Source organism: Pseudonaja textilis, chromosome Z (assembly GCF_049901715.1).
Source record: "Pseudonaja textilis isolate UNSWEBS1 chromosome Z, rPseTex1.2, whole genome shotgun sequence".
Taxonomy (NCBI): Eukaryota; Metazoa; Chordata; class Lepidosauria; order Squamata; family Elapidae; genus Pseudonaja; species Pseudonaja textilis.
Window position 1 is genome coordinate 85281992 of NC_142008.1, and position 210000 is coordinate 85491991.

Consider the following 210000-nt stretch of genomic DNA (forward strand, 5'->3'; position numbering starts at 1 on the left):
ACAGATCAGTACTTGTTCCCTATTAAATGACAGTGCAGGACATATAATAATTGATTTAAATTATAAGAAAAATGATTCCAAATGAATGTTAGAACAAGTTTTTAACAATAAAAGCAATTTGACATTGCAACCAAATGTCCAGAGAGATTTGAGTTCCTCTTCATGACTGTATTCATCTGGGGCATAGGCAATAATTTGATGAAGATATTTTAAGAGGGTTCCTTTGCTGAACTGAAAGTTATTCAATAATCTAAAAAGTCTTTTCCTATTCTATGATTCTAAGCCAACTATACAGGCAACAGAGTACAAGGAACCCAATTTTCAATAAGAGTGTTGTGTTAATAATCCTTCTATTGGCACTATCTTCCCCATCATAATTGGGTCACATACTACAGAGCCAAATAGTTTAGCCAGAGGTTTCCTGCGGTTAGCAAGCTCTGGGTTGGCCACACTTACCCTTCATGGTTTGAGATTAGGATATCAGATATCTTTGCAATATATTATCATTCCATTGCCATAATGCCAACACTATCCTTGTATCTTTTTGAGGGGTAAACAACTGATATTATTTGGAACATGCCAACACCGCTTATATTTAGGTGCTCACAATACGTACTTTATAACAACTTCACTAGCATCTATTTTGGATGAAACAGAAAAGTGACTTATTTCTATAAATTTCATTGAGGGTTTTTTTCTTAGTTTAGTACTGACTAGGTATGACTCTTCAAAAGTTTTGGTGCAAGTTTTTCAGAACCTACCTGGAGATAATCTGAAGAAGACCCTGGAATCTTCTGGATGTAAAATAGAAAGGCTGGTTAAATTTAAATCTTCTAAAAACCTGGGCTCAGAAAATGTGGGGGGATGTTAGAGAAATGACCTTATAAGTAACTATTTTTACAGGTAGGTTTTCTTCATATCTTGATGACTGAAATGCAGCTGATTGAGATAACAGTAAAGGGAATCTTCTGTGGCTACAACAAAAACTATAAAAATTTTGCCCTGGAAAAAATATTTTCCTTCACTGCTGAATGAAAATGTTTTTATTACTACAGCAACTTGCTACATTGTATTAGTTTGAGTTTCACTTACATAATCATTACAAATATTTCATTTTCTGAAATAGCATGCAACATTCAGGTTGAATATAACCATACTTTCTTATAGGTAACACCATTGTGCGACTTACTGTCAATGCCTAAGTATTCCCATTGTGCTATATGCTAGATGTTGCCTAATTAGCTACAGTTGTTAATCAATCTATCTATTTATCTTTATAAAACTTTTAGTGCTCTCAGGTTGTTTCAGTGGGAAAAATCTACAATACTGGAGGGCATTTGATATTTACAGATGACATTTTTATTTAGAAAGGTACTAAATATCTCCAACTGTAATTGGTAATGGTAATATTATCAACTGTCAATTGGTAACTATAAATAGAAAGAATATACAAAATTATTCAATGGCCAATGTTGAGTCAATATCTTCATGAAGGTTGTAACTGATTCTAATATCTAACTAAAATTTATAAATCACATTTTGTACAAGTTGAATTTGCAAAATACTTCAATAGTAGATCCACATAATATACCATGTTTCCCTGAAAATAAGACCTGGTCTTAAATTTTTGGTTGCCAAAATAAGCACCAGGGTTTATTTTTGGAGTAGGTCTTATTTTTTTGTGGCCACAACAGAGCAGGAGATGAGGCGGGGTGGTGGAGGACAAGCAATGCTCCAGTGCTGCAGCCACTAAGCGAGGCATTGGGGGAGTGGAGGACGAAAAGAGGCAGGGATGCGAAGTGGCCACATGCGTGATAAGCTGCACTGGCTTATCAGAGAGCCCCGCAGGCAGGACATCAGCATGCTGACAACTGCCTAGCCTTGCGGTGGCAGCTCCAGCAGCCCTATGCGTGATCGCCAGCTCGTTTCTTCTTCCTCACTGCCATAACGAAAGAGGAGACTGAATGATGCATCAGTGCCATGGCCACTAAGCAAGGCTGGGGGTTGGTAGCGGCCAGACCATCAATGCCGCAAACAACTGAAAGTGTGGCTTTGAAGTTTTGACTGCAGGGCGGGACCTCTCCCAACAGAAACTTCTTTCCCGCTTCCCTTCCAAGGCATATTGCCTTCGTGGAGCACAGAGAAGAAGGAGGGAAAGCAGCTGAATGAGAAGTGGGGCCATCCCAGCTGGCCAGGCACTGAAGGGCCACCACCACAAGGAATGAGTGTGTGTGTGTGTGTGTGTGTGTGTGTGTGTGTGTGTGTGAGAGAGAGAGAGAGAGAGAGAGAGAGAGAGAGAGAGAGAGAGAGAGAGAGAGAGATCTGATCCAACCTTGGAGAGTTATACCAGGGTTTCAGGGGTGCATTCTTTTTCTCTCTCCCCATCTCTTCCTTCCTTCCTTCCTTCCTTCCTTCCTTCCTTCCTTCCTTCCTTCCTTCCTTCCTTCCTTCCTTGCTTCCTTCCTTCCTTCCTTGCACAGCACGGCGATTGACTGTCCTCCCTTTTTTCACTGGCCTGCATTGCCCAATGTCTTCCTTTTCCATTCTGGAAATGGCAGCCCTATTTTCTGCTGCTTTTCCTCACAGCATTGTGTTCCTCCTTCGAAGGTAGAAGGGAGATGCAGAGCGATGCAAGCCAGTAAAACGGGGCTGCCATTCCCACCTCATGCAGGGCAACAAAAGAAGTTTGTGGGACTAAAAAAAAAAAGTTCAATCAGACAGAAGCTAAGACTTATTTTTGGAGTAGGTTATATTTTTGAGGAAACACAGTAGTAACCTAGATGTAATACATCTATACATGGTAATATATACAGAGAAATATTTATTCATTTATTTAAATGTAGATTTAAAGAAAGCATATGATGAAGACAATAGGATTGAATTATAGAATCAGCGATGTGAAGTTGATTGCTGAAGAGAATTATAGTGGCATATGATTGAAATAAAACATGAGAGAACCGTGCTTAGAAAACTGTTCAACCCTAAGAAGGAAGTAACACAAAAATATATGATGTCCCCTTAATAATAAGTTTGTGGACAAAATGTATGCGCTACTGTGATGACAATGGAAATATACTGTTTGAGAACAAAAATGTATGCATACTTTTCTATGAAGTTGGCGCTGTATAGCAGATAACTGAATAGTTTGCAGTGAATCTCAAGACAGATTACATGCAACAAAAATGTTGTAACAAAAATAATGCATCTGAGAAATACTATATGAAACAACATGTAGTTGTTTTCAGGTAAAATGGATTAAACAAATTCAAGCTGTATGCAGATGGCAAAAAGCTAGAACAGACAGATAAATTAATAGAGACTTATGGAACATTCTCCCCTCTCAAGAAGTCAATTCCATCCCTCCTTATTTTCCAGATATCCCTCATGAGAGGGATAGTTTTGTTATTAGGTCTGGAGTCTCAGGGGACTGGAAGTTAGCATAAACTAGTTTTAGCTATGTTTCCTTATCTGAAGCTTTTAATTTGTTTGGTCTACTATTATTATTATTTTTGCATTCTGCATAATGTCCAAAATGGAATAGCATGATAGATATGATTTATAGATATTTATGGAAGAAGTCTGGCTGGTCCATGATGAATGCATCTTTCAGACCATGGCTATCAGTGGAACATTCAGAGTCGAAGCAAAGTCTTGATTTCTGTTATTGTACATTGTGATCCCGAGAGATCACAGACTTCACCAAGAGCCAATGAATAGATTTAGATGTAAATTGAAATAATATTATTGTTTTGTATTTCCACTTCCTTTGAGGGCTAAGATAGCAATGACTAAATGCTAATTTCATTTTCTTCTTTTATATACATATATATTTAGTACTCAGACACTATAAAGTTCTGAATCCTAAATATGAATAATCACACAATGATTAATTAGTTGAGGCTATTATTATATAGGAAGCTACCCAGAGTCATTTTCTATGAGATGGGCAGCAATAAATAATAATAATAAATAATTCATAATTAATATAAATAAATAAATTTCTTTTTACAAGAAAGAAACTGAGGATATCTACCATTTGTGACTCAAGGACAATTTGATCAGGGTGTGGGGTAGGGGAATGCATTATCATTATGCAATATCCAAAAATACTTAACAAACCACAATCATGCTCTGAGATCACCAGCAGTTTTTTCTCCAATGCTGCCTTCATCTCTCCCTCTTTGCCTGTGAGTGAAACTTAAGTTATTGTTCATTGTACTGATATATAAAAAAAGTCTTGTCTTCATTATAGTTTCTACCTGCATAAATTGTGTAATGCTTCACCATAAATTACTTGGGTGGCAAAGGCAGATAACCATTAACAAATGTTATCAGAGGTATGTTTGAGAAGCACTGGGAGATATATGCATATATCCTCCTCTCTGGTCACTAGCCAACCTCCACTTCAGCCATTCTCTCCCAGCATTTTGTTTTTTTGAGTTCCAATGATATCTGTCACTTCCTCTGTCCTTTCTATTTTGACTTTCTTCAGTGTCCTCATCAGTAGATATTTTTTTCACTGAGTAGTGATGTGCTGAAAAGAAAAGCAACTAAGCCAGATAAGAAGGCCAACCATCACTTTGCCTATAACATGTGGCACTTTCTGAAACAGGACAGGAACATTTAAAAGAAACAGGATAGGGATTGACAATTGGAACAACAACGGGAAAAAAATGCTACTCAAAGAAGAGAGGAAAGTAGGGAGAAAAGAATATAACTATTGATTCTCTGAAGAAATTTCAGTTTAGCCAGCATGATCAATGACCAGAGGTGCTAGACCAGGGGTGTTAAACTCAAGGCCCGTGGGCTAGATCCAGCCTGCAGGGTGCTTAGGTCTGGACCACCAAGCCACTCTGGAAACAGCACAGGACTGGCCTGTGGTACCTCTGTCAGCGAAAACAGAGCTTGGGAGAGCAATGCGAACACACACCCCCGGGTTACATTGTCCCTGGCAGAGGGCTAGCAAAACAAATTAAAAACAAAACAAAAGGAGAAATGTTTCCCCTTTTGCATTTGAGCATGCAAGAAGGGACAGGAAAGAAGAAAGGGAAAGAGGAAAGAGAAAGAAAAAGGAAAGGTGGGAAGAGAGCAAGGAAGGAAAAATAAGGAAAGGGGGAGGAAGAATAAAGGAGAATGAAAAAGAAGAGAAGGGAGGGAGGGAGGAAGATAAAGTGACGGTGAAGGAGGGTCTGAGGGAAGTCCTGCCCTAGCATTTGGCCACAGGTGTCAAGCTGGCCACACCCAGACTGGCCATGCCCACCGAGATGAAACACAATCCCGACTGTGTTCAATGAAATAGATACCCCTTTGCTAGACGATAGAAGTTCAGCAACATCTGAAGGCCCCAGTTTGCTCACTCTTGTTTTGTGCTGTAGTGTAATGAAACCCGAATATTATTTTAATTGCTAGGAAAGATGGAGGTCTTTGTTCCCATTCATCCCAAAGAAAAATGAAAGTAATTTCTAGGGATGAATGGAATCTTGAAAACTCACAGGAAAATGGGATAAGGAAAAACCTGTGATAATACAAGTAGTCTTCATTCCTTGAAACTTAGCATGGTCCTGAGCGAGTGGTACTTACAATCGGTTCTTGAAGTTCCAGCCATTACAATACTGCTAAAGGCACATGTTTAAATAGATATGGCAAATGGAATCTCTTCCTTTGAATTGTAATATATTTTAGGTTTATTATTATTTCAAGTCTTTGCAACAAACAAGATCATGGGTAATTTTAGATATGCATCACACTGCAATGATATTACTTTCATTAAAACAGACATTGATAATTTATTACAAATCTTGGAATCCATGCCTCTCATCTACCTTCCTCTCTAGCAGAAATGTGGAACATTTTGTGTGTGTTTGGATAACACTTTTGTTTTGGGGGGAAGCTAGTTTGGTGTAGTGATTAAGGTGCTGGTCTAAAAACCAGAGACTGTGAGTTCTAGCTCCCCCTCAGGCATGAAAGCTGGCTAGTCATATTCTCTTGACCCAACCTTCCCCGCAAGATGTTGATGTGGGGAAAATAGGATGAGGAAGTAATATGTTTATTTTGGTCACCACATCATAAAAAAGATGTTGAGACTCGATACAGAGAAGAGCAACCAGGATGATTAGGGGACTGGAGACTAAAACATATGAAGAATGGTTACAAGAACTGGGCATAGCTAGTCTAGTGAAGAGAAGGACCAGGGGAGACATGGAAGCAGTCTTCCAATATCTGAGGGGCTGCCACAGAGAGGAGGGGGTCAAGCTATTTTCTAAAGCACCCGAAGGTCAGACAAAGAATAATGGATGGAACAAGGAGAAATTTAACCTGGAAAGAAGAAGAAACTTTTTGACAGTGAGAACAATCAACCCATGGAACAGCTTTCCCTCAGAAGTTGTGGGAGCGCTATCACTTGAGACTTTCAAGAAGAGATTGGACTCCCATGGTGTAGGGCAGGGGTGTCCAACCTTGGCAACTTTAAGCCTGGAGGACTTCAACTCCCAGAATTCCCCAGCCAGGAGTTGAAATCCTCCAGGCTTAAAGTTGCCAAGGTTGGACACCCCTGGTGTAGGGTCTCCTGCTTGGGCAGGGGGTTGGACTAGATGACCTACAAGTCCCTCTCAACTCTGATTATCTGTTATCTGTTATGTTTCCTGCCTTGAGTTACATATAAAGTAATTAAAGTAAAGTAAAAATCTAATAAAATAAACTCTTGCATTCTCTACAAAGGTTGACTGGCACGAAATGGTGTACTGTATGTGGCTTTTGTTATGTCTGGACACGTCGAGATCAGCAGAACTGAACTGCAGTTGTCATACTTATTGAAATCCCCAAATCTAACTCTGAGTATTGGGATTGCATTTTTATGTGCCAATTTCCCTTCCAAGAGAATTCGTTCAAATGTCACTGGGACATTCTGGAAAGCAACTCTTCCAACTATAGATGGTTTTTGTTGCTGGTGTTGTTGTTGGAGGGGGGGCAAGAGAAGCAAGTTTAAAAAAACAGGCTGTCGTTCACGCCAACCAGCCCCCTCCCTTTGCCATTCCAAGACACATCTGGTTTCATTCAGGTCTCTCCTTCCTTTACCACTCGCAGGCACACACCCCCAAGGGCCCTACAACTGTCCAACGAAAAAGGGAGAAGGAATGGTGGGGAAATGTTCTAAATTAGTGAGGATTCCGGATCCTACTCCTTTTAAAAAAGAAAAAGAAAAAAGAAATGCAGGATGTGCTACAATCACCTTCTCCCCAACCCGCTCCCATCTCAAAACACCGCAAGTTTAGAAGGGTGGGGAAGAGGAAGCTTACCTGAAGGAAAAGCATAGAGTCCGATCTCAAGGATGAAGAGGATGCCCAGGGTATAACTTAGCAGGCGAGGCCGCATTGAAAAGAGGGGTCTGGGAAGCCTCATCTCGGACGAGGTGAGGGGAAGACAACTCGATGGGGCGCGGTGGATCTTCTTTCTCCTCTGGCTCCCTGTCGCCGCGCTGTCTCGATGCAGTAGCTTTCCACCTCCAAACGCTCCTCCCGTTAGGAAAGTGATGGGAGAGAAAGACGGGGCGATGGGAGAAAAAAGAGAGGGCCCCCCCCCGAAGCCCCTCCCTGCCCTCTAAGAATTCAGACGCTGCGTCACGAACCCCACTGGCTGCCCAGCCAGTTGTGGGCGGAAGGGAAAGAGGCGAGGAGGGGGGAGTGAGGGAGGAAAGCTTTCTTTAAGATTTCCAAAGTGGAGGCAAACTTTCAGCGGTTTGGCAACCGGGACGATACTAAGCGGAATTGCAACACGTTGCAAACGGGGTGGGGAAGGCGAGAGAGGGAGAAAGGCTCGGTCCTTTTGGAAACTTTCTTGAGAAAAAAGAGCCGTATCTCCTCCTCCCTCCTTTCAAAGGGGCGACCACTTCCACGTTAATTTTTGCTCCTGCGTGTATTCGAGCATTGTGCGTAATGCAACGTATAAGCGTACATGTCATGTCTTGTTACCTAGTCTTTTAAAGAAAATGTAAACAAAATCTGCTACAGCAGAGAGAATGTATAGAATGTGGAAGATTCTGGCTTTACCTTCACTACCACAAAAAAGTGTGCTGCTTCCATTCAAGAACTCCATCGTTACTGTATAATGCATACATTTCACCTTAAAATGTTATACTATCTAATTTTGAAGTAATGAAACTATCAGAATTACTATCAGTTCCTCATTTTTAACATAAAGCATGTAGTCTTTATCACAATATTCTGTAAGTGGTGATTATTTCTCACAGGAATGAATAGGAATAAGATAGGCAAGACTTTCCGATAATGAATTGAACTAAAAACCTCAAGCCTCAGCAAACATGGCTGTCTTTTGGGTTGAAATGACATTGAAAAATCTTGGAAGACACCAGGTTTATACACCCTGTTCCAGACTAGGCCTATCTATAAAGCCACAGCCCTTCCTCAAAGCCACATGCAATCAGGTCAACCAAAAATTTAACCCACAAAGTACATTTCTTGATGTTAGTCAACTGAAGAAGTGGACTTAAGACTGCAAGCTTATGATATCAAAGGCATGTCCATATAGTTTTGGTATCAACAGGAAAGTGATTTGTAGTTGGGGGTGGTGGGAGGAAGATTTTTTTTCAACTTCTCAGCTTAAGGTATAGATCCCCTGGTACACTGGATAACAAATATTTTGCTCCCTGAGCACTTATGGGTATTTCTTATAAATGTTTGGTTGCTAATCACAAAAATAACCTGTAATTTAACCCAGTGGTCGCCTATCAGTGGTTTGGGGACCACTGGTGGTCCATGAGAAAATTTTGGTGGTCCGCAGAGAAATATCACCCCAAAGCCCCCCAAGTAATTAATCCAGGCTGCGCGGGAACACAAGCCTGCGCCGCCCACATGGCCCACGGGAACACAAGGCTTGTGTCGCTTGCATTGCAAACAACATGAAGTAGTGAGGGGAGGGGGGAAGGACAGAGGAGGGAACTTGTCCCACTCACCTCACACACCTGCCCTGGCCACCTGGCTGCTTCTTTCCCCTTCTCCTTTTGGCTGCATGCAAGGAAAGCAGCAAAAATCTTTCTTTCTCTCCCCCAAACTCCGAAGACTCAGAAATGAGTCTTTGGGACCCTGCAAGGCACCCTGCTCCAAGAGGCTGCGCTGATGCAATAAGTCTCAAGAAGACTAATTACTGGCAGAGTTTGGGGGAGAAAAAGAAAGACTTCTGCTGCTTTGCTTGCATGAAGCCAAAAGTCTCTCACTCTTTCTCTCTCTCTCTCCCCCTGAGAACGGAGCTGGAGCTGGTATCCTGTGATCCCAAATAAAGAATGATTGATCAGTAGGAAACCGGATTGGGGAATTTTCCTGCAGACTTTTTGGGGGATTTTCCCAGGGTCCACAGGATTTAAAATTATGAGTTTGGTGGTCCCTGAGGTCCAAAAAGTTGGTGACCCCTAATTTAACCTACATTCAGTTTTATATAAATTTTCTGTTTTTTCAATGTACACTCTTCACTACCTGTTGGATATCTGCACACATGAAAGAAACATACGAAAACATGGAACTGTTGTTGTCCAGTCCACCAAATACAACTGGGATATCTGTAGAGATCTAAAAGTAGTAATTGTGTTGCTTGGAATGCAGCTCAGATATATACTGTTGTTACATGTGTGAATAGGATGTTATATGTTGAAAGAGACAGCCATGTAAGAGATTCACATTACATTAAAAAAATTGCCATGCTGAAAGCTGAAAGAGGACAGAAAAACATGGCACATAAACCACTTATTGAGCCAACAAAAATATTTGCCTCTGTTTCACATAAAACTTGGATTGATGAAAAAAATTGTGAAAGTGATGAACAAGGAAGGTTGAAAGTTTTCATTGTTTGAGGCAGCTGTTCCCAAGAATAATTGATATCAGATTAAAGAAGGCATTTTTATGTATCCACATATCAAATATGTCATCAATGATAAGCAGTTCAAAGGTCTGTGAATGGGGCCAGAGAATATTGTCTGGAAAGCATTCAAGGATGTCGTTGAGAATTATCTTGGCAACTACAGGACATCAGACTACACTCAGTAGTGACAAACGTCTTACAGCATACAAAATTAGGAAGCACAACATTGTCACTGAAGATTTGTTTTCTTCATTCATATTTGGCTTCTTCCCCCCAAATCTAGATTCAATCAGTGATGAACATGGTGAAAAGTTTCACCATGGCATTGTCACAATGGAAAAAAACAGTATCAGGGAACCTGGAATCCATCAATGCTGGCTGACTATTGTTGGACAGTGCAGCGAGATGCATCAGACCTTTGAGTACCAGTGAAAATCAGCAGCAGAACACTTTTGGTCCTGTTGCTCTCATGCTGCATGTTATATAAGCACATTTAACTAACACATTTGAAATATTATAATTCAGAAAAACAAGTCAGATCCATCAATATACCCAAGAATAATTCTCATTTATGCAATAAAAGAACTTTTAGCAAAGAATAGAAAATGCCCCCCCATCCAAACTCCCCCCACTGTATTTCTCTTTGCAGATTGGAGATACTGCACCTGGAGGTCTGCTATTTTTCTGCAGTGAAGATCATGGAGGAAAAAATAAACAAAGTGATAAGGATGGTGGGAAAGAGAAAGTTTCGACTACGGGAAGAAGATAAATGTGGATTTTGACTTCCTTTCTTTACAAACCCAAACAACAGCTGTGCCCACCACAGAGAAGCTGCAAAACTTGCACAGAAGGCAGCAATAACTACCAAAATATCCTGCTATGGTCAACTTCCCTTTGTCTTCTAGCAGAGATGGGAAACTCACATGCAAAATGCTATATATCCAATTGATCTGTCCAGTTAATAATGCTTTGTTTCATTTCCTTTTTTATAGATTTATTTCGGATTCATTCTTTTTATCATTACCTGTAGCTACCTGGAAATACATGGTTTATTAGATCTCTTGATGTATTTAAACTGCCAGAAGCAAAAAGAGTGAATTTTATGTCCAGCTGGGTGTTGCCTCCAAGAAGGGACAACAGTTTGTTTCTTGGCTGCATCAAATCTTAGAGAAATGCCTGTGATATTAGTAATACTTTGTGTCAGAAAAATCAGAAACCTGCATAACAGCCTCAGATTTGCTGATCCACAAGAAAGTGAAGTATTCAAAATCCTGAGAGATTCAGCAAATATTTTAAAAAGCGTAGCAGCAGCAAATCTAATAGATAAAGAAAGGAAGGGAATTGCCCTATAAAAGGACTTATACTATGATGACAGACATCAGCAAGCCCAATTCCATCTCATAACACATCCTTGCATCAACAACATTCAAGAGCACCAACAGAAGAGCTTAATTTCCAGTCCCCTAGAATGCAGTTTAATGGTTTAAGTGCTTGAGCTGATTCCGAGAACTCTCCAGTCTACATATCCAATCCGAAGCTTACCAAATGAGTCATTCTATGGGAGATTAAGGAATTGAAATCCTGTTATCATTTCCTGTTTCCAAAGAACATGCATTTAGTAAGAGTAGATGACAGAAGGCCTTCATATAATGGGGAATAAAATTTTCTTTTATGATTCAAGCTGTCTCTGAAACAAATGCAATGTGGTTTGCAGCAAAATGTTGCAGTATTATAAGAACAGAGAAAAAGTCCTTCTGGATTTGCTCAGTTTCTCACACAGGGCAGTCAGATGCATCTTGAAAGCTCACATGTGAAGACTGAATGGCTTCTCCATTGTCTTTCCCTGGCTGCTGGTAGATAAAATACACTGAAAGGATTCCAGGGAGATTAAATATGGAATGCTGGCTTTTAATTCCCTAAATTCAGTACCTTTTTAAAACTGTGTATTATGATGCCCATCAGTATTTCTGATGGCAGAAAATTCCTCTGTTTAAGTCTGCGATATGTACTGTTTCTTATTCCAGAAACTCCTTAAAGTTTGTTTCAGTTGATGGCTTTCAAATTCTACTTTGAGTGAGGAAAAAACCTGTTTTCCCCATATCATGCATGATTTTAGACATGGTTTTGTTTATTGGGAGTCATTGCGGCAGAGGGCTTGATATAGTGATCCAAACTGGGAAGATCAAGTTTGAAACCATCATGTGAGCTAGCTGATTTTGAACCAGTTGTCTCTTAGCCCAATACACCATGCAAGGAGGGAAAGGGGGAGATATTTGTGTATATTGCCTTGAATTTCCAAGAGTAAAAGAAGAATACAACTGCAACAGTCAATAACACTTCTACTTTTATCTGTCTTTACTCCAAATTAAAAAACCCAGTTGCCTTTAAATAGTCTCATTCAGGTTTCTGTCATTTTCATTTGCTCATTGTTCAGTTGTCTGTTTCTTTCTCCTAACAATCAACATTTCTTGGCTACTGATTATTTTCATGATCATTATTTTGAAGTCCTTAAATTAATTTTGTTCTTAATCTTTGTTTCCAATGAATCTAGTATATCTCTTCCTGTATGCATTATAGATACCATTTTGAATTCAGAAGGACCAACTCTTGCAAAACTGAATAATTTATTAATAAATATTGTTTGATCTTGTTGTACAGTTCTTGGGAAAATACTGGCCAAATATTTAACACTTTAAATATGTTTCTATACTTTTATCACTACTGGACACAGTAAAACAAGAATTAAAAGACCAATTGGGGATATTCATTTTTGACCTTGGAATAGGGCAGCACTTTCCTACTTAAGATTGATTCACAATCCAGAGTATTCCTGGATTCATAGTTCTTGCTTAAAGAGCTGGTGTCATCTGTGACTAGGAAGGATTTTGAATAACTGCTATGTCACTTCACTGGTTCCCACATAGGGAACACTTAGGGAACAGGAGCTGAGGAGCATTCTGAGGGCTGTGGACCCTAGAAAGGCTGCCGGTCCTGATGGTATCTCTGGCTGAGTGCTTAAAGACTGCGCTGATCAGTTGGCTGGAGTCTTTACCAGGATCTTCAATCGGTCTTTATCCCAGTCCACTATTCCATCTTGTTTGAAAGCTTCCATCGTTGTTCTGCTGCCAAAGAAGTTCCCTATCAATAACCTCAAAGATTACAGTGGCACTCACTCCTATCATCATGAAGTGCTTTGAGAAATTGGTCTGCCAGCATATCATTTCTGGTCTTTTGCACACATTGAATAAACATCAGTTTTCATACAGAAAAAATAGATCTACAGAGGACGCTATAGCCACCACTCTGCACACTGCTCTGACTCATCTAGAACAGCGGGAGGGCTATGTGAGGATGCTTTTTGTGGATTTTAGTTCTGCGTTTAACACAATTCTTCCACATAGACTAGTGTCTAAACTTCTGGACCTTGGGCTTTCTATGGATTATGGATTTCCTGTCTATCTGCTCAAAGAGGGTCAGATTAGGTAATCATACCTCTTCAGCCCTTATTCTTAACACTGGTACACCACAGGGTTGTGTGTTGAGTCCCTTACTCTATACTCTTCATGTGCATGACTGCATTCCCACTCATGCTAGTAATACTATTGCTAAATTTACAGATGATACTACAGTGATAGGACTTCTCTCCGGGGGGGATGAGTCTGCCTACCTAGATGAGGTGGACCAGTTGCTTTCATGGTGTGGAGACAACAACTTGGTCCTTAACACCAGTAAGACTAAGGAGCTTATAGTGGATTATAGAAGGAACAGGTCAGACATCCAGCCCTTGCTTATCAATGGAGACCAAGTGGAGAAAGCGGCCAGTTTTAAGTTTCTGGGTGTTACCCTAAAAGAGGACCTGACCTGGGGTTCCCACATTGCAGGCTTGGTCAAAAGGGCCCAGCAAAAATTATACTACCTGAGACTTCTCAGAAAACAACAACTGAATGAAAAACTGCTGGTGACCTTCTACTGCTGCACCATGGAGAACATTTTAACATACTGCACCTCTGTATGGTTTGCCAATTGCATGGTGGCAGATAGGAAAGCACTCCAGAGGGTTAATGTCATTGCCCAGAAGATCATTGGTTGCCCTCTCCCCTCTTTGGAAGAGTTTTATAGCTCCCGCTGCCTTAAGGAAGTTCAAAACATTCTCAAAGATCCATCTCATTCTGGGAACCCGTTTTTTGAACTATTACCATCTGGCAGACGGTGCAGAGTAATAAAAACAAGGACAAATAGGCTGAAAAACAGCTTCTATCCCAGGGCAGTAGCCCTTTTGAATTCTGCTGTATAGTGCAGTGTTGGTGTGGTGTCAGGGGTTTTTGGTTCAGTGTGTGGAGGGTGGAGGGTGTATGTTTGTGTTTATTTTCATGGTCATGGTCATGATGTGCACTGAAGATGGTGTTTGATTTCGTTGTATGAGGTGCAATGACAATAAAGTAAACTAACTAACGTCAACCACTTAAGTCAATTATACTCTAATCATCTTGTGACTTGACTACTACAATGCTCTCTACATGGGGCTATTCTTGAAAAACACCCCAAAACTTCAACTGGTTCAGAATTGTACTTATATATAAATAGCTGCCTTGGAAGACAGGGGAAGAGCCACAACAAGAGGCCTTGCAAGATCGTGTTAATATGATATTACAATAAACTTGAATTAGTTCATCTGGGCATACTTCTTCTCTGGACTATCTTTCAAGGCTGACATCAGTCTTCAAGTGTAAAAGTACATCCTCCCACACCGTCACCTTTATAGCCCAAGAAAGTAGACAGGGTCCCTTCTGAGATTTTTTTTTTTTGCGCCCATAATCATTTTGTGAGCTAAACTACCTATTATCCCATTATTCCCCTAGCATGGCTCCTCTCCCCCTGCCGCCCAATCTCCCAAGATTATTCCCACATATCATTAGAAGAATGCAGCAGTTATGGAAAGGTCTCATTATGTCCATGTAAGTTCTCTGCTTTATGATCCATATAGGTTTCTAGTTTATGTCTGGGTATGATATGAGGTGCTACTTGTTATCCATATACAGCCCTGCATTTGATAGGACCTGCATATTTGAGGGAATATACATCTTCCATCGCACACGTCCAGACAATTGAATCCTTTAGGGTTGGAATGCTCTATGTTCCTTGGATCAGAGTTCCCCAACCTTTCCATGTTGGTGCCCTGGAGGGGAAGGGAGGGAAGAAAGAGAGAAGGGTTTTGTGAGAAGAGTAGGCAAGCAACCGTTACTCGCATGAGTAAGGTTGCTGTGACACTCCCGTGAGTGGGGCCTGGTTACATTATGAAAATAGGAAAAGACTCTATAAATTCTTCATTATTACCCAATATGCATATGAAACAGATAAAATGATCCTGATTGTAGCTTGGGATCAAAAATTGCAAGGGGTAGGACCATCAAGATTTTATCCTGCACTATCTAGCTTTAAGGAAGAATTCCAATCCTCTGATAAAATTAGATTATTTATAGATACATACAGTGTTTTAATCATAGAATTGAGAATTATGAAACAGCTATAGAAGTTTCACTGGATAAAAAAAAACCTTTGATGTGATTAAAATTAAATGGTTTGAAGAACTATAAGCATTAACATGCATTTCCATTTTCTACTACTTCTTTGATTAAAATGCATTATTCTAGTCTTAATGAATTATACTAAGACTCAGTTTAAGTTGCATTATGATACTCTCAAACATGCTCCTTATTTTCTCTCATATTTAATTTGATAATGGAACTCTTGTCTTGTCTTAAAGAATTCCATGAAAAGTGGCCATAACATCACAGATTATTTGCAAAAATATTCTGGGCCTTCTTAAGAGCTCTCTATGTAGCTTTGTGAAAAATTTATAGAAATATGTCTAATGTTTTGAGAGATATAATAAATTGGAATAAATTTTAATATTTTTCAATAGATAGATTTCTATGGAAATACATAATTGGAATTTTATATTATTCCAATTCTATTACAATATGGGGATAGTTATCCATAGAAAAATATTCTTGTAGATAAATTTGTGTATTTCAAATTGTTAACAAAAATTAATGGAAAATATTTAAATGAATTTTTAACCTTCTATTAATGAATCTAGGAAAGAGTAGATATGAAAATGAACATTACATCAAGAGTGCTAAATACTATAAATGGGATATCTACTTACAGTATTTAGTATAGTATACATTAAGATATTTTAAACTATTTAAAAGTTAAATTATGATACAAACTCCACAATTCTCATTTTCACAATTATAATTTTCTAATTAAATGGAAAAGAGGAGAATAATTTTTCAATTTTTAATTACATCCCTGGAGATATTTACTACATTTTTATTGTATCAGTACAAAACCAATGCAGATTTTGTATTGTTAGGGATCATTTGTAAAGCTATTTTTTGGCGCTTTCAAAATCTTGGCAACTTGTTTATTCTACATATAATAGAAACTCTATTATCTTTCTAGTGTTTTTAATGCTGAAGATGGTCTAACATATCTGGAAAATAAATTGATCCTTGTTCCCTTGGGAAACAAGTGTTTTGAAATAATTGCTTTTAAATGGTGGTTATTATTTTTTTAAAATTATGGGCTTAAAATGGGACAGTTAGCCTTAATCAGTTAGTTATTAACAATTCTTTTCAATGTTTGAAAGATTACAAAAACATTATACTTATCCTCAAATAGCTGAATAGCAATGCATTATATTATATGCTCTTTATTTAGACCAAATGCATTGGCTTCCCCAAAAGCCCCACGGGTTTTAAATGTATTAGAGATATTTCTTTAGAAGCTGAAGCAACAATTTAGATTTACTAATAACTTAGCAACTTTATTATAACTCAGAGAGGTTTCCTTTTTAAGAAATGTTAAATAAATTCCTTATGATCTTTAAAAAAAGATTCATTCATCAAAATTATTTTGGATTTATCAGTAGCTGTCAAAAAGTGTTGGTTGTCAAATTTCTTATGTTGGAGCCCTTATACATTTAATTTAACTGAATCCCTTGATTACCTATATGAGGTATAGTAAGCAAGCCAAGTGTTTTTGGAAGGACACTAGGCTTTAAAAATATCAATATATTGATAAATGGCATTCTGAACATTTGAAATTTGCTTATTTGTGAAGAACTTTTATTTACTTGTATGTTACCCCCAAATCTGGGTGACTTTGGGTTAGGCATTCTCTCTGCCCTACGAAGGAAGCAAATAACTTCTGAAATCTTGCCCCCAAAATTGCAGGGACTTACCTAAGCTGTTGCCAGAAGTCAAAATTCTCTCAGACCCACATCAAAATCATAATAATTGTATAAAATGATGACCAGTGACAATAATAATAGAGATTAAACTTAAAAATTCTTAAATACACATAATTAATGTTGCATTTATATTATGTTTGATTTAACTTTTTTCTATTGTTTCTTTTTCTTTTCTTGTTTTGTTTCATTTTCTTTTGTTTTCTGTTTTTATAGTTTTATTCAAGCAGTGAAAAACTGTGGAAAAGATTGACTTGATATGCAAGTGTTGCCTCCTCACTAATTTCAAAAATACAGTTTATGTTAAATTAGATATTGTTGAACAAACATGTTTGTCAAAATGATATATTCTTTGTTCAGAGGGTTTAGAGCAGGGTGGACAATTAATTTTCCCTAGGGGCATATGCGAAACTGATACTGTTGTGGAGACCAAACCAATAGGGCCACCACTATGGTAGCCGCATTGCTGCTGCCATGGTCCCCTTCAGTGTCCCATTACCACCCTTGTTGCCATCACCATGGGCTGGATCAGCCAAAGAGTCAGATGTGGCCCACAGGCTATAGAAAGCCCAGGTCTGGTTTAGAGGAACAATTAACTGGCCCAATAGCTTTCACAAAATTTGAGCTTAGGCTGGTGTCTGTGTTTGAGCGAGACTGTATTTTTTTTACTTACAATGTAAAAAAAAAAAAAAAGCAAACTGTAACCAGAAAGGAAGAGACTTCCAATCTTCTGAACAGGTACAAACTTAGTAATTCTATTATTTCTGCCTTCAACAATTTTTTTTTCAGTATTTCAATATTTCTTGATATTCTAATACTTCTAAATAACCTAAGGTTTGGTTCAGCTCTTTATCCTGTAGATCTTTAAAATCTGTCATTTCTTCTTTAACAACTTTTGGTCATAATCTATCCATAGGAGCAGATGCCATTGCTGACACAAGTTTCTGTCCCCATTCTTCAAATATTTCTTAAATATCTCAAATATCATACTCCTTTCTCTCATTTTGTCTCAAAGCTAATCAAAGATAAACAGCAAGATACTTTTTTTCTTTTTCCTTATACCTGGAAATCTCCCCTCTCTCCATGTGCAATTTCTAAAATCATAAATTCTCAAAATTAATATTAAATTAGCTTAAACAACAATTCCAATAGAGATGCTGTTTATTATAATTATTTCCAAAAATTATAACAAAAATCTTAATATTCAAAATTAATTTGGTCCCAAAGTCATTTATGAATTTTAGATTAATGTCTAATTTAGCTTTTTGGCATTTATTTCACATTCTTAAAGAATGAGGTAATTTAAAGAACGTTAGGTATTTTCTCTTTTCTTCTGCAAAGAAGGTAAACTCAGACCTTTACAGATTTGTTGCTTTGAAGATCGCTAATATCCTTAAAAAATAGGTAATTTTTGAAAAGCTGTGGTTGAATGAATGATTGCCTCCCTTCATCCCCTCAAATCTGCAGGGAGCACCTAGTAGTGGTTTTCTTGTGAGGAGAAGCTAACAAGAGCATAAATAAATGGCCTCCTTTCCTTTCCTTATCCCCTGGTCTACCTGCTGGTGCTTTAGCTGTGGCCATAACATCTTCTCTGCTTGTTTGATGACCTGCTAGCTCAACATTCCTTATCCAGAAGTCCTAAGACAGTGTTTATTATCCTCAGTGACTTTAAAATATGTGGACTTAATGGCTGGGAATTCCAGTCATCTCAAAGTTGCTGAAGCTGAGAAACATTTTCCAACATCTTAGGAGATATTTGAACCATTTGTCTTGAATTGATGATTAGGGATATAATATTACAGCTTTAATGGACTTTAATTTCCATCAGCTATTCTAAAATTGATGTAAAATATATCTGGAAAGCCAGGTATATTTCGTCACAGTTGAGAAAAGCTTAACTACTGAATTTCCCTAAACAGAGAGTTATAATAAATAGCATTACTATTGCATCAATACATATATTGCAAAAAAAAAAAAAGTAGCTGATGGAACTTGTGAGCCTGACAAAGTTGAAAGTAACTGCAACTTTTATAATTTCATTCTGAAAAATATAATCCAAGAGATACTTTAGAACAGTGTTTCTCAAACTTGACAATTTTAATATATGTGAACTTCATGCTGGTTTGTAAATTGGAGATTTGAAACCACACATCTTAAAATTACCAAGTTGGGAAATATTACTTTAAATTCTCCCTTGCCTAGAAATATTCTAACTTAGATTTATAGAAAAAAGCTGTTTATCATGTTGATGACATTCTAATATTCAAAACCACGATGACACATTGGTGAAAAACTGAGCAACATATTGCAGAAATTCCAGGAATTGTACATTTGCTAAAATATCAGCTTATGCAGATTTAGATATTATATCATATTACAAGATATACAGCCAATCTTCTAAGGGCTGCTGCATCCAAAGGATTACTAAGGCAATGGAAGTCTTACAATTGTGCAATTTTGTAACTAATCTAAGCCATATCTGATTCTACTTTAACTACACTTGTTAAATGAGGTATTCTTGTGCTCAAAGGTATCGTTCAATCTACCTTTAAGAAAGAAGATATAAATTTCATATTTAATATTAATCCACTAGCACCCTATTGATATTTCTTTCAATACAAACAATTATGTATTACAGAAATGCTGAAAAACAGAACTTCTTTAATTTAAGGACTTCCATATGATACAGAAACAGATATTAATAAGTAAAATTAGTCTCAGTACAGATATGAATTTGATTTATCATTTCTCTGCAAACAGACCATAAATCTTTTTTCTTTCTTTCTTTCTAGGGGAGAAATATTGTATGAATTTTCCCTTTGGGTCCGAATATTTCATCAGCAGTAGTTACTAGAAGATAGTATATATTCCTGTGAAACTATGAATGAGAGCTTTTAATTTTTCATGTGATATTCATTATTCATATTACTGAAGGGTTACTCAAGGCAATGGGTAAATTTCCAAATAGAAATAGTTATTCCATCAAATAAAATTCCAGAAAACCTGAACTCATTGTCATTTGAATATCTGTCTAGAATTGGTGATTAGACCTGAATAATTCTGCTAATGTGATATTTTACAATGATAAATCCTAGTACAACTTTAAAAATTCAAATAATCCAAGGCAGATGTTGGCAGATGATTTATTTCTCTAGAAATACCTTATTTATTTTGCTACTATTATCTTTGATGCTTGGAAATTGTGAAACTAGAGAACTCAACTATAAATGTTAATGTGCATGTCTTCTCTCTAAACAGTTATATGTGTCAGCTTTGGAAGCCATATTTTACTGACAGTAGAAGCTTCCACGTTGCCACATCTTAGTGCCTGGGAATTTGGGAGGGGTGATTTCATAGAGAGGTAGAAGTTTAGACATAACAACATTCTTCTCTTAAAATCAAGGGCAAGTTAACCCTGCATCTGGAAAGAAGTGTTTGGAGGAATGTGTCCGGTTACGACGATGGGTGATTGGACCATGTGATGGACTGGTGGGTGCAGGGGGATGGGTTTTGATTTTCAATTACAAAGGGAAAACCCGGAACTCTCAGATTCGGGTTTTCCCAGATGTGCCAGTATGACTTCTCTAATAAATTCTTACTTGGATGAACTTTGTTTCTGAGGGCTGAATGAAATGGGGAGTTTCATTGGAATGCTGACAATATGTATATAATATTTTGAAAACATGCATTTGTTTAGTTTTGAGAATAATTGATCTTATCATTTCTGGTTTAGCAATCAGACTTACCACAGTGGCATATTTTCTCCCCACCGTGGAATAATATTAGGATCAGCAAAAATAAGAAGTCTCCAGTGACTGTACAGATTACTTGGTGCAAGACAAAATTGTGAAGCAACCATGCTTCTGTAATAACACTTAACTGCTTGAAAAAAGGAGTTCTTTATCTGCCCCCCAAAATAATAATAATAATAATAAGGCTGCAGCAAAAGAAAGAAGTAGTCTTTGCTTAGTGACCACAATTGGGACCAGCAACTCTGTCATTAAACCCATGATCATTAACCTGAAAATTATGTGACAATGAGTTTATACTGGCTGGTCAATCATTCAGCGAGAGACATTGTGTGACTTGTGAATTTACTTCTGGGTTTTCCATTAACTCTCTTTTTAGAGGCTGGTTGTGAAGCACAAGAATGCTGATCATGTGAGCATGGTACTAATATATATTTACCATCTGTCACATCAAACCCTTTAAAAAAAAGTTTGTGTTATTTTTGACTCCTGATGACTGCCTGGACAAGTCCCTGTAGTTTCGTTGGCAAGTTTTCTGGAAGTAGTTTGCCATTGCCTGCCTCCTGGAGAGTGATTGACTTATGGTCAACCAGCTGGCTTTGGGTCTAAGGTGGGAGGACACCTCATGGTCTCCCAGTTTCTAACCTGATGCCTTAACCACTATACCAAACTAGTTGCCCATGACCTTCCACTAGAAAATAAAAAGACACATTCAAAATTAAAATAGCAAGTTAAATGTGTTATTGTATTTCAAAAAAGTCCTACTTGAGATCCTTCAGACATAGACTATCCTCCCTTGTTCAGTCTTCTCTTTGCAAACAAAATCTCCTTAGTTCCTTTAAAGTTAATAATCCAGACCCCTTATGCAGGGGTGGGATTCAACCGATGTTATTACCGGTTTAATACTTATGTTTTGCGCTAGTATGCACACTCCATGCATGTAATACAACGAAAGCTGTGCCTCCCGGACAGCTGATAAGCAATGCGCAGAGGTGTGCAGTGTTTGAAAAATGCCTTTTTTTACTGCTTTTTCAACCTCAGCTGTGCCACGCAAAGCAGCTGATATTGAAAAAACAGGAAATAAAGGTCAGGTAAGAGCCCGGGTGGGCAGGTGGGTGGGCCAAACAGCAGCAAACACAGAACAGGTTCTGTGTCTGCTGCTCTTCAGAGCTACCGGTTCTACAGAGCTGGGCAGAATCGGTAGCATCCCACCCCTGCCCTTATGGTAACTTTGAAATCACTCCAGATTCTCCATTTTATCTCATGTGATGTCAGAATTCCAAGTATGGTCTTGCATACCTCTATAACAATGGAGCTACATGTAGTGAGTTTAAGGCATTTTACTAATGAAGTCCAAGATTGTGCAAGCTGTTTTAGCTATTTCATCATACAGTTTGCTGATGTTCAGCAGATGTTTTATTAGAAGTCCTAGATTTCCATCCAGTTCTATACCTATATGTTCCTTTTTTATTATGTCATGTCATTGTTGAATTTAGTCCAATGTTCCAGCCTGTCAAGGAGTCATTTTGAATCAAGATGTTGTTCACTTAAAAGTATATTATCATCTGCAAATTTAAAAGCATTATTTTTATTATATTAGAGCTGACATTTTAAAAAGGCAGCTGCTGTTGCAACACTATTTTCATCAATGCCCTTTCTTCTTTTCTGAGTGCTACTTCAAGAATACTTGGATTCTTACAACACATTATTTGAAACCAGAGACACTATTATGCCTTACTGCAGGAGTGTCAAACTCACATCGTCATGGGAGCATCAAATATCCCCCCCCCTTCACTAAACTGGGCGTGGACGTGGCCAGTATGTGATGCATCTGGCCCGCAAGCTGGGAGTTTGACAGCCCTGCCCTACTGTATGATGTAAATCCACCTGCATAATCTTATGCTAAGCAGTTGGTTCAAAGATATATGTAGTTTATTGTTATTCTCTACTGCTCCAAATTAGCAGCACAATTTTAACTATTTATTATTCCTGATTTTTTTTGACATTCTCAATTATTTCTTTTTCATTCTCTTTCACTGCAGAACAGCAGCATAAAAACAATTAACCCAACTAGAAGGAGAAATCAATGTGGCTTCTGAGACTATGCTGTAAATCCGAGGTGTCAAACTTGCAGCCCACAAGCCAGATGCATCATGTGCTGGCCCCACCCTCACCCAGTTTAGCAAAGGGGGGAAAAAAAAGTCTTGACACATCATGTGACATGGCTATGATGACGCGAGTTTGATACTCACTATAAAAAGATCCTGCTGAATAGTGTTATTATCCCAAGAATAGTTTATGGTTGTGCTGGTAAATACATTTTAATGGAAATGTGCATTTTATATAATTCACCTGCAGCATATTTGTTTTGAAGCAATTATTTTTGGAAAATAATTTTATAGCATTCTATCCAATTAATCACAGGGCCTACAAAGCTATGGAAAAATTTAATCCAAGAACAATCTAAGATGACCCAAAACTGAGAACCAAAAACATAATGTATGATACATCATGAAGGTAGAGTGTCTTTAGAATCTGCATTTATGATATTGACCAAAGCCTGCAAAGATGGACCAGCTGAACCTGAACTGAATACAATCCTGAAATTAACTGCTGTTGCTGCTGCTTCTGTAGCTTGTTTCTACAACATGTATTTTAAGGAAACAAAAGGAATGCAATGTCCCAGTTGTAAGATAAATTTAATATTTAAATTTAAAGATAAAACACTTTAGAAGAGGTAGTTGCTAACAATTAATTAACAATTCACCACCACATGGCAGCATCTGTTTCACAACTGGGGAAGTGTCAAGGATATCAGCTAAGATCTCTTTTAACCAAGTCTGAGGAAGAATACTTGAATTCTCTGCTGTCTTGACCTTAGCTATTACTAGCTTAAAAAGCCTTCTGATCAGTAATTTAAATGCTAAGTATTTGAGGCAAAACATTGACTTAGAGCACTCGGAGAGCTGAACGAAATACTTGTCTGCATCTCCTTAAAGTGGTTGTATTTGGCTTGAGAAGTTAAGAGAGGTGCTGTTCATTCCCCAAGCGTTTTTTTTTTTTTTTTTTGCCCATGAATCTCAGGTGCTTAGAATCCTAGTAAATGTCCTGTAATGGCAGGTATTAGTGGCTATCACCTTGAAAAAAGTAGTAGTAAGAATGTAAGAGCATAAGATGAAGAACCGTAAGTAGATTTTCCTTTGAACTGTTAACAAGTACAGCATTTAACTACTGTATCAAGATAATTTGCTTATCTCAAAATGCCATGTGAAATGGTCAAAGCAAGTCTCCAAAGATTACCAAAGTATATTGACTTAAGATAACAGCAACATTATACTTTTCTTAAACTAATTCCTTTAACTGAATCCCTTTAAAGGCTCCACTATAGTAGATGTCCACTGCATTTTCCCTGCAGCATATTTTTGTTGCTGTTGTTGAGTTCAGTAGGTTCAATTCATTGATCTTCTCTAAGTCTTATGATTCTTAAGGCAACAGATTATGAACTAGGAGATCATGAATTCTTCTCCCACTTTGAGCATGAAGCAAATTGGGTAATGTTGAGCCCATCATTTTCTCTCAGTCCTAGGAAGAAGGCAATGGCAAAAGCTACTTCTGAAAAACACTTTCCAAGAAAACTGCATTGATTTGTCAATGCAATCTCTGAAAATCAGATATGATTGAATGGAAGAAAAAGGATGCCAAATTTACAAGCTAGCTAGGCAAATGCTAGAATGACATATATTGTGTCAATTATTATTTAGTAGATGGTTATTTTTTTAATTTTTTCTATGTGCATACTTTAAAATTTTTTAAATTAAATAGCAACAGAGAACATTAGGGAAACAAACATAAAATAAATCATTGGCATTGGGAGGAATTAACAGTACTAGCTCTCCCTTTTTAATTAACATAATTGAAATGCATAATTACAAGTACAAAATCAAGTTAGTTAGCAGAGTAGGGAAAGTTCAAATAAAATTTACAGATCATATTGCATTTGCTGAATTATCATTTTGGGCAACATAGCATGTACCAAAGTCTTTGTAATCTGAGACCTGTCCTAACCCAGCTTCTGTCCTTTCCCACTGCAATCCCGAAATTACTTTGTGATATGTCAGTTTATTTAAGAGAATAGAACCGGAAGCGTCCTTGGAGATCTTCTAGTCCAAACAAGAGACCTTATACCATTTCAGACAAATAGCTGTCCAATATCTTGTTAAATATTCCAGTTATAAAGTATTCACAGCTTCTGAAGGCAAGCCATTCCACTGGTTAATTGTTCTCACTGTCATGATTTTTTGCCTTACTTTCAGGTTGGTTCTCATTAGTTCCCATCCATTGTTTTTTGTCCTTTAGAAAATAGATTGAACACCCCGTTCTTTGTGGCAGCCCTACAAATATTGTAACTTTGCTATCATATCACCCCTACACATATCTTACACCAGACATACCCAATTCCTGCAACCATTCTTCATATGCTTTAGCCTCCAGACCACCCATCATCTTTGTTGCTCTTCTCTGCACTCTTTCCAGAGTTTTATTCTTCCCTCCCCACAGGTTCCAAGGCCATCTCTCTCTCTCTCCGTTCTTCTAAACATTTTGAATATTTCTAAATCTTCTGTAAGCAGAAGATTATTTCTCCTCCAACTTTCCAACTCATACCAATGTATTCTTATAAATTAATTTAAACCAGATGTTTTCACTGTTTGGCACTATAGCGAGGAATTTCAAGCTGCCTCTAACTTAACATATGCTAGCTCCTTAGAGTGATAGACAAATTGAGCCAAATAAAACAATTGGATATCACTTTCTCTTTTCTTTTCCTCAAGACCTCAGAAAAATACATGTCTTTTGAAGATACTGTAAAAAGAGAATGTATTTTTGGCAGTTTCTCACTGTATAAAATTTAAGTTAATAATTAAAGCTCTTCATATAGAGCTCTAGGATAGAAGGAGACAAGTTGCTTACTTCAAGCACATAAGGTCCTGCTTGATACTTTTTGTGGTTCTACAATCCCAAAGATCAGAAACCGCAGAACAATAGTAGAATTTCCTGGCACTTTTTGCCAGGAAGTAAAATAACCAAGAATACAAAATCTTCAATAAGCAAAATGCCATTACATATATTTAAAAAAAAAATAAAGTTTAAAAAGCAGGACAGGGAACATTCATCTTCTCATAGTCCCAGATGTAGAAAAAAAATCCCTCCCACAGCTATCATTTTAACTCTATTTTTTATTTTTTACTGTAAATAGATTGTAAAACTATAATGTAAATGGAATCAAAGCAGCTGTACAATTCATGGTTGCATGAACCATCACTTCCTCGTGGACGTATGGATGAAGCTAATCGTTTCTTAATGTACATTTAACATCTTTACGCTCAGGAAATGGGCAACAGAAAAGTCCTGCAAATTTGGGCTCTCCCTTACATCATGAAAACAAAAAGTATCATTAAATAATTGCAGAAAAGAAAGAAGGGTAGCCAAGCACTATTGTTTTTTATCTAAAATTAGCCAAAAAAAATACTACTTGGAGAAATAATTGATAAAATACAGGAACATTGCTTTAATGCAATAATAATGCCAATTAACATTGTTAGGTTAGTGTATATTACACCAACAATCCTCCACCCCCTAAATGGCCTAAAGGTAGTCAGCATTATCACCTCTGAAAAATGGCTTCTTTATATGTAAAAATTGGCATTTTTCTCATTTTCTACTGTAATCAGCGCCAACGATAACCAGCTTCCAATATGAGAAGTCCACAAATTAACACTGAAATATTAATTTATTAACCAAGATGTTTGGTAACTTTTGATCCATGGACAACATGGAAACAGAAGGAAAAAGTCTGTCTAACAGTAAGTGACATGTCTGAAATTGACAATGATAGATAGTGCCTTTCAAGTGCCACATTTCTCTGGTTCATCTCTTGTTTTGAGACTTAAGAAAAATGACAATACATGGCCAAATATGCCTTAAAACAGTGTGTGTGTTTTACAGCTATCAAACAGTTTGTGCCATACAAGGATGGGGTTCATCGACGCCTGAATGCCCGTGATATCCTCCAGGCATTGGGCTCTTCATAGCGATTGTAAAGTGGCTCCAGGCGCTGCTGCTTCTTTTGCTTGCTTAGCTTTGTGGGATCAGAAACCTTGAAAAAGGCCGGGGCAAACTCCACAAGCCAGCGGGGATCTATGGTGGTAACCTCTCTCATATACTCCTTGGTTGTGAGCACAAGCTCGTGGTACACCACCCTAATAGAAAAACAAAAAGATCAGAATTTCATTTTCTTTTCAAACAGACCTCTTTTGCTTTTCATATATATTATATATAGGCGGACTGCCCTTCTTAAAGGGCACACCTAAAACACTCAGGCTCAATTACTTTAAAAAGCAGTGTAAATGCTTTATATTTCAAACTATATAAAATCAACCTAGTGGACCAAGGATGAATAAAGAACCATTCTGAAGTGGCAGAAGTTGTTTTTTAAAGAAAAGAGGAAGATCAATCATTCCTGTTTCAAGTCTCAAATAACGTAAATAGACATCCACAAAATAGACTGTTTTTTTTAACACAAACATTTTTGCAGCAACAATCCCAAATAGGATCCTTGACTCATAAACAAGCAATTACAAATTGCTTCATTGCCACCCCCACCCCCAAAATATAATAAAATTATCTTACTGGGAATAATTACTCCCAATTTAAGAACTGCAGATCTAGACTTTTAAATAATTTTTAATTTTTTAGATAAAATTTCTACAAAAAATGCCTTAAAATATATAAAGGCAATCTTCATGAGCAGAACATTTTAAAGAAATGTTCAATTTACAAACAGTCCTTTAAGTGACTATTTGAAGTTATGATGGACTTCCTGGAGCTACCAACAATTTTGTTTCAAAGATCGTGCAAGCTAGTTCACCTCCCATGGTGCACCATGGATAAGTATGCAGGTGCTAACTGAATGAACCAGCAATTAAGCTGTCAAAACTATTCTGTAAAATTGTAGATCTTCCTGACAAAGGTATACTATACAAAAAAAAAAACAGTGTAATTTCTGTTTACCTACTTAAAGGAAATTCAGCAGATATTCAAACAGACATAATTCTGATTTCAATCCATGCCCTTACCATTCAGGCTGGCGATTGAAGAGGGCACTTGAGGGATGGATATAGACCACTTGCTGATCAATCAAGGTCCGATAGCCCTCCTGGGGGTCCTTTTTGGCTGCATTCCGAAAGAAACCACTGCAAATGGCTTTCTGGACTCGTACTGTTGCTTTTCCACAAGATACCACATCTAACTTGTGCCTGTTAAAGTCAAAGGGTGATAAAAGGCTTTAGGATCAATGTATTCAATAGTGAGATTGTCTGGCACATTTTGTTTTAATTTTCTAATTAAAATAGACTTTTCCCAAAAGAAAAACTGTTTTAGATCTCCATACCGAAATATCAGCATTACTCAATTTCTAAATATTATTTTGAAGAATGAATTATCTTGGCTTTATTATTTTTATAATTGTAATATTTTACAGGAAATGACTATTAAATATTCCTCCTATCGTGAGCACATCTCTAACCAATTACAATTCAAGACATGTGATATACCACTACTTCTTTTACTGCTGCTAATCAATCTCAAAAGTCTGAAACCATCCATCATTTCAGTGACTTTGCTATATACACTGATAAAAGGAATATTAATTTTAAAAAAGAGGTTAATTTACCCCATGATACCATGATGTATCTATGCTTAGAAAGGTTAGAATTGTGCAGGCAATGATTTTTTTCCAATACATTGGTCTTTGAGGATGCTTTTGTATTTGTGTATTGGGGAAGATTTTTAAGACTATCATCAATCAAACAAAAATGACCAGCTTAAGCTGTTATATTTTGGACACTATATGAAGCTACTTTGAAAAAGTGGAAATAAAGACAGAGGATGACCAGCAGCAAGGTAGATTAACTCAATTACAACAGCAATGAATTTACTTTTGTGAGACATTAAAGGCTAGATCAGAAGAGGACATTCCAGAGAAAGTTTACATGGTCAGTAAAAGTCAACAACAATTTAATAGCAGTTAATCAAACAACAGGTATAATATGACCAAATTCTGGGAGTTTGCATTTTTTGTTATGGAGAAAGTCAACATTATTCCAGACAAATTTGGTCTGTAACTGGTTATTACTCCAGGCACTGAGTTGGGAGATTTGGATCTTCTTGGTGTTTTTCAATTGGATGAATTTGTCTCTAGTAAAGTATGTTAATAGTTCTGGATATTAGGTGTGATTTTACTTGTCTATGCTGTTCTACATCATATATTAGTGATTATGCAAACTGTTTAAATAAATTTCTGTCAATTTCTTGTTATATTCCACATCTAGTTGTTATTTTTTTCAAAATCTTTTCAGATAAGATAACTTTGTCATTTATTTTTTTACTCTGAGCACACGAGCCCACATTAAAAATGTAATTCTGTTGTCTGCTCTCAAGAGAAAGTATATATCTACCCAAACGTAACACACATGCTATATGCATACATAAATATACCTGCAGCCCCCCCCTCCTGTTCATTTTGAATACATAGTGGAAAGAGGAAACTTGAAAGTTCACAAGGTTGATGCTAAATGGAACAAAACTGTGACTGAATCTAGATATTCTGCTTGGGATACCACGAAGCCTCCCCTCAGAAGGTAATCTTCAACTTCACTACTAATTATATTCAAGCCCAGATACAGTTTCCCATAGCCTGATTTTTGGTGTGTGTGTGCGCGTGAAAAACAATCCCTCCCCATTTCATTAACTCACCTATCCATTATTCCCAGCATCTGCTTACGAATATCCTGGGCACGACGTAGTGAACGGGCTTGGATAAAATTTTCATAGCACCAGGGATTGGAGAACTTATTGTTCTTCCAGGAGTTGTAAACAGCCAAAAGTGTGAGGTGATCTCCTTCAGTTTGATGGAATTTAGCTTTTTTCTGGTCAGCAAGAGCTTGCTTGTCCTACATATATGAAACAAAATTAGCCTTATATTACTTTCAGTATAAAAAAATGCATTTTTCTAGAGTGGAAAAAATATTTTGTGATGCAATGTTAGTAAGTATATTTAAACCAATCAAGTGCAAAAAAGGGATAAAACAGAATTTTAAAATAATTTTAACTTTCAAGCAAATTATTGAAATATACATTATCATTTACATTAATTACAAATATTAAATTATTGGCAATACCAAAGGACTTTTGCAAGCAGATGTGCAAAGAAAAGGGGAAGTTACATTTTTTATTAATAATCTCATTCTGCAGAACATGCAAACTTTTATACCAACATGTCACTCATCTTTTTACATTACTTTATTTGACTTAGGAAACTAAATGCTTAAAACTAAAATTGAACAAGTTGCACGTTTCAGAAATACACTACTCTGTGCTATTGGAAGATGTGTAACTGGAATTCGTGCTCTTCCCTCATCTGCATTATAGTAGATTTTACAAACCAAACAGAACTGACATATAACTTATTAATGTTTATTAACTTATTAATGTTTATTAATAAGTGAGAAGGATAATCAAATAATGCTGGAAAATTTAAAGACCAATTTAAATAACATCTTCTAAAATCAAGAAGCTATTGCGTGATAAGGATAAATCAACTTTCCCATTCCCACATCAAATCTGCAATTTGTCAGATCAGCCATTCTTTCTCATACCCTAGTTGAGGCCAGAGCTGGACTGCTCTATAAAATGCAATCTTTTTCATTCCAATGCTCCCCAATTTACCTTTGGTCGATAGAAAACATTTTGCACAGACAGCATTGAGACAATGGTGAGCATTTCCTCACTGCAACCTAGGTGCACTGACATAATGAGCATCTTGCAAAGCATAGGCTCCAGTGGGAACTCTGCCATCTGCCAGGAAGGAGAAAAACATAATGTGGTTGAAATATCCCAGAGTAAGGTTTAACTTGCAGCTGCATTGAAAAATACACATACACCAATAGCTCCGTAAGGAAAAACACCAGCCCAGAATAAGGTACTATCATTGTCTGCTGCTAATAAAGAATTCTTCCAATCCCTGCATCCAGCCACTGTGTAAGAATCAACAATAGATCCACCTGCTTAGGGTTATGGCAAAAAATGTTTTAACTGTTCCCATCTATAAATGTTCCAATAGGTTTTCATCTAAAACTACTGATGGACTTCACAAATAGCTAAAACCAGTGCAGTGCAGAGACAGGCTGTGTTATCTTGAATATTACTTTCTTTTGCTCAGCCACATATTAAAAGAGAATCTGAACAATGCTGATCCTACCCTGCGCCCCAGTCGAGTGAGCAGCCCTTCATCATCCAAAGCTCCCAGAGTATACAGTTGTTCCATTGCAGTGATCAGAGTCTCCATTGGAGGGGCATCCATAAAATCGAAAGATAGCAAATCATTGATACCCATAGCCTTGAGGGGAAGAAAAAATAATAAGCATTGTGCACACATCTGGCAAGTGACAAAATATATTTTCTCCAACTTCCTTCTTTATAAAGACACCTTTTTTGGTGTGAAGATGCTGAACAAAAGCCCGAAAGTCATTTAGATGCAAATGCTCACCTTGAGAGATAATACAGTGCTGGCCAGATTAGTTCTCTGAATCTCAGGTACATTGGTGGTCAGCATTTCATCACGGTAGGCCCTCTCTGTGTAGAGTCGGTAGCACTTGCCAGGGCCTGTTCTTCCAGCTCTTCCAGCTCTTTGCTTAGCTTGGGCCTATAGGAATCACAAATTAAAAGATATATAGAAGATTTTATTCCTTCTACTTACCCACCACGTATTTTAATTTGCATTAAAATTGGATACAGGATGGTTGCAATTCAAGACAGAAGAAAAAGTGAAAGGTGGAAGGAATGCAGCAGATATCACGTATAGCAGAATATGACATAGAAGCAAAAAGTTATAAAAACAGTTCAAGAAGTGCTCTCTGAAACTCAGGAAAAGATTTTTATATATTCCATGTAATATGGACATATATTTAGCATTCAAAGAAGGTCAAGATTCATTAAAAAAAATCCTCTAGCCTTTAAAATAGAACTGAATGGTAGAGGCACCACTGTGTGAATCCTGAAGTGATTAGTCTTGTATAGTGTCAATATGGTGCTGAAGTGAAATAATAAACAAAGACTCAGTGCCGTAATAGGCCATTTCATGGCAAAAGCTTTGTACATAGAATAAGGTTAATGACACATTTTTAGAATTTATGTACAGGTAGTTCTTGCTTATAACCACTTGTTCAGCAACCGTTCGAAGTTATCACAGCACTGAACAAGAGATACTTATAAAGTTCCAGCATCCCCTAACATGATTGCAATTTGGGTGTTTGCCAATCGGCTCACTTTGGTTGCAGAATCAAAGACACATATGATCACCACTTGTGACCTTCCATGCCGGCTTCCCACAAGTAAAGTATATGGAGAAACCAACAAGGAAAATCATAAGTCGCTCTGGTAAGTCCCTCTACGCATTGCTGCACCTATACCCTGCTACACCCTCCTCTGGGCCTTCCTGCGCACATGCGATGTGGCATATGGGAATGACCCTGGGATATGGAGGAGAGATGCTGTTTATGGAATGATCACGTTGAGGAGGGTGAAGCCTGCCAGTGCATAACAGGCAGAGAAAGAAACCCAGAAAGGAGTTCCTAATTTATCAGGCTTTAAAATGAGATAGTGAGACTAGTACTTTCAGACTTGCAAGATTCTGTTAATGTAGTTATAATAAAGTACAATTAACTTACCCAGTCATGTCTCCTGTCTACTCTGTCTAATAATACATGCTCTGCTATCCATTTACCCACCTGATTCTCTTGAAGCACCTCAGTCTAACTTGTAAGCAACCTGTACCGATCCTTCCCCACTCCTTACTTGGAACTCCCATGATTTCCTGTTTAACTTATGTGTCTTATGGTTACGAGAGCAATCAAGATTGCAGGAATCGTCATTGCTAAATGATGTGGCCACGTGGCATCACATCACATCACATCATATAGTAACAGCAATTTCAGTGCCAACTGCTATCCTAGCCTGAGAACTATCTCTGTTGCTCTTCAAAGATTGGAGTAAGATAAAGACATTCCAATTCACTGCAGAAATTGTGCTGTGTGCACACTACCCTTAGTAAAAGCATCAAGTAACACAGTACCCAACAAACATAGGATACCTGAGAAATTGGTGTCACAACCAATTGGTCAATCCCTGTCTTGGAGTTGTACACTTTCTGTTTTACAAAACCGGGATCAACTACATAGTAGATACCATCAATTGTAAGTGAAGTTTCAGCAATATTGGTGGCGATGACCACCTGTAGGGGGACAAAAAGGATTGGCAAACAGTTGAATATAGCAAGAAAAAAGTAAGAGTGAAAATAGGACTACTATTAAGCTACTTTTATGACATGCTATTCATTCAATGGTCAAAACTTTCACTTATTATATACAAAAAATGCAGAAATATTATCCCTTAAAATAATTATTTTAAATCGGACGGAGGGATGGAAAACTAAGCCAAAGATTACATAACAGATGTTATTCTTAAAAACTGAATAACAAGGTCAGGAAAGCACACATAAAAATTTATGGAAAACTTAAATGTTGCATTGCACAAAAATATGCAATTTATAACTAATTTTCCCTCTTTACAAATTGAGTAAGGACTTTATTTACTTGGGAAATCTATATGGCCACACAATTCACATAAATATAACTGAGCAGTGTATATGAATGAAAATAAAAATAGCAATAATTTTAAAAATCCAAATTTAGTTACAATTCTACATACATTTAGTATAAATTTAAAAAAATCATTTTATTATTAAACCTACAACAGCAATTTATAAAATGACAGCCAGAACCCTCAAAGTGCGCTACTACTCAAGGTGGCAGAGCACCAATGTAGCTCCTAATTCTAAAAGGTTAAATCCAGGAATGAGCCTTTTAAATAATTCAATATATCACCATGAATATGAATGAAGAAAAATCTGCCTCTCCCTTTAGAATTCTTAAAAATTCAAACATGTAGGAAGTGTGTGCAAGCATTCAGGTAGATCTTATGAGACTCAACTCATAAGTTGCATGTCATGAAAGTTAATATGACAAAAAAGATAAATGATAAAGAATTGTGGGGTATGGATATTACATTCCAATGAATAATTTTATCAACAATGTAAAAAAGCGGCTTGTGAACTTGTCTGACATAGTTCTTAAATATTATGTGACTAGACCCCAAAATTTAGTATCAGACCCACATTTTCAATCTTCTACAGAAAGAAAAGGGAGTTTGAACAATAAGCTATTGTACTTTAAAAATCCTAAAATTGTATGGAAAATATTCTCAACTGATCAAGAAGTATTTCTAGATGCTATAAAAATATGTTCATTATGGCAGATAATAGTATCATTGTACTTCAGTTTCTCCCGGCTGTACTGTCAAAAGCTCTTGATTTCTTATAAGGTCCCGTTTGTGTAATCGGTGACAGTATCTAGCCAGATGTTCTGCTATCTTTTTAAATTGCCTTCAATTTTCCAAGCATCAGGCTTTTCTCAATGACCCTTTAATGTGCTCAAGTATTTAAGCTTTAGGCTCATTCTTTTACTTCATTTAGAAGAGTTGTTGCTTTTCCATTCAACATTTTCTTAATTATCATACCCAGTGTTATAATTTAAAGGCACTTTTTTGTCATTTAGCCTAACAATCTAGGTTTTATAGCCATTTATTACCACTAAGAGGAAAACCATAGCTTTCACAATGTGAAAATCTGTCATTACTTTAATACTTATTCTAGACTTATTGTAGTCTTTCCTCTAAGTAGCAGACACTCTATTTCATGGCTAGAGTCATCTGAATGTTTATGTTTAGTTACTATGACTAAAACTGTTTAAAGGAAGCTATGAACAGATGACCTCCAGGTCACTGGCACCATTTACAAGCAAAAGTTACACACTGTTGAAGCCAACTGGATAGCATACATTGCAATCAAGTTTATTTGTGATTTTACCCATTTGTTGTGCGGTACCCAGTTGCCTTTGACAAGATAGGTGATAAATTTGGCTAATACATACATGTATTATACTGCCCAGAACTGCCATATCTGATTTCAAGACAAACATTTTCCAAGTATTAGATAAATTAAAATAAAATTGTATGAAGCAGCTCAAAAAGTGAAAGTCTCCTTTGTGATTTTTTTTTAAATTAATGTACTCGATTAGGGAAAATATCATGTCCAACATGAATAGGATTAATGAACAAAATAAAGGAAGAAAATAAGATCATTTTAAGAAACAGCGGTATGTAAAATATTCTGAGCTCAGCATGGTTATCCTGTTTTCTAAACTTTTTCTGAACTTGCAAAAGAACAGGCCAAGAGGTCTTGTTATATAAGTAGATTTTAAAATCATGTTTCAAGACTTGAAGAATATACTAGCCATTAAAACTGGCAATACAATTTCCATTCCTGTTTAAGCAATGGAGAAAAGGAAAGACCATCTAGCAAAAAACAAACAAACACACAAGTGGGAATAGATACCTTTCGACTTCCCGGTGGAGCTGGATCAAAGATTCGGGTCTGCATCTCACTAGGCAGTGCTGAATAAACAGGCAAGATTATCAGCTCAGGAACATCTGGGCCGAGGGACTTCATTCGCTCATAGAGAATTTCACAAGCTGTATCAATCTCTTCCTGGCCAGTCAAGAACACCAAGATGTCTCCTGCATGAAAGAAAACCAAATCATATAGTCAGGGCAATATAAAAACAACCCTTACAATTAAAAAAACAGACAATAGTGTGAAATTTCAAATTTCTCTTGTGATTTTTTTTCCAGTATGATTTCATAAAAAAAAAAAAACAAGTTTGTGGCTTTTACAGCTGTGAGACTACACTAAAAAGCAGACAATTGGAGTAAAATTTGCTGATTTTAATTATTTGTTGTGAATTAAGGAACTGTAAATCATCCAGAAGAAAAATAAATACAATGACAGATACTTCTTTGCTGAATATGAAAAATTAGATGAAGCTGATATGTTAAACCAAGCATTCTACCTGTTCTCCTGCTTACTAATCAATAATCAATAAATCAGACAGAAATTAATTTAAGATTAGGAGTGATATACTGTAACTATGGATGGGGAAAATATACTGGTAAGACTAGGCTATGGCAAGACCGGTAATAAATACATTTAATAAATAACATTTTATATAATATGATTTTCCCTGAAATTTCCATATTTCCCCTTAAAAACCTATGTAAAATTTTGCTTCTTCATCCAATAGTTTTATACAGAAATTCTGCCTTTGTTCTTTGGTAACATATTGAATATTTCTCCTTTTAATATACAGTATAAACTGGTTTAGATATATGTTTGTATTTAAGAAATGTTCTCATTTAACAATATCAGAATTGTGTGGTATCTAGGTTCGTGATTGCTAAAGAAATCAAATGACAGCAAAAGGAATCTTAAATTAATAGCAGATTCAGATTAACAGAGTTGGAAGAGATCTTGTAGGTCATCTAATCCAACCTCCTGCCCAAGCAGGAGACCTTACATCATTTCTGACAAATGGCTAACCAGTCACATATCTCCTCAGGAATTCCTTTGTCCATAAAAACTAAAACTCTTTATACTAGAAATCGCAAATTAGGCTCCCAAGAGCAAGAAAGCTGTCATATCAGGGTTATTTACATCAAATATTTTTATTCTATCTCAAGGAACACTATAAAAATTCTATAGCTTCCACTGGAGGCCAAACCTAAATTATAAATCTTGTGCATTTAATATTAAAAAAGAAAATCCCATTCTGACTTAACTAGTATAAAAAGAAAAAGAGATTGCAAGCTAAAAGAGTTTAGACAATAAAAGAGGCTTTACAGAAGCACACATGCAACCTTTTCAGTCTCAGGCCCGTATTAAACTTTGGAGTGCTCACTTGGGCATTTGAGAAGGAGAATAAAGAACGATTGTAAAACTATTCTGGACCAGCTCAAATCTTAATTAAATTGAAATTCAATGTAGCAAATATGGCTAATATCATTACACTGAATATACTGAATATTTCCAGTTTGAAAGCTGGGGAAAGAGAGTCTCAACATCGTTCTCATGCTATGGCTCACCTGGAGGTTCTGTCAAGTGGATCTGCATGACTGTTATCAGGCTGGCATCTAAGTAATCCGTCTCAGGTTCCTTGGTGTAGAGAATCTCGACTGGGTATGTCCTACCAGGAATGGTAAAGATAGGAGCCTCATAGAAATACTGAGAGAATTTAACTGCATCCAGTGTAGCTGAGGTCACTATTAATTTCATGTCTTGTCTCTTCTGAACTGTCTGCAGAGAAAAAGTGGGGTACATTAAAAAAAGAAAAAGAAGGCAGAATATTAACAGAAGGATCAATATGTGGTTGAATCACAGGACAAACTTGCCTGCTTTACTTTCTTTGAGCAATTTTCTGCTTCATCATTTTAGCATTGTGGGTGATTTTGAAAGAGTTCATACCTTTTTCAAGAGACCAAAGAGTACATCAGTATGTATAGTGCGTTCATGGGCTTCATCCAACATTATGATTGCATACTGTGTCAGATCCGGATCAATGAGGCATTCGCGAAGCAGCATTCCATCTGTCATGTATTTGATCACAGTCTCAGGACTAGTGCAATCCTCAAATCGGATAGTATAACCAACCTTCAAAAAATACAGCAAATGAGTATCAGTGATGAACGCCTTCACTCTTAGAGAGTGTTACTAAGGTCAATTTGTTTGGAGGCAGGAGTTACAAACAGAACAAGGACAGTACCTCTAGAATTTGAGATTTTGTTATGGGCAAGACTTGGTTATGGACCCACTTATTAAAATCACTACATGGTTGAAGTTGCCTATTACAACTTGGCTGCTCTAATGAGCATGGCCAATTATTATAACACTCACTATAAAGCAACCTACACCTCTAACCCCACAGGATAGCAGCCCTTTTCTGGCAAGGCAGAAAGATCAAGATTAGAATTCCAAGAACATAAAAAAATTCAGTAGTTTTATTGTGAAAAAACTAAAAAGCCATTTTGGAAGAATTCCAGCAACTGCTATGTATCATATGCCAGCCTATTTCTTTCAGGATTCTTTCTATCTGTTTTTTATTTGGAAATGGATACAGACCTACTTCTGATCATGAGAATGAGTTCTCACATGGAATACTCTTTGCTACTCAAGTTTATTTATTTTTTCCTGAATCGGTGGGATTACTCTATATTTTCCGATTAGAGCCATATCTTATTTTCTAACAACATGCTTTATCAATTTATGTAAATTTCACAATTTAAAAGCCATATCACATAACTTCAGAAAGTTTTGAAACAATATTGAAATATTGAAACAAATAAGGTTCACAATCTTTAAATTTTGGGAAATGTCAGATGGTAATTTTCACAAAATAAGACATTCATGTTTTGCGTACCTAATTGAAATAAATTATGTAAACTAACATATTCAAAATAAGCAAGTTGTAGAAAACAAAACATACATTTCCTTGAAATTAACCAACTGAAGATTTCTTTATTCTGCATGATTCTCAAAACAACAGGTACTAACAAATGGAGAAGAAATCTCTGAGAAAGAAAAATGATTACTGTGTACAAGACCAGATCTAAATTTTAAGGAGTAAACTCCTATGTGTAAAGTTCAAGGGGAAGGCTTTGTCATTGCTTAGAGTGAGTGATATAGTTTCTATAAATTTGTTGAAAACAGTTAAATACAGCTGCTGCTTTAAAGTCTTGTCATAGTCCTTCTTTTTTCAATACATTGCAGAATTCACAAAACAGCGGAATACATCTTACCTCTTGTCCTAGACAACAACCAAATTCCTCTGAAACCCTCTTAGCAACAGACATGGCAGCTACTCGACGAGGCTGAGTGCAACCAATCTTCCCACGGGTGGTGTAGCCAGCTTCAGCAAGGTACTGTGTGATCTGTGTAGTTTTCCCAGAGCCAGTCTCACCAATGACGATCAGAATCTGGTTATCATGGACTGCCTGAAAAAGGTAGGGGGAAGCATTGAAATAGTCTCATTTAAAAGAGAACGGGTGTTCAGAAAGAATTTTAAAACCAAATCAACAGTCACCACAATGCAGAAAATGAACAAGAAGAAGTGTGAGTGTGTCAGATTAAAACAAGGAATTTGTTTATTAATCTTGCAGATTCAAATTCTTGTTTCAAATCTTGGATCTAACTATTAGAGAGAAGAGGGGAGGAGAAATATATTAACAACACTGAAAAATACAACACTTTTAAGCAAATCTGGGTAGAATTTTCAGTGATCAAGTCCCCTGTACAATAGTTAGAAGTTTTAAATTACCTTAACCACAGGATAAGAAACCCTGAAGGTTTTCAACTGTGAATGAAATACAACTTCCATCATTTCTACACCATTAAAAATGCTGATTACAGCACCTGGGAATTATCTGTGTATGTGTGTGTGTGTGTGTGTGTGTGCCTTTTGTGAAATACTTTTCATTACTTTCTTACTGAGAGCTATTTAGTCTTCAGATGTCACCTTGGATATCTGATAAAAAGCAGAAAAAATATTTAACAGATAAAAAGTCAAGTTTCCTTTGAGTGAAGGTACATTCTGGTGATATCATGGATACATCAGTGCAATTGTCCTGAAAACAATACATAGCTTTTTTTTTACTTCCCTTCTGTTTATTTCTAAAATAAAATTCCCTAGTGTATAGCCCTGTTTCTCTGTAATGATTTTCCATTCATGTAATAGTGAGGCATGACCCTGCTAGCTTCTCAATCCAAATGTCAGCCAGGTGTTACCATATGCTAAGTGCATTTTGGTTAAATGAAAACCATGTATTAAATAATTACATCAAAAACGCCTATTTCAGGACATCTTAATTCAAAGAATAAGTAAAATTCAATGTATGTCCAGATTAAACAACTAAGCAAGAGATTGGATTTAATGATCCTTATTATGATTCAAGTCAACTGCTTTTCTTAAAGGTTTACTTGGATGAGTTGATCTTTCAGACGAAAAATTGGGAGACTTTCTCGCTGTTCAATTATTGACAGTTGCGTCTTTTTGCCATAAGAAGCCTTGTTGCCTCCAAAAGCATGCTTCTTCCATTCAGGTATGTCATTGGGCATCATGCCAATACCTCGCATGTTGGCTGCAATTTGTCTTCCATCCACTGGGAAGGAAGGAAGAAAAATGATGAATCCGAGATAAATTCATATTACAACATAAAACTGACAGGATGAACTAGAAAAGGATAATCACTGAAGGAAGGGACAAGAGTCATCATATCAAGAACAAACAGAACTATACTAAGAAGATTTCTATTATATGTTGGTTTGCTTCGTTTGCTCTGTTCTGAATATCCATTGCTCAGATGGAATTCTAAATGGTCTATGAACAACAACAGAATGAGAGACAATCCTGAATTTAAGATAATCTCTAAAGTACCAAAAGATCACAATAAAAAATCCATGCAATACCCAGTCTTACAAATGAACCTCTGTTGAAGCAAATACTGAGATTCCTTTCTACTCAATATATGTGATTGATATATATATATATTTGTTTTCTTAAGTTTTCACAGATATTTATATGTATGGTATTCAGCTTTGTTCGGGTATTTTCCCACGTCATTATAGTTGTGCTTTAAAGGTGTAGCAACATTTTGGCAGAATCTCATCTGCCATCATCAGGCTTTTGAAGCCTGATAATGGCAGATGAGATTCTGCCGAAACGTTGCTAAACTTTAAAAGCACAACTATAATGACGTGGGAAAATACCTGAACAAAGCTGAATACCATACATACATACATGTGTATGTATGCATTACATATATATATCAATGTATGCACATACATTTGCCAGAAGCAAAATAATTTCAAAAAGGGAAGTACTGGAAAAGAAATTGTATTAACTTATTAACACCAATTAAAATAATTAATTGGTAGTTATTTATTCCGGTAAAATAATAAAGCATTTAGAGTCTGACTCTGATCTTGAATCTGATGATATTGCTCCAGCTGAGCCTATGCTTCAGAACTGTCAGCCTCAGGAATCACTAAATCAGAATTCAATTGAAGCTGGTAAGTCACCGGCATTTCCTGTTCAGCTACAGCAATCAGATGCTGAGGTACAATCTCCCAGGTTTAGAGTATACAGAGGACAAAAGAACAATGTTTCTCAATGAAACTTCTTGCAAAATGAAAGGCAAGGCATGTGTGATTGCAGCTAGCTGGCTGCAGACAGATTTAAGTTATGTGCTTGCAGTCCTTGTTGGAGATAACCATTTGGCTGGTTCAGCTCCTGAATTGCATTCCTGCTTCTTGTTTGTGATGCTTGATCTTTGGATTAACTGACAACCTGACTTGGCATCCTGGGACTCTTGTTTAGGACTACAGGTAGTATTCAACTTATGACTGTAATCAGTGGTGGGATTCAATTTTTTTTACTACCGGTTCTGTGGGTGTGGCTTGGTGGGTGTGGCAGGGGAAGGATAGTGTAAAATCTCCAGTCAGAGGAGGTATTTGCAGGTTCTTCGAACTGCTCAAAATTTCCATTACTGGTTCTCCAGTACTGGTCAGAACCAGCTGAACACTACCTCAGACTGTAATGGCATTTCTGTCATGAATCATGACATTTTTAAATTAAGGCCCCCATATGACTGACCTAATTTTACAACTTTTTTTGCAGTGGTTGTTAAGTAAATGCTACAGTCATTAAATGAGTCTATGTATTCCCGAGGGCACTTTTTTTTAAACTGGGAACAGAAGGCCAGTTTCCAGTAAAAAGTATTCTACATTGTATCACATCCCTGCAGAATACTGCAGTTAATTATAAAGGTGAGCTCGTTGCTAAGCACCTGGAATACAGTCATGTGGGGAGGAGCAGCTATTGGAATGTCAGAACTAGGTTATAAGTACCGTTGGGGGAATTGTAAAAACTTTGAACAGGTGCTAAACAACTGGTTATTAAGCTAGAACTACCTCTATATTATTGCTTCTTGGACTGCCTTAGACTTATCTTCTGACAAGCATTCTTTACTAGGCATTTGAATTACATGTCTGCCGTTATCTGACTAAACTGCAAACTTCCTGCTTTCAAAATATTGTTTCTGTGTGTGTTTGTCAGAAATCTTGAAACAGAGTATCCATTAAAAGTAACTGACTCTCCATGTGCCCATTATTAACCAGTGGTTAAAATGCAGAAATATAATGTATTTCTTCCTACCCCTCCATCATATCTGTCCATCAGAAAAGAGGAAGAAAGTATGATGCAAATGGAATAATTTGAAGGAATAGCTGCACTAGAAAGATAAAAGAAAGCAGTGCTGACAAAACTGGATACTGATACTACAAGGGAAGCTGAAGAGGAAAGGGAAGTGTGTAAAGAAAGGTTTATGTATTACAAAAAGGTTGTCTTCGCTGGCTGAGCACCGTTCCCAACTATGTCTCTTCAATGGCAGCTAAGCTTGCCGTTTACATCTCCATTCATTCCCATAGCCATGCTGTATTTTTTTCAGCAAATATAAGAGCCTCTCCTCTCCTTGCTCAAAAATAATTATGGGAGGGGGGGGACACTATGTTCTTCTCATTTCGTTAATATTTGAATGGAATGGTAGAGGATGATGAATGAGCTATACTATTCTATTTTACCTTCCAAGGTCGGTAAAAGAGTACCCAGATTGTTGGGGACAATATGCTGACTCTGTAAACTTCTTAGAAAGTGCTGTTAAGCACTATGAAGCGATATATACATCTAAGTACTATTGCTATACGCATAAGGAGAGACTTCCCTGAACAATAGTTAGGACAGAGAGAAGGCATACCCAAACCTAACACTTTTGTTTCCTAGAGTGGCCAAACCCAGCCTGTAAGATACTCTGTATTTTGATAGATATCATATTAAGAAAAGTAGTGAATAAAGATGCTATTTCGGTTCAATTTATAAGCATCTCCATTCCAAGAGTTCAACATTACAACCAGTTAACAAGTGTTTGTGGCTCTTGGATATGTTCAATCAGGTGCTAGAAAAACATCTGCAGGAATGTTATAATTTACATTTCTGAACTGAGCATGGAGCCAGACATGAAAATCTAAATGATTCTTTCTATTTATATGATACTAGGAATCTAATAGAGAAAATAGGAAAAACAATCTTTAATAATAAGGAATAAGAAACTAGTCATGACCCACCCACATACTAATTATAAACAACCACACAAGCTTAATTCAATCTAACAAAATTGATATAACTTTTAAACTTCTTTATATTGCTGTATTCTGAGGTTCTATTTCATAGTTGCTGTATTCTGAGGTTCTATTTCATAGTAGACTAATAGAGGGGAAAATACTGGGCAATTTTCCAAACTAGAAACAACTTTTTTGTCAAGTAGATTTTCTACATTTTGTGTGTATTTTGATTTGAAACAAATATGAGTGTTAGATCGTTTCAAATAAATTGCTTGTAGAAGACAAATAATATAAAAAAAAAAAGGTTTGCAATTACCATCTGGAAGGGGATCCACCCAGTGTTTGTTGAGCCCCATGGGAATAGAATCCATTTCTGCTTCCCGCTGGGCTTGCTTCAGTTCCCGCCTCTCTTTAGCAAGTGCACTTTGCATCATGGCTGCTTGAGACAGGGAGCCATCAGGATTCTGGAATCAACACGAAAATGCTGTCTTATTTCTTGCTTCAGATTTACTGAATCTGATCCTGACTGATTCTCAACCATCATACACAATTTTAACAGTAAGGAAAACAAAGCTTGAATACGGAGTCAGAAAACATAATTAATGTTAATTTGTTTTTAATTTGTTTAATTAATGTTAATTACTGTTTTGTTATAATGTAATGTTGTTATTAACACAAATAATAAAAAGAGATGAACTGCTGAGATTCCTGGTAGATAAGGGAAAGATGATACTTGCTTTGCACATGTATATGGAAGAATATGATGGGAAAGAGGGTTAATTTGCTTTCAGTGCCCTTTATTGTTCTACTGCACTTTGGATACCAAAAGCATTTTAACTTTTCACAAATCCCTCTGAATCCAGTATTCAAACATACTTCTTCATTTCTATGGGAGAGACCCAAGAACAGTATTTTTTTTTACCTTCACAATTTTAATGGGGCTCATGTCCATGCTCTGCTTTGTATGACCTCGCAGAAATGGTGGTTCCTCTTCTACCAATTCAATTTCCAAATCCTCATCTAGAATAACAAATTAAATTCAGCTCCAATTTTAATTTAAAGCTTCTTAATTATGAAAACCAATTCCTCCACTCTTTCTTTACCAAACATACAAAGCTAACTATGAAACATTTGTGATACAACATTATTTTCTATTGCTGAACAGCCCCTCCATAACTTTATTTCAATACAAACTGCAGTTCTGGACTCTGAATTGCTGGAGATACAAAGATTGTGAAAGAAACGATTTCTCTTCCTTAATGCGAAAGTATCTTAGGCAATTATCGGACCTGACAGCAATTTGCTGAAAGGAATCCGAATTAGCATTCCGACATTCAACACAAATGAGGAGCAAAAAAAGATAACTACTGTGTGAAATACACAGATGCATCATATCTAGACCATGACTAGATCTATCATAGTTTTACCTTCCTCATCATCAACCTTTGGCAAGATTCCAGTTTCTTCATCAAAGTCAGGAAACTCCTCCTTGGAAAGCACGTTAGCAGCAATCATCTGGGAGTGAGGCAAATGGTTATATGTATCCTCAAAGACACAATGAAGAGGTACAACTTTTTCTAAACACAGCTTTTGTGAAAAAGCTAACCTGTTTTTCCTTTTGACACAGAATCTCTTGTAGAACTGCTAAGAAGCATATAATCATAATGAGGTTAACATGTTCAGAGCAAGGCATCCCCCCTTTGCCAATTTGAGAAGGGGTCAATTTGGGATTGTTCTGTGTTATTGGCTTCAATGAGTATTTGAAAAATGCAATAAATTATCTTAATGCTGTATAGTAGCAACATAAATCCCAGATTCATGTAGGAAGGACTTTTAATATGAAAAATATCATAGCTGAGGAAGCTACCCAGATTTTGTGATCATCTGTTTAATTTCATTCCAAAGGACTGTGTGGCCTTAAGCAAGAGAAAGATTAATTTACATAATAGTAAGGACTTCATCCACTATCCAACTCCCATATTATATAGAGCTTTAAAAATTAAAACCAAAATACTGAATTGTATATCAAAGTGTAAAGTATGAAAAATAGAGCTTCAAATGACAAAACTAGCATTTTCACTAATGAGATGTATTCTCTAGGCAGTCTCAAACATAATCTAGTTATCACATTATTTACCAGTCATGGTTTCCGAATAGCTTCCAATTATCATTTTTATCACATACAGCAATAAACTAGATGGCTTTATTAGAAGATGGAAAACAATGGCAAAGCTTAATGATCAGCTGACAGTCTAGAGAAGAATCGCAGGATACTAAGTTGGCCATTGGTTCATATTGGAATAGCTAATATCCAATTTGCTGAGAAAATGACTGAAAAGCCTGCTTTGGTATCAACAGAAGGAAATACAAATGGGTATTTAAAAGAAACTGAACTGTAGAATAACATCAAAGCATATTTCATAATGAAAATTATTACCTGCTTAATTTCCCATTTTTCTGGATCTGAAATACGAGTGAGACGTTTTCGTTCTAATGTGTCATCTTCTACTTCAGGAGCACTGACTAAAGATAAGTGAGTGGGCCTGTCTGGATTTCTCATGGCTGTCTCTTCAGACTCTCCAATGAGGTTGCGACGTCTATTTGGGTTCAAATCTTCTCCTGTCTCTTGATCTACATCCTAATATAGACATGGGAGACAGTTCCATAGTATAACAAGAATTTACTTTTGTATAAGGACAGCGAGAGTTCAGTTTTCTAATTAATCTGCAACAAGGCATATTCCCAGATGACCAATTTACAACATGTCCAGTAGTGACCCCAACAGCATCACATAACAGAAAGTAGCAGGAGCTTCTTTGTTTGTAGCTATATAATTGTTGATAATCTTAGGCCTGTTAACTTGCATAGTGCTTCGGAATAGCCTCGGTACTCTTTTTTCATTTTTTCTTTCAAATATTCAAGAAAAGTTATTAATAAAATAGAATTAATAATATAGCAAGAGAGGGAGATAAAGAGCATGACAAACAGTCTTTTTAAAATAATATCTGGGATAACTGATGAATATGAGGGTTTTTTTCTGAATCTTAAAATCCTAAGAAATATACTTAAAATTTTTTAAACAACTCACTTGTTAACAGGAAATAGTCCAACTTTTTGCATCAAAATTCCTAATATCTACCTTAGTGATATTGTTTTTTAAAAACTCAAGATTCAAAGCCATCCACAACACATTCTGAAACTAACAGTACTTCAAGAGTTTTTGAAATTACTTATGCATCCTGACCAACTGGTGAAATAAAGAACATGTTAAATAAATATACTGCCATTAGCAATTTTAAACAATTCAAATTCCTTTTACAATAACTCAGATGTTTTTTTAAATAGCTTGATAAATAAGCTGAACTAAAGTATTAATGCCACTACTCAGCCATTATTTTCAAAAAGGATCAGAAAGCTACACTTTCATTTTTCAAGCTGTGATTAATGCAGCACCTAAATCTGTCATAAATAGCAAGAAATACAAAAGAGCTCTGGCTAAAAATCAAGTTAAGTTTCTGATGTCAAAATGTCATAGCAGTCATACAATATTTTCTAATTGTACTCATGGTAGTTTGTATTTTACTCGATCGTTTACATTCCACTGAGAAATGGAAATCAAAATAATAGATCTTAAAGACAGCAGAATAAAAGTCAAATTATCTAATAGACAATAGAGAGGTCTGACTTACTTTCATGCTAAGGCTAGTTTTTGAGCCAGTGAAGGAGAGCACTTTGACTTTGACCCGTTGGCCCTTGCTCACTACATCAGCTACATTAGCAACTCTTCCTTCCCTACGTAATTCTGAGATGTGGACCAATCCTTCCCAGCGTTTCCTAAAGGAAATAAGATACAGGAAGAGGAGCAAGAATAACTCAGTGCTATCTTCTAATACCAAAAAACACAAAATATTTTAGAAACATTAGTTCTTCCTGCACAAAATTCATAAAGTTTGTTATAGAAATATTATTGGCTGAAACATTTGATTTATATTCTTAATCTTAAAAAAGCTTGCTTAAAAATTAATCCTTACCATTTACAACAAACAACTCACTCCTACATAACTTTCCTGACTACTGGCTAATAATTTCAGTTAAAATGTAAGGCAATTTTATAAAAACTGGCAAGCAAGCCTTAAAAATAACATAAAATCTTTCTTCATGAATTAATATATACAATATAAATGAAATCATAAAAATTCAAATAGTTTGTAGCAATGGCCACACCACACTAAATACACTAAAAGGGCATTGCCCAACTTATAATACTTTTTTAGTTGTATCAACTCTCAGGATAGAGATAGCAGGATAGGAAAACGATGACATCATATACCTGAGTCCTTCAAGCTGAACAAAACACCCAAACTGCATGATGCTGGTAACTTTGCCATTGTAGATGTCACCAATGGAAGGCTCTTCAGGTGGAGGGCGATCCACATGCTTATCCCTCCATCTTTCACTGCTTTTCTCTCCAGCTCTCTCTCTTTCTTTGTGGTCCCAGCTAGGACTTCTGCTTCTGGAGCGGTATCTGGATTTACCCTTATGTCGTTCCCGTGTCCGGGAGCGAGAGGATGATTTTCGTTTCCGCTTTCGATCTCTACTACGACTGCGACTCCTATGCTTTTTCTTGGCTCTGTCAACAAAATATATTGAAATTATGTTCATTTCTATTTAGATGCCAGTCACTACAGTACAACTTAAAGATGTTTGTATGGACCCAATACTGTTTAGATGATTATTTGTAATGCACAATGGAGACTTTTTTTAATTCTTCTACAGTATTATTTGCTCTTACGTTTTTTGTTGTTTTTCAGATATATTTATAACAGCTGCAACTTTATAATACTTTGAATAGAGAGAGAAAGCAAGCAAAAACAGCTTCTTCTTTCAGATATTAGACATTAGTGAACAAGAGATCAGGTACGATTTGATTCTATTGCAATAGAAAGTGTGTGTGTGTTTTTTCAACTCAATTCTTAATGGCTACTGACTGGAAAAATCCCTGTGGTTTTCCTGGCAAGATTTTAGAAGTGATTTGCCACTGCTTCCTTTTTAGAAAGGAAAGAATGACTGGCACAAGATTACTCTGTTGGTTTTGTACTTAACATGGGACTAGAAGTCAGTCTCCTGGTTTCCAGCCTCTTAACTACCACACCAAACTGGCTCTTGATGTAAAGTTACTAAGAGAATACCGAGAGCTGTTTAAGAACACAGAAATAAAATCCAAATATTGCATTACATCTTTACAACAGACCACATCTTATTTTGCCTAATCTATTTGCAATTCTTTGCAAAGATGCTTCATCTAACAAAAAATATTAAACTAGATAATCTATAATTTTTAAGGTGAAAAAAATTTTTCTCAGAGAAATAAGACAAAAGGAACTTACTGATCCTCATTATTCCGGTGTTTTTCCTGCCTACCCGCAGATGGCATTAAAGCTTCTAGCTCTTGTAGAGCATCAGCAGCCACTTTTACATCATCTTCATCCAGCATTGTCTATTCAAGAAGAAGAAAAAGTCCTTAGAGCAGTAAGATATTCCCTCAGCAATTCAAACCTATGTGATGGCAGTTGCCATGTGGTCTTGGGAAACAAATATTTGAAATTTTTGTTTTAGGGCACAGCTATGTGACAAAATGTAATTTTCAGAAATGCAACGAGTCCCCAATTAAGTAATTTCAGTGTGAATAAACACAATCTGGTACAAACAATACTGAGAAAATGGAGTAGATAGTAGTCAAATCAAGTTGCAATTTACTGTTCTAAATCAACAACGTGATAAATCTGCCTACAACCTTCAATTATCTTTTTATTTTTTTCTTAAATATGTTATGTATACTATTTAGTTGTTATATCTTGAAATTCTCCCAAGCATTCTGGTAAAGGGCTAGATAATCACCTGTATCTGATTGTTTCACAGGATCCAACAGGATGAGCAGGCTTTGGGTCTCTTCTATGAAACAATACCATCAAGCAGGACCCAGAAAGTGTAGTTTAACTGTCATAATATCTGACCTCTAGAAAATCAAATCATCCAAGATTTAGATAGCCCCAACCCTGCTGGCTTTTGTAAAGCTTTGAAAACCATGCAGATGATTAAAAAATACCCAATGTTACTGGGAGTCAGGCAGCATATAAATAGATTATTAATAAAAAATGTTTTCAGCTACGTTTTAGCCTCAGTGGCTGCAGGGATTGCAGGGGTTTTGTGCTTTATATATTTATTATTTTGTTTTGTGTTTTTAATCCTGTGTCAAGCAGTACAGAATCAAATGTGCAAGTTGGACAACCATATAACTATATAAGGATAACTATATATTCCAATAGTAACTAAGTAAGTAAGTAAACAAACAAACTAAATTTCCAAGTAAGTCTTTGAATAGACATTAGAAATTAGCAAGACATATATTCAAACCAAACCATCACCACCCCAAAGAGAGAAAGTGATTATATAGCAGATCTCCATCAATTTAGGACAGCAGACATTTTTCTATTGCTTTAGGGGAGTGCATTTTTATTCATCATGAAAATGATGGACTGCTGTAACTGCCACTGCTAAGTGGCTCAGTTATGTGATTTTCCAACTTATGACATGTCACTTAACAACAGAATTCCTGGTCTCAATTACTATCAGTAAGTAAATATTCCCAATTTCTTTTATCCTCAATGTATTTGTCAGCAAAGAAGGAAACTTGCACACCTACCCTCACCATGGGATTATCTGGCCGACACAAGGCTGGAAACAAGTCCTTCAGCTTATCTTTTTCTGTTTTTGGTTTAATAATATCTAATATGATAGCAAAACAACAACAAACCAATATGTAAATTTAAACATATTTTTCTTACGTCACAACAAACATTTCTACTTTTTAAAACTCTTTGAAAAATATGAAAAATGATATTTATGAGATAAAGTGTATACCCAACTATTCATATAATTTGAAACAGTCTCCAGGGAGACTTGTAATCTAGTCACTCTCTATTAAGAATAAGCAACTCAAAAACACCCACTTTCCTACTAAAATGTGGTGATATTTTTTGGGTCAAGTTCACAAAGAGGAAAATTGTATTTCCATGTATATATCTTGGATATGTTGGACCATAACCTCTGGAAAGGCAAGCGCTTAATTTTTGAAGGCATCTTTCACTTGAAGAGGCTACCTTCATTTTTAACAAGAACAAATGCTTGAGATATCAAGGAACCATTCATTGAAAGACTGCAAGTAATGGAAGTAATCCAGGGTCTTTTGCAAGACTAAGTAATATGAGAACAACAATCTTAGAAAAATTGATGAAACTACTCTATAATCTGTTTTGGCCTCTAAACATACAGGACAGGTTTGTCTGCCCCAAAATTTTAATGACTTAAAACCAATTTTTAATTTTTATTGCAACTTTCTTTTCTCAGGTAAACCATGTTTGTAAGAATCCATATTTCTTACAATTGATGAATGGCAAAAAATATTAACCTTTGCTAGTGGAAGCTTTTGCAGGAGGCCGCATTGTCTGTATAAGACGGAGCAGATTGCTGACGAGGGAGTCCTAAAATGGTAAATAACGAAAAAGAAAACAAAATTTCTAGAAGCTGCAAAACATTATAGTAAAAGTTAATAGTAACAAAGCCAACATCCCTCCCAACAGCAGTACTGTACTGTATTTTTCTGGGTTGATGACACTTTGACTTTTGAATGGCTTAATACAGACCCACTTAAGAAAGTTAGTTTACACAAAATGTTTACTTTGAATACTGTTAATATGAATATTTTTATTATATATTTAATTATTTTCTTTTCATGGAATATTAGAGGTTACAATTTGATAATATGTCTGGATCTTGTATTCAAGTATTTGGGAGAGTCAGGTGTGTACCTGGAGCCTCAGATTATATATTTCTGATATACCACATGATATCTTCAAAAGATTTTAACAATTCCTTACTGTGAACTCAGCACCATTCTTCACCAGAGCTGTTTTGAAAGTATCAAAATTTGTATTTCTCTCTGCAAGATTGATCACAAATTCGGCTGTGAACAGAAAAATTAAGATTAAAAATTAAATTCTTATGCTGAAATTATTTAGATATTCAATTCTACTTTATTCATTTAATTTTATGGCTGCCCACTGTGACCAATAATCAATTGAAAACAACAAGGAAATAATTTAAAAACCACTTAAACATAATCTTTAGCATGATTCCTAATCCACACGAGTATTTCCGTTAAAATAAACCCACCAGTATCTTAGCCCAGGTCTTCAATGTCTTAGAAAAGGCTGGCAAGATTGGGAGCATGCTGTTCTATAGAATGTGCACCATTATAGAGAAGGCACACTTTCTGAGTACCATTACATGATGCTGTTTGGTAGAAGGGACTTTTAGGGGGGATAGGAAGAAATAACTAGAGACAGTGGCACAAATAACCTGGTTCTGTGCTATGAGTAGCTTAATAAATGATAACCAGAATCTTGAATAGCATAGCATGATCAACAATACTGCAAGCTACCAAGAGAACAAGGAGGACCAGAATGCATTTATCACCACATTAAGTGAAACCTGGCTCAATAGCAGTAACCTTGAGGGGGATTTTGGAGTCCTAGTACAATCAAAATATGAGCTATAAGTGTGCAGCAACAGCCAAAAAAGCCAATGCAATTCTAGGTTGTATTAACAGGGGCATTGAATCAAGATCACGTAAAGTATTTGTATGGCTTTATAAAGTCTTAGTAAGACCAAACTTAGAATACTGCATCTAGTTTTTGTCACCGTATTATAAAAAAGGTGTTGAGATTCTGGAAAGAGTGCAGAAAAGAGTAACAGAGATGATTAGGAACTGGAGGCTAAAAAATTAAGAACATTGCAGTAATTGGGTATGTCTAGTTTAGTGATAATAAAGACAAGCAGTGACATGATAGCAGAATTCCAATATTTTAGGGACTTGCCACAAAGAAGAGGGGATCAACCTACTTTCCCATGTACCTGAAGGCAGGACAAGAAGCAATGGATGGAAACTAATCAAGGAGAGTTCCAACCTACAACTAAGGAGAAATTTCCTAACAGTAGAACAACCAACCAGTGGAATGCCTTCAGAATTTGTGCGTGCTCCATTCTCTGGATGCTTTTAAGGAGACTGGCAGCCATTTTCCTAAAATGGTATACATCTCCTGCTTGAGCAGGGGATTAGACCAAGGTCTCTTCGATATTCTTATTTTTCTCTCCAGAGATGTTCAAGTGCAATTAATATCTCACTATGCCCAGGTCCTGAACCCCAATGAAAGGGGATTAGATAATCAGCTTCTTCCAGAGTTATTTGAAGCCCCAGCCTGACCACTTTTTCTACAACCTTTACCAAGAATGGAAGGGCAAGAATTCTCCAATAGCACTTGATCCAGTTACAGTTTCCTGAGGCCAGGATGAACTATCTCCTTAACTGTTGGTGGCACGAACAACTCATTCAAGAATGAAATCACCAATACATGGATATAACTATATGTTTCATGGGAGGCCTTACCATTCAGGAAGGACATGGATGTAAAATGTTGGTGGCCACCCTCACAGATTTGTGCGTGTTATTCACTTCTTTGCAACTAAAAACTTAATAGAATAAAATAATTCCCCCACAAGGAATTTGTCTCTGGTGTATGAGCTCTCAGAATACATACAAACAACAAAGTGACAAATCATAAAATAAAACAATAGTGATAAGACACTAGAGATCAATAGGAGATGTTAATAGGAAAGATGACAATGATAATAACAATATAGTCCTATTAGAGTAAATATCCTTAAGGTATAAGACAGGGAATTAGGTGTTTAGCAGAGAGATGGCATGAGGGAAAAGCTGTCTTTGAGTCTAGTTTTGGCATGTAATGCCTTACATCTTGACTGGAGGAGTTGAAACAGTTTATGTCCAAGGATGTGAAGGTCTGTTGATATTTTCTCTGCCCTTTCTGGCTTGTGCTGTATATAGGTCCTCAATGGAAATCAGGCTAGTTGTAATTGGTTTTTCTACAGTCCTAATAATCCATCGAAGTTTGTACCTGTACTGTTTGATTGTTGTGCCAATTATAATAGTACAAATGACAGAGTCAATAATTCCTCTGTAGAACTGTATCAGGAGCTCCTTAGGCCGCCTAAGCTTTCTGAGTTGACGCAGGAAGAACATTCTTCGTTGTGCCTTTTTAATAATTCTAGTGTAAGGTGTCCATCTCAAATCCTTATTATAGAACCCAGATTATAGAACCCAATATAAAATCACTTCTGGTGATTATAGAGAATGAGGTGCAAGGTCTATTTCACAGACAAAAGCCAGAAAAAGCACCAGACAAGATAACTCCTTCTTGCTTAAAAGCTTGTGCTGACCAACTGGCCCCCATCTTCTCCCACATCTTTAATACCTAGAGATGTGCTATGTTCCTTCTTGCTTCAAATGCTCTACTATCATACCAGTGCCGAAGAAACCTAATCATCAAGGAACTGAATGATTTCAGACCAGTTGCTCTAACATCTGTAGTTATGAAGACCTGTGAAAGGCTAGTGCTGGCCCACCTGAAAATCATCAAAGATCCGCTGTTAATACAGCTTGTAATTTGCCTACTGAGCAAATAGATGTTAATATAACTCTGCACTATATCTTACAACATCTTGAATCTCCAAAAGACCTATGAAAGGGTCCTCTTTGTAGACTTCAGCTCAGCGTTCAATAGCATCATTACAGATATTCTTCTAACTAAACCAAACCAGTTAGCGTTACCCTGAACACACTTGTAAATGGATCATAAGCTTCCTAACAGGTGAAGCTAGGCAAAACCACATCAGATACCTGTACAATTAGCACAGGAGCCTCCCAGGGCTGTATGCTCTCTCCACTTCTCTCTCTATACCAATGACTGCATCTCAAAAGATCCCTCTGTTAAAGCACTGAAGTTTGCAGATGGTACAACAGTGATTGGTCTCATTCGAGACAACAATGAATCTGCATACAGACAGGAGGTTGTGGTGCAACCAGAACAATCTTGAACTAAATACACTTAAACCTTAGAAATGGTGGTAAATTTTAGGAGAAACCTTCCTATACTACCACCTCTTACAATACTAGACAACACAGTATCAACAGTAGAGACTTTCAAGTTTCTAGGTTGTATCATATCTCAAGACCTAAAATAGACACCTAACATAAAAACATCATTAAAAAAGCACAACAAAGAATGTTCTTTCTGCGCCAACTGAGAAAGCTCAAACTGCCCAAAGAGCTACTGATTCAGTTCTACAGAGAATTATTGAGCTTGTCATCTGCACCTCTATAACTGTCTGGTTTGGCTTTGCAACCAAACAAGGCAGACACAGACTTCAATGGATAATTAGAACTGCAGAAAAAACCATTGCTACCAACCACTGAGGACCTGTATACTCATGAGTCAAAAAGAGGGCTCACATCCTGGACATAAATTGTTTCAACTTCTACCCTCAAAACGACGCTATAGAGCACTGCACACCAGAACAACTAGACACAAGGACAGTTTTTTTTCCCCAAATACCATCACTCTGCTAAACAACTAATTCCCACAACACTGTCAAAGTATTTACTAAGACTATTACTAGTATTCTTCTCATCCTTCCTAGTACCTACCTCTTCTCACTTATGGCTATAACAGTGTTGGTTGTATCTTTACGATTTGTACTGTTTAGTTTCCTAGTATGATTTGATTGCTTATTAATAACCTATGACTATCACTGAGTGTTGCATGTTATGATTTTTGATGAATGTATTTTATTTTTTCTTTATGTACACTGAGAGCATATGCACCAAAGACAAATTCCTTGTGTGTCCAATCACACTTGGCCAATAAAGAATTCTACTCTATTCTATTCAATAACTTGAAGATCTCAACTGTTGATACTGTGTTGTCTAATATTGTAAGAGATTATAAAATACGAGGACTCCTCCTAAAATCTACTATCATCTCTGCAGTTTTATGTGTGTTCAGCTCCAGATTATTCCACTGGATCAAAGGGGCAGTTATTCAGCCTCCTGTCTGTATGCAGATTCATCACTAACTCGAATAAGACCAATGACTGTTGTATCATCTGCAAACTTCAGTATTTTAACAGTACTCTTAGAAACTTAAAATTGGGATAGCTTGAATACTTGAGATAGCTAACAACTGCTTCTACCTCTGCCATTGTTAACAGAACCAGAGCATCACAATTAATTTCTGTAAGCCAGAACATATAAATAGGGCGTACATACTACTGATACAAAATAACTCAAGATAACAAACAAACAATACCTCATGAAAAAGAGAAAATGTTCAGCATAATTAATGAAGTTGACATACAGAAAGATGCAGGGCCTGGGATTTATGTACTAGGCATCTTGGAACAGTCACAATTACTGGCATATTTTCTACATACACTGCTATTCTATTCTATTTGCCATAAATATATATAAAATAAAAACAAACATCAAAAACCCAGAATGTCCTATTGCTTTAGGGGCAACATACAAATCTGTCTGTCCTAGCAAAACCGTTAACAGATGCTCAAAATGCAGTTGTAATTGGACGCTGGGTCAGACTGTTTTACAGGGTCTCCTTCAGAACCCACTGGAAGCAAAACAACCCTCATTTTTGCGATTGAGTTTTCCACGCACAGCTACCTGTAGTCAAAGAAACAAGCTCCGTTGGAGTCCCTAAGCAGCTTTGCCACAAGAATTCACTACACGAAGTAGCAGAAGGCCGGGGAAGAAACAAGGAAGTGAAGAAAGACTAAGGAGAGCGTCCATCAGACGCTTCACAGAACCCACCAGCCACGGTGCCTCACTACCTTGCCTTCCTTCCATCCCTCTCCAGTCCAAGAGACCCACCTAGATCCTTGTCGTTGATACCCAGGTGGTTGTCGAGCTCAGTGCAAACTTTGGAAACGAGCGACAGATACTCGAGCGTTGCGAGCTCCTCCGTAGGATCCGCCATGGCGCCCCTCAATATCCACCCCGTCCGGCCGATCCCCAGCAACAAAACACTTCCGGGTTCCTTTCCTTACACGCGCTCCATCGAGAAGGCTTAGAAAGGAAGGCGAGTTTTATTTCTACGGCGTCCCCCGAAGATCATTTGGAAGAAACCTTTGAGGAGGCTTTCCAGTTATCTCCGCCAAGATGAAGTTATGGCGAAATCCCGAGTTTAAATGGAGACACAAACCCGCAGTCATTAGCATATGGACAAAAGGCAGATGCAGGAGACCATAGAGAGAGTTAATTAGAGACCAACGAAACTACTTCTCCCAGAATCCCTTCCGGTCCAAGCTCCTTCTTCCCGGAAGTTGCTCACTGAACTTGATTGGCCGCTCTGGAGATGATCCGTGGGCATGTGCCAAAGGTAGGGGAAAAGATGGCGGAGCCGTCGGGTGTCTCTTCGGAAGCTCCTTGGGGAGGAAAAGTGAGCGATGCGAGTAGAAAAAGCGATGGACAGAATCAGCTGTCAGAGTAGACAGTCCTTTTTAGGAGAGGTTTTAGTTGTTTGTTGGGATCCAGTATGACAAAGTAATAGTCTAGTAAATCTCTCTGAACGTAGGAAGATTGCTTTTTCTTACCGTATTGACTTAACCGTAGAAAGTTGTCTGTGTTGAGGACCTTTTCGTTGCTTCTAACAGGGATGGTAGAGATGTTTAGGTTGGGTTCCTGCAATATGCTAGGCTGAAGGTAGCCGATAGTTTAGTTCAGTGAGCAAATGTAGCTGGTGTGATTGCGCGCTGATTTGCAAACTCTCAAATGGATTAATTGGGTACACGGTGGTTTAATAAGCCATGGAGTAATAAGTTGTGTAAACATAGCTGCTGACTTCTCAGGAATATTTCACGCCGAGATTAGTTGAATTCGGTTTGTTGCATATATAGCATAATAAAATGGACACTTTAAGATTCTAAAGAGATTCCTCCTGGAATTAGTAAGACTGTTGCTCCTTTGATAGCAGTTGTTTTATTCTATTATGATAATTAGGGGGCTATTTTTGGTGAGTTAGTAAATTTGCTGCTGCTTATCTCATTGCAAATTATCCTACAAAAAAACAAATGAAGAGAGACAACATTAAGTTTCCACCTTAAAATTATAGGTAGCAAATATAGCATGATTGGCATGCTCAAAACTATCTTTATTGAAAAATAACTTTTTCTGAGACTTTGCACTTTATTAAGCATTATTGTCACTATCCTGCTCAATAGAACGGAAGAGTGACCAACTTTCTAATTTATATTACTATATTTTCTTTGAGGCAAAGTATTGTTTCCCTCATATGCAGAGTTTGAACTTTATAACTTTTAATGTTGCAACATGTCATTGCTTCCTGTCTTGTTTCTCGATTGCAACAAATTGTGCAAGGGTAAGACTGAAGCATGGGTTATATATCCTTGCAAGTGGTTCAACTCTTGCTCAGAAAGAGGCCAAAAACTGAGGATACAAATTGGACTGTTTCTATATGTGTTTATAGGCAGCACTTACTTATTTTACATATTTTATGTGAGTTAACAAATCCATTGAAGATACCTCTTCATAACCTTTAAGAGATAAAGCTATAGACCTTTAAGAGATGCTTAGGGAAATGTATTTAATACAACTCACAATCTGAGTAATCAAAGTTGAACATGTTAAAATGATCTCTTATATTTTCTCTTTGTGACATAATTCAACAGGTTGATATTTCTTATGACAATGGGTTGGATTCTGGTAAGTTTTAATCCCTTTATCATTCTCTTTCCCTGGTGCAATTCTTCTATGAAGAATTCATATTAGGCAGTTCATAAATTTTAGTTTAGTAGTTAGGCATTATTTATAAGTTAAATAGTTGCACATACGTGCTAGTTGTTTCTGGCTCTAGGGGGTGGTGCTCATCTCCATTACAAAGCTGAAGAGCCAGTGCTGTCCAAAGACATCTCAGTGGTCATGTGGCCGTCATGACTAAATGCTGAAGGCAAATGGAATGCTGTTACCTTCCCACCAAAGTGGTCCCTATTTTTGTACTTGCATTTTTACATGTTTTCGAACTGCTAGGCTGGCAGAAGCTGAGACAAGTAACGGGAACTCACTGTTACGCGGTGCTAGAGATTCGAAATGCTGACCTTTCTGATCAACAAGCTCAGCATCTTAGCCACTGAGCCATCGTATCCCTTAGGCATTATTTATAGTTGCTGCCATTTCTTATTTTCACAAAGTTTGTTCATATGAGCAGAATTCAAGAAGCATATAGTCTTTGCTTCATATTGTGCTTTGATTGAATTCCTAATAAAATAGTGAGTGAATAGGAGGGGAAAGTGTTCTTGCCTTGATGAGAACCAATTGCAGTAGGGGGAAAGGAAGAAAGGAGAGATAAACTAATTTTGCAATGATAATGCCTTTTACTGCAGTGCATAGAGTACTTGCTAACTAAAGTACTTGCTGACTTGTATTGCATAATTGCAATCAATTAGAATTTTGGCTTAAAATAGAAGGATTATCAATATTTTAAAAATATAATTTATTGAACAGCAAATGGTATCTAAAGTATTATAAATTAGTTTGAGTATGAATGCTTTTGTGTTTCTCTTCTAGCACTCTTTGTGGAAAACAGAAAAAAAGTGATGATTGTATCAAGAGCTAATAGTATTGGTTCTACCAGTGCCTCTTCAGTACCAAATACAGGTATGAATTGCTTCCTTTCCTCTCAGTAAAACTCATTTTCTACTCTTAAGTACATAGTGAAATGTACCTTTGTCTTATATTCTTGATTAAATGGGTGTAAATAGATGATCCAAAATGATAAAAGCTACCCACTACTTCAATACCTTCATTATTAGTTCTTGGTCTTATTGTTGTATTGCTCTTAGTCTGGTCCTTATATTTAATCTTAGTCCTATTTTTCACTATGCTCCTTGACTTTCATTGCTAGAGTTTGCATATTATTTTACTTTCAGCTGTCAGAGTACAGTCATCAGCATAGTGTAAGTTATTGATGTGTCTTCCTCCAGTTTTAAAACCATGCTCTTCCTCTTCCATCCAGTTTCCTTCAAAATATATTTCACAGGTAGGTGGAATAAATAAGCAGAGAGTATACAACCCTGCCTCACTTCTTTGCCACCTTATAGCCAGTATGTTTTGCCATGTTCTGTCTGAAAATTGATTTCCTGACTTGTGTATAGGTTCCACATAAAATAGTGAGATGGTTTTGGATTTTTTTTTTCTAAGCACATTTTGTAGCTTGAAATGATCAAATAATCAACTATAACCAGTGAAGCACATGCAGACTCTTATTAGTTATTCTTTGGCTTTCTATTATTTCGTGTACACCAACGATGTTTTTCTTTCTCCGCCTTTTCTGAAGTGACCTTGAACATCTAGCATCTCCCTTCCATGCTGTAATCTGCATTGGATGATTCTAAATATTATTTTACTACCATGCAAAATTGAGGATAATAAAATGATTTGCATATTCTATTAAGTAACCTTTCTTTGGTATTAGCATTTAGGTAGATTTCTTCCAATCTACGCACTGATCTCTGGATTTACTAATTAAACTTGGTTAGAACCTTGATCTTCTTCTATTGCTTGCCATATTTCTTGAGATATCCCATCAATTCCTATAGCCTTCTGACTTGGTAATGATAGAGTGTTGATCTAATTTCCTCTTCTATTACTAAAGGTTCTTGTAAGCAGGAAATATATTCTAATCAGGTGACAATACCAAATCTAATTTTTATTTGGGCAACACAAACCCAAAATATTGGAAATTAACGTAAGCCAATGTAACCTTGCTTTGTGAAAATTGCTAACTGTAGATTTAGAAAACACAGTTCTTAATTATTATACTAACACTAATTCTAAATAGTTCCTGCCACTATAAAGTCTGTGTAGGAGAAAACTAAGCCTATTTCATCTACAATTACTTTCAACAGATGTATCTCGTGAATTTCTAACTGATATTAACCTAATTTATAGCTATGGTAATAATTGTGCAGACAGGATACTGAATAATTGAGCAATTCATCCACAATCGCATAACCCTCTGATTGATTTCTTTCTATTGCTTCTTGAATTATAGAATACTTTTGTCTACCCAGTGTATTCTTTTATTTTTAAACATATTCATATTTATTGTTCCCCATCACCTTTGTCACAGCTTAATTTTTTTAAAGACAGAATGGGGTCAAAAAAACAAGCTTATTTTCAAATAATCTATTGAGTACCCCCATCCTGGCATCATAAAAGAAAATTGGGGACAAGTGGAGAATGGAATAGCTCTTCCAACTGTATTAATCATTGAAAGAGGGTCTAGGGCAGACATGCCAAATTCAGGGTCTGCGGGCCAGATCTGGCCCACGATGTGGTTAGATGTAGCCTGCCTGCCTGCCCTGGAGATGGTGAAGGGTTGGGCCCTACAACTTTGGCCCCAGCCCGGCCGGGCATTTCCCCTGGGCACGCGCACAGCAGGCAGCAAGCATGCAGGGGCTGGTGTCCCAGGTGAAAGGGAAGTGCTTGGGGGCTGCAGGGCCAATGGAGATACCAGGCCAACGAGCAGGCCATGGAGGGGCAGAGGCACTGGTGGCAGGTGCAGTGCTGCTGCTGAAGCTCTACTATGCATTGATCAACAACTTCATGGTGGCCACCTGGTGCTGGTACACACATAGTAAAGTTCCAACAGCAGTGCTGCCAAAGTCCTATAATTTAGAATGTATTGTGTGTGTGCGCGCATGCATGAACTTGGCTGCCAAAAATTTGGGGAGGCGAGCATGTAGGGCATTGAATTGTCTCCAGATCGAGTGAGTTGGTACAACTTGTTCCGTTCTGAGCCAGTTGTGCCCAGTGAGTGGCATCGAGCCATCCATGTCCACCTAGTCACGGCAACCCGGCTGTGACCACCTAGCCACACCTGGTTGCTGTGAGTCATCATAGTCTTACATGCAACTGTCCCTTTAAGAGCCACCATAATGCTGATGTGGCCCTCAATGAAATTGAGTTTGACACTCCTGGTCTAGGGGATCTTTCCTGTTTTCCACTTTTGTTACTTTTGAAGGATTATTTAATATATTTAATATCTGAAAATGACAGATACATTTTATTATGTTTCAATGTCTTTTTCTGTTTTAGATAGGTTGCATACCACTTTATTCATTAGTTCAGGTACACATTATCTTCTCTGATTTTTCACGTGCTTCTCCAAAAATCTTAGTCATTTTGAATTGTTTCTTTTATATTAACTGCAATTGATTTATGGGCTCCTTTCAGGATTCCAATGGACATAACATTGCTGATTCCTGCCTTATTTAGCTTCAGTTACATAGAATTCTTTATTAATCTGTTTGAGTCTTCGTTAAGTATCCCAAAAGTTTATTATCTTTATTACATTTCACTTAAACGTATTGCAATAAGGGAAGTAAGCAAATTTTCAAACTGAAACTGAAGGAATTATTTTCTTAAGGATCTATGCTGAAATGGAAGTGCCTTTTAGGGACTATTTTCTTAAGCTATAAAACTAAGGTCAAATTACTCCTTTTTCCATTTGGAAAATAAATCTGAGGCTAAGCAATGCTGTTAATGGTTCTTAAGCAGTCTGATCTTCTTTCAGTAAATTGAAACGTTGTGATTAGGAAATTATTGGTAGCATTCACAATGACTTCCCTTCCTTGCTTTGCCAACAAAGACTGTTTTCATGCCACAGATGATGAAGACTCTGATTACCAACAAGATACCTACAAAGAATCATACAAGGATCGCCGTCGCCGTGCTCATACACAAGCTGAGCAAAAGCGGAGGGATGCTATCAAGGTGAGAACATGACAAACCATATATGTATGCTTGCTATTTGTAGCATCTCAAATTCCTTACAAGTTTACAAAGCTTCCAATTTGGGAGAAAGGAATAGATTTACTGACCAAATTCTACTTTTGTATTCAATTTTCTTGTCATGTGTGGCAGATTTGATATGTGAGTTGTAATGCTTTTCTGTTTTTCTAACAGAAAGGTTATGATGATTTGCAAGCAATTGTACCCACATGCCAGCAGCAAGATTTCTCAATAGGCTCCCAGAAGCTAAGCAAGGCGATTGTACTCCAGAAGAGTGAGTAGGGCTCCCAAGATTATCTGTCTTCCTTGGCCCATCTCCAAGACCCATTATAAGATTCCCAGAAATTTGTACAAATTTCAGAGTATGCTTTATATAACTCTTATTAAATTCTGTAAATAGATTAATTGTACTACTGTATTTTAACAAACAGAACAAAATAGAATAATCACTTTTCTGATTAACATGTTTATTAAAAGGTGTACATTTTCATGAGCTCTGTTAGCCCACTTTGTGGGAGATATACATAGTGGCTAGATTGTTGCAGATATAGGGCAGGGGGAGGCTATGCAGATTATGAGAGAGCTTTGGAAATGTGTCCAGTTTTCACACTATTCTACTATTAAGCTAGCTGCTGCTTAATTCCAGTTTTTGTCAGTTTAGCCACTCGGCATTTGCTAGTGACCTGCAACTGATGAAGGCTTATGCCTTTTAACTAAAATTTACATTTTTTTAAAAAAAAGCCCTTAGTTATAAAAAGTATAACTATTCACTTAGTTTTTTGCCATCATACACTAACATGGTTCTCCTACAACTTGTTAGTATTTGTGAATCTATTTAACTCTGTCTTCATTCTTGGGAATGGAATGACAACTTTAATGTAACTGAGCTTAGAAATATCTGAACAACTAGATATTGTCTGCTAGACTTTGAAAAGATTTAAATGGCTCCTTTCTAAATTGTTGCTTTCTCTGTTACCCAGCCATTGATTATATTCAATTCTTGCATAAAGAAAAAAAGAAGCAAGAGGAAGAGGTCTCCACTCTCCGAAAAGATGTGCTGGCCTTGAAAATCATGAAAGTGTAAGACTTGTGCATTTGTAAATTCATGTTTCACTAGTTGACCTCCCCAAAATAAAGTGTGGTATTAGACTAAGAGCAGGGAGACCTATGATTTAAACTATGTTCAGTCATGGAAGGTCACAGGCTGGCTTTCTTAGTTCAATCAGGGCTGTGATTTTCAGGAAAAAATAGTAAATGTTACATATGTTTCCTTGAATATTTATTCCTACAGGGAAGAGACATATACTTTTAGTTCAATAGTAAATTCTATTTTGTCTGAGAAACATTTACTCTGTAACATGATTATCATTTATTGTTACAACTCTTCCATCCTGTCCTTAAGAAATGTTTATTCTGCAAAATGATTATTATTCCAGATCTGATTATTCCACATGTTTTCTGCTAACTAACTACATATATGCATTTCAGAAACTATGAAGAGATTGTTAAAGCTCACCAGGACAATCCCAGTGAAGGAAAGAATCAGATCTCTGACCAAGTGAAGTTCAATGTTTTCCAGGGTATCATGGACTCCTTGTTCCAGTCCTTTAATGCCTCCATCTCTGTAACAAGCTTTCAGGAGCTCTCAGCTTGTGTTTTCAGCTGGATAGAAGAGCATTGTAAGCCACAGGTAATTCCGGAACATAAGAACATATGGCCCATATCACATATAGGAAAAATATACTTGATTTACTTGTGGAAGATTTCCTGGATTTAGAGGTAATTATATAAAAAAATCATAAGGTGGATATCCATTGCTGTCTTTAAATAACATTAATCAGCTTCTCTGGCTGGCTCTTGTGCTGAATAAATAGCCTAACAGTGGCAGAGATGGTCATGTCTTTCACACAAAAGTACTCTTGGCATTGCTTAGGAAGAGGAAAATAAAGCACTTGAATGGAAGCTTTTTTTTCCCCCATGATCTTGCTGCAATGCAGGGGATAAAAAGTTTTATTCCAGTGCTAAAAGGTTGAGAAACTGCCATAGTCAGACTTCAAAACTAGAACTTATAGTGGACTATAGAAGGAACAGATCAGACATCCAGCCCTTGCTTACCAATGGAGACCAAGTGGAGCAAGTGGCCACTTTTAAGTTTCTGAGTGTCACCATAAAAGAAGACCTGACCTGGGGTGTTCTGGTCAAAAGGGCCCAGCAGAGATTATACTACCCGAGACTTCTCAGAAAACAACAACTGAATGAAAAACTGCTGGTGACTTCCTACTGCTGCACCATAGAGAGCATTTTAACTTACTGTACCTCTGTATGGTTTGCCAATTTGCACAGTGGCAGATAGGAAAGCACTCCAGAGGGTTAATGTCATTGCCCAGAAGATCATTGGTTGCCCTCTCCCCTCTCTGGAAGAACTTTATAGCTCCCACTGCCTTAGGAAAGTTCAAAACATTCTCAAAGATCCATCTCATCCTGGGCATCCTTTTTTTGAACTATTACCATCTGGCAGACAGTACAGGATAATATAAACAAGGACAAATAGGTTGAAAAGCAATTTCTAGGCTAGGGCAGTAACTCTTTTGAATTCTACTGTATAGTGCAGTTAGGGGTTTTCAGTTCAATGTGTGGAGTGTGAAGGATGTGTGTGTTTATTTTCATGGTCATGATGTGCACTGAAGATGGTGTTTGATTTCATTGTACGAGACGCAATGAAGTAAACTAAAGAACAGCAATTGTTGGCAATTTAATTCAGGCAGAATTCTATACCTACCATGTCTTCCAAAGGATAGATTATAACAGAAATAGTGTGCTATCAATTTACGTAGTCCTTTTTTCCACAGACCCTGCGAGACATTGTCATTGGTGTACTGCAACAACTGAAGAGCCAACTCTACTAATCAAAGAGAAAGCTTTGAAGGGCCTAATTTGCAGATATATGGCCAAGAAGCGTTATTCCTTCCAGTAATTCCATTTCAAGCTTTTTTTTTTAGGGCTACAGATTGATTTTACCTCTGGAATCCCCTCAGTTTACACAGCAAGCTCTTCAGATGAGGAGAAAAATAATCAGCTCTCAATTCATGTGGATTGCTTGCTGCCATCTCTTTGAAGCCTTGGCTCTACTGTTCCTATGCATTAATGTAGCTGATTTAATAGAAATGTATTTACAATATATCAGGATTTCGCAGTGAGCCAAATTCTTTTCTTAAATGTGCAGAAACACCGGAATGTCTCTTCGCCTCGGTTTGGTAAATACTTTTTCTAAATGCCTAGTTGTTATATCTAAGGTTTGGTTCAAGGAGCAGTAGCTAGTGTAATGATTATAAAAACAAAGCTATGTAGCATTTACCTTGGGTTAAGGGCAGAGAACTAGGGAAATTAAGCAATAAACTGCCTTCCTTTGTATAATACATTCTGATAGCCTTGTAGAGAGCTAGTAAGTTTCTTGTAACAACCTTCAGTTGTGTAGCCAACCTCCAGCTTTTGAAAATTAACCTATATGCAATCATCATTTGCCTTCCCTTCAATTCTATGGATTAAAAGTCTGAATAGGCTTATCAATTATGTTGTATTAGCAATAAAAGGGAAAATATCTTTTACTCTCTTGCAGCCTTGGTTTCTAATAATGCAATGAAGTGAATTAAGCCAACTCCCTTCTGCAGCTGCTTTTTTTGTTTATTTTATTTCTTTTGCTGCAAAAGTGGATCTGCTGCCTTTTACAGACACCACTTTCTGGATCTACTGCTGGCTGGTGGAGAAGGATATTAACTCAGACAAGACTTTGCTATTTTTTTATGATGACATGCAGTTCTAATAAATTTGCTATGTGGTTGAATGACTTTGTCAGTTTTGCCTGATTTTATCTGAAATAATATTTTAGAAGACTTTGAACCTAGGTATTTCGGTTGAAATTATTCTAGTTATTTCATGGTAATTATATAAAATGCTAATTTCCAAATTGGGGGCTATCCTATTGTTTTGGACTCTGAATCATATATAATGTTCCACTGACATCAGACATTTCCACAATATTGGCCTTTATTTGATGAAGGATCAGCAACTTGAAATTAAGCCAACTCCTTTCTGCAGGAGTTATCAAAATGAATGTATTATACATCTGGCTTTTTTTGTGCTATTGCAATTCTTTTGCTACTGAAAATTTGTATTTTACTCACAAACTTTGGTAATATGATCTTGTAATGCAATTGCCAGTCACATGCAACCATACAGAAGTAAGCCGATATTTGATCTAATCTAATAGGTTAAAGATCAAATAAATGCAACATCAGGTTTTCAATTCAATTGTATAGAATGTGAAGGATATGTGTTTGTGTTTTATTTTTATAGTTATAATGTACACTGAAGATGGCATTTAATTTCATTTACGAGGCGCAATGACAATAGAGTAAACTAAATAACTAAATAGCCACTTGTCCAAGTCAGGAAATTAATCTTTTAATATTGATTTTCCAAGGTACATTGTTTTTCTTCCATGTAACAAAGAAGTAGTAAACCCAGTTGTTCTACCCTCTCACAGTTGCCCAATTAGCTTGGAGAAAATGTATTAAATTTGTTTGCATCTCACAAGGTGACTCTCAGCATAAAGCAAAGCATGATGGCTAAATAACAATTGACATTAAACTTTCCCCAATTCTTGAATAATTAGCGGAATAATTAGCTCACTCTAAATAGTAGTTAATGGCATAATATGCTGTTAATACAACATGCAGGGCCAATTACAGAAAAAACAATACTATCAGAATTCAAGTATTTTGAGCCCCCTCTCTCATATTCTCAAATGCATATTAATTTTTTGTTCAAACTACTTTAAGAACAAAACAATCAGACAGATTAGGAAGTCCTATGGTGAATACTAGGAAAAACTAAACAGTGTAAAATGGGAGGTGTGCTTTTACCCAATGAATGCAAATATTTTTAAATTCTGAAAATCGGAGTAACAGAATATGAGAAACTGAAACTTGAATGCTTAGATTTCAATTACACAGATAAGATATTGGTTCACACAGAGGGTACTGTAACATTGAAATCTTCATCTGTCTCAATGCCAACTTCCTCCTGAATAAGAAACAACACATATTCTTTTAAGGTGTAATAAATGAAAAGAGCATTCTGCAGAGTATAACTAGCCCGATAATTGAACGATCTACAGTTGGAACTGACCACTGGCCTGCTTATATCCCTGTGGCTCTTAATATTAGTTTATATGTAATACTCACAAAGAACTGTTTCTTGCTTTTTGGGTAGCCTTCAAGGATTGCATCAAGTAATTCTGTTGCCTGTTGAGAAGGTTATGTCATACATTTAGTTGCTATCATTTCTACAAAGATTGGCAGATAGAAATAACCGGTTTGGTAATTATAGGAGAAAATATATGAATTTGTCTATAGCTAGTTGAAAACACAGCTGGTAAGCAATTGGAAAGTTATTCCATAAATCTTGAAAACAACATTTCTCAAAATAACATAGACAATAATGATAAAAATAAAATCCACTTTTCAAGATCTAAGTCATAACACTTTCTATCATTTTACTTAAATATGATTAAAACAGTAAATTAAGAAAAAAGACAGCAGGAATGTTCCTCTTAAGGAGATACAAAACTTCGTATTGAATTCTTGTTAAAAAGAAAAATGAAATATTTTGTTAAAAAACATACTGATTTACGAAAAATGAAGTATTTTTCACAATTATTTGTTATGCTACCTTTTCAATAATCCATTTCCCATATTTTTATTATAATTGATTCAAAAGATCAAGTGTTGGGTTTCCAAGAATCTAGTGGTCTAACAATTACATGATGAAAATGAAGGTGAAGTTTTTAGAGCACATAACTTTCCATATTGCTACGTTTTTCAACAGCTGAAGCTTCTACTTTTGAAGGGTAGCCCATGTAGAATGTATTACAGTAATCCATTTAGGAGAGCATGAGTGATTAAGATTATATCAGTTATTCTTTCTATTATCAAGAAATAGACCATGTCTCACAAAACATCCATGCCAAAAAAAACCCTAATTTACAATTAACTTGTACATATTTTAATCTTGTATTTTATGTTTTAAATTTTAAGCCATGTTTTATTTTAATTTTGATGCTTCTGACATGAATAAGCAAATTATTTTCAACACAAAAAGAGGAAGAATGCTCCATTAGTTTAACAGATAATAGGAATCCCTTCGTTCAATAACCAGATTAAATTATGCATGCAATTGAGTCTGCAGCTGTATATTGTAAGCCATCACTTGAATCTTTTACACTTGAAAAATAGTATATTTAGAATGTATTCTGTTGATTTCCTAGATACATACTCAATACAATTATATCATTTTTAAACTGTAAATAATTGTGTCTTACCATTCTCTTGCGACGACGCCATTCTCTGCAGTACAGTTTTTTCTCATTGTATACCTACAGTCAACAAAACCCAAACAATTATGTTTTCAGGTCCTATGAAACAGCTCAGACTGCAACCAGCTTTGATGTAGGAATGGAAGCTACACATCCAAAACTGAGTTGACAAACTACCTGCAAGAAAAGGGCCTTAAGAGTGTTCACGTTTATCCCCATTTCATGCCAATTAGAATTAGATTTTAATTAGACAATTAGATTTTCAATGATCTTGAGGTTGTGCAAACTCTCCAGATCCCATGAAGAATTGTTAGCAAAGATTTACAATGTTGCAAGTTTCTGTACAAGTCATTGGCTAATGACATGTGCCATAAACGAAACATGAGCATATAGAGTATGTAATTTTGTATTAGAGTACTATGTAATTTGATATAATCTTCCACATATTAAGCTTTATGTTACCCTATACTTAATATTTCTACTCTTCCCTTTAGATTTTTATATATACTTTCTATTTTATACCTTTTAGGTTTTCTTGTGTTTTAATCTGTTTTTACCTGACTGCATCTTAACCTTCTATATGCTGGTCTATGGCCATAATAAAGGTTTTATTATTAGCAAAGAATGATGTGTTTTGAAGTCCTGGGTCTCTTCTCTCTCTGATGCTTGACATAATTTCGGAATATTTGGCAATTCCACTGCCCTTATATATGGTTAGTATAGGATAGCAGGGCAACCAGAATGGGCAGTCTGAACCACCCCTTTCTCTGTCACTGGACCTTCCCTTTGTTACCTTTTCTTTCTCCTCAGGGGACACAGGATTGGCAGCAGATTTGATCCGTTCCAGTTTCTCTGTATAATTGGCACAATCTTTTTTTAAGTCTTCAATTTCTTTAACCATCTCTGGGGTTGTCATAGAGCCCTTCAGTTCTTTCAGCTCTGGAATGGAATTACTAGTTACAATAGCTGAAATGGCACTGATCAATGGGAAGCTTCCAGGCATTTAAGCTGCAGCTCGGATACAAACAGTTCCCAAAGGCTCCATGCCATTCAAGCACTCAATTGCACAAGTATTCACAGTCAACAAACTGATTTAACTTTCCTGAACAAACCTGATTCCATGTGACGACAGTTCTGTTGGAGTGTCTGAACTTTGCAAGATAGTTCTGAAATCTCATTGTCCAAGCCCTTCAGTTCTGATTCACTTGTATTACCAAAACGATTCTGGAAAAACATGTATAGGACAGAGCATTCATCTAAGATGACTAGCAGAAGTTTTATGTATATATTTTATGTATACTATAATGGAATAAACCACATTCCAAGCAATCAGGTTTTTGTGAAAACCAAGCCATCATATGTACTTGTACTATCCTTATAATATTTTCAGCCAATGCGCTTCTCTTCCAAAACAATCATTATAAATTTACAAAGAAATAATTTTCAGCTGAGAAACTATTTGCTTATTTAATAAAACTAAAGCAGCATCTCCATCAAGCTTGTATCTCTGGTGCTTAAAAATTTCAGGCAACTATAAAACTTCTGTCTTGTAATATTAAGTTTCAACTTAATTTATATAAGAAAATTTCACCATCTGCTCATCTAGTTCAGTATTTGTCAACTGCTGGTTAAATGGATTCATATGGGAAGCTCACATGCCTCTACTACAGAGTAATAACTTTCAATTTTAGTTTCCTGGTAACTAATATTTTTATTTATGCAATTGTTCTTTTGTTAGATTTCTATCCCATCTTCCCTCAGAAACTCAGAATGCATGAAAAATTATGGCACACCCTCTCTCGGTTCACCCCTGCAAAGAACAGCTCCATGAAATTGGTTGGCAGAGACAGTAACTGGCCCAAAGTCACTTGGAGAATAAGAAGAGATGTGAATGTGGGTTTCCTATGTCCCAGGCCAATACCTTCATGGCATGCATTCGGTCGTGCTTCAAAAGCTGTATAGATTAGGGGTCCCCAAACCACAGGCTATGGCCCACTACCAGGCTGTGGCCTATTTGCAACCTTGCCACAGGCTGGCAACATGTACACGCATGTGCAGCTTGACTCACGCAAGTGGTGGGCCAGTGCACACACACGTGCATATAACTCGTGTGTATGGCAGGCCAGCATGCAGGCATGTGCGTGCACAGCTCGACTTACAATCCAGCTACATACGCATATGTGCTCGTGCAGCCCAGTTCCCCTCCCCTTCCCCAGCCAAGTCACAAAAGTTGGTGACCTAGATCCATCTTATGTACCAGCTATTACACATCTTCCTGCTGGCTGTTCCTGCTGGTAATTCACATATCTAGCCAGAAGCCCAAACAAATATTTAATGTAGCTAGCCAATAAGACAAACTGAGATCAGAAGTTAATTCTAACTTGTAGAAGTTTTTAAGTTACTAAAAGACTCTGGGAAAGAGAAGTTGAAGATGTGTAACAGTTGGTATATAAGGTGGATCTAGATCTGATTGTCGTTATTGGTTTTAGAAAAGCCCATGGATGTTCGGCAGTCCTGAAACAGACTGAGTTAGGTTTCTTGCTGAGGCTTTATTTTTTGTTTCCCTCCCCTGAGCTGGTAGAAGTTAAATTTAAGTTTCACAGAATGGCATTTCACCTGATCTGGAAAATAAATCTTCTGCTTCCCATAAATCTTTTCATTGATCTTCCCTTGCTGAGCCAACTGCTCCAGTGCCTTCACTACAGCCTAAATCAAACAGAAAACAAGAAGATGCAGAATGAGAAAAATTCACAACAAAGTGGAGGACTGAAATGAAAACTGCAAATTGTTTGAACATTAAAGGAAGATGAAAATTTGACAGAAAATTCTTTGCTATGGGAGAACTGAGCACAATTGTTAAAAATGCACATTGGATTTCAATATTGAATGAAAAGGATGAACTTAAATCTATGCAAGCGTTGGAAGAACAAGGTGTAAAAATGAACTGGTTTTCATATTTGCAAATACAATCTAGATTTGACAAAGATTTTAAAGCAGAAGGTATTTATCATAAGTTGACTGATTTAGACAAAATTTTGATGGGTACTGATGAAAACATAATTAAAAAACGTTATGGACATTTATTAGAATTTAATTTGGAGGAGTAACAAGTTAAACAATGATTGCTTGGGGGGGGAATTTTGGATATGGGATTGATTTAAAAAAATGGCAAAAATTGTGTTCTCAAAATTATAAAATGACAATGTCAACTGCATATAAAGAAAATCCGTAAAAGATGTTTTACAGGTGGCATCTACCCCGACAAGACTTACGAAAATGTTTAAGAATAAATCGGATAAATGTTGGAAATGTCATCAGATACCTGATTCATATTACCATATGTGGTGGACATGCTCGGATGCAAAAAAATATTGGACTAAAATCCACACATGGTTGGAAAAAATGATAAAACAACATATAGACATTAAACTAGATATCTTTTTATTGGGAATTATACTGGAAATATACAACAAAGAGCTGAAATATTTGATTGTAAATGTTTAACAGCGGCTAGAATTGTATTTGCTAAGAATTGGAAAAATGATAAAATACCTATGCAGGAGGAAGTTATTAAGAAAATTATGGACTGTGCAGAAATGAGTAAATTGACATTTGAAATTAGAGAACAAGAAGACAAACAATTTTATATGATATGGGATTTGTTTTATCAATGGTTGGACAAAAAGACATGGTAATTAATAGATTAGATAATTTTGTAATAGAAGTTTAATAGATTAATATAAAATATAATATAGACATATTGGATGAAAGTATTGGATGAAAGTATAATATAAATTTTAAAACAAAATTTGGAATATCTCGTATAAAATGATGGAATAAATAGTTTAGTCGTGGATGATTAATAACTGATAAATATATAGGTATATGTTAGTTTGACAATGTGAAAATTGATATAAACCGTGAGTAATGACTACAAAAGGATAGCACAAAATATTTGTAACCAACTGACACACTGAATGTATATAAAATGGAAGATGGTTTTGTTTTTATGTTTTGTTTGTATACGTTTGTCTTAAAAATTAAAACTTTTTAAAAATGCACATTGGATTTCAGAAGAAATCTGCCAACTCAGGTAGTGGGGAGTTAGTGCCAATATGTGAATGTGTTTGCTTGAAGTGTAATATGCTGCATAACACAGTACAAATAAAAATGATCCCATAAGCAGAGAAACAGTAATGGTATTTCTTAGCCAATCAAGTTTCTTCAGGCATGGTTCATATCATGAAAATTATGAACATACATTATTCTTCTATATTAGGATTATGTTAAGTTAAAATACCCAATCTGAAGAATTTAGCATACAAAAAAAAGTGAGCTTCAATATTATTTTGATCACTGGAGCTAACACAATTCCCACAGTGCACCTCTTGACACCTTGTCTTACCGTCTTGCCCAATCCATGTTGTTTCTGTAAGTTGCTAAAGACATCCTGAGCACTGTGAGGCCGGTTCTGCTCCTGAAGATAACGTAACAGGATGGCAGCACATTCTCCAAATCAAAAAGAAAAAAATAAAATTATGACAACAGACTAACATATGTGGAAATCACATAAAAACAGGATGAAATAGAGTCTTTTCTTATAGATAGTTTAACATCTAGAGCAAGGGTCTTCAAACTTGGCAAGTTTAAGACTTGTGGACTTCAACTCCCAGAATTCCTGAGCTAACATAACTGGAGGAGGAATTCTGGGAGTTGAAGTCCACAAGTCTTAAAGCTGTCAAATTTGAAAACCCCTGATATAGAGGATGAATAATTTTCTCCATCTATTAAAAAAATTGCTAGGCCACAAGGCCATAAGCAGGAAAGCTTACTGCAAAGCTACTAAACACTGTGCAGCTTTGTCAATATTCCAGCAATATGTCTTATTACGGTGGAGATTCTGTGATATCGTACAATATTAATATATTGTATTATATAATAGCTTACAATATAGCATTTTGTATTATTTATAATAGTGAATTCATTTGTAGAACAGTGACCATTGATATGTATAAAAAATATTTTTTCCTTTTTCTTCTTAGTTTGCATTTTTAGCTGGTATTTTTTTTTAATTCCATTTTTTAAGAGTAAACATTGTTACAAAATAAGTAGGTATCAGACAAAGAGGGGAAAATCACGTTCCACTGTAGCCTTTCCAAAGCGGCAGCACTACTTTTCCTGACGATGGTGGGAAGTGTAAAATACTATATTTGGAAGATGTCCGATTGGGGCATTGTGAAAATAAAAGGGAGAAAGGGAATGTGAAGATCCTAACTCTACACTCTATAGTTGAGTTTGTCGTGAAGGAGATATATATATATCAGCTTTGTTCGGGTATTTTCCCACGTCATTATAGTTGTGCTTTTAAAGCTGTAGCAACGTTTCAGCAGAATCTCATCTGCCATCATCAGGCTTCAGAAGCCTGATGAAGCCTGATGATGGCAGATGAGATTCTGCTGAAACGTTGCTACAACTTTAAAAGCACAACTATAATGACGTGGGAAAATACCCCAACAAAGCTGAATACCATACATACATACATACATACATACATACATACATACATATAAAATAAAGGTGATTTTACGATAAGCGCACCCTGCTGTATAAGAAAAGCGGAAGAGGATTACGGATCCGCGCAACACCCTAGACCACTTTCCTCTTTGAATTTCTAGTTGCGTTACCATCAGATGCGTCGCGCTTCTTCCCTGCTCCGCTCATCCTGATCAGGGCGGGACTCCTATCGGAAGCGGAAGTTACTGCCTGAAACAGAGATTCCAAAAATAGACATACGGTGGTTTTTTTTTAAAAAAAAAAACGACTTCCGGGTTGAATTTCAACGTCATTTGAGATGCGGTTGTGGATCCAAAGCTGTCTTTTGCCATTTAAAATGTAACACTGCCGAAAAGTAGTGACTAGTTCATCTAAGTCTATCGGCTGGCGGGGTTGAACTCTGCCTTTGAACTCATAGGGAGCGTGAGCGGGGAAAAAGACCCAAGAACAGTAGATTTCCCTCTGCTGTTTTCTGAGAGATAGTTACGATGGATGTTACCTCTTTTTTTGTTAGAAACCAGTGACAGAAATGGCTGGGGGTATTTATATTTATATTATTATATTTATATTATTTATAAATATATATTTATGTTTATATTATTTATAAATATTATATTTATATTATTATATTATTTTTTTATAAACAACTCTTATGGGGGTGAAAATGCCTAATATTCCTTCCTTCTATTTTCCCCACAACAACCTTGTAAGGTGGGTTGGGCTGAGAGACAGTGACTGGCCCAAAGTCATCCAGCTGGCTTTCCTGCTTAAGGCGGAATTAGAACTCAGGGTCTCCTGCTTTCTAGCCTGGTGCTTTAACCACTAGACCAAACTTCACATTCCTTCCACATTTCCCTACGTGACATTTCTCAATGTGACTGGGTTTTCTCATGTATAAAGAATATTATAGCATGAGGCAGATACTTGCCTCATGTGCCTTGAATGACAGTCCTGATTTGTTTTGTTTTATGACCTATTTGCTTGTTTTCATAGCTATCATGAGTCTTTTCCAATAGTAAACTTTTTCTATCCTTCTTCAAAGTTTACATCCATGGAACATTGTTTTCATCTTCAAGTGTATGGATTTAAACTCTCAGTTCTACAGACAACAGTCTGTCTACTCTAGAGCATTCTGAAATTTGAAGTCTATCATCTTAAAAGTTCCTAAGGTTGAAAAACACCCATATACTATTACAGAGTAAAATGAACAAAATGGTGATATCTATACATTTATTCAATATATTAGTAGCTTTAAGAATTCATTAACATAGATGAAATCATTCTATTTCAGAAACTGGTAAGTTATACAGCAGTTTTAATATCATAGGTTGCAAAGTAAAACTACATTTTCCTTTGTACCACAGGTAGTCCTTGATTTACAACAATTTGTTTAGTAACTGTTTAGTTATGGCACTGAAAAAAGTGATTTATGACCATTTTTCATATTTTTAGTCATAGCATCCCATGGTCATGTGATCAAAATCCAGACACCTGGTAACCCACTCATAGTTATGACAGCTGCAGTGTGCCCATCACCTTTTGCAAACTTCTGACAAGCAAATTCAATAGGGAAGCCAGATTCACTTAACAATCATGTTACTAACTTAATAATTTTAGTGATTCGTTTAACAACTGTGGCAAGAAAAATGGAGCATAAAATGGAGCAAAGCTCACTTTACTGTTTTAGTTAGCAATTTGGGCTCAATTATCATAAGATGGGAACCAGCTGCATTTCCAATTTTCCAGTCTCATTCCAGTCTCCAACCACAAGCAGCACATCTTATTTGTACATTTTGTCTATTTCAGATTAAACCTGATTATCAATTCACACACTCTCTCTCTCTCTCACTCTCTCTCTCTCCTTCTCTCCCTTCCTCTCTCTCTCTCCATCAGTGATTGGGACATACAATTGAATAACCATCATACAAAAAGGTTGACTGTGAAATCTAAGTGGTATTAGTCAGTGACAGCTTTTTACTTAAATGCTTAAATGCTTTACTATATCATTCTGAAGGAACAATAACATTCCTTCTTTGTTTTTCATATTCTGACTATAAAGAATATGATTTTGGGATTGAAAATAACAATTTCCAGTTTAACTTCAATTTGCTGATGCATCAGAAGCCAATGTATAGACAAGTCATTTAATTCTTCACTGTGTTGAATCTTCCCATGTTTGTATTTCTTATGCTCTATGTTCTCAGTATAATGCTATCTTTCAGCTTCAGCAATCACTGAAGGCTTTAACCTAAACAGTATCATCAGTATCTCACAACATCTAAGCTCTTCTTCAGTAGCATGTTGATAGTGTCATCTATCCAATGGGGTCCATCATCTGCCTCAATATTGATAACCATTTTACCTTGTCAGTCATGATTTATTTTGGCAAATGCACAGTAGATAAATACAGGATTATTTGAGAGGACTACATTTTCTGTGGTTAGATAAATTCTCACTATATTGGAAAGTGAGAATGTATTTACTTCTGCCTTGCAAGAATTTAGCCATCTGAACTGTGAATCTATTATGTGTTTTATTAGGAAGGAATTGAGTCATAGATATTTTAAAATATCTCTGTGGGTTTACTATAAGCAGTAGGGTGGCCATCCCAGAAAAATCTTTGTCTCTACAGATGTTCACATTCCACTATCTTAAAAATGGGGCTCTTGATTACCTAGGTTGTTTTTATAGATAAAACCTGTATGTATTTTAATTACTTATTTAATTAAAATTAATAAACTCCTCTCCTCCAAACTTAGCATAAAGGTTGATGAAAGATATAAAACCTAGGAGGGTAGTATCTGACATACATCATCATTCTTACCTCACAAGTTTTGCAATATAGATCACATTTTGCAATCATGGACAAATAGAACCTTATTATAAAGAAACCAAGCATTTACTCTTCAGAGCTTGAGACTTCTAGGATTCAAGATAGGGGTCATTGGAATGGATTAAGTACACTGCTCAAAAAAATTAAGGGAACACAAAAATAAGACATCCTAGATCTGAATGAATGAAATATTCTTATTAAATACTTTGTTCATTACACAGTTGAATGTGCTGACAAAAAAATCACACAAAAATTATCAATGGAAATCAAATTTAGCAACCCATGGAGATCTGGATTTGGAGTTACACTCAAAATTAAAGTGGAAAAAAACACTACAGGCTGATCCAACTTTCATGTAATGTCCTTAAAACAAGTCAAAATGAGGCTCAGGAGTGTGTGTGGCCTCCACATGCCTGTATGACCTCTCTACAATGCCTGGGCATGCTCCCGATGAGGTGGCGGATGGTCTCCTGAGGGATCTCCTCCCATACCTGGACTAAAGCATCCCCCAACTCCTGGACAGTCTGTGGTGCAACATGGCGTTGATGGATGGAGCAAGACATGATGTCCCAGATGTGCTCAATTGGATTCAAGTATGGGGAACGGGCGGGCCAGTCCATAGCATCAATGCGTTTGTCTTGCAGGAACTGCTGACACACTCCAGCCACATGAGGTCTAGCATTGTCTTGCATTAGGAGGAACCCAGGCCCAAGCATATGGTCTCACAAGGGGTCTGAGGATCTCATCTCAGTACCTAATGGCAGTCAGGCTACCTCTGGAGAGCACATGGAGGGCTGTGTGGCCCCCTAAAGAAATGCCCGCCCACACCATTACTGATCCTGACAAACCAGTCATGCTGGAGGATGTTGCAGGCAGCAGAACATTCTCCAGTGTCTCCAGACCCTGTCACGTCTGTCACATGTGCTCAGTGTGAACCTGCTTTCATCTGTGAAGAGCACAGGGCACCAGTGGCGAATTTGCCAATCTTGGTGTTCTCTGGCAAATGCCAAATGTCCTGCATGGTGTTGGGCTGTAAGCACAACCACCACCTGTGGACATCGGGCCTTCATACCACCCTCATGGAGTCTGTTTCTGACCATTTGAGCAGCCACATGCACATTTGTGGCCCACTGGAGGTCATTTTACAGGGCTCTGGCAGTGCTCCTCCTGTCCTTCCTTGCACAAAGGCGGAAGTAGCGGTCCTGATGCTGGGTTGCTGCCCTCCTAGTGTCCTCCACGTCTCCTGATGTACTGGCCTGTTTTCTGGTAGCGCCTCCATGCTCTGGACACTATGCTGACAGACACAGCAAACCTTCTTGCCACAGCTCCCATTGATGTGCTATCCTGGATGAGCTGCACTACCTGAGCCACTTGTGTGGGTTGTAGACTCCGTCTCATGCTACCACTAGTGAAAGCACCGCCAGCATTCAGAAGTGACCAAACCATCAGCCAGAAAGCATAGGAACTGAGAAGTGGTCTGTAATCACCACCTGCGGAACCACTCATTTATTGGGGATGTCTTGCTACCTGCCTATGCTTTCCACCTATTGTCTATTCCATTTGCACAACAGCATGTGAAATTGATTGTCAGTGTTGCTACCTAAGTGGACAGTTTGATTTGAGCAGTGTATATGTGGTTGATTCTGTTTTCCCTCTTTGGGTATATCTTAGGATACTCATGAGATTGCAACTTTCAAGTTAACTCTGGAAAGCCTGTCCTGCTCAAAATGTGATGCTCAATTCAGAGGTTGAAAAGAGCAGGAACTCAAAAGTAATGGTTCTTTGTTGGTGCTCCAATCCTGTATGAGCTCACCAGATCCTCAATGATGACAGTAGCTGAATAGAAATTGGAGCACTTTTGCTGGAAGGCAAAGATAACTGAACTTAAGTCCTCTTGGGCTTCCATACTTTTGAGAGATAATGGATAGTAAAACAATGGGAGAATATACATTTTAAAAAACCTTTCAAAAAACAAATTTCTCAAAAAAGGGACATATATAAGTAGCCAGTGTAATGTTCAGTTCAAATTTACCTTCAGTCACTCTCATTAAGTGACTTAGGTAAATCACTTTTTCTCATCTCAAGCGAACATAAGGTTAACAGGGATAAAATGAAAGATCCCTGTACAACACGTCCTGCACTCTTAGAGGAAAGGTAGGACATAAATCTTATTTGTACATAAATACATCATATTCCAATAACTAGTATTTAAATGGCCTAGTATAATATGTGAGTATAACTATCAGATTAAATTGTTAACATATGTTTTGTTTATATGAGAAACAGTGAAAGAATAGCAGGTGAGCTAGGTTAACAATGGTATGACACTGTAGAAAAGTATTCAAATAAATTTCTTACTGTTGGAGCTAGAGAAATGAAACAAACAAGGTTTTTTTTGACAAATACTTTATTTTGCAGCAGATACACAGATAGAAACACTCAACAAAATGTTTAAAATATTTTTAACTATTAATACAATGGAGAAGTGTTTGATAGTCTTATTGCACTAAACTTTTTCCTATTCTACATCACATAAAATCTAATAAAGTAGTCAGTTTTCCATTTCCATTTTGTTTCATTGTTTGTTTTACTGTTTTGTATTTTGTTTTCTACGATAAATAATAAATTTTAAATCAAAAATTTATTTACTTTAAAAAAAAATTCAGAGACCATTTACTATAAATATTTTACAATATTGGCTGATTTAAAAACACTCAAAAAGTCAATTAAATACTGTGATATTGCCACACAAATGCTACCCAAACCAAGCTGTTTTAAATTTACAATGTATTATCTTTTCAAATATTCTCTGCAAGAATGTGCTATTAGTCATATAGCATTAACATCACAGTACTACTGGCCAATAAAACAATAGGCAGTATTTTACGAAAGTCTTTTAATGCTGTATGTTGGGAAAAACTACTGAGCCTGCAAAAATGATACAGATTGAATAGCTACTATAGAAATATGGAGCAAGACCTTCTAACTGGATATGCAAATGCACAAGTTGTAGTAAGTTCAAATAAACTAAATAATCCCTTAAAATATAAAAGCACAGCACTTATTCAAGTCTCTTTTGTTCAGAGAATCACCAGGATGGCTTTGCATCAAGGATAATTGCTTCTAAGGTACAATATTCCAATTGTTTAGTATAGAAATAGTTTGTATATGGAATTCTGAATAGGAAATTACAAAACACCAGAATAATTAACTCATAAGATCCTCACAGTATGAACTATTTAAAGAAAGCTTGTTTTTTGTAAGGTCCGCAAAGCTATTTTAAGATGAATGCAGCAAAAAAATCCTTTGCTGGTCTTACTCAAAACAGAAAGAGGTAAGCAGTATTCTGAACAGACCTGGTACCATAGCATTTATAACATTGATATATTAGCAGATGTTTTACTAGATGGAATGTACCTTCACAGTAAAGCAAAAAGTACAACCAAGTATACCAACTATTCTATTATTAAGCCTGATGAAATTGGTCTTTAAATAGAGCATTCCTGCTATCTCAGAATTACATGTCTCTTTTCCCCTTGATGTAATTTTGTTCCCATTTTGTATTCCTAAGGAATTTTCCTAAAAGAATTATCATGAGACAGTGTAGCCCACTTTTATATTTTGAAAACTGCATTCAAAATTTGGAGCAGTTGTTCTTAGGATTCTGATCTTTATCATTTTTCAGTGAAATCAATTAGCTTCCTTAATATATTTTTCTTTAAAAAGTAGGAATCCATCTGAGAGCTACAGACAACATGAAATAATGGCATGTCAACAATAGTGGGATAGATCAGAATGATAGATTGCTTGCTGGGTATCTTAAGTAATTTATCTATAATATTCCAATTTTAAACCAATATAATTAGAAAGACTTGATGACTTCTTTGTGGAGAGAAGGTAAGAGATTTTCATTCAAAAGTTTATAGATATCTCTTTGTGTGTATTATTACTATTATTTTGTGTGAGAATACTTTATTTAGGATTTAAATAAATTATGTATTTGGAATCATTACATGCAAATATTTGCTAGAAGTAGGAATAATTTCTAATACCTCTAAGGTCTTGGGAGCTTTATGTATATATAGATGCAAACACATATACAGTGTCTCTGTGTATATATATTTCTACCAGTAGTAGTACTGAAAATTTAAATCTTAAATCAGAAACTGGGAAAAATACTCACCTGAATTGCTCAAGAACTTAAATTTGTTAAATACAAGACAATTTCTGACTTGTTTCTCAAGATCTGAAGCCTAATACTGGGGTGATTTAATAAATCAGGCAGCAGGATTTTTTTCTTTTCTATTAATTAGGAATGCAACATATGGCAAAGTACAAAGGTATAGGTTACAAGAAATCCAGTAATCAAATTCTTGGGATTCTGTGATAGTAGTCTTTTGTTCTAAAATTTATACAATTTCCCAAATTTGCCAAGCCAGATTAGACACGAAAACTGTATGGTAGCATCTTATTCCTGCACCTGGCTCTTCTAATTCTGGTTCATTAAACAAACGAGCCAGAAAACAAATGCCAGATAATTGTTATTGACCACGGGAATTTGAAGGATCCATCTGATTCAACTCTGATTGATCCAATAGTTCAAAATCATCTCCTTCAGCATCTGTATCCAGCTCTGAGCTGGAGGTCCGAAGGAAAGCCTTGGCACTTCGCTGCTGTCTGTTGCTATGCACAGCAGACTGGGAAGTTCCTGATAAGGCTAGCTGAATCATTCCCCTGGTCACAAAACCAGCTAAGTCATCTGTCAGATTATGCATTAATGGAAGCTCACTCAGGAGGAATTCTGAAGTCACTGCTTCCTGTTTATGAGACTGTTGGTTTTGTTCCTGGGCCTGGTTATGGGGGGCAAGGCTTGGAATGCCAATGCTGGTGTCATCCTCATCATCTATGCCTGTCACCTCAGGGTTGATAGAAGGGAAATCTGGAAGATCTCGAGCAAAAGATTCTTCTGGATCACTGTGGCCATCAAAGTCTAAAGAGAATTTTAATGGATAATTAAATTCATGTCTCTGTATATGTGTGAACAAATTTTCCTGTCATTTAACTGTATTTTTTTTTCAGACAAAATGTCTTTTGGGCTACAAATAAAGATAATAATTTGTGTCTGGAACTTTGTACTTTGATATGACCCAAGGGCTAAACAATAAAGTAAGTGAAAGATGTTATGAAACTGAGTATTTTGAAACCTTACAGTAGAACTGACTTCCATACATGAGGAACATAAAAATCAAACAGACTGAATTACAGCATATAGACAATGTTGGAGGAACCAAATACTCATCTATCTGCTGTCTGCTAACCTTAACTGACAAATGGATTTTAAACTCATTCTGACACAGATACTTTCTTATCCTAGAAAGTTGTGAAACAAGGTTCTTGCTCAATAAAGAAGTCAGTTGATCTTAGTTTTTATCTTCCCATATCAGAGTCACTCCTCAACATCCAATTTAAGTGCAAACATTTTAGAGCAGCTCTATCATGTTTTCATATTGGATAGTAGGTAGCTGTTTGGTTTTTGTTTTGTTTGCCTTTTTATCCGGATGGACCTCCAAAATGATTTAAGTGATATTTAATGTTAAATGCATCTAGTATTTTTTTTGCATTCATCTACTTACCCTCAGAACCTTCTGTCAATGGTGTTTGGCCCCGGGATAAATTGAAGGTCCCATTCTCAGTATAAGACACTTCTGCATCAGAATGCTCAGAGTCAGAGAGAGTCAGCTGCTTGACAACCACAGCATCATCCAACTTGGGGTAGGGGGAAGAAAAAAGTTTGAATACTTTTGACAAAGGCAATTGTACATACATTTAGTTATTCCTGTCATCCTTTTTCTTCTTTTTATTTGTTTTATTGCTTTATTTTGATTGTTGTGAACCAAGAAGTTTTTTGGGGAATTGGGTAGCAAAATAAAAATTATATATACTGTAAGATGCTCCCACTTAACTATGCCAATTTTTACAGAACTATAAATAATTCTATTTCCTTCAATAGTTGACTTGAAGAGTTCAGAGCATCAAAAATAATCATATTTAAAAATCTCCAAAATGAAATTTAAATATTATGTACTAACAATTGATTTATATACGAATAAATAAAAATTTGCTCAAGAAATATTTAAATGCTTTTATTATCTTAAGCTCCTTCATGGATTACTGCCTTGTCGTGGTGAAGGGGCTTGTGTAGCTCAGTGAAGCTATGAGCTATGCCGTGCAAGGCTGCCCAAAATGGACAGATCATAGCAGAGAGCTCTGACAAAACATGATCCACTGGAGAAGGAAATGGCAACCCACTCCAGTAATTTTCACATGAAAACCCCATGGACAGTACCAAAAGGAAAAAAGGTATGATGCTAGAAGATGAGCTCCTCGGGTCGGAAAGTGTTCAATATGCTACTGGGGAAGAGCAGAAGGCTAGTATTACTAGCACCAGAAAGAAGGGAGCAACTGAGCCAAAGCTGAAAGGACGCTCAGCTGTGGATGTATCTTGTGGTGAAAGGAAAGTCCCATGCTGTAAAGATCTATACTTCATAGGAACCTTTGATGTAAGATCCATGAATCAAGGCAAGCTAGATGTGATCAAACAAGAGATGACAAGACTGAACATTGACATCTTAGGAATCAGCAAACTAAATGGACAGGAATGAGTGAATTTAATTCAGATGACTATCAGGTATACTATTGTGGGCAAGAATTCCTCAGAAAAAATGGAGTAGCCTTCATAGTCAATAAAAAAGTAGGAAAAGCAAAACTGGGATACAATCCCCAAAACGATAGAATGATCTCAGTTCAAATCCAAGGCAAACCATTCAACACCACAGTAGTCCAAGTCCCAACCTCAACCACTGGTGCTGAAGAGGATGAAACTGACCAGTTCTATGAAGCCCTACAGTACCTTATAGAATTAACACCAAAAAATGATGTCCTTATCATTATGGGGGATTGGAAAACTAAAGCAGGAAGCTAAAAGATAACTGGAGTAACAGGCAAGTTTGGCCTTGGAGTACAAAATGAAGCAGGGCACAGGCTGATAGAATTGTGTCAAGAGATGGTCATAGCAAACACTCTTTTCCAATAACAAGAGATGACTCTACACATAGACATCACCAGACGGTCAACACAGAATTCAGTTTGACTATGTGCTCTACAACTTAAGAGGGAGAAGCGCCATACAGCCAGTAAAAAATAAGACCAGGAACTGATTGTGGCTCAGATATGAGCTTCTTGTTGCAAAATTTAGGCTTAATTTGAAGAAAGTAGGGAAAAGCACTAGGCCACTCAGGTATGAACTAAATCGTATCCCTGATGAATATACAGTAGAGGTGACAAATAGATTTAAGGAATTAGATCTGATAGACAGAATGCTTGAAAAACTATGGAAGAGGTTCTCAACATTGTACAAGAGGTAACAACTAAAATAATCCCACAAAAAAAAAAAAAGAAATGCAAGAAAGCAAAATGGCTGTGTGAGGAAGCTTTGCAAATAGCCGAGGAAAGAAGGGAAGTGAAAGTCAAGGGTGAAAGAGAAAGACACACCCAACTGAATGCAGAATTCCAGAAAATAGCTAAAAGAGATAAGAATGCCTTCTTAAATGAACAGTGCAAAGAAATAGAGGAAAACAATAGAATAGGAAGGACTGAGATTAAGAAGAGGTGGCAAAATTACATAGAAGAACTATACAAGAATGAGCTTAACTCCCTGATAACCATGATGTGGTCACTGACCTCAAGCCAGGCATCCTAAAATCTGAAGTCAAATGGGCCTTAGGAAATCTACAAACAACAAAGCTAGTATAAGTGACAGTATTCCAGCTGAGCTATTCAAAATGTTAAAGTTATGCTCAAAATCCTAAAGTTAGGCTCCAACAGTATGTGGATCAAGAACTAGCAGAAGTACAGGCATGATTTCGAAGAGGCAGAGGAACTAGAGATCAAATTGCCAACATACGCTGGACCATGAATAAAACTAGGGAGTTCCAGAAAAATATCTACTTCTTCTTCATTGACTATACTAAAGTCTTTGATTGAGTGGATCACAACAAGTTGTGGCAAGTTCTTAAAGAGATGAGCGTACTAGACCATCTTATTTTTCTCTTGAAAAACCTGTATGTGGGTCAAGAAGCAACTGTGAGAACTGGACACAGAACCACTGATTGGTTCAAAATTGGGAAAGGAGTCTGGCAAGGCTGTATAATGTTGCTCTGCCTATTTAACTGATATGCAGAGCAAATCATGAGAAAGGCGGAGCTAGATGAATCAAAAGCTGGAATTAAGATTGCCGGGAGAAATATCAAAACCTCAGATACCACCCTAATGGCAGAAAGTGAAGAGGAACTAAAGAGCCTCTTGATACGGGTGAAGAAGGAGGGTGCAAAAGTTGGCTTGAAACTCAACATTAAGAAAACTAAGAATCATTGTGTATTCCACTGTTAGAAGTTATGAATGAAGTTATGTTAAAAAAGATAATACCTAAAACATGGTCAGAGGCTTATATTACACTTATTCCAAAAGAGGAGGCGGACCTACTTCAAATCAAGAATTATAGACCGATTTCCTTATTAAATGCAGATTATAAAATTTTTGCTTCAATATTAGCAGAAAGACTTAAAAAGTATCTGAATAACTTTATCCACCCAGATCAAAATGGGTTTCTGCCAAAGCGACAAATTAGAGACAATATGAGAGTAATTCTGGATACCTTGGAATATTATGAGGCGCATCCTGAAAAGCAAATGGCTTTGATATTTTTAGATGCTCAAAAGGCATTTGATAACGTAAATTGGAGATTTATGTTACTTTTAATGGAACAGATGGGCTTTGCTAGAAGATTTATTCAGGCAATAGAAGCAATTTACAATGAACAAACAGCTAAGGTAATGATGGAGGGAGAATTTACAGATCCTATTAATATAAGAAAAGGCACAAGACAAGGTTGTCCTCTTTCTCCCTTGTTATTTGTATTGACTTTGGAAGTGTTGAATAGAAATATCAGAGAAGATAAAACTATAAAAGGAATGAAAATTAAAAAGGAAGAATTTAAACTACAAGCTTTTGCAGATGACCTAGTTTTATCCTGGAAGACCCTATAGAAACAGCCTTGAAGCTGTTGGAAAAGATAGAGGCATATGGGGAGGTGGCCGGTCTGAAAATAAACAAAGATAAAACAAAGATTTTGTCAAAGAATATGTTGCTGAGACAAAGAGAAGAACTGGCAGAATTGTTAAAAATTCAAGTTACAAATAAGGTTAAGTATTTGGGGATATATTTGACGCCAAGATGTAGTACATTAAAGGAGAACAATTATATTAAACTTAAACAACAGATAGCCCAAGATTTGAAAAAATGGGAAAACCTACAATTGTCATTAATAGGAAGGATTTCAACAATTAAGATGAACATTCTACCCAGAATTTTATTTTTGTTTCAAACAATACCAATTAGGCTTGGAAAAGAATATTTTGAGGATTTAAATAAAATTGTTTTGAAGTATATATGGCAAGGCAAGAAAGCAAGGATAAAGTTAAAGCTTTTACAGGATGCTAGATCTAGAGGAGGGTTTGGCCTGCCTAATTGGGAGTTGTACTACAAGCTACAAATTTGATGTGGGTTAAAGAATGGATAACATTAAGGAAAACTAGATTGTTGACATTAGAAGGTCATGATTTGTTGTTGGGTTGGCATGCTTTTTATGGTATAAGGGAACCAAACCACAGGGTATTTTAGAAGACATTATATACGGGAGTCTCTGTGGTTAAATTGGGAGAAGACAAAAAAACAATGTTATTTGAAAATTCCAGTTTGGTTATCAACGATAGAAGCGTTTTCTTACCCTATAATTTATAAAAAGGAACAAACAGTTAGCTATGGGGAATTACTAGATGAAAAGGGTGAACTTAAATCGATGCAAAAATTAGAGGAACAAGGTATACAGATGAATTGGTTTTCATATCTGCAAATACATTCAAAGTATTATGAGGATTCCAAGGCAGAGGGATTTTATGATAAACAAACTGATTTAGATAAGATTTTGATGGGTACTGATGAAAAGGTGATTAAAAATTATACGGTTACTTATTGGAAATTAAGCTGGAGGAAGAACAAGTTAAAGAAACTATGATTGCTTGGGGAGGAATTTTGGATATGGGATTGACTTAGAGAAATGGCAGAAATTATGGTTGCAAAATTATAAAATGACAATGTCTACAGCCTTTAAAGAAAATTTGTATAAGATGTTTTACAGGTGGCATTTTCCCCGACAAGGATAGCAAGAATGTTCAAGAACAAATCCGAAAAATGCTGGAAATGTCATCAGAAACCGGGTTCATACTACCATATGTGGTGGACTTGTGAGGATGCTAGAAAATATTGGACTAAAATCCACATGTGGTTGGAAAAAATGACAAAGAAGCACATAGACTTGAAACCGGAGCTTTTTTATTGGGAATCTTACCAGATGTCTATAGTAAAGAGCTGAAATATTTGATTGTAAATGTATTGACTGCGGCTAGGATTGTATTTGCAAAAAATTGGAAAAATGAGAAAATTCCATTGCAGGAAGAAGTTATAAAGAAAATATTGGAATGTGCTGAGATGAGTAGATTGACTTTTGAAATTAGAGAGCAAGAAGATAAACAATTTTATATAGTTTGGGATCTTTTCTATCAATGGTTGAATGATGAAATACAAAAATAGAAATGTTAGACAATAAGGAATAATATTGATTCCATTTTTCTTTTCTCTTTTTGGTACTGGATATTATATTTATATAATAGTTTTCTTTTTTTTTTTTCTCTTATTTAGGATAGAATTGGCACGATTATATGATTTGTTTTAGAATAAATTACTCAAAATATAGTTATCTCACAAAGGCATGATCGAATAAAAGTTTAGTCAAACAACTTCTTTTTTTAATAGTGATATTATGATTTATAAGTTTGTATTGACAATAAGAGTTATTATATAAGGTAATTGTAATTGTGACTATGAGATGAGTGCACAAAACTGATGAACCAACCGACTCACTGTTTGTATATAAATATGGGGGAGCTGATGTTTTTATGTTTTGTCTGTTTGTTTGTATGTCAAAAAACAATAAAAACTTTTTTTTTTAAAAAAAAAGAAAACTAAGATCATAGCATCCGGTCCTCTCAATTCCTGGGAAATAGATGGGGAAGAAATGGTGGTAGTATTTTATTTTCCTGGGCTCCAAGATCACCACAGATGGGGACTACAGCCAAGAAATTAAAAGACACTTGTTCCTGGGGAGGAAAGCTTTGACAGCATACTAAAAAGGAGACATCAAAAGTGTGTATAGTCAAGTCCCAGTTGCAATGTATAGCTGTGAAAGTTGGACCGTAAGGCTGAGTGCCAAAGAAATGAGGTCTTTGAACTATGGTGCTGGAGAAGACTCCTGCGAGTCCCTTGGACTGCAAGGCGATCAAACCGATCAGTCCTAGAGATCAACCCTGACTGCTCTTTAGAAGGCCAGATCCTGAAGATGAACCTCAAATACTTTGGCCACCTAATGAGAAGGAAGAATTCACTGGAGAAGAGCCTAATGCTGGGAAAGCTTGAGGACAAAAGAAGAAGGGAACAACAGAGAATGAGGAGGCTGGATGGAGTCACTGAAGCATAGGCGTGAGCTTAAATGGACTCCGGAGGATGGTCGAGGACAGGAAGGCCTGGAGGAACGGTGTCCATGGGATTGTGATGGGTTGGACACGACTTCACAGATAACAACAAAATTGTCTTAAGGGAATCATACCAGAGAATACAATGATGTGTAAGTATAAAAAATAAAATTGAAAGCAAGCAAGCAACCACCATAATGGCTACTGCACACATTTATTTTTTGCTGATTTGGTGTATGTTTATTGGTCTCTGTATTCTGTTGAAATGTGGTTTACAGCAGAAGTCCCCAACCCCTGGGCCACGCAAGCAGCAGGTGAGTGCACAAAGCTTCATTTGTGCATGTGTGGGAGCTAGATTGTGCATGCCCTCCACCCCATTGCCAGTCTGTGGAGCCAGAAAGGTTGGGGATCACTGGCCCATAGGCTATAAAAACGAAAGTTCTGGCTTTGGTGAAAATCTAATTACTCCAAGGAGCAAGAGTCTGTACCCGAGATGCAATTTTTACAAAACAAATCCAATAGCATCATTTAAAAAAACCCTCTATTATAATAATAATAATTTATAAATACTTCATTGTTCAAGTCATGGAAACATTACTATCTCTCCCCATTGCACTCTTTCCACAAATTTCAACAATATGCCACCCTTTACCAAAGTCTGTGCTACTTGTACCTTAGGACAAAAAGCAGCAAGTTCTTCTTCACTGTCACTCTCATCAACTCCAGAATGCTCCCTCCAAATGTGGTGATGTGCTAAAATGAAGTTAGAGATCTATCTTCACAAAAGTAAATTGAAGAAAGAAGGACCAAAACAAGACTATTTATAGAATCAGATTCCCGAATTTGAACATCTACAAGAAATGGCCAGCTCCCAAAAAATGTTTAGGACAGGAAAATGTTTGTGAATATTCCATAAGCATATTTAATAATTTCATCCAAAGCATAAAGATGCCAAGTCTTTCATGCACCATCAAAAAGATATAGTAGACAAAATGTAAAATAAAAAGAGCCTCTTGCACTCAAATAATGGTTAGTTTCAGACTCACACTGTCTCTCCTTATGTTTGGACATCATATAACCACGAACACTGAAGTCTAATCGTTGCAGAGCTGGCTGTAGTTTGGTGTAGAGATGTTGACTCAGGTTATGATATACAGCAAGTGGCCACAATAAGAAAGAAAGCACTGGAGAAAAAGAGTGGTTAGAAGACTACTATTCCATAAACACCTCCAGGAAACATTTTGGAACAAGTGGGTAAAACTTGAGGTTGCTATTAATGAACATTTTACAATGCACCACAGCAAATTCAAATTGGGCACAGTTAACTCACTTTTTGACCCTGCATTTTAAAATCTTTATACATGATTTCCCCCTTTTTTAAGAAAAGTATTTTAGTATCCAGTTATCCCCTTGATACTCACTTATAAGATAGGCAAGACAGACACCAGGGATGTAGTGTCCTAAGACAGCCAAAAATGTAAGGACACCACAAGCTAAAAGGCAGAACTGCAAAAACAAAACAAAATCTTGAAATCGGTTCGTGTTAGGCAAACTGGTTATGACTCAAGACAATTGTAGGTATATTTGGACTGCTGTCAACAAACTGCTTTTTGAGAAGTGATATCAAACTGAAATTATATATGTGACTGAGGCTGGAGCATGGCAGAAGTATCAATTTCTGTTGCCTTCAACATATGGGCATGGGGGACAGAATCAGAGCAAATTGTTGGTTGAAAGCTGCGTCAAATAAAAATGGGATGTGCTATATTCTCTATTCTTGTACCCCCTTATTTTTCCAATTTCCCTTTTCTTATGTATATAAATTACAAAGCAGCATATTCTTATGCAGGAATATTCAACTACCTCATTTTTTCAGGTTTTTGCCTTGGCATAGATTTCTCCCATCCCACAATTAACACATGGTTGTTACTACTACTTGGGATTGTTTTTCACCTTGCCAGGATTTTGCGTTTTGAAACTCAGCAGGCTTCTCATGAAGCTATCTCCTGTGATGCATCCTTTGGCCAAAAAGTGGCATAGTTCAGGAACACTCAAAAGTCGAGGATGGACAAAGCCCCAGCTGGGAAAAAAATGGAGTACATTTTACTTGATTGTAAAATACGAATACACACAGTACAATTTTCAAATAGCTGCATTTCACTTACAAAGATAATTAATATTTGTAATGTACATCTTGCAGATAAAAGCTAAAGTGCTATTTGTCCTGCTCAAATCCATAATAATAAAAGAATTTTTACTGTGGTATACTGACCCCCCAATAAAATGTCACCTGCCTTTTCATTAAAATGCATAGGTACTTAACCCCAGAAAATATTCTCTGACTTAAGAATCTGTTACAGCAGGAATAGATTTTAACAAATGGCATTTTTGCAAATGCATAGAAGTTAATGAGACTTTTTGTGAATACTTTAAATTGGACATGAGCCAAATAATTCATCTTTCTAGTTCTAATTTGCATCTGAAAGAGTAATTAATTTCCAGTAAACAATCTTGACTATGTACTCAGAGCAATTAAAAAGCAGCCACAAATATTTTTTTCAAACTTTTAGTATTTTATTTCAAGAAAACTGGAAACTACATGTTTATTCATTTAGATTTATGAGACTTAATATGGCATACCATCTGATCCAACTGATTTTTACTGCAGAATATTAATCTTACTCCTAAACAATACATGTTTTCTGACATAGATATACAAAAAGAAAAGATTCACTGAATTCTTATTTTTAGAAATAAGAGGTCTGTTCTTAAACCAGTATTTAAATATCTTTTCTTGCTAATTATAACAAATATGTAAGCTGTATATATAGTTCTCAACTTACAACAGTTCACTTAGTGACTGTTTAAAGTTATAACGGCATTGAAAAAAAATGACTTACGACTGTTTTATCAACTTAAAACCATTGCAGTATCCTCAATGGTCATATGATTTACATCTGGATGCTTGGCAACTGACTCACATTTATGACAGTTGTAGTGTCCCTGATCATGTGATCCCCTTTTGCGATTGTCTGACAAACGAAGTCAATGGGGAAACCAGATTCACTTAACAACTGTGTTACTAATTTAACAACTGCAGTGATTCATTTTAAATGTGACAAGAAAAGTTGTAAAGTCACAACAAAATTCACTTAACAAATTTCTCACTTAGCAACATACATTTTGGGCTCAATTTTGGTCGTAGGTTGAGGACTACCTGTACAGACAATAAAAATGCATAATTAAGATGACTTGATTTTTCATACCTTCCATTGTCTAGTTGATCAGGTCTTACTGCTAAAACATTAAAGATACAATCAAGATTAGTTGTAAAAATGCCTGGAAATTTACTAAGCTGAATAATTAAAATGTAAGTTGACATGGCATTTTATTACTGATAGTCATGAATGGAAAACAGAATGGACGCTGTGGTAAACTGTTTAAGAAACTCAATTACATATCCTCCTTCCCTTCCTTCTGCAGTTATTTAGGAAAATAATGCAATTGCCTTTACTAAATATCATTACACTTGACTGATAGTACTGCATTATGGAAATATAGAGATTTCAGTTAAGATCCAGGCCGATCTACTATCCTTCAATCAACAAGTATCAAGTTGACTGTATTTGGGTCTTTACCAGTTTACTGGGAAGAAACTAAATGGGTCTTTTATAGTCATACATTATATATTTGTCCATTACCTTTGAAAAATATTGTTGGCCTATAATAAATGTGAATAACTGTTTTAGGAAGAAACCATTTAAACATCTATTAAACTTGAATCTTTCTAAGGAACTTAGAGCAGCTGTTCGTCCTTAGAAGAATTTAGTGACTGGATTGAAGGTATATGGCTGAGTATATACAACATTAACTAAACCATAATGCATTTTTTTTGGCTTTTACTTGGTATATTCTGTGAACATGTGAATTGCATTTTGTAGCAAATGGTTTATCACTTATTATGGTTTATTCAATAAATGGTTAAAAAAACATGCATTGAGGTGATTACTTCAACCAATTCTCTTATTGTGTTCTATGGAATCAAAAATTTCAATCTTGATTTCCTGAGTCCACACTAATATATGCCTGTTTCTTTAATTGGTGCCCTCCAGGTGCCCTCTAGTCATGTATTACTCATGACTAGCATGCTCTATCAGGGCTGCATAATTTTTTATAGGCTGAAGCTTGCACATGGCTTTTGAATGGCATGTTGCCATTTAATTTAACAATGTTTATTTTAATTAAATCTAAATGTATATTCTGTGAACATGTGAATTGCATTTTGTAGCAAATGGCTTATCAATAATTATGGTTTATTCAATAAATGGTTAAAAAAACATGCATCCATAGGTGATTACCTCAACAAATTATCTTATTGTGTTCTATGGAATCAAAAATTTCAATCTTGATTTCCTGAGTCCACAATAATATATGCCTGTTTCTTCAATTGGTGCCCTCCAGATGTATTACTCATGACTAGCATGCTCTATCAGGCTGCATAATTTTTTCTAGGCTGAAGGTTGCACATTGTTTTTGAATCGCATGTTGCCATTTAATTTAACAATGTTTATTTTAATTAAATCTAAATGTAAATCTGATACTTCTCCAGTAATTATTACAACATTATTTTTCTTTTGGTACACAAAAATTACAACTTTATAACAGGTTTTGATCCACATTTTGGGGGAAGTGAATGTTGCCTTTTTCTATATTATGTCACTTGAATATATATTTTAATTTTACAGTTCCGTAGCATAAGAAAAAAAAATCCTCCCAGACTGGACTATACTACATATTTTTTTCAATTGTGGACTCCATGTGGCAAATTATCTTCTATGCATTCAGGCATTTAAAAATGAATAGTGCTACTTCTTGTATCCAGTATTAATATATTTTTGATTGAAAACTATTAAAATTTTCTTCTAAAAGTTGGCTTTCTGTAGCTGTAACATACTATTATTTTTCTCACTTAATATTGTTGTGCACAGACTAGTAGTGTAAGCAATCCTTTCTTGTACAACCTGATGGAGACACACCAATATTGTTTTCTGGTATCAGAGAATCTTGAGAAATTCCAAAATTCTCATCTACCTTCAGTTACAGATTTTGAGCCTGGTAATTATATAATGATAGTAGATGAGAAATTATAAATGAGATATAATTATCAAAAGGAAAGTGAGCATACCTTTTATTTCAGGCCAGATTCTATTCTTCCACTTATTTAAACATACTATTAGTATTAGGGTGAATGCAGCTAAGAATATCAGATGAAGAGAGGTCAGGGCAAAAAACCTAAAGGAAAATAAATCCGGTTATTGCAAGAGGTTTTTTTTTTTTTTTTGAAGAGTGGATTATTATATAAAAAGAACAGGAAAACTTAACTGGGCCACCAAACAGAAGTCAGGATAAATAATGCTGCATTGTTACCAACACTAAATTGCCAGAGAGCAGAAGATATTGAACAGAAATAACCCAATGAACTTTTATTTTTTTTCTTTCACTTTCTATAGTTTTCAATAAATCAAAATTCCTAATTAAGGTTTAATCCAGTTTTGAATGATATGATACAAAACTCCAACTCTAGCTAAAATAGCTCTAAGAATAAATTACACAGGACAACACCTTTGCTAAATTGGGTGGTTTGCATTATTTTTTTCAATTAGCTTTTTTTAAACTTATTTTTAATTTAGTTTTTTGACTTAACAAAAAGACTGATAATGATTTAGATGAACCTGAAAGCACATTAATCTTTTAGTAGCAATATCATTTAGACTTATATACCGTTTTACGGTGCTTTACAGCCATCTCTAAGCAGTTTCCAGAGTCAGCATATTGCTCCCAACAATTTTGGGTCCTCATTTTACCCACCTCGGAAGGATGGAAGGCTGAATCAACTTTGAGCTTGGTGAGATTTGAATTGCCAAATCGCAGGCAACCTGCAGTCAGCAGAAGTAGCCTGCAATACTCTACTCTAACCATGACACCACCATGGCTCATGATGGCTTAATGACTTTCATATAATGAGTTGGGGGTTTTTTTGGATCAACATGGCTACATTTACTTTTGGCTTAAAAATATCTTCTATGTTTTCTTCTAGTTTTTTTAAAAAAATATAAAATCTTTGAATAAAAATTATGTTTTAAAAATATAACAGCGTTATCAATTTTATATTGTATAATTATGAAAGAACATTATATCAATCTATAATGTTGTATTAAGAATGATTACACAATAAAACAAAAAAAAACATTCTCATTCTCATTGTTGGAATTAGTATTAGTAACAATGCTTTTTAAAAGAGTAATTATTTTAAAGCCAAATCTAAACTGAGCATTAGTGTCAAATTTATGAGAGACAGTATCACTCAGTAGTGTTCATCAAATGACATATCAGCATGTTTTATGAAAAAAGAATTGAAAACATGCTTGTTCCTCAGTGAATAGGAGCCATATTATCAATTCTTTGCAAATATAATTGCAACAATTTGAACTGCTAAGACATTAACTGTGTTCATTTTACAATGATTTAATCAAACCAGAAAAATTCATTCAAAGAATTCAAATTCCCATTTATAACAATGGCAATTTTTTTTTTATCTTCCTTGTAGAATGAACATGCCTTGGAATGTTTTCTTTCTCAATAAACACAGAAAATAACACAATATTACAAATAAAATACGACTCAATGGCACATTTTCAGAAAAACAACTTTTTGCTACACAATAACAAGACCAAACTTCAAAAAATTCTTAAAGTTCTCAACCTCAACTGTGTGATAAATATTTCACTATTTCCCTGACCTAATCTTCTGTTCCATTATTATCTGCTTACATTTTTGTTTCACAATTCAATTATTCAAGAAGTGAAAGCTGTAGCTTCTTTTGGGTTGAAGTAGAACATATGACTTTTTGGAAGTGGGAAACAACCCAGCAAGCCGATTCCTCTAGAATGGATGTCAGCAACCCACGGCTCTGGAGCTGCATGTGGCTCTTTCAGCCCTCTGCTGTGGCTCCTGATGCCACTGCTGTTGCCGCCTCCATAGCCTGCTCGCTGCTCTCGCAGCACCTTATGCACACAGTGAAATTTAGCGCACTTCACAATGGGAGACATGAGGTCCCTTCCTCCTCCTGGAGCCCATTACGGCATGGAGCCTCAATGCAACCCTATCCCCTACTTGTCCCTGGCAACAGCAGTGGAGTCGTCAGCTTGCCGGACCTCCTGGATGTCAGTTGCTTTTCCTGCAGAGCCAGCAGGCCACCTGTGTTGTGATGCCCTACCTCCCTTCCAGCCAACTGGTGTTTAGCTCTCCGCTGACAAGGTGATCATTGGCAAGCTGCTCATAGGCTGGTTGGCCTGCAAATGTCAGCACCTGTTCAGAGGTTCCTTCCCCCAAAGGTTTGAGAGTGGCATGGGTGAGGCTAGTGTCTCAGGGCAGAGACGGTCATGCATCTCCAGTACCAACAGAAGCCTGAAGTAGCCGCACATCGTTTTCTGCTGTAATCTGTCTGGCAGCAAGACCCAGAGAGAGATGGGGGGGCACGAAAAGGAGAGAGAGAGGAGAGAGAGAGAGAGAGAAAAGGGAAAAAATAGAGAGGAGAGAGAAGGGAAAAAGTAGAGAGGAGACAGAGAGAGGAGACAGAGAGAGAAAGGGGAAAAAGAAAGAGAAGGGAAAAAGGAGAGGGGAGAGAGGAGACAGAGAGGAGAGAGAAGGGAAAAAGAAAGAGAGAGAAGGGAAAAAGGAGAGGAGAGAGAGAAGGGGAAAAGGAGAGAGAGAGGTGAAGGAGAGGGGGCCTGGTGAACAACACACCTGAGGCCAAATGTGGCAAGGCATGGCTGGGAAGGAGGGGCACGGTGGGGCCAGGAGGGGCAAATAATCAATTCTCTGCCCTACTGACTGGCTGGGTAGGTGTGTCTGGGGGAGGGTCATATGACTGGGTGGGAATGAGTGATGTTGAGTTGGTCACACCTACCCAGTCACACCTGTTGTTAAATTATTGGTTCCTGGTGTTTTCTTTTCTGTGGAAAACAGATCCAAATGGCTCTTTGAGTGTTTAAAGTTGCAGACCCCTGCTCTAGAATAACTCATCTGGAAGGACAGTCAGTTACAGCATGGAATCAGATCTGCCTGGTCAAGAACATGGTTTTCTCATGGGTGGTGATGAGAATCAGCTTAAGAAACAGAGAGGAAATCTATAAAAGTACTTAAAGTTCAAAAGATATTGCTAAAAAGAATGGAAAACCTCTGTATTTCTTTAATTACTGAGCTTGCTGCACTATGAACTTATTTATGACATCCTCTTCCTAAAACAGCATTTTATCAACTCCATTAAATTTATAAAGAATTCCAATTTAGATTTAGCCAACACTCCCTTTAACGTATATATGTTTTCAGTACAAAGCAAAACTTCATGAACTCAATTTGCCAAGCAGGCCGTTTAAGTAGGTAATGTTTTTTACAGGCTTCTTTTGGAAATATGCACTACAACAGTGATTTTTACATAAATACTTTAACTTCAAATAAGCCCCCCACCCCACCCCCCAACAAGATAACAATAGTGTTTTAGGCCCAGGGCAAGTTTTCTGTGGCTTATTTTCCCATTCCCTTTCAATTAGAAATAATAATGGAAATAGGATTAATCTTTTGCATTCCTAATTATGTGGGGCTTTTGAATCAGAGCTGTTGAGCAGAACCCTGTGAATGACATCTTACGTTCTCTACACAACATCAACATTATTGCACCCTTTCTCCCCGACTTCCAATCTCTTCCATTAGTACAAAGCCCACCACTATGTATGTATGTATGTATGTATGTATGTATGTATGTATGTATGTATGTATGTATGTATAAAGGAGAATATTTGTAGCTCAGGATTGCATGAAAACAAACAACTCAGAGAGCACCAAAGCCCCCAACCAGACTTTCACCCTCCGTCCCGAAACGGTTGTTCCTCTTCCTCCGTGCCCAGAAATCCCTCCATTTCCACATCCCCGCATCCTTCTTTGTAAAGCTGCTCACCCGAAAACTACATGAGCAACAACCCAGACAAAGGCGCTCCTTGCTGGCTTCTCCCAGGTGAGCGTGGCCTGTAGAGCTGTCAAGACCGGTTCGTAAGGCCCGAGGTGGGTCCTCAAGAAGGCGCTCAAGGCACGCACTCGCTGCTCCCGCTCCGAGGACGGGGCCTGGGCATCAGTAACGAGGCCGCCGCCGTGTGGCTGCCTACTGCTGCCTACTACTACTTCCGCCGCTGCCATTCTTCCTTCGCCCAGCATCACTGAGAGACCGCTTGAAGAAACGGTAGGATTACCATTCTTCGTTAACAACTGCTGCTGCAGCCGCCACCTTTACAGCCGGAACGCAGCCCCTACCCCACCAATTTACGCACACTCCCATGGCCGCTCACGTGCCGCTCTAAATCACAGGAAGTGACAATGTTAGATGCGACATCTTGTTGTACGGAAAAAGTGCGCGCGCGCGCACCCCCCCCTTCAAGTTTAATTGCTTCAGCGCATGCGTGTTGCCAAAATAAAGCTAGCAGATAGGAGAAGAAGCGGCTGCGCGATTAGCAACGGCATATTCTTTTTTTTTTTTTTTAGAAAAGCGGGAACAACTTAGGGAAGCATCGGTGTTAACTCCAGAAGAAGAGGGTTTGGATTTTAATCCACACTCACTATGCCTCGGGAGATTATTACTCTGCAGCTGGGGCAGTGTGGCAACCAAAGTAAGGCCAAGAGAAAAGGCCTATGGGGTGTGTGTGTGTGTGTGTATGTATGTGTGTATGTATGTGTATACATACTTATGTATGTATGTATGTGTGTATGTATGTGCATGTGTGTGTGTGTGTGTGTGTATGTATGTGTGTGTGTGTATATATATATATATATATATATATATATATATATATATATATATATATATATATATATATATATATGGTGTGGTGAAGTTTTATCTATATGTATGGTATTCAGCTTCTATATGTATGGTATTCAGCTTTGTTTAAGTATTTTCCCAGTTCATTATAGTTGTGCTTTTAAAGTAGCGACGTTTGGCAGAATCTCATCTGCCATCATCAGGCCTATTATTATATATATATATATAATATATATAATCTCGCAGTGGAATCAGAACTTGGTTTGTGGGTAGAAGTCTTTGAAAAGAAGGTAGGTCGTCCCTCAAAGGAGAAGAAAGTGCCATGCAATATATTTTTTAAAAATAGAACATTAAATTCTGTTCTGCCTTGGCTGTTAATCGAGCAAAACATAATTGAGGCAATTCCAGGTTTCTATAGTATAGGAAATGGCATAAGAACCATGTCAAAAATAATACTGTCATACCAGATGTGGAATTCTTAATAAAAACCATATTTCTCCATTGCCTCTTGAAACCATTTCACTCTGATTCTAGTAGGATACAAAAAAACCACCTAATTTTGTACTTTATGCATTTACAGTTGGGTTTGAATTTTGGAAACAGCTCTGCGCTGAACATGGTATTAGCCCTGAAGGTATTGTAGAGGAATTTGCCACTGAAGGCACTGATCGGAAGGATGTCTTTTTCTATCAGGTAAAATATTTTTCTTTCTTCCATTCCTGTCCTAGGGTCTGTGGGTTGTGTGCAAGGGATTGAAAGATCGTTAAAATTAATCCACAACTGATCTCAATGTTTTCATGTTTGCTTTACTTTTAATAGTTTTAGGAAAGTTGTCCAATTTTGGGGTAAATAAACTTTTAGTTGAAAATCCTTAAGATTTAAAAAGACAGTTTACAATTGATGAATTCATTTATGCACCAGAAACTTTGTAAAGTATTGTTTCTACAATAGGTAAAAAGTGTTTACCTTTGTTGTATATTTGAGGTTGATTGTACAACCACTGTACCTATATAAACTAGAGTACTGGTAGATGTAAACCATTCATATTAAATAAAATAATGGGGTTTTTTAAACACCTATTTTCAGGAGGCAATCAAGTGTCATACTATTCGGGTTAGTAATACAGTTGTTAAATAGATCTGACTTCCCCATTAACTTTGCTTGGCAGGTCACAAAAGGTGATCACATGATCCCAGGACAACTGGGGTCATAAATATGAGCAAGTTGCCAAGAACCTGAATTTTGATCACATGACCATAGGATTGCTACAACAGTCATAAGTTTGAAAAGGGACCCAAGGCACTTTTTCCCATTCTGTTGTAACTTTGAATAGTCACTAAATGAATTATTGTATGTTGAGGCCTACCTGGATTCAATTTTGAAGTAAATCACTGGCTTAGGAGATAGTTCCATTTAGAGAACTTTGGATTCTTAGACTACTGTCTCCAATACTTGTATGGGTGACTTTTGGTAAGGCTACACCTCAAAAGAAGTGGGAAGAATGTCTTTGGAAAACAGAAGCTTCATCAGCATGCAAATGGGGCCTTTAAAAATGGAGGGATTTGCTCCATATTGAAACCCGGATAGGCACCTATGAGGCCTTTGAAAATAGAGCAAACCCCTCTGTTTCCAAAGGACTCAAAGGCGCCTATAGGGTGTATCAAAACACAACAAATCCCTCCATTTTCAAAGGCCTCATAGGCTCCTGTGGAGTGTTTCAAAATGGAGTGAATCCCTCTGTTTTTAAAGGCTCCATTTGCATGCAGATGAAGCTTCCAGTCACCATCAGATCTCCCATCTGGGCAAAAAGTGTCCCAGGGGTGGTGGAAAGAAGTTGGAGGATGGGCTAGGAGTATGAAACAAGCACCACAAACACTTTTCCATCAACTCTCTCCCTCAAAGTGAAAGAAACTGTGGCAGAGAGGAAACATATCTTTGTAAGGGAAGTGAGTCCGGCACGGAAGAGAGGGGGAAGCATAAGATATTTTAGTGGGTGGGGGAGGCCCTGGGGGCCTGTTCCATCACGCCCCCCCATGGCCTTCCCCACCCTAAGATACCACATGCATTTAATGAACCACGCGTTTCCCCATTCATTAAATTAGTGAATGCGTGGGCGAAAACGGAATGATCTGGGTGAAAGCAGGGAGTGAATCCTCAAGGTACGAATGGAATTTGCGGGCTCCATTACATTCATAACTCAAGGACTGTAGAAGCCAACATGAGTGTGTCAAAAGCAGACCATGTCAGACAAACCTTGTATTCTTTGAGAAAGTACCATGTTTCCCTGAAAATATGACCTACCCCCAAAACAAGCACTAGCCCTATTTTTCACATCTGTGCCTAATATAAGCTCTACCCCAAGAATAAGACATAGTTAAGCCCTGTGCATGATCTGGTTGTATGAGAGGGCAGGGTGAATGTGTAAAAATTAAGCTGGGAGGGTGGAGCTGCTCATGCGCCCTACAACCGCTTACCTTAGGACCGCTGCAGCCAGGCTTCCCATGCCCTGATATCTGTTGTGCTGCTTCCTGACTTCCATGGCTGCTTGCAGCCATTTGTGGCAGGATGTTGCATGAGGCCGCTCGCGTGCACAATGGCACAACACGCCATGCAGACTCTTGCAAGAGGCAGCACAGGTACGATAAGTGACGCAACTGGTGTCCAGGCATGTGAGGCCTGGCTATGGCAGTCCTAAGGTAAGTGGATAAGACATTCCCTGAAAATAAGACCTGGTGCTTATTTTCCCCTCTTCCCTCAAAAAATAAGACTGGATCTTATTTTCGGAGAAACATGGTAACTACATTAGTGAACCAGCAAAATGCTGTGGACTTCAGTAAGGTAAAATAGACCATTACTTACTATTTGATAAGATTGAAAAATGAAATTTGACAATAGCACCATTGGATGGATTCATAACTAGCTGATTAACTGCATTCAACATGTAGTCCTTAATGGAACTACATCTACATGGACAAAAACATTCAATGTGATACTCCAAAGTTCTATCTTAGGCCCAGTAGTCTTCAGTATCTTCATACACAATTTAGATGAAGGGATAAAAGGGGAACTCATCAAATTTGCAGATGACAGCAAACTGTGAAGAATAGTCACAACTTTAGAAGATAGGCTCAAGATCCAGAAGGATCTTGACAGAGTTAAAACCTGGGCTCTATCTAACAAAGTGAAATTAAGTGATGAGAAAAGTAATGTTATCCACTTAATGCAAGAAAGATGCAATGCATACATATAAAATAGATGGTACCTGGCTCAATAGCAGTAATTGTGAGAGGGATCTAGGAGCGGGATCTTAGAACCAATCGGTTCTAAACTGCATCAACAGAAGAATAGAATCAAGATAATGTGAAGTGTAAGTACCACTTCATAATGCGTTGGTAAGTCTACACTTGGAATGCTGTGTCCAGTTTCAGTCATCACAGTACCAAAAAGGTGTTGAAACTCTTGATGGTGCAGAGAAGAACAAAGAACAAGCAACAAAGGGATTGGAAGCTCAAATATGAAGAATGGTTGTGGCAACTGAGAATATATAGTGAAGGGGTGATATGATACAATAGCAATCTTCCAATATCTAAGGGGCAAAGAAAAAGTCAATCTAATCTTCAAAGCATTTGAAGGCAAGACAAAAAGTAAGGGATGGAAACTTATCAAAGATAACCATCCTAGACTTAAGGAAAAAATTAATTTAATTTGGTGATAATAATTAGTGGTTTCAGACGTTTTGGTGCTCTGTTGCTAGAGGTTTTTAAGAAGAGATTGGACAATAATTTCTTTTAGATGGTATAGGGTTTCCTGCTTGGGCAAGGGGTTGGACTAGATTCTAGAAGATCTCCAAGGTCCCTTCTAACTCTGTAATTTTATTATTCTTTAGGGTAATGGCACTACTAGAGTTGGCATTAGAAGTGCTTCACAATAGTGGTATTTTAAAATTAAGGGAATAAAAACAGAGTCATTCTGTGTTTAAATTACAAGTTAGCATCATCATATGTAAAGGAGTCCAGTAGTCTATATTTTTAGGGAGAAGAATATAAAGTGCAGTGAATAAAACAAAATAAGGAAGGTACAAGAACTAAATTTAAGTGTGGATCATAATGACTGGCAGATGAAGTGGATTAGAAATGATATCAGCAATTTTTTTTCATGTTGGATACATCAACACATTGGATTCATCAATACATCAGTGCTTACTGTCCCTGCCTTAATGTTTGTTTTATTCGTATATTTCATGTATTACTAAACATGTTTATACTTATACATATATTATCAAATGTGTGATTGACAAAATAAATAAATAAAATAAAATAATAAATGAATATATCAAAATACATCTAGCATTTTTAAAAACCTGAGATTTTGTTTATCTACTCAAAATCTTACATTATCTTAATGGGAGAAGGCTAAAATATCTTGTGAGATTTTGATTTTTGTTTTGTGGGTTTCATGGGCTTTAGGGGCATTGTAATGGACTTTGTATTATTAGCCTTGGACTTAATTGATTGAAGGAGGATTAGGAAAGGATGAGTTATTATTTCATAATTGGTTTGCTATTGCTTGTAATATGATAACTCATCTGGGATGATGATATGTTCCCAGTGTTTTACTGACTTCTGAAAAGTTTTTATATCAGAAAAGGATGGAACCCACCATCTAGATGGCTATTAGTAATGTAGAATTAATTTTTTTGGACAATCATTTCAGACAATCAGACAATCATACCTGATTTTTATAGAGGATGTTCTCCTGAGAAGAATGGCTAAGAAGCTTATATTTGTTTCATTCCATAAACTGAACTTGTTATAAAATTGAAGATTTTGAGTTTAAATTCAGTTTTAGAGACCTTAATTAAAAGATCTGGAATGTTAAGAGTTCTGGTGAGTTTTTCAAATGATTCTCTGATGTTCTCCAGAGGGGTCAAGAGTACTTTGAGAAGACTGGAAAGTGGTAAGATAACATTCGGGGAGAGACCCAATCTTATTTCCCACAGTTATGGTACATAATGATTATATTAAGCTAAAGCAAAACAGATTTCCCCTAAGTATTAGGAAAACATTTTAAATACTTTGCAGGTAGAATCTGATTTCTAGTAAAATGGAGAGCTTTTCTAAATACAGTAATACCTTATTTTTCCTAAAAAAAATCTTAATTGACCTGACTTTGGTATAACCTGTATATTTAATCATGAATGAAAATAATAATTTTAAAATAATATTAAAATTAGAAGAAAAAGCAAGGAATCCAATATTGGGAGCAACCCAGTACTTCAGTTAGTAAAGCTAGTATCCAATAGCTTATTCACTACATATGCAGATTCCAATTTCAGATTTTCACAAATCGTTACGTAAGAGATAGCACAGATTATTTAATATTGTTTCTATACATTCATAGGTATTCAATCTCTGGTATACAGTAGAAAGCATATATAAACACAGAGCTTGTTGCTATTGTTTCTTAAAGGAGAAAATGTACTTTACTAAGCTTAAAAATTGTGCACAACTTAAAATATGCAAACTGGCTTTTTCACTGCCTTGAAAGGATCACTGCTTGTCCTTTACCTTTACATGTGTTTGTGTGTGTGTGCATAGGTGGCAATATAAATTCAATGTGTGTGTGTGTGTGTGTGTGTGTGTGTGTATGCTATTCCCTGGTATTAATATTGGTTTCATCACTATTATTGAATATATCAGGGACTAGCTGCCTTCAATAGTTTAGATATGTATTTAAAATTCAAAAGGATAAAATATAGGAAACATAAAGAGTATTAACTGTGTCTTCTAGTGGCCACTGTTTCTTCTGTGCAGATTAATCTTTGCCCATTGTTACCCATAACCAGTGCCCAGGACTGAAGGGTTATGGGAGCTGAATTTCAACAAATTTGAAGGGTAATTTTGCAGGTTGTTTATGGCATTTTCTTCCCTATTTATAGGCAGATGATGAACACTATATTCCACGAGCTGTTCTTTTGGACTTGGAGCCACGAGTGATCCATTCCATTCTGAATTCTCCATATGCCAACCTTTACAACCCTGAGAACCTGTACCTATCTGAGCATGGTGGTGGAGCTGGAAATAATTGGGCTAGTGGCTTTTCACAGGTAAAGTAGTCAAGAAGCTTGGACCAAGCATCCTTTGATTCCTCTCTCATGCATAATTTTATAATCTTAGTAGCATGCCAAGAACTCTACTCTGTCTTGGAACCGGATAGCTTCCCACTCATTTGATAAGCCGTTTTCCACTCCCTTCCTTATTTTATATCTGCCTCTGTATGGGAGGACCATTTAAAAACATTACATTCACAAGAAGAATTTCCTGACTTCGATTTACATCTCAGTGATGGTCCGTTCTCAAACTGGGCCCCAGTTACAAATACTAAAACAAAGATGCCCATTAATCAGCTAAAGTCTGGTAAAATTCCAGGCAATGATTTTATTATACCTGAAATACTATGAAATAATGCCCTGCCATTTTATGTATATTGATAGGACTTTATAAATTCTAGAGCATTGGGGCCTAATTATTGTACCTATTTACAAATGACATCTGAGACTTGCCTGCTAACTATCAGCCTTTTAAGTATAATAAGTCTATGTTAGACATTTATATAATAAATTAGTTGATTGGATTGACTCAGAGCATGTACTGGTAAACGAGCTAGGGCCTTCAATCTGGACACTCTATTTGTGGGCATGCCCTTATTCTTCAACACCTGGCCCGAAAAATACACATCCAAATCAGTTGCATCATTATATTTATTGATTTTATATCTGCATTTAATCTATTTCCCAGACAAAGGACTCACAGACTCTATTTATAATATCTTACCTAATAAAGTGATCTGAGAATTACATCTTTTCTTTTACATGCAATTACTGTAATTAGCTCAGTATGAAATAGTTTCTCTGAATGTGGACAAATTCTGCAGTATGTAAAATTAGACAAACTGTAACTGCCCACTGTTCACCACCAATCACAATATGTTATTCTGTCTTTTATTTTTATTTTTACTATTTTCATTGTTTTAATGCTTTTATTTGCTGGTCTATGACCTGAATAAAAATTAATTGATTTATAAACTTAAGTTTATAAAAAAAGAACTTGGATTTATAACTAAATTTAGAATAAATATTTAGTCTTGTCACGTGATTTACAGGGAGAAAAGATCCATGAAGATATTTTTGACATTATAGACAGAGAAGCTGATGGAAGTGACAGTCTAGAGGTAAGACAGACTTGTGGTGCTGACCCTTAGATTACCTATAGTTTTCTGGACCTGGAGAATGCTAGTACTGGACTTCAGTGGTCATTTATTTAGTTTCAGAATTAAGGGGGAGGGGGGAAATCCCTTAGCACGTAGTGGGAACAATCCCCAAATCTAACATTTCTTGCCAGCTCCCTCATTGATTTTCTGGGAAAGCTGGCAAAGAAGATTGCAAACGGAGATCACATGATTGTAGGGCATGGGTTATAAATGCAAAGAAGTTGCCAATACCTGAAATGTGGTCATGTGACAGGGAGTTTCATGATGGCCAAAAGTGCTTTATGGGCTGTAGAGTACCTGTTCCCAGGCTGTTGTGTTGATTAATAGTTGTTAAACAAGCAGTTGCAAACTGAGGACCACCTGTAATATGGAAGGTATCTTCTGATTGCTCGCTGCAAAACAAAATTGGAGACAGCAGACAATCTGATAATCTAGTAATAGTCTATTATTAGATTCTAATTACTAGAATCTAGTAATAAATATCTTTCATTTTTCAGGAAGATTGAAGCAATGGGGATAAATTTTATAATATGTTTAAACTATGTGACAAAATGACTTATTTTTTTAAAAATCTTAAATACTTGTCTTCCCTTATGGTAGAGATTTATCTCCCACTGACCCCAGCAATCTTATAGGATAGGTTAGGTGGGTGATTATTCCAGGATTATTAAATTTGTTACTTAGGGCTTTGAATTCTGGCCTCCTTGTATAAAAGCCAAGGCCTCCTTTCATTTTGAAATGGAACGACTGAACTGGAATCCTGGCTTTGAAAAGAAAAAAATTAATCTATATCACTCTCCTGACACTGGGTTAGGTTTTCCTATTTTAAAAAACAGTTGCCCTAAGCTGGAAATTTATAGACTGAAAGGTTATAAAAGCACATAAAATGACAATTTTATAGTGAGCTACAGATAGAAAGTGATTCATATCACGTAAATGATAAAAAGATAAGCATAGCATGAGAAACTATTTTAATCATATGAACATACAATGATACAAAACAACAGGATTATAGGTAGTCCTCAGGTTATGACCACTTATTCAGCTAATCATTCAGTGGCACCAAACAGGGGGACTGTTGTGACTGTTATAGCATCCTGATCATGATTTGGGTGCTTGGCGATTGGCCTGCAGTTATGACAGTTGCAGTGTCCTGCAATCACATGTTCATCATTTGTGACCTTTCCTACTGGATTCCCACAAGCAAAGTCAGTGGGGAAGCAGACAGAAGGTCACAAGTTGCTCTCATTCTTTTTTTTTTTTTTTTGGCCTGCCTGCCCATACTCCATAGCACCTGCCCCTTTGGCCACAGAAACACATTCTTTCTTAGCAGGAACATACATCACAGAGTTGGTGGGAAATGGGTGATAGAAGTACATCATTGAGCTTCTGAAGTAAAGATGGATAAAGATGTTACAATAAATAAATAACATCAATGAAGATCTTATAAAATAATCTGATCAAACAGAATACTCCTTTATTAACCGTTATAGAATCAAACATTAATTTATAAAAGAATGTCTCCTTGAAAGCTGCCTGCCGCTCCCCCACATTTCAGCCCCACACTTTCCATTGTATATGTCTAGTGAAAAATCTGCTAATGATCCTGCTTAGTCTATAATGGCTTAGCAGAATCAACAGTTTGTCCTTTTTAAAAGATAGCTGATAATGATTGCACACTCCTAATTTTAAAAATGCAACTGTATTGATTTATAAAAGAATACTGCCAGAGTATTTTATTAGTTGATAGTTTTTTATTAGCTCAAATGCAATTAATTTCTTAGACATTAAGGTTAGACAATTTTTGTCATATTAAAATCATTTTTTAAAACAAAGTTATATTTTTTTTAAAAAAATACAGTATCTGTGAATAAACTGTGAACATGTGAATACTCAATATGAAATTATTAGAGGTTCCAAGTAGAGTATGTTTCTATTTTAATTATATCAAATATAATTATCACTTTTTATTTTTTAAAAATTCCAAAATTTCCACTATAGGTAGTCCCCAATTTACAATGGTTCATTCAGTGATCATTCAAAGTTACAACAGCACTGAAAAAAGTGACTTATGACCATTTTTCACACTTGTGACCTCTGCGGCATCCCTATGGTCATGTGATCAAAATTTAGATGCTTGGCAACTGATGCATATTTATGACAATTCCAGTGTCCCAGGGTCATGTGATCACCTTTTGCCACCTTCTGACAACTAAAGTCAATGGGGAAGCCAGATTCACTTAACAACCATGTTACTAACTTAATTGCAATGGTTCACTAACAACTGTGGTAAAAAATGTTGTAAAATAGGACAAAACTCACTTAACAAATGTCTCACTTAGCAACAGAAAGGTTGGGCTCAATTCTGGTCATAAGTTGAGGACTACCTGTGTATCATTGTTTATTAGTGTTAAAAAAACTGTTAAAGTACTACAGGTAAATATTTAATTTATCATATATATAAGCCCACCAGGAAATATTTAATTTCTCACATATATATATCAATATATATATAGACAAAATCAGTAAAATACTATACAGGCATCACATCAAGACTGCTTTCAAAACAGACAGAAAAATAGCAGCCATCCTTAGAAACCCCAAAGATAAAATTGACCTGGAAAACCAGGGCATATACGAAGTCCCCTGTGCATCATGCATGGCCACATACATTGGACAGACCAATAGAAGAATAAGTACCCGCATGGATGAACACAAAAATGCAGTAAAAAAGCTGGAACACACTTCCTCACTAGTCCAACACATAAAAGCCAATGGCACCCAAATCCTAGCCACTATAGAAAACCCCAGCCACAGAATTATCAGAGAAGCCATAGAGATTGAAAAAAGACCTGAAAGCATGAATAGAAGAGATGATTCCACCAGACTGTCAATCATTTGGAAGCCTGCACTCACAAACAAAAAAATCTCCACACCACTAGCCAGGCAAACACCTGGGCACAAACAGATCCTCCCTGATACCTCCAGCTCAAACACACCCCAACCAGGCACCCAGATGAAACCTAGCTTCCTAACAAATGATAGCCGTCCATTTACTCGGAGCCAAGCTGCACTAAAAGCCTCCAATACAGGAACACAATGTTGCCAGCCAATCAAGACACAAAAAAAGCCACAAAACAGACAGAAGATATTAGAAACACCAATCAAGCAGAACACAGCAAACTCCAAGACCAATAAACACAGACCAAGACTCCCAACCAATCAGGATGAAGAAAAACACATTCTGGCACAGCAGTAGGCTAGCCCCAAATTTAAAACTGAAACCACTGTAAAAGTCTGACTCACAGACGAACACAATCTAGAAGCCTGATGATGGTAGATGAGATTCTGCCAAAACGTTGCTACAACTTTAAAAGCACAACTACAATGACGTGGGAAAATACCGAACAAAGCTGAATAACATATATATATATATATATATATATATATATATATATATATATATATATATATATATGTGTGTGTGTGTGTGTGTGTGTGTGTGTGTGTGTGTGTGTGTGTGTGTGTGTGTGTGTACATATAGGCACACATACACACATATATATGAAAAAACAAAATACATAATCTTATTTCATCAACAAGATTAAGTTGCAAAACAAAGGAAACAGAAAACATACACCTATGACAAAACTGTAACAAAAAAAGTGTATAAAGAGAAAAAAATATGTTCTGCTACTAAAATAGATTTTTGAATGTATTCTGTTTTTTTGTGGTGGACTTACAGTGCAGATTTATGTAATCTTTATGCTTTGGGCAGTATCTGGTCTAGGACAATTAGCCACAGGCACATGATTGTGTCCACTTTACCACAGTACACCCCGCTCCCCCCGCAGCTGACCCATTACAAGCATTTATCATCAGCTGACCCTTTGCCAGCGTTTCTCCCCAATGGTCTGCCATTGTTCTTCCAACACATCCTCCTCCTGGGTGATTTGCCAAAGGATACTTGTCCCTGGACAATTCACAGCACAAGACAAATAACGCTGTGTCCCCACTCTGCAGATTCATGGCAAGGCAGTGGGCTGGCGGGTGGAAATTCATGGTGCTTCTGAAAGGGAGAGATTGATTAAGCACATCCAGAAATCAGGAATTTGTTTTCAGTTTCAGGATCAGGCTTCCTGCATTCTGAAGAATATGTCAAAAAAGTTTGCATAACACAGGCTCCAAGGAAGAGGCATGATAAATGTGAAGGGCCCCCTCTCTGAAAGGGAACGTCAACCGTGCCCTGAAAGCTTCTCCCACTGAGCGCATTCTCTGTATTGTAGTCAGTGAAAATAAAATGAAAACATTAAAGAAAGTTATGCTCTCAGAGAAAGAAACAGGGTGAGGGGGGGAATCTCAAACCCCCTCTACCCCGCATGGTTAATAGTTAATAGATAGTTAATTGAATTTTTTATTGGCCAAGTGTGATTTGACACACAAGGAATTTATCTTGGTAAAAAAGCTCTGAGTGTACATAAAAGATATAAGGTACATGGAATTGTACGAAATGAATTATTCATATGAAAATGTCCAGAAAGATGTTTGCAACAAATGTTGCAATCTCAGAAAGGGACTCCATTAGCCTTTTTAAAAGAAAGATTTTTTTTCTTGAAATAGAAGCATAAGCCACTAATAATTATTCTTTTAGTCGACATGTTTTCCTTGATCTTTTTAGGATATGTTTCTGGTCGATTTCAATATCAGGCATTTCTTCGTCTCACCTCCTTTCTCCCTCCCCCCATTTTCCTCCTCCCCAAACAAGGTCATCTCTTTTTAAAAAATGAGGACTAGCGGTTCCCCATTAAGCTCTAACTATGTTATAAAACTAAGTGTGTCTTTCTATAACAATAGCTGTTTAAAGGGTTTGCCACAGCTTTAAACAGAATCCAATCTGTTTATATTTTTTACTTCTTTTCAAATGTCTAGACGTAAGTTCTCATTTCGCTCTGTCTCTCCTTGATGGAATTAATGAGATCGGATTTGATCTGGACAGTGATTGCAATCCCTAAGTTATTAGACTCTGAACACATCACTGCCCTGAGGTGATACCGGGGAGGAGAGCAAGGGTACACCTGATGTTGAAATCCACCAGATTTTCAAAGTCAGTCATGGATATCAATATCAGGCATATTCCCCCCCCCCCATCACATCAGGGCAGTCCTAATAATTTTGGAATAAGCAGCTTTTATTAAAGAGAAGCACTTAGTTTTATAACATAGCGATATGGGAATTTGTAGTTGTATTTTTCTGCTTCTTGCCAGGGAAACGACACATTTGTCTCCCACCCCCTCACCCCCAACCGTTCCAGTTTCCATTTCAGGAATGTGAACTGAAAAGTGCCTGCGTCCAATCGGAAGGCAGAGTGGGGACGCTTGGTTACTAGTTTTGCACTGCTGATTGGCTGGGAACAAGTCTCCTTTGGCAAATTGCCTGAAAGGAGAGTGCATTGGCAGGGGAGAAGAGCTGGCAAAGGGCCAGCCGATGATAAATGCCTGTGAAATGGACACAGCCATGTGCCCAGGGTTAACCGTCCCAGTCCAGTGCTGAGGAGCATGGATGTTATTTGGCTGCAGAAAAGAAGAATAGCTAACTTTTAAGACATAAGTGCTCAGAAGGAAAGTTGCCTTATGTAGACTGCGTTTGTATACCTTTAGTATCCATTTGTCTCTCCTCTGATACATTTATGTGTAGGGTAGTTCTCCCATAAGAGGATACTATGTATCTATTTCCAATGTTGTTTCTTTCAGGGTTTTGTGCTGTGTCATTCCATTGCTGGTGGAACTGGCTCTGGCTTGGGCTCTTACCTTCTGGAGAGGTTAAATGACAGGTGAGTGATAGCCACAAATATGTTTGTGCTCATGGCCATACTCCTTTTGGGTAGGAAAATTATAAAGCAATCAAGTTACGTTGCGGAAATCTGCTAACTGGCAGATTTGGAAGATACATAGCTGACTCAATAAGGTCTGTCTCACCCTATCACCAGCTTGGACAAGCCTAGTGGTTTGTAACAAAAAAAAAAAAGATTAAAACAATCAGTTTTGATCCTTAAGGCAAGAAATGTTCTTCAGCCTTGGCTAAATAAAATCACATTTATTTATTTTTTGGATAACATAGTGTTTTGAGAATTATAACTCTACAGAACTTTTAGAAATTGTGAGGAAGGGTAAACAGACACTTGATTAAAATTAAGTTAGGCTGATTAATAATGTAGCCCATTTTTCATTTTGAGATTATTTCAGAGAAGCAATATTTTTGTTCTTCCCAGAGATCCACAGTGTTTTGAATCTTATTGCTAACCACTGCTTGTAATTATTTGTATTATTCACTAATTTCCATCCTCTAAGAGTGCTGGATCACTTGGAGGCAGTCTTACATTGGACTGAATTTAGAAAAAAAAAATTTTTTTTATTGTGAATAGCAGCTTCCTTTTATTGGGAGTCTGACAAATAGTAGGCATGCAGAGATGGGTAAATTATCTTTTTTTTTTATCAGAGAGGGAAGAACACGCAGAAGTTATAATTGTCAATGGAGAAACTATCCCCTTAGTGTTATTATGAGATATTTCTGAATGGATCATTTGTAATTTTTTCAGTTGTTCCTGTGATGTAATCTGAAGTTAGAATTACAGTTGATTTTCCACATTAGTGGGGATATTGTACTTGCTGAGATCATCTTAATTAAGTGGAAAAAAATATAGATTCTGTTTGAAAATTTTAAAAATCTTCTCAGCAATATTTCAATAGACTTTAAGAATGATTTTTAAATATGTTTTTGATTTAATATGTTTTTCTGTAAGAGGAATTGCTAGATATTACCTATACAAAACCGTCTAAACTGTTCCATGTGACATTTTAGTAAAAAATTTAATTAATGTACTTTTCATCCAAAAACTAACAATGAAGCAGAACATTTTAAAAGTAAAGCTTACTTTGCATTATATTTCTCAACTAAGTTCTAAATTAAAATATTATCCATATTTTTGCAATGCTCTCCAGCTATCACAGGACTGTCAGGTACATTCTAGACATAGTATCAACATTTCATTTGTGCTTGAACAATTTAGATTGGCATAGTACATAAGGCATCAGGCTAGAAAGTGGGAGACTGAATTCTAATCTTGTCTTAGGCACAAAGACAGTGGGGTGATTTTGGGCCAGTCACTTTTTCTCAGCCCTAAGAAGGCGACAATGACAAACCACTTCTGAAAAATGTTGCCAAGAAAACTGCAAGATTTGTCCTGGCAGTCTTCAAAAATTGGACGTGATTGAATGGAGCTGTAGTTAAGATTTATAAATAACTAACCAGCAAAATGCTATGGGGCAACTAACACAACACTGCAACTGACAGACTAATTAATATTACTGTGTTCATGGGAGCTTGCCAGAGATGTTTGGAAGATCTCAGAATTGATTCTGACTTATTCAGTTCAATCTAAATTGTTTATGGTCAGATGGCTGGCAGAATTTCCTACACATCACACTGAGATGATTGTTTTGAACTTTCTGAAAGTAGGGGCAACCGAATATTTGTATTCATCATTGAACACAGTGTAGGACATTTACCAGCATTTCATACAGAGATTTAGAAATGCATCTGATGATTTGCAAGAACAACAAATATAGAGATTCACAGTCTAGAAGAGGCCACTGAAGAGTTTGTCCATACATATAAGATTTTCAATTATTTGCCAGAGATGTGGGTAGAATAATTTGACTCTGATTGAGCCAATTTTGAGTATGATTTAGCTGACAAGTTTATACAAATTGGTGAGAATTCTTCCAAAAGAATTTGGAAGAGTTGAAGTGTAGAAGAAATGGCAACGGAAGAGGGTTTTACGTCTACCCTGTCATTGCCCCCCTCCCCCGTGGCCGCCTCAGCACTGAAAAAAAAAAAAGATATAACAGTGCCCAAGAAGAGAAACAGAGATCTTCGTTCAGGTTTCTTCTTGGTACTCTTGGATGTCTAACTAGAACTTGCACCATTAAAGTTCATGCCTCTGAATCAGCTGTGAAATGCTGCACTTATGTATGTGTGCTGTTTAACAAGCAAATGCCTGACTTATTCCAGAGAAGAAAGACTTTTCCCAAGAGCTTAGCAAGAGGCTGCTCCAATAGTTAAGCAGCACTTAAGCAGGCAAGTATATTTTACTATTTCTCTTGTTTAGATTCTGGCTGGGAAATACAATTCTTAGTCCTAATAATCTTGACAGTCAAAGCCAATTTTACAAATGAGCTAACAGTGCAAAAATTTGATTTATTTACACTGACACTGGAAAAGAAAAAGCTGGTAGAAATGATTGATGGGCAAGCCACCAAGCCTGTTTGTGTATTACAATGTGTACACCTTTATAATTGATAATACAGAATCATATATTGTAGAATTCTTACCTCTCTATTGTTATTGTTTCTTTGATTGTTCCTGTGGTGGAATTGATTAGCTGCAAATAACCCAGATGTACATAGGGAGAAAAGAACAGTTTCGTTTTTCTTTCCAAAGTACAAATAGTTCGATTTGTAGTCTTTCTGCTTTTATGCTACTTGCTTGCTCACAATCTCCATTTCATTGCCAAAAAAATACTTGGATTTTATAGTTGTGTTTGAGGACAAAGAAACAACTGTGTTGTCTTATTGGACTTATGACTGTGCCGTCAACTTGAAGTCAGAAGCCCAAATTGTGGCTAAAAAGCAATATTTATATCTACTTTAAAATAATTTCTGGGTGACAATTTGAAGAAAGATTTTGTTTTGAATTTCCAGCATCTGCATTCATATTGTTCATCTCGAAGGGTTAGAATTATGTATGGTTATAGACTTTAAACTGTAAGACCATTATTTCAGATTTTCTAGATTATGCTCAGGTGGCATGTATTTTCACAAAGTTAGAGGCATCTATGATTTGATCAAAATGAAAGAAGGATATGAATAATTAATTGTATTTGATGCAAGATATGGCAAGTTTGAATAAACAACTTTGGCATGGTGGATTGCAGGGTAGTTTTTTCCAGATTCATGAATATTTGGACATGTATATGTGGATGATATACTGATCTTTTCAAGAGCATTTTTAATGAAATGTCTTAAATACATTCTGTAAATATAAATATTTTACTGAATTAGGAAAAAAGTACATTTGATCTACCCCAACTGGACTCTTTTAAGTTACTAGGTCTCTACAAAAGGAATTCAAATGGCCCTGCAAAAGTGCAATTTATAATTTCATGTAAAAATCGAAACATGTAATAGATGCATAGTATTTTCCAAAACTGCTAGTTTTTCCTAGAGGATTTATCATTAATTTTGCAACTAGATTTCTATTTGAATTTTAAATAAAAGATGGAAGCTCACTTGAGCAAGCAATATTTCAGAAATTGAACATCCTTTTAAAACTGCTGTTCAAGCATCCAAAGTCCTCTTCCAATTTAGACCAATTTGTGGTCTAAATGAGGGGTCACTAACCTTTTGGACCTCAGGGACCACTAAATTCATAATTTTAAATCCCGTGGATACTAATATGATCTGCCTAATGATCGGCTGGATGGGCGTGGCTAGGTGATTGTGCGACTGGGTGGGCATGGTCAGCTTGATGTCACTCACATTGAGGGGAGGGGCGCCTTGCCAGCCTTTACTTGACCCTTCCTCCCCACCCACTTCTAACCTGCCTGCCGGGGCTTCTTAGGGCCCCTACAGGAAGCAGTTGTTGGAGCTAAGCAGCCACTATGAGAAAGAGTTGGCAAAACAGCTGGCTCAATTCAAATTGGATCTGACGAAGAAGAAGACTCACTGAGGACCAAGAGCATAGGCTTTCCAAGCAGAGGGAAGACCTGTACCAGGTACCAGTGCCTGGAGGCTTAGCCGGTTGAGATAGTCAGCCAGTTCCAGGCCATAAATGCGGTCCCACTAGAACAAGGCCCTCCAGCTTTCATCCAAAGCCCCGCTCTAGGAGGCTGAAGCAGACCCCAAGTTGGAATTTCTGCCCCCCTCTGACCCACACAAAAAGACTCCAAAGGGGGAGACTCTCTGCAGCAACACAAATGTTCATTGCACGTATCTGGCCCATTGCACGTATTGAGGACCCCTGATTTAGTGCAATATAAAAAATGCAAATAATTTTTCTGCGGACCACCAAAATTTTCTCATGGACCACCAGTGGTAACCGCTGGTGTAAACAAATGTATCAAACATTGCATTTCACACCACTGTCTCCCAAGCAGAGAAAGGGGGAAAGAGGAAGGCATGAATCTCTTGCCATTTGTAGTTTATTCCAGGTTGCTTTTACCAGCTGAAGGAAACTATGATTTTTTTTGGTCAGAGTTGTTTGCAATTTTAGCAATGGAGGCACTTCCTAGAAGGTATAGTCCATTCAGAACAGGCATAGTTTGATTTAGAAATTCTGTGGAATACAGTCTTTGACACCTTGACAGGTGGGCACACATTTTTTTCCTGTTTCAATTTTATATCACCTATAGTTTCAATTCACCAACAATACCTTATCATGTAAACCTGTATAAAAAAATTCCCTACTCCTCTATCCTTACCATAATATTGCAGCTGAATAACTTTGCCTCTCCCCAGTAGTTAAATTCTCTCTAGGGGCAGGGAGTCAGATGATAGATTTAGTACATTGGAGTGGAGTGCAACAAATAGGATGCCACTTGAGCCAGCAGAGGAGGCATGCTGCGGATCCCATCAGCACAATTATTCCAGCTGATGGGGTCCAGGAGGATGGCCTTCTCTGCTTCTGCCCTCCGGAACATCTTGCCCCCCCCATGTGAGCTTGGCTCCAACTCTCATATATTTTTATAAGGGTCTAAAGATGTGACTGTGCCAGTTGGCTTGGGGCTCCAGTGCAGTGGGGATACAAATGGAGATGGTTGTGTAATAACAGTTGGGTGCTATTGATTGCTTAGGATGAGCTTTTAAGGGAACTGGGAGGCAATTGCCAGACACTCTGGTTGTTGAGGCTTCTGTTTTGTAGCCTTTCTGCTGCCTGATGACTTGTCACTGACTGGTTCTTTCTTCATTACTGTTGTTTTGTGGGGTGTTGGGTCTTTTGGGAAACAATAGAGTGGCAGGGTTAGGGTTACAGTTAGGGTTTGGATTTTGAATGTGGTTATCAGCGAAGATTCTGGAGCAGGAATTGCAGTGAGACAAGTGTCACCCTGGAATCCCTTATGGTCTCCAGGGGCACTGCACGAGAGGTTTCTTGATATGAAACTCTGTTCAATAAGTTGGACTTTAGTAAGACTAAACTTGGTCAGTTAGTTACTACAGTTGCACATCTCAGTACTGAATGCTTTTTCTGGTTAATAACAAATTTCTTACAGTACTCATACACCAATTTCTGATTTTCTGCATCCATTTGTATCTTCCAAAGTGGTATCCAGACAACAAGGGCAAAAAGAAATATGTTACATGTATTATCTTTTATTGTAATACTGAATAGGTAACCATTTTTTAACAGGTACCCCAAGAAGCTGGTGCAGACATATTCTGTCTTTCCTAACCAGGATGAGATGAGTGATGTAGTGGTGCAGCCATATAACTCTCTCTTGACACTCAAACGGCTGACACAGAATGCTGATTGTGTGGTAAGAAATATTGATAGGAAAATACCAGTATTTTCCTCTGATGAAGAAAGGAAATTCCCTTCATCTAGTCAGAGTACTGGGAGCATATTATCATATACATATATGGTGGAATGTCCATATAGTTTTTCTTGGCAATAAAACATGGAAGTGGTTTGAAATCACATTTTGGCTAAGTATTTAATTAGATTATTATTTAAGCATATAGGAAACAGTGCAGCTATAAAAAAAACTATGTTGGCACATTTCATGAAATTTAATTTTTTCTTTGATCAATGATAGTATGAGAATTTTCTTCAGCTGAAAAACCAAAGAATGCTGATAAATTCTTAATTTAGGAATTAATTGCAATTTTTGTCTGCAGAAGTGTCATTCTGGATGCAGAAATCAAACAAATCTATATTTAAATCTTTGCTCTTCTTTAAAATAATATTTATATCCATTTTCTCTTCCTTCCTTATATCTGTGATTTAATTTTCTTTTAAATGTTATATTTTTGTTTTATTTGTTCAGTAAATCTCACAATTCTATTTAGCAAGAAAAGTGTGCCCTTTCTTGTGTTTTTGGTCCAATAATTCTTAAACTAATTTTCTTTTTTAACAGGTGGTTCTAGATAATACAGCTCTAAATCGTATTGCTACTGACAGGTTGCACATCCCAAATCCTACCTTTTCCCAAATCAACCAACTGGTAAGCACATAGGGAGGCTCCCTCAGGCTTCTGATAAAGAAAGATTAAGATCTGAGTCATGCATAAGATTGTTTTCATAAGGCAGTTAGAGTTGAATGGAGATAGGAAGATGATAGGAAGAAATTCAGAAGTGAACATTATTTAATTCTACAGGCATCAATGCCTTGGTTTTCTGTATTTTTAAACTGGAACATTAATACCACTCTGAAGAAGACTGTACATACATTTAGATCAAAGAAGGTGAGCTTTGAAATGTAGAATAGGTGACTCATTTTCTATGCTCATCTTAAAATTATGGGAACTCACTTTTTGTCAACAATAAGCTATTCTAGAATGCTGGCTCTTGGTTTTCCTAATTTCTTTTTATCTTTCAGTTTTGAGGATAATTTTTAGGCCATTTGTAGATAATGACAGTTTTCAGATTGTTTTAGTATTGCTGTCCATACAGCAAGCCTCTGTATCTGAGAAATACTATATGTGATCAGATAATTAACCGGTTCTCCTATGTACAATCCCAGCTTATTAGCCATAATAATTTGTAAGAAGAGCTTGCAAATATAAATACAGTGCTTGTATCTATTTCCCATTTTGAAAATTCTCAACATTTGAAATATGAAAAGTAAATGTACAACTCCTGAACATACTTCTGAATAACTCTGGAGAGTTTTGACCAAATTTTTCAGGATATCAGAAACTACAGTTGTCTCCTTCATTTTATGGAAAGCATGTACTGAAACTTCTGTCTTTTCTTTGTAGGTCTCTACTATAATGTCTGCCAGTACCACCACATTGCGCTATCCTGGTTATATGAACAATGATTTGATTGGGCTGATTGCCTCCCTTATTCCCACGCCAAGGTTGCACTTCCTTATCACAGGATATACACCTCTCACCACTGACCAGGGTGTAAGTAATTTGACTTTAAATCAAGATCTGGGAATCTTCATGCTCCATTACACATTTTTACATTGCATTTTCTGTGATATATTCAGATGATATGAGATTGGATAGAAATAATGTCTGGACCATTGCCATGTTAAAAGGGTGGCCAGAGACTAGATTTACCTGTCATACTAACCATGCTTTGCTTAACAGCAGTTATTGAATGAAACACAATAGTTACCATAAATTAGGGATTATAAACTCATAGGTACATACATCCCAACAGCACCGTATTTATATCCTTGCAACCTAAATAAACAGCTAATACATAGTACTTATTGAGAGTTTTGCAGCAATAATTCAGCACCAGAAAAATAAACACAGATGGCTGATGCTTCATTTAACATCTTTATAAACATAAGTAGATTTTACAAACAAGTTGTAGATTTCTCCAACATGGAGCAAACTCAAAGAGAAACATGTTGCAAGTTCAGAGCAGAGCTCCAGTTTTCAGCAAGCAATCAAGTTAGTTTCATCTTCAATAGACAGACTCAGAGTTCAACATAGCTGCAGAGTTGCAGAGCTTAATATAGAGCCACACCTAGGTGACTTTTAGTTTCAGTTTCCAGCCTAGTCTACTTCTAGTTTCAGTTTCCAAACTATCCTCATTGGCTAATTTAGTTGCTATGCCTATTCATTGGCTGACCTTGTTACCGAGCTTTATTCCAGTTCATGAATATACTGACAGTACTTTTTTCTGTTCTTTTAATATTTTGATGGGCTTAAGAAACAGTGGATGCCTTGAATATTGTAGAAGATTGACGTATCTATAGCTTCCTGAATGTCCTTCAAATAAATTTTACTTAGTGATGTCCTAGTGTGATGATTTATCTCTATTGCAAGTTTTAGGGCAGGCACAAAGAAAAATAACCTTGATTTGAAAAATACAGTGATTGGTTTTACACAGCAAGTTAAGGTTTTCAAGTAAGGCCATAGTATTTTGATATTATTTGAATTGGCCATAATGCCCAACCTGCAATTAGTTATGAAATTATTGAAGATATAATACTAGCAATAAAGGCATGAGCTTTCCTGAGATATATTCATGCAGCCATGTTCCCAGAATGTCAGCTGTCTTCATTTTTCATTCTTTTCAACAAGCAACGGGACAAGATGCCAAGAAGCAGGTTGCAAAGGCTAATGATTCAAAGGGTATCTGTTGCATGGTGTTTAAGGGGGGGCGTGCACAAGATTTTTGCTGTGCTTTTTTTCTCTTCTCATCACCTTCCTTTTGGAGATGGGATGCTCTTACATGAATTGTCTGCTTTTCTAAGTTTAAGTATTAATCTGTCAGAATAGCTAATTTATATTTCTATTTTCTTTCTGTTACTTACTATTTAAGGAAACAAAGAGTTCATTAAAAGGAATCCTAATTTTCTGGATTCAGGAAAAGTCATCTTGTAAAAGTGGTGTGTGATTCTGTCATTTGGTCTAAGTTTTGGATTGGAACCAATGTTGTTTCATAGCTTTAATGCATGAAACCAGCTATTGGCCTCTGAATAAATTCTTTGAATGAAGATTCCTCCCATTCTCTGAGTGTAATCATTTTTTCTTTTGTGTGCAAGACAATCTTCAGTTCTCCCACTGAATAAATGCTATATTTGTGTCTTATTTTGCCCATAGGTGGCCAGTGTGAGGAAAACCACTGTCCTTGATGTCATGCGTCGGTTATTGCAACCTAAAAATGTGATGGTATCCATGGGACGTGATAGGCAGACAAACCATTGTTACATTGCCATCCTTAACATCATCCAAGGGGAAGTGGATCCAACCCAGGTCAATAGCTTGAGAAATATTGGGCAATTATTTTAGTTGTATGATTAAAGCCTATCGCTTCTGACAATAGCAATGATCAAATAATTATACTTTTTATGTCAAATCTGTATAATGTATAAGTGTTGATTTGAGGCAGAGATAGCCTGTGAGCTTTTGGGTTGATAAATTAGAAATCCCTGTGCATTATTCTTGGTCACATTCTCAAATTAATGATTTATTGAGTGAACATTTTTTCAAGGTTACTTTTTTCAACAAGCTTTTCTACTATTGTTATTCCTCACTACGGTTGAATAAATATATTTATATACATACCCATACTTACAAACCATTTGCCCCTCATCAGGTCCATAAAAGTTTACAGCGGATCCGAGAGAGGAAACTGGCCAACTTCATTCCTTGGGGCCCTGCCAGCATCCAAGTGGCACTTTCAAGGAAATCTCCATACTTGCCATCAGCCCACAGGGTCAGTGGTCTCATGATGGCTAATCATACCAACATTTCCTCGGTAAGTTTGAATGGGACCATTAAGGTTGTAGTTATTTATTTAGAAACTTATTGTTCTTGTATGGGAGATAGTATCATGGAGATGTGCAGCAGTTCACATTTTATATCCCAAAGGTGCTTTGGAATCAAAGGAGTAGAAGTATAGGATACTCTTATAAAACAACCATGCCATTTTCCAAGACCTGCATTTGTGGAAAGATATAATTGGTGAAACTTTGCAGACAGATAGAATATACATTCTCCTATGTAAACCAAAGTAGTTCTTTCAGATTCACTTGAAGATTCTGCACAACTCTTATTTATTTCTATCAATCTACCACTCCAGCCACTTCCCATTTATATGCCACCGCTGGAGACTGAGTTGTTGATAGTGGCCCAATAGAGGACAGGACTGAAACAGAACAACAGCCTTACCATTGCCTCCACTGTGTTGACATATCACTGTTTCTCAAGAAACTACATAACATTGGTTCTGTGCCCTTTTTAAAATTAAATTCAGAATTTAGTAGATGATTTCTCACTTTTTCTCACACTAATGGCTTTGAACTAATATCCATTTTCTAAGTATAGAGTTCATGATTCAGAAATAGCTTACATTTATTCCTTGAGGAGGAAGAAATACAGGTTCAAGAAATGTGACAGTACTTGAAAGAATATTTTATGTTATGAAATTTCTGGTGAATAATTATGGGGGAAATATAGCATACTCATTTTTTGTGTGAATTGAGAGGGACTGTGGTAATGTAGGATGGGAAAAGTGTTGTTTTCCCCAAGTTTTATCAGATTTTTATTTTTAAGTATGCATCAGTTTCAATACATGAGCAGTGTGGTCCCTGGATATAATTCATTTTGATACAAACATCAATAATTTTAATCATAATAGTTGTTATATTAATCAAACTTATATAATCCTAGTATTAATATACATGTTTTTAAAGTAGTTATTCAATATTTCAATATTTCATTTTAATGCCAATGATGTTATAAGTATACATGGTAATACCATCTTTTAACCTCTAATCTTTTCCATCAAATTATTACTTATATTCTATTATTTAAAAAATTATATCTGCTAATATTTCCCCTATTTCTTATTTCTACCTCTATTCTAACTTCTAATCAGGTCACCATTGCTAATCCTAATATTAATACATGTGTTTCTATAAGGCATAACCCTTCATTATTTGGTTGTTCAAAGTCACAATACACCATTCAAGTACCAGTCTTCCTATTATTTAAGAATACCTTAAAATACCTTCTTTGAACCTCCAATCTTTCCATCTAACTATTGCTTTTAATATAAAGGTGTGTATTCTTATTTCTACCTCTATTCAAATTTCTAATCAGGCCATCATTATATTGAGGGGGGGGGATCCTTTCTATTCATCATCTCTTGATCATCTTAATACTTCAATTCTTGTTCGTTTTTTTACTTGCCTCCCATACTCCTCTCTTGGATTTTTATCTCTATCAACACCTGTATCTTCACTATTCAAACTGAATATTTCTCCCATCTCTATCCTGCTAAGCTCTCAGGTCTCCAGAATATCCACCCAAACCACTATCTCCCTTTCAAAAGTATCTTCCAGGCTATCCAATTCCATTTTAAAATCTCTTAAAATGCTTTCCCCTAAGTTTATTTCATCAGTCATTATTGTCTTTATTGTCTTCTCCTTCCCATCTAGTTGCTTTGTTTGCTGGTTTGTCTGTTTTGTCTTGTCTTCCGTTCTTTCTGCTATCTCCTCTCTTTCCTGGACTCTTTGATCTTCATTCATCAGTTGTAGCATATTTTCTATTTTCCCATATATACCTTGCATTAGGTACTTTATCTCTCTGTAATCTTTTCCATAGTACCCCCTAATGCTTTGAAACATCAACACCATTTAATCTCACTCCTTTCCCCCTAATGGAGCATCTTGTCTTAATTTAATAAGTCATGCTCTTGAGTCCAAAAATAATATATTCCAGTCCAATGTTACTCCTCAGAAAGTTCAATAAGCATAGTTCTTTACGTCTCAGGATTATTAATCAATTCCATTTAAGTACCGTGTTTCTCAGAAAATAAGGCTCAGCCTTAATGTTTTTAGACCCCCGAAAAAATAGCTAGGCCGTCTTTTCGAGGGGTGCTTAATTCCCGCCCCGCCTGCACCCTTCTTTAATGGCCATAAGGAGTGCCCCACACTCCTTCTTGCTTGCCTATCTGTAGCCTGCCATAGTCTACTCTGGAAAGCTTGGAAAGCTTGGCCACTATGCCGCTTCTTTTGCTCCCTGCTTTCCCTGCCAAAGTTTTGTTCATCCAAAGCCGCCCCCCCCCTGCCATTGCCGCCCCCCCCCCCCACTTTCTTTCTCACACAGAAGAAAAGCAAGCAAGAAAAAGAAAGGGAGAAGCGGGCGGGGGGGAGGCACTTTGAAACACATCCAGGACTTTTCACATTGTTGTGATCAACCCCTGCCATGGGTGTGGATTGGAAGAGATTTGCCACATGAAAATGGGGAACCCAATGCTTGTAGGGTGTGATTTATCCAGGCTGTCCTCTCCTGTTATCTCTTCAGCCTTTGGGGAAACTTATGGGGAAAAGTTAGGTTCACTAAGTTACGTTTCTATGGTGGATTTTTGACTTTTCCCAATTCCCTTGCTGGGTAAGGAGTGGGCGTCCATTCTCTTCTAGCCTCTGCCTTTTTTGTTTGGCTCACAGCTTCCAGAATTTTCCCAGTCTCCCAATGGCTACAGAGCATGTGGAGAAATGATAGCTTTCTTATTTCTTCCAGACTCTTAGTCAAGTCATATAATCTAACTGCATATAATATAACTTCAGATTTGCATCTTCCTGCAAAAGACAGACTCCTTATCTCTTCCTCTTTGTTTCCTTAATTGACCACTTGTCCTTTTGTAAACAGTTCAGATCAAAGGTGTGTGGATTGTCTTGACACATACCAGTCCTTGGAGGAAAAAAAGGGGTGGTGGTGGCTGGGATTTGGCATGCAGTTGGTAAGTTGCAAAAGGGTTGTTTGATGGGTTTTTAATAAATTGGGATGTTGCTTTGTGGAGGCCCTCCCCATGTGTGTGTGTATTCAGAGACTGGGGAAACTTTGGAAGCTATGAGCCAAAGAGAAAAGGCCAAGGCTAGAGGAGAATGGATCCTCCCCACCCAGCAAGCGAATTGGGAAAAGTCAAAAATCCACCATAGAAGCGTATCTTAGTGAATTTAACCTTTCCCCACAAGTTTCCCCAAAGGCTGCAGAGATAACAGGAGAGGGCAGCCTGGATAAATCACACCCTACAAGCATTGCATTTCCCATTCTCATGGGGAAAATCTCTTCCACTTCACCCCCTCTTTTCCCTAATTCTGCTAGAAACAACCCCCCCCTACACACACACACACACACACACACACACACACGGCATATCCATGGCAGGGGTTGATCATAACAACGTGAAAAGTCCTGGACATGTTCAAAAGTGGCCCTCCTTCTCCCTTTCTTTTTCTTGTTTGCTTTTCTTGTGTGTGAGAAAGAAAGCGGAGGGGGGGGAGGTGACGGGGGGGGGGGGCTTTGGATGAGCAATGACTGTGGCAGGAAAAGCAAGGATCAAAAAAAGTGGTGTTACAGAGGCAAGGGGGTACAATGCAATGGACAGACGAGTCGCGTGGTATGAGTTGGGCAAGTTCCCCCCACTCCGTTCTTCCCCCTCATGCCTCCTCACCTCATGTTGTAAACGGCTGCGCATGCACTTAAGTAGGCCTAAATTTTGAGGGCAGGCCTTAATTTAACTGCATGCGCACAAAACAGTGCTAGGCCTTCGTTTTGGGGTGGACCGTATCGTTGGAGAAACAGGGTAGTCCAGGAAACTTCTGCAAATAAAAAAAATCACTTTGCTTTCCTTAAAGTTTTCTTTATTCTCATAATAGAGTCTCCAGTAATCATAAAGTAACTAGTGTCACCACAGTCCTCCAGATGAATGTTTATTTCTCTCATCAATTTTTTTTCTAAACTTTTTTTTAAAATTTTACTTGGGTTTTCACAAAGAAAAAAACATAATACAAATAAAACATCTTTTTTTGAAAATAACATGGTCCCGGGTTATCACTTCTTCATACAGACACAAACTCGATTTCATGCTCATTTTTGGGTTCTATTCCATATCTTATTCCTGTTTTACATTTTCAACATAGTTTTCCCCCTCTTTTAATTTTCTCAACTTTATTATCTCATCTCAGTTCAAATCATTATATTATACTTTTGTCTGTCCTGTTTCAATTTCATATTATCTTTTCTCATTAAACAAATTTTCCCCTGTAGTTACTAATTGGAGTATGACATTTTTATATCTTTTAATTTTATCCATTCAACTCTTATTTAAGCTTCAATGTATACTTTAAGATTATAACATTCAATATAATACATAACTACCAATCGAATTCTGCTTGGTACATTCTTAAAATACACACTATAACCTTAAAAAAAGGATATATATATGTATATGTATATGTATATATGAATGGAATGAGTGCTTTATTTACATATGTATGTATGTATGTATGTATGTATGTATGTATGTATGTAAATAAAGCACTCATTCCATTCCAATTCAATTCTATCATTAATATTCATTAAAATCTTAACATGTTCATGAATAATAGTTAAAATGTTCCCATCCTTTCCTAATTTAATTCTCTCATTCACTTTATTTCATTTATTTATTAACAAACATTCCACTAGATTATGATAAATATTTTATCCATCATTTTAATCATATTTTCTAAAATTATTTGTTTGTAATATAACAATACTATCTTATGTACCTTTGCAGAATCCCTTTTACAATTAAGTTTTCACCCATTGTCTCTAAACAGGTTTATACTTTCAATTCTTATACCTTTTCTCTGTTTCTTTATATCTTGTTTCTGTTCTTTATAACTTCTTTTCCTTTCCTTCTTCCCCCTCTTCTTCTCCCTTCCCTTTTTTCCTCCTTGTCTCTCTACTTCTAATTCTCTCTTCTGTAATCCCCTCTTCTGTTGCTTTCTAATATTATACTTATTTTTCAAACTATTCTTTTTTTTGGTTGTTTTTTCATATCTTAAACTTTTCATTCTCTTTCCCCCCTTTCCTTCCCCCTCCACATAAAATTACTTGATCATTAAAGATGGCTTCTTCTTTGTCCCAATCTTCTTTGTTCTGCAAGCGTTTCTTGTTGTTTCTCATAGTTCCAGAGGTCCATTTCTAAGAGTTGAAATATGAAGCCAGAAGAACCTCTCCCTTCTTGTGCATCTTCTTTGTTCTTTTTAAGTTCCATTTTCAGTTCTTCTAAAAGTGGTGTCATTTTAAACACTTTTAAACAACCACCCAATTGATTTTAGTCATTTAAATGCAATAACCAAAAATCCAAAGATCACAAAGTAATCCAAAGAATGTTTCTTCTTCTGTAAATTCCTTTTAATTCCAGGCAGTCTCCTCCATTTTTCCAGATCCTGCTCTTTTATTCTTTTTCTTTCCTTTCCTGCTTTTAAAAGCTTTTAAGTATCCAGAAATCTTTATTATCTCTTTGACATTTTATTTTCAGCTTAAATGCCCATTGATGTCAAAGTGGATTTTTTCTATTTCTTGCTTATGTCTTGTAGCTGTCAGTATAAGGAAAAAACCCAAGTCCTTTCCCTTCCCTCTCTCCTTTGCTGCTTCAAAATCTTTTTTGGGAATAATGTTATCTTTTTATATTTTAAATTCCAGGGTACCTTTCGTTGTATGCTCCCACGCCGAGTTCTCCCTGTTGGAGAGCTCTGAAAGGAGCTAAAGGCACCCTGTAGGGGTGGTGAAGAAAAGAGGGGCACCCTGTAGCTCGGGGAGAGCAGCAACTCTCCTGCTGGACTCAGGGCTTCTTCCCTCTCCCTTGATGAAGAGAAGAGGCAGCCATAATGGCTGCCACAAAGCAGGGACAGCCAAGGCAACAAAGAAATATGCAGGAGCAGTGCAGATGAACAGTGATTGGAGCTGGGGGAAGTGTTTCTGATGACTCAATTTACTCAAGTCTTTTCCTTCTCTGGATTCCCTCCCTGCAAATAAGCCTATTTGATCTACAGGAATTGTTCCTTAACATCAAGAGAATAAAGATAAACATCAACCATCAGGGACTTGATCCTGGATGTATTTGTTGATCTAATGTTTCTGATCAAGCAAATAGGACTAATCGGACTTCAGAATACAGCAGTAGCTTTTGGTTGGAAAATGCCTTATCCTTTGCAATCAGATCTTCCTTGCTATTATTCTGCACAGATTACTGAAAAAAATGCTCTGTTCAGTAATTCATCCAGACTGAATAATAGGTTTTTAATAGGTTTATTGATATTCCTCAGCAATTCCCTTCACCAAAACCCCAGAACTGTCCCAATTAAATCCACCCAAAAGCAGACCAATGCTAGTCCACAGAGCAATGGCCAATGAGTCCACAAGGCATCTGAAAGTTTCCCAAACAAGATAAATCCTCCAAGCTAAATTAAATCCACAGTACATGAGGATTCACAAGGCACAATCCAAAGTCAAGATAGGAATCACAATGACCAGGAAACATGCAGCTAGGGAATGAACGCATTTTTCCCAGCATCATCTCCATCTATCTGCTGTGCTAAATAGCCAGCCTCTGGTACAGCCCATCAAGAGGTTGTCTCCTCTCCATCTATCTGCTGTGCTAAATAGCCAGCCTCTGGTACAGCCCATCAAGAGGTTGTCTCCTCAAGTGTAATTGGGTTGACCTTCATTCCTACTGTCTCTTCTTTGCCCTACATATTTTCAGATTAGAAAGCAGTTCCTCACTAACCAGCTGCAGCTGCATGCTTTTCCCACCTGAAGCCTAAGGGCCGTCCTGCTGTAGCTGTGCTTCAGCCACATCACTCTCAGATGGCTACTCCTCCTCCAAACTGAAATCTGGGGGTTCGTGGGGGAGTCATCACAGTATATGAATCTGATACCAGGATTATGTTTATATTTAACTTTCCCTGCTTGGGAAATGGATCCCAGCTGCTTGTTTGAAATAGTTACAGTGTACTGTTTGAGGGAACATGCTGGGACAATCTTAACCTGGTGCAGTTTAGGGGGCTTACAATGACAATAGCTATGTCTCTCATATATTTTTGGGGGTATATATCTGATCTATAGGGTAAAAAATCTGGTGATATCTTTGAGAAAAAGTTACTGTAGATGAGAAGCTTAAAATTATGTAACTAGGATCAGATTATCAAAAATGCTTTTTTTAACATGTGGAGGGCAATTGTTGGGATGATACTGTTCTTGAGAGTGAAGGTTTCTAATAGCCATTTTTATGCTTTAATTGGTAATCTTATTTGCATTTTTGCTCAACTCTGGAATAGAGAAGCGCACATTTTTCTCAATCTTCTGAATTGAAGTAATTTGCATAGTCATCTGAGGAACTGAGAATATTAATATGGTTGGAAAATCTATCATAATTTCTTCTTTTGAGATTAATGAGCATTGTAATTGATTGGAAATCAGTCAGAAAAGCTTAGGACCTTTCAACTGCATTATCTATGCCAGGGGTGTCAAACTCCAGCCCGCAGGGTGCTTAAATCTGGCTCACGGGGCTGGCCTAGAAATAGCAAAGGACCGGCCCGGGGTGCCTCTGGCCAGCAAAGTTCTGCAGGAGACTGTCTAGGCCAAATATGGGGATGGGGGGACCCTCATGCAGCCCTCATGCATCCCGTTTTGGGCGGCAGAGTGCCACAGGAGGCATCTGTCCCATCTCCCTCTGCCCCATCAGCTGGCCTGCGGAGAACTACAATGTTGATCTGGCCCTCGAAGAAATCCAGTTTGACACCTCTGATATATGCATTTAAATGCATACACTTCTGAGACTGCTGCATGATTCTATTTTAAGTCTTGAATTGTCATAAACATGGAGATGACATGGGCTATACTTCCAATTTCAATTATTCATTTACCACTGTTCTACATCATAGGAAGGGGTGAACAAATGAAATACCATCTTGATAAGTTGAAGAAACTGATAGTTAGAATTTATAGCAATTTGGGAGAGGTTGTACAACTTGTTCTTGATGGATTATATTTTTTTTGAGACTTGTGTAGCAAGTTTTAACTTTTGATTTGCCAATTGAAAGTCACTTTCCAAAAACATAAACCTGACTGTACTTCTTCATATCACAAACTACATTATTCCAAATCTTTGGTTGGGCTGCCTTAATGCATTTGGAAACCGATTAGTAAAAATTGGTTTTGTTTTTACCATCTGAGCTCAAGGTTAACATCAGATCAATAATTACGTAAACAATATCCCAATGAAGAAACTGCCAAACAAGTAAGCAGCCCAACCGAAGAACCTATTAGACCATTCCCCACCAGTACAGACAGGAAAGCCACTAGATTGGAATATAAACTGATAGCAAACTGCACTCCTTACTAGCACTGATGATACCTAATTTAGGTAATGCAACGTCTGCAAGAAAACAAGTACAGAGAGCACCAGGTAGCTTAGTTTTTCTTTCAGTATATTATTTTTAAATGATTTTAAATTTACTAATTAGTGTTTTACTGCTTAATATATTAGCCCTGCAAACACCAGTATTAACAACAAAATACAGCAGAATAAAAATAAACCCTAATTTCTCAAAATGAAACTCCAGTTGATCTAGGTCTGGATCTCTCAAACTACAGAGTAGTAATTTATGCTAGATGGCACCATTTTACTAACTGCATCTTCCTTCTCCCTTTTAAGAAAAATAGAACCATAATAAGAAATCCTCTTGCTCTTACTGTATTATACTTAGAACTGAAAAGAGCAATCCAGCATTTTATTTTATTGTTCCAATGAAGGTTGCTTGGCATTGTTAGAGGCTTATATGATTACTCTACTCCTCTGTAAAAACCTCTCCTATGCCTTTTTTGACCAGTTGTTCTTTTCATCTAGCTCTTTGAGCGCACCTGCCATCAATATGATAAACTGCGCAAGCGTGAAGCCTTCCTGGAACAGTTCCGAAAAGAAGACATGTTCAAGGAGAATTTTGATGAACTTGATGACTCCCGAAAGGTTGTCCAGGAGTTGATTGATGAATATCATGCTGCCACTCGGCCTGACTATATCTCTTGGGGCACTCAGGAGCAATTAGTTAATTAGTAGTGTGCTTTTTCCTGTCTGGAGTATTTTCTTCTTGTAACAAATTATCTTAAATCTGTCACTGTTACTTATATCTGGAAGTAGTTTATTTATTGAATTTATATTGTCGTCTGTTTGCCCAATGGAGACTTCATTGAGAAGGGATTCTTTCTATGCTGTTGGGTTTATAACTATTCATTTCGAAGTTCAAAGTTACAACTTTTGACTTTTACATTTTGCAATCTTAGGATCGTTGCAGTATCCGTGGTCACAAGATCAAAACTCAGATACTTGGCAACTGGCATGTATTTATGATGGTTGCAGTATCCTGGGGTCATGTGATCACCTTTTGTGACCTCTGACAAGCAAAGTCAATGAGGAAGCCAGATTCACTTACAAAACATGTTACTAATATGACAATGCAATGATTCACTTAACAACTGTGGCAAAAAGCTCATAAAAATGAGGCAGTGCTCTTATTAAAAACTGCTTTGCTTAGCAATGGACATTTTGGATTTAGTTCTGATTATAAATCAAGGGATACCTATACTTGGTGATCTATCATTAAGTCCAGCTTCCTCCTTTCTACAGGAATCTGGCTAGATTAACATCAATGTACCAATTTCTGTGGCTTATTTTTAACATTCTTAAAAGGCTTTTTCTGTCTTATGCTATATTCACTTGCACTTGCGCTTATTTAAACATATTTCTGTTGAGGAAGTCTCAGAGTGGATAATGAAGAGAAATATCTACAGGCATTTTAAAATAATCCAAACCTGTATTTCCTGTATAAATTTCTGGCAATTTTGTATTACTTAGCATTTAATATACAGCTCTATTAGCATATAATTGATGAAGACTGATTAAAACAGGAAGAGTAAGCTAGGCAGTGGAGGCCTGGATATCTGTGTAGTGATCTATGCCAGCAGTTAAGAAGTATCGTGAACCTACTTTGGCAAAGATTGGTCATTTTGTCACTGATCTTTATATTTTAAGTTTGCCATCTATTTCTTAATGACACATATTGCAGGTGTTACAAGGCATGAATGCAAGAAATTACAATTGCTATAATAGCCAAGACTTCATATCATTTGAGCAGTTCACTTTATTCTTCTGTTGCTTGCCTGCCACAGTGATTTTCAATAGTTAATCTGCGTGTTCCTGTGTCATTAATCCTGCTGCCCTTGTCACTTTCAGTTGACCATCTGAGAGTTGGCAGCATTTTTAATACTTGCTTTACTCCCTTTTTAGAGTTCTGCTTAATGTTTCCTCATCTTTTCTCCTCCCTGAAAGTAGCTAGTAAATACCCTCATTGGATCCTGTCTTGAAAAGGGAGAGTTTTATGCCAATTCCATATTTCTATCATAATTGGTTATAGTCTTGCTTAAAAGAGTCAGACTACCAACAGCTTAACTGACGGGAAAAAAAACTACCAACAGCTTAACTGACGGGAAAGTTGGTGTCAGGATAGTGTTGGTGTCAGGATAGTGAGTTGGTGTCAGGATAGTGTATTCACTATCCTTTTTATGCTTTCCTGCCCAGTGGAATGCCAAAAATAAAAGTATGTGAAGAAGCTTGGGACTCTGCCTGACTGCTTGCCAATCAGCAGGATAGTTTTCCAAAAACAGAATGGGACCAGATTTGCTATGTGGGAAGAACCTGGCCAAAGAAAGATTAGAAAGTAAGCCAAAGCAATTTGGAGAAAAACTATTTGGAGGAACTTCACCCAATGCATACCTATGGGATGGGCTATTGGGCAGTGAATCAGAATGACCTTGCTATTTTAAGTCCCTCCCTCCTCTTCTAGTCATGCAATTTAAAATGGAGCAGGCTTGGAAAGAATTTTAGAAGCCAGATTGCTATTAGCCTAATTTTTAGGAAAAGTAAAATAAAAAGGTGATGTTTTATTATAGCATTGTGTATGTTGGTTTTTGTTTTTTTTTAATAAAATCAGTATTTAGCCATTTGGGAGTTTGTATCTTCTGGTTTAATGTGTGTTGATCAGAAAAGCAGAACAATGCTTAATTTTAAGAAATCAAGGTTTTTTTAAAACAATATTTTATCTATTGTATAAGCCATTCTCTTTATGTGAAAAATAGTTGCAATTGTTTAGAAGCATTTTTTTCTTTTTTGCCTTTAAAACATGTTCATAATTTCTGGATTCCTATGGAAAGAGAATCTAAAGTGGGTTATGATGTTCACTATCTAACAGAAGGTACAAGTGCTTGGGAAAACACGCTGGTATTCTTTGGCTTTAATGTGTAGGGTTTTCAGGCATCCTTTTAATATATCTTGATCAGTAATATCCCACAATAAGGCTACAGGTAGTTCTTGATTTACAACAGCAATGGAATCCACCACTAATCATATATTGTGACAGTCATTAAGGCGCCCTGTGATTGCCTTAACAATCCCTGTTTCCCCTATTGCAATCATCAAATGAACCATGGGGTGCTTCAGGAGTGGGGAGGTGCTGGGAGATGCAGGCCAGGCCAACCACAAAGAAAATAATGGCTCTGGCTTGTTTCTACATCCTTTATTTGATAGATTATGTCAGTAGGAATAGTGTACCAGGTATTATCCAGATGAAGGAAAGGAACAGTAGTAAAACTCTTCAGCTTTCTTTGGAACAAAGGGGTGTTTTTTTTTACACAGGAGAACAGAACAAGGAGACACTTTGTATAAAAAGTATTTAATCAGAACAGATGTGGAAACAGAAAATTCCTCTGAATAGAAGACATAGTTTATCAGCTCCTTAGGAGCAAACAGTATCACTATTATTCTTTTCAAATGACCAGAATATATGCTAATCCAAGACTCCTGCCAGGATACCTAGGAGTCAACTCAAAATTCTACCACTGGCATTTTTGGAAATATTTCCCTGTTCATGTGATTATTGGGAGTTCTTGTCTGTTGACGCTGCAGGATTGTCTTCATCTGAAAAAAAGAAAGCAACAGGTCTTTGGTGGCAGATAAACACTAGTGTCCTCCCAGCAAATAATTGCCTTCCAAATACCTTCTCTTGGACAACCCCAAAACAAAGAGATAATTAAAAAAGGGTTTAGTATACATCCTTCCAGTCAGAAAAGCTGGAGAAATGTTAAGGATCCAGAACATATAGAAATGTTCTGAATACTAGAACTGCCTGTGGAACTTAGTTTGCTTCAGTCAATCTGCATGCACAGCTAATTAGTTACCCTGGTAAGAATGCATTTCTTGTTCAAATTTGTCAAAGTTGGGTAAAACTAACTTGCCATATTAAACAAACCACATATGGGGTTTATAGATATATGCCCTGAGTTCAAGCAACCACATTCTTATAGTTTTATGTTAAATATTTAACATATGCATTAATCAAATATCACACACAAGAGTGCAGAGCTTTCTGTCTTCAACAACCCTACATTTGTTACTGGTCCTTTTTTTCATAGTGAACAGACTTTCATCTTTTTGGATAAGATGTACAGATTGTTAACAGAAAGAACTAGCATATTTTTTAAAGTTAGACTAGGACAAATAATGTGTACCATCTACATTTATTCCTCTGTATCCAATTCCTGTAATAGTCTCAATATATAATAAGGACATGATTGTAACTACTTACCAAAAGCAGCACTTCAGTTCTAGATTGGCATTATTTCAAAGTCAAATAACCTTTTTCAACTTTCTCTGCTGGGTTTACTATGCAGAGTGTGGATGACAGGAATTTCATCACTTAAGCAATATGGGCCAATTACATTTAGGAATATTATATAGCTCACCTGAAAGTCCTAAAGGTTAGCATTCCCCTGGGTGTAGAACAAGTTGACTCAGTTGGGAACAACATACATTGGCTAACTATGTATAAAGGTGGAGGCACAAGGGATATTTGCAGCAATACATTAAAGCAAAATTCACCCATCAAGAGATGTTAAAATGATATCACACTATCTCAGCTGCCTCTGGGCAATTCTCATATGCATCAACTATTCTTAATAGAAAGGAGAATAATTCCTAGTCCTAATTAAGACCCTAACCAAACTCCTAAAATATTTCCATGTGCCCTTTCACATAAATGGCTTTGTCCAAATTGGTACCAATCTATTTTCATATTCTCCAGATGGAGTAACTCACCTGGTAATACCCTGGAAAGGACAGAGCTAATCACTTTCCAGACTTGTTCAAAGTGGCTTCCATGACCTTCAGTTGTCCCATACTTCATTTCATGATGTTCATGATGGCACATGTCAGAAAAATAGCTTTCAGGGTACCACTGGGAAGATGTTCTTGCTTCTCTTCTTATTGTTTGGCCAAAGAAGATCCAAAGTCCAACAGACAATGCCCTAACAAAAAAGATCCTGAAAGTAGGCAATAGTATGTAGTTATAGGATGCTGAAGGTAGTAGAACATAAGAATAAAGCAGGTTAATAATACAAACCAGCTGTATTAACCTGCTATTAACCTGTATTAACCTCAAATTCTGAGTGTCTCCTTAAAGATAGGAAACTACTACTGGTGGACAGCTTATATGTCTGAAATAACAAATTGTCAGACAATGCATGTTAATTTTGGAATAAAATTAGGGACAGACATCTTAGATTGAGTGACTATTTCCTACTATTTCAAAGTTAACAATAGGGATTTCTGACTTAACAGAATGCACTGTTTCCAAATTGTAGCTTTAAAATCTTGCAAACATGAATTTTTATTTTGCTTAGTTCTGTCCCACCCCTGACAAAGGGAGACTCTTTTGTTGCAAAAGCATGCTACAAGAGCTGTGGTGGTGCAATGGTTAGAATGCAGTACTGCAGGCTACTTCTGCTGGCTGCCTGTAATTTGGCAGTTCAAATCTCATCAGGCTCATCCTTCCAAGGTGGGTAAAATGGTTGGTTGCAGATTTATGCAATATGCTGACCCTTTAAAACCACTTAGAGAGGGCTGTAAAGCATTGTGAAACAGTATGTAAGTCTAGCATGAGTGCTATTGCTACTTTTATTTATGTGTTCCTTCATTCATATATTTTCTACAATCATCTCTCAAATACATTATTGCATTGTTGCCCAATAATGCTTAAAAACAAAATACAATGATAAATAAAAAAATGATAAATAAAAACCTATACAACACAATCAGCAACCAAGGTGTAAAAAGCCTCCCTTCCTGGATCTTGCCAGATGGCATTCGTTACAGATGGGACCCAGATCACACCTCTTCTGAAGAATCTAATGGGATTGGTTGGTGTAATTGGGGATAGGCAGTCCCTCAATAAGCCAGTCTGATGCTATAATGGTTGCTGCAACCAGACACGCTCTGGACCTTGGTTGTTGTTGTTTTTTTGTTTTTTTTCCCAATCACGATTCTAAACATACTGTCAACTCTTGGCCCCTTTTTTTCAATTTAGCTATAACTGACACACATATTTTTGTGGGATTTTTTTTTCATACCTGATAAAACTATTTAATACATTCTTTGAACAGGGTTGCTTATACTGCCAATTCTCCATGTGGAAGATAAGTGAATTGGGGATACAGGTCACACCCAAATGCAACACCAGTTCTTGAGACATCTGGGATAAGGCGACAAAGTGGGGGATGACAAAAGGCCTAGTAATGTCCAGTAGGAAAGTACTCAGTGCTGCAAACATCACAGTGTCAAACATGCTGAAGAAAGATAAACGGGATGAGGGGAGGAAGAAAATGATTCAACAATTTATATAGACAATAAAAAGCCAAATCTAATTGTTCTACCAGACTTCTTACAGTTGGTAAGAAACTAGAGTTGTAGAACCTGCTATTTCTAAGAGGAGATAGAAGTTACATTGTTCGTCTTAGCTACCCTTTTTTGCATTCCACCAATTAAGCAATCTGCTCACCTTCTGGGCTGTAACATTAGATGTGATGGCCACATAACAGGTGGTAGTACCAGGACAATGTGTGGAGTGTGGGATTTCCGGGCTTTCTATTAGTGTTGCAATCTCATCCAAAGAGGGCACACACTCCCGTCCTTTGCTTTTGTGCAGGGCTTGTGTGATTAAATGTCCATAGTGGGTCACTGCTGATCTTGGGAACAGTTTCTCCATCCTATTGGGTCAGGGAAGATATGGTATTAGGTGAGTGATTCCATTAAATCTCATTAATAAACATACTGCACTGACTTCCCTCCACCATGGCATGCTGAGGTGGTGATGGTGGTGATTTGTTTCTCCTGCCAACAAATAACTGATTGGTTATTTGTGGCAGATAGGAAGAGCACTCCAGAGGGTTAACGTCACTTCCGAGAAAATCATTGGTTGTCTTCTACCCTCTTTGGAAGAGCTTTATAGCTCCTGCTGCCTTAAGAAAGTTCAAAACATTCTTAAAGATCCACCTCATCCTGGGCATCCTTTTTTTGAACTATTACCATCTGGCAGATGGTACAGGATAATAAAAACAGGACAAACAGGTTGAAAAACAGCTTCTATCCCAGGGCAGTAGCTCTTTTTAATTCTACTGTATGGAGCAGTATTAATGCAATATCAGGGGTTTTCAATTCAATGTATAGAATGTGAAGGATGTGTTTGTGTTTATTTTCATAGTCATAATATACACTGAAGATGGTATTTAATTTTGTTATACGAGGTGCAATGACAATAAAGTAAACTAAACTAAATTTTGCTGCCAAACCAAGTGCATTGGCTGCCGGCACATATGGGAGTGGCTAGGAATGACCTAAGATAATTCTTGGACGACTGTGGATCCTCCTGGGAAGAGGAATCCTGGAGGTTGCAATTCCTAGAAGGGGCATTTGGAGAGTTCCGGTTTCCATCTTTCCTTTCAGTTATTTGCTTTTTTTATGCTCACCTTCACTTTTAACTGCACATTTCAAAGTTTTGTTTTAATTCTTAGTTTTAAAGTTAATTGATTGACTGAAGGCTGATTTACTCTAATCATCTTCTGGATTTTAATGTTAAATTTCCTTCTTTGCTTTACTGTTTTTTTCCCTCTGAGCTACTTTGGCTTTTATTATGAAGCTAATTGGCAACTTTCTGAGTAAACTGACCAGACTGGATTCACATCTATATAGGATTTTACTACAGAATTTAACTTTTAAAAAGCTTTGGTCTGGATTTTTTCTTTTCAAATTTTTGAATTTTAAATTCCCCTTTCCCTTTTTTTCTTCAATGTTCTATGTGGCCATTTGTTGCAGTAAGATTTATCCTTTTCGTTTTTGAAAGAATTTGTTTTCTTTGATTGTGTAAGTTAAAAGAGAGTCTGCCTTCTGATAAAAATGCAAATAATGCATCAACTTAAAGATAAAGCCTGGTGGGCTATCTTCAGAAAAAAAAAGTTTTTAAATCTACAACTTCAAAATCTTTGGTTAAAAGCTTAATAAAATTATCTGCAATTCAGGTCAACCTAAAGAGAATATCCTATAAAGCTAGACCAACAAATGGATGGACTGGAATCTAAGTTTATGAAGAAGAAGTTTGGTTGGAAAGCAGGCAGCCTGTTGCAGAAATCTGAAGGAGATCTGGATTTTACAGATTTATAATTGGCAAATTTGACTGATCAACTGGACTTTGTTAAAAGGATGGATTTATCATACCATATTGTTAAATAATTTGGATGGGATTTTCCTAGGAAGATGGATTGATTTTGGAAAATGGATTTATACCTAATCAGACAAAAATTGACAAGAGACTTTATACCTTAGTTCACAGCAATAATGGGATCCTACCTTAGTCACTACCAGGGGGTAAGCCCCTATTGTGCGAGCATCTAAAAAGCCAATCAGCTGAGAGGGTGAAAAAATGAAAAACTAGAAGCGATCTTCCCCCCCTCCTATGCATTTTTCGGTCTTTTATCCTCTCAGCTGGTTGTTGGGGACTTTCCCCTCTCAGCTGATCAGAGGCTTTTTTTAAACTACCTGTTCTGCAGAACTGGTAGTCATTTTTACTACTGGTTTGCCCAAACTGGGCCGAACCGATAGCATACCGCCACTGGTTCAGTGAGACTGCTTCAGCAGTGAATATGGTGGATATATTTACAGCAGACGTTTAGGATATTGGAAGATGAGTTATTGTTGGGAAAGCTTCCACTAAAAATCTTAAGGAAACTTTTATTATTAAGAACCAAATGAAGGTATTTGATCCTGAATAGATCAGAGATAATGATTGTAGTGATTTGCAGAAGATAAGAAACCATTGTAGAATTTCTCTGAGTTAAATACAATGACAAAGGGCTTTGAAGTTTAATTTTGCAGTTGTTTTACCTGTTAACTATTTTATTTTTACCTATAGTAAATAGATGGTAGACTAAGTTGATTGTAAATACATGCTGAAGTGTATAGAATGTGGGCCTGCTTCACAAGAGGGAGAAACTAGCATTGTTGCAATATATTTGTCAGTAATCAAACAGCTAGTATAATAATTGTACATGTTTTTGTTTTTTGTCCTTTTTAAGGGGGTTGTTGTTTGTTGGGGTTTTTTGGAATTTGTATTTTAACTTTTTGAACAAAATAAAAAAATTACTAACACATGAAATTGTTTGGAAGGTTTTGGGTGGAGGGCATATTTCGGGGTTTCAGAAACTCCTGCTGGATTGAAGCTGTTTTTCAAATATTGTTCCTTAAACATTCTGAATCAAACTGAAGAATAAAGAATTAGATATATGAAGAATATTGCATCTACAAAAAGATTCCTTCTAAAGGTCTGCCTTGCACATTGCTCATATATGTCAAATGAATTATCTTTCTAATCCACTTCCTGCCTACTAGACCATAATGGAAATTTATTGGCAACTGAAATTATGTTGTCTCTGAACACATTAAAAAGGGAGGGATCTTTAGTCACACCCTTGTGAATATAGCATATAGAACAAAGAAGGAGTTGAACACAGACAACCCTTCCTTTCATTTCTTTCAGATTAGGTGAAATAGTTTTTGCCAGTTGCTCTGCATCCAGTTTGTGATTAAAGTTTGTGACCAAACTATTCCACTAACAATGGGAACTCATGGTCATCCAACTATTGCTGAACTACAGCTACCAGCAAAGCTACTATAGCAACTAGCAAAGCGCTAATGATGAAGGATGCTATGAGTTGTAATTCCTCAACAGGTGGAATATCCCAAGTTTCCACTTCTATATGAAACATGTTTTGCAATGTTTCCAGAGGTGGTATTCAGCAGGTTCTAACCAGTTCTGGAGAACCAGTAGCAGAAATTTTGAGTAGCTTGGAGAACTGGCAAATACCACTTCTGACTGGAGATTTTACAGTATCCTTCACCTGCCATGCCCACCAAGCCACACCTACAGAACCAGTAGTAAAAAAAAATTGAATCCCACCACTGAATTTTTCCCATTTCCCTGGCTTACCGCTGCAGATGCAGATGCAAATAGCAGAGTATAGGCACAGAAGGTATAAAAGTATAGCTCATGCACACAAGCAGCTGCCAATAGCGCAAATCTGTGGGTGCCCCTGGAATAGGTGGCTCTGTTGTCTGTTTCACCAGTTGGCAGAATATTTCATCCACCAGGGCTGGAAGGTCATGGCAAGTTTGCAGCACTCCCTGCATGAGAAGGATTGGATCTTGCAATTCTTCAAGCTGTTGTAGTGAATGGAAGAGTTTGACAGCTTCGTCACGAAGTCCTGCATAACCTTGGCCACCCTGAGCTGCAAAATTGGGCAAGATAGGGTGGGAGGAAGAAGATAAGAAAACAACAATTAGTACATTTAAGATCTGTATAAGCTCTTGCTCTCATTTTCTTCTCTGTAGGCAGAGAACTGAAATATTTCACGTATACAGTTTGCATTTAGGTCAAGTACTTTAAATATTGAGGAGTATAGAATTAATTTTCATTTAAATTCAATACAGTTGATATAATAATTTTTTAAATATTTAACAATGTTTCCTTTCCGGAATCTTAAATTTTAGTGGGGTAGTGAGTTTTTGAGTGTCCCTCTGGGCCATGCTCCTGAAAAACCACAAACAACACAACTTTACCATATAACAAATAATGAAGTCAATAAATTAAGGATTCTGATTACTAGCTAAGAAACACAACCCACCTGCATAAGGGAAGGGCAGAAGAGGTGCATAAATTGGACCAGCTGTATAACGTAGGATGGGATTATTGCGATAAATTTGATCCAAGATTTCTGGGCTGTTGTGGTTCTCCTGCAATAGAGAGAGGAAAATGGGAAGAGAAAAAGAGGATCTAGTCTATATTTCTACTCATTAAGATTACTAAAATTAACATCAGGTTCTCCGTGAACCTTCTTCATTCTTAGAACAAAGATCCAACCTCTGGAATTACCACATTCCAACAGCACTTTCCTAAACAGAATGTGCTAAGATGGCTGTTGTCTTTGTAAAGGGCATGACACTTGAGTAATTGCCATTATCTGTGATTGACCCAGAGACTTCAAGCACCTTCCAATCTCCATCTGTATTTTATAATGGAAATCTTAGGAGGAATGGATAATGTATGTATATACAATGTAGAATGTATGTGCAGCTATGGAAATGAACTGAAATTAAATAATAGAAATACAAGTAATTCTCGATTTATTCATTCAGTGACTATTTAAAGTTACAACAGAACTTAAAAAGTGACCTATGACTGTTTTTCACATTAATGATCATTGCAGCATCCCCATGGTCATGTGATCAAAATCCAGACACTTGGCGATTGGTTCGTATTTATGACATTGCAGTGATATGCAAGGTCATGTGATCACCTTTGTGACCTTCTGGCAAAGTTAATGGGGAAGCTAGACTGAGTTAAAAACTGTTTACCAACTTAACAACTGAAGTGATTCACTTAACAATTGTGGCAAGAAAGGTCATAAAATGGGGCAAAACTCACTTAGCAACTGTCGCACTTAGCAACAGGAATATTGGGCTCAATTGTGGTCATAAGTTGAGGGCTACCTGTATCTTTGCACTTACAAATAACTTACTGAAATTTAATTTAATGAATATTCATAGACCCTTTCTGAACAAGATCTGCTCACTGCCCTGTGGTTTTAAAAAGAAAACATCAAAACATTTTGATGCACTTAAAATGACATTGAAATCAAAGCCATCAATTTAACCATAAAGGACTGAGTTCCTGGCCCACTCAAAACGTTGCATGTGATTATCTTTTTCTGTTCCCACTTTGGAGAAAAACCATGGCATGTTTCCCTTGCCTGTTTCTGCGAAAATTCTCTCCCAGATTCCTGTTGCTGGTTAACCAAGCCCCCATTCCTACTCCCAATGACATGTCCTTGTGCTCATTTGGTTCCTCACCTCAATGTCATGCATGAGCAGCTGTGTGGGGGTCTGCAAAGGGGCCTTGCTGATGATAACCTTCTGCAAAGCACAAACCCAGTGTACAGCTTCATTTAAGTGTTCTGTATAGAGTCGGTAGCAGTGCTTTCTGCCAAAAACTGTCACTGCCCAATAGCCTGCAGGAATGGGAGAGAGAAGTACTCATATATAATTAACATGAAGATAATCATAGATAAATATGAGGAAATTTGACCTACTTTCTTAAAATGCGTGGATTATATTTTCACTATGCAAAAAGGGGTAAAAATTAAAAATGCTTCTTAAATAAATCTATGGACTATGGATATCTTAGTGGCTGACCACAGCCCGGTAAGCAAACTCAAAGATCAAACCTTTGCTGAAATCATTCATTCCTGTTGCCACAAAGAAACTACAAAATTCTTTAACCATGCCAGAGCAGACAGTCCTTACCTGTCTCCTTATAGGTTTGCTTGTCAGGCCACAGCACAGAGCAGAGGCTGGTGAGAACAAGGGATCCAAGCCGCTGGGCGGTCACTTCACACCCACTATAGTAGTCTAGGGAATCCTCTGTTAACACAAACCAGTATTTGCGAGGACGCAACCAGGGCTTTTTAATACCTCCTCGGACCTCTCTCTGCAACCAGCCTGGAAGATGAAAAAAAAGCTGAGTCCCTTCAGATTTAAGATCATTGGATTAGATTGTTTTAAAATTTAAAAGGGGAAAGAAGCAAATCTAAGTGTCCACCTTTCAGAATAGCATCAGGTTCATGTTGCATCCTTCCACAGTTCTCTGTGATAAGACTGTATGTCTCTTCAGTCACTGGCAAAGACCTGAAGGCAGCAAACAGAGTAGAAACAATAGGCATCAGTCAGACCTACATTAATACAAATGAAAGAAGACTGATTGATCTTTCCATAAGAGTAGACCTATCTCTTTCAGTTTTGCCGTCTACCTCCCCCCCAAAAAACCCCAATTTTCTGGGTTATCTATGCCAATCTATGAATTTTCATTTGATAGATCAGGAACCACTATTGAGTAAAGCCAGATTTTAAGTTCTAACAACAGCACTGCATTACTAACACACATAGCTTTACTAAGAAGAGCCTGAGAAGTTTTGAAAAACATTCAGGTGCTTTCTCAATGGATTCTCACTTCTGTACACTTCTATTCTCATATTGGGGTATAATTCACAAGTCTCCCCCCCTTTTTATAAGGAAAGGGAGAGAATATTGCCCCCACTCTACCCCCCCACCCCGTTTCTTCCATAGTTCTGGGAAACTGGTCTGAGATTTTGCACTGTTAACCTCAGACTAAAAATAAGCTGTTTATATAGAAGGGCTGCCAAGAATTTGGGAAAAGAAGGAGCTCAGCTGAAGAGAGGATGCTGGCTGGATTGCGGGGAAGAGATACAGAAAGACAGAGGTCTTGGCATTTGAGCATCAGCATCGAGGGACAAAGCGGGGGAAGGGGGAGGAAAGAAAGGGAAGAAAATGTCTCCTCCTCCCTATTCATGATTCTTTATAGCACATTGCACAAAGTCCAATGTCACAAATTACTGCAGATAAGAAAATTCATCTCTGCAGGCATCCATGGCATTATCGACTACTTTTCTATTTGATTTATCCTAATATCACAATTAGGCTTTGGGGCTCAAGTAAGAATTAAGTATATTCACAGGTTCTTCTTATATCCTCCCCACTCACATCTCCCTATTTCTATCTCATTCCCCTTGTCCCTTTCTCCCAGCAACCTCCTGGAGCAGGATTCTAGTGGCCTCAGCCTCACACACACAAAAACCTTCTACTTCCCTCTGCCTTTTCCCCAAGCCCACCTTGGCAACAGATAAGAAGCAAGAATCACTCGCTCAAATAGTTACTTCCTGCTTGGCTATGCCTGATCCCAACTGGGACTTATTAGCTCTGAAGCAGAGTGGGAGATATATGGGTCGCAGAATTCTTTCCATGGAGTTTTTGGCTTTCCAGCCGAGAACAAACAGAAAACATCAGGATAGAACAGAGCAGACAGATACACTTGGAGGGTATTAATTTGGTCTTAGGGGAGACTTGGGAATTATACCCAATACTAGGATTGAACCCTAAAGTGCGAAGTAATCATGAATGTTATGTTTTCCATTTCTTTTTTTGCTTCTCAGTTTAACAAAGTGTCGGCATAAAGCCTGAAGACGAAACCTTTCCCAGAGGAAAACCATATGGAAAGGAGGGATATGAAGTTTCTGGTCTGGAACAGAGGAGGTTTTAAAGGGGTCAGTCAAATGAATGTTAGGAATCTCCTTTTCTTTCATGAGAACAATAGCCAGAATTAGGACTCTGGTTAACATACAGTATTCTCCCACTAAAACACAGGATCCTTCCCACTACAATGACGGTTGTTCTCTACTCCCCCTTGCCTCATATATACAACTCTTTTATGCTCACCTTTCAGAACAACTGCTAGCACGACTGGGTTGAGTGAGGTTCACTTGTAAGGAAGAGTCCTGGGAGAAATGGGGTGAATAGAGAGAGAAAGAGAAAGAAGAGGAATGTCATCAGGATTCATTCAGAATTGAACATAAAAAGGCATGAGAGTTAGATTTAAGGAGAATGAGGGCAGAAGGCACTCTGGAAGAGTTAGAAATTAGAATTCAAAGATAGATAATATGTTACCTTGCAATTTCAAAATTTATATATTCAAAAGTAAGAGGCTATTTAAACAGAAAATAGGAATGCATAAATAATATTCATACAGGCAGGATGCCTCCCAACCCTTCAAGGAAGTAAATTATTAATTTGCTGCTTTCTCAGGCTGCCTAGTCTGCACTATTGCCCCTCCCAAGCCAGAGTCTGGCTGATCAACCTTCTCACATCCTGCAAGCTGCAGCAGCTGAACAAGTTCCTGTATCCTCAGCCGACCTCGGTGTTGGGCTGCAGTCCCTTCAGAATTGCACAAGCACTCTGTTGGGTAAGATACAGCAAAAAAAAAAAAAAAAAAAAGTCCTATTGTAGCTAAAGCTCCCTTCCCCTGCAAGGGGAGAAGGTGAAGGAGCAGACAAGTCCTAACAGAAGACAGGAAACTATAGTCTCACGTACCTAATTCATGCAAATCCCCTAACGTTGGCAAAAAATGTAAGCAAGTTTGAGATGCAGTTGTGTGAGTTTGGTGGAATTGTAGGATCTAAAACTTTGTAGTCCCCACAAAGGTGCCCCAAATAAAAATCTAAGCTGCAGGGAGGGGAGGAAGGAAGAGAGAGAGAGAGAGAGAATGAGAGAGAGAACAAGAGGAGGGGAGGGAGAGACTATATATAAAGTCAAACTGAATAGCAAAAAGTAGGGAGCTACTGCAACAGGTATTGAGTAATGGACGGGACACCAACTGTCCTGTGGCATTTTAACACCTGTTGTAACTTGGCCCAAGTTGGCATAGATCATCATGATCCTCTAAGGCAGGGAGACTAGCAACCATCAACAGAGCACGGAAAGATTAAGCAACATCAGAACTGAAAAAAATAAAAGTATCTAGGAAACAATTGCAAAAATTAATTTTCCCTTCATAATTCACTTCTAAAAATTGTGTTCTGGCTTGCAGATATGGCTGGATTATCAACTCCAAAATATGGTTTAAATTATGTCTGAGGCGCTTAGCAAGGACTATAAAACATTTTATACTCTAATATGATGTTCTTGCTTGAAACCTTTTGCAGTTACATAGTGCTTTTCATGTTTCCCAACCACAATTCTTACGTTCCAGTTCCCCAGAACACTGAGACACCACCGAGCTTGTAATTGTTAATGCCATCTAACTGATTTTTAATATTTTCATTCTAGATGAGAAAGAATGGCATGCTTTGCTATTGACAGTTACATGAACATATAGGGAGGGAAAGTAGGGGAAAAAAGACTGAGGACGAATAGAAAGATGCACTTCTGAAAACAGGCATGATGTAAATGTCTTTATTATCATGAGTGGAAAAGACACTGAAAAAAACAAAGCATATCCAAACATTCATGGGATTAACTTTACAACTTTGCAGACTAGCTTTGTTTGAATTAATTACTGAATTTGTAATTTGTAAGCGGACCAAAACAAAAATGACATTTCAGTAATGCTGAATATGTACAACTTTATAATTCTTCAGTTTTATTTTATCCAATTTATTTTATTTAATTTATTCAGTTTTATTTGAGTGAATCAAAAGAGTACAGCATTATATCCTATTAAAATCAGGTCATGTTCTGATTCCTTAATTCTGTTCTTACAACTTGTAGAATACGAGGGTTGAAAAATATCCTTCCTTCAATTACTGGCTATCCTTTCTGCTGCAGCCGGTTGACAGCCATTTTATCTCTAAAAAAAGCTTCTGTCAGAAATTTACAGTAACTTATCTAGAATTCAATTCCCATCAATTAAAATGAGAAATATGAAACTTCAAATCTTTAGAACGCTCTACAGATTTTCATTAAAACAATGAATGATATGGATCATACCTCTGAGACACACAGAACTAACATATGACACAATGTGTGGTAGGAAGAGTGGATAAGGAAAAGTCCGACCGCTTGCAGAGTAGCTCCCTCATATTGCCACTGCCATTATTTACTTTCAGCTATTTCTCTCATTGCCTACTGGTAAAACAGCTGTTGCCCAGTCCTTACCTAAATGAAGATACCTGCCTGACAAAAGTATATTTATTGTTTGGGACTGTCGCCTGCACAAGCTGCCAGCTCAGATATACAATACACATTTTCTCAAGCTCTGACATACAATCCAGCTTTCAAGTCATGACTCTTGGTTGCATACAGATTATAAATAAAATAAATATCATCATGTCCAGCCTGACTTGGACAAATGGCTGATGTAACACATTCAGCTTCCTTATTTGTGCTGAGAAGATCAGGTTTGACTTAATACCACACCAAAAAATAGCTAGAAAAGAAGAGAATGTGCAATTTGTAACAACCTGGTTGATGGTCTACTGGAAGCACTTTATTTTCTTTGTCACTTTTAAATTGGTGACCATAGCATTGGTATCTGATCAGCTATTATTTTTCTTTATCAGCAACAAATACTTGCATTTTTATATTTGAAGTTAAAAAGAGTACGCGTGTTGTGTTTCTCTTAAAAAAAAAAAGTTAAATTTGATTTTGTTTGTATTTAACGGGATTGGTCTCAAAGAAAGAAGAAGGGATGAATCTTATTTACACAAAAACCTCTAGGTTACATGGCCAGGAGATTGCTTTCTTGTATTTTTATCATTCACTCACCAGAAAGGTAGCACAGATTGTGAGACTCCTACTTCTCTCATATAAAAAGGTCAGGGGCAAAGGTAACAGGTGAAGTTCCAGAGAAAAAGAAGTGGTGATAGCAGGAACTAACAAGCTGATATCCCAAAATAGGAGACGTGGAGACAAAAGGGCTTAAGAGAAAGAATAGTAAAGCCTCCTCACTGGCTTAGCCATTCTATTACAGTTCTGAATTCTGATTTATAAAATTCGGAGCAGCTTATCCAAATACCCAGAGAGTTTTAGTGATCCAATGTAAAAAATTGTTTATTGGTAATAAAGACTTACATTGCAAAAATGTTTATTTTTAAAATATCTTAACTTTTCTTGAACCAGGACTTCTGTTGAAAAACCAGTCATTCTAAGGATTTTTTTAAAATGAGCAGGAAATTAAAATAGACATCTTTCATCCTCAAATCAATATTCCCCTTATTTGGAATTTTATACAGGAAAAGTAGAATGAAAATAGTGCATTTAAATTTAAATAAAGACCATATGCAGAACACTGAGAAGAATATATTTTTTAAAAAAAATCAGTAGCGAGAAAAACTATCAATAAATATAGAACAAGGAGTTCAAGTGGGAAGGTTGCTCCTGAGTAAAGGCTACATTTACATAATTGTATTTGATCAAATGCAATATCACGGCATAAATTTTGTTTGGTAGAAGTGCCAAGTAGAACTCTATGTGCTGTAAAATTGAATAACTATTTATCATGGGAAAAAATTCCTCTGATTACATCACACAGTTAGAACATAAAGCTTAAATAAAAACTGCTGAAAGGGAATGCTTGACCAAAACCTCAAATGTTAAAGATTTATAGAGTATTGACTTTCTACAATGGAAACAATGGCAGGAAGAACTTTTTCAAGGGTACAATAGCTTCCAAAGTACAAAAAAAAAAAGCTGCCTTTTTAAGCAATTAGTTTTGGTTGAAATAGCATATGCACATAGATGTATTTCCAATTAAAATTAAGAGTCTATGTTTCCATTTGCTCCATCTTTCAGTTCTGCTTCCTGGCAAAAAAAAAAAAAAATGTGGGACTTGAGCCAATGATCTATCGTACCTCAAATACGGCAGTTGCCCTCTGAATAGGCAACATTTTGGCACGCCTACTTGACAACTACTGCACAACGACTTCAGTTTCTGATCTCTCCAACTTGACAAATGAGAAGTTCCCATTTATCAGAAGATCCTAGTAACTTCATGCAAAAGGCTACAGACAGTATGAGCGTATAATTTAGGGGTCAAAAAAGCTAACAGCAGGATAGTCATAGAGGTTTTATATAATAACCATGATATAGAAAGAGAACTATTCAGAATCTTTTAATTAAGCTGGCAGAAGATTCAGTAGCAAAAAAGAGAAAATTTTAAATTATTGCATATTTAAGTCAGCATATTACCAGAAGATGCAGTAGCCATGGATTGAAAATCAATTTTCTTTAGCTTGGCATTTATTACACACTCTGGGATACTATTCCTGTAACCCTCAGCCAGTCATTTGTATTAAAGCAGAGCAATTTATGAAGAAAAAAGTATTTTCAGAGGGTCTTACAGCGAAATCAAAATGGTAGTTTCAAGGGCATTCTTTCTTTTTCATATCAAGGAAGAGCAAAGGAAGGCTGTTGTTTCTCAGAACTTTTTATTTGATCACTTGGAAATAGGAGGATGGATTGGGAGCTTATCCAGAATTACTCCTCATTTTAACCCTGATATGGACCCTGTCTGGATTCTCAATTCTCAGAATAATCCTATTGTTATGGTGTAATAACATTTGTTATCCTTTTTCTTTTAATTGATCACATATACTTCCCAAGTTCTTGCTCAGAAGGATTATGCAGCAAATGCTCCTCGGCTACTGAAAGTCAAGGTGGGGTTGAGGAAATGCTCCAAAAATAACATGCACCCAAATACCCCATCTCCCACTTGGCACTTCCCTGTAACATAATTTTAGCACAGGGCATTTTTGTCTCCCTACCCTCAACTTGCCATCAAAATATGGTTTCAAGATTTCTCCTTAATGGATGATTGGGGAGCGAGGAGGAAAGTAAAAGGGTACAAATCTGTTATGCAGGGACATAACAAACGTAGGGGGATAGGTTATTACCCACCGAACAGATGATTCTCAGAAAACCAGTTTTTTTCCCCACCTTTGGAGTTCTAATAGATTTGTAGAAAACAAAGGAACTCTAGGCCAGTTTCTTCTAGCAGTTATACTGAACTGCCTCAACATGTTAAGTCTCGTTCAGCTTGATGGTGAGTTTTTTTACCTAAGGAAGAAAGCTTGAAAGAGAAACTCCCAGAAAAGAAAATGTATCCAGCACATCTGAGCTGTGAATTAAACTGAACTTTTTAAAGATCCCTTGGGGATTTAAAACTAGCCAGTCCTCCAGCCAACCACCCACACCTCAATTTAGTTTTGTCAGAGAGGACAGCTTGGCCTTTTTACTGTGCCAAGAAGTGACGCCATGAAAAAGATTATCCAGACAAAGGAAAGATTTCCTTGGGGGCTGAAATTTTTCTGCTCCAATATAGGCAACATCATGCCTTTAAAACATAGTTTCATTTGAACTAGACCTCAGCAATCTGAGTTTGATTGGAATGAAAAAGATTTTAGATATGCGGTAAAGCCAATATTTATGTTCAGCAGGTAGAAAGTATTTATAAAAATCTAACTCTCTTGCACTAGTCAAGAAAACCTGAATGTAATTTCTTCAAATGCACAGAGCTGTTATGTATTCCCTATTTGATTCCCAAAATCCAGTTTGGAGCAGAGTGCAAATATAGCAGCTGTTTGTAACTCTAGAAAAGAACTCTAGAAAAAGAGGTGACTGCTTTAAAGAGCGCAAGAAGTCCTTGCATACTTGTGCAGACAGTTGGTAAATAAGAATGGAAGAAACAGTTCATCTTGTAGCCAACTTGGCTACTTTTTCGGAAGGGAATGACCTGATTCAAATGGCAATGGCAGAGGAATTATTTTTCTGCTTCTTAGGGAGAACAGAACAGTAGAACAAAATATGGGGTAAGAGACCTGAAGGCTTTACTATGAACACTTCGGCAACATTTTGATGTTTGGGCTTTATATGCTAGCAGCTAGCTGATCATGTCAATCAACACTCAGCCTTGCTCTCCATCACTTTGAGGCTGAGCTCTTTGACCCTCTGTCGTAATTAAAAGGAAACAAGGAAGACATTCCAAGCATCCAAGACAACAGCTTGTCCTATATAAGTCATGGCAGAGGCATTGCATAAATATGAGGAAACATTAATTTTTCTGCTCACCTGGGTCAGCATACCATTCCTGCAATTGGATTAAATGAAAGGTGAAGGACATGTACCCTCCAGATTTTGCTGTTGTAACAGCTTCAATTAGCATAGTCCATTTTCATGGGTGACGGGAGTTACCATATAGCAACACCTAGAAGCTCACACATTTAGGTTAATTTGATTTAGCTTAAAAAGTTTGAAAATGGAGAGTATACTGCACATACTTGTGGATAAATCTATTCATGGATAATTCAAACCTGATTTTGGCACTTAAAATTCTCAATTTATCTATTATATACAATAAAAGGAAGGCAGTTAGCTACTGAGATATAATAAAATCCCTGTGGATTAACACTGAGAAAATCAATCAGATTAGAAGAGGAAAAAGATGAGAATTAAACCAACAACAATAAAAAAAGAGAATCCTCCACCAGAATAACACTTCTTCCAACAATGAATCTGAAGGTATGAAATTATCTTATGAAAGATAGCTGTCCTGTAATGCCAGTACATTTGAAGGACATAAGGCTAGAAAGGCAACATCAAGGCATGTTCTTTTGCAATTCTTTAAAATAAAGCAATCCAAGAAGAATGTTGGCCCGCATTTAATCTGATTGGATCCGGTCAGTGAGCACGTTCTAAGTTAATACTTAGTAGTACCAGAAGACCTTCCAAACAGAAAAAAAATTCCAAGGATCACTTTACCTTCTTTTTATTATTGCATCCTTAGTATGTACATAAGATCTTTTAAGTCCCCAGCAGAGGGGTATGAAACGCATCGAGGCGCGCGTTTTCTTCCCTGACCACAAAAAAGATAGTTTTTCCTTCTAGCTCTCGAAAGAACTCCTAAAAGAATGGAACGAAGTTCTGAGGTTGCTCCTGCCCGCGCACAGCTCACCTCATCGCCTTGCCTGCGTAATTCAAATGATTCTTCAACTTCTTCACTGGCTACCCCCTTGCTCGCTTCACAGTAGTCACGTCGCAGCAAGGTGAAGCCTTGCCTGCAGCACAGCAGCCACCATAAGCCGCCGGGGAACGGCATCCGTAGCTTCGGTCTGTGCAGTAAAAGCAGGGCAAGGAAGGAAGGAAGGAAGGAAAGGAAGGAAGGAAGGATTGGGCTGGGTTGGTTGAGGCGCCCAGGGCGCGCTTAGAGAAAGCGAAGGGAACCTTTTGGTGTCTTGACCTAGCCGTCTGATCCGCTTGCTTAACCGGGCTCTTGCCCCGCCACCGCTCTCCCCGCCCCAGTCCAGGAGCGGGGGAGGGGCACGTCACGGCAAGGCCCTGCCGGTTGCCCAAGAAAGTGCCACCCTTTCCGGCGGGGCGTGGGGGGGCCGGCGGCGGCGGTATATTTCATCACGTGGGTTGACTTGGCCGGGAACGGTCGGTGCGGGTGTCTTCTCTTTCTTCGTTCCCTTGGTTGGAAACGGAGCTGCAGTTGGTTACCAACATTGAAATGCTTCATGAAAAGCATAAAATATGTGCCAAAAGCGTCACTGGAACAGGATGCTGTAGAATTTATTTCCCGGATAATGAAAAGCGGGAGTGGGAAGGGGTACGAAGAGACTGAAAGTTTGAAGAGCAGCAGGAAACCTGGGACAATAAAAAGCATCATTCTTAAATAATTGGGGCTCTCCGCACCTTCTACTGACACTTAGACCGGCCAACTATATTTTAGACTACCGTTTATGAGAATTACTGCAGATGAAGTACAGTAGTGATAGCTCTGTCCTGCAATTCCAATAAATTGGGTTAAGATAACACGAGAATGCTGCTAATAAGTTAACGATAGGATAACTTCACGATAGGAATCGGTACTGTAGAAAACGTCTTGGCTTTCAGGTGACCTTGAAGCAAAATCAAAAGTGTGATATCCAACGTATGTGAAAAACAATTATTTTGGAAAAACACTTTTTATTTCTTCTCTCCGAATGATTAGAACTAGCGCGTTTATGGATTCTGGATTGCTAGGTCAGTAGCAGATATCAGGTAGATAAGTTAATTTAAATTTAAATTAAAAATAACACTATTTTAATCCAGGTATTATTTCATTGCAGAAGGCCCACACTTGCAGTTGCCAGTTTTTTTTTTTTTTTACAATGGTTGGCAGTGAAGCTGAAACTCATTTTGGATTGAAAGGCAAATGTACCAATTTGTTTACCAAAAAGGCTTTCTGGAGTCTCTCTAGTACAACTTTGGTAACTTTAAAGTCTGTGGAGTTTAACTCTAGAAATACTGCTCTGGCAGTATTAATAACTATGCTTTCAGCTACTAATTCATAAACCAAATATGCATCCACCTCATGTTATCCCTTCCTCAGATTATATACATTTTTATTAATGTTTGCAATTTTCCACCTTGACCTGAAGTAATCATTTTGAAAATTGGAGTTAGTAATTTACAACATATGTAGGTTAGCTCTCAGTACCAAGTATCATAATTATCATATGCATGGAGCCTGCATATTCATAGTCAGTGTATTATTAAGTAACAGGGATTATCCATGCATGCCTCTGTGTGTGTGTGTGTGTGCTTGCATGCTTCGTGACCTGACTTGGAGCTTCCCTTCTGGTTAGTCATTGTGGGAAACAGGATGTGGACTGGATGGGTTTTGGGGCTTTTTCAGCTTTTTGTTCTGCTGTTAACTCTTGTTTCTTCTTAGCTATTTTTGAATAATGAGATTTGCAGTTACTGAAAGTGACATTCTGTCCAGCTTATCTCATTGATTTTGTATTTGGTTATGGATAATTCTGTAGAATCTCCTCCGCAAATCTTTTTTTCTCTGCAAGATAATAAGCAAGTATTTGTAAACTGGAAAACATTCAAACTTTTCAACTTATTTCCATTAGTACCACAAATACGGTGTGCTTTTTAAAAATGAAACAGTGCAGTTTTAAAACAATATAGGTTTACCATCTACATTGATCTGAAACATTTTAGAATATTTGAAGATAGAAGTTAGTCTTCACCAGCTGTAAGGAATTTACTCAAACTTTGGAGTTGCCAGGGTGTAATTAATTCCATGATTTCCCCAATTAAGGAGCTGCTCCAAAGTTTCCACAGAAGTTCCAGCAGGCAAAATTGCGATAGCTATAAAGAAAGTATGACTTCACTTCACCCCAGAAAGTCTCATGGAAGAAGAATAAAACTTACCATACTTTTGCAGCACCAAACTCAAAACCAAACACCCCACCCCATATGGCTGCTTTAAGGGAGGGAAAAACAAAAGAAATCACCTGCTTTCCTAATTGCTTAATTGAAACTCTCTATCTCTCTCTCTCTCTCTCTCTCACACACACACACACACACACACACACACACACTTTATGCATATCTCGGAAGTTGTTAAATTATGGGAAGAAACAACAATTAGAAGAAACAAATAGATTCCTTAAATTGGATCTTTAGGTTAAGAAAGTTAATCTAAAACACTTGATTCTAAAGGCTCTGTAGAAGTAATTACACTTCAGAAAAATTGTTTAGTTCAATCAGTATTTAGCCTCGCAATTACCATCTCTCTCCCTGGAAACCATCCAAGTTGGTTTTTTTTAAAAAAAACTAATAATCATTAATTAATCATTATTCTGGACTAGAGATGAGATTCTAAAATATTCCCATAATTCAAATATTTTTACTTTTAGTATTGCATAACCTCCTCTATCTTTAAATAGACAATTTCTACTCAGAAACTGTTGTTCTATCTTTCCTCCTTTAACATTCCTTTTGTTTTTAAATTTGAAAAATTGTGACTTCCTTGCCAATATTTCTACCGGTAGATGGAATATAATTTCCACAGAAATAATACTGTGCACAAATTTGAGATAAAGCATCAATGTCCACATTTCTCATTTTATTTATTTATTAAATTTGCCTTCTATCCTGCTGCAAGGTGACCCTAGGTAGTTCACCCATCAAAATAAAATTATTTATATCTAAGTCTATATAAATGTATAAAATCACCATAAAAGTACAATAAAAATACAGGTTATAACTCAAAGATGGGGAGGAAGGGAACAATTTGTTTTGAATCTTTAAATAAAAACAAGAAAGGCTGTCAGAGCACAACAAATTGAAAAATGACATTGCCATATTCATACTAGAAGCCTGGCATTATTCAAACTTCTGAATCTAGCAGTTTCCACCATTAAAGTTTAACAGATGCCGAACATGTTTGAGCTTGCCCTGGCTCACAAGTTGGGTCAAGCAGCATCTCAGTGAAATTAGGTGTGTTTAGCCTGAGTTGTTGGAGTTTGAAAGTGATAGTGGTCAAGGAGCTAGGCAAATTGAGGGTGTGAAAAAAATGGAGAGGATTGTAGTTGTGACATGCAGAGGAAAATAGAATAGAAGCTAGGAATCAATTCGTTGCAATAAGAAAAGATTGCAGTGGCCTTGGACTTAGCTGGGTTCAATGAGTGATAAGTCTGAAGGAGCAGAAAGCTCTGCTGGCATGGATGATCTTCTATAATTAGTGCTGAAGGAGCAGAAAGCTCTGCAATAGCTTATTAACTTGATTAAATATGGTTAAATATGGATAGAAGGTTTCTCTGTCCAAAATTTGCCTAGTTAGGTTTAAGTGGTGCACCAACATCAACTCCAGAGCAAGAGAGGATAGCTGAAGTTAATATTCCATGAAAATATGATGGGTGACTTGCTATTTGTTTCATGGATTGCAAGATTAAGGTCCTATATGTGCTGGGTGCGGGGAACAATCTGTGTCAGTTCTCCCAGCTCCCAGTTTTCCCAGGCAGGAAACATGACTAGATGGACTAATTCTACCTTATTGTAAGGGTACATTAACAGAATTGTAGAAGTCTGAAGTACTGACTTCCTGTTGCCACTTTTAACTGCTTGATCCATTAGGGGAGATCCTTTCTAAGTTTCTTTCTCTGACAACTAAGCCACTGGGATCTCTGCCTCTCATGTCTGATTGTTTCCTAGGCAGCATCCCTTCCCCTCATTCTCCCAAGATTATTCACATAGTTCCATTAGTTTCTGAGAGTTTTGCTAGATTGTTGCCTCCCTTGCTGCCTAAATAGCTCCTTTCCAAGATGCTCAGCATCATTACTATGTTGGTAATTTACTTCCCCAGGCTCTTTGTGTTAAGGAATTTCAACCTACATACCTAGGTTGCATGATCACAGGTTACCAGCTTGGGAATTTATGACTACTCATGGTCTGTGTTTTAAACTGTCACAGTCACAACTCAGAGGCAGCTACAGCCTGGTTTGAAATTCATCTCAGAAATATCTGGTTTGTGATTTGAGGATGGGTGACTCTGCCTGCCTGCCTGCCTGCCTGCCTGCCTGCCTGCCTGCCTGCCTGCCTGCCTGCCTGCCTGCCTGCCTGCCTGCCTGCCTGCCTATCTATCTATCTATCTATCTATCTATCTATCTATCATCTATCTATCTATCTATCTATCTATCTATCTATCTATCTATCTATCTATCTATCTATCTAACTGGGCAGCTTACAGCATTAAAAACATTTAAATCATAAAATAAATATTTCTTAAACAAAATAGAAATTACAATTAAAAATAAAATTGTAGTTAAATGATGGGAAGGGAAGGAGCAGGATCTGGGGTCTACAGCTTGCTTCCTTTGCTGGCATGGACAGGACAGTCCAGTCCCAGGGGACAAAACAGTTCCTCAAGTAACCTGCAGCCATGCCCTGCAGGACTTTAAACGTAATAACAATTGCACCGGGAAGCAAACCAGCAGCTTGTGCATCAGTAGTGCAACCTGGGGGAGCAGTAGTGCCACATGGTCCGCCCTAGACATCCCAAGAATTGCCCATGCTGCTCACTCTGCACTAGTTGAAGCATCTGAATGTTCTTCAAAGGTAGCCCCTTGTAGAGCTAATTGCAGTAGTTCAGACATGGTAAAGGTAAAGGTTCCTCTTCCACATACTTGCTAGTCATTTCGGCTCTAGGGGGCAGTGGTCTGTTAAAAAGCCAAACAGCCAGCGCTGTCCAAAGACGTCTCATGTGGTCATGTGGCATTTCATTCAGGATTCTCTGAAGTGCCAAGCAATCATCTTTTCTACCACCTTCTCTGGAAAGGAAGATTGAAAACTGGACAAAAGTTGTCCAGGCAGGTGAGATCAAAAGATTTTTTTTTTTTTAAAGGAGAGGAAAAAGCACTGGGAAGTCTCCTCCTTCAGTGAGAAATGTATTACTGTTTGAATCCACCTGCCAATTACCATCCTGGAGGCTTTCACCAATTGACATTGGTTGTACTGACAGCATGAAGGACTCTGTCCACTTTCTCAGATCCAACCGGATCAAACTGTTTCCAGATAACTAGGCATGATCTTTCCCTGGGAATCTCATATAGACCTGCGCCACACATGGGTTCCAAGTGTGAATGAATCTGAACAGGTGTTGAACAAATTCTTTGCCCAACCCTGAAGATGATCAAATGAGCTCCTTTGTCCCTGAGGAGAACAGATGACCCAGAACAGGGATACAGGGCAACACTCTCCAGAAACAATCAGGGCCGAGAAATAATACTGTTTTGCCACTGTTACTACCATGAGGAAGACCTTAATAGTAGCTCTACATTATGTCCAGTTGGAGTCATCTTCATTTTCCTCCAGCAGCTCTCTAGGTGTCTCAACCATTTTCAGGATCCACATGTCAGATCCACATATCTGTCATTCTTCAATGGAAGAAGTGTGTGTGGGGGGAGTTGGTACAAGTAATCCTTTTTTATGTAACCTGAATATATTAAATCTTATATTGATTCTGTATAACTGCACATGATATACAACTGGAGGGCTGGAGCCAGGTGTCTAGAAACTTGTCACCTCTTGAAGAGATAATGAGACGGGACCATAAAAATTCCAGCTCTGGAAGATAACCCTGGGAACTCTTCTAAGATATGTTCCCAGAGAAGGGGAGAGGGGAATAAACATGTTGGTTCTTTGTTTGACTAAATCCACATCTAAATAAGGGGAGGGATTGTAACTCCCTTTATCTATTACTTATGCCTGGAAGCATCTTAGACTCTGCTTTGACTAGTGCTGGGATCATCCCTTTCAATAAAGAATTCATTTTGAAATGCTTATTTCCAGAAGTTCATTCTTTTCAGTTGAAAGGGAAAAGTCCAGTGTTTACATAAAGCAGAGTCTGCAATAGAGGTCAACCCAGAGAGGAATTTTTTAAAAAAAACTTAACTCTACCGAGGGGACCCTGCAAAAATGTCTGAATACAGCAAGGACCAAAGGGAAGCCAAACTTTGACAACTACCCAGCCAGACACTGACTTTGTGTACCCCATCAAGTTGCCTGTGAAAATTCCACAAAGTCCTGGTGGTCTATAGGCATAGGAAAGAGAGACAGCTGGGATGGAAGAACCAAGGGAATAATCCTCACCCGGGGTAACTGTAAACCCGGGTGGAAATTGGAGCTGGAGGCCCTATCTGATCAGGAAGAATGTGTTGAGGAACCACCAGTAGATGACCAACTGAAATGGTACATAAATCACCTCGTGAGGGAAGCCCAGGAGGACCTTAATGTGAGGGATGGACCAGGTCACCAATGTAGGAGAGCAAGGGAACCAGAAATTGGAAGAACCCGAGCTGTCACCCCTGATCCAGCTGAGAATGATCGGGCAGTGGAACAAGCCAAAGGACCAGCAGCCATACCAGGTACCCGACCCCTTGTGCCGCAGAGCAGAGGATTAACCCTGGGCAACCCAGAGACATACAACTGCAGAGAAAGGTCCCACCCTTGGGCGTAAAATTTGATGGGGACCCCCCAGAAACTTACATTCTTACATTCTTAATGAATGTACCTTTTCTTTATGTATACTTAGAGTATGTACCCCAAGATAAATTCCTTGTGTGTCCAATCACACTTGGCCAATAAAGTATTCTATTCTATTCTCACCTACATGCAAGAATACGGGCAGAATTTCCCGACCCAGAAGGCCTGAGTACGAGTCATCACCCTGGCCCTAGAAGGGGCAGGGTGGATGGTGACTCTCCAGAACATCAACACCCCAGAACTGAGGAACCTCAATTGATTCATGACAGCCCTATGCCACCGCTTCGAAGACCCCCTTGCCAATAGAAAAGCCCGCAACCGCATTAGAGTCATAAAGCAAAGCTGCCGCCCGGTAGCTGAGTACACCAAGGAATTTCATGACCTGGCCGGTCGAGTCGACTGACCAGAAGATATCCTAGATATCCTAGTTGGTTCAAAGATGGACTCAATGATGACCTGTACACCGCCTGCCTGGCCTGTGCGGCCCCAAACCTCCTGCATGAGTGGTACTTGATGGCAGAAGAGGTGAAGATAGACGTGACCCGAAACCAGTACCACAGTGGCAAAGTCTGCAGAAGATCCCCACCCCAGGGAAAGTGGAATTTTTTCAAACCCCAAGCCACCATGACTCCAAGACCAGCTGACTGCTTTAAAGTGTGGAAAAGAGGGGCACCACGCAGCAGAATGCTGTTCAAAAACCCCTGCCAGAAAGCCAGACCACCCATCGGGGGGAAACCTGGAAAACCCAACCCTCCAGGAAAAGAAACTGGCCTGAGAAATTGAGAAGCTGTGAAGTTCCGGTCCCCCCGCAACCCAGAGCAAGAATCCCCAATGCCCCAAGGAGACCTGGGCCAGTCCGAAAGAGATCTGGAAGATGACCCGCTGGTAAGCGACCCAATTGAACCAATCACTCTACCCCTAGGACTGTTTATCCCCAGCCAAGGGAAGGAGGAGGAAGTGTAAACACTGGACTTTTCCCCTTCAACCGAAAAGAATAAACTTCTGGAAATAAGCATTTCTGTCGGGCTTCAACGATCCTACCGGTTCATCCCCTGGAGTGAAGCCCGACATGTTATCTTGATTGGGGAAGGAACATCCGATCCTGCCATTTCCAACATATTGACTTGGTTGGGGAGGGTTTTGTGCTCCTGTAGATCCTCGGGGAAGGTTTTCCACTCCTGTAGATCCCATCCTGGCTCAACTCATCTATCCCGTATTGCCACGGACATGTGACAAGGAGGTGGGAGGAGGTTTATTGCTCCGACTCATCTCATTTCCAGAAATAAAACACGGAGGCTCATTGGGGTGGAATTGGGGGAATTAAGTTGCGGCTTGAGATTTAAACCACATACTGCAGGGTTAATTAGTTGCATTTAGAATTGCGGGGTGGAGGCACGTAGGACTAATGGGGAAGGCGGATGTTAGCTGCACAGGGTGGGGCTTCATGATAAATTGCGCTGAGATGCGAATGATCTCAGCGCTGACTTTACCCGGTATAACCGTTGTTGCCGTGTTTGAAGGACAACGAGTGAAACTAAACGAACCTATTCACAAAAACCCTGTGAGTAACATAGTTTATTGCTAGAATTCCTACGAAATCAAACTGAGGGTAACAGAAAGTCAGCGCTCGCCTTTATTTTCAAAAAAACAGTTTATTGAGAATCATGGCAGAGGGCATGGATCCAGAATGGACAGTGGAGGAAGGCATAGAAGTGGCTGAAGATGATGGTGGAGAAGGTAATGAAAAATGGACTGTGGAAATTGAGAGAGAAGACCATTGACAGTATCATCGGTAGTAAAACCCAAAACAAGTAAGGTGCGATTAAGTGACCCCAGCCATGGTTTGAAGGAGGAAAAGGGGAAAGAATATAGGCTGATGAAAGTCATTGGGCAATCCCAGGAAGTGACACGTTAGAAATGTTAAGGATACAATTCGGGGAGGTGACTTTAAAAGAAACAAAGGAAAGGGGGACCTTGATTCGAAAACAAGTATTACACCCTGAAAAGGACCCTTTATATGCATCCAGTCCATTAGCGTTTCAGGAGTCTAAGGTCGGGAGGGGATTGGAATGATCAGACTTACAATCTAGGAGAATGGAGGATAGAAATATGGAAGAAGATAGATATTCCATGAGACCTCGCTCAGTAGACCCATGGGACATAGATTATAGACCCCATTGGGGAGGTCCAGTACCAGGGAGGTGGAGGCCCCATCCTCTAACAGCCACGTTTGATGGGAATACAAATAAAGTGCCTGTTTTCTTAAGTATTAAACCACTTTGATTTATACTCCCATTGTTACCACTCAAATTGGTCAATGGTAGTGGCCGTTACCGGAGTTTTAGTAGGAAAAGCATACGAATGGGCATCTGATCTATATTGCCATAGGGCAGAGGAATTGAGGGATATAGGACGATTTTTGGACGCGCTAAGAAATCAGTTTGAAGATACATCAGCAGATAAGAAAGCAGAAGAGGATTTGTTAGCTGTGAAACAAAAAGGGAGAACAGCACGAGAATATGTAAATGATTTCTGATGAGTGGCTAGTAAACTCCCTTCATTGCTGGAGAGTTTATTAATTCATATATTTAAAGGACTGGACCCTAAACTACATCAGGCTTGTCTATATAGAGGTTCGTATGCTACCTTGACTGATTGGTATCGTGTGGCAATTGAATTAGATGATGGTTTACGTCGGTTGAGACCGAGGCTGGAAGGATTTATACAACCATGAAAGTTTATAAGCTCAAGCACAAAACCGCAACCTAGAACAATATCGACACAAAATACTAGGAGAACATTTAAATGTTTTCTCTGTGATGGACCAGGACATCGGGCTATGGATTGTCCAATTCCACCTATGACAGAGAAAGATCCCTGACCTGGTTCAGAATTGAATAAGACTAAACCAAGTAGACGAGATTGGCATGACCAAGACAAGGCGAGGGGAGTAATAGTGAATTTGCCAGATATTCCAGTGGAAGATGAAAGATCTCTTATGCAATCTGCTACATTGGGAGAAGCTGAAATGGACAATGAGATGCCAGATGATCCAATGGTAAGTAAGCCCATTCATCCTTTTATTTTACACATGTATTTATGGAATAAACGGATTGATCAAGGAATCAAGGTGGGGGCATTGATAGATTCAGGATGCACAAGATGTTTAATAACACAAGCAGTGGTTGATAAATGAAATTTGAGAGTTATGAAATTAGGTGTTCCTATTAAATTCAAAAGGGGGGATGGGTCTATATTGGGTGGAGCTCCAGCAACTCATAGAACTGAATACATTAAAATGGTGATGGGGGAGCACTGGGAATGGATATCTTTTGTGGTGGTTCCTCACATGAGCGAGGCATTACTTCTGGGACTAGCTTGGCTTGATAAATGGGAGCCCATTATACACTGGGAAGGGGGTTATCATAAATTATGTCTAGCCATGGGTCCTAATCCACCATGCCATGATGATGACTCACCTCATCCATCTAATAATACAAAGCAAGTGAAAGAGGGAACATTTACCGAAAACACCTATCTGAGTGCATATGAAGATTTAGCAGATGTATTTAATGAAGAGGGTACTGATTGTTTATCACCCCATTGACCTACAGATTGTGCCATCGAATTGTTCCCAGAAGTGGCATTACCCAAACCCCAAATGTATTCAAAAGGAATTGGAAGAAATGAGAAAATACATCAATAAAAATTTAAAAAGAGGATTTATAACTCCAGGAAGGTGTCATATGGCAGCGCCAGTGTTATTCCGGGGAAAAAAAAGATGGTGGATTGTATTTGTGTGTAGATTAACGAGGGTTAAATGCCATATGTGTAGAACCATTGTATCCATTACAATCAATGAAGGACTTACTACCTACATTAGCCAAAGGACGTATATTTACAAAACTTGATTTAAGAGAGGCCTATTATAGAGTAAGAATTTGAAAAGGAAATGAATGGAAAACAATGTTTCATTGCCCTCTCAGTAGTTACTACTATAATGTTATGCCATTTGGGTTGCAAGCAGCTCCAGCAGTATTCAGGCAATTGATAAATGAAGTGCTACATGAATATTTGTATAGAGGTGTTTAGTTTATTTAGATGATATTTTGATTTATTCTGATTCTAAGCAAGAACACATTAAATTAGTCAGACAGGTGCTTAAAAATTATTGGATGCCCTGCGATGGAATTTTCTCATTTTTCCAGTTTTTAGCAAATACAATTCTAGCCGCAGTTAATACATTTACAATCAGATATTTCAAATCTTTACTGTATACATCTGGTAGAATTCCCAATAAAAAGAACTCCGATTTCAAATCTATATGTTTCTTTGTCATTTTTTCCAGCCACATGCGGATTTTAGTCCAGCATTTTCTAGCATCCTCACAAGTCCACCACATATGGTAATATGAGCCAGGTATCTGATGACATTTCCAACATTTTTCAGATTTATTCTTAAACATTCTTGCTATCCTTGTCGGGGGGAAATGCCACCTGTAAAACATCTTATACAAGTTTTCTTTATAAGTTGTAGACATTGTCATTTTATAATTTTGCAACCATAATTTCTGCCATTTCTCTAAATCAATCCCATATCCAAAATTCCTCCCCCAAGCAATCATAGTTTCTTTAACTTGTTCTTCCTCTAGCTTAATTTCCAATAAATAACCATATAATTTTTAAATCACCTTTTCATCAGTACCCATCAAGATCTTATCTAAATCAGTCTGTTTATCATAAAATCCCTCTGTTTTGGAATCCTCATCATACCTTGAATGTATTTGCACATATGAAAACCAATTCATCTTTATATCTGAGAAAATTCCATCGCAGGAAGAAATTATTAAGAAAATATTGGAATGTGCTGAGATGAGTAGATTGACATTTGAAATTAGAGAGCAAGAAGATAAACAATTTTATAAAATTTGGGACCTTTTCTATCAATGGTTAGATGATGAAATATGACAACAGAATACCTAGAATTTTAGATAATAAGGAATATTCTTGTTTTTTCTTTTTCTTTTGTTATTAGATACTATATCTATAAAGAGTTTTTTTTTAGGATAGAATTGGCATGATTATATGATTTGTTATAGAATAAATTACTTAAATTATGGTTATCTCATAAAGTATAAATGAATAAAAGTATAGTCAAATGATTTTTCTTAACAATGATATGAAGATATATAAGTTAGGATTGAAAATAAGAGCTATTATGTAACATAATCGTAATTGAGACTACGAAATGGATGCACAAAACTGATGAACCAACCAACACACTGTTTGTATATAAGTATGGAAGAGAGCTGATGCTTTTATGTTTTGTCTGTTTTTGTTTGTTTGTTAAAAAAACCAATAAAACTGTTTTCAAAAAAAAATAATTATTGGATGCCCAACTTCATATAAAATTATCGAAATGTGAATTTCACACTAAACAATTAGATTATTTAGGCTATCATATTTCAGAACAAACAGTGGAAATGGACCCCCCAAAAGTAGAAGCAGTGTTAAAATGGCAAGCTCCAAAAACCAGGAAACAACTGCAGTTTCTTGTGTTTGCAAATTTTTATAGACAATTTATTCCATGTTTTGCTGAAGTAGCTATGCCGCTAACGGATCTATTATGAACTAAATCTACTGGTGTTGAAAATCCAAAACCAAAAACTATTTTGAAATGGACTACCCAATGTCAAGCAGCGTTTAATAAGCTAAAAAATCTGTTTGCACAAGAGCCATCTTTAAAACACCCAGATGCAACTTTACCATTTATCATTCAAGCAGATGCCAGTGATGTAGCGGTAGGAGCTGTTTTGTTGCAAAGGAATAAGGAAGATAATTTACAACCATGTGCATATACATCTAGGAAATTTAGTCCAGCTGAGCATAATTGGGCAATTGGGGAGAATTATTTTTTTGCTGTTCACTGGTCATTGCTTACCTGGAGACATTTACTAGAAGGAAGTTCACAACCGTTTGAGGTATGGACCGATGATAAAAATTTGGAAGCATTCCAAAATCCATGTCAGTTGTCGCCAATGCAAGTTCACTGGGCAATATTTTTTTAAAAGATTTAACTTCACATTAAAATATGTCCCATCAGGGAAAAACTTTATAGCAGATGCTTTGTCATGACTTCCCCAGTATAATAGTGTCCGCGAGAATATAATCCAACCACTGATACTGGCTACTAATAGGATAGAATCTTTATGATCCACAATACTTACAACAGACTTACCTGCAATGTTAGTGGAAGATGAATGGTTAATAAAAAATAAAAATCAAATAGAAATTAAAAATGGGATCGCATGGTGAGGAACTAAAATATATGTGCTGAGCATGTTAAGATCAGTACTATTAAAAAAATGTCATGATGTTAAACTGGCAGGACATTATGGGTTCCTAAAAACGTTACATTTAGCAAAGCAATAGTTTTGGTGGCCAGATATGAGATTACATATAGAGAATTATGTGAAATCCTGTCCTGTCTGTGTAATAAATAAAACTAAAATTGGAAAGCCAGCAGGATTACTACAAACAATGTCTGAACCTATGAAACCCTGGCAAGATATTGGAATGGATTTTATAGTTGATTTACTGGATAACCATGGATACACGGTGATATGGACTGTCATTGATCTGTTCTCCAAACAGGCACATTTTGTCCCATGTAAAGGAATACCATCCGCTAAAAAATTAGACAAATTGTTTATACAACATATATATCGATTACATGGGGTGCCTCGAAGAATAATATAGAATAGGGGAGTAGAGTTCACCTCAAAATTCGGGCGAGAGTTCATAAATCTGATTGGTTCAACACAAGGACTAAGTACAGCGTATCACCCAGCTACCAATGGAGTAGCTGAAAGAGCTAATGCTGCCATCGAACAGTATCTTCATTGTTATGTTAATTATCAACAAAGTAATTGGGTAGATCTAATACCATATGCTGAAATAGCGTATAATAATACAGTACATAGCAGTACTGGTCATTCCCCCTTCTAAATAGTAAATGGTATGGAATTTGTACCCATACCTGAATGGCCTCATAATGAACAAGAACAAAATGTAGAGATTACAACTACCTGGGCAGATAAAGTACGTAAGCAATGGGACTCAGTTTGAATCGCCTTGAAAAAAGCGCAAGAAGCATATAAAATCCAAGCCAATAAAAAAAGATCTACACAAACACAATATGATGTTGGAGATTGGGTATATCTATCAACTAAATGCCTACACCTAGGTCTACCCTGTTTCTCCAACAATATGGCCTCCCCCAATAGGAAGTCCCAGCATGTTTTATAGGCATGAAATGAAATTAAGCCCCTCCCCCCAAATTAAGGCCTATATTAAAACATGCAAAATGGGGGGATGGGGGGGCTTGCTGTTAGGAAGTACTTTTGTTGCACACCCGGATATGGTGCTGCCTGTGTTGACCCCGATATGAAGTGCCCCACCAACGCCCAGGTCAACATCCAAGCCATCGCTGCCCACCCGCTCAGAAATGCAAGGGGAGAGGAATTAAGTCACCCCCCAAAAGACGGCCTAGCCATTTTTTCAGGGCTCAGAATAAAATAAAACCCGGCCTTATTATATGAGAAACACGGTAGCTAGTAAAAAACTAGGCCCAAAACACGTTGGACCATTTCAAGTTATACGAGTAATAAATCCTGTTACAGTTGGTCTTCAACTTCCTTCTAGGTTCAAAAGAGTTCACCCCGTATTTCATATCAATGAAACCTGCAAATATGACATGACACCTGTTTAAAATGGCATAGGGTCTCCTGCTTGATCAAAGGGTTGGAATAGAAGACCTCCAAGTTCCTTTCCACTCTATTCTGATTGATTGAATTTGTCACTTGCAATGAAATGAGATAATGGCCATAAGAAGGCTTAAGTTGGTGTACGCAATTATTTTTTTAAACAGTTCCTTCTAAGAGCAGTTTTCCTACAATTGACTTGATAGGAATTTTCTGAAAACTTTGCTCTCTTCTAAGGCTTGTCTTAAGTGCCAGAACTGATTGAAAATATTTTGTCTACTCTACATGATGGATATGATAATATCTTCATCACTGTACCCCAATCAAGCTCACAGGGCATCAAGTACTCCTCAGTTCAATTCAGAGTTACACCTTTTCTCTTCAATTTTAACTTGTTAGTTGATATAAAAGAGCTAAGAATAACTTCCAGTATACAGAGTTGTGACCCATGCATCTACAGATGTTTCAGCCCCTTCACTGTGGTGCTGAGTGAGGGGGTGTCTGCTTTGACCTTCTTTTTCCACAGCACTAGGAAGGTTCAGCACCACTTTTGGTCTTAGCTTTTCTTCTTCAAGACATGTTCCCTTTCAACTCCTTTTTCAATTGCACTCTCTGGATGTAGATTGCCTCTCCCCCTCCCCCCCACCCCTGGTTGGATTTTCGCGAATTTGCAGAAAGACAGACCAATACTGTAGTCTGGGTCTGGTGTAGGATGACTCCAGGCTTGAACTGGATTCTGGTGGCAGGACCAGCCAAACTGGATCAGAGGCTTTGCCATCCCTGCTTTTGGCCTGGAGTGCTCATTCAGCCAAAAAAGGGACAGAGCTATAGCAGCACAATGGTTGTGAGCAACTCATCGGCATTTTTTTTTCCTGGCGGGACCTGGCTAACAGGAGTTCAGCTCTTTTTGTTTTCCCAGAGTGATTATCCTTATATGTTTTAAACTGCATATAGCTTAAAACATCTAAATGATCAGGGAATGCCATGTCACTTGAATTGCAGCTGTTAATGATAATAGAAATCTTGGCTGGAAATGTTTGAACAATACAGCAGTGATTTCTATTCTGTGTAGGAAAGTAATGGAAAATAGACATTAATTTCCTACTCAAAAGAAAGATCTTAGAATAATAGATCACAGATTTTAAAAAAACCTTAAAATTACACATGTTTATTAAATGTTAATTTGCCGGATTATTTATTTTAGCAATTAATAGTACTTCATTTCAGTGGCACACAGAGGAAAGGTTTTATTTTAGTAATAATTTTAATGAAGAGCACAACTGAGTGATTGAAGCAGCAAAGGAAAAAGGGGAATTGTAAAGACCAGTTTATCTTGCTTGTTCAAATAGAATAGTGGGTGACCCCATTGACTAGGAAATGGGTATAGGAAACAAGCAGTCAAGATCTTACATGTACTGTATTTCAGATAATCACAAAGCTTATAAACAAAAGTATCAGGGAGATAGCTAGATATTTATTTTATTTTATGATTTTATTCATTTGTCAAGCATGGACAAGATAGCAAGTATAAGTATGAACATAAACATGAACAAAGGAAGTAAATACAGATAAATGGGGACAGTAAAACAGAGACGGTAGGCACGCTGGTGCACTTACGCATCCCCCCTGTTCTGGCCTTTACAACCTCTAGCTGATTATAAGGCAGACAGATTAAACTCCACAAAGGCATCCATACAAAGTCTCTTTATTGGTTCATCAGGCATCCTCAAATATAACTCACGGTTACATCAAGATTCATCTCAATGTCCAATTCTCTGCATAGCTGACTTTATGGTGTAAAAGGATAGTTTTCTTTTCATTCTCATAATGATGGAGCAAGGGGGTGAGGTGCCAGCATGCTGCTGGAGTTCAGGCAAGAGGAAAGAAACCTCCCCCAATCCAGCAAGGGTTAATTCAGTGACCAATCAGGATTACAGATGTGACCACATGACATTGACTACATTTCCCAGGATACCTTAACTACATTTACCATGGTGAATTCCCTTAAGGGGACAGCTCCCAATTCCTAACTAACTATAAACTGTCTGGACAGCACACTCTGCCTGGAATTATAAATCCCACTACCAACTAAATATTAATTGACTATATAACTAAGAAAAACAGTAAACAGTAATATAGCATCAAACAAAACAAAGCATGCAAAGCTTGAGGTTCAATCTATGAGTTCAGCCTTTCTTCACAGCAACACTAGGTCAGTGACCGGTCTGGTGTAGAGCTTCTTGGTGAAACTATGCTGGTCGCTTCTGGCGGCCTTGTAGGGTGGACAGGTACTCTTGCTTCCAATGGTTCTAAGGGGTGTTGGCAAGTGGTTGAAATGGATGTTGCAAAGACATCTGCCTGGGTTGGGGTCTGCAGCCAATCGCCACAGACCATTCCTGAGATTACTCATTCAAAACAGACGTTTTGAAGGCATATGGGGAGTCTCTAGGGCCTCTGACTACTTCAATGCAAGCTGAAGCATCAAGGGCATCTACTCCCAGCAAGAGTAGAATCTCTGCCTTCGGATCTAGAGTGGGAAAGTAATGAGCCAGGTACTTCAGGTGAGGTATGTTGCTTGCTACCTCTGGTGTTGCGATCTGGCTACAGTCACTTGGTATCCCATCCCATTCTAACACAGGTGGCAGTGGGAGCCAGGAACTTCCATCTAATGACTCTATACAGAGTCCAGTAGTTCTCCTCCCCGCTGTACTTTATGGTACGGTGCATGTTGATATCGTAAAGTGCACTTCTTCCTTTGGAACAATGAAGAGATCAAAGAATGCGGGTTTGGCCAGTGAGCGATTGCTCTGATTATCCACTATTACATACATCTTCACTACTTCTTCTGGGCATCCATTGGGGTAGATGTTGGCTAAGCAGATCTGATAAGATGAGCGAGGAGACAGTGTGTTATTGCACACTGCCGTGCAATTGACACTCACTGCTGGCTCCAGGTATGCTTCTATAGCACGCTGAGACTCCTTGGCCAGGGAAGGGTTATGTGTTGTCTGCTGTGGTGGCTCAGAGTCTGGATGCAGAGTGGCTGGATGCTTGACGCTTTAGCATAGCTGGCATTGCACCTTGGCTGTGCAGTATTTGGCTGAGTGTTTGGATTTGCAACACTTGTATCAGAATCTGTACTCCCTTAACAAATCCTTCCTTTGGCGCAGAGGTTTCTGTGCAAATGCTTGACACCTGTTCAGAGAGTGTTGAAAGTTGTGTAATGGGCAAAACTGGACTCTCTTTGTCATAGGGGACTTAAATTGGGTTGTGTCCAATGGGTTCTCACCCACACTCTTTACAGCTGAGGTCACGACCTCTGTTTTATGTGTTGTCATGAGGTTGTGTTGTCTAGTGATTTGCACAATACTCTTAAGAGGTGTAGAGTTTCATTGTGTTCTTTGTCAGTTGGGAGATAGCTGCTTCTTATGTGGAGGTTTCAAAAGCTGTTGTAGGGCGAAGGGTGGTTTTCTGTTCCGGTTCGCGGCCAAGAAGGCACCAGACAAAACAATCCATTGTTCCACTATCTCTTTTGGTAGTCTGGTAATGATTGCTTCTTGGGTTATGAACTGATCAAGGCAAGCAAAATCTGCTAAGTCAGAACATTCTTTGGCTGTTCACAGCTGTATAAGAATGGTGGAAAATTCCTCCAACCTTCGGGTTTTGTTGATGGCAATATGCGGGAAGCCATCCAGTCGTTCTAAGAGCGACTATTCCATCATTGTGTTATCACCATACTTTTGGTCCAGAGCATCCCACGAACATTTCATGGCTGTGCCTGGGTCATTTAGTATGTCTGAGTAAGCGTCTTTCATATTTCAGCAGATCATGGTCCCAGCCATGCCAACAGAAATTTAAGCTCTTCGCCAGGGTGCAGCCTTTCTTGTTGAATGGTACTTCTGAAAATGCTCTTCCACAGTAGGTATTCCCTGCCTAGCTTGTCGATAAATTTATACACACCATTGGCTGCTAAGTCCAGCTTTCCCTATCGTAGTAATGGTTCTCTGTTTCTTCCTGTGATGGCAGATCATCTATTGGTATAGTGTCATTGTAGGTGTGGCTTTCTGGCTGGAGGGCATGTGTTGTGGATGGTTCGTGGTTATCCTCAGAGTACTTTATGAGAAGGTGGTGAGCTTCACATATGCAGGTGGGCTCTCTGGGTGTGGGTACCACATTCGTCTCACCCCATATCTGCTTTAGAGTTGCCTTGAGGGTGTGGTATTGAGTGTGGCAGTTGTGGCTGTTTGCATGCCTACCTGTTGAGAAATCTTTGTAGTAACCGGTGGGCTAAGTTGCTTGCCCAGTGAGCTGTGAGACATTGGGGTAAGTTTGCTGTTTGTGAGAAGGGAATCTTGAGTCTTAGGTCTTATGACGTCAAGTTCTTGACCGGTGTGTAGATCCTGTGGTTGAGATTCTCCCCTTCAATTCCTTGGCCCTGGGAGACTGCTAACTAACCGTGCTGGTTCCACTTGCTTCTTTTATAGCGAGTGCTGCTTATCCACGTAGGCCTTGACCCATTTATCTGGGCTCTCTTCTCCCAACTCTTTGAGGTCAAAGTTAAGGGAGGCATTGTCGGCCACCTTCTGCAATGCTGCAGCCCATGCTGTTTTTGTTGCCAACTCCCTTTGTCATATGACCAGCTCCAATTGGGCCCAAACTTTGGCCATTTCTGCCTGTTGGATGGCCTGGGCTTTGGCCATTTCTACCTGTTGTCTGGCCATTTCTGCCTGTTGGTTGGCCTGGGCTTTGGCCATTTTTGCCTGTTGGCTGGCCATTTCTGCTGCTTGAGCTGCTACTGCTACCTTCTGCAGTGTCACCTCCTGTGTCGCACGTGGATCTGCATCTGCTACTGCAGCTTCTATCTCAGCTTCTGCAGCTCAGTCAGCGTAACTTGCTCCTTGTGAGGCTTTAGTTGCATCGCTGGGTTAGGAGGATGCTCTGGAAGAATGGGAAGAGCTAGCAGTAGAGAATTGTCATGAAACACTGGAACCTGCTTGAGATCTAGCTGGTTTGGGATGAAGGAAGGAGGCTTTCTTAGAATAGTGGGAGGTAGCCACTATTGTGATCGGGGGGCTATGTCAGATGTGGCCCTCTCCCCTGACATTCCTTCCAGCTGTAGAACATCACAGAGCACTGACTGGAGGGCATTTTTGCCTTCCTTAATACAGTCTTCGCATTCCTTGTTTATCTCCTCAAAGCATTGAATGTATTCTTGGAGCTTTGGGTCACCCAGCCTCGACTGGATGAACTTGAGTTTACTTTCGCTGTCTCTCCACCGTGCAAGAAGGTCATGTAGGTCCTCCTGCAATGTGCAGATTTCCTTGATGGACAGCTTGCATTTTGCAGCTTTGCAAATCTTTACTAGCTCCTTCCATGAGTCTGCATAACAACGATACTGCCTGTCCCAATCCTTCCTCAAGAATGACTCTATCGGTTTGGTAACTTCCTATGTTGTCTGAAATTAAAGGCTTTCTGAGATATCACAGTCTCTTCAGAATGTTGGACATCCGAAACAGGGTTTTGGGAACCAGGCTCCCCATTCTCTTTGAAGGTGAGTGGAGGGTTCGAGTCCTCTGGTACATCAGAGACATCTGTCCTGGCTGAAGATGCTGCTATGCTTCAAATTGGCAAAAGGTGTATTTGGAAATATTTGGTGGCTTCTGTGCAATTCCCTTTTTTCTTCTAGGGTGGCACTGCAGGATTGTGGTTGAACTTAGAAAATTCTGTAAAATTCAGTGGTTGACCAGTAGAGGTGTGCATTGCCAGGTCTGGAAAACACTGGTGCGGTACACAGGTTGGCCTGTTAGTGATGCTTGCTCGGTCTTGAAGATATGTATGCAGTACACAGATTGGCCTCTTAGTGGAGCTGGACCCTTGGGTTAAGTTGCCAGGGGTTGCTACAAGCTAGTGAATTAATTTAGAAATTTCTGTTGAAATTCAGTGGTTGATCACTAGGGGTGTGCATTGCCAGGTCTGGAAGACACTGGTGTGGTACACAGGTTGGCCTGTTAGTGATTCTTGCTTGGTCTGGAAGACATGGATGCAGTACACAGATTGGCCTCTTAGTGGTGCTGGACCCTTGGGGTTATGTGGCAAAGGACTGTTGTAAACTGGTGAATAAATTTCGAATTTTCCTGTGAAATTCATACTTGACCACCAGATGGTGCTACAGGCTAGCAGTTGGTTGGCAAGCAGCTGGGCTGTGAAAAAAAAACTAGGTTGTAGAAACTTATGTGAGAGAAAAAAGAATCATCAAATAAGGTTATACTTTAGTCCAATGATTTCCCTTTGCTGAGCAGTGTAGGCTGTTATCGTTTAATTTTCAGTAAAGAAAGAGAAAAAAGAAAAATCTTCTAGGCCTTTTCACCAATGAGAAATGACAACTGCATTTCTGAATTTAAATTGCCCACCTGGATCAGATTTCTGTCTTCAGGGGAATGTGCCCCATTGGTATGGAGACTGCTGATTTAAAATGCTGGCTGGATTTGCATTCTGTCTTCAAAAGGGGGAGGAATCACCGCCTGTTTCTATGGAGATGGCTAACTGCTAGGAATTTTTATGGGCTACTTCATCTACAAGTAGGCATGCGAGGCCTCTCTCATCTGCATTTGTAAGGGTTTGAAGACAATGACTATAGGACTCACTGGCAGTCCATTACTGTGGAGACAATGGAATGCAAGGAATTTTATCACCTACTTCCTGTCGAAAACCTTCCTCATTCTTTGTGGCTAAAGGGCTCTGGAAATATTGGCTTCTTGCCTCAATTCCCGCTCCTTTTGCAAACAGTCATTGATTCAGCAGATTTTTTTTTCTTGAGAAATGTGGATTTCTGGCCCCCTCCCAGCAATTCAAACAGGCTTTAGAACTTGGTTGCACAAGAAGAGAAAGTCCTGCACTGGCAATCTGAATAATTTATGTCTTTACTCTGGAGACTCAGATTAGCATTGTACATTCACTCCTGGCTTCAATAGACTTTTGCTTTTAGCACAGAAATTCAAATTACTTTTAATCCTCACAGGAATTCAGACATAACAATAATTCTTTACTTTTGGGAGTTCAGATTAACTGTCTTTTTACTTAGGGAGTCCAGATAAGCAATATTCATTTTACTTTTCATGGGAAATTGAAGATATAACTATCCTTTTACTGTTCTGGCCTTTACAACCACTAGCTGATTATAGGGCAGACAGATTAAACTCCACAAAGGCATCCATAGAAAGTCTCTTTATTGGTTCATCAGACATCTTCAAATATAACTCACAGTTACGTCAAGATTCATCTCAATGTCCAATTCTCTGCATAGCTGACTTTATGATGTAAAGTCTCTTTTCATTCTCATAATGATGAAACAAGGGGGTGAGGCGCCAGCATGCTGCTGGAGTTCAGGCAACCCAACCTACTAAGGGTTAATTTAGTGACCAATCAGGATTACAGATGTAGCCACATGATATTGACTACATTTCCCAGGAGACCTTAACTACATTTACCATGATGCATTCCCTTAAGGGGACAACTCCCAATTCTTAACTAACTATAAACTGTCTGGACAGCACACCCCCTTTAAGGACCTCTTAAGAATTGGATGTCCATGGTAGACAATTTGAGATTGAAGCTGTGAGTCTTTGAGGCTGTAACAATGGAGTCAGATTCCAGGTGTTGACCACACTGTTGCTGAAGTTATATTTTCTGCAATCAAGATTGAAGCCTTGAGTTTGTATCGATCATTTGCCCATGCATTATTGTGGTTGAAGCTGAAGAAGTCATTGACATTGCAGCAGACAATTTTGTGTGCTATGCTTAGATTGGACTACAGGTGGCATAGTTCCAGATTGTCCAAGTCCAAAATTTCAAGCCTGAAGGCATAGGGAATTCTATTGTGAGTAGAGGAGTGGAATACTCTTCTTGAGAAATAACTCTGAACCTGCTCAATTGTGTTAATGTTCAATATACAGTATGGGTTCCAGGCAGATAAACTGTATTCAAGAATTGGTCTGGCAAAGGTTTTGTATGCCCCAGTTAGCAGTTCAATGTTGCCGGAGAGGAAGCTTCACAAAATAAGGTTAACAACTCTTAATGCCTTTTTGGTAATGCTGTTACAGTGAGCACTGGGGTTTATATCATTCAAGATGAGTGCTCCTACCGTATTTCCCTGAAAATAAGACCCTGTCTTATAATTTTTTTACCACCAAAAAAGGTACCAGGTTTTATTTTCGGGGAATGTCATCAACTAACCTCACTTGTGTGCATTGCCCTCGGCCTCCTTTTCTCTGTCAGAGGCCTTCAGGAACTTCTTCTGTGGCCAGCAAGCTTTCCTGAAGGCCTTTGCAACTGATAACAGAGCTCTGGATTGATGCAGAGCTTTGTTATCATCTACAGAGGCCTTCAGGAAAGCCTTGCCAGCTTCCAAAGGTAAGCAGTAGGGCAGGTCCATCTCTCCATCCCAACCCTAGCTTAATTTTTACCCGCCCACTTTGGAGTGGGCGGGATATTAATTAGGGCTTATTTGGGGAGGTATAGGCACACGTGTAAAAATCAAGCTAGGACTTACTTTCAGGGTAGGTTGTATTTTCGGGGAAACAAGATAGAGTGAAAGAGTGAGGGTCATCTACAACAGGGATCACCAACCTTTTGGACTTCAGGGACCACCAAACTCATTATTTTAAATTCCGTGAAATAGAGGCCTTGGGGAAATATCAAAAAAAGTCTGCAGGAAAATTCCCCACCCTGTTTTCCTACCAATTGATTATTCTTCATTGCAGGATACCATCTCCAGCTCTGTTCTCAGGGCGGGGGGAGAGAGAGAGAGAGAGAGAGAGAGAGAGAGAGAGAGACTTTAGACTTCATACAAGGAAAGCAGCAGAAGCAGCAGAAGTCTTTCTTTCTGTCCCCCATACACCGCCAGAATGGCTCTTTGTGAGATTTGTTGCGCCGGCGCAGCCTCTTGGAGCAGGATGCCTTGCAGGGTCCCAAACAGAGGTGGGATTCAAAAATTTTTACTACTGGTTCTGTGGGCATGGCATGATGGGTGTGGCAGGGGAAGGATACTATAAAATTTCCAGTCAAAGGTGGTATTTGCTGGTTCTCTGAACTATTCAAAATTTCTGCTACTGGTTCTCCAGAACTGGTCAGAACCTGCTGAATACCACCTCTGGTCCCAAAGACTCATTTCTGGTGGAGTTTGGGGGAGAGAAAGAAAGACTTTTATTTCCTTGTGTGCAGCCAAAAGCAGAAGAAGAAAGAAGCAGAAAGAAGCACCCCAGTGGCCAGGCCAGGCAAGTGGGGCAAGTTCCTCCTCTCTGCCCTTTCCCCCCTCCTCTCACTACCTCGTATTGTTCACAATGCAAATGACGCAAGCCTTGTGTTCCCGCGCAGCCTGGATTAATTGCTTTGGGGGGTGCTTTGGGGTGACATTTCTCTGCAGAGCACCAAAATTTTCTTGCAGACCACCAGTGGTCCCTGGCCCACTGGTTGGCGACCACTGGTCTACGAGATTGCTTCTGCCCAACTTGTATTTGGTGTTCTCATTTTTATTGCCAATGTGTAGGACAGAGCACTTATTAGTTGAAATTTGGAGTTGCCAATTACACGAGCATTCTGACACATAGTCAAGTTGGTTTTGTAGGGCAGCAGCATTGTCAGTGGTGTTAAATAATTTTACGTCGTCGGTGAAGAGGACGCAGCTGCTTGTAATATGATCGCATAGGTCGTTGATGTAAAGCAGAAAGAGTGTGTGTCCTAAAATGCTGCCTTGGGGAACACCACTGTTAACTGTTGCTGGATTTGATAGACCCCTCCCTATTTTGACTGTTGTTAATGTCGCAAATCTTTGTGATTTGTTGGTGTCATCCAGTCCAAATAAGACAGCATTGGGATGCTTCTGTTCGCATTCAATCGCTTCTTTGACAAGGATGGAGATGTTACTAGCAGGATTAGTGATTTACAGCAGCTAGCAAGATTAGTGATTTCCAGTGTGCTGGGTCATGATTCTGGGATACTGGTATTTCATTTTTCCGTGTTTTATCTTTTTCTTTAAGGTATGCTAGATGCACTTCCAAAGTGTCCAGATTTGGGACAGGAAAGCAGGTATCACTTTAGTCATAAAACAGCTGGATTGGATTTCATAAGAAGATGGAGCACTGTTTTTCATAGATTAAATAGAGAATAGTACCTCTTATTAGAAACACACAGAGAGACACTATATTAGTACATTCAACAACTTTGTTATGCATGTCGCACTTATATAGGCATTTATCACTTATTTGTATATTGAATTCTTCTCCTCCCTGCAAACTATGTGAAATTCTATGTATATAATAGGATATTTGATAGTCCTGATGAAATGAGCTATGATTCAGACAAGCTGAACAAGATACTAGATACTATACAAGATACTATACAAGATATATACTGTATTTATTATGTATTAATGTAGCATAACAGTATTGCAGAAGGGTAAAGTAAATCGTTGAAATTCCTAACAAAAACACAAAAACAGAGTACAAGTTTCATGTCTTTAAAAACATTAAAATAATCACGATGTAAAATATTAAAAGAATCATACAACTTACATGTACCCTTTTGGTTTCAGATAGGAAAGCAAAAATAATTGGCATGATTTATGGTTTGCTGCCTCCTGCAGGAGATTTTAGAAAACAACAATCCTTATATATTCCAGACATACCATACAGTTGACATTTTACTCTACTACCACAATAATAGAGGCATAAAGTAATATGGCAGGATAAAAATCTAACAAATAAATAAATAACACCAATGGATTGTTTCATTTCAACACAACCCATAAACAATTACCATAACAGCAAAATTAGTATCTCAGCCTACAAGAATCCACAAAGGAGCAAATTTATTCCTTTATCAATCTAAAGTTCAACTGCACAGCAATATCTTTAATTCATATGCATTAACATGCACAATTTCCACTTGACAAATTATCTGCAAAGCTCAACAAAGCAATTTGCAATTGGAAAGTTCAACAGTGTAATACCTATAATTCAAGTCATTGCATAGCTTGTAATGCAAGGCAATGCATACACTGTAATTCTTAAAGTTGTATTTTTCACATAGTAAAGCAAATAAATTCACTTAAGCAGCAAACAACAATCTTTTGTCTACAAACTGTTGTCAAACTGTTTGCTGTATAATGCTTTTAGTGTTTAAAATGTAGTTTTCTTATTGTTCACTTCTCCCCTTCATTAGTTCAAGCCAATGTACATGAGGTTTGGAATCCTGCCTTCTTTTGCTTAATGAATCTCCAGGGAAGAATTGAAAATAAAGGAATCACAGGAAGTTAGAATACTCAGAACACTATGAAATGAAATGCACCATTTGGTCTAAGATCTGGACAAACACAAAATATTTTGTTTAAAGTTTGGCATTAAATTCCAGAACATTGAATGTTTTCTTCGGGAGTTTTTATATACCCTTAAACCAAATTTCCCTATTCTATCTAGAGAAAGAAAACTTTCTGTTGTGGATGACAGTAATGATACTTCTGCCGCAGTTGCAAGGAGATCAGTCCAGCCAGAAAATGAATTAAATCTGCATATGATTCATTTCTTAGCTTCCCAGACCAGACTAATACCATTTACACAACAACACTACACAGCAATGATCACACAATACCAAGAGAATGGAGAGGGTTCCCAGAGGGTACTTTGCAGATTCCCACCTAGATCCATTACTTGCGTGTATTGGCTCAGTTCTGTTTCCTCCTCAACAGTTCATCTCAGTAGTCATCAGTGCTTTTGTTGGACTAAATAATCCCATGCACACAGAAGGGTTAATTGCAACAGTACCGTGTTCACATTTATAAGTTATACATTGAGGTTCTGGATGAGTCCTTTAACCTTTCCCTGTTTGTTGCCCTTGTTACTGATCCTTACCTCCCACCTCATGGTATGGTTACCTAAAATCTGATCCACCTCTACCTTGCCCTACCTCATGATGAATGTTAATATTATTTGAACAGAAAGTAATATATATTTTAGTTTTTCTGAAGTGGGTGTAACTAAAAGAGTCATTTGGCTTATGTAAGGAGGGCAAAAGAAGAGGAGAAAAATGAAGATAAAAAGCAGAGCTGAGACTGAAACTGTCCAAGTCATTTCTACTCTTTACCATGCTTTTTGGTGCACAGAATAACTCATAACAGGAAAACTTTCACCTCACATATAAGTCCCATTTATTAATACCCAAGAGTAGAGCAACAAACAGAGCAACAATATGGTGAGGCAGGCAGCAGAACTCTGCTGTTTTGGCACACATCTATCGCTTTTCATTATTTAGACTGTAACACAGTGGACAATGAAACAGGCCAGGTTCAGTTCGAAGTTGACACTCTGCTTCCGAGAAGAGACATGTTTACTGAAGGTGCTGTGGCTTCTTCAGTTTGCTGCTTCTTTTGCTGCCAAGCTGAATCCCACTGACTTTGTGGGGACTTGTCAGTTGGCAGTTTGTCTGTGACTGTCTGTTTATACGTACAATGCAAAAAGAGAAATCAAAACAACAGATGGATATTGGTCCTTTCGGGCTCATAGCATTTCTGGGTGGGCTCTAGGGTTTAATCTTCTCAGCTCCTTTTCTTTTTTCCAGAAGGAATCCCATCTGCTGTGCAGCTGGTCCTTCATCTTGCCTTATTTTTGCAGAAAACATCTAGTTAACCATAAACTAATAATCTCTGTGTGTAAGACATCCTGAGTTATGATTAGAGAAGAACAACTGATGGTTTCAGAAAGAAATATTTTAAATACTTAAGTGGCAGTTGTGCTCTGATTTGGGTCTGAAAGCTTACATGCCAAGCAAACCTAGGCACATTTCTGACCAAGATCATATCCCATGTTCTATAAACAAAATAACAAAAATTGAAGTGTGGAAAAGGATCACCTACCACTGCCAGCTCAAAAGAAATGTAGAGAAATTAAACCCTTTATTCATTATTCTATAGGTTTTTGTTACGTTCGGCTGAGCTGAACAGGAACTGAAGTCCATTCCCATTGGCTGAGCAGTCTGACAGCAAGCCGTATAAAAGCGAGCTGTCAGACCGCATCGGTTAATTGCTCATGCTTGCCAGCCCACTCGCAACAGTAACGGCTATTGTGGTTACTGCGGTTACAGTTATTCTTACGGTTACTTGTTACAGTTAATAGTTACTAGTTAATAAATGTTAATTTAGCCAAATCATGGACATCGTTGTGCCTCACAAAACTGGCAACAAGGATGAGTTCGACACGGTGAAGGCACACAGAAATCTCAAGGAGTAGGAGCGCACAGTAAAGTTATTTCAGCCAGCTGATGAGATGTCCTTCACTCCAGCATTCCTGTGTTTCCACCCTACAACAGAGACATGGTATTCCTACATTAACCATTTTGAATGTTTTTTAGATGCTGCGGATTTGGCGGACATATTAAATCACAGAAACAAGCTTATTTCCTAAGTTTCTGTGGAGCAGCTGTCTTCGACACTGCAACCGCTTTATTGGCACCACAATCAGTTAAAGAGGTTTCCTAGGAAGCCCTCCAGGAAATCCTGAGTAACCATTATGCCCCCAAACCATTGCGAATCGCTAGACGGCATGCTTTTTGGCGATGGGCACAAGCTGAGGGAGAGACCACCAGTATATATATGGCTGCTCTCCGAACGGCTGCATTGCAATGTGGGTTTAAAGAACTGGATGACATGCTGCTTGATCAACTAGTATGTAGAATGAGAGACCTCAGGCTCCAAAGACGTCTTTTAGCAAAAGGTGACCTCACTTTAAAAATGGCAATTGAAGAGGCTCAAGCTGCTGAGATGTCCAATCTCTCTGTGGCTGAGATCCAAGGTATAATTAGCAATCCAGGGACTAAACCAAATGCTACTGTTCATTTTGAAGAGTTTGCCCCTGATGAATTATTAGATTATGACGAAAATGTTAATCGCCTCAAAAGGCTGGAACCCAAGGAGCAAACCACAACAGCTCCCTACAGCGCAGGTCATTTGTTTAAGTTGCAGGGGTAATCATTTAAGACCTGACTGCCGGTTTAGAAATGCTATTTGTTTAAATTGCCAGTGAAAGGGCCATATAGCCAGAGTCTGCAAATCTGAAAAGAGAACACCACAATCACAGCCTCAGCCGCTAAACAGATTCCAAAAACAAAGGGATGAATGATTTACTGTGACTAGAGCATCTTCCACTGACCCTCTCAACAATATTCCACAACAGCTGAACATTAATAAACTTCATGTAACCAACTTGTTAGAAGGTTAAGACTGTCCAATAGAGATTGACACTGGTTCATCTCTATCCATACTGTCCTGGGGCACCCTAAAGAGATTGACTCTGACCATTTCGAAGAAATGGCTTGCAAACTATCTCTCAAAGATTACCAGGGACGTAACATACCAGTTATAGGAACAAGCAAGTTCGCAATTAAATTTCAGGACTTCAAGGGACAATTACCCCTTACTATTGTAGAAGGCACCTTACCTAGTTTAATGGGGCTAGATTGGTTTGACGCTTTAGGGCTTAAAGTGACAGGTATACATTGCACTCAAAATCAAGATATTGAGACACTATTAGCTGAATTTAAGGACATTTTCAACAACCAGTTAGGCCATTATGTAGGCACCCCAATTTCTTTTGCGTTAGATCCAGCAGTAACTCCTATCAGATTAAAACCCCAACGTGTCCCTTTTGCATTAAAATCAAAAGTGGATGCAGAAATTGATAAGTTGATCTCACAAGGAGTCCTGGAACCTGTATATTATGTACTATGGGAAACCCCTATAATGACCCCTCTTAAACATGACAGCTCTATCAGATTATGCACAGACTATAAGAGCACATTAAATAAGGCTTTGCTCACTAACGCTTATCCTGTGCCTGTAATTCAACATCTCCTCCATTCAATGGAAAAGGGCACCATATTTACTAAGCTTGACATGGCCCAAGCATATCAACAGCTGCCTGTCACTGAAAAAACTGCTCTGGCCCAAACCATTGTAACGCATAGGGGAGCGTTTAAGTGTAAACATTTGCAGTTAGGGGTATCTGTGGCTCCTGGTATATTCCAATGCCTTATGGAACGATTGCTGCAAGGTATCCCTGGCATTAAACCATACTTTGATGTTGTCATCATATCAGCACAAAACAAGCAAGACCTCCTGCAACGCCTTCGACAAGTCCTCACTTGCTTCAAGAACTCAGGAATCAAATTAAAAAGAGATAAATGCAAATTTGGTGTTTCCCAAGTGGACTTCTTAGGATACCGCATAGATGCCCAAGGGATTCACCCTACAGACTCTAAAGTTACAGCCATAAAAAGCACCTGTTCCTACCAACAAAAAGGAGCTGCAGGCCTTTCTAGGTCTCCTAAATTTCTATGCCTCATTTTTTCCGCACAAGGCTTCTATTGCAGAACCACTTCACAGATTTTTAGACTCTCAAGCTAAATGGTCATGGGGCAAATCACAACAGGATTCTTTTGATGCTATCAAAGCGATGCTTTCTTCTGACAGCGTATTGATGCAATTTAATAACCAATTGCCTTTGATCTTATGTTGCGATGCATCTCCTTATGGTATAGGTTCTGTCTTAGCTCACATATTGCTTAGTGGAGTGGAAGCACCTATAGGTTATTTTTCAAGGACTATGTCAGCAACAGAAAGAAATTACTTGCAAATAGACAAGGAAGCTTTGGCAGCCATTGCCTCTGTTAAACGATTCCACGAATTCCTCTATGGCCATCACTTCCATTTAATAACAGACCACAAACATCTCCTGGGTATCCTGGCTGGCGACCGACAAAGTCCCCCTATTTTGTCCCCAAGGATGAACCTCTGGGCATTATTCTTGGCCACATACTCCTATACATTGCAATACAGGGCTGGAAAGCACCTAGGACATGCAGACCCATTGAGCTGTTGCCCTTTGCCAGACAAAATTATAGACCCTGCTCCTTCCTCATCTATACTACTAATTGATGATAATCAATTACCTATTATGGCCGCAGATGTCGCAAAAGCATCCTCTAATGATATTATTCTCTTACAGGTATTAGACTGGGTGATAAGGGGGTGGCCAGAGCAGGCTGTAGATGCCCCATTTATGCCATTCAGAACAAAGCAGCATGAATTATCCACCCAACAGGGCTGCCTACTGTGGGGAGGTAGAGTAATAGTTCCCAATATCCTCAGACCTAAGATTTTAAACAGCTTGCATGAGGGCCATCCAGGAATAGCCTGTATGAAGGCTTTAGCTTGGAGCTATGTTTGGTGGCCTGGCATAGACTCTGATATTACCACAAGAGTTAGGGCATGTCATACATGCCAAATGTCTAGAGCGGCACCTCCAGCAGCTACTCCCGGGGAATGGGAGTCTGCTAAGTCGCCATGGGTCAGGGCCCATATTGATCTGGCTGGGCTGTTTCAAGGTTGCACCTTCCTTATCATTGTGGACTCATATTCGAAGTGGGTAGAGTTGGTCCTCATGAAGTCTACCACATCAGTGATGATCATCAAGGCATTAGATCGCCTTTTTGCAACCCATGGTTTTCCCGACATCCTAGTGTCAGATAACGGTCCACAGTTTACCACAGTGAACTTTGACTTATTCTTGGTACACCAGGACATAAGGCACGCTCTTGTTGCTCCTTATCACCCGGCGTCTAATGGATAAGCAGAGAGGGTTGTGAGGGCCTCCAAGGAAGTGCTGGGATGATTAGAGGGTGAGGACTGACACTCTAAGTTAGCAAAGTACCTGCTAATGCAACACATTACCCCCAGCACAGTGACCAATCATTCCCCAGTGGAGTTATTAATGGGCTGAAAGTTAAGGAACCATATGGACAGGCTCCATCCCAGTTATGCCTCAAATGTTCCCTTAAATTCTTGTAGTGGCATTAGAGTTTTCCAAGTGGGGAATTTGGTTTATGCGTGGAATTTTGTAGGTAATCCATTGTGCCTGCAGGGAATATAGAGGCAGTTACTGGCCCAAAATCTTATAAAATAACTCTGTTGGATGGCCAAGTTTGGCGCTGACATGTAGACCAGATAAGGGGGCATTGGGCTGAGTTATCAAAGGACCCGTCTGACAGCGAGTCAGCTATCACACAGCAATGCGAACTCGAAGTGGCCGACATGCCAGGGAGAGAATACCTACCTTTAGAAGTTCTTCTATCTGAGTCCGAGTCAGCAGAGGAGAGGGGTCCAGTGAAGTTTCCATCGTTGTCTGTTAACTCTGCAGGCCATCATTCTCAGTTGACCGGGCAAGCTGAGTTGTGTAGGTCCAGCTGGAATAGACAACGCCCTGCCTATCTGAATGACTATGAATGCGCTTGACTGGCGGGAAGGGGTGTTACATTCGGCTGAGCTGAGCAGGAACTGAAGTCCATTCCCATTGGCTGAGCAGTCTGACAGCGAGCCATATAAAAGCGAGCTGTCAGGGACGGCATTGGTTAATTGCTCGTGCTTTCCAGCTGACTTGCAACAGTAACGGCTATTGCGGTTACCGCGGTTACAGTTATTCTTATGGTTACTTGTTACAGTTACTAGTTACTAGTTAATAAATGTTAATTTAGCCAAATCGTGGATGTTGTTGTGCCTCACAAAAGTTTTTATTTTAAAAAAATATCTGTTAAAGATTTAAAGAAAACAAGCAAAACCTAAGACTCTATCCATCTGACAAAATGTAACATTTTCTCCTCAGTAGTCATCAGTTGTCGAAGCAAATTTCAAAATCTGGACATAAGTGCAGGAGCAGCCTCTTGCTCTGTTACTGGTAACTAATTGAAAAATATGCTCATGGTAATATCAGAGTTCATTAATCATATAGTCTTATTTTCCATGAATTGTCTTGTGTCCTTGGAAAACTGCCTAAATTAATTATAACAGCACATTTTCCAACCGGAAATTCCTAGCATTCCTGTCCTCTGCTAATTTTTTGCAGAATATACATAACTGCTTGCCTATTACTTTTCTGATTTAAGAAACTGTAAATACTGTAAACTTCCTTTCCTAAATCAACAAAAGCAGGTGACCTATTTTAAAGACATTTATAGCACCAGAACACATACAAAGGAGTGAGTGCTACAAAAGGTCAGATGATGTTGCATACAAAACCATTAACCTACTAGAGATGTTTATCATATTAAATTTGCTCTTTAATAAGAGCTAGAATGAGTTTAGAATGTTTATTATTTAATTGCTAGATTGATTTACCATTGAGTAAAAAATCAAAGGCATTTGAGTTCTCTTTAGGAAGGGAATAATGGAATATAGTCAATGGAGGAAAATTAAGAGAAATTTATTTGTTTATTTCCTACAATTGCCACCCCCCCCCCCAATTCCATTTCTCTACACAAAAATGCCATGATGAAGGTTTTACTGAGAGAGAGTAGCTGGCCCAAAGTTACCCTGTGAATCTCCATTGCTGAATGCAGAATTGAACCCGGGTTCAAGAACTAATTTCATGGTCTTATATATACTGTAGTACTATAAACCTTTCTGAAGGCCTTTTGAGCCTTTACGTGCTCAACAGATCTTCTTCCTCCTTCCCAGATCCATTGGTACTAACCACAGGGGCTTGAGCTACAGAAGATACTATCCAGTCCAGGTCCAGATCTGAGCAGGACCACTAATTGTTTCAACTGTGGATTATTCTCATTTCACACAATCAGGCACAGAGACTAATACACAAGTAGTGGTAAATGTATATATATAAAAAGATGCCACAAGTTTTAGCATTATTCAAAGTTGAAGTTTTATTGTCAAATGTTGCAGAGACCATGTTAAAGTTGCATGCTTCTCTGAATGCAAAAGCCAGGTTTCCAGCATTCCAAGACTCTTCTGAGGTGGGCAGTGCAGATGTTTCATGGAGTTCTTGATAGTCCTTCCAGATGGGTAGTAAATGAAGCATGACGACTGCCACTCCTGGGTCGATCATTACAGCATGCCCAATGCTCCAGGCATCCAAACTCTCTACTTAACCTTTGCAGGTCCTTACGGAACCGTACCCCCAGGAAAGTATGAAGTACAGGATTAAGGCAGCAGCGAGCAAAAACCAAGCCACTGGTAATGAGGAGGGCAAGATCACGCTGAAGACTTACCGTGCAGCTTGATGACTGCTGGCCTATCAAATCTGCTGCATCTAATAAGGTGAGTAGGGCATAAGGGAGTTGCAAAACCAAAAACAGCAAAACCAGGGCTAAAATGAGCCACAAGGCCTTGTGTGACTGGGCATAAGGAGAGGACCAAATAGTACGTGTAATGGCTGCATAGCAGATTACCATGATAGCGAATGGTAGCACAAAACCAAAGCCCACTTGCACGAAACAAACTGTAGTTCTGACAACAGTCACCCTGCAGAGCTGAAAGCCTTTGTAGTCCTCCACGTGAGCATACATGACATTGGGCACTGCTAGAGCTGCTGAGAATAGCCACATCAGCCCGGAGCAAAGCTTGCCCCAGAAACTGGCAGTGGGGCGCATGCGGCGGGCAATGGGTACCCACACTATGGCTATGTAGCGGTCCAGGGTAAGACTCATGAGGAAAAGAAAGCCACTGTAGAAGGTCAGAGCATGAAAGCCTTGCAGAATCTGGCACGCAGTCATGCCCAAGTACCAAGTCCCCATCATCCCAGCCACACCCACTGGTAGAGTCAAGAGCAGTAGCAGGTCCGAGATAGCCAGATGTAAGAGGAGGATGTCACCAAGAAACTGGACTCGATGGTAACGGGCACGAACCAACAGCAAAATCCCATTGCCAAGGAAGCCCATAACACAGAACAGGATGACTATAATTGGAAGATAGACACGTGCCACCATGCGGATAGCCTTCTTTTCACATAACTCTGGCAGGTCTGATGGGAATGTCTCTAAATCCCATTGATACCATTCTGTGCTGACTGGAGGCTCACTGGTCCAAGAAGCCTGTTCCTGCAAATGAGGGGAGGAAATAAACATCTCTATGCTGCTTTTTAATACATGTTAAACAAAATACAGGAAGTGACATAGACTCCTCCTCAGTGATGTGTGGCCCGGGTATCTTTCAGTTTGTTGCCACTATTACAAAGCTTTTTTTCTTGGAAATATCACCCTTGTGCAGGAGTTCCCAGCAGGGGTTCTTAAGACAAATGTGTATTTCCCATCCTTGAACAATAGTTCTCTTACCTTTAAAAAACAAGCAAGGCTCAGTGTGAGCTTAAAACTATCAGGGTGCAGATTGTAAGTGTAATTTTCAGATCAATGGTGGAATGGGAAGCAATGAATCAAACGTTTTAGGTTGCCAATAGCTGGCAGTACTAATGTACTGAAGTGCTAAAAGGCTCTGATCTGTTCTCTAGCATTTGTTCTTTCAGTTGGTGGGAAATTGCTGTGAGAAAAGTTTGTCTTGTTCATGATATGAAAGCCTGCAGCATTTACTCATCAATGTTCTATTGCTAAATGAGGTTTGATTGCTCAATGCAGATTATCTATGGTGAGGACTAAGTTGATATACTATGCATTGCTGGCCATAAAAAATGTAAAAAAAGAAAAACCCCTAAGAACAGTTGATTTGTCTGATCAAGAATGAAGTAAGCAATCCGTGAAAGCAACCATCAAGTTTCACATGGAAAGATCTGATTAAAGACAGTCATTCAAATTCAAAAGCCAGGCTTTGGCAAGAAAACCCAAAATTGCCAATTTCTGGGATGCAGATGGTGTTACACATAGGGATTATTTTAAACTTGGCATTATTATTTATTCAGAATGCTACATTGCATGTGATTTATACCTTTTCTCAAAAGTAAACCAACATAATCATGGGCTTCTGTTTGCCTCAAAGGGGTGAAATCTAGACCTGGTTGAAGATATAAAATGTTGATTTCTTTTGTGATGGTTTTAGGAAGCTTGCCCATTATTGACAGAAGTGCATAGTGACTGATAGTTTGCGTAGAAAGGTAAATAGAGCTAAAAATAGAACTCATTTTGAGGGTTATTTTTGCATTTCATTAATTAACACATTCTTTAAACTAAAGTTATGAAAATAGAAAATTGCTTTTCATTCAACTATTACAGTTCTATAAAGTTGTAAATTTGGTGCTAACAGAATTAAAATGAAATACATCTAATAGTTCTTCCATACAAAGATCCTTATTACTCTAATTTTTCATTTAATCAGAATAAAGTAAAATAAAGCATACTATTAAACTTCAAGTTTTGAATATTTGGTTAATCTACTATCAATCACACAGAGAGATCTATTTATAAATCAGGTTGTATCTTAATGCCCACTTCTTATAGTAAATAATAACAAATACAAAAGTCAAATACAAACTGAATGGTAGCTATTCCAAATTAACTTAAATCAGAAGAGATTGGGGAGTTTACATTTAATTAACTCTATATGCTGCCAACAACTCAATGCAAAAATAGTTTGAGGAGCTTTTGATGCCTGAGATTCCCAAAGATATAAAAAAATATTATTCTAATATTTTCTTGCAACGTACTGAAGGCAAGACCTAGGATTCCAAAGGATGGGGTTTTCTTGGCCATCCTTAATAACAAGTATATTCCTACTTACTTGAAATTGGAGCTGCTCATCCATCATCAAATTATTGTTCCTCATCAGTTTGCTGTCTACAAATATTATTTAAAGTTTATTATAAGTTGGCTGTTCTGTTGAGTGATGTGGCTGATACTGAGAGGACAGTTCCCCTGTCTGATAGTGAAAGAGGTAAGCTGTGTTATTCTTAGATAAATTATTTGTAGCTATGGCATGGAGCTTATGAACCATAGATGTTACATAGTTTTGTCAAAATCTGATGGATAGCACAATGTATAAAAATTGAGTACAATCTTATACATAAGGTAATTCTAAAACAAGGAGATGGATTCTTTGATGTGATTTTTGAACTTGAGGGTACTTCATATTCAATATATAACTCTCACCCATGTGATCCCTGCCTACGCTTCTTGGTTTTGATGCGAGCTGACATCAAGCAAGACTTAAAAGACCCCTATTTCCACCTCTGGCTGTAAATGTCAGATTTACAGAGGCTACTGCTCTGAAGCAAGCATTTTGGACAGCAATCATCACCATCTTTCTACAGTCCTTTCATGTTTTCTCAAAACAATACTGCTCATACACAAGAAATAGCAGCACAGACAAGGTTTGCTCTTTCATTTGTGACAATTGGAGGGACTGAGGAAGGGTCTAGGAGGAATTAAAAGTAGGTGTAAGAAAAGAAAATGTGGGAGCTAAGGGTTAAGAAGGACCATGTCCAATGTAGTAGAGTGAAATAAAAAAAATACCCTATTATCTATCTAAAACCAGAAGCAAGGGAAGCCCATCACCAGAGAAATCAAATATTTTATGTGAATAGAGCTGGAATTCAGGCAAGTACAACTATTCTTACATAACCTTCCTCTACAGAATGAGGAATATCCTCTGTCTTTGGGCACAACACAAAGCCAGCATGGAATATCAATTAAAGTAACCACTAGAAGGCATCATGTTACTTCAGATGCTGGTAGTCAGATTTTGTTATTCTATGGAGTTCAAATTCTCTGCCAGGAATTGAAGTCAGGGACGTTTGCACTTTAGATGATTATGTACAGCTTAACTATCCAGATTTTGTATGTTTCAAGATTCCTAGTAAGGATAAATTTTCTACTATAAAAAGCTGCTTCCTGGTGAAAACTGAAAACATTGTGGATTCCTTGGTGCTCTCTGAACTTGGTTGCTTGCTTGTAGATGTTTCATTACTGAATTGGTAATAACTGAGAGAGACACCCCCATTTCAAGTTATATAAAACCTTGAATATGGAAGCACAACCCAATACAGCAGCAAAAGCCCTCTGCTCTGAAAGCTTAAGGGGAGGCAGACTGCAGTGCATATACCATCCTGATTGAGAAAACAGTTTGCCATCTCCACTGCCAGTCCCTATCTGATTCTGTTCTAAGTTCTTGCCAAATGTTACTGTCCTCTAGGGAGAAGGTGAATTTGTGGCCATTTACTGAGCGATAGCTCCCAGAAATCACAGTCAGCATAGCTAATCTTGGGAGTTAGTATCTGGGAAAAAAACCCCTTCCTCTATATTTCATTTGTATTATATGTTACTAATTGAGTTATATCTTTTAGTATATACATGCCTAAATATTTAATAGATTCAGTATAAATATGGAATTGATATTTAAATGTGCGGATAACCAAATTTTCATCTATTGGCATCAATTCCAATTGAGACCAGTTAATAGAGTATCTTACTATTTTACTAAAGGCATTTATCATTTGTATCAGCCCTGGAATAGTGGCGTGCGTTTATAAATAAACAAAACACATTGTCTGAAAATAAAAGCAGTTTATGTTCAGTAGGGTTATGTACTACAGGTAGTCCTCAACTTACAACAGCTTGTTTAGTGACCAAAGTTACAATGATGACTGTTTTTCACATTTATGACTTTTGCAGCATCCCCATGCTTACGTGATCAAAACTCAGATACTTGGCAACTGGCATGTATTTATGATGGTTGCAGAATCTTGGGGCCAAGTGATCACCTTTTGTGACCTCCTAACAAGCAAAGTCAATGGGGAAGCCAGATTCACTTAATAATCAAGTTACGAACTTATTAATTGCAGTGATTCACTTGATAACTGTGACAAGAAAGGTCAAAAGATGAGGCAAAACTCACTTAACAAATGTCTCACTTAACAACAGAAATTTTGGGCTCAATTGTGGTCATAAGTCAGGGACTGTCTGTACTCTAGAGATTTCTCTACATTGTCGAATAGCACAGGCCAAGGCTTCCATGCAGATATTAAAAAGAGAAGGTGAAGATGTTTCCTTGCAAAAGTGGACATTCTTGTCTAGCTCCTCTAATAGTGGAAAACGAGAGAAAAAAAATGTCATTAACCTTCACTTTAGGTTCACTTTAGGCAACTCATATAATATCTTGATCCATTTTGTGAATTCCAAAGGAAATCTGAATGTATTCAATACAGCCAATGTTTACTGTTTATATATATATTCTGCCAAAGGCCTTTTTCACCATTACATCTGTATAAAAAAAGGACTGTCTTAGACAGCATTTTACTCTAAGTTGTAATAAAGATAAAGTTTCTTTAAAACACATGTTTTTATATTGTCTTATACTGAATATGTTTGGAGAGAAAATGGTGGACTATAAACACGACTGCAGCAAAATAGAAGATAAAATTGTCTTGAACTATATAACTACTACATATAATTTAACAACTGAACAATGTAAATGAATTCTCCATGTCGTTTCTATGGTTAAAAACTGATCTTGCAACTATGGAAAGATAAATATATAACCCATTCCCACAACGGATTAAAGATCTGATTATGTTTGCCCTCTATGAGTGAATTGCCTATAGATTTTGTATATACAAGTATAATTAAATATGGAACTCATTTATTAAAAATACAGTGGGTTAAAGAAAAATTAATATACTGTATATGTAACACTGTATATTAATATACTGTATATGTAGTTGAATAATGCTGGTCTATACATTTAGACAATTATACATAGGATTGTAGTTGCTGTAATAATACATTATATTTTTTATTTTCTTTTTGTTGTATGTTTTCATTTTTAAGGCCCTTTTTATGTATAATTTTTATATGTATTTGCATTATATCTGTTGTGTTTTACTTTTTTCTTTTTCTGTTTTTTAAATAATAAAATAAATAAATAATAAAAAAGAATGCTGGAAATTGTAGCTCAGCAACATCTGGGCATCCACAGATCCTCAAATCTAGTACACAGTTGGAACGCTTTGGATACATAAAGAGGGAAAAAAACATTTTGCGTGTTTAGATCTGAAAAGATCTGAACAGTGTAATAATTCTTCTGCCTGAAGCTGGCTGGGGTGCTAGTCTTCAGAAAGGGAATATCCTGTAAGGGTTTATTGGTCATTATATTTATTCTCATTAATAGAGGAACTCGGGGAATTAAATATATAGCCTAGAATAAGTGAAAATTAAAAAAGGTATTTTCTAAGCTGCAAGCAGTACAACTCTTCTGCATTAAGCTGTTGGAATAACAATATTTCTAAATGTTGGCAGATGTTTACTTGACCTAAATACAGAAAGCAGCTTATCTGAACGCTAAATCATGATTCCAGAATACAGCAATTTCCATCATGAAAGCAGCAGTGAAGAAGCACCATATACCTTCCCAGCTTTTAGGGTGAAGGGGAACAAATGTAAGGCCTGTCCCTTAGGATTTCATTTCCAATCTCTTCCAGTCTGCATGAACCCAGTTTTCATTTTTTCCAGTAAAATTTGAGTCATTATCTCATTAACAAATTAAAAGAGGGTGGGGAAGAGAACATGACTTTGTTGTTCATCTCAGCTAAAAACTCAGTTTGGCTTTAGTCTTAATACATTTTTGGATTTCAGCATATATAATCCTGGAATATTTCCCCCTTTTCCTGGCTTCATAAATATACTGATTTAGCTTTAACCAACTAAATCTTTTGTCCCTTTTTTTGGAGAAGAAAAGAAGGTGGGTAATGTTCTGCATCTGTTTTTCTACATTATATAACCCCCCCCCACCCAAAAAACAAAGAATCCGCCCCCCGTATTTAAAATTTCTTTGTTTTGAAGATGAGGGACAATAGCCAACTCAGAGGTGATATTCAGTAGGTTCTGACCAGTTCTGGAGAACCAGTAGCGGAAGTTTTGAGTAGTTTGGAGAACCGGCAAATACCACCTCTGACTGGAGATTTTACAGTATCCTTCCCCTGACACGCCCACCAAGCCACGCCCACAGAACCGGTAGTAAAAAAAATTTGAATCCCACTACTGAGCCAACTGTCATGGAAACTAGATGACGTTGTAACAAGATGAATCTTCTTCTGCTGTACTAGGACCTCCCTCCCAGGGCCTGAGCCAAGGAAGTGGCATGACAGAGGGTCTAGACTCTATATCACCCACCAACATGGATCAGGCACTACAGAGGAGCCAGGGATAAATAAGGGCCTCCTGGTAAAAGGAGGAGAGGAGATCCTCTTTGGCTTTTACTGTACTAGGACTCCTCACCCCCAATTATGTTTTGAAAATATCTAAATCCCTGCTTTAATCATTATCTGAATTTGCATTGCCATTAGCCCACGTAACAAGAGCAGCTAGTGGATGTTCTTGCCACTGTCAGAGAAATCCACATATATCTCTACCATTTCTTGCCTGATAGTTATAGTAACTCACAGTATTCTACTCAATCAATGGCTTCATCGTTGATGAGAACCACAGCTTGGCGATTATAATCATATGCCGACTTAATTTGTATCATCTCTTAGGCTGAAGGACAACAGTACATCAAAAATACCATCAATGGAATACAGCCAACTATGGTCTGTAAATCAAGATTATAGCTTAGCCTAGTGTATAAACTCACCTACTCTAGATTCTTCAATATTCAATGGTTATGGATTAATTTACTATGTGAATTCACACTGATTGCCAATGTAAAATATGGTCTTTCCTGATATCATTCTTATATCGTTAAAAATTTCAAAGCTGGCTAATATTCAACAACTGACACACTACTCTTAGGGAGTAGGAGCTTTGGTAACAGTCTTTTAAATAAAGTTATTATTTTACTAACAATTCTTGGTTTCATCTAACAACACCTGGAACTTTTTATTCTCACTTTCATCCTCAAAGTTTCTAACCCACACATCAATGCACCGGATCCTCAAAGACGCTTGGCAAGTGAACAAATAAAGTGAAGACACCTTCAAGAAAACCTATTTGCTGATACTGATTAATATGTTGTATTTCTTGACACTAATCAATATAAACTTTGAGTCAGCTACACCTAACAGCAAGAAATAGGAGTAACTAATATGCTTCTAACTGACTACCTGATGAAACACACTCAAGGTACAGTCCTTAATGGAATTACATCTACACAGAGAAAAGTATGCAGTCCCCCAGGTTTCTTTCTCATGATTTAAATAAGGAGATAGAAGGGGAACTCATCAAATTTGCAGATGACATTAAACTAGAAAGAAAAGCCAATCTAAAGACAGGCACAAGATCCAGAAAGATCTCAATAGACTTAAGGTCTTATCCAACAAAATGCAATTCAATGACAAGAAAAACAAGAAAAAACAAATGCATGAATATAGAATAGATGGTACCTGGCTCAACAGTGACAAGGATCTAGGAGTTGTAGTGGATAGTCACTTATGTATCAGCCAGCAGTGCCTTGCAACCGTCAAAAAAACCCAATGCAGTCCTAAGTTGCATCAGCAGAGAAATAGTGTGATGATCATAAGTATTAATACCGCTATATACTGCTTTGGTAAGACCACATTTGGAATAGTGCATCCAATTCTGGTAACCAGGATACAAAAAAGATGTTTTAAGAAGAGATTAAATAGCCATTTCTCTGCAATGATATAAGGTCTCCTGTATGAACAGGTGGCTGAACTAGAAGACCCCCTAAGCCAAGGCCCCTGCCAACTCTGTTATCCTATATTCTGTTTCAGTTGCAAGAATAATATTGAACTATTTTTAATATCTCTGTGCTGGATGAAATAGTTAACCAACTAGTTTAAGTCCGCCACTTCTGGGCAATAAAAATCAGATGAACTCTAAATAGAGTTTTTTTCTGTTTTGCTTTGCTGCCATCTAGAATGATATGGATTTTTGTGGCACATATATGTAGCCCTAACTAGTTTCCCATGTTTTTAAGAAACAGGTTTGTTCTATCATTATAGAAGGCAGAAATGCATACAGTACTAGGATATTGAGGACTGCTCCCTTGTCTCAGCATGCACCCTCCATCTTCAGCCCCATATTCAACAAAACTAGGCACCAATGTAAGGGACTTTGGCAATGTAAGACACCTATTCCCTAAATCTAAACTAAGAAATGTATTTGAAAAACTAAGAGAGGACCAAAATAGGGCTGAACAATATTTTTAGCTGTGGGAATTGTTCTTCTCAAGTTCAGATTTAAAAAACCAATTAAGTAATTTGTTAGTCCTAAAATTGATGGCATATACTCAATCAATCATTCAATCAAGAATGAACCAGGATTTGTCACTGACTAGACTACCCAGTTCCATTGCACTTCTAGGAGTTTCTAATCTTGATAGAATTTCTTCTGAAAACCTTCACAGAAGACACTATTTCTGGGACAAATAACATACATTACAAAATGAGGGTAAGCTGAAACTAATGCCAGAATGGATCAGTTGTTACTTTCTTAAAGCACTTGACAGGTACATTAATATCATGACTATAATTTTACCTGCTCTAGGATAAAATCTCAGGAAATGGTTCCAACCTACTTATTAGTAAAGTTGATAAGATTTTCTTTACCTAAGCAGGGGTGGGCAAGATCCAAGAGTTAGCTAGGAGCATATCCGGGAGTCACAAGAATTCATCTGGCAACTTGGTGACATCAACTGGGATTGATTTTGTTGCAGTCCATTTTTTGTGTATTTTTTGGTATGAGAAAGTTAAGAGTTGGGAATGAGAACAGATGTTGTTTCAAAGACAAACTGCTTCCATTCTCCTCCCCGACATTCTTCAGAATAAATCATTTTCATATAACTTTTGGGAAAGTTATATCCCAAAAGGGTATTTCCCCAAAATACCCATTGGCTGGCTACCTATGCATTGAATTTAGTACATCTAGAAGTAAAATATATGGGAAAGTTTTTTCCCTTTGGTCCACTGATTTCCTGGGAAACATTCAATTCCAAATAATTCCTTAAAAACATCCTTTCATTTTTTAGTGGAATGAAAAGAATGTTCTAAATCTAAAGCATACGTGTTTTAATCCATTTGAAAGGATCCCAAATATTTGGGATAAATGTTATTTCCTGTTTCACTATGGTCTTGATAATGAATCTGCTTCACCAAACATTACTAAAGATAGAAAAAACTTTAATTATATAGAGCCTGATAGAGAAGACTAGCAAATTTTTCAATTTGTCTATTTTTGGCATAACATATTTTCAGAAATTTAGCCAATTGTAATTTATTAAAAATATGATTAAATAAGCTATGGTTTAACACCTTGTGGGATTTAGTCTTTTGTTTCAGGATTCTGTTTTGCAGAGCAAATTCTTTGACTCTCTAAAAGACGCCTTCCCAGAATCATTCTTTTAGATTTTATTCCTTTTTTTTAGGTTTAACATTTTTATTGAGTTATAAAATATTGCAAAATACAAAAGTAAATAGAAAAGCAGTGGGGACAGAAAGGGGGAAGAGAAGTGAGAAGGATAAGAAAAAAAAACCAGAAAAAGAAACACTGACTTTTGACTCTCTCTGTTGCAGTAAAATAAGGCATTAACAGCAAATCACAACTCTTTGTTTTTTCATAATAAAATGAACCAGCCATTTCTGTAAAGATCTATCAATCTACGTGGTAAAACCCAAAATCAAAGTTTCATTCTTTTCCACTTCAAGCATGAAGGTCAGACGTGGTCTCCAAGTGGAAACAAAAGTACTTGTTCTTTTCTTTAATCAAAGTAGTAAATCTTGCCCTTTCAGCCAACTCCATCAACTTCTGCAACGATTTGTTCGTAGAAGGAATTGAAGTGTCGTTCCATTATAGATTTTATTCTTGAAAACTGAACTACAGCTTGAATTTGCATCAAATTAATTTCATCAGCTTAAATCTGAAAGTAATATTTGTAGATGGCAGGATTATTTATTTGTTTGTTTGTTTGTCAAACATATATAAGATAACAAGTATAGGTATGAACATAAACATGAACAAAGGAAATAGATAGAGATACATGGGGACAGTAAGACAGGGATAGTAGGCACACTGGTGTGCTTATGTACCACCCCTTTAAAGACCTCTTAAGAATGGGGTGAGGTTCATGGTAGACAGTTTGAGGTTGAAGCTGTGAAGCTGTAACAACAGAGTCAGGTAGGGCATTCCAGGCATTGACCACTCTATTGTTGAAGTCATATTTTCTGCAATCGAGTTTGGAGCAGTTTACCTTGAGTTTGTATTGGTTGTTTGCCCATGTATTATTGTGATTGAAGCTGAAGAAGTCATTGACAGGCAAGATGTTATAGCAAGCAATTTTGTGAACAATGCTTAGATCAGACCACAGGCAATGCAGTTCAAGATTGCCCAAGCCCAAAATTTCAAGCCTGGAGGCATAGGGAATATTATTGTGAGTAGAGGAGTGGAGTACTCATCTTGAGAAATACCTTTGAACCCACTCAGTTGTGAATGTCGGATATACAGTGTGGGTTCCAGGTGGATAAGCTGTATTCAAGAATTGGTCTGGCAAAGGTTTTGTATGCCCTAGTTAGCAATTCAATGTTACTGGAGAAGAAGCTTTGCAAAATAAGGTTAAGAACTCTTAATGCCTTTTTGGCAATGCTATTACAATGAGCTCTGATTAGCCAAAGTGGGCTGATCTTAGAAGCTATGTATGATCTCTGATAATCTTGGAGAAGATAAACAAATGCCCCCCCCCCCAACAATAACAACCAGGGAACAACTCCTTGTAAAGTTCCATCTGGCAGGGAAAACCTACTCTACTGAATGACTCCTTGGGACCTGATTTTCTTGAACTTCTATTTTTTCCATTCATTACATGGATTCCAGGTCACCACTTTGTTTTAACTCTTTCAATATTCAAATTTCTTGAAATGTAATGGTTTACTCAGGTGGATTTCCATTTAGTGAACCAGGATGATCTTTTTAACAATGATACATCTAATCAATTAAAATACAAAGGCCAGCAGTGAAAGCCTCTAAAATTATGAGTCTGATTTCTCATCTGAGATCAGAAAAAGCTCCTGGGGATGCTTTATGCTTGCCTGACTTAGTTGCAGCCTATTCTCTACTTTGCGATTGTAGTGACAGGCAGATAACAACACATGTGTATACCTGTCCTGTATACCTGATCTGTGTACACTTGAGGACAAGTCATGGCAGCACAACAGAACAAACTTAATGTTGCTAGTTTCTGGGCAAGATCTGTTTAACTTGTACATATTTTAATCTTGTGTTTTATGTTTTAAATTTTATGTCATACAATATGCATTATTTGAATTGTGATGCTTCTCACATGAATAAACAAACCTCTTAACATGATGATCATTTTTGAAGCAATACATATCTTCTAAAACTACAGTCCTGGCCTAGAGAAGTGGTCTTCCCTCAGCTTTATTAGAAGAAAGACACAATAAAGGTATATTAATACTCCCAGTAGTAAGGGACAAGCTGAGTCAATTTAATATTTTTTTCTATATAGTGTCACTTTTATATTTTCTTATTTTCTACCTTTAACTAGGATGTCAGTTTGCTCAACCCAATGTTATTGGCTGATGGCAACTCCTTTTAACTGTTGCCAAGTTTTGGGCAGCAGTATATAAGATTTGCAAGGTACCATCAAATAATAACTTTCTTATTGATATGGAAAGACTGAAGTTAATTTAATTTGTATAGCTTCTGTTAAAACATTTTCAAATGTTTACTATTGTCATAAAAATAATTCCGTAAAAGAGGAACACAGACAAACCACAGGCAATAATTCTTACTTTGAGATCAGAGGTTTATTTCATGAGCAATTTGGAACATGAACAGCCATCATAACATAACAACATTTCAGTTAGATAATACTTACAAACAACCCATTGCAATGAGGTCCAGAGATAATAGCTAGGTCCAGCAAGGAGCAGCTACCATCAGTGGCCCTGATCTGAGATAATACTCCTTCTTATATAGTCTATTTTCTAGATCTCTTCAGTTCCTCTGGAAGATTACCAGAGCAGCTTCCTCATTTACTGTGCCATCCTGTTGCTTGCACTTATTTGAAAACTCTTTGTCATCTGCACTTTTTGGTTCCGTATTCTCATAATGTCCCAGACAGTTAAGTCCAAAAATAGTCCCCAAACTGAGCTAATTGCAACTATTAACTTTACATAATTTCCAGTTACAAATTTCCCTTAGTTTGCGTCTTTTACCAAGTTAGTGCTTTAATGTATATCATATAAGAAGTAATGTTGTATACTTGTTTTACATACTCGTAATACTGCATTCCTATTGGACAAATACTGTCGCCCAGCGATTGGTAGATAATAACAGTTATGATTGGCCACCTAAGTGGCGGGAGTTTTAAATAAATGTCATTGTTTGCAAGCCGCGAACAGCCTCTATAAAAGAGGCTGCCGCGACTCGACTTTAGTTGAAGTTACTAACAGTTAAATAAAGAGCTGAACTCAACTCTGGTCTCGAGTCTACTTTGTTCCGGTGATAGAACACTGGCGACAAAGGTGGGATTGAAGGAACAAAGACCGTAAGCACGTGGCAATGGAAGCAGAAAAATCAACGAGATGGCCGGCAACAACTTGCCACCCACACCGTTCAACCCAGCCAAAGAAGACTGGGAATCATATATTGACAGGTTCCTGATGTTCTTGGAAAGCAACGAACTACAAGGAATCACTGACCAGAGGAAGAGAGCTGTATTCCTGCCGCATTGCGGTCTGACCATCTTTAAAATGGTGAAGGCATTGGCGAAACCAAACGATGTCAACAGATGGCATGGTCAGACCTGAACCGAATGCTGAGAAACCATTATGCACCTGTTGTGTCCAACCTCATTCAAAGACACGAATTTTATAAACGGGATCAACTAGAAGGCGAGAGCATTGGAGACTTCGTAGCAGCACTAAGGGACGTTGGAGGGGCATGCGAGTTCCTCAACATGGATGAAGCCATGAGGGATCGCATAGTCCTCGGATTGAGAGACGCTACCCTGCAGAGCAAACTGCTAAATCGACCCAACATTACCGTAAATGAAGCCATCGCTGAAGCAACTGCAACTGAGGCAGCAAAAAAATCTGTGGTGAAAATGAAGCACATGAATACGGCCAACAATCCAAGCCAGAGCAGAGAAAAGAAAGCGGAAGGTACCCAGAAACATACTACCGGAACCACCAACCATGAAGACATTGAGTCATCAACCGACTCTGAGGAAGAAGATGAAGAGGTAAATAGACTCCAGTCAGAGCGGAACCAGAGAGAAAGAAGAGGGAGAAAACCTGATTTTCAGTGTGCCGGATGCGGAGGAAATCACCCACGTTCTGAGTGCTGTTTTCTGAATGCTGTCTACAGACACTGCGAAAAATGGGGGCACGTTGCAAGGGTCTGCCAAAACAAAAAGAGCTATAGTCCAAAAAGACGAGGCAGTACTCCACCCCCCGAACTAAGGAGAAGCCAACCGGAAGTCATTGGAGCCAGGAAAATAGAAGTCAGCGACTCAACGAGAAGGAAGAAACACATCAGACGATTATTATTGGGAATTCCAGAGCAACTAATACTAAGAAGGTTTGAATAAATGTCAAGATAGAAGGAGAGCCATGTGAAATGGAAGTAGACTCCGGCTCATATCTGTCAATGGTATCATGGAACACAATAAAAAACTTGATACCAGACATACAACGAAAAGAACTCGAAGAGCAAAGCCTAATGATAAAAGACTACCAAGGAAAGACTACCAAGGATTCCGGTAGTTGGATTGGGACATTTCAGGGTAAAATTCAAGAAACACACTGAAATTCTTCCATTGACCATCGTTGACTGAGACCGCCTCAGCCTGCTTGGTTTAGAATGGTTCGCACCCCTGGGAATCGAAGTGACAGGAATCAACAGCATCACCGTGACAGACTGGGAAAAAGATCTGATGGAGGAGTTCCATAATGTATTCGACGGGACGTTAGGCAAGTACCGTGGGACCCCTATCTCATTTAGCCTAAACCCAAACATAACCCCCATCAGGCTAAAGGCCAGATGCATTCCCTTTGCGTTAAAGCCAAAAATCAATGAGCAGCTGAACAAACTCATCACAAAGGGGGTGCTAGAGCCAATCGACCATGCAAGATGGGAAACCCCGATTGTGACTCCTGTGAAACCAGATGGGTCCGTGTGCATCTGTGGTGACTATAAGGCCACCCTGAACCAGGCATTGCAGCAGAGCACATACCCCGTTCCAGTAGTCCAGCACCTTTTGCACTCGTTGGGGGGAGGAAATTTTTTTGCAAAGCTTGATCTTGCGCAGACATATCAACAGTTGCCGGTTGATTCCGAGACGGCAGAGGCACAAACTATCATAACACATAGGGGGGCTTTTAAATGCAACAGATTACAATTTGGTGTCAGCATGGCCCCTGGCGTTTTCCAAAGCCTGATGGAACACCTCCTCCAAGGACTAAAAGGGGTGGTTCACTATTTTGATGATGTATTGATATCAGCTGGAAATAAAAAACAACTAAAGGACCGGCTAAGGGTAGTCTTGCAAAAGTTTAGAGAAGCAGGACTCAAGGTCAAAAAAGAAAAATGCCAACTTGCCACAAATCAGGTTGAGTTCCTAGGATATCTTATTGATGAATCAGGAATCCACTCCACCAGAAAAAAAAAACAGCGATAAAAGAAGCACCCAGACCCCAAAACAAAATGGATTTGCAGGCGTTCTTGGGACTCATTAATTTTTATAATGTCTTTTTGCTGCAGAAGGCAACAATAGCGGAACCACTGCACAGACTACTTGATAAAAAAGCCATCTGGAAATGGGGCCAACAAGAAGAAGCTGCATTCCAAAGAATTCAGGACTTGATTACATCCAAATCTGTATTGATCCAATACAGTGACATGCTACCACTGACTGTCACCTGCGATGTTTCACCATTCGGCGTAGGCGCAATACTTAGCCACATACTACCTGATGGCAGGGAGGCACCGATCGCCTTTTATTCCAAAACATTGTCCAAAGCTGAAAGAAACTACAGCCAACTGGATAGAGAAGCCTTGGCCGCTATTTCGGGGGTAAAATGTTTTCACGAATATCTTTATGGTAGGACATTTTCTTTGATTACCGACCACAAGCCACTGCTAGGAATCCTGGCTGGAGACAGGGCCACCCTCAACATCCTGTCTCCAAGGATGACAAGATGGTCGGAATTTCTTGCAGCCTACAATTACAAGCTCGTCTATCGGCCAGGAAAAGCCATACCCCACGCTGACGCATTGAGCCGCTCACCTCTACCAGAGCACAACGACGACCCAGCTCCCACCACACAAACCCTGCAAATTGAAATGATATCGAACTTGCCCATCACCGCATCAGACATCGCAAGGGAAACCACAAAAGATGCACTAATGGCCGGACTCCTGAACTGGGTGGGGAGGGGCTGGCCAGAAAAAGACAAAAACGAGACTTTTAAACCATTCAAAAACTGGCAAACTGAGCTGTCAATTGAAAAAGGATGCATTTTGTGGGGGGGATAGGGTTGTTGTTCCACAAAAATTACAAGAAGACGTGCTGAACATGTTACATGAAGGACACCTGGGCATGGTAAAAATGAAGTCCCTGGCCAGAAGCTACGTCAGGAATAGACAAAGACATTGAAACCTGGGCCAGAACATGTAATAAATGCCAGTCATCCAGACCTACCCCACCTTTAGCACAGAGGCCCCCGGTCAAGGATCCACATAGACTTTGCCGGACCCACAAAGGGATATACATATTTAATCATCGTCAATGCCTACTCGAACTGGTTAGAGGTCAACATCATGAGTTCAACAATGACTGAAGCCGTCACTAAACAACTAAAGAAACTCTTCACCACTTATGGTCTACCAGATGTAGTAGTATCGGACAATGGCCCACAGTTCACAGCTTTAGCTTTTGAACAATTCCTCGCAGAACAAGGCATACGACATGCTCTGACAGCGCCAGCTCATACGGCGGTGAACGGAAGGGCGAAACGCATGGTTCGATACACGAAAGAAGCATTAGAAAAACTTGAAGGAGGCAACATGCAAGACAAAATCAACACCATGCTCACCATTCAACATATAACGCCGTACACATCAACAAACAAGAGCCCAGCTGAACTTTTAATGGGCAGAAAATTGCGCTCATATTTGAACAGACTAAACCCCACCTACAACCCCGAGAGGCCACCAGACGCCTCCAGTAAGTACCGCATGTTTATACCAGGCGACCTGGTATACATGAAAAATCTTACTGGAGACCCATTGTGGTTACTGGCAATGATAACACAAATAACAGGCCCCCTGGTCGTACCGATTAGAAATGACGGATGGCCGAACCTGGAAAAGGCACATAGACCAACTACAATCTTGATACCTCGAACGCAACACCGACACAAACCAAAACATAGAGCAAAGTCACACAAAACAATCAATAATTAATAATAAAACTAGAGGGGGGACAGATCCTTAAATAATAAAGAAAAGGAAGACCCTCTCTTATCCCAATTAAAAACAGGTCACCAACCAGCACCAGAAAACCCAAGAACAAATAAAAACTACTTACCATTAGGCGAGCTTGAAAGAAGAGAGCTGGAGGAGAACCAGGAAAGAAGCAGCCGAGCCGACTCTACCTGCCCGAGTTTGCCAGGAGGGAGCGACAACCCAATCAACCTAACAAAGCATGGCAGGAGCGGCAGGACTGGCTCACCCTTCCAGGAAGTTCCAGAGAGAAGAACAGGAGAGACAGTGATCCTGTCCGAACTGACCAAGATCAACGCAGAGACTGAACTGCACAGGTGAACTAGGACCCACGAAAGCCCCGCCTACTTAGGTGACTCCATCACGTAACGTTGGATCAAACCAAGAGGGGAGAGGTGTTGTATACTTGTTTTACATACTCGTAATACTGCATTCCTATTGGACAAATACTGCCGCCCAGCGATTGGTAGATAGTAACAGTTATGATTGGCTGCCTAAGCAGCGGGAGTTTTAAATAAATGTCATTGGTTGCGAGCTGCGAGCAGCCTCTATAAAAGGGGCTGCTGTGGCTCAACTTTAGTTGAAGTTACTAACAGTTAAATAAAGAGCTGAACTCAACTCCGGTCTCGAGTCTACTTTGTTCCGGCGATAGAACAAGCAATAAAAGCCAGGTTTAAAGCTAGGAAGCATAGACATAGGTAGAGAGTTAAGGTTTCCTCTCACCCTTATTTGTATTTATTTCTTGTTTCAAATGGCTTCTTCTTTGAACCTTACTATCTAGTATTCTGACATTTTAAAAGTTTTTGTTCTTATTTTCTATGGCTCAGTTGATATTGTCATCTTGTGCTGTCTAAAGGCCTTAATTTCCATGGCCGATGCCAATTTCAGGTGCAGTTTGCATTTTGCTCCTGGGAAATGTTATGTCCCCGTCATGTTTATTCAGAGTTGGCTATGTAGTCCTTTTTATCTTTGTGTTGTATTAAAGGAAGCAACTGAAATGGAGCCAACCTTTTTTCTATCCACATCATTTCCATTTCTTTGGACATCTTTCCTTCCATAATCTCCATGGCAAAGTCTTCCCTTGCAGCAATGTGTTTACTCTCTGCTGGTCAAGCTTTTTTTCAATTCAAGCTTCTGCAGCTCATTCTCTGCCCTCCATTACCTGTCACTCTCCAGTTTCTGAGTCTCAGGCAATTGCAGTTGGATTTTGCTGAAATTTTTCCCTTTGGTCAAATATTCTGATCTTCATGTCTTCACACTTTTAGGGCTGGCATTTATCTCTCCTTGAAAATATAGAATGTAGATGATTACTTTTCTAACTCTGTTATCAGGGGTGGGATTCAAATTTTTTAACAACCGGTTCCTTGGACATGGCTTAGTTGGTGGGCATGGCTTGGTGGTCATGTGACTGGCTGGGTGTGGCCAACTCAATATCACTCGCATCAAGGCACGCATCTCCTCGCCTGGCCTCTCAAGATTGTGGGGGTGCTGCAACAGTCATAAGTGTGAAAAATGGTCATAAGTCACTTTTTTCAGTGCCATTGTAACTTTAAATGGTCACTCCACACAAGCAAAGTACCAGCAAAGGAGGGGGAAACAAATCCAGAGATGTTCCTGAGACAGGAAGTCTAATCCTGCCAAGAATGTAATGAGGGTTAACAGAGAGGCAGATTCTGTAAGCAACACCAGAATGTTTCCTTCCTGCCTTCCTTACAGGATTAGGCCAGTAATTTCTTCTAACAACCGGTTCTTCGAACTGCTTAGAATGTTAACAACCAATTCTAGCAAATAGGTGTGAACTGGTAGAATCCCACCCGTCTGTTACAAAAATTCATCATTCATCAGATTTTATGAAATGAAAACTAGCCATATACTTGATTATGATCCTTTATGTTTTTCTTTTTCACTTAAGTTTGAGAATAGGAGGGACTCACTCTGCCAAACTTTCTAAATTCAAATAAATTAACGGATTAAAAAAATGTTCAGTTAGCTTCAGTTAATACCAACTGCTCTTCCCCTTAATAGTTTAATCCACTCTGTCCCTGCTGCCATGCAATGAGGCATGATATAAGTCTGCATATGATCTAGGGCCTTGGGTGCCAATGATTCAGAATAACATGGTTGGAAGGGATGTTAGAGATTCAACCCCTAGTTCAGGCAGGAAACCCTACCCAAGCTTTCCCCCATGACTAGCTTCATTGTTGTATTCAGTCCACATCTCCTGGGAAAAGCAGATGAGGTCTAAGCCCTACCTAGCTACCTCTCTCTGAAGCTGGTTTACTAGGAAAGGAAGGAGGAAGGAGGAACCCCCGCTTTTCTGGGTAGCCAAATCTGGCAGGAGGACATATGCCAAGGACTAGATCCTTAGGAAAGGCTATTTTGCTTTTGTGCTGCTTTGTGAAAAGCATTAGGCCTTTATTGTAGGTAGCAAAGTCAAAAGCATAGAAGAAAGTTGAAGAGGCAAAAAAAGGAAGAAGGGCTTCTGGAGGGGTTGATCTCCATCAGCTGTTCTCTCCAGCCCAGGATCTTATATAAGAAGCACTCATCCCAGAATAAACTTACATTACCGAGCACTCAGTCTACAAAAATAAAGCATAATCTATACAGCAATTATAATAGAACAATACAACTATTAAAAAACAATAATACATCAAATTAAGATAATCTATACTGCAACTCGCTTCACTGACCCTAGTGTGTTGCTGCAATAATGAGTTCCGGCTTGATGCTTCCAGCTGGTGCTTCGATCTGACTTGGCTAAACATCCAGCCAACAAAAGATGAAGGGGTGGAGTGGGCTTGGCCCTTGCGCTTGGATGGAAACTCTTCTCTCGTGACCCTTAGCATTTGATTCCCCCTTTTTCTTAGATTAACATGTCATCCCTTTTCTTTAACCTGTTCTGTGTCTAAAGCTTTTAAACTAGGTTTTTGCCACATTTACTACAATACATGCTTCCTTTATTATAAAGTCCAGGTTTGATTTTAGCCATCCTACTTACTTACAACTTAATTTCTATAAGGCCTTCGGGAACCAATATTCTTCTGCAGGTCGGAGGAGGAATAGTGTAAACTATAGGGTCAGCAACTCAGATATAGTTCTTAATAATATACTGTCGATATTCTAATTCTCCAGCTCCTGGCTGGAGAATTCTGTCCACAAGTTGCCAAGTTTGGGGGCCCTTGATCTAACTCTATAGTTGCAGGATACAATATTGCATAGAAACTCAAGGATATTCTCTATTCCCTGCTTAAAATTAATTCACAAAGGCAGATGATTGCGAACACCAATTATAATTGCAGGACATCTTTTCCTTCCCTTCACTATCTTTGTGTCAAGAATCACTTGTCTCTCCAATCTTAAGTCGCTTATGCATCATCTATCTACTCTCCTCTAGGTATCCAATAGTTTTTCTCAAGCTAGTTGGTATAATTTCATCTCAGCCAAAAAGAAGAAAAAGCCAATCCATCTGCAATGTGTTTAAACCCTAATTTTTCAATCTGCAGACAGAAAAGACTGGTGAAAAGATGAAGGGAAAATGTGGGTATGTCAGAGTCGAATATTGGGTTCATATGTGGCACATAAATACTTTGAGTTTTAGCTTATCATGATATAATGGTCCACTGGACACTTAAATGTAATTTGCAGGTAGTTCTCAGTTTACAACCATTCATTTAGTGACTGTTCAAAGTTACAATGGCACTGAAAAAGGTGACTGATTTTCACACTTACAACCATTATGGCATCCCCATAGTCACATGTTCAAAAACTTGAGGATTGGCAACTGGCATGCATTTATGACAGTTGTACTGTCCTGGAGTCATGTGATCATCATTTTAATCTTTCCAGCTGGCTTCCAACAAGCAAAATCAATGGGGGAAACCAGATTCTTTTAATGACCACATGATTCCCTTAACAATGGCAGTGATTTGCTTAACAGCTATGCCAAAAAGATTGTAAAATGAGCAAAACTCACTTAACAACTGCCTTGATTAACAATAAAAATTTTGGGCTCAATTGTAAGTTGAGGACTACCTATATTGAATAAACTTCAGTTTGGATCACATATATAAACAAGACATGGCTTAAAACAGTGTGTAAAACCAACTGGAGGCTGCAATCCCACATTGTCATAAATCCAATCCATTTCAGTGGCACTTATTTCTGAGTACATTTTTGGATCAGGTTTGAAAATTACTAGTATATCAATATGACTGGACTTCCATGATATATTCAACAAGAGCCAACATATTTTAAAGTAGCCTGATATATGAACTTTAATATTTAGATAATGGTCCTTTGCGTTGTATAAACCTATAAAATTGGATTAACTCAGCAAACTATGATGACTCAAGTGTACACAGCCAGATAGAACATCTTTATAGTCTCTGCTTGACTGTGGAGATTTTCAATCATCCAGGTCATGGTTTCCCCAAAGATGCTTTCAAAAAGGCAATTTTTTTCTTCCTGAACTGAAATGAAGAAGCTGCTTGGATACGAAGTGAACTGTTTTCAAAGAAAAAAAAGAAAAAGAAAGTCCAGTTGCCTTTTGAAAAAGTGCCTTTGGGACATAGCTTTTTCTATCTGTAAAATGGAAAAAGTATTTGTCATAAATGAACAAGTAAGTAAGAGAAATTAAAGATGCTAAAAATTCAGATGAGTTGGCCAGGGCTAGAAGGTTTGATCATTGTAGGAAATCTATGAGAGAGCATCTCTGGATTTATGAAGATTTATGTGTTTTCTCATTAACGTTGGTCTCTTAAAAGTAAGTATTAATGTGATACCTTTGCATTACAATTTGGACCTTATTTCATTATAAAGGAGAAGACCTGGAATATGATGGAAAAAAATAACAGCAATAGAATAGATCAGTGGTATCAAACTTGATTAAATTAAGGACTGCATTAGGATTGTGTTTGACCTCGGGGCAGCCGGGTGGATATGGCCAGCTCGATGTCATTTGTGTTGGGGATGCCTGTGGTGGCCCGAGTGCTCTACCAATGAAAACAGAACTTGGAAGGGCCGTACTCCTGAGCTCCATTTTCACCAGCAGAGGCACCACTGGCCAGTCTGCGCTATTTCCAGGGTGGCCCCATGGGCCAGAACTAAGCACCCCGTGGGCTGAATTCAGCCCACAAACCTTGAGTTTGACACACCTGGAATAGAGTAATCAGTTAATTGAATACCTAAAGGTTTTATTTACATATGATTTTCTTCACCTTTCTTTTCAAGTAGTTTCCTGAATAGAATAGAATAGAATAGAATTCTTTATTGGTCAAGTGTGATTGGACACAAAGAATTTGTTTTGGTGCAAATGCTCTCAGTATACATAAAAGAAAAGATACATTCGTCAAGTGTCAAGAACCATAGGTACAACACTTAATGGTAGCCATAGGGTACAACAAGCAATCAAATCATACTAGGAAACAGTCAGTATAAATCGTAAGGATACAAGCTACAAAGTTACAGTCATACAGTCACAAGTGGGAGGGGATGGGTGATAAGGAGTGATGAGAAGATTAACAATAATAGTAGTGCAGACTTCGTAAATAGTTGGACAGCGTTGAAGGAAGTATTTGTTTAGCAGAGTGATGGTGTTCGGGAAAAAACTGTTCTTGTGTCTAGTTATTCTGGTGTGCAGTGCTCTATAGCAGGGGTCCCCAACCACCGGGCCGTGGACCGGTACCGGTCCGTGGAACATTTTCTACCAGGCTGCCAGTTTGCTGGGTGCCGCCATCTTGTTTTGATGAGAAAGTGCTTCTGGTGAGCTTTTCTGGTTGGAAAGCGGCGTTTGGGTCCTGAAGGAATCCTTGCGCCTTAGTTTCATCGAAGCGGGGGTGGCTTCCAACAAAACTAAGGCACGAGGATTCTTTCAGCACCCAAGGCAAGGCGAGCCGAGCGACCGTCCCGAAGCTGTCCCGAAGCCCATCAACAAAGGTACAAAGGAGGAGTTGAAGGTGGCGGGGAGAAGCGGGGGATGGCTGGCTGGCCGGTCTCTCGGCACGCCTTGCCATGTGTGCTGATGCCGGTACTGGGCCGCGGATCATTTTGTGATGCCGGTACCAGGCCGTGGCACAAAAAAGGTTGGGGGCCACTTCTCTATGGCATCGTTTTGAGGGAAGGAGTTGAAACGGTTTATGTCCGGGATGTGAGGGGTCTGTAAATATTTTCATAGCCCTCTTTTTGACTTGTGCAGTATACAGGTCCTCAATTGAAGGTAGGTTGGTAGTAATTGTTTTTTCTAAGTATCCTCTGAAGTCTGTGTCTCTCCTGTTGGGTTGCAGAACCAAACCAGACAGTTATAGAGGTGCAGATGATCGACTCAATCTTTTAATATGAATAATTACATGTGAAATAATGAAGAGATATCAATGTTTCAAAATGTCCAGGCTTGGTTAGTCTTTGAAATACCCTCCCAAGATATGTTCTCTTTCCAGAGAGAAAAGTTTTTTTTTAAAAAACATGTCAGCAAAATGGAGGCCAGATAGGTAATTTTTTTTTTTTTTGCTGGATGCCCTTGAGAACTGCTAGCACTGACTTTGGATAGTTGGAGGACATCTCACCAGAAATATAGCTGATGAAGCTAGGATATGATTGGAACCTTTATTTGGCTTAAACTATTCATGTCAGGAGGGATGTTTCATGTTTAGCTTATCATTTTTAATGAATTAATAATGAGCTAAACCAGAGGTCTCCAAACTTGGCAACTTTAAGGCTTGTGGACTTCAAGTCCCAGAATTCTCCAGCCAGCATAGTTCAGAATTTGGACAGGCATCAAGTCCTGATGCATCCATAGAGGTTCACCAAGTGATTTTGGATTGCTCTCAATTCTCTCTCACAGGAGTTGTGGGACAAATGGGAGGTAGAAGCACAACTTATTTTATTAGTACCCCATCTTTATTATTTTTTATAAACAAACTCAAGGGGGGGGCATTCGCAACATACCTGCCTCCTCATATTGTTCCCACAACGACCCTGTCAGGTTGGGCAAAGAAAGTGATTGGTCCAGAATCACCCAGCTGACTTTGACGTCTAATTGGGATTTGAACTTGTAAGACTACTGCTTTCTAGCCTGGTGCCTTAACCACTGGACTAATTTTGTAGAGAAAAATGGTGCATGAAATAAATATTATGAATAAGCCGTTACAACGGGTTGGAAGATAATGCTCACGAAGAGCGCCTCTGAGCCACCGCAGAGTGCTCTTCGGTCGTCATCTAGCTAACACCAGCTATTTCCCCAGGTACCACTTGGTAGGTATACGCAGGCGCACTACCGCAGTGGAGCGCGCGTCTGGCTGCTCCAGGCAGCAGGCGGCGGCTGGCGGATCACACGTGGGCCGGCGGCCAAGTGGCCGGGTGTCTGAGAGCGCAGCAAGTAGTGCGGCGTTGCAGCTTCACCATGGATGGCAGCCGGCAGTTTTTAGTGCTGCTCTTCGCGGCTTCCCTGCATCTCTACAACTGCAGCTGGTTCAAGCGTGAGTGTCCCGGGACTGGGCGCATCTGCTTTTAGCTGCATTGCGGCGGCGGCAAGGATCGGGCCGGGTGGGAAGGAAGAAATGTTAAGATGGGGAAGGGTATGAGCCTCGGGCATCTCACCCCAGCGCAGGGGTGACTGCGTCGCATTTGAAGTAGGTGGGGATGCTGCCTTTGCGCTAGCTGGGGGGAATACTCCTCGGAGACCTTGCTCTGCAAGGTTGCTGAAGGGACCCGAAATACGGTTGAAGCTCCTCTGGCTTCCTCTCTCTTCTGCCAAAGAGTTAGCAAGGAGCCTGATTTTGGGGGTGAGGGGGAATGTGGGGAGCAGAGTGAGACTCAGGGCTGAGTTGATACATTCTAGTCAAGCATTAGAAAAGGCCTGGAGGCTTTTCTAGTAATGCTGCCTCCTAACCTTGGCCTCTCCTGTGCCAACAGACACCGATAAAAGGTGTGCCCCAACCTTCCAGGGATATTGCAGGAGACCAGGGTTCATATTGGTTTACCATCACTTTTCCTTCTCTTTTACATCAACTCCATGCCTTTTGCTGCAAGTGATGACTGTCAAGTGCCTGGGGCTATAATTTCCATCACCTGCACTAATTACGGAGGGCGGTATTTGTAGTGTCAGATGTAATCCCAAAATAACCTGGTTTGGTAAAGAGGGCTGTGAATTCTTTATCAGTATTGGTTACAAAGGATCTTTTAAAGTGTAAGGCCTATTCTGGAACTTGGTTGGCAGCTTCCCTTTTCCATCCTCTTCTCATTTCCCCAAGCTCTGCAAAATGGTAAGTATCTCGAACCATTTGTTTTCTTCCCTTTTACTAAGCATCTGTTGACTTTGCCTTACTTCACTTTCAAGAGATTTGATGGAAGAAGAAGAGTTCTGTGTCTAT

At 37.9% G+C, this 210000-nt stretch overlaps 9 protein-coding genes across 15 annotated transcripts in view; 3 read left to right on the forward strand and 6 right to left on the reverse strand.

Annotated features, from left to right (window-relative positions):
- The window catches only part of MRC2 (mannose receptor C-type 2), a 120910-nt gene extending 113251 nt beyond the window's left edge, over positions 1 to 7659 (reverse strand). For 2 of the 3 annotated variants that reach the window (XR_015740258.1, XM_087917329.1), the window contains exon 1: positions 7296 to 7627. Coding sequence is in view for 2 of the 3 variants with exons in the window: in XM_087917329.1 (XP_087773455.1) it covers positions 7296 to 7398 (103 nt within the window). In the remaining variant the exon portion in view is untranslated. Of the gene's footprint in view, positions 1 to 7295 lie in introns of all 3 variants that reach the window. The other variant, XM_026717293.2, reaches the window with a different exon arrangement.
- An 18754-nt stretch (positions 7660 to 26413) lies between these two features.
- On the reverse strand, positions 26414 to 56097 carry DHX8 (DEAH-box helicase 8). The gene is made up of 23 exons (XM_026717270.2): positions 55965 to 56097; positions 51043 to 51128; positions 50574 to 50646; positions 49809 to 49891; positions 48493 to 48602; positions 47436 to 47735; positions 46795 to 46939; positions 45543 to 45743; positions 44533 to 44620; positions 44028 to 44125; positions 43422 to 43569; positions 39908 to 40089; positions 38731 to 38925; positions 37400 to 37585; positions 37021 to 37231; positions 35438 to 35619; positions 33077 to 33217; positions 31475 to 31630; positions 31187 to 31324; positions 30655 to 30783; positions 29683 to 29879; positions 28005 to 28184; positions 26414 to 27128 (listed from the first exon to the last, which is right to left on the reverse strand). Exons 1-23 carry the CDS (start codon positions 56068 to 56070, stop codon positions 26909 to 26911), a joined length of 3555 nt encoding a protein of 1184 aa, XP_026573055.1. The 5' UTR covers positions 56071 to 56097; the 3' UTR covers positions 26414 to 26908.
- Positions 56098 to 56364: 267 nt separating this feature from the next.
- Positions 56365 to 65745, forward strand: MLX (MAX dimerization protein MLX). 4 transcript variants are annotated; one of them, XR_015740307.1, is made up of 9 exons: positions 56434 to 56532; positions 57782 to 57815; positions 58677 to 58766; positions 61780 to 61886; positions 62079 to 62178; positions 62885 to 62984; positions 63393 to 63594; positions 64754 to 64874; positions 65521 to 65745. XR_015740307.1 is itself a non-coding variant. In XM_026717280.2 (8 exons), the coding sequence occupies exons 1-8, from the start codon at positions 56449 to 56451 to the stop codon at positions 64808 to 64810; spliced, it is 714 nt and encodes a 237-aa protein (XP_026573065.1). In that variant the 5' UTR covers positions 56365 to 56448; the 3' UTR covers positions 64811 to 65745. The 4 variants fall into 4 exon arrangements, 3 of the variants coding, with proteins under 3 accessions (XP_026573065.1, XP_026573064.1, XP_087773644.1); XM_026717280.2 differs by having other exon boundaries at positions 56365 to 56472; positions 64754 to 65745; XM_026717279.2 differs by having other exon boundaries at positions 64754 to 65745.
- A 604-nt stretch (positions 65746 to 66349) lies between these two features.
- Positions 66350 to 74019, reverse strand: PSMC3IP (PSMC3 interacting protein). Its single transcript, XM_026717281.2, has 8 exons — positions 73962 to 74019; positions 72683 to 72786; positions 70894 to 70983; positions 69390 to 69501; positions 69071 to 69216; positions 68284 to 68337; positions 67148 to 67207; positions 66350 to 66986 (listed from the first exon to the last, which is right to left on the reverse strand). Exons 1-8 carry the CDS (start codon positions 73996 to 73998, stop codon positions 66930 to 66932), a joined length of 660 nt encoding a protein of 219 aa, XP_026573066.1. The 5' UTR covers positions 73999 to 74019; the 3' UTR covers positions 66350 to 66929.
- Positions 74020 to 79231: 5212 nt separating this feature from the next.
- On the reverse strand, positions 79232 to 97719 carry RETREG3 (reticulophagy regulator family member 3). Of its 2 annotated transcripts, none has more exons than XM_026717271.2 (9): positions 97325 to 97719; positions 93494 to 93600; positions 91575 to 91605; positions 90262 to 90388; positions 89730 to 89814; positions 89355 to 89492; positions 88982 to 89061; positions 82297 to 82429; positions 79232 to 81653 (listed from the first exon to the last, which is right to left on the reverse strand). In XM_026717271.2, exons 1-9 carry the CDS (start codon positions 97576 to 97578, stop codon positions 81205 to 81207), a joined length of 1404 nt encoding a protein of 467 aa, XP_026573056.1. In that variant the 5' UTR covers positions 97579 to 97719; the 3' UTR covers positions 79232 to 81204. The 2 variants fall into 2 exon arrangements, with proteins under 2 accessions (XP_026573056.1, XP_087773646.1); XM_087917520.1 differs by lacking the exon at positions 97325 to 97719 and adding an exon at positions 96278 to 96471.
- A 72-nt stretch (positions 97720 to 97791) lies between these two features.
- TUBG1 (tubulin gamma 1) lies at positions 97792 to 130141 on the forward strand. Its single transcript, XM_026717273.2, has 11 exons — positions 97792 to 98027; positions 98760 to 98872; positions 104118 to 104285; positions 105341 to 105409; positions 111199 to 111278; positions 116912 to 117038; positions 117639 to 117725; positions 118482 to 118631; positions 120291 to 120443; positions 120787 to 120948; positions 129877 to 130141. Exons 1-11 carry the CDS (start codon positions 97979 to 97981, stop codon positions 130081 to 130083), a joined length of 1365 nt encoding a protein of 454 aa, XP_026573058.1. The 5' UTR covers positions 97792 to 97978; the 3' UTR covers positions 130084 to 130141.
- Positions 130142 to 132738: 2597 nt separating this feature from the next.
- PLEKHH3 (pleckstrin homology, MyTH4 and FERM domain containing H3) lies at positions 132739 to 151339 on the reverse strand. Its single transcript, XM_026717276.2, has 11 exons — positions 150758 to 151339; positions 143752 to 143810; positions 142061 to 142146; positions 141766 to 141960; positions 141313 to 141470; positions 140088 to 140196; positions 139394 to 139691; positions 135914 to 136121; positions 135486 to 135701; positions 134176 to 134399; positions 132739 to 132999 (listed from the first exon to the last, which is right to left on the reverse strand). The coding sequence occupies exons 1-9, from the start codon at positions 150899 to 150901 to the stop codon at positions 135693 to 135695; spliced, it is 1266 nt and encodes a 421-aa protein (XP_026573061.1). The 5' UTR covers positions 150902 to 151339; the 3' UTR covers positions 132739 to 132999; positions 134176 to 134399; positions 135486 to 135692.
- A 32781-nt stretch (positions 151340 to 184120) lies between these two features.
- CCR10 (C-C motif chemokine receptor 10) lies at positions 184121 to 187077 on the reverse strand. Its single transcript, XM_026717314.2, has 2 exons — positions 186942 to 187077; positions 184121 to 185314 (listed from the first exon to the last, which is right to left on the reverse strand). Exons 1-2 carry the CDS (start codon positions 186984 to 186986, stop codon positions 184250 to 184252), a joined length of 1110 nt encoding a protein of 369 aa, XP_026573099.1. The 5' UTR covers positions 186987 to 187077; the 3' UTR covers positions 184121 to 184249.
- A 21871-nt stretch (positions 187078 to 208948) lies between these two features.
- Positions 208949 to 210000, forward strand: part of CNTNAP1 (contactin associated protein 1) — a 46727-nt gene continuing 45675 nt past the window's right edge. The window contains exon 1 of the mRNA XM_087915876.1: positions 208949 to 209106. Coding sequence (XP_087772002.1) covers positions 209031 to 209106 — 76 coding nt within the window. The 5' untranslated portion in view covers positions 208949 to 209030. The remainder of the gene's footprint in view (positions 209107 to 210000) is intronic.

Coding starts and splice junctions, on each gene's coding strand:
- DHX8 (XM_026717270.2), bottom strand. CDS start 56,070: ATGGCGGATCCTACGGAGGAGCTCGCAACGCTCGAGTATCTGTCGCTC. Junction 40,090..43,421: donor GGTGGATCCCCTTCCAGATG/GTAATTGCAAAC, acceptor CTTCCTTCCCAG/TGGATGGAAGACAAATTGCA. Junction 30,784..31,186: donor TCACTCGACTGGGGCGCAGG/GTAGGATCAGCA, acceptor CCTTCCTGGCAG/ATGGCAGAGTTCCCACTGGA.
- MLX (XM_026717279.2), top strand. CDS start 56,449: ATGATCCGTGGGCATGTGCCAAAGGTAGGGGAAAAGATGGCGGAGCCG. Junction 56,533..57,781: donor AAGCTCCTTGGGGAGGAAAA/GTGAGCGATGCG, acceptor ATAATTCAACAG/GTTGATATTTCTTATGACAA. Junction 62,985..63,392: donor GCCTTGAAAATCATGAAAGT/GTAAGACTTGTG, acceptor TATGCATTTCAG/AAACTATGAAGAGATTGTTA.
- PSMC3IP (XM_026717281.2), bottom strand. CDS start 73,998: ATGAGCGGAGCAGGGAAGAAGCGCGACGCATCTGATG. Junction 68,338..69,070: donor CCCCTGAGGAGAAAGAAAAG/GTAACAAAGGGA, acceptor TGTTGACTGTAG/GTATACAATGAGAAAAAACT. Junction 67,208..68,283: donor GGCGTCGTCGCAAGAGAATG/GTAAGACACAAT, acceptor CCTTCTCAACAG/GCAACAGAATTACTTGATGC.
- RETREG3 (XM_026717271.2), bottom strand. CDS start 97,578: ATGCTGGGCGAAGGAAGAATGGCAGCGGCGGAAGTAGTAGTAGGCAGC. Junction 91,606..93,493: donor AATCTGGCCTGAAATAAAAG/GTATGCTCACTT, acceptor TTAATGTTTTAG/CAGTAAGACCTGATCAACTA. Junction 81,654..82,296: donor ATTGACAGAAGGTTCTGAGG/GTAAGTAGATGA, acceptor AATTCTCTTTAG/ACTTTGATGGCCACAGTGAT.
- TUBG1 (XM_026717273.2), top strand. CDS start 97,979: ATGCCTCGGGAGATTATTACTCTGCAGCTGGGGCAGTGTGGCAACCAA. Junction 120,444..120,786: donor GGGAAGTGGATCCAACCCAG/GTCAATAGCTTG, acceptor GCCCCTCATCAG/GTCCATAAAAGTTTACAGCG. Junction 120,949..129,876: donor ATCATACCAACATTTCCTCG/GTAAGTTTGAAT, acceptor CTTTTCATCTAG/CTCTTTGAGCGCACCTGCCA.
- PLEKHH3 (XM_026717276.2), bottom strand. CDS start 150,901: ATGCCGTTCCCCGGCGGCTTATGGTGGCTGCTGTGCTGCAGGCAAGGC. Junction 140,197..141,312: donor TGCTCATGCATGACATTGAG/GTGAGGAACCAA, acceptor TCTCTATTGCAG/GAGAACCACAACAGCCCAGA. Junction 136,122..139,393: donor TTGCATCTGCATCTGCAGCG/GTAAGCCAGGGA, acceptor CTGACCCAATAG/GATGGAGAAACTGTTCCCAA.
- CCR10 (XM_026717314.2), bottom strand. CDS start 186,986: ATGAGGAACAATAATTTGATGATGGATGAGCAGCTCCAATTTCAA. Junction 185,315..186,941: donor ATGAGCAGCTCCAATTTCAA/GTAAGTAGGAAT, acceptor CCTCATTTGCAG/GAACAGGCTTCTTGGACCAG.